Genomic DNA, 252,224 nt, shown 5'->3' with positions numbered 1-252,224 from the left:
TGTGGATGGGTTGGTGATCAGCCCTCCCTCTAAAGCATTTCCTTCCCTGTCTTTGCTTCTGCTTCATAATCCTTCCTACCTCCTCTTGTGACCTGTGTCTCTGATCTCTCTGAGGCCCACACATCTGTCTTGCCATACCAGAAAGCTGTCTCACCATGGCCTCTTTCATGGAGAGTTTATGTCACTCTGTGGCATAGGCCGCTGGAGCGTTGAGGTCAAGGACGTGCGTGAACATGGAAATTTACTGATGGAAAGACCCCACTCTAAGGGTTTCCAACTAACCATGACAACTGTGATGGGCAAAATACTGGTTTGTTACAGAGTAGCTGAAGAAGACCTAGGGATCAGAGTGGGCCACAGGCCAGGTATGTAATACAGCATAAAATGTGGAAATGTGCCCTCTTGGTGGGATATTGTGTCCCACGGTCCTTATAAATGTATGTCAGAGTTTGAAGGATAGGAAACAGTTTCTTTGCTGACCATAGGACTACCATGGTGTGTGTGTGGTTGCTGTAAATTATCAGGTTTGCCTGCTTCAGCTTGACTCAACGTGCATTTCTTAAGCCATCCCCTCTTGTGGATAATGACCTCACCATCGATTTCTCAGTGCCGGCAGTTCTCCCAAAGCGTTCCTTGGATTTTTCTTAGCTTCATGCAGCCTGCTAGCACTTAGTATATCCCTAACCCTCAAGGTTACTGGAGGGAGTAAATGAACTAATGAATGTCAATGGAATTGCACAATACCTGGCACACAGTAGGTGCTCAGTAAATGTGGTTTCTCTTCTTACTGGCCCAATCAAAACGTCCCCAGGAATTCCACCTCTAGGGAAATGTTCCAGAAAAAAAATGGAGGATTGGAATGGAGAGGTGGTGGGTGTCATCCATTTTCTTAGGGGCTGGTGCACTGGTGGACATGGGGAGGGGGACCCAAGATTCATAAAGACACCCTTCAGCTGCTATGGGGTCAGCATGCATCAGGGAGAGGTTCAAACTTAGAAAGCTGGAGCGCCTCTGGCAAGACCAGTCCCCTCCAAGGCCCCAAGATGGAGGCCAAGGGCATTCACTGGGGCCGGATGAGTCTGGTCACATGTGCTGAGTGCCCCAAACTTGGGCCATCGAGTCCCACCCTGAGCTTGTTTCTCTCTCCCTGTGCTTTGATCTTGCACTGGGGTCCACTCCATGAACTTTACCGCATGATTCATTCGGTTGATTACTCTCAAAGTTATTGACCTTAGGAAAAGTCTCAATTGTAAAAAGCTTTCTTGCTATGTAAATTACGCTGTTACCTTTTCTATACAAAAAGTATATATACCTATAAATATTATACATATATATATTATATATATATACATATATATATATAAAGATGAATTCTTGTACAGACTGACATGGACCAATGGTCCAAATTGTTTTCTCTGTGTTTGTGTTGACTGTTGCAGAATGAGTTAATATAAGAAGTTGGTTTCATGTTTTCCTTTTGGGGCCACTTCTTCTCTTCCTTTTTTATCTTTGTCTGTCTCGGTCTCCGTCTCTCTCTTACTCATTGCCAACGTCTCGTTGCTGGGAAAGAACAGTTGATTCAGATGCATCCAGGAAAAGAAGGCCAGATGGATGGAGAGTCCACTGTGTATATTTGTACAGAATCATTTATAAAGTTTTCTACACTTCTCAAAAAAGTATTTCTAACTTGGGCTGTTGGACAGGTTGTGAGCCTCTGAGCCGGCAAGCCTATTGTTTCTTGTGTTTAGTGCAATGTTTAGTGAAAATCCAATTGTCTGAATTATTTATGCCAATAAAGAATTTGAGAATTACTGCATCACACTGCCGCCAAAACAGGTGTGAATTCTGTTGTTGTTTGTTGTATGGAAGAAATCTTGAGATGTGACATTGGCCAGTGTGTCAGTCAGCTCTTGCCACAATAACGGTGCGTAACAAATTTTTCCAAAACTCCGTGGTTTACAACAATTAGCATTTATTCTCAAGCTCCTGGGTTTGTAGGTTTTGGCTGGTTTAACCAAGTCTCTCCTTTAGGCTTCTTGTCAACTTCAAGTTTGCTTCACATGTCTCCCTGAAGGAGAAGCTTCCTAGGGCATGCTTATCCTATAGGTGATCACCAGATCTGAAGAGCCAAGCCAAACTGCACAAATACATTCAAAGCATCTACTCAAATTGCATTCACTAATATTCCATGGCCAAAGCAAGTCATATGACCCAGGCTTTCTTTTTATTTATTTGTTTGTTTATTTATTTTAGAGAGAGAGAGAGCACATATGCTTGAGCAGAGGGAGGGGCAGAGGAAGAGGGAGAAACTCAAGCAGACTCTGCACTGAACGCAGAGCCCGATGTGGGGCTCGATCTCACAACCCTGAGATCATGACCTGAGCTGAAATCAAGAGTCAGATGCTCAGCAAACTGAGCCACCCAAGTGCCCCTGACCCAGGCTTTCAATAGGATAGAGCTGTAAACTTCACCCAGACCAGGAAGGGGAGGGAAGTGTTTGCTGAACAGTAATGCAAATTATCATAGCCTGGCCAAGTATTATTCCAGGCAGCCAGATGAGTTTTCTCCCTAGGGGTAACATGGTATGATTAATAAATCCACACACACGTACATATGCACACACAAATATGGCTCTGCGTATTGACCACCTGCTCCGTACCCAACCCAGAAAGTACTTAACATTGTCTCACTAACCCCTACAACCGCCCAATTCCATTTGACAGATGAGGAAGCTGGGTGCAGGGGGATGAAGTAACTGACCCAACCCAAGGCAAGAACCCAAAGCTCATGCTCTCTTGAGGACACACTCAGCGCAGCAGCTCCCAGGTACACTGGATGACTAGAGCCCACTTTATAAAGTGCTTCTATGAAACAAGATCTCTTCTGATCTATAAAACCAGCCAGTGAGGCAGGGAATATTCAACTCATCCAACAGCAGAAGGAAGCAGAGGACAACCCTGACTTGGGCTCTAACACTCTAACCTTGTCAACCCACCTTCACGAGCATGATTTCCTCCCACTCACCACAATCAAATAGGGAGGTGGGTATGAGGGGCCCCATTTTTACAGATGGGGAAACTGAGACTCCAGAAAGTCAGAGTCTCATGCAGCATCTGAGCTTCAGTCCTGGCCTGTACTCACACCAGCTGTGTGACCTGGCTGGACAGGGATGCCAACTCTCCGAGCCCTGGTTTACTTGTGAAATTGGGATAATGGATTGCTTTCACTTCAGACAACTGTGCTTGGAATTGAAAGCAGGTAAAACACTTCACACCATTCCTGGCATCAATAACCAATAGACATTAACTTATTTCAAGCCCAGATCTGACACTTAGCTCCAGGACAGCGTTGACTTGGGGAGGAGGTGTGGGACAAGACCAGAACTTTCCATTCTCATTACTCCTATTTCAAGCAGAAGAGAAGGGGCCAGGGTCTTCCCTGGGGCCTGGAACTAATTGATTGTCCCAGTTCCGGCTTGTGGTCCTCTGTGGCCGCAGGGTCACCATTAATCAGGCACAGCAGGTGTTGAACTGAGTGAGGGAGGCCTTGCAAGTCAGCGGAACTGAACAGCTCATTAACCTCCGTGTACCCGCTACAGGGGAAGTACCTGGGAGCCAGAAGCAAGGCACAGAGGAGGCCACCCAGTTACCCAGGTGGCAGGGACAAGGGCTCTCAGACCCTGCTGGCCCCTGGGCTCCTCCTCACCTTTGCCCCAGTCGAGACCCTCCAGAGCCCACCCTTATCTCCCACCTCCCACCAGCTTGTTCCCAGACACAATGTTAAGCAAGTTACACTTGGCATCTCATTTAATCATCACCATGGTCCTCTGAAGCAAATACTTCATTGTCCCCCTTATACAGATGAAGGAAACTGAGGTTCAGAGAGGCTAAGTGACTTGCCCTAAATTGTACAATGGTAAGCGTGGAGCCAGGTTCCAAACCCAAACAACTGGAATCTGGGGCCGGTGTTCTGACTTGCAGTGCTGGATGGGCTCCAAGAAACACAGTTTGCAATGAATTCAAGCGATTGCCATGAATCATTGGTTCTCCACCAGGGGCAGTGTGCCCCCGGGGACATTTGGCCGTGCCCCAGTGGAGGATGTTACCAGCATGGTAGCTAGAGGCCAGGGATGCTGCTCAACATCCCGAAATGCACAGGACAGAGCCCCCCTCCCCCACGGACACAGAATTACCCAGCCCAAAATGTCAGTGGTGCCGAGGTTAAGAAACCCTGCTATAAATGTTGCTAGGTGTAGGGCAGGGAGGGGTCGCTGGCTGCGTCTAAGGGGGAGCAATTAGGAAAGCTTTCCCAGAAAAAGGCAATTCAGCCACTTTCATGTGGCAGATGGGGCCAGAGAAGTTATAGGAATCGCTAAGGGACAGATGCAAAGTCAAGTAATAGTTACTGAACACTTGCCGCGTGGCAGGTGGAGTGTCGGGGATGCCACAAATCCGTGCACTAACGGTCATTCATTCAGACATCAACCTGCTACGACACGGCCCATGGAGGTGGCAATTCCGATCCCTGTTCTGTAGCTGTGAAAGCTGAATCGGGGAGGTGCTGGGAGGTGATAGCTCAAGGTTGCGCAGCCAGAAGGGCCCCCCAGAGAGCGGAGCCCGGTTCTCTGATTGTTTGCACAATCACACCGGGAGACCAACAAACTAAGGATGTTAATTCAGGGAGTCTGCCACCCCCCCCCAGGCAGGTCTCCCTGAGCCAGGAGCATCCTGATGCATAAGCAGGTGGGTAAGCCCTGGATTTGCGTTTGAGTCTGGGCTATAAACCACTTAGCAGCTATGCGACCTTGGGGAAGTCACTTCATCCCTTGGAGCCTCCATCTGCTCATCTGTGAAATGGACATCTCAACAGTGTCTCCTTCATGACTCAGTGACATGGCATAAAATACTCAAAGTATTTAGCACAGGGTAAGCCCTCGGGGTGTGTTTTAGTTTGGGACGCTCTGGGAAACAGGGTTGGGACTTGGATGAGGGAGCTGTGTGTAGGGTCTCGATTGCCAGGATGAGGTGTGGGGGCTGGGCCTGATGAGCCAAAGAGGGGGCTCTAGCCTCTGGCTTACACTCTCTTCTCACAGCTTACAGGTCCAGGAGTGTACCCCCCCTCAAGCCCCTGCTTTACCTGCCAGAGCTGACCTCTGCAGGTTCACATGAGGGCACGACCATACACACGCGCGCGCGCGCACACACACACACACACACACACACACAACTGCACTCACCCACTTTCAGAACGCTCAAATTCCCACCGCTCATCCACATGCCCACACACCCCTTGGTCCCGCCACTCCCTCACCCCACCCCTTCCCTCTGGTTGTGGCTGGATACCTGCAAGCCTTATTTGACTTCTGCATTTGTGTTGCTAAGACATGCCTGAAGGTCACGGCTTGTCTGAACAATCCAGGATCATTGCTCCTGGAGTGGGCTACTGGTTCTGGGGCTGCAAGGAAGCAGGCAGGCTGGGACGTGCCTGCATCCAGCTCTATGCCATGTCATAAATGTCCCTGCCCTTCCAAGGGCTCTAAATCACCATGATGTCTGACAATTGGGTCATTGTTTCCCCTGCACCATTTATAACTCGGGAGGCTCTCCTGGGGGTTTACACACATGTGAAATGCCACCTCAGCTGCTAAAGAGCCAAACAAGGAAAAACACATTCTTGGGCCCCAGGAACAGTGGCTTTAGCCAGTATATGGAATTTTCCTGAAATATGTTCATGGCAGGTTAATGGGTGTGATCAAAAAACAAAACGGCACTGGGTAAAACTAAGTTAAGTACATTTCTTTGCTGCAGGACTTGTCAGAGCCTTTAATATGCTCATGTACCTAATAAACTCTCCCAGAGGGGGCTAGAGAATATAGGTTTCCCAACTAATCTGTCCCCGGAACCTTTAATTCACTGTATCTTAGAGGATTCATGTGGCATGGAATGCTTTGAGAAACATTGCTCTCAGCCATTGAAAAAATTCAAAGTGTATTCTTGGACCCTGATGGTTCATGTGCCCTGGACCATTAAATGAAAAGGGAAAAAGAACTTTAGGGAAATTGATATATTGTCTCAGCTTTTTGTTTTACCAAGTAAACTCGTCAAAAAAAAAAAGAAAGAAAACAAAACAAAACACAAATATGATTTCTGCAACTTACTATCACCATTGTTTTATAAAAGAAAGGCTAGCTTATTACAAAAAAAATAGGGCGACCATAATTTGAGAAATAAAAATTCAAACACACTTGCATTTTTCTCATTTCTCCAAAGCCCTGTGAACACTTTGACACAGACCAGCAGGAGTCCATATACAAGGCATATACAAGTGTTTGGAAGAGGTGGGGGGCGCACCAGCTTCATGTTAAAGTTCCAAGCTCTGGAGTTCGAAGCCGGGGCTTTGAACCCGGCTCTTCCACTCAGGAACCATGGCCCTGAGTAGCTGCAGTTCTGTGTGCCCCTCCCCCCCTCCATGTGCCTTTGCTTCTAAGGCTGTTCCTGTGACTTCTTGGGAAGAATATCCTTGGGGTGCTGTAGATGCTTCCACATCCTTCCAGGGCAGCCCTTAGCGGTGACTGATGGTGTAGAAGTCAGTTGGAACCCTTGAAGGAGGGTGACCCCTGAGGTGCACCTTACACTCCAGCCCCTCCGCCCCGCAGTGTCACACTGGGGCTGGGACCTCCCCTGAAATAGCTCCTCGCTTGCCCCTCCCTTACCCATCTCCCCTGAGAACACTTCCTTAATGCATGGTTTGCCCATGGCTCTTCATCTCAGGCTCCGGGAGAACCCAAACTAAGACCTTTTGCAATTTCCGAGCTCTCGTGTCCTCAGGCGTCATATAGGGATATGCGCCCTAAAAATCGCACCGACCTTCCTAGCTGGAGGTGAAGACTATAGGGAGAGGTCTATGTGAACCATTTAGCAGGGAGCCTAGCTCCTAATTCAAGAAAGGCTGATACTTGCCATTGTTCTCACATTGCTAATGGAACATATGTGTCTTTGGGGTTTGTAGCAGCTCTCCCCAGACCAGAAACCCAAGAGATCAGTTTGGTACAAGAAAGACCGACTATGGAGTCCCGACACACCTGGGATCTCAGCTGGAACCAGCAGACCCAGCCTTCCCCAACCCCCTCCCCACTCCTGCCAGGGTGACAGGGGCTGGAGCTTGAGGCTCTGGTGCCAAATCCCCTCTAGCACCAGGCTCCCTACCCTCTGACTTTCATTCAGAACGAATGGAGCTTCAACACTTCCAACGAAACATCTGAGGATTTTTATTTTTTTTTTAATTTTTCTTCCTCCTTTTTTTTTTTTTTTTTAATTAACATCTGATTCCATACCAGCAGCATGACTGCGGGGTCAGGCTTGGCGGAGACAGGGTGGGCAGCAGGCCTGCTATGTTCTAGTCCAGCTCCATCCTGGCTCTTTGTTCTATGTGACACTCTCCAATCCCAGGGAGATCTTTTTAAAGAAAGAAAAGCCAGATCTTAAGTAACTTAAGGAACGACAGCCAGAAGTTCTTCAGGAAACCAGAATTTGCTCATTGCTGACGCCACTTTGACAAGGATGCAGATAGGAAACACAGCTGAGTGATGTCTCTGGACACTGACCCAGGGGGAGGGGTAGATTGATCAATATCACTGATGCCATTTGCAATTACTTTATTAAATATGAAATTAAGTCCTTTTAAGGCTGATTTAGTTTTCACTTGCGACATATTTGAAGTGATATTTGCTTCCATTGCTGATTTCTCTACCTCAAAGTAAAAATTTACATCAAAGGACTTAATGCTGTTTTTCATTACAGCAGGGGTTGGCAAACTTCAGCCCCCAAGCTCCATCTGACTTGCCAATTATTTCTGTACAGACTGACTCATATTTTAAATGGTTGAGGAAAATCAGAAGAATATTCCAAGACATACATAGAATTCAAATTTCAGCATCCATAAATAATGTTTTATTGGAACACAGTCATGCCCAAGGTATGGTCTTGTGAAGCCAAAAATATTTACTATCTGGCCCTTTACAGAAATTGCTGACTCCTGCATTACAAAATTGTCAGCACTCTCTAGGGAAGGAGGAGACAAGTCTGTTCAGCATGGAACAGTGAAAGGACATCCAGCCACAGTGGCCTGGGTTTGGGAAGGTTCTTTCCCAGATGTCAGAGTCCCTCTTTTGCTCTCCTAGTAGCCTGGCTGCCCACCTTCCCTCCACCCTACAGGTATATGCATCCCCAGCAACCCCTTCTAAGACAGCCTTGCATGAGTCTGCCCGTCCACCAAACCTGATTGGTTCAGGGGGTAGACACGTGACCCATGCATGCTGGGCTGATCCTGGGAATTTAGAATTCTGACCTGGGATTTGCAGGGGGGCTTGGGTAGTATTAGGAGCTAAGTCTGTCGCTCAAAGGTCTGAGAATTTCTCCTTGCTGACACCGCCCCCCAAACAGAGGGCTTCTGCATTTACTTGATTCCTCGGACTCTCCAAATGCTCTCTATTCTAATCAATTCTCCCCCTTCCTCTTCTTTTCCTCCAAAGCTCAGTTCGAATCGTTTTCAACACTTGCAAACCAAACAAACTTGAACGACCTGATCTGTAGCCCAGAACTCTGCTCAAGATCCATGTGATACCAAGTCAGGTCTTAAGGTCATTTCTTCTTGCAAAGAGGTATTTATTGCAAAACATCCAGAGCCAAGAAGATGGAGACAATTACCTTCTAAGTAAATTAGAAAGATCTAAACAGAGCAAAATAGGACTAAGGATTTATTTTTAAATATAAAAGAAAATTGTACAAAACGATTCCTGAGACAGTTTCATTAAAGATGCCCTTAAACTAATATTTTATTCGGTAAGTTGTTGAGCTTATTGGCGGCTCAATTTTTTCATCCTTGCCAAATGGGGATATGACATGACCTTATAGGAATTCATCCTATAAGATGATGTCAAGATTGATGCAAAGTTACTGAGAATCTATAGAAACGTAAAGAGAGTTGGACAGGAGAACAGTAACACACTGTGGAGAAAGAGCAAGAGCTTCACTTCATGATCAGCCAAACTTAACGTTGGAATCCCAGCTCTGTCGCTCACTTAGCTGTGTGACTTTGGGCCAGTTGCTTGACCTCTCTGAGTTTCCGTTTCACCATTCATTCATATCATGGAGATAATAGTAGTCTCTCTGCCGTAGTGTCGTTGTGAACATTAAATGAGATAATACGTGTAAACCACTTACCGCAGAGCCAGGCACATAGTAAACCGGATACACAGTAGCTATGGTGGGCAATTTTATGATAAGCCACCTGAGATGGCATAGGCTTGCAGGCCCCTTGCGAGCCAGGGTCATTCAAGGAGTGCAGTGAGAGTTAGGAAAGCCAGGCAAACCTGAGCAAGGAGGAGAAAATGTTCTCTTCCCCTTATCTCATGTTGCAAGTTCTGAATGCCTGGATCTACAAGAAGTGGCTCTTGCCTAGATTAGAGGCGTCCCTCCTTAGGACAACAACATGCTGTCTCCAGAGGAAGGGTGGCTGAGAGAATTCTTTAATGTATCTTTCTTCAAGGATGTTAGTTTAATCCCAGTATGTGTGAAAGTACATATTGTTATGCTTACCTGATTGCTACAAGTATATAGCTATGTGGAAAATAAACAGCAGCATGCAGTTGCAAGTGCTGCCTTTGCTCTGCATCCCCTGTGTCCCGGTGATTTCGCGACCCTTACCCAGGGACCCCAACGCACTAGACGTTGACAATTGGCGCCCGAACAGGGACCCTGAAGGACGTTCAGGAAGGGTGAGTAACTTAAAATAACAGGGTTATGGGACAAGAAACTTCTACTCCTTATGTTCGAATGCTGAAGCATTCACTTGCTGTCTATGGCATTACTGTTGCTTCTACTGATATTGAGATGTGCTTAAAGGCGGTAATAAGAGATACTTTTGAGCTTGCACCGTCTCAGGAACCGAGTGAGTGTGGCCACATTGAAACAAAACCAAAAGTAAAATCGGATTCCGGGACGGAGCACTTACAAAAGATTCTCCAGCGGGTTCTAGCTATAGCAGAGGGATCTAAGAAGCCCCCTAAAAAACCCTCCGCTCCACCTCTGCCACCTGCACCAGGTCTTTCTCTTAAGAATCCTTTCCTTTCTGCTGCCTTGGCTGAGCTTGATGCGCTAGAAGATAGCGATGATGAGAGCGAGGCTGATAATTCTGTCTTTGCTTTTCCTGTTATCAGGCCTCCCCCGGTCCAGGGAGTAGCACAAGCGCCATATTATGAAGGTATCGGAATAGAGGATATCGGTCGCTTGAAAAAGGCAGTGTCTCTATATGGACCACAATCACATTATGTGAAAGAGCTACTTAATGGATTAGCTCGACATTATAATAATTTCTCTCCTGAAGATTGGAGGGTCCTTTGTAGAGCCCTTCTGAAAGAGCCTGAGTATCTGCAATGGCAGATGTGGTTTTCTGAGCTATGTATGGATCGGGCTCGTCAGAACACATTAAGCCCCAATCCCCGAATACAGGTTATAGATTATCAAATGTTGGCAGGGATAGGTCAATATTCTGATATTGCTGCTCAGGTTAATACCCCTGAAGAAATTCATGAGCAATTGCGGGAGATAGGTTTAGAGGCTTGGGAATGTATTCGGCCAACAGGGGAGCACTATGGATCATGGACTAAGGTTGTTCAAAAGTCTAATGAACCTTATGTTGAATTCTTATCACGATTAAAATTAACTTTAGAAAGAACTGTTATTGGAGAGGAAGCTAGACAACAATTGTTAAGACTACTAGCATATGAGAATGCTAATGAGGATTGTAAGAGAGTTATATTACCTATTAAGGATACTGGAGATATTAACACTTTTATGAAGGCCTGTAAAGATGTAACATCAGAGAGTCGAAAGATGCAGCTGTTTGCTGAAACTATGGCCACTACTTGGCATTCCTTGCAGTCCAAACAACTAAATAAGATGAAATGTTTTGGCTGCGGGCAACCAGGACATTTGAGAAAGAATTGTAAAGGGAAGAAACTTGATAAAGGGCGTGAGCCTGGAATTTGTCCACGATGTAAAAAGGGAAAGCATTGGGCTCAAGAATGTCATGCTAAACTAAATACCAGTTTTGCAGAGAAGCACCAGGGAAACTCCATTTCGGGCCCTACCCCGGGCCCAGGACAAACGAACAGGGGAAACCAACTATATTCTCCCTTAGCCCAGCCACCCAACACAGCGCTGCAGTGGATATACCAGCCATAAAATCATTTACTTTAAAAGGAGGGGACAAACCGCAGAGAGTGCCCACTGGCATTTATGGACCTTTGCCAACTGGCACCTTTGCTTTATTAACTGGACGCTCAAGCCTGACATCAAAGGGAGTAACAGTTCATTTAGGCATAATTGATGCTGATTATATGGGAGAAATCCAAATTCTTATGTCTTCCCTAGTTGATATATCTTTTGAAGCAGGAGAACGCATTGCCCAATTACTGTTATTACCTTACCTTTCTGTCGGTCAGTCTACTGTTATTAGACATGGGGGATTCGGTAGTACAGACACAAAAAATGTTTTTTGGACTACACAGATAACTCATATGCAGCCCTTGATGAAAGTTAAATTGAATACTAAAGATATTACTGTTTTACTAGATACTGGATCAGACATCACTATTATTAAGACTGCTGATTGGCCTGAGAAGCTCCCCTATACTATCGTGCCTTGTCACATAAAAGGAGTTGGCAATACTCCCGTTCACAGTATCGGCCTAGCTACTCAGTTCGTGACATTTACTTCCCAGGATGGTCAGATGGCTGTCCTAAAACCATATATTTTAGATGTTCCTTTAAATATTTTGGGCCGCGATGTCCTAGAGCAATGGGGAGCTCATCTCGAATTCTAATTGTAGATGGAACCCATCAAAATTTTATGGAAATCTGAAAATCCTTTATGGATTGAATAATGGCCTTTAACTAAGGAAAAACTTACTGCTGCCCATCAATTGGTTCAAGAACAATTGCAAAAGCAACATATTGAGCATTCCACTTCCCCGTGGAATTCTCCAATTTTTGTTATAAAGAAGACCTCAGGTAAATGGCGTCTACTTACTGATCTACGTGGGGTTAACAACTCCATGTTCCCTATGGGGGCCCTTCAGCCTGGTATACCTTCGCCAGCTGTCTTACCAAAAGGTTGGCATACTGTAGTTATTGATCTGCAAGACTGTTTCTTCACTATCCCTGTGCATAAAGATGATAGAAAACGCTTTGCCTTTTCCCTTCCCCCTATAAATAGACAGGGACCTCATCAAAGGTTCCAATGGAAAGTTTTACCTCAAGGCATGATGAACTCTCCTACTATGTGCCAGCTTTATGTTGATGCTGCTTTGCGCCCTGTACGGCAAAGGTGGTCCCATGTATACATATCTCATTATATGGATGACATCCTGTTCGCTAGCCCTCATCAAAATGAATTGGATGAAATTTTAAAATTATTACCTGAGTACTTTGCTCCTTTTGGCTTAATAATTGCCCCAGAGAAAATTCAAAAAGGAGATATCATCAATTATCTGGGATATGTGATAGAAAGAAATGCAATTAAACCACAGAAGATGGCTATTCGTAGGGATAACTTGAGAACTTTAAATGATTTCCAAAAACTATTAGGGGATATTAATTGGTTGCGACCCTCTCTAGATATCCCTACTTACCGATTGCATAACTTATTTAAAACCCTACAGGGAAACCCTGATATCAATAGCCCCAGACAACTTACTACTGAAGCCGAAATTGAACTACAGTTTGTAGAGGAAAAAATCAAATCTGCTTTCTTAACCCGAATTGATCCCTCCTTGCCTCTAAAATTGTATATTCTTCATACATGGCAATATCCCACGGCTATACTAGGTCAAAATGAGTTACCCATTGAATGGATCTATACTAAACATCATTTTTCAAAAAATATTATGCCCTATGGTATTCAAATAACATATCTGATAAAACAGGCATTGAGTACAACCCCCAAGGACAGGCTATTGTGGAACGTGTGCATAGTACTTTAAAGTTGCAAATTAAAAAATTAAAAAGGAGGAAAAAGGATCATATATTATCATTTACTCAATCTAATGCGCGTTCTATTTTGATACAGGCACTATTTACACTCAATTTCTTGAATCTTCCGCAAGGAGATATTCTTTCCCGAGCAGAAAAGCATTTCATAGAGGGAGAGGCTGCTCCTCCTCCGTTAAATGAAAAAATATGGTTTAAACCGGCTGCAGATGCAGAATGGCAACCAGGGCTATTACTTTTTAGAGGGAAGGGTTATGCTTATGTCTCCACAGAGGATGGACGGACCTGTTCCTGGCTCCCTGCGAGGTGGATCCAGCCAAGGACCAATTCGAACGGCACCGTATCCTGTCAGGCGACGAACAAGGAATCCAGACCACGATGAACTTCCAATACAGGCCATGGCACACCTAAATTTGCGGGGACGACGTCGCCGTCGGCAAACATTTGCTACTGTTTTGCCTACCTGGGGACAAATTAAAAGGCTTGGTGGGGAAGGGCAAAAAATCTTGCAGCGGACAGGGAAGGCTTGCACACCCGAAAATTTGTTTTTGGCCATGTGCACTTTACTTACTGTATCATCCTCCGCTGAAGCAACAGATGTAAGCTAATGGGCCTATATACCCAACCCACCTATGATGGAACCTGCACCCTGGGGAAGTGCGGATATTCCTATTTATACTTCCCCAGTGATACTTTCACCCCCTTGGAAAAATCTTACTTACCTTAATCAAGACGATGGCTCCCTATTTGATTTTCTACATAAAGGGGATGGTCCTTACATTTGTCTTGGCCCCTCTCCCTGTGCCGAAATGAACTGGCAAAACTGGATCCTACCCGGCGATATGTCTAATGGATCCCGAACTCATTTACAAAGGTTTGAGGCATGGTCTCTTAACATGACATGGGGAAATGTTACATTTGATAAGTTCCCCTCATTTCCTGTCTGTCCTGACTTCACATACATAAGACTGGCCTATAAGCCGTTTGTATGGCAGGAATGTGTTGGAAAGTTTGCAAAATTTTACAAGAATTTGCTTATGTGGGGGCCATATGGTCAATTTCTTCGGAATTGCTCAGAATGGAATAAAACACATTGTGATTTATCTTTAACTTATAGGATACCACCGCAGAACAACTGGAATGAGCCAATGGTAAATCATCAATTGATGGCCTGGGGAGATGGCGGCATTGCAGATCCTCGTGTAGCACATCAGAAATTTCCTGATCATATTCAAACACACTTATGGAAAATTGCAGCCGCGCTTAAGACTGTTAGAATTTACAATGGAACTTTTTCTGGCACAGCGAACTCTGCGTCAACTTATAACTTCACCATGTTTAAAGAAATGAATGTAACTGCTTGTGTACCTCTGCCATATCTATTTCTGGTTGGGAACTTTAGTTTCTATAATGGAATTAACTGTACCAGATGTCGACTGTACTCTTGTATTAATAATTCTATAGAATTTGAACCAGGATATTCTCTTATGATTTTGCAACAACGTTCTCACATTTGGCTTCCAGTAAATTTAGAACGACCATGGGCTCAAAATCCCGTGGACGCCTTAGTTTTGGAGTTTTTCAAAAAAATACTGCCACTTTGGCAGACTTGTTCCTTAAACAACTTGAGGGATTAGACCCAAAAGTTATCATTCAGAGTTTAGGGCATACTGCTGGAGGAATGGGCATTGTGTTGCTAGTTGTTATCTTATGCTTTATGCTGCTACATTTCTGCTATATAAAACCGTCCCAGAATTCTATGGCCACCCTCTGGAAGGCAATTTTATTAAAACAAAAGAAAAAAGGGGGAAATGAGATGGCATAGGCTTGCAGGCCCCTTGCGAGCCAGGGTCATTCAAGGACTGCAGTGAGAGTTAGGAAAGCCAGGCAAACCTGAGCAAGGAGGAGAAAATGTTCTCTTTCCCTTATCTCATGTTGCAAGTTCTGAATGCCTGGATCTACAAGAAGTGGCTCTTGCCTAGATTAGAGGCGTCCCTCCTTAGGACAACAACATGCTGTCTCCAGAGGAAGGGTGGCTGAGAGAATTCTTTAATGTATCTTTCTTCAAGGATGTTAGTTTAATCCCAGTATGTGTGAAAATACATATTGTTATGCTTACCTGATTGCTACAAGTATATAGCTATGTGGAAAATAAACAGCAGCATGCAGTTGCAAGTGCTGCCTTTGCTCTGCATCCCCTGTGTCCCGGTGATTTCGCGACCCTTACCCAGGGACCCCAACGCACTAGACGTTGACAGCCACCCAGACAGAGGTCATTGCTATTTCCAATGCATCTCTTTATCTCCATTTTTCACAGTGTAAACAGTCCTGCAGCCTCCACGTCCCCCAGGTCTGTGGGCTACCTGGTCCATCTTTCTCTTCTCATTGTTTCATCAACAGTTGACTTTTAAGACTCAAGGCCTTTGCTGGAAGGACCTTGTCACCTCCCAACATGCTGGGAGAGGAGGCTCTTCTGAGAGTTGAGGGTTTTTTTTTTTTTTTTTTTTTGCCCCTCTGCATCCTTAACCCCCTCAGATGCTTCTTCCCCAGGCTTGGGTGGTTTCCTTACACTCACCGTCAGGATTCATGATTACTCGAGGGGCCTCCACAATCTTTATGGACACACGAGGCGCCGGGTGGAGAAGTCCTGCTCTGTGCTTTATCCTTACCTTTCCCATGACACTGGGAGGCTGTGCTCTCTGGTACGATGGCCAGTAGCCACCATATAGCTTTTTAAATTTAAATCTACTTAACCAAGTAAAATCTGAAAATCTGAGGCTCAGAGTCATGCAACTATGTGGCCAAGCCAGGACTGGCGCTCAGACCACTGGGTGATCCATTGTCAGTAGTAAAGAGAATATTCTAGTAAGAAGCAGTAAGAAATCATGAAGCAAACTGCCTCGTGAGTGAATGAGCTCCCTGTCAGAGTGTTCCAACGGGTTATTATAAAGGGGATTCCAGAAATTGGGAGAGAGTTCTGGAAGAGCTGGTGCACTTCCAGCTCAGCACTGGGCTGGGCTTCAAAGACAGAAAGACAGAACATAAAGGAGTCCCCAGCCAAGCAAAAGAGAGAGATGAGTAATGAAAAAAAGAATAGCATGGCAGCCCACAGGATCTATGGGCTCGGGGACACCTCACGCACTGAGCTGAGAATATCCTACCGCCTATCCTCATTTGCTCAGTCAACCAAACTTTCCAGACCTGCCCAATGCAGGAACCTCTGGTCACATGTGGCTATTGAGACCTTGAAATGTGGAAAGTCTAAATGGAGATGTAAGTGTGAAATACCCACCAGATTTCTAAGATGTTCAAAAAAATCAGAAAGAACGTAAAATATCTCATTAAAAATTTTTTATATTGATTACACATTGACATGATCATTTTTGACCTATTGGGTTAAAGTATTTTTTTAAAGATTTTATTTTATTTTATTTTATTTTATTTTATTTATTTATTTTTTTTTTTTTTTTTTTTGAGAGAGAGAGAGAGCACACGAGGGAACAGGCAGAAGGAGAGAATCTCAAGCAGACTGAGTACAGAGCCCGACTCGGGGCTCAATCTCACGACCCTGAGATCATGACCTGAGCCCAAATCACGAGTCAGATGCTTAACCGACTGCGCCGCCCAGGCGCCCCTAAGTAAAGTACTTTATAATCAATTTCACCTGTTGCTTTTTACCTTTTTAATGTGGCTACTAGAAAATTTATGGCTAGGTCTGTGGCTCACAGTGAATCTCTACCGGATGGCGCTGCTCTATAGACCTACTATTTGCCAGTCCCTGCAGTCTGCAAGAAGGCACGGAGCAGGCCCAGAAGCCCGGTGACAGCCAGCTGAGAGAGCCCAGACAGGGGACGAGCTGCTCAGTGCATAGGCTCTGGCTTTATAACAGGGTGGACGAGACAGAGAAGCTGGAGCTCAGTCTTGTGGCTTAATTGGGCAAGTGAACAGGCAGTTTTGGCACTGGGAGGTAAGTGCCAGGGGGCGGGGGGAAAAGCCCGGGGCGTGGGAGCTCAGAGGAAGCACCTGCCTGGGTGGGAGATGGTCCCAGAAAAAGCTTCCAGGAGAAGGTGATGTCCAAAATTAGGCCTGAAGGAGGCATAGAAATCAACTCGCTTTTCCAGAACCCTCTCCCAATTTCTGGAGTCCCCTTTACAACATCCAGCTGGAACACTTTGACTGACAGGGAGCTCACTCACTCACAAGACAGTCCACTCCATGATTTCTCACTGCTTTGTACTAGAATATTCTCTTCACAAGTGACACACACCGCCAGGGGCCGGGGTGCAGTCCCCTGAGCTCAGAGCCCTTCCCTTGCCATCCTGAGGGTCCGGTCTGTACCCTGGGCACCTGCCTCACGTCTGGCTCATGACGGCCCCATGGCTGACAACCCAGCCAGCTGCCTGCTCCCTTCTCAGCTTGACAAGACAGGCAGGCTGAGTCACGGGCTCAGCTCCTCTCAACCCACGTGGGGTCTGGGTCTGGGCCAGGGGGATGAGCTGCCTGCCACGGTGCCCATAAGTCAGACCAAAAGGAGCCCATGAGTCTCACTGAGGATTAGACCTAGGAATGTTCTGGAATCCCACACTGTACCTTGGAGCTCCCCAAGGGGCAAACCCAGCAGACAAGCATGTTATTCTACCAGTAAGGAAACCAAGGCACAAGGGGTGGGGGTGGGGGTCCTGTCCTGCGTGAGAATGCTATTATAATAATTATTATCGCTCCATATTGTCATGGTTAATTTTTAGAATATGCCAGCTTCCTCTGTACAGGGACCTATCCACACTGCTCACTGCTACATTGCCCAGTGCTCATAACAGTATCTGGCACATAGTAGGTGCGTGAGTTCTTCTGTTGAATAAATGCATGAACAATAGCCACCTCTGTTTCTCAAGGATGTACTACAAGGAACCACACATTTATTTGTGTGTTCTTTTATTTATTGTCTGTCTCCACCAGCAGGACACAGACTGACTCTGTTTTGCCCACCATGGTGTCCCCAGAACAGTGACCCACACATAGTAGGTGCTCGATAAACAGTGTTGCATAAAGAGGTGGCTGCTGAGCAGTTTCTCATTTGTCCTCACACAGTCCGGGCGGGGAGCGGGGAGGGCTCTTTTTGCACCTTTGGGAGATGAGAAATTGAGACCCGGAGAAGTGACCTCTGAAGGTCATGTGTTTGATGAGGCACAGAGCCAGGATTTGGACCCAGGTCTGTTCTTACAGACACTGTGTGTGCCCTTACCTGCCGGGTCTTGCTGCCTCTAGAGGTAAGGGGAGACACCAGGGGTGGGGGGGGGTCCCTGGGAAAGGCTACTAGGGCAGAAGAGGGACCACCTCAGCACTCCGCAGCCTTGCCCAGCGAGTCCCAGTCACAGAGCCCTTTCCACGTGGCATCCTATTTGGTGCTCACCACAGCTGAAGCAAAGCCCAGAGAGGCCGAGTAACTTGCTCAAAGTCACACAGCAGGTTCAACACGGGTCTTCTGACTCCACATCCAGTGTTCTTTCCCCTAAACCCCAGCTCTGGCTCACTTGGAGCCCTAGTATAAGCAGGGTTGCACGTGGGTCAGGAGAGAAGGCTTATGTTTCGGCGCTGGGCTTGGCTTTTGCCACACATCTGGTGGCAAATCCAAATTCCACACTTTGCTTTGTGCCCTTGAGAACTGGCTTCCCCAGTTACCTCATCTGAAAGATGGTGGCCTACTTTGCAGGTGGTGGTTAAAATCCTTGACTATGGGCTGTGTGACCGAGGGAAGAAGCTTAGCTTCTCTGAGCCTCAGTTTCCTCATCAACAAAGTGGAGTTCATAAAGACCCATCTCTCGGAGCCCAGTGCGGGCACCGTGCAGGGCCTGGCATGTAGTAAGTGTTCAATAAAAGGTGGTTTGGGGGATCCTCTGTGACCACAGTGGGTGGCCCTCCTGGGGATCCAGCCGGCCGGGCCTGGCCACGGCAGACCCAGGGCGTGCACTCCTGGCTGCCCCCAGCCAGCCAGGGAGAAACCTGAGCCATCCTCCTCCTGGGCAGACACTGTTCCTGTCCCTGCTGTCTCTGAAATGAAAGAAAGGTCAGAGCCTAGGGAAGCAGGGCTGGGGTGTGCTATGGAGGCGGCAGGCAGGAGAGGAGGGGAGGGGCGGCCCGCAGCTGCCTCACCGCCCTCGCCTCTCCAGGGGAGGCCTGAACCGGCCAGGCCTGGGTGCAGCCCCCCTGCCCGGGGCTTGGCCTCCCTGCCCGGCAGAGCCGCCTCCCAGCCTGCCCCTGGGGAGGGGCCACCTGGTGTCAATTAAACCCCAGCCACTCGGCCGCACCACGCCAGGCAGCTGATTAGTGCCGCTGGCCTCTCCAGATGGGGAGCACCGCCTGAGAGGGGGCGACTACCACCACGCCGGGGGGAGGCCTCTCCGGAGCCGGTGAGTACCGGGCGGGGGGCCCTGTCCCCCGGGGGCAGGCGGGCGTGGCGAACCCGGCTTGGGCATCTCAGGAAGCCACCCCCCCCCCCACCCCGTGTGGTTTGCTCTCCTGGGGCATTCTGGGGCCTCCCAGCATCCCTGACCTCCTTCGCTTCCGCCCTACCTGAAGGATACCCAAGGGGGCCCAGTGCCAGCCCAGCGTCTACCCCAGGGCCATGCGGCTGCAGGGGCCAACCCCAGATCAAGGCCACAGGGAACCTGATGGGTGAATGAAGGACCAGTCGGCGCAGACTGAGGCCTTAGGGCCCCAGCTGCCTCCTCATCACCGCAGGTGGAGCTGGTTCTTTGTGCCAGCCCGTCTGGGCGTCAAAGGCCGCGTTCCTCCAGCTCACCGGCTCATGCTGTGGGGTGGCCCCATCTGCCTGGCTGGCCGAGACCCCTGCAGGAAGCAGGCAGGGGGAGGCTGCGGAACCGCAAGCCGGGGCTCAGGAGGAGGCCTCTGGCTTCCCAGCGCCACGTGTCCTGGAGCCTGGTGGGGGGCCAAGTAGGGCCCTGGCCCAGAATCCACATACTTCTGGGGATGCCGGTGCAGCCTGCAAGCCAGGCAACACTATAGGGCCTGAGCCACCTCCTGATTCCTGCGGCAGGGCGGGGGGCGGGGGGAGGGACCCGAGAATCAACCCCGGCAGCGGCAAAGGAGGGAGCAGCTGCTTGCCCACGGCACAGACCTAGGGGTTAGAGAGGGACAGGAGTTCCGGTACCTCCAAGAAATGAGGGGACATGTGATGTGTCTCTGGTTCTGCGCGGTGAATTCTGAGCCTCAGCTCCTGGTTGATAGGGGTTCTCTGATCCATGAGGGGGTTACCTCATGACAGGTGATGTTATCTCTTGGTGGCATCCCAGGGTGGTCCATGGCCACCGTCTGCTTGGGACAGAGGCGAGGTGTGTTTGGCTGGGATGGCAGGCCAGGGGAGTAGGGGCAATGCTGGGTGTGTGTCCACCTGCTTGTACCACCTGGGGTATCTCTGGAAGATGAACAGGATCACTCGTGTGGATCTCTGGAGCCTGTTCTGGACCGTGGCTCCAACGTGTAGACTGGGGAGGAAGGATGGGTCCCAGGAGAGTGCTCTGTGCCCAGCAGGGCATAGCCACGTGTCCCTGTCTGTGCACGTGCGGTTATAGTGATGCCAACGTCGTGCAGGCGAGGGCTCATTGGAAGCATTCCTGGGTCACCAAGCTCTGCTCTTTCCAGCACAGTCCATTGGGGGCGGGGGGGGGTGAGTGTTTCCCAAGGGCATAACCTGTGAGCAAACTGGCAAGTCAGCTAGACTGTCTCCTGGTTGTGCACCCTGGGGAGCTTCATTTGCTCTGTTTTCCAGGCCCCATTCCACCCGGCTGAGGCCAAGCTGGGCTGGTGGCTGGACTCAAGCTCTCCGTCCCTGGAACCCATCTCTGTGACTCTGGGGCGAGTGGGGAGGTGGGGGGTAACCGCAGCTGAAGTCCGGTTATTATCCAGGGAAATACTGGATCTGGTTCATTTCCTCCATAAATATTCATCACCAGCCTCCGTGCTGGGACTTGGGCTCAGAACTGAGACTAGGGCAGCGACACTAGAATTTATTCATTCTCTCCAAAACATTTATGGAGAGACACCTATCCTAGATGCTGAGCTTATGTGGCAGAGCTCGAATTCACTCATTCCTTTATGCTTGCATTCACTCCGCGATACTTACTGAGCGTGCGCTATGCATGGGCTCTTTGCAACCTGCTGCAGACACACCAGCGAATCTGGGAAGCGAGGAACCATATTCTCTTCCAACTTTCCCCACTATAAACACAATGAGCCTGGGTCTGGGAGAAAGCCAGATGCTTAAGAAGCAGAGGAACATTGGGGTTCCTTCTCTGGTCCCTTTGCGGCACAGGATGAGGGCTCTATTTAGCCGTGCAGCTGCTGCTTGGAATGTCTCCAGTGTCCATCTGGGATTAGTGGCTTTCACTAGTGCCCGGTGATCATGGCCGTGATACATGGTGTTGGGTCTCCGAGACACACCAGGACGAGATGAGCTTCACACACTTATCTGTGGTTGAACTCCCTTTGCCAAAGAAAAGTATAATTTTGACAGTTAATTTCCAAGTATGCCCAAAGCACTGCTTGGGTGATGAAAAAATACTAGAAGGTAGACTTTATTATTTTCCAGGAGCCAGGCACTTAATGTTTAGCACATTACATGATCCATCTTATTGAATTCTTGCCCAGCCCTCAGGTGGTAGCTCTGTTACTTTCCCATTTTATAGGTACAGAAACTGAGGCCAGGAGGGACTAAATTACTGGCCCAAGGCCTTTCTGACTCCAAAGCCTGTGCTTTCAACCTCTAGACTAGAGTCCCAATTAGATGGGGACAAAAGAGGATGTCTACACGCAGAATTTGGACAGGGCCGTGTGAGGGACGGTGTGCCCCAGATCAAGAGGGGTGGTGGGGGCGGGGAGCAGATAGAAAATGCAAGACAGCAGACAGGCTTTTTAGTCTTTGCAACCACGGAGCAATTTTGTCCAAACAAAACCTCATGGAAATAGGTCAAACAGAGCTGTTCCGTGTGAAACACCGATCCCTAGGCTCCCTCTGATCCCCTGCCCTTGGGGGACCCCTGAGAGCCCCTGAGGTAGGCAGGCAGTTGGCAAACTCCTTGGTATGAAGTCAAAGCCAGCCAGGGTGAACATGGCAGGTGAGGTTACCTGGCAGGTGATGACAGAGGCGGCCTTGAAGAGTTGGAGGGGATATGAACAGGAATTAGGAAAAGCAGACAGTCCCTCAGTTCAATGTTCATTCATTCAGCAAATGCTCACTAAGCTCCTGCTCTGTGCCAGGCATTGGTCTAGGCACCAGGGATGGAGTGGGGACCACAGAAAACCAAGCTCCTCCCTTTGGCCAAGAGCTGATTCTCTGCACGGCCTGACGGAGGAAGCCCATGTGATTGGCGCAGAGGCTTTGCACGGAGGGGTGGAGAAATGGCTTGTTCATTCGATAAATGCTCATGACCCCCAAATGCCTTAGCACTGGGGTCTCAATGATTATCAGGCTGTCCTTGCCTGTTTCGGCTCTGAAGCAGAGCCCGAGACGTGATATCCTGTGCACCTAGTTTCTGGAAGGAGAGTTTTCTAGAAAGAGTGAGTGAAGAAAACAGGAGAGGGCAGAAGGGGCTTAGCAAGGCTGGGGGTCTCAGTGGAGATTCCTCAGCCAGATCCCGTGAGCTCTGGAGCGTGAACTGTAAGGCGGAGTTGATCCTACCCTGAGGCAAGGGGGTGGGCCTTTGGTGTATATCCCCTTGCCCGCCAGCCACTGGTTCAGGCTGTGGCCAGTTGGGGTGAGGGGTGTCATAATCTCCCCAGCAGGAGAGCTTTCCTATATAAGGCAATGCCCCAGAAAAAAGGTCAGCAGCTGGGGAATGGGTGCACTGGCCTGGCAAAGGGGACCTGGACAAGGCACCAGAATCATCTACCTCACTGCCCCTGGGTCGTTCCTGGCCCAGCTTGGGAGATGGGCAGTGAGTGGACAGCCGAGGAGGATATGGAGCGTGCACTGCCCCAGTGGAGCAGCACAGAAGCTGAGGGAACCCAGGAGGGGTGCCAGACCCAGTGTGGGCAGTCAGGGAAATGCAGCATTGAAGACTTTGGGGCCGGTGTTCAAATCCTAGGACGGCCACCTGCCCACTCGTGACCTTGGGCCAATTACTTCACTGCTGGAACCTGTGTTTGTTCAGTTCTAGGATGTAGATGCTGCTTGGCAGGATCTGTGTGAGAATCACGCAGCCCCGTTCTGGCACTTGGTAACCTACTGGGACCCTGCGGGTGGTGGTGCTGGTGAGCATGGGAGCGTGTGTGCAGAGGTCAGGTGGGATTGCAGAGCATCCGTGTTCCCGAGGAACCCGGTCCTTTCCAGCAAATTCCGGAGGCATCTGGGAGGCCCTGGGAGATGAGCCAGAAATGGCTACCAGGGGCAGGTCCCAAATATTACCGGCACTTTGGGTCCCTCAGGAGGAGGCAAAGGTGGGATGTGCATGGATGGAGCAGAGTTGGCTCAGGGCTTGACTGAGTGTGGAGAGGGCAGGGCCCTGGGGCTGACGCAGGGACAGGCCCCCTTCCTCTCCCCATGCCTACTCCAAAAGCCCAGAGCCGTGCGCTGAGCAGACCGTGTCCTTCTCTAAGTCTCACTCATTCATTCATTCACTCATTCATTCATTCAGTATTTCTTAACACCCACTATATGAGGCTCTGAGGATGCATTCGTGAATAAGGCAGAAAGGATCCCTACTCAGAAGTTCGAAGTTCACAGTGGGGGCCACCAAATGCCAAGGATAGGGAACAAAAAGAGGGACATGGTCAAGGAGCTGAAAGCATTGAGCAGCTTCTGGGCATCCTGGGGCAGAGCCCAGTGGCGAGACTCTGAGGACGCGAGCTCAGCACAGGGAGTGGACAGAGCAGACGCCCTGCTTCCAACCCAAGTTCAGCCGGGAAGGGGCAGAGGGGACACGGCATTCCCGCAGGGACTGTCTAGTTTGAAGAACATGGTGTGTGCGCGTGTGACGGTGTGTGTGCAGGGCTGCGTATTGAGGTGGGGGGTGGGGTGGCTGTGTGGGTGTGAGGGTGCATGTAAGGGGGTATTGGGGACATGTACGAGGGTGTAGGGGTGTTATATATGAGAGGGTTGTGAGAGTCTGTGTGTGTGAGGGATTGTGGGGAGCTATGTGCAAAAATGTGTGCGAGCGTGTGAGCGCGTGAGGCTGTGAGCGTATGTGTGAGGAGTGGGGGGCATATGTGTGAGGCTGTGCGTATTTAATGGTGTTTATATGGGTGTGTGAGGGTGTGTATGAATTAGCTTGCATGTGTGTGGTTTGTACATGGGTCCATGTGCGGTGTGTGAGAATGAGTGTGTGAGGGTGTGTGTGTGTATCTCTGTGTGAGTGTGCATCTATTCGTGAACAGGTGTGTGTGCCTGTGAGTGTGTATTTTGTCAGTGCATTTTCATCAAAATCTGGATTCTTAGAGCTAGAAAGAGTCTTGAAGCTTGTTCAGTACAACCTTCCCCTTGACCCCACTGTCCAAATAACAACCCACCTCACATGGGCACAGCCCCCCACAGCTTGCCCATTCCCATTAGTTATTCCCTGGGACCCTCGCCACAGCCCTAGTGAAGACAGCTTCATCCCATTCCACAGATGGGGAAACTGAGACCCAGGGGGCCCAGAAGGAGATGGCAGTGCCGCTAAGTCACGGGAACTGGTCTTTGGCCAGATGTCAGCTCTGGCTACTCATTTCCGTATCTCTTCTAACTCAAGCGATTATGCACGTAACAGGATGCCTATTCAAAGCCCATGTGCGTTCATTATATTATTTCTTTTCTCCTTTGATTCTATTACTTTCTTTTTTTATCTGATTTCTCCCCTGGGTTCCACTCCACCAAGAATAAATAAGACTGTAACTTTAACATCCCTCACCCCCTGCTCTGCCAGATGCATTTAAAAAAAAATCACTTTTCAATTAAGAGGAAAATTCTTCTAAAAATGTTTAAACCAAAGTGGAGTTCATTATTCAAGAAAATACGGTTAGGGAAAAAAAAAAATTGGTTTGCAATGCTCCCCATGATTCCCTGAGAACAATGCATTATAAAGAGACATTTAATGCTTACAAAGGAAAACAAATGATCTCAGATGAAGACCAAATATTTTCACCGAGTCAAGCCCCAAAGCAGAGAAAACAAATTCAGTCTTAAGCAAGCTGGCAGTGTCATTAGCCAGCAATTCCCACAGATTCAGGGGAATCTCTCTCTCTCTCTCTCTCTCTCTCTCTCTCTCTCTCTCTCTCTCTCTCTCTGCCCATACCTCGATGGCTCCTGAGCATCTCTCTGACTCTGCCTTGTCACTGTCCCTCTCACAGTAATAATGGCACTGTCACACCTGCCACACCCCTGCCCCATTGGTCCTCCTACCTGCTCCTCGAAGTGGGCAAGGCTGAATGGTTCCTTGTCCTCATTAACGTATTGAGAGCAGAAGCTCAGAGAGGTTGGGTAACCTGCCCAGGGTCACACAGAACTGGGCCTTACCAGCTGATCTGTTGTCCAGTCCAGAATGGTCCTCCCGACGGCATCACGGAGCACCCCCCAGCCACATCTCCATGTCTCTTTCCCAGGTGTTTCTCCACTCTGGTTGACTCCTTTATCTCCATTTCCCTTCTACTTTCTTGACCAGGATGTAAGATACGAGACAGGAGCACCAAGAGAGTGTATTTTTATACCCCTAGAAACCTCTTCCCTAAGCCCTGTGAGATAGAGTGATGCTCGTCTTCGCAGGGCTCACCAGTCATCAGGCACTGATCAGTGTTTAGGTAAGCCACTGGTACACCCCAGCCTTGCTTACCACGGCTGGGAGCTGGCACACACTAGGTGAAGAATATTAAATTGCCCCGTTGGCTGGTGTGGAGGGTGACCAGCAGGATACAGGGACCGGGGCTACGCATTTGGAATAGTAACTCCAAATGGGCAACAATTTTTGAGCAATGGTATGGCCTGCAAAATGGCATGTGCAAACACAGAATACTTTTAAAGGGCACATATTCTCTCAGATGTTGTTCTCCCAACGTGGCCATGAAATATTTGTATTACGAGGCGACTTCAGTGTGTATAGCAAAGCAGCAGGTATAAGTTCATCACCCTAATATCGCAGTAAAACCAAAACGAATGCACAAATTAAATGCAATCACAATGCAAAACAAATCCAATTCGAATTCAAAGCCTGTAATGCAACGGGCAGAGTGGTGTTTTGCTGACCACGTGAGCGTAGGACAGGCTGCCCAGAGGGCTGTTTAGATTTCCCCCAGCCTGGAGGTGGGCCCCACGATGACTCCATTTTCTGCCATTTCTCCCCTCCACACCCCGCTGTGGATCCTCTGTCCATGCAATGTGGCTGGTGTTCTGGCCTCTGGCTTCGCCAGGCATGGAGAGAATCGTTCCTATATCACATCCGCAGCCTTTTCTTATTATTGTGCTGTGATTAAAGCAAGGGGGCTCAGCCCAGATGCCATCATAAACAGAGCGGCTATCGAAGCCCGGTGGCAATTCTTAGTGATAAGATGGTTATCGGTGAGTCCAGGAAAGGCTGGTGGTAATGTCCTACAAATAACAACACAGTTGTAACTCTTACAACACAATCACCCGATCACAGTGGTGTACGACCCCCCAGGGGACCCCGATTTCAGGAACTCAAGTGCAGGTGCATCAGAGTTGGGGAGCCTAATTAGGAGGCAATGGTGGCATGAAGGTGTCATGCCGGGAGGGCTCCAAAGGCTAGAATGGGAAGGAAGATTTGAATGGTGTGCTAACGGAAGGTAGGCAGGACGTAAGCCTTGTTGGTCCAGATGCCCAGGGAACTGGCATGGGTTCCAGAGCTTCCCAGAGCCCCAGGGAACCATGAGGGATGAGGAAGGAATTAGGAGGCAGCTGGGCAAGGAGAAAACCTCAGCTGGGTTGTTCCCAAGCATGCTGGGATCCTGGGCTTGGCTGCATTTGGTTTGTCTGATCCTCGATTTCTTTATCAGTTTACATGAGAGCAAGAATTTCCTTTATACTGGGCAGTATAGGTGACCACTTGAGGGCACAAACTGGGGAGCCCGGCAGAGCACAGTCTGAATTCTACTCTACGCCATACCAGCTACGGTGCCTCAGGGCTAGTCCCTAAACCTGTTTTGGGGAAGTGTCTCCTAGGCTGTAAAAGGGAAATCACATTCATACCTTCCTATGGTTATTGTCATGGTTGAACCCAATATTGTTTGCGAAGGGCTCGGGGCAGCGTCCAGAACCTGTGAGCTCAGTAAATTAGAGCTGCTGATGTTGTTACGTGATGGTACCATTGTACCATCCGCAGTATTCTTTCACGCACCTGCTCTCTGCCTCTCCGTCAGCCTGGGTCCTAGCTTCCCTCAGTACATGGATCCTGCTCTCTGCCTCCAAGACTTTTAACCAAAGGCCTTACCTACCCTCAAGCTGTTCTCCTCTTGCTAAAGGAGGTTCTCAACCTATTTCATGCCATACACTCCTTGGCAATCTGGTAAAGCCCACAGACTCTTTCTCCAAAGAATGTTTTTCAGTGCTAACAAAACCAAAAAATGCACTGGATTGCGAAGAACAAATTATACTGAAATATAGCTATCAAAAATTTACTCTGAATGTAATATGATAATAAGTGTGCCTCTCCATCGATGCATTAGCAAGCTCTGAGTCCAACCAATACTCTCATTTTGCAGTAGTGATGAGCACAAATATCTCGAGATATTTACAACCATTATAAGGCAATATGAGAATACCTATGGTTTTCATTGGTGATAAAGTCACAGGTCTGGTAGTACCACTGTGCCTTCTTGTCTGTGTTCGTAATGAAAGCAAGTGCTGAATTTCAGTGAGGGGTTAGTAAAATAAAGATGTAATTATTTTTCCTATCCAAGTTCATGGCCTCTCTGAATTGTATCCATAGACCCTTTGCTCCAAATCCAGTCGTGTTAACTGCTTGTGCCATGCCTTTGGCTTTTGGCCACTGACTCTATTAAGCTACAATTTATCTCTGTTCACATGTTCAAAATCTTTTATCTAAGCACACATGCGTGGTTAAAAAAATAATCAAGTAAAAGAGCAAGTCTTGCCTTGGGAAGCCGTTGCCCACCCCACCTCTTCCCGCTCTGCCTGCTTCCCAGGGGCTACTGTTCTTATGTTTTCTAGCTGGTCCTCTCTGTGGTTAACTGCAACTCTCTGGTATTTATTGATTTACAGACCTTGGACCTTATCTATTAGCATTTCCCTCCCTGTCCTCCTAATAGAGGTCTATCACTATTCATAGGTCCACACCGGTTACCTTGGCAACTTTAAGAAATGCCTTCAATCTATTACTTCTTATTGCATCAACTATAGGCAGTGTATTTTGACTCCACACTATTTCAGACGAGATGATGGTGTTTCACCTTCCTTTCCTTTCCCCCTTTCCCTGCACTGGCAACGTTGTAAACCCACTCTTTTTAACATGAGGTCCTGTATACCTAATGTCATTCTAGGCTTCCAGAAAGTAGGGATCTGGTTTGGTTTCTCCTGTATCCAGCACAGTGCTTGGGACATAGTGGGGGGCAGTAAGTCTGGGTCCTGTGCAGGACCGATGCAATGCAAGTTTCTCCTGACCGGCCAAAGGACATCATTACCCATAATTATGCTATAGAACTATAGGAATCCACTCCTGGCCTGGGGTCTGAATTTCCCACTAGAGCTTCAAGGAAGCTTCTGCGGGGAGACTGTTAATGACTGTCTGAATCATTAGCTTCCCTCCTGCCAGTGTCACTAGATTTTCAGCCAGGCATAAAGTGGCCCTGGGAGAGGAGACAGCAAGACCAAATTTCAGAAGGAAGGAGTCATTTCAGGATCTTTCCCAAGTTTGGACGACTTGCCTCCCATGTCGTGTTCTGTTTGAAAAGGGAATCCATTTCCTGTGAGAGACCTTCCTAAAGCCTGCTGTCTTCACTCAGGCCTCTCTAACATCCACCCAAGGCTTCCCAGGGTCTCAGGATGAGGTCCAAACTCAAACTCAACTCGAGGCCCTGGACTCCAGCCAACTCTCATTCCTACCAGCTTCGCTTCCCATGATCTCGCCAGACAGAGCCCCTCACGGTGCCCCAGCCCACCGGCACTTTCTCTGACCTTTGTCTGTGCACAAGACAAGCTGTTCCTTCTGCCTGGAAGGCCCTTCTCCCCATACCGTGCCCTCTCCTGGGTCTTCCTGCCTCAGCTGAGATGTCACCTCTGCCGGACCCTCCCAGGTCTTGCACCCTTCCAGAGCCTCTGTGTGCATCCTTATCATAACCCGTAGCCCCCCAAATCGAGACTACCTATTTGCTTGTTTGTATCCCCCTCTAGAACGTACATTCCTTGAAGGTGGGATCCATATATCATTTAGTGTTAGGTCACAACAGTGCCCAGCACAGTGCCTGGAAGGTAGAAAGTGTTCGGTACCTATGTTCGTGATGGGGTATGGGTGGATAGATGTGTGAGTAGATGGATAGCTAGATGGATGGCTGGAGGAATAGATGGACAGAGAGATGAATGTTTGGGTAGATATTCAGATGGATGGATGGATGGATGGATGGATGGTTGGATGGATGGATGGATGGATGGATGGTTGGATGGATGGATGGATATTTAGATGGAGGGAAGGAGGGAGGGAGGGAGGGAGGGAAGAATAGAAATGCAGGTGAGTGAAAAGGTTAGTGGTTGGAAGGACAGACAGTAGATGGCCTTTTGGTTCCTGAAAAAAGTGTATATAATAAGAAACGCCACAGGGAACAAACTTCGTATTTCTGTTATCCTAAAACTCTGTCATTGATGGAGATATCAAAGATGTGGCCTATTGTTTGACCCTGTTTCATGTAGCTCTGAGTTTAAGTTCATGTTTCAACTTTTCCCAGCTCTGCAGTAATGCAGGAGGGATATTTCATTCAATCATGTCTCTCAGTCTTCCTGGAACTTACACTTTTATGGAGTGCCTTTGGAGCTCTAAATTTTAGATGTGTGTTATCAATGGTATAAGCAGGACTTTCTTTGATTCTATTGCTCAGCAACAAACATTTCCTAGGGCTATATTATGCCCCAGCAACTATGGCAAGTGCTAGGGATGTGGAGATGGACAATCACCACCTTCCTGGAGCTTAAAGTGTGGGAGACATGGCAGACATAATGCGCGCTCAGCTAACGATGACCCTGAGAATGGCTATCAATGTTGTTGCCACTGGCTGAGCTCTTACTAGTAGGAGAATAGGATGTAGAGGGGAAAAAGAAGGGAGAGTGTCCCCGATAGGAGAAAGTACAAGAAAAATATAATACCCTCTCGTGTGAGGTAGGTGTTATTACATTCACCGTATAAATGTAGAAAGTGAGGCACAGAGGGGTTAGCGGAATAATTCAAGGTCAGGTAGCTGATAAGTGGCACAGCCAGAATTCTCCCTGCTTCCAGGACCCAGGCTTTCACCAACTGCATCGCCCCTGGCACAGTGTGCAGCAGCATATGAGAGGGGGACCCAGAGTGGTCTAGGCCAGGAGCCTGACTCTTCCTGGGGGAGAGGCAGAGACATTCCTCAGGGTGGTGGATTCTCTGCGGACTTGAGGGGGCTCATTCACAGAATTGGAGAGAGTCCCGTGGTCCTGGATACCTCAGTGCCTGGTGAGCTCCGTGGTGTGAAGCTTGAGCTGAGACTCTGCCCCAGGGCGGGCATTCCCAGTGAGGGTACCTCGCTCCGTTTCTCAGAGACAGCACAGAGCTGAGAATGGGGCCCAGCCAGATGGGCCTAAGCTGGATCCCAGGCCCGTGCCAGCCATGGGACAGGTGTGTGACTGAGCCCAGTGTCTGTTTTCCAGGTGGAGCTCTCAGAGCCTCTGTCTCCTCATCTGGAAAATGGGAATGATGGTGTCTACTTTGCCCACTTGTTAGTACAGGGATGATGTATGTCAGCCTGGCACATAGTAGGGCTCAGTAAACAGTGGGTCCCTTCTCCTGGCTCTTGGGCACAAGCAACCTGCTCAGATCATTCTCAGAGATGTTCCCTGTGGAGACAGAACCCTTTTGAGAATCTGACAACAGCCAGAATCTTTCTCCAAAGAAAAAAAATGTATATACACCTTGAATTAGGTGTGCCATCTTAGGAGGTTGGCACAGCACTGTGGGTGCAAGGTCAGACCTCCCGGTCTTAGGGCCAAGGTGTAAGTCATACAGTTACTCACACTAGCAGTTTGGTGATTTGGGATTTTGGAAACCCAGGGGGCCATAGATTATCCAATTTGAAAGTCTCTCTATGCATAAGCAAGAAAATGCTCTAAAGCATCTATGAATTGATAAAAACAACCACCACCACCATTGCTTGAACATTTCCCATGTTCTGAGCATGGCACAAAGACTCGCATGCATTAGCATTTTCTGAACAAACAAAGTCATCTTAGCCACAATCCCCATTTTGCAGATGAAGACATGGAGGCTCAGAGAGGTAAAGTTACTGGCCCAGGATCATTCAAGAAGTGGCAGGGCCAGGATTCGAACCCGGCTGCATTTAATCCTAATAGTCATGTTTCTAATGGGAGAGGACTAACGTGACTTAGGGCCAGTCGTTGCTCACACCCCAGAGATCAATGAAGTAAGTTGGCGTCCTTGTCGGAGCAGAGCTGACAGGGCTAGATCAGAAGCAGCGTGGACGCAGTGGGAACCCCCACCCCATGGTCAGACCTCAGAGGTGGCCATAATGACCTTCACCAAAGTGTGCTCTGCTCCCTGCCTTGGGACACACTGTGTGGGTTGCACGCTGACCCGAACCTCCCTAAGCCCATTGCTCCCAATGCCCTCCAAGTTTCCCAGGCTAGGATACACAGGCTGCTCTTCCGACAGTAGCAGAGAACAGTGGAGGACATTTTAATGACAGCACATGGGCATCCTTTAATCAGATGGCCAGTCTCATTCCTCGAATTCTGCAACTGTCTAATAATAGGAGAAAGCACTGGGCCATGGAGTCATAGGAAATCGGTTGCCCAATGGTTTTGTCTCCTGGGAGGGAGGCGGTAGTGGGTTTTTCCTCCACCGTGACTTTGATAGGCAGAAAAGCACCAGACTGACAGCCTGATGGTGGTGTCCTCCCACACACGAGGCCAAAAGACCCACTGAAGTAGACAGCTTCAGTCCCTGGATGGGCTTGGCCGCCATCCACAGGGGGTGCACCCGAACTACCAGCTCATGCCAATTAGAGCCCTTGCCGGTGGCGCTCTGTCTCCCTCTGTCACCTCCACCCATGGAATGTGGGAGATGCATCACTACACAAAGGAGGAAAGAGACAGCCTAGAAACGTACCAAGTTCATCCCTTGCTCAGGCCCGGAAGTGCTGGGGGTTACCAAGCACATTAATTGACATCTCTGGGCCCCACGGCCCCACTTCTGAAACGTGAGGGGCAGGATTTACTTTGGGGTTGGGCTGTGGGGTAGGAACCATCTTGAATATGAGATGGGTTCATTTGCTCAGGCTGCCGTAACAAGCTCCTACAAACGGCAAGGCTTAGACAACAGAAATTTCCGGAAGCTGGAGGTCCAAGACCAAGGTGCCGGCAGGGGTGGGGTCCTTCCAAGGGCTGTGGGAGAGAATCTGCTGCCTGCGTCTCTCCTGGCTCCGTGGCCTCGGCTGTTCCTTGACTTAGAAGTGGCGTTCTCCCTAACTTTGCTGTGTATCATCTTCCTCTATGTGTGTGTGGCTCTTCACGTGAACCCTCTATAGAAGGACACCAGTCATATTGAATAGGCTCCCATACCCCAGGAGGACCTCATCTTGATATACGAATTAGAAGTTGGGGGAAGCGGAAGGCAGGGGTCAAATTTGGGCAACTCCAGCCACAACCCCCACAGTAGTCAATCAGTGGGGCTCAGTAATCCAATTGGATGCTCTTAATTCTCATTCTTATCTTTACCTCTTGCCGAGGGTTGAACAGTGTCCCTCAAAAGATATATCCGCGTCCTTTCCCCCAACACCCCTGTGAATGTGACCTTATTTGGAAATAGGACTTTTGCGGATGTGATTAAATTAAGGATTTCATTGATGAAAACCTCCTAGGTGTAGGGTGGGCCCCAAATCCAATGACTGGGGTCCTTATAGGAAGCCAGGGGACACCAAGATTTGCCAGCAAACACTGGAACGGTGCAGGTACCCAGGAACTCCCTTTCCCCGTACAAGTGTCTCAAATCCCTGTGAATCTGTAATTATTTCCAAATAAAAAGTTGTTGCTTTTTTTTTTTTTAAAGAAAAAAGAGTAAAATACACGTGTTCCTAAAGGAAGAAGAAGAAACTGAGAGGCAGGGAATGAATGCTCCTCTAGAAGCTTCAGGGGACGTGTGGGCCTGCAGATACCTTGATCAAGGACTTCTGGCCTCCAGGGCTGTGGGACAATAAGTGGCTGTTATTTGAAGCCACCAAGTTGTGGCGGCCGCAGGAAACCGGTACAGATTAAGGGGCCCAAGCCTGCCTGGATGGCTTCGGCACATAGTAAGTGCTCAGTAAATACGTGTTGTTTTTAGGGAGTTGCTTTTTGTTACACAGACTTTCAAACAAGTTTAAGCTTTTAAACTTTCTACCAGAGGTCTTAGGATCAGCGTAACAGGCGTTCCTCAGGAACATGGGGCACAAGACTGCATCTGGGAAAAAAGGGGTTTTGTTGTTGCATCTGATCGAATGCATCATTGCCCAAAGGGCGGTCCGCCTGAGAGTCGGTCAGACATGCAGCATCTTGTGATTAGGGTCCACAGGACTGTATTATAACCTTCAAAGTTGCTAAGAGGCAAGATCTTGATCGCTCCCACCGCAAACAAGAAATGATAGTTATTTAACGTGACAGAGGTATCAACTAATCATATTGTAATAAATAAGCGTATCGCGTCAACACGTCGCATGCCGTAAACTGATGCAGTGTTGCATGTCAATTACAGCCTGATAGTAATAAATAAATAAGAAAGAAATGCAGAATCTCAGGCCCTACCTCAAACCTACTGAATCAGAATCAGCATTTTAGCAAGAACCCCAGGTGACCCCTGTGTACCTCAGAGCTCAAGAGGCCTCAAGCTAGAGCACCTTGGCCCCACTCCCAATTTTTGGTTTTTGGTGTTTTGTTTTTGTTTTTGTTTGTTTTTGTTTTTAACAGCAGTTACTTTTTTAAGTTTTCAAGAAGCAGGGCAGATTTCTCATGTCATTAAAAATTGGTGGAAGGGAAACTTCAAAACAAAGCTGAAAGATCCAAAGTATGAAAAACCCCAGTTTACAGTATTTTACCTTTGTGTTTAAAAAGTTAGATATGGTTTAAGTGTAAACCATTTCCAGAAATAAGACTCCTCAGCCCTAGAATCTAGAGTCCAGATGAAAATATACCAACTTTGTCTGAAACGGGCTGAGTGCAGGGGCTGGAGGCTCTGAGAGGTGGGATCCTCTCTACCCGGGGCAGCCCTGCTGTGGACTCCAGGCCGGGGCCCCAGCAGGTTCTCCAGCTGGCTGCTAGAGCCTGGAGCCAGGGTTCCAGAGGGGCTGCTGCGCTGGGGGTGCTGGGCAGCCGCTGGCCCCCACTGCCCCCTGGACACCCACAGAGTGAGGCAGGGTGATGGGGGAGCGGTTCACCACCAGATTCCTCAGCCCTCCCCGCCTCACCAGTAGTCTGGAAGCTGAGGGTCATCTGGGTGAGAGGCCTAGCCTGTGTGTCTGTGGGCCCGGGCAGGCCTCTGAGGGGCAGGGGTGCTAGGGCATCCGCTGAGGCCCCAGTGTGGGGCCCGGGGTGTAGTCACTCTGCATGTCCACCTGCAGCTGGAGCACAGTCTCACCTTTGGTCACTGCTGGTCAGTGCCACTGCATGTCACACAAGGGCATATCACCCACATGGAGAATGCACCTGTACCATCATCTGCCCACAGTGGAACCCACTTCTCTGACACCTGCCTCTGCAGCTGGGGAGGGGGTATGCCCAGAGCTGGTCCAGGGCTAAGATAAGACCAGTGGCTGTCTGAGGCCACACCTCCAGCTCTGGGCCTGCATTAGGCAGAGTGGCTCCCAGGGTGTGTCTAGAGTGACAATTCCCCGCTCCCTGCGAAGAACAGGCCCTTCTCCTGGGGGCCCGAGAAGCATGGTGTGACCCCACCACCCACGTTGCGGGCCCCAGCGGCCACCTGTCCAGCCTCAGTCTCCACACAGGGCCACTGAACCCAGAACTGCCGACGGCCACTGGAAGCCTGGGGCTGAAGCCACTGGCAGGGAGGCCCCCCACAAAGAGAGTTTGGGGCTAGGGCTCCCTGCCCCCTGGTGCTGTTGGCCAGGCCCCTCCTCGCCCTGGGCCCAGACCCAGACTATCACCATCACACGGACACCACGTGCCACTGACTAGCCCTTGAGTGTTGGCAGCTCTGGAGGAAGAGCTGGGGCCCAGGGCCTTCTGTCTGAGTGACAAAGTGTCCTTGGCTCGGGAGGAGAACCAGGGAGGGGCTGCTGGCCATGAGAGTGCCCCACTCCCCTCTTTTTCTATTTCCTGAGCCTCGGATGCTTCATCTATAAAATAGGCCCAAGACTACTTATCTCCTAGGCTGTTCTGAAGGTCAAATGAGGCAGGTCCTGCACTGGACAGTGTTTCCTGCCTGGGCCTCTCCCTGTCCCTCTGGGGTGGACATCTTTCTCCCAGCATCTGGCAAATAAAGCTTTGGCTTTTTTTCTCCCTTCCAGGGCTGTTCCTGAGGGGAATCCTTACAGGCACAAAAGAAATCACGGTGTCTGCCGGGTGGCATCCAGCCTCCCAGCTGGGGCCGCCTTGGCCACCAGTCATGGCTTTCCTCCCCCTCCTCTACCACTGTTACTCCATGTCCTCACGGCTAAGACAAGTCCCCAGATCAGGGCTGCAGCTTGATAACAAGGGCCAGACCTTCCCTCCAGTGAGAAAGTCAGCAGCTTTCAGGGGACAGATCTGAAGGTTGAGTCAGCAGAGGGAGGGAGAGAGACGGGGGAAGTGCTCCAGGTGGAGGGAGCCGCGTGTGCAAAGTCCCTGGGGTGAGGAAGAGGGAGGTGCAACCAACCCGCAGAACTAAAGCCAGCCAGGTGTGGCTGGAACATGGAGCCTGGGGGGTGGGTGGTAAAGAGAGGTGAGCCTGGGTCAAGGAGGGGCTGTCAGACATCTTAAGGAATTTGGTCAGTGGGGAGTCAAGGGAAGGATTGGAGCTAGGGAAGAAGGGAGATAAATTCATATTGGTACTTTAGGACGACCCCCCTGGCTGGATGGGAGTGAAGAGTGGGCAAGACACCAGTTAGTTAGCAGGTGTTCGTAGCAATCCTGGGGAGAGATGGTGGGAGCCTAAGGCTTTCTCATGTGGCTAAGGAATTGAAGATAAAAATGGTGCCTGTCTCACCTCTGAACTTCCAAACTTGACCTAGTCAGATGGCAGGGACTAGAGAGTATCCCCAGCGGAGGTCAGGCACATCCAGGGTCAGATCCTGGTCACAGAGGAAGTTGCTGTGTGGCCTTAGGCAACATGCGTAAGCTCTCTGAACCTTGGTTTTCTCAACCATAAAATAAGGACAATTACCTACCTCACAGGAAACATAACAGCATCTACTCTTACGTGAGGAATTAAATGAGAAAATGCACATAAAAATGGTGCCCAACAGAGTAAGGACCCAACACAGAGTCGCTGTGATTATTTCATTTATGGATTGTTAATTCTCCAATGATTCAGTACCTATTTTGCGCCACATTCTGGAGACCCAGTGAACAAGACACTGACCCTACTCTCAAGGATGTCCCAGGCTAGTTGGGAAAGCAGGCATGGGAAGAGAGGAGTGAATCACGCCTAGTGTACCTCACAGGCACGGGCAATGGCCAGGGGAGTGTTTGGGGGAAGAGAAAGAAGCTCTGGGTGTAGACAGGCAATGAGAACAGCCCTTGGGATCCCCAGTGCCAGCTGCCAGCCTGGAACACAGAGCAGAGTAACATGATCAGGCCTGGAAATCTCTCATTGGCATGGAGAGACCAAGGGATGGGTGTGTGTGTGTGTGTGCGCGCGCGCGTGCGTGCGCGTGTTGGCATAGGCGAGTTTGCCTAAATAGCCCAGATCACGAGGCTCATGGTGCAGGGTTTGTGACAACCACAGGGTCACGGGATCCATGCAGGATCTGAGATGAGAAAGGCATGCTGAGCCTCGCCTGGCCCAGGACCGTCCAGAGAAAAGGGCAAGGGTGCAAATAATCTTGGACCGTCAGAAACCACAGGCTGGAACGGCCCCTAGCAGGGCACCTGACGGGACCTATTAACCTGAGCCCTCCGCCTGCCTCTGACCTTGCCATGTCTAGAGCAATGTTGCCAAGGGGCATGTTGTTTATAAGAGTAAAAAACTAGGAACAGCCTAAATGCCCGTCAGGAGGGGAGTGAAGAAGTAAAATGTGGTTTCTCTCATGGATATAGCGATTTAAAAAGAAAGAACTAGATCTGTAAGCATTCACATGACGAGATCTCAAACATATCCTGTAGACCCAGAAAAGAAAGTCATGGGGCAAGGTGTAAAAGCAGATACTATTCATGTCTATTTAAACACCTGTATGTATACAAAATAACGCTGTATATATTTTACTGATACATACATTTTTATGTATCAGCACAAAGCAAGGTTGGAAAGATAAACAGAAAATTCTCTGTTTATAGAGAGCCTCTGGGAAGCTGTTAACCTTAGAGGATATTCGATACCTAGAACAGATCCATTCTTAACACCCCTCTCCTCTATATGACAAGATTATTTGCAGTAATAATTCTATTCTAATAATTAGTCTTTCCATGGCTTGGTCTTTGATTTTAAACCAGTAATTTTAAAAGAATAAATCTCAATGTTAGAGATATATTCAAATTCACTAAAATAGATCATAAATGATCTAAACATTTGTGCTTCACAAGAAAACAAAAAATATTACACCTAGTGATTTGTACTCCACTCCACTCTTAAATTTTAAACAGATACATTTTAAATGCCACTCCAGATAGTGACAAAGAATGACAGAAGTCACTCGAGTGCTAGTGAAAGAAGCCAATCTGAAAGGCCACTATAGTGTGTGATTCCAGCTATAGGGCATTCTGGAAAAGGCAAAACCACGGGGAAGGTAAAAAGATCAGTGGTTGCCAAGGGTTAGTGGGGAGGGAGGGATGAAGAGGCAGAGTACAGGGGAATTTTAGAGCAGGGAACGTATTCTATGTGATACTGGGAGGGTGGATACACGTCATTATACGTTTACGGAAACCCATAGAATGCACACCACCGAGAGTGAGCCCAAGTGTAAGCGATGGACTCTGATAAGAATGACAAGGATGTGTCCGTGCAGGTTCATCGATTGTAACAAGTGTCCCACTCTGGTACAGGATGTTGACCGTGGCGAAGGCTGGGGGGCGGGGGCAGGAGGATGTAGGAACTCAGTGTACTTTCTGTTCAATTTTGCTGTGAACCTAAAACCGCCCTAAAAATTAAAATTTATTTTTTTAAAAAAAGCGTATGTCTAGGAAAAAAGGCTAGAATACCAAAATGTTAATCAAGGTTAATGGAGGGTAGTAGGGGTGTGTAAGGTGGCTATTTTATGATTTGTGCTTTTTAAAAAGTATGACAGCCCCCTTCCATCTCGAGGCTAGAAGGCAGGGAAGTAGTCTCCGGGACCTCAGCTGCTGAATCAGAGCCCTGCCCGCAGCACACCCTTCACTTTGGGTCTGATGGCCAGCTATGGCCTGGCCTATGGAACTCTCTGGCATGACCCAGGAGGCACCTTCTCTCTCTGAGTAGATTTCCTTAGTCTGGAGTGGACACGTGGAGAAGCCAAGCCGCTGAGGAGGTAGGAGGGTCTTGGGCCAGGTTGGCAAAGAAAGTGGGAGCTGCTTCAAATTTGGAGTGTTTCTTAGGATGGAGAGGTAGGGCAGGGGACTGGACAGGAGCCCGCCTGGAGCACCAACCCTGGTGCTTGTCCATCCACCTGTCCATTCACCTTTCCATCCCTCTGCCCATCTGCCCATCCATCCATCTATCCATCCATCTGTCCATCCAACCATCCAACCATCCAACTATCCAACAATCCTACCTACCTTTCTATCTGCCTGTCTACCAGTCCTTCCTCTCATGTATCCATTTCATTCATTCATTTATTCCACAAATATTAATTGAGCACATACTACGTGCCGGGAACTGGGCTAGGCCTGGGACATTGCTGTGAACAGGGCCGACACAGTCCCTGTCCTCCTGGGGCTAACAGTCTAGTGGGGGACACAGCAATAACCAGTGAACAAACCGGCAATTATGTTGCACGGGGACTCAGGGGGAGACAACCACACTGCTGCCTGTCTGTCTACCCGGCTGACCATCCATCTGCGAGTGCTCCTGCTTCTCCTGACACTTCTCAGGCTGTCCTGCTAACAGCCTGGAGCAGCCCCCGGGAGCCTGCTCCGCCCCACGCTCCTTCCCAGAACCTGCCTTCACTCTTACCCCAACTCACCCAATTGTGAGACTTTCTGGTGCCCCTGTTAAAAATACAGATTTTGAGAACCCTCCTGGAGATCCGGAGGCAGGTACCCTGAGTGTTGAACAAGCCCCCCGTTCTGACAGGCTGGTGTGTGCTGCCCAGAGGTGGGGGAGCCTGTACCTTCACCTTCTCCCCCTTCCCTCACCTGCGGCCCCAGAGCCTCATGCATGGCCCCAGGATCCCAGGGACAGCTGGGCCCGGGTGACTGGGCCCCAGGGGACACACCTGGGCTGGTTCTCACGGCCTGGAGCCCTGGGAGGGAGGGCTTGCTGGGGCCAGGGGTCAGACCTGCTCTGTGCCAGGCTTCCAGGAGCAAGAAGAGGCCAGGCCTGCGGGAAAGCAAGGAGAGAGGCGCCCACAGGATCCGCCCGCCCAGCTCCTAAGCAGAAGGAGGAGGAGCCTTGAAGGGTCTCAGCAGGTAGGAGGCCTGGGCAGGGAGGAGCACAGCCCTTCTGCCTGGTAGGCAGGGGCCTTCTGCCAAGACTTTGCACCCACCACCCACCTGACACTGAAAGGAGGTAATAGGAATGGGCAGGGTCTGATTTTGGCTAAGGAAATTGCCTAGCGTGGGTATGGGAGGGGTCAGGGTAGACTTGGCTGGGCAGAGAGCAATCGGTAAGGTGTTCCTAGAGGGAGCAACAGTGGGAGCCAAGAACAGGACATCCCCGCATTCGAGAGAGATCCAGACCACCCTCCACTTCCCGAGGCTCCCAGTATACAGGAAAAATGAGGAAATTTCTAAACAGGGTGTCGAAAACTTGTGGTATTTTATTTTATTTTTTTAAGATTTTATTTGTTTGTTTATTTATTTATTTATTTATTTATTTATTTGACAGAGAGAGAGAGAGAGAGAGACAGCATGAGAGGGAACACAAGCAGGGAGAGTGGGAGAGGGAGACGCAGGCTTCCGGCCGAACAGGCCAAAAAAGGGGGCGCCTGGGTGGCTCAGTTGGTTAAGCGTCTGCCTTCAGCTCCGGTCATGATCCCAGGTTCCTGGGATCGAGCCCCGCATCAGGCTGCCACAGTATTTTAAATGCTTGCAAGGAACTAATGGGACTACATTTAACACCCAGCTACAATAGGGCAATGTAAGTATGCTGGTCGCTGGAAAACAATAGGACTTGTTTAAAATATCGATTCATAGCAGACCGCCGGTGGCATAGCCCGGGGCTGGGTCAAAGTTAAAAGCTGTCTGATGAGTGTCTCGGCTTGGGACCCTATCACTGCATCTCAATGTCTATTAGGAGTACCCACAGGCATGTGGCTCGGAGATAAGGTCAGGTATCTGGGTTTGAGGCCCCTGTCCCCTGCAGAGCAAGGCCCAAGGGCAGGTCATTAGGGAGACATGTGGGACTTCTGGGAGGGGCCCTGGGAGAGGCAGGTGTGTTTTGGGGTGGTGGGGCACGAGAAAGAGTTCTTGAGATGTTGTAGGGTGCAACTTAGTAAGTGTATTTGAGTAGCACAGGGACAGGCCCCATGGGCAGAAAGGACTGCACTTTTGCTCATGAGGCTGGTGGTTATATACGCTTAGTGCTCAAGTGGGCAGGGTTGTGCTCGGAGTAGTAGCTCATAAATGTCTTCTTCAAATTCCTACTTGGAAACTACTTTAACAAGACTTCTCTGGTGCTTATCATTCAGTTCCATATGAAGTACCAGTGAGACATACAGGCACAGGAGGCCCTCGAAGAATGTAGCAACCATCAGGTATTTGATCCTTATCAGAGCTCTGCAGGCTCTAGGTCAGTCTTTTGGTCTAAAGGCGAGTGCTTTTCTGCTTCTATCCCTCATCTGTGGGCTGAGGCGGTGCACAATGGGAGCATGAAGGAAGCGTCTCACCCAACCAGGGGGCCTTCCTGAAAGGGGGGGGGGGTCTAACCTGGGATTTGGAAGATGAACAAGGATGAGCCTATGTGAGGAAGGGTACAAAGGGGGCTCCTAGAGGAAGGAATGGCAAGGAACTGGCCAGGGGAGGCTGGAGCCCTTGGTAGGACTGCTGACGATGGAGAAGGGCATCAGCAGACCCAAGGAAGGACATCCCCTCGGGTGTACTCAGGCATTCAGTCTTGACTTCCCTAGTCAGTTCAGCCAGACTTTCTTTACTTACAGATATTGCCAGTGTGGGTTTTTCATATATCTGTGTTCTTTGTTGGCAAATTGGAAAATACAGTAAAGCAAAATGATTGGGGTATTTGTCATGAGAAGTGTGAAAGGACACAAGGGTTGGGAAATGCATGGCCAGCCCATGGCTTCTCCTTCCCCCACAAAATAATAATGTGAAAAATAATGGCTCCCACCCCTGACGAGCCCAGTGGGTGGGTGCCAGGCATCAGGACTGTATAGACAAGAAATAGATAGATAGATAGATCAATAAATCATGTATATATTAACTATTTAAAACATTAGCTATTAACTTATATATAATTATTATATATGATATTATATATATCTGTGTGTGTGTGTGTGTGTGTGTGTGTATTAGTTATATTGCTACATAAACAAATCACCACAAACTTAATGGCTTAAGACAACAGACAACACACAGCACCTATGGTCTCAGTTTCCGTGGGTCAGGGACCTGGGTATGGCCCAGTGGGTTCCTCTGCTTCATGATCCTTATGAGGCTGCAATCAGGGTATCATCCAGAAGCCAGGTCTCATCTGAAGGCTCAGCTGAGGACAGCTCTGTATCTAAGCTCCAGGGCCAAGGGCTAAAGAATAACTCAAGGTTATGGAGGACCTACCACTGTCTTCTCAGCATCTCTATGCCTCTGGCACCTCTGGCTGCTTTTTTGTCCCAGCTCTTCCCTATCCCTGATGCAGGACTTTTTCTGAATGTGTGGGGGCTTCGGTTCCCAAGGGAGAGATCTGGCTGCCTGGCTGGATTTTGAGTGCTAGTCCGCATCTTAAGTCCAGGCGTGCCCAGGATTTTGGTTGGCCCCACATGGGTCCCTGACCACCTAACATAGACATGAACCCTCACCTTGGCCCTTGTTAGCATGTGATTAGCCACTAGGCCAATCAACCACACCCAAGGGGGAAGGTGGTCTCATGCACTCATTCATTCTTTCATTCATTCATTCACGCTACATACATTGGGTACATACCTACTGTACTGCCAGGCACTGTGTTGCTCAAGAAATAAATCATTCCTACCGTCCTAGAGTTAAGTATGGGAAAAACAGAGGAGTATAAGTCAAGTATAGAGCTGATTACAATAATGGGAGTTGTGTTCTGTATTAGAGGTATTGGAAGCTAGCCTGACTCTGCCTTGTGTAAGTCTAGAGAAATTAGCAATGAGTTGCCTCTCTTAAAATGAGTAGAAGCTGAGCAGAGGGGAAGGGATGTGGGAGGGGATTCCACGCATAGTGAACAGCAAAAGCACAGAGGTGCAAAATGGCAATGGTATATTTGAGGCAAGCTGGAAAGTTCATGATGTGTACAGTTTTGGTGAAAGGAGGTAATAGGAATGGGGAGTGAACAGAAGAAAACTAGAAGAGAAAAAGAGACTTTAAAAAGGGGGTGGGGTGCCTGGGTGGCTCAGTCATTAAGTGTCTGCCTTCGGCTCAGGTTGTGATCCCAGGGTCCTGGGATCGAGCCCCGCATCGGGCTCCCTGCTCCGCGAGAAGCCTGCTTCTCCCTCTCCCACTCCCCCTGCTTGTGTTCCCTCTCTCGCTGTCTCTCTCTCTGTCAAATAAATAAATAAAATCTTTATTAAAAAAAAAAGGATAGGATTCTACAAAGTAAGGCATAGCATTATGGTCTCACCATTACCACAGCGCTTCTGCCCTCATCTCGATAAGCCAGTTGTCACACACGAACAGCTCTCAGGTGGGCACATTCTGTTTAGTCTGCAGTGTTATATCTTGTTGGGGGTTTGCTTTTGGGGTGGGTCACCAGATTTAAAACTCAGGAGATTTCTTAAAAGAACAAAACTCTATTTTTCTAGCTTCTTGTGAAAGATCAGATAATCTGGCCACACCGGAGCCGCCACATTCCCACCTGGAACAATTGGCCAGGGCTGAGGGGCAGCCATGGGTGCGCCGGTAGATGGGGGATTGGGCAATCCAGTTCCTGCCCCCACCCTCAGCCCACTTCCTCATTTATATGCACCCAGCCTGGCCCCAGGAGGCATTGGGGGGTGGGGTCCCTGCCTTGGGACCCTCCATGTCAAGGTTCCAACATACCCCACGAGTTGCCCTATTTCCTGCCACCCCACATAGTCAGCACCCCCTGGGTGCAACAGGGCATCTAGAGTGGTTGTACGGAGGATCCTAAGCTCTTAGCCACCCCTTCCAGGCCCCATACCTGGAGAGGCTGCTCTGGGCTGCTCTCCGGAGGCCACGCTGGCTGAGTCAGGTTCAAGGCAGCTCTAATCTGGCCAGACAGAGGGAAGCAAGGGAAAGAGGGTGGGGAATTGGAAAGAGAAGATTGGGACGCCACCTCCTGCCTCATCCAAGATGATTTTCCCAGTTCCACTTACTCATCTCTGCCTCTCCTTACCTTTTCCATAATCTAGTACTCACAGCTCAGAATTTGGTGCCAGGAAAAGCTGAGTTCACTTCTTCTCCTTAAGCAGGAGCAGTAATGACACCAACTCATGGGTTACTGTGAGGATGGGATGGGGTCATATCCATAAAGCAGTAGGCACAGTACCTGGCACTTTGTTCCAGAAAAGACAAAGGCATCTGTGCATTATTATTTCTTCAGTCTAGTACTTTCTCTGAGTGTCTGTAGCAAGATACGGTCAACACGCTACGCGTATCCACGAAGATTTCTTCACCATGTTTGTGCGCACAAGCTCTCCGTGTGCATTTGCTCCCAACAGAACCCACTCTGCCTGGAAGAGAACCCGAGTGTCTGGGAATTTACATCCTTCTGGGGGTGGTCCCTAGCCAGTGATTGAGGGGTGCGGTCCCCTCATGCCCTAACGGGGACAACTCTGGGATCTTGTCTATACCGTCTGCAGCACCTCCCTAAGACCGAGCCTCTGGGGACTTTACAGATACCACATCCTCTCTTGGTCACCTGCCCTCCCTGCTTCTACTTCCCTCTCTCCCCTACCAGTTTTCATGGAGATGTGTCCCAATCAATCACCACCAGGCAAATCCTCATTTCAGGGTCTGCTTCTGGGGAACCCAACCAAAGGCAGCATCTCTTTTCATCTCAGCCTTCCGAATGCTCCTCCCCCCAACCTGGTTCCATTTCTTCCTGGCTCTCCCTACCTCCTCCCCGCTCTGCCTTCCCTGCCTGGCCAGCTCACTCGGGCACCTCCACCACCAACTTGGAAGCAGATGGCATCATCTGGGCGAGAGCTCCCTTTGCGGTGATTTATGATCCTTGATTGGGCAGCGCTATTTTTAGCTGCCTCTCTCCACCTTCTGCTGTCCTCCGCGATGGAGGAACTTCTGTCCTGGTTTGTGGGCATCAGAGGGTGGCTATGTCAGTGGTTTTCAACTGGAAACAATTTTGTCATTCCCCCCTCCCTGTCCCCCCGGACACATTTGGCAATGCCTGGAGACATTTTTGGCTGTCACAGCTGGGGTAGAGGGTGCTACTTGCATCCGGTGGGTAGACTAGGGATGCTGGCAAACATCCTACAAGGCACAGGACAGCCCTCCCCCGCTCACAAAGCATTATCTGGTCCCAAATGTCAATGGTGCTGAGGTTGAGAGCGCCTGGGCTATGTGTTTCTACACTTCCCTTATTTTGTCATAGTATGAGGATGTCATGTTCTCCTCCTGCAAACGTAGGAAAGAGAAGTCAAGATGCTATGTGGAGTGTGTTTAGAGCCCACAGTGAGAAAGAGGCCCAGAAGTGCTAACACCTAACCCTAAATATTGACATTTACTCTATGCTAGGCCTGTGCTAGCGAGCAGTTTGTGTTATTAGGTAATTGCTTTCTCACAGAAACCTTATGAGGTGGGGACTCTTAATACTCCCCATTTTTCAGGTAAAAAAAAAAATTGAGGCTTGGAGAGGTAGTGTTGTTGGTTATCACATTTGAGACTGGACTGTCCATGGTCTTAAATACTACACTAGATCAGTCAGCTAATGAACAGATTTTAGAATGCTTACTCCAAACAGGATACAACTACATCTGTTTATTGTGTATGAGGCAACTGTGGTCCCAACTTGAAAGCAGGCTGGGTGGGTACCCAAGAGAACTGTCCATCAGACAGCAATTACCAAGACTCTGGCCTCATGAGGGGGTAAGGTCCTATCCCTATGGATGCTCAAAGCCGGACAGATATTGGGTCAATGATGGCCCTTTGAAGCTGTCTCTCCTCATGATGTATCAGTCAGCTTTTGCCGTGTAACAATCTACCCCAAAATGTAAATGCTTATTATTTTAAGTCACTATTTGAGTTCATAATTCTGCAAGTTGGCAGTGTAGGCTGGGTCAGGTGAGTTTCTGTGGTGCTTCTGGTTTCACGGGGGCTCACTGATGCTCTGGGGCTGGCTGATCTGGAAAGCCTCTGGCTAGGATGGCTTGTGTCAGCTACACCTGCTCTCTCACCTTCCAGCAGGAGAGTCTGCACTTGTAAATGTGGCAGTGCAGGATTTGAAGAGCAGGAGAGCAGCTACAAAGGACTCTTGAAGCCTACACTTGGCACTGAGAAACTTTCACTTCTGCTGCATCCTGTTGGTCAAAGCAAGTTACATGACCAGCCCAGATTCAGGGGTGAGGAGATAAAAACTACCTAGTAGGAAGAGTCACACAAGGTTGCTGTCATTTTTGTAATCTGCCACAGTGGCATTTTTCCTTCCAGGCCCTGGTCAGGTATTTATGTGGCATCTTCATGGTTGGTGACACCAGCACTTAACCTGGCTCTACGAAGTTGTCAATTACTTAGTTATGTAGCTTTGGGAAGTCCACTTGTCTTCTCTGGACCTCAGGGGTTTTTGTGTTTTTCATTTATATTATAGGTAAAATATACCCATCCTGCCTGCCTCATCGGATATCATAAAGCTCACATAAGACAGTGGAGAAAGAAAGGCCTATTATTTCATTATCTGTCGTTGAAACAGAAGGAAGCCCGGCTGCTCACGCTGGGCACGTGCATCTCTCCCCCTGAGCTGAGTCTCCTGTAATTCATCAGTAGCCAAAGCTTCACAAGCCCCCAGGGGTTCTCCATCAATCCTCCTGTCTGTTTTCCCAGGGAAAACCCACGTGGTTTTGCCAGAAAATCTCAGGACCTTTTTCCTCAAGTTTGAATATTAAGCATTGGCCAAGACCCCCTTTTATGGTTTTGTTATTTGGTCTAAAAGCAAAATTTTGAGATTCCTTGCCCTGAACTAGTCTCAATGAACCCCTCTCACTGGCAAAGTCTCTCATTTAATAAATACAGCCCGTGTGCTCTGAGACATCTCATAGGCCACAGGTTCTGGGAGAACACGAAAGAGCCAGGTCCTCCTGGATGGGGCCAGGTCTGTTGAAGAGTATCAGGCTAGATCAGAGCATGGTGACCCTCTTGCAAGGGACCCCAGAGATCAGCCAGCAAGCCTTCCACAAGCCTGGGGAAACTGAGGCCAGAAGCACTGAAAGAAGAACATGATTATCCATGCTGGGGTAGTGGGTCTTTGGATTATTTGGAGCAGAGGAGAGAGAATGAACACTGTCATTTAGTTATTATAACTGATTGCTACTAGTTATTGAATGCTGATTCTGTGACAGTGTCCCCTGGTCAAGGCTGGACTATTCCTGTCCCAATCACTGTTGTATCCCTATGCTTGGCATTGGGTCCAGTCTAGGAGGCACAGGGAGGTGTGAATGGTCTCATTTAATGCGGCAACAACCTCTCCAAGTGAGCGCCATGATTACCACCCCCATGTTGCAGATGACAAAGCTGAGGCCCAGGGCAGGGAGAGGATTTGTCCAAATCACACAGCTGGGAGGTGGCAGAATCAAGATTCAAACCAGGTCTGTCTGGCTCTGAAGTTCATACTCTCATGGCTACACCATGTCCCTTCAACTCTGCTGGCTCTGTAATAGTCCAGGACTTTGGACAGGGTGTGAGAGGGGTACAAACAAAAACATGCAAAGCAGACAGATGACCCAGAGGATTCTTCCTGTGGGGGGGCTGGGGGGTGGCACAAACCACTGTTCTCTCCAGCCTCCTCCAGATCCAATGCACCTTGCCCCCTCTTCTGGTGCCAGTGTGGCATGTAGCAACAGGGACCAATTTGGACTTTCTGTCCTGATTTCACACTGATTACATCCTGCCTTGTACCAGGCACTGCTCAGAGCTTGGCAGAGGCCATAGCCACGGGAGCAAAGCATGGCATGTCCATCGGGCCTTGTAAACAGTCACTGCATAGCCAGAGCCCTCTGGAAGGAGCAGGATTAGGAAAACAAGGGACCACGTGGACACTTAAGGTGCTGCCTCTTTTCCCATCCCTTATAACAAAAAGAATCCTTCTTCCTCCTGTGTACAAGGGAAGTAAGGCTTTAAAAAAACATTACTGAGTGTGGCTGTATGTCATGTGTGTTCCCCATGACCCCTGGTCATCGACTATGTTCTTACAGTGCCCCTACATTTATTCTCCCACATAAAGGGATTCTATTAAAATAGGAATCAAATGACACTAGTCTCCGCTCAACACCTTCCAGTGACTTCCGAGAAGACTCAGGGTAAGGTCCAAGGTCCTTATCATGATCCACCTTATCTCTAGGGTCTTTTTCTATCACCCTCCCTTCTCACTGACTCGGCTCAAACCACACTGCTGTTTCCCCAGCACACTGAGTATGCCTATGCCTCAGGGCCTTTGCACTGGCTGTTCCCTCTAGCTACATGGGTGTCCACATGTCTCATTCTCTCACCTACCTCAGGTCTCTGATGAAATGATTCCTCATCAAAGAGGCCTTTATTGACCAGCCACCATTCCCTGTTCCCACCATGTCCTTAACCTTGTCCTAGTTGAGTACCATTATCCCCAACACACTAGAGCGTCAGATGTCAGCTTTGTGAGTGCAGGTACCTGCTGTGTCCACTCTGTGTCCCTGGGACCTAGCACAGTGCCTGGCACTTAGTAGGTGCTCAAAAAACATTTGTTGAACGAATGAACAAATGATGAGTGACCCTGTTAGATTGGAATGAATGATCCTACTTTACGGGTGAGGAATCTAAGACTCAGAGGTGAAGGGAATCATGTGAGGTTTCCCACCCTCTAAGAAGAAGACACCAGATAACGAAGAGCATATACTTTTATAAACTTTATACTATTCCATCATCTTGTCCTCTATTGTTAAACATTTACATTGTTTCCTCTTTCTGGTCAATAACTTGATAATCCTCCTAATACATTTGCCTTTTGTCCTGTGTCTGTTTCTTTCCTTAAGATTTTATTTCTTCCCTTGTTTCCCCTGTTTCTGGGGAGCTTAGATTCAAATTACTATCATTATTATTATTATTATTATTATTATTATTATTATAAAATAGTTTCATGGACTGTATCTTGCTTTAGTTAATTATTTTATATATGTATTGTCAATAGCCACTGACAAAAAAAATAGAGTTATCTTTTCACTTTCCTGGTTTTTATCACTCAGCGCTTAAAAACTACAATCCCACCCATTTTTGGGTTATTTATTTTGACTTATTACTTGGTCAACTGGGGATTATGTTTGAGTACTTTTTTTTAAGGACACATAAGTGGCAAACTTTGTCAGTCTGTGCATGTGTGAGAGTGTATTTCTGGAGCCTTAACACATAAAGGCAATTTGAAGGGTGCAGAATTCTTGGACCTTGATTCATTACCCAGAACTCTGTGTGCATGCACACATGCATGCACATGTGTGAAAGTACTATATTCAATTATCATAAACATATGGTAAAACACAGAAATCTTTAGTGTGCAATTCAATAAAATGTTGACAAATAATTTCACCATGTAACCATCAACCAGATCAAGATATAAAATATTTCCACCACCACAGAATGCTCCCCTTGTGGTTTTTGTATTCATTCTTCAACCCACCACATGATGTGTTCTGAGAGTACCATAGTCTCATTTTGTCTGTTCTTGAACTTCATATAAATGGAATCATACAGTATGGAACCTTATGTCTGGCTTCATTCATTCAACACAATGTCTTTGAGATTCATCCACGTTGTTATGTGTAGCATTGGTTTATTCCTTTTATTTTTTCCATCTGAATGTTATTCCATTGATTTAACATGGCCGTTTGCTTTTCCATTCTCCTATAGATGGATGGACACTTGGGTGGTTTCCAATTTGGGACTACTATTTTCCTGCAAGTCTTTTTGTGGACATTGGGTATGCATTTGGGAGCAGAATTGCTGGATCATAGGGACACTAAATGTTTACCTTTGTAAGAAACTGTCAAACAGTTTTCCAATGTGGTTGGACAATTTTACTCTTGTTCTACATCCTGAACAACTCTTGAAATTGCCGGGGGGTGTTAAAAATTGCTGTTTGTTGTTTTTGCTTTGTTCCAACCATTCTGTTGGGTGTGGAGGAGATCTCATTGTGGTTTTAATTTGTGTTTCTCTGATGACCGGTATTGAATACCTTTTCATGTGCTTATTGCTTGTCCTTTATTCTCTGGTTTAGTTCTTGGAAATACTTCATTTTCTTTTTCTTGTTTCCACTGTAGCTTTTAATTCAGCAATCATGTTTGCCTCTCCCTAGTCTTCCCTAGTCTCAGAAATGCCTTTTTCATGAATGCTTCCTATGGGTTCTTAGATGTAGCATCCCTTAGAGTTGTCTCAAGAACACAAATTAAAAATTTGACAGTTTTCCCTGATTCCTTTTGACCTTTCCATTACATAAGGTTATGCTGTCCCATTCTTTGGGGTGCACCATCTTCTCCTGTTTACTCATTCTTCCTATGGGAGCTTTCTGGGGATACAGTGTAGGAAACTGAATGAGGTTTTTCTAAGATTATGCATCCTGTCGATAGTTTTGGGTCCAGTAGAAGTGAGAAGGGGAAAATTGAGGTTGTTACAGTGGAACATTTCTGGTTCGGATTCCAGCCACCCCGGGGCACAGGGTGGAGACTTGTACGGTGGGCAACTTCATCAGGAAGCTCAGCTTTGAGGCAAATAGTATCTTTTCTCTGATAATCTTGGAATCAGGGGAAGAGTTGAAGCAATGTCCTTTGTCCCATGCCAAGCCTGGCTTTACTCAGTGGCAGCCAGCGATGACAATGCCCACTTGGGATTCCCCATAACATGGCAGCCCATACTATATACCCTTCCCATAGGCACCAGCTGGACTTAATTGACCTGCTTGTTACTCCCCATTCCTGACAATGGTATGCTCTGGGGGTCTCTTTTGCTGACTTGACAGTGACTTATTCTTTCACATATGACTTTCCATGGATCTGTTGAGACCTCCCTCCAATCTAATCCCATCAGTACTCTATTTTGCATAATCTATCTGAAGTTTTGGGTGATGTGCCTGCCAAGCTTCCCTAGTTTACAACACTGATAAAGTCTTTCTCTTGGTTTTTATATTCCATTGCTAATTTCAACAGATATCCTGAGGAGGAACACAGTCCCTGATGCAAAAGCTATCATCCAGCCCCGAAGTCCTTTGCTGTCCCCTGAAGCCACAGGAAGCTGGCACCTAATTAAATAGAGATCAGACCTCACCTGATAACCCACTCGTTGTATTTTATTAAACAATCCAGGAACCCTCTTATTAAATCTAAATTGCTCACATAACGAAGTGTACTGTAGATGTTTAATCATGGCCCAGAGCCTGTTTTTTTGCTGGAACTGAGTCACTTTCAGGTTTGGAGAACAGGAAAGAGGGTTTATACTAAGGCCCCTGAAGCTTTGGAAGGGCTTTCATTTTTAAATGAGGGATACGGGTGCCTGGGTGGCTCGGGGGGTTAAGTGGCTGACTCTTGATTTCAGCTCAGGTCATGATCTCAAGGTCCTGGGATCGAGCCCTCCATCCGGCTCCATGCTCAGGGGAGAGTCTGCTTGAGATTCTCTCTCTCCCTCTCCCTCTGCTCCTCCCCCTAGCGGTGCACTTGCACACACACAAGTTCTCTCTCTCTCTCTCTCAAATCAATCAATCAAACTTTTTTTTAAATAAGGGGCAGTCGGGGGCTGGTCCCTACCTCAGAAATACCTGCTTCCTTTCCCAGACACCTTGAAGTTAATGCCAAGTCTACCCCAACTAAGCCAACAGTCCAGGCTTCGGCAAAATCATAGATCACGAGGTCCAGTGAACATTTATCTCCTTCCAGGCACTGAGAAGTGCTCCCAACAGCTCCACTGAGTGCTTGCATTTAATATGAAGAAGCTCAGGCTGAGAATGGTCCAGTGGAGGTCCCACCACCAGTGTGCAGCACAGCCAGGATTGGAATCCACATTTTATCTCCTTACTTCTCAGAGCAGACTGATGAGGCAGGCATCACTATTTCCACTTTAAGGCGAGGCAACCAACACCCCAGGGAATAAAATCAAGTGTCAGTCTCCCCTGGTTCAGGTACAGTGAAGCTGAGACTCAGCCCAGGCAGGGGTCTAGGGACCTGCTGGGAGCTTGGGACAGAGGTGTGACCTGATAGGACAGTCTTGGGACATGACAACTGAAGTGCGGGGGTGAGGGGGTGGCCCTGGAGGGAGAAAAGCAGGGTGACAGAGACGAAACCATGAGCAAAGAAACGTGTATGGGAGGACATAGGAAGAGGTGTCTGCAGGACAAGGAGGGGCCAGGACAGGGCAGCTGTGAATATCATAGGAGGAGGGTCTTTCATATGACTGGGGGTCATCAAAGCCAAAGCTTCCTCTGGGAGGGGCTCGGCATAAGGTGGGCTAATCTGAGACCTGATCCAGCAAGTCTGGGGCCAGCCTGGGAATGTGCATTTCTAACACATTCCCACTTGACATCCAATGTAGCTGCTCTGGGGACCACAGTAGAGCCCATCTGCGTCATAGAGGGGTGGCTTTGGCAAGAGGAGGGAACATTAGCATGGCTGGGGTTGAAGGTGCTCAGCCAGGTCCCTGAGCTTTTCCTTCTTTCTCCCCTGGCCCAGCCCTTTCTGCAGTCTCCCCCAGATCCTCTATTTATTGCTTGCTCTCTAGTAAAGTGTACTAATCTTAAAGGCCACAAGATTGGTGGGTTTTTACATGGATATACACCTGTTTACCCACCACCTGGATCAAGATGCAGAACATTTCTAGCACATTTTACAATCTTCCTCGTGAGCTCTCATAATCAATCAATAACCTACCCCTAGGAGTAACTTCTATTCTGGAAGGAATGAGGTCCTTACTCTTAACTTGCTAAGACAGAAACACACAGAATGTTCTCTTTGTGCCATAGACCTCTTCTTGATAGTTAGACAGTGTATTTTTTACTTCTCACTCACTCCAAAAAACTCCCTCCAGAGAATGCAGGTGACTGTACCCACCGTCAGTTCCCTGTGCCTCTTCGTCTCTATAAGGTGCATCAGTAAGATCCTCTTACTGCTCATTGCCCTAAGCCAGAGAGAGGTTTCTGCATCATCTGTTTCAATTCTCAAAACAGCCCTGTAAGGAAGGTGTTTATATTCCTGCCATTTTACAGACGAGGCTCAGAGAGGTTAAGACATTTACCCCCAAACCCACAGCCTATGAGAAGCAGCCTCAGGCAGTTTGAATCCAGAGCCTGCCCTTAACCACTAGACTATCCTGCCTTCCCTCCCAGGGGAGCCCTGAGACCCACTAGACATGCCATCCATGTTTGCTAACTGACTAGGTGAAATGAACCCCCTTAAAGCAGCTGTCTTGCTAGGCTTTGGAGTTGTTATGTTGAAAGCACCTAGGATTACTTCCCAGGTGGTAACTCAAAGTCAGGCCAGCTTTGCTCATGGGGTGAGCACTGGATTCATGTCTGCAGGGATCCAGCCTCAGCTTGACTCACACTTCAGCTGGCCAGTTTGGGAAGCTGAATCCAGAGGCCTGGATGTCAGGCTCACTGATAAATGTCCCCAGGAGCCATCAAAGGGCGCAGCCAAATGCACTGCTTTCCCAGACATTCCAGAGGCTTCCTGGACCCCCATATGTGGTCTTTAGGTGGTATTTATTTTTTTTAAGATTTTAGTTATTTATTTGAGAGAGAGAATGAGAGATAGAGAGCACGAGAGGGAAGAGGGTCAGAAGGAAAAGCAGACTCCCTGCCGAGCAGGGAGCCCGATGTGGGACTTGATCCCGGGACTCCAGGATCATGACCTGACCCGAAGGCAGTTGCTTAAACGACTGAGCCACCCAGGCGCCCTAGGTGGTATTTAAACCAGCGAAAGCACAAGGCTGCTTGGGTAAGCCATGGAAGGGACTGGTGAGACAACCGAACAGCCAATAGCACTGATGCTAGCAAAAGAGATTAAAAAAAAAAAAAAAAAAAAAGGATGTCAAAAAAGAATCATTTTTTTTCTCCCCTGGTTTTTTGAAGCAGAAAAAAAGAGAAAGGAAGAGTAGGGAAATGGGCCTAATTATAAATGAGGATTGGCGTGAAGTTCATGATGACTCATTTTTTCAAATTGGTGTTTGACAAGAACAAGAAAGAACTGAAATCAGGACAATTAGGAGGTAATGAAGAGCTTAAAAAACAGAGAGAAAAGCAGGTAAAAGAATGAGTCTTGGAGGCTGGGCCTGGAAATGACTAAGTGTGTCTCAGGACCAGGCTGGGAATGGGTATCTCATAGGAGATCTGTCTAGAGACAGAGTGACTAACACTCCCTTCTTCCAGATCTTTCTGTAGCTTCTCAATGCACATCAGAGAAAATCTCAATGCTTCACCTTGACCTCCAAGTTCTAGTCTAAGTGATAAGCTCATGTCTACTGTCCAGCCTCATCCCAAGCCATGTGGTCCCTCACCCTGTCCACATCAGGATTCTAGCATCCTCAAACATACCAAGTTTGTCGAACCTCAGGGCCTTTGCATCTGCTCTCTCCTCTGCCTAGAATACCCTGTCCTCACATGAGGGGCAAGGGGATTCGTTCTTGGCCTTTGAGTTTGGTTTCAAGTCAGAGTAAATGTTCCAGAATACCTAGCTGAAGTAAGTCTCCCTGATCATTCTTGTTCACTGCACTCTAAGGCATTTCTTCGTAGTCCTTATCATGGCTTGTAATTATAGCTTTTGTTCATTTGCTTGCATGTATGCTGTCTAGTTCCTCCTCTGAACTATGAAAATGGGGACCATGGATGTTTTATTTACCAATATATTACCCAGCACAATGAATTACACCTAGGAGAGTGAGAAAAACAACCACCTATGCTGTGGCTCCATGCTGGCTTCAGGCACAGTTGGATCCAGGTGGTTTTGTCATCAGGGAACCTTCCCTGTTCACTTAGATCACCTTTCTTCTGTGCCGTCTTCATTCTCAGGCAGTCATTCTCTTGTCCTCAAGGCAGGCTTTTGTTCTACCAGTATAGCAACTCCAGTGGAAAAGAGGCTCTCTTTCTTAATCACTTCAGCCAGAGTTGAGTCACCATTTACTCACTGGACAAGACTTTTTTCCTTTTTTAAGATTTTATTTATTTATTTGAGAGAGAGAGAGAGTACAAGCAGGGGGAGAGGGGAAAGCAGGCTCCCCGATGTGGAACCCCATCCCAGGACCCTGGGATCATGACCTGAGTCGAAGGCAGACGCTTAACTGACTGAGCCACACAGGCGCCCCTGGACAAGTCTTTATTGAACAATTCCTATGTTCTGGGCACTGTTCTAAGAATTGAGGAGTCATCAGAGAGACAGTCATCTGTCCAACAAAATGGACAGAGTTCTTGCCCTCTTGGAGCTTACATTCTAGTGGTAGAGGCAGACCATAAATAAGTCGGGATAATAAGCTCTCTAAAATAATTGTAACTGGGAGGGGGTTGGAGGGTCATGGGCAGGAGGTGGTCAATGTGTGGTACCTCCAATGGCCCTGGCTGGAGCCAGTTCCCCCTCAACCAATCTCATGGCAATGAGAGGAAGGGGGAAATTGTTCCCCAAAGGAAAATGGGGTGCTACTCCAAGAAAAGGGTGGGATGAAGACAGGCATACCCAGGAGATGCTTTCCTCCAATAGTACAGGGAATAGGCTCAGGTACTCAAGACTGGGGATTGCACTCCTTCAGCAAGTAGGCGTGGTGTGTACTCCTCTGTGCCAGCTATTGGGGAAGAGGCTCGGGGCCCTGGATGAGAGGTCATTTCTGGCCTCATGGCTTCGGGTGGTGGTTCTCCCCCCACAAGCTGGGGCGGTGGTGTGTGAGGATCCAGGATCCACCAAGAGACACTAGAGCACCCAAGTGTATAAAGACCTGACTCCAACAAATCAGAGCAGATTCTAGGAGGTCCCCATAAAAATGTCCCTTTCAGTAACTGGGAAGCTCTTACGAGCAGGTGAAGGACCTCGAGTCTCCATGGGTACTTGAGGGTCTACACCCACCAACCCGCCCTACTTCAGCCACACCGTGCCTGACATCGTGAACGGACTGGTGGGAGGAGGCAGTCCTGGTGATCACCAGCTATCGCACTGCTTTATTTCTCCGCAAAATGTTTCGTGGCCTTAAAATCAAGCACGGCCTTGAAGGTGCATTGCTTTATCTGTTTTGTAGGTTGTAGAAGAGTAAGAGCCAAGAATTGCAATTTAGAGATTCTAATGAATAATTGCTCCAGAAAGATCAATTCCCAGAAATAGTTGTGTTTGGGGAAGCGGCCAAGCGTTGGATGGGGTTTGTTTTCAGCGATCTTAGATGGGCTTGGAGGTTCTCTCATGTCATGGGGAAGTCATGAGATTAGTGACCAAGCACTTAGAAATGTCTTGTCCTCAAGATGACCCTCTAGGACAGGAGTATCCCTCAGTTTTCATTTCAAATGCCATCCCAGAGGGTTTGGGAATGACTGCCTGGGCCACCGTGTGGAGCACAGATATGGGCTCAGCAGATACAGGATCACAGTATGCTGTGATCTACTAGTAATGTCTGCCAGGGAGAAGGGAAGTGTGGGTTGTGCACATCTGCCAGATATTGCCCAGATGTTTACCTGATCAAACGGATAACATCCTGCATCCTCACGAAACATGCCCAGCTAGAAAGAGATGCAGAGCAATAACAGAGGGATTGTCCCAATGCCCAGGTCAAAACGAAGAGCGAACTCTGAGTTCAGACAAATCCTGGCTCCCTCCACGGCAGTTGTGTCCTGTATGACCTTGGGCAAGTCACCTATCTCCCATAGCTTTGGTTTCCCCATCCCATTATTACAGCAATAACATCATTCCTATCAGGTAGGATTTTTGTAAGGTTTAAGTGAGATCGTGCATGCAAAATGATTCAAGAAGCCCTACTCTCTTCTTTCCACCCCTCCCCTACCTATATAGCCATCCACTCTGGGGAGGTGAGACGGCGGGAAGGGGAGGGAGAAGGGTCTGGAATAACTGGATAAGGAACGTGCAGAGGAGCTGGTCTAGACAGGAGCTGAAATTGAAACAACTGGAAAAAGACCGGAAGTATAGAAAAACCAACCCCCGAGCTTCCACTAGCAATACAAGCTCATCCAGCTGGTACACCGCCTGCCGGAGAGCCTGTTGGGAGTCGTGGTTAACAGCACAGAGCCAGACTGCGTGGGGTGGATGGAAGCCCAGCTCCACCTCGTCCTGGCTGTGTGCCGTACCTCTCCAGGTCTCAGTTTTCTCATCTGCAGAATGGGAGCAGTAAGGGTGCTTTCCTCACAGGGGTGGTGTGTTCATTAAACGAGACCTGTGGAAAGCACCGGCACGGTCCCTGGCACGTAGTAAATGCTGTGATCATCGCAGTCATAGTTACTGTTTATCATCATGGTCTAGCAAGCATTCGTTTCTCTGTGGCCTGGAAGTCCCCCATTAGGCTCCTTTCTTTCTGCCACATCATTGCCACAAGAACATGGGGAGGTAGAAGAAATGACCATAGAGAGGAGCTCCTCCCACGGTGTCCAGGAGATGCGCCGCTCCTGTGGTCCGGGGTTGGAGGGCGTCCGAGGCCGTTGGGTGAGCATGCCTTGTGGAGACTTCGGAGTCCCATCCGGGCAGATGGCGTCCCCCCGGGGCCCTTCATTAATTATCACACAACAGAACCTTGCTGTTTCCAACTCTGATGCCCTGGAATCAGCCAAGAAACCTCACAATTCGATATTTGGAAACAATTAGCTCAGTTCACGGCCTCTGCAGCATCAGTTAATGTAGACGTGAACATAAATTATGGGGAAGCAGGGACAGACACAGGGGGTTGAGGTCACAGCGGCCATGAACCTCTGGCTCAGATGAGATTCCCCCAGAACGGGACTGACGGTGGGGTCCTTCTACCCTCGGTCCCACAGGCGGGGCCACTCTCCAGCAGGGGCCTCCTGGGACCCAGAGCCAGAAGCCTGTGGCCAAGGCCCCAGAGCTCAGATCCAGGAGGATGTGGGAGAGGCCCAGGTCACCCTGTGCTCAGGCAGGCCCCCTTGGCCACCCTCCTGCCTCCATAGAGAAAGATGGGACTCTTTCTCTCGACCTAAGAGAAAGATGCCACAAACCCACATACGTCCAGGTCTCTCAGGACCACTCTCACCTTTGGATGTCCCTCCAGGCAAGACAGCACTGCCCTTCTCCAGCCCTGGCGCAGACTAAGGGTGCTTCCTGGAGCAAGAAACGGGGTCCTCTGGGCCCATTTCCTAGAAGGCTCAACCCAATCTGTCAGGAAGCAAAGGCTCAGAGACCAGGCTGACTCTGGCTTAAGCACGTAGCTGCTGTGTGACCACGCACAGGTGTCTTAACTGCTCCAAGCCTCAGTTTTCACATCTGGAAAATGGGAATTTCGAAAACCAAGTAGGCAGATGGGCTTCCCACAGTGCTCCGCACACAGAGAGTACTCAGTCAGTGGGGGTGCTGTTGGCAGTTGCCAGAGTGATTGTTAACAGATAAATAGCAAATGTCTTTGCGGGCTTCGGGGCTTACAGAACACTTGAACACCCCAGTCCCCATGGATCCTCCTGAAGACCAGGAAAAGGAGGCAGCCCAGCAGGCATCTCAAGGCCCTGCTGGGGAGGGATCCGCCTCCAGGCTCACTCCCATGGCTCTTGGCAGGCCACAGGGCCTTGCCGGCTGTCCCATGGAGACCTCGGCTCCTCGCCACGTGGGCCTCTCCGTGGGGCCGCTCACAGCTTTCCCCGGGGTGAGGGCTCCAAGGGACCGGCGGGGACTGGGTCAACCCGTTAGCAGCCATCATCTTGGTTTATTGTCACGAAGGCAAGAGCAAGAGAGAAGGCAGAGGGACGGAGCCTCTGTCTTTTTGGAAGCTAGTCTCAGAAGTTTACTGGGGCACCTGGGTGGCTCAGTCATTAAGCGTCTGCCTTCGGCTCAGGTCATGATCCCAGGGTCCTGGGATCAAGCCCCGCATCGGGCTCCCTGCTCGGCGGGAGGCCTGCTTCTCCCTCTCCCACTCCCCCTGCTTGTGTTCCCTCTCTTGCTGTGTGTCTCTCTCTCTCGTCAAATAAATAAAATCTTAAAAAAAAAAAAAAAAACAAAACCTTTTAGAACTAAAAAAAAAATTTTTTTTTAAGTGACATCTATCATTTTTAGCTGTATTTTTAGAAGCAAGTCACACTCAGAGGGGGAGGCTTCACAGGCGTGCCGATGTGACTGCCAGGGGCGAGGGATCACTGGGGAGCTCTGTGGGGGCCACCTGCCCCAAAGGGACAGTTAGGCACTGCTTTGAATGCTTTGCCAGCATTATCCTACATAATCCCCATTTACGGCGGGGGTGGGGGGGATGTCTGCCAAATACTGTTACTATCCCTGTTTTATAGGTGAGAAAGTTGAGGCTCCGAGGAGTTCGGTAACTGACCCAGAATTCAGGAAGAGCTGCTGGAATTTGAACTGGGTTTTTGTCGCTGGCATTTCGCTCCACAAAGGTCAGGCCACTATCCTTTGGGAGCCAGCCACAGACCATCTGGGCTGCCCTGAACTTGGGAAGGTGACTATCTGACTAATAGGGTCAGGAAGCCAGCCTCCTGGCTGGTCAGGGGAACCTTGCAAATGAACCGTAATTCAGTGGTGCAATTTGCCTTGACCAGGGAAGACTGAGGATTCTGGGCCAGCAGGAGCAAGCGCCGTGCCCTGTCTGGCTTGGTCTCCCTGGAGACTTGAAAGTTCCTGAAGAATTGCAGCCAGCCAGCCAGCACTGTCTGCTCAGGTGAAAATCGAGAGAGCAGAACTAATCCCGTTGGGAGGAAATTGCCTTGAACCCTCCAAAGGGGGCAAAGCACAGTGGCATAACCAAGGAAGCAAATGGAACGGGCCTGTTCCTTCCTGAACCCAACTAGCGCAGGGCAGGGCTGCCTTCCAGATGCGGGCAGAGTTGATACCCAGAAGGCATGGGAACTCACATCCCAGCCAGCCTGGTTCACCATCCTGTCTCGGCCTCGATCTGATTGTAGAACCCTAAGGAAGCCACGGACCCCTCAAAGCCCCAGGTTCCAGAGACAGCAATCTAACCTCGCAGGACCCCCGTCAGGGCCTGCACAGCACCTGGCAGACAGTAGGTGGGGGACAGATGCCACCATCATGCCTGTCTTCCTGGCACAGACTTGGCCCTTAGTCACACTGGGCTAGTCGATTAGGGAATCTGGGAAAAATGTAATTTGTGAACAGGGTGAAGGTCAGCAGATACACATTCAGGAGCTGGGACCTTTCCCAGCTGTGGAGTTGACATGAAATGGGTCGTAGCCCTATTCTATAGAGAGCTTTGGCCAAATGAGTCCATGATGTGAAGCCTCTGCTTGGCAACGTGGTGTCTTTCAACCACCTCAAAAGAGCAGACCACCCACAACGTCTGCGCTGTAGCCAGGTGCAAGGCTGGTTAGCAAAGCTCTTGTCCCTTCTTGAGAGGGCTCCCTAAGACCCCATGGGGACATGGATCAATCTGGGAGTGCTTGCCAGATGCCCACTCTCCCCTGGATCCTTCAGTATGCTCTGTGGCAATTCTCAACTTGCTCGAAAACCCTGAAATAATGTACTTGCTCTGTGATCTTGGGAGGAAGACTTGACCTCTCTGGGCTTCAGAAAATGGGATTCCTATAAGCACCTACAGAGCTGTCAAAAGGACTTGAAGGTGACACATGAACCGCAGTGCCTGGTGCCTGATATAAATCCTCAATTACTGGTAACTCCCCGTTGCTATGTGCTTCTTTAGGATGATTCTACAATCCTTGGGTCCCAAAGAATAAAGCTAGAAGTAATTTCCCTGGAAGTGGATCAACGAGGAGCAGAGCACTGACAGGCAGCCCCCATGAGGGAGAGGGGCCCCCAGGGTCTTTCTGCAGGCTTACGGTGGGCTGGGGACAGGTAAGGGAGATCTGAATGTCACCTTCCACCTCCAGATGTCTGCCCTGGATGCATCATGCATCCACTCACGGAAAATTTGGTGTTGGCATAGGGGATAAAGGGACCGCCCATCATAGCTCAGTATCCTAAGGAGAAACACCAACAGAGGAGCAAGCTTACGGCAGAGAGATGGACGCTTTCGGTGCCCATCAGAGCTCCTGGCCCCTGGGGGATGGAGGCCTTGCGTGTGTGCATGTGTGTGTATGAGAGAGAGAGCGTCTATGGTGGGGGACACTCGTCAGCAGTCAGGTCTTCACCAGCAGTGAATCGAGTGTGCTGGGTTGCAGGAAGAATCTACTCATCCGCCAGGAGGGCTGCCTGCCGAGTTTGGGGGCTGCCGGCTGCAGATGGTCAGATATTAAATTCTGCTCTGCCTCCCATCTGGTGGCTGTTCTGGCTGCCCGGGAGAATTCTCCATGGGCCAGCTCTGGGTTCTGGACAAGCCACTCTGCCCTGACCCGACCCTCCAGTGACCCTTCAGACAGGGCTGTGCTCAGCTAATCAGGAGAGTCCTCCCCCTCCTGCCAAGCACCCCCTTCCTCCCCTGCTGAGGCAGCCACTTCCGCTCTCCCCTCCGAATCTGCTCCCCCAGAGCAGGGCAGAGCAGGGGTCCAAAGAGCACAGGGTTTGCCATCAGATCCACCAGGTTTTGGTCATGTCCTGGCTCTACTGGGCATTCACCTGGACCTCTCTGAGCCTCTGCTTCCTCCTCTGTGATCCCACATCACAGGGCCATTGGAGAGATGAAATAGGGTCTCTCAACCTTGATGCTGTTGACCTATTGGAATCTACTACTTCTTTGTGGGGAGGGGCTGCCCTGTGCTTTGTAGGGGGTCGAGCACCATCCTTGGCCCATCCTTGACCTCAACCCACTATGCCTGTGGCACGCCCCCCCACTTGCGACAACCAAAAATGTCTCCAGACATTGCCAAATGTCCCCTGAAGGTCAATATTGTCCCCGCCAAAAAATCGCTGCAGTGGAGTGTTTTGTACTCTGCCTGGCACATGTTGAACACTTGATACACAGAGACTACCCCAAACCAGCTACCAGGGAGCTTAGAGCATTGCTTGGCATGCGCTAAATGCTCCACCAATGTTAGCTGAGACTGCTGTTGCTTTGCCAAAGGACCTTTCAAGCCCTTTGATTTTTTGTTTTGTTTTTGTTTTTGTCTTTTGGTGTTTAAAAATACATGTATTTTATTTATTTATTTTTATTTAAATTCAATTAGCCAACTTACAGTACCTCATCAGTTTCAGATGCAGGGTTCAATAATTTATCAGTTTTGTATAACCCCCAGTGCACATCACAGCACACGCCCTCCTTAATGCCCATCACCCAATTACCCCATCCCCCCCTTTTGAGCCCTTTGAAAAGAGGTTTTAAATCTGGGGTTTGACATTCATACATCATACATGTATGGAGAGCTATAGGCCAGCCTGAGGTGGATACATGCATGTGCCCGGTTTCAGTAGGTAAAAAAGAAATGAGACCAGGGGATGGTGGGGTGGGGGTGGGGGTGGGGAGGAAAACACAACAGAAATATAAATCGATCATCATTCTCATCATTTTTCTGTTGCCACTACTGTCCTTATTATGATCACTAGCATTTGTTCACCACTTACTCTGTTCCAGGCAATGTTCTAAGAACTTGAAACAGTATCTCATGTAATCATCCAGATGACCCTAGAAGGTGACACTCTGATTATTTCTGTTGTGCAAACCAAGAAATGAAGGTCTTTCAGTAACTTGCCTGAGGGCACTGGCTTGTGATGGAGGGCTTTCTGCAGGGTTCCTGGGGTGCAGTGCCAAGAAGGGTCACCCATCTGGCAGGTCAGGAGAGAGAGGCTGACATGTGAGCTGCATCCTGAGCCCTTAGTAGGGTTGCTTTTAAGGAAAGAGGGGAGATAGGGAGGTCCAGGAAGTGGGTAGAGCCTGGATAAGGCTCTGAGGCTGGAAAAGTCAGCTTTCATGCCACAGAGCAGGCAACTTTGGGGGAAGATGTGCAGAAAGAAAAGCGGTGGCAGGCCTCCCTCTGTCTCTCCCTGGGTCTCTACCCCAAAGCCAGCAGTGCCAGGTGGGCGGGGCACCCCTCCTGGGGCTCCAGTAGCCACATCTGTCCTCTTCTCAGCCTCCTTATGCACAGAAGTGTTAGGATCCTGGTCAGGGGACATCTGCCATGCTAGGGTGACTGAGGGTCCCGGGTTGCCCAGACCTGAGGGAGGTCCCCAGGATGTGGAATTTTCTGCACTAAAACCAGGACATCCCGGGCAAACCAGCAAGGTCAGTCCCCAAACTGTGGCCCCTTTACTGGCCACACACACCACCCTGGGCTTCCTGTGGGCGAATCAGCCCCACCTTCCACCCAGCCAGCCTTCTAAGCCCCCCTGAAAGGGCAGGCCTGGTCCAGGTGGTCCGACAGCTGTTTCCCAGCTGCTTGGCAAAGCCCACCTTCTTTAGGGTGGGAGAATCCGAGAACCACCAGGGAGACCCAGAGAAGGGAAAGACTTGCTCAGGGCCACCCAAGAGTCAGCAGCAGAGCTGGGACCGGAGGCCAGGTCTTCTGGATAAGCAGCATAATTTCCATTTAAATTTAAAGGAGAATAATCGTAATAACTTGAGGTTTATCAAGCTCTTACTAGACCCCGGCCCCACACTGAACACTTCACTGGCAACATAGCCCTGAATGTCCATCCTGACCCCAGAAGCTAGTACTTTTCTCATCAAGATCATTTTACAGAAAGGACAACTGAGGCACATATAAGTTAAATGATTTGGGCAAGGTTCAAACCCAGGAAGCCAGACACCATAGCCCAAGGAGGTAACCATTGTGCCACCCGGCCTCACAGGAACAGCATCTTACCTGGCCCCTGGTGGCAGCATTGTGGGCAAGTCTGAGTTTGAGGCCCTTGCAAAGTACTGCAGTGTGGAGGAGACACACACACACACACACACACACACACACACACACACACACACACACACACACACACCCCTCTCCGGGTCTTTTTTCCCATGGGACACTTCCCTGACACCTGAACATACTTGATGAGGGGTCTCTACTTGAGGATCACCCAGAAGCAAGCAACACTTACCGTCAATAATGACTTGCTAATGGTGGTGTTTCCAGCACCATGGTAGGTTAGAGCGGTGGTGGACAGGGACAGGGCACCTCTCCCTCCCAACCTTGTGGAGAACCAGTCACTTGCTTTGTAATTACAGGGCCCTGCCTGATCGCTGCCGGGGACAAGAGGTAGAGGTGAAAGGAGAGATGGTATTCATTCAAAACTCTTTATTGCAGCTCCATTAGGCATTGGAGAGCCAGCCAGTCATGAACATGACACAAAGACTGAGAAGCAGCCAGGGAGCCAAGGGGAGTGTGGTCTGTGCTGGGTTGGAGGTGAGCCCCAGGGACTCAGGAAACGCAGAAGAGACACTTGCCCCAGTCTCCGGAGGTAGGAGAGGTCTCCCGGAGGAAGTGACATCTCAGCTGAGATCTGAAGGAGAAGTAGGGTTTAGCCAGGTAAAGAAGGTTAGGCAGGTATTCCAGGCATAAAGAAGAGCTCGTGCAAAGGCCCAGGGGTGGAAGACAGTGGCCCACGCTAGCAGTTATCAGTCACTTTACTCTTGATTTGGCCAGAGCCTAGGTCATGGAGTGGAGGAGGGGAGAGGAGAGGTTGGAGAGGTGGGTAGGGTCCAGATCGATAGAGACCTACAGTTCATCCTATCTTGAGGGCAATGGAAGGCCATTTGTGGGCTTAAAGTGAAGGGGTGACAGGACTGATTATATTTATGCTTTAGAATGTCACTCTCATTGCTATGAGGAAAATGAATTGGATAGATGGGGTGAAGCTAGTGTGAATATGGGGCTGTATCTTCTTGATTCTCTGGTTATCTTCAATACTTATTACAGTGGATGGTTGGAAGGGAAGGGAGGAACGGGAGGGAGGAAGGAAGGAATGGAGCCCATATAACACATGAATACAAGTTCAAGAAGGAAATACTTCAACTTGGAATGTGAGAGAATTTTATAACCATCAGATTGGCCCAAAGATGGAAAGACCTGCCTTGAGAGGCAGTAATAGCTCTCTGTTGGGGAATATTGAAACACAGACTGAGATAGGATTCAGAACCACAGGGGAAAACAATAGCATTGGTATACTTTTGTACAGGACTTCACATTTCTAAAACAGTTTCATACATTTTGTCTCTTTTAATTGTCATAATATCCATGTATCCTGACTATTACCCTGAGTATTGTCTCCTTTTCACAGATGAGGAAATTCAAATTCACAGAAGTGTCTTTTCCAGCTAGTAAGAAATAGAACTTGCCCTGGAAGCCTTCTGCCTCCAAGTCCCCTGCTTTTTCCAGAGAGCCCCAGCCAACTTCCGAAGTTGCTTCTAATCCTAAAATGATGGATTTCTTAGCAGAAGTCATTTCTGCCCTATAGGGGCTTGCACTCACAATATAAAATATGGTGGGAGCTCCAACTCAGAGAGCTGCTTCCAAAGAATAGGCAGAGTAGCACAGTGGAAATCGGGCAATTCAGGAGTCATCAAAACTGCCTCCTACTGGCCGTGTGGCTTTGGGCAAGTCACCTTACCTCTCTGAGCCTCAGTTTCTTCATCTATGAAGGAACGGTTATTCATACCATCTCAAAGGGCTGTTGAGACAAAGTATATAAAGGTCTGTATTGGTCAGGATTCTTGGATTGGTCAGGATTCTTTGGGTTGTAAGTGACAGAAACCCAACTCCAGACAGACAAAAAAGGAATGTATTGCATCCCTAGTTCCCTCTGTTCTCTGCTTGTCTTTTCTTCTCTTGAAATGGAACCCTCAGTCTCTCCTCCCACAGATGAGCCTCTTCCACATGGCAAGAACATTACCACCCACAGCCTCAGTAGTGAGAGAGCTTCCTTCACCTAGTAACAGTATATCCATCCCAGGGAAGGCCCTTGATTGGTCTTACTTGAGTCAGGTGCTCACTCTTCAAACCGATCACTTTGGGAGAAGGGTATGAAGTACTGTGATTGGCCACACCTTAGTCTTGTGCTTACCACCATGGCCAGGACAGTAGGATACATTATGAAAGGAAAGATTATTTAAAAAGTTACTAAAACCCATTACAACCACCTAGGACCATGTCTGGCATGGAGTAGCTGCTCATTAAATGCAAACGCTGTTGGTGCCATTGCCTGGGGGAGTCAGTGACAGCTTTGTTTGTAGAGAAATCTGGAGCTGAGGTTTCTTGGGAAAGTTCTAGTGAGGCAAGGTCAGCTACATAGACCTTGTTAATGCTAAGTTCATGCTCACCCCTGTGGAGACCATCATACATTGCACCTGCATCCTGTAGGTGTCCTCTGCAGAGAATAACTTACATGTAGCAGAACTAAAATGGGGGGGGGGTTGGGGGACAGATGGGCCACTCAGTAAGGGTTCCCACACCCTGAAATTTGCTTCTGTAGTTTCTCTTTTATTCACCAGTCCCTTTCATTCATTATTTCTGTGCACCTTCTCAGGCCTGAGGATTCAGCAGTGAACAAGACACACAGCCCACACACTTGAGGTCTAGCTGGCTCGCAGTCATGATTTATCTCTACTTTTTTCCTCACATGTTGATAAACTTTAAATGTTAACCTCATCAAAGAGAGGATAAAAAGAACCACGAATTAATGGTTCACAATTTACGTGGCTGAGTCAAAGAACTCGTGTTGGCTCAGTAACAATTTCAAAACGATTACATCTCTACACCCTCAGGCAATTTCTTAGGAAGGAGGCACAAGCCCATTCCATAACTCCCTGAGGCTTTCAAGCTGTCTCCAAGCCAGGCATCATATGCACCACACCCATGTTCTTTGGCCCACAGAACACTTTAATGCAATTTGTTGCCAGCTTTTAAAACTCACTAGATTTCTAAAATCTGAATCTGAGGCTTCTCTTAGGAAGCCAAAAGACCTAGGAATCATGGACCGATGGTCCACACAGCAATGATTGGCCAGAGCCGCATCATGTTCACCCCTTTAGACAGGACCTGTGCGCTCCTATTCTTCAAAGTTCCCATGTCATTCATTTTTCTGGGTCATTAACTGACTGGTCCCTGCAGGCATTTGAGTTTGCTGCCCTGGGAGTAGAGGCCATTGGGTGAAAATGTCATCTTTGCCAAGGGTCTCTGCCTAGTCAAACTGCCTCCAAGCATGCCCAGAAGCCCTTCCCTCGGCAGCAGCCCCTCCAAAACCTCCACGGTGTAAAAGACATTTAACGCTGGGGAGAGAGACAAGTGGCCTAATCCAGAGGCAGGTGAAGCCCAGACTTGCATTTTTCACACTCTGTTTTCAAAACCCAGCCTATTAGGTGAAGCCACTTGAGGGAATAAAAGACAGCGATTCGAGTGGTTTTCATTGCATCAAAGATGAGTGAGTGTTTTACCCAACGTGTCAGGAAGGCAGCTTTAATCGTCAGAATTACCTTCATTCAGCCTTTGAATGGCTGGATTCTCTGAGTTCAGAGAGCCTCTTGTTCAATGGGTATATAAGAGCAGAGCAAGGAATGGATGGTTCCTTGGCTTGCTCTCAGGGTGGGGAGGGGAGCTAATCACTTTTGGACGATTTGTGCCCATGGACTGCCAAACACTAAGTAGAAGTAGGAAGAAATGATTCACATTCTGATTCAGAGAGTGTTTATTAAGTACATACTATGCACTTCAAATGCTGTCTACAAGACAAATCCCTAAACTACATCACCAGCTCAGACCTCTTTTGAATCTTTATATCTTTCTATTGATATTGCCATTTGAACGTCTCCCAGATTGCAAACAGCCATGTTCTAAATTCAACTCTTTACCACACCCCCCCCAAACACACAGAGACTCTCTCACATCTTCCCCAGCTCAAGAAATATCAACTTTATCCCCACGGTTGCTTAAACTAAAACTTAGAAGTTGTTCTTTTTTTTTTTTTAAGAGAGAGAATGCACACATGTGAACAGTGGGGGGCAGAGGGAGAGGGAGAGAGAAAAATCTTAAGCAGGCTCCACATCCAATGCAGAGCCCCATGCAGGGCTCAATCTCACGACCTTGAGATTATGACCTGAGCCAAAATCAAGAGTCGGACACTTAACCAACTGAGCCACGCAGGCGCCTAGAAGTTGTTCTTGATCTCCTTCTCATTCATCCACAATAGCCAATTCATCCATAAATCAGAGACAGGAAGTAGTTTTTCCTAAGGGCACACAGCAAGGAAGTGGTAAATCTAGAGTTCAGAGCTCTTTCTAGCTGGGTCTCTTCTTAGCAATCCTATTTGGAGGTACTTTGGGAGACTTCTCTTTGTCTTCTCCCAGATTTCCCATCCTCTTCCCATCTCCCAAGACCCTGGGAAACTCAACACTGCTTACCACCTCCTCTGGATCCTAAGGTGTGGTGCTTATAATGCACCCAGGATGTGCCTAGAGCAGAGTAAGCAAGCAGTGAGTAATAGCTGTTGCTCGCCCTAGCCACTTGTCAGCCATGAGACTTACTGCAGAATCTGCTACAGACCTTGGTTTCCCAGAGCCATGTGATTTCCCAAGACCTTAGATGGCCCCTCATTGATTCAGGCAGCACTCCTACTAGTATTGATCAAATATCAAGAGTGCCTTCCTCTTGGGGTTGTTAATTGGCCCAAGAACTGTGTGCACGGGGGACCTAACAGATTTCTGAATGAAATCATTGATACCTTTCCCTTGGCAACATCTCAGAGAGGGTGGTTAGCGGTTCTTGAAGTGCTTGGGAAAGCCTTCTTTTATGAGGCACTAGCCTCATCTGTGGTATTACTCATTGGTTAGATAACTGAAGGTTTTACTTCCTGTATTTGTCAACCCTTTATTGAGCACCAACTGCATGCACATCCTCCAAGAGGTCTTCTCTGCCACATTACCTAAAATTACCTCCAGCCAGTCCCCTCTCTGCCCCCTTGCCCTGCTGCTTTTGCCATAGCATGTATCACAGTTTGACATTACATTACTTATTTACTTGTGGATTTGTATGTTATTTGTGTCTTTACTTGTTTTATGGTCAGTGTCCCCGACCAGAACGTCAGCTTCCTGAGGGCCAGGACTGGGTCGGCTTTGCTCGCTGGCTATGTCATCACAATCTAGGACATACAGTGAGCGCTCCTTGAGTATTTATCAGATGAATGCACACAAAGCACCGGGCCAGGGACTTTGCCAGGGGAGAAAAATTGAACAACAAGTTGTGGATTCTGCCTTCAAAATGCTCATTTGTTGGGTGGTCAAGCAAAAATCATTACAATTCTGGACAGAATTGGGTGTGTTCTAAGAGAGGGACGTTGCGGTTCTCTGAGGGCCAGGGAAGAGAGAAGGGGAAAAGACCTCAGAGACTGGCTGCCATTCATTCTTTACTGTCTGTTTCCTCTCCTGGCCTGACTACAGATTGTAGGCTGACAGCAAGGACCATGTCTGTCCAGTTCATCATTAATCTAGGCGCAGGATGGAGCGTAGCAACTAGTAGTTCAGTCAATGTCTCATTTTCGTTTTAGCTAGGAGATTGAGATGAGGTTTGGAGTGTAAGGGATTTTGGGGGGAGGTTACCCCAGAAAGATTTATGTTATCATGCAAGTTACCATGGTGGGAAACCAGAGCTGAATCCTGCATGGGAGCCTTGGGAACCAGTGTAGACCACATATCTCAGAATTATCCCACTCAAGGGGATTTATTCCCCAACTCCTGTCAGGCATTGATTGAAGGCACTCCAAGCGGGGGTAGGCTAATCTCCCCTGATGTTTCTTCTGCAAAAGAGTATAGGTGCTACCAGCTGGAAGTTAGATCAGCATGTATGAGAATTGTAGATGCCGAGGGGATGCAGGTGGGGCACTACCAGAAGGTGCTACAGTGTAAATATTTATTGAATGAACGGACATTGGTCAGATGCCTACTACAAACCAGGTGCCTTGTGGCTGTTTGTTAATGTGATTTTCAAAGCTTTTGAAAGACAGGTAGATACTGGGGCCCAGAGAGGTTAGGTAACTTGCTCAAGGTCACACAGCAAGCAAGAGGCAGAGCTCAGATTCGGCCCAGTCTTGTCTGGTTCCATGTCCTCCCCGCACCGCCCCCCCCCCCCACCACCGCCTTTCATAATGTCAAGTGGTGGCATACAACAGCACTGTGGATACTCTGGGCTGGAAAATTCAGGAAGGGTCCTTGCTTGTCTCATTCATCTTGTTTATCTACCTTCTCTTTGGCTCCAGGTCTGGGTCAGCCCAGCCTCGTCCCAAAGCCCAGTCAATGGACCCCCTTGCCCAGAGGTCACTACAACCCTCCAGGGCTTCACTTCCATCAGAATTCCCCCCTTAAGGGTGGTGAGCTTTGGATTCCAATAGACCTGAGTTCAAGTTTGGGAGCGGCCACGACTTAGCTGTGTGTCCTGGAGCAAGTCATTCTACCTCTCTGTGCCTCTGTTTCCCCGCAAAGAAGGCCAATAATACCCAACTCGCAAGGTGGCTGTGAAGATTAAAAAGGATTAGCACAACCTGTAGTAAATGCACAAGAAATGGTAACCATGATCCCAAAACAGTGATGCTTAGCTTATTTGTCACTTGCTATCCCATCTTTCTGTACCCCAAACCACTTCTTCTACCCACTTCCTCCTTGATATCAGCAACCAGTATGTAGTATTGAATCACATAGACCCTGGAACCAGTCTTCCTGGGTTCAAACCCTGGTTCTGCCACTTACCAAGCTAGTGAGAGCTAATGCATAGAAAGTGCCTGCCATATTATGAGTGCTCGCATGCTACTGTCTATCCAAGTATTTACTATCGTCATACTTCTTGTACTGTCATCATTAATATTACCTAAAGGTCCTCCCGTGAGTCAGCAAAACTTTATTAGACACCTACTGTGTGCCAAACACCGGGTGGAGCTCTGGGACCCAAGGCATGAAGAAAACAGCGTCCCTGCCCCAAGGAGCACTGGGTCAGATGAAGAAGCAAAGCCAAAGGACAGCAAATACAGAGCAAACTGATCAGCCCTGGGACAGTGGGAGGGCCAGAAGAGCATTGACCTCACATCCAGTGAAGAAGCCAAAGCATCCAGACCCTTCCCTGTGGACCCCCAGACACAGCTTTTCTCCAAACACCCTGTTATCCCCTCTATCCATACTTCTCATTCTGCCCCAAAGCTTCCACTTCCTGCCCTACAGCATAGCTAGAGTGCTCGGTGGGTCTCTATGCTTGTCCCCTTGACAACCCAACTGTAAGCTCTGCGAGGCTGGGGCAGTGTCTTAAGTTTCTTCTCCATGCCAAGAAGTAGCCAACACACAATGCTGCCATTTTTATGAATGCTGGCAGGAGACAAGAGATTCCTGGGTCAGAGACATGGGATTTTATTACTCACAGCAATAGTAGTAACCAGGGCATCAGCTTTTGTGCCATTAGCCCAAGGCCCCCTTCCCACATAGCAACACAAAGAGGACCAGATGTTGTGGTTTGGATTACGGGAGAGGAATCCCAAATTTAGAGAAGCTGAACCTTTTATAACAGGAATGAACAAAACTGCCCTTTGCTCTGGCGGAAGTCAGTATGTTTATTATACAGGACAGTAGGCATGCCTGCCTTTTGCTCTGAAGGAAGATACTATTTCTATCTTCTGAAGCTGTTATACAAACATCTTGAAAAGATAGTCTGGAAAAAAGGCAATCAGTGCCTCTGCTGGCAAGACAGGCAGAAATGAAAAGATACATGGTCTCCCAACAAATATAGATGGATGGATTGGTGGACGGATGGATGGATGGATTGGTGGTTGGATGGTTGGATGGATGGATGGATGGATGGATGGATGGATGGATGGATGGATGGATGGATGGATGGATGGATTGGTGGATAGATTGGTGGATGGATGGATAGCTGGATGGATAGATGGAAGGATGGGTGGATGTATGTATGGATTGGTGGGTGGGTAGATGGATGCATGCATGCATGGATGGGTAGATGGGTAGGAGAATTAAAAATTGCAAAGCAATGCTTTTTAAGCTATGTTCCTAGAAGTCATAAGTGTTTCAGGGGTCCCCTTGAGGCAGAAAGAGCTGCCAGGGGTCTTGCCCCCTCCCCAGTGATTTCTCAGTAGCTCCTTCACTTATTTTATATATTGACTTCTGCATACAATTCTATTTGGAAATATATATATATATACATATATATATATATACACATACATATACACATACATATACACACACAGCACGACAGCTAAAACAAGTTTGGAAGTCATTGGTGTAGGAAAGTGATTCTCAAACTTAAAAACGTGTCAGAATCAGAATCACTGGACGTTTGTTGAAACCAAGATTGCCAGACCCTAGCCCCAGAGTTGCTCATTCAGTGGAGCTGGGGTGGGTCTAGAAGATCTGCATTTCTAACTAGTTCCTGGGTGCTGCTGATGCTGGTCTGGGGGCCACACTCTGAGAACCACTTACAGTTGTAGAGAAACTATCCTGATCCTACCATGCAATGAAATTCAATTATTGAGTGCCTGGGATGTACTAGCAAACTGCTAGGAATATTGAAGTCCATAAAAATGGATTCAGGCATGACCCTTACTTCTCAAAGATCTTCTAATCTTGAAGCAGAGACAAGAACCCCATATAAATTAATAATAACAATAATAATAAAAAGAGGAGGAGCTATCATTGAGAAAATACTATATGGCGAAGACCATGCTGAGGTCTTCAAGTGCATTATCTCAGTTAATGAGCACAATCCTGGGAGGGAAGGACTATTGTCATCCCCATTTTGACAGATGAGAAAGCTGAGGCTCAGAAAGGGTAATTAACTTCCTAAGGTCACACAGCTAGAAAGTGGCAAAATCCAGGACTGACTCCAGAGCTTTTAAATCACACCATATCCTTGCACACTCCCCTCTGCCACACAATTAGAGAAGAGTGTAAGACAGTTGGCTTGAGTGTCAGATTAAATAAATCAAATGCCAAAACATATGAAGCTAATGGTGCTCTAGGCTGTCAGGCTGAGAAGAAGAAAGTGGGTTCTCTCATTAGGGTTTTAAAAGTCAGGGTGAGGCCAGCAGAATTGCTTTCTGGGGTTCAGGGCGGTATAGACTGCAAAGTGTCACACACTAGCAGCCCCGACTTTGAGCTTGTCTGACTTGATCATTGCACTGAGCCCTTCAGGAGCCAGAAATCCTGCCTGGGGTGTTGGTTGCCCCAGCCCCTGGCACAGTGCCTGGTACATAGCCCATCAAAAAAGAGGGGATGGCAGATGATTAAATGCACAGTACAAGATGTCACAGAGAATTCCCAGACCAGTTGCTCTCAAGTTTGTTTTTCAAATGAAAGCTAAATGAGGAAGCCAGATACACAGACAAAGAACAGATCAACTCAGAATGGAGGGGGAGTCTAGGGGGTCCAGGGCACCCTTCCCCAGCCTTCTGCCTCCACCTACAGCCCCCAAGACACTGCTGTAGGACCCAAGGAGGTCCTAGAACAGAGAAGGAAGCTATGCTCCAGTCTAACCCCCTTAATTTTATAGATGGGGAAACAGAGACCCAGAGAGGGGAGGGGCCTGCCGCAGGTTGCACAGTGAATGGAGGACAGAGTCAGATGAGAAATCACTGTGGCCCTGGGTTGGTAGCTTTCCGGAATACTGAACTGGAATTTCACCCGCTCCTCTCTCTACCGCCTCCCTGTTACTGTCTCCCAGGGATTAGTCTCAGAATTTTCTTAACTCTTAGAAATAAGTTCTAGTGTGTCATCTTTTCTGTGTGTGTCTCTGGTATGGGGTGGGGAGGAGAATTGCAAGAGATTGCTGCTTTGATGGTGGGGGAGGGAGCTGTCATTGTTGCTGAGAAGCTGTGTCATTGAACTCCAAGTATCTGCAAGCTGAGGGTAAGGACCCAACGCAGCTCACCGGGGTGGCCTTACTGGCACGGAGTAGCCAACCTGAGACCAGCTTCAGTTTCCCCTGAGGAGCTTGCTAAAAATACAGCCTCTTGGGTCCTCTCCCCCACACCAAGACCTACAGAATCAAAATCTATGGAGGTACAGTCCAGGAACTGGTATTCTCCTCCTCAGGCAATTCTTAGGCACCTAGAAGTTTAAGGGCCTCTGCTCTATGTTCTGATTAAGATCTCCCTTGCACTCAAACACTTCCAGTCCCAGGCACTGAAATCCATTTCCTTGGTCAGAGTTCTCACACTGGTGGCTACCACCTGCTTCATTCCTAGTGAATGCCTTTAGGTGGGCCGTGCTCTCCTGTTAGCCACAAGACCCACTACTCCCTGATGTCTCAAGCCAGCCCACTTCATCTGTTCCCTGGAAGTCCTGACTTCTCCCTGCCATTGCCTTCAAAATGCAAATACTTCGATTCATCACAGCCCAGTGGGACAGGCCATCAAACACTCCAGGTTTAAAGAATTCTAAGATACAGCACCTTGAATTGAGATGGGGGAGTTGAAGAGGGCATCCTGTATTGGGGGTGCAGGAGAGGATGAAAAGACTAAATTGGGAGTATGAACAGCAAGCTTAGGGCTCCTTCCGAGTTTTCAGTTGATTCTCTGGGGTGCTCAAGACCCCCCACATCCTAATGCCCCCACCCTCATTTGATGTCTCCTCTATGGACACACACTGCAAGACTGAGGGGCAGCCACAAGATACAGACAGTCCCCAGGGAGGCCCAACACTCTTATCCCATTCAAGTGAGGTCAGCACAGAGGGGACCCGGGCCCAGAGGTCTCCGAAGCTGAGTAAATAGGAGCAGGAGATACCTGATGAGTCTCAGGAAAACAGGAAAGCTACAGTGAAGGTTTAGCGCCATCTGTCGGTCATTCTGGGAACTGCATCTCTGCCGAATAGGCTGCGTAGAGCAAAGGGCACCTGCAAATTTGCCCTGCGGGGTTTCTCAGGCAAGAAGTTGCCTCCTTTTTACCCATTAAAGCACCCTGAAAGACCACTGGTTCAGTTGCTCTGGCCTTTTCAAGGTCTCAGACTGAATACTACAAACCCTCTACCCCAGAAAAGCACACCTGGACTTGATTTTGCATATAATTCCAGGGGCCATCTTCAGGTTCAGATCACTTTCTGAGACCCAGGGATGCCAAGGGGTTTGTCCAAGCTCACACAACCCATTCGTAGCAGAACCAGGTCTGGAAGCCAGATGTTCCAGCTTCAGATGTAGTGCTTCCTGTGCCCAGGCTGCCTCTTTAAGCCTTAAAGGGCTCCTCCCTCGTTCTTCCCTGCAGGAATCATATGAATGTCTGCCAGGGGTGCTTAACAAGTCAGTAACCATCCCAGGGACTGTGGCATCCCCACCCCCTCCCAGTGGTTCTAGGCTCTCAGACAACCCTTTTCCTTGCTCCTTGGCCCTGCTGCCCTGCCATCCCCCAGATGCCTCCAGGGCCACTACAGTGACCCACCCCTCTTAGGGACCCCAGAACTAGCATCTTGAGCTGGGAGCCAGAACAGGGATCTGATAAGTCATTGAAAGGCTGTTGCCCGTGGATCAATCACCAAACCTCCCTAGACATTGGCCGCCCGTGTGTAAAAGCCACAGCTAGGGACAGTCATCTCCAGGTTCCCTTCCACGGTGCTATCCCTTTCACTCTGTGCAAGACTGCCCCACAGGCATGATCCTTCATAAGCGTATCTAAGTGACTTCGCCAGCCAGGCATTCCCGGACAGGGTCAAATTCTTTTCCAGAATCAGAGACCCTGGGTGGGTGGGGTGGAGGACTTACAGGAGTGGGGATCTATGTGCAACGGGAGCCGGGGGTGGGGGGTACACAGAGGAGGCACCCCTGGGTCTTTCAACACACCCTGGGGACCTTCAACTCAGGACAGAGAGGCAGACCAAGGGGCATTGCTGGGGAATGGAGGAGTAAGGGGGATTGTGAGTGGCAGATAAGGGGGTAGCCAGGAGGGGCACAGGGTTTGGTATACAGCTGATGGCTAATTAGGGAGCTACAGTCATTACAGAGCTGGACCCCAGTAAGCTCTTCATTCATTTACTCACCAAACGTTAATTTGGTTTTTGGTTGGAGCAGAAGCTCTCAGACTTGAGTGTGGACCAGGATCTCCTGGAGAACTTGTATAAAACACAGATTCCTGGGCCTCCACCTCAGTGTGTATGTGGTTCAGCAAGTCTGGGGTCCCAGACCTGGTATTGCTAATGAGTTCTGAGGGGATGCTGAAGCCTCTGGTCCAGGGAACATGCTTTGAGAAGCACTGACTTAGAGTGACAGATGAGACAGACCCTTCTCCCCCGCTCCCCCTCCACTCCCCCTGCCGTGCCCTTGTGGAGCTCCTAGCATGCAGCATTAAATGAGTAAATATCCTAAAGCATGTTGCCTTAAGAAAGGGGAAGGCCAGGGCATTAGGGGAGCTTCGGGCAGGGGTTTCCCCAAAGAGGAGACATTTACACTGAGACCCAAAGGCTAAGTAGAACTGCCCGGGCAAAGCGGCAGAAGGCGGAGATTTTAGTTAAACACTTAGTAGCTGCCAGCACCCCTCTCACATTCCTCATCTCTTCTTCCCAGTCAATGGGAGGGAGGCAGGATTGATCCCATTTTACAGATGAGGAAGCTGAGGCTCAGAGAGGCAGACGACTAGCCCAAAATCACGCAGTGAGAAAGCAGCCCCAGCTGCTTTGTCTGCACACAGGCCACCTCTCAGTAGCTGCCCCTCTGCAGCTTCTGCCCAGCACCCCCCCCCGCCCCCTCCAGGGGGGAGCCACCGCCTAGACACAGCTGGGGGTGGCCAGCCACACTCTGCTGCTCCCCGCCCCCCGCCCCCTCCCCTGGGGGAGCCACCACCTAGACACAGCTGCGGGGTGGCCAGCCACACTTTGCTGCTCCCCGCCCCCCCCCGCCCCCCCCACCCAAGCCCTTCAAGTGTTTTCACTGCTGGGTGAATTCAACAGATGCCTTTCGATCGCAGCCTATTAAATTAGCCCCTCTCTGCAGCCAAAAGAAGATAATTATGTTTTCATTAGCCCTGGATAATGTATTACCCCCCTCAGTGGCAGCCACATCAGCAAACCTCCTCCTTCCCCCTCCTCCCCTTGGTTCCACCGGAGCACCGTGCTCCCCTGGGCCCACCTTTAAGCTGCTGTGTGGGGACTGGTTAGGGTCCAGGGTGGCAGAGAGGGGGGACAAAAGTCAGCCTCCCTTTGGCTGGGAGAGGCCTTTTGCACACCCACCATCCACACAGGGATGGAGAACGTGGGCCCCAGAGAAGGTCCCAGAATGACTGTTCTCCTGTTGACCATTGATGGGGAGCTTGCTCTGAGCTGACCCCTGGATGTGGCTCAGCTGCTTGAATCCTACAGCAGTCAGGAGGAAGGGTGGCTTTACCAACATCTCTCCCTGAACACCAAGGGGGTCCCGCTGGAATCAACTTAGAGTGAACGTCTGAACAGCCTCGGAGAGGGGGCACCACACCTGGCTGGGAAGCTTTGGGGGACCATCATTCTGCATAGTCCTGGGGCTGCCACATGGCTGTGAGTCTCTGGACTCAGCACCAGTCACCGGTCGGTGAAGCCCCCTGGGGTCCATGCCCAGCACAAATGAGGGGAGCCCCCCCACACACACACCAGACACTCCCCTGCCACCAGAAAGACAGCTGTGACCTAGTGACTCTCTCCACAAGGCGGCGGTGGGGAGGCAGGAAGGGTCCCACTTTGGGGTCAGCAGGACCTGAGTTCTAATAGTTGCTTTTACCACCAATTAACTGGGTGACCTGGAACAGGTCACTCTGCCCCTCGGAGCCTCTGCTTTCCCCCCTGTACAATGGGAACAAGAAAATGAATCATCTCTTACCATTTTGTGGTGATTCAGTGAGAGCCCTATAGAACACTTAGTTTAGACTGACAAAATGATCACGTGCTCAATACAAGAGAGCTGTTATTCTTTCTACTATGGCCAGGATTGTCCTCGCCCCCCAACCTGCTGGAAACAAGCAGAGTAAGGGAAGGGAAGTCTCTGTTTCTCTCTGTCTCTCCCTCTCTCTTTCTCCTTTTTCTCTCTCTCTCTTGCTCTCACACCCAGACACAAGACCCCTCGTGATGACAGGCTCCTACCTTGGGCTCCAAGGCCCTGTCTTCCCCACTCTGTGTCTGGAGAGCTCCCATTGCCATGCTTTGCTCTCAACTGCACCAGGATACCCGGTGGTGAGGACAGACTGGGGGGATTGGGGTTTCTGTCTCCCTCTTCCCAAACCCAGGCCAACCCTGCCTTTTGCGGACACAGCTCAGCCTTGGCCCTGACCCCACGATCTTATGGCCGCCTATTCCCTACCAACCACCCTTCTCCCCAGATCAGAACAGGAGGTGCTCCAGGAGAGGAGGTGCCCCACCTGAGACCTAGTCTGGTCCCAACACGCACACAGGCAGGTGAGGTAGCTGTTCTGAGCAGGTGAATGGCCAGCCCAGTGGAAAAGTGGCTTCCCTTCCCCTGGCTTCCTGATTTTCCCCAGTTGCCATGGTGATTCAGGGGAACAGCATTCTGAGTCTGACACCACTGAAACCCAGTGCTTAACTTTGAAATGGTTCAGGCAGGGGAAGCTGGAAGGACTCAGCTGTAGCCCCACTTCCCTGGGATGCCCCATCCAACCTTTATATCACCATTATTCTCAGCATGGTTATTATTTTTTCTGGCTGCTGTTTACTGAGCATTTACTACATGCCGGGCACTATGCCAAGAGCTTCGCCAGCGTCATCCCATCGTACGCATCTTCCCAACGACCCCAGACCCATTTCACAACTAGGGAAACTGAGGCTCCGGAACTTGCCCCATGCGGCAAAGTTAGGAAGTGGCAGCAGAGCCCTGGGGCCCAGAGGAAATCCCTGGTGTCTTCCTCCCAGCATGCTGAAGAAAACACATAGCTCCATGCCCCCGCCAGCTTACTCTTTATTGCATTCTCCCCTCCTCATACCCCACACCTCTCTTCCTGCCCCCAAAGTCACACCCCCTTCTCCCGTGCTGGATGTGCAAGACGATCCGAAAAGCATCTATTAGTGACAAGGGGGAGGGAGGGTCCTCTGCCTCTTCTCTGCACAACACAGAACCTGAACAGGCTTGTTTCCCTCTGCAAGGCTGGGGAGGAGGTCAGATTCAAGGCACCCAGGAGCCAAGGGCCGTGTGTGTGTGTGTGTGTGTGTGTGTGTGTGTGTGTGTGTGTGCGCGCGCGCGTACGTGTACGAAGTCTCCTCTCTTTCCTTGATTTTCCCCATTTCCCCAAGAGTGTGTGAGCAGCAGTAACAGTGAAATGCAAAATCCTTTGCAATCTGCCCAGGAAAAGACAGCTTTCGAGACGGGTTTATATGGTTACCCATATGTTAGAGCCCCTAAGAAAGGAAGGAAAGCTTGGATCTCTATCTTCTCCTCCCCCAGCCCAGCCCTAGGCCTCTCCCCACCTGCAGGTCTACCAGGCCACAGGTGAGCTGCGCCCCTCCCCGCTGCCAGGCCTAAGAGCTGCTCCAGGGAAAACCAGAAAAAGGCAACATTTCCAGACTTGGCTGCCTGTCTCCTTGTCTGCCCACCCCAGAGCCAGGGCCAGAACTCAGCCTGCGACCTCCTTGAGGACTCCTGGGGGCTTCTGACCCTGCCCAGCGTGGGGGGCTCTAGGGCCCACTGTCCCATTAAGGAATCCTCTTCCAACACTGATGTAGAGACCGAAAGAACCATCCCTGCCTCCCATGGGGCCTTGTCTGCCCAGAGAGCTGCCCTGTGGCCACCACACTCAGCCCCCTCCAGGCTCCCAGAAATTGTCGTGGTGTATTTCCTGATAGGGAAAAAAAAAAATGGAAATTAGGTTATATAAAAGATGTATGCTTTGGTGCCCAGAGCGGCTCTTTTAATGAGGGTTGCGACGTCTCCCTCCCCACACCCATAAACCAGCCGGGTTGGACGTCACCGCTAATTCGTTTCAGCGATGATAGGATAAAGGAGGGACATTAAGAAATAAATTCCCCCTCACGACCCTCGCTGAGCTCACGGCTCAGTCCCTACATATTTATGCCGCGTTTCCAGCCGCCGGGCGAGGAGCCACTTAGCGCCGCGGCTCCTCGGAGGGGCGGCCAGGCGGCGAGCGGCGGCCGGGCGGACCCGGTGAGCCAGGGGCGCGCGCGGGGAAGCCCGCAGCCTCCGTCCCGAACTTGGGTTCGCTGGGGCGGAGGGAGGGGAGGGGACTCGGGAGGGGTGGGGGCTAGGCGAGAGGGGGCGGGGAAGGATCGGAGAGGCACAAAGCGGAGGGGAAGGGGGAGGGACGCGCGCGGCTCCCATCCGGAGGTGAGTGGGTGCGACTGGCGCCCTCCAGCCGCGCGGGGCGGCGGACCTGGAGGATTCGGAACCGGGAGCGCGGCGGCCGCGGGCGCCCGGGAGGAGGAGGTGGAGGAGAAGGAGGAGGAGGCGGCGGGCAGGCGAGCGGACGAGCGGACCAGCGGGCGGGAGGGCGGGTGCGCAGCGCGGAGAGGCAGCCTCGGCGCTGCCCGACTTGGCGGCAGGTGAGTTCTCGGCCCAGCCGTCCCGCGTCCCCTCCCTGTGCCCTGGGGCTGCCAGCTCCGGCGCCAGCCCCCGGTGCGCACGGGAGGCTCGGGGCTTGCCGCGCGTCCCAACTTGGTTCGGGCGACCCGGTTCTCCTCGCAGCGGGCGGCCCCAGGCTGGGGGCTCCGGGCCGGGGGTCGACGCGCCCGCCGCGCTCCAACTTTGCAGGGACCCGCGTCCCTCTCGAGCCGCGCGCTCGGCTCCGAGCTGCGCGCCCGCGGTAATGGCGGACCCCTTGGCACTGCTCGTTACCCACGGCGGGCAGCCCGCGGCTGGGGGCCGCCGGTCCCCGAGGATCGCCGCACCTGCCCAGCCTCAACTTTAAGCTTCCCTGCGTGCCCGGCCCCCCGGAGGTATGGCACCTGCGCGCCCGCGGTAATGGCGGACTCTTTGGCATTGCTAGTCACCCTCGGCGGGGACCCGGAGGCTGGGAGGGCTCTGCTCTTGGGAAGCGTTGCTCCTCCCTGGCTTCCAACTTTGCGAGGATCCTCGTTGCGCTCCCGCGGTCATGGCGGGGCCGCCTGCGCCTCTTACTTCTTCAGCCCGGGCGGGATTGGGGTGTAAAAGCGCCGGCTCCCAGACCTGGGAAAGTTGTGCCTCCCGCTCGAAAGAGGCTTTAGGGCTCCCGGCGCGTCCCCCGGACCGAGGAAGGGCGCGCTCCGCTGGGATTTGGGGCCAGGCAGTGCCCTGCGCGCGATGGCTTTGCTTCCAGGTGATCAAGGGTCAGGGCAGGGTCCCCGTGAGATCCAAATTCCAGGGCCACCCTAAGGACCCTTGGGCCCGAGGGTCCGGATAGGGCTCTCTGGACCGCGCCCTAGAAACCACAAGACCCTCGCCTCCACCCCAGGAGCACTGCGGCCGGAGCGTCCCCCGGCTCTCCGCAAGCTGGAGACCGCGCTCTCTGGGGTGGGCACCCGGAGAGAAGAGGCACCCGCTGAGAAGGCTGTAGAGCGAGGGCAGGGAGCTCTCGAGTGAGGTAGGGAGCTTGGGTTCTAATGCTAGATTTACCCTTTACTGGGTGTGTGGCCTCAGTTCTCTTGTCTGTAAAATGGGGAAAACGATTCCTTCCTCGTGGGGCTGTCGTGGGGACATTAAAAAATTATGGATGCGAATGTAAGGTGTAGGGCAGGTGCTCAGTATGCGGGGAGTGTTGCTGAGATTTTATTATTGTAACACTCCTGAACCAGATCCAGGAGGCTCAAGGGTCAAGTGTTTCCTGCCAGTAGGAACTGGGGAGCCCCTCAAGGTCCCCAAGCTGTGGTGGGTTGCACTTACCGCTAGTGGAACCGAGTATCCCAGGAAAAGATGCAGAGGGCTCTTCCTGGCAGATGAGACACCCCCCCACCAATCCCATAGTTTAGCTCAAATCCTTCAGGAAGACCCATGAAGAAGGTACAAGTGGCTGGGGAGGGAGCACCCCCCAAGGCAGGGGGGTCCCTGAGCAGAGAAGTGGTGCTGGTGAGCCAGCCCAGGGCACACAGTAGACCAGGACCTTGGAAGCGAGGAAGAAGGAACTGACCCCTCAGGCCAGTCCCCCAGAGGAACGTGAAAAATCTCCCTTTCTTCTAGCCCTTTCTCTAATTGGCGTTGGGGCCAATGCTGCCGTTTGCAGACTCAAGAGAACACTGATTTTCCCCATTGTTATTTTGAACTTAAAACAGGGAAGGGGCCTTTCGTGCCCCAGCTGGCAGGGTAGTGTCAATTCTTTTCTGCCTCTGGGCATTTCAGCAGACAGATTTGAGAAGCCTTGGCAAGAACCCTAAGGGAGGCATTCTGTTTCCCCACTTGCACCACCACCACCCTAATCCTTATGACCAATCCAGAAGCCCCTGAAAGAGTGCATAGCTTTGCACCATCTCCAAGGCACTCTCTCACACAAGGTTTCCCTGGAATGTGCCCAGAATGCTCCCCAAAGCTCCCTGCAGGTCACCAGTGCAGCAATCGGAATCCCATTTTGCAGATATGGAAGCAGAGGCAGGTTAAGCCAAGCAACCTGCCCATAGTCGCCTCCCTGGTAAGTGGCACAACTGGAGACGGTAGTCCCAGGTTTTGGCTTTTTAACCTGAGGGGTTTTGCCCAGGTCTGGACACCTAGGTAGTCTAAGAAGGACATGCTCCTGCCCTAGCACCCACAGCCTCATTTCCTGATACATCTGCTCCCCCAGAGGCCACCCCAGTGGTCAGGGGCATGACTGTGTCTCTAGAAATTGTAATTCTCACCCCCCCCCCCGAATCCCAGATTGCATAGGGAAAGCGCAAGCAGCATGGTAGAGAGATCCGGGAAGGATCTTTGCTTGAGGCCACGCCACTTAACCTCTTCGAGGTTCAGTTTCATTGTCTGCAAAATGAGAACATAACTCCCACAAGGTTGTTTTGAAGATTTTCTTCATCAAATATGTGAAAGATAGTCAGGAAACAATAGGTTTATGCCCAGATTGGTGACTGGGGAAGAAAGGGAACCCCAGAAGGAAGTCTTCTGTGCCACAGTAGGGTAGATGTGCTTTCCAGACCCATCTGCCCTGTGCTTCTCCTGCCTCTTCTTTGTTTTCCCCTAAATGGCCAAAGCAAGCTGTCTGGGAGGCTGTCATCCACAGAGAAAGACCTTGCCGGCAAGGGTGAGAGGCTAGGAGTGGTGTGGTGGGGTAGTACGCTCCCCGAGGGTCTCTGCATGTGAGTCTCAAGACGCTGTCCAAGGTACCAACTGGACAGTTGTCCCAAAACTTTCCTACTGGTGGGGATGCCGGATTCCTCGGACATGGGAAGACCTAGGGGTTGGTTCACCTGGGTATTGTGAGCACGCACAGGTTTGGCTGTGCTGCCTTCTTGGGGGTATGTTTAGGGGTATGACAAGACTCTGTATATTGCCCGTCATTCAGTTTCTGTCGGTCTCTGCATGTCTTGGTGAGCTTTGGAATGTGGTTGAGAGTCACTGGCAACATTCTGTGCCCATTAGAACCGGGCGCCTTTTCCTATTGGAAACTGGAATGTGCAGAAGTTGCATTTGGCATTTTAGGACCAATTTTTCACCCGGCCTGTTTGAACAAAGGGGCATGCTTCCCACCACACACGTCAGTGTGGGTTTGTGTTTAACCACACAGTGGTTGCAATGACTGTAGACTTCACCATTTTTCTCATTCTCATATGTGATAGCATTTAGATGTCATCTAATCCAGAAGATGCCAAACATCAGCCCGGTGGCATATCGCCATCAGAACCCACCAAGGTGCTAGTTAAAAGCAGAGATGCCAAATCCCAACCCAGATCTAACAAGTCAGTGTTTCCAAGGGAGACCTGAAGTTTCTGTATTCTTAACAAGACTTCTCCAGCAGATTCTAATGCCCTCCACTCTTGTCCATCACCCACATTTTAGAAATGGAGAAATTGAGCTCAGAAAAGGTGAGTGCCTTGCTGAAAGTCACACAGCACAGTATCGACAAAGCTGGGATAGAACCTCAGTGTCTTGACTCTTTGCCCAATGCTCCATTATGATAACAACATGTTTACTCCAGGAGAGAGAAGCCCCATAGATTCCAAACTAAAAGGAATTTAATTACCTCTCTCTCTCTCTCTCTCTCTCTCTCTCTCTCTCTCTCTCTCTCTCTCTCCGTTATTGTCGGATTGTTCAGAAGGGACTGAGCAGGACCCCTTCCACTTTAACCTTGCTGCACATCATCCCTGTGTCCCTGTGTAATGTTGGGCATTAGTCCCATTGGCTGATCCATATGTCCTTTGAGAGGGGATTTCATTTAAAAGTGACCTATTGGTTAAAACTCTAGGAACCAAGTAACCACTGACACTATTAAACCCTGTCTAACTACCATTGATTTCACCAAAACAATTGGTTTGAGCTCTTTGACAGCTGAGTCAGCCCCCCCACCAACACTTGCAAGTCCTGCGTCTTTATGTCACTCACATGCCTGTTCCTCTGAGCAGCACCCAGCAATGCAGGAAAATTGAGTCTACTTGAATCTATTAAATAAAAATGATCTATCAACAGAAATTACCCCTAAGTCCCCAGTACAGGTGTAGCTAACGGGGTACAACAGGTACAGGTGTATTTAGTGACGAGAAGCCGAAGCCGAGCAGCGGTTATGTGTGGCTCTGCGGCAGACGTCAGTACATTTGTCAAATGTGTACCGATGAGTGTCAAATGGCAGACTCAGTGCCGGACCCCAAGGGCAGATGCCCAGGGGAAGGCGGCGTGAGCCCTGCTCTGACCAAGCCTGCGGTCTGGCCGGGCAGTGGGCGCCAAACAAGCCTTGTTACCAGGTGTGGTGGTTGTGCCAGACACATAGTAGTGCAATGCGGTATCCGGTATGGATGACTGGGGATATCAGCGTCGGGCTTCTAGGAGGAGGCAGCATCGGCACTGGGAGGCTTCTGATTTGTAGCAACCCGCCCCACCGCCGTGACAGGGTCTCCAGAGCCAAACTGGGTCAAGTGCAGCCAGGTTGAAAGGCAGAGCACCACACTGAGAATCCAGAGAGGATGTCCTCTGGGGAAGCATCTACACCAGGCCCTAGCACTTGTGGATTCTGCGACTCGGGGGTGAGTGAGTTAACCTCTCTGAACCGCAGGTGTCGTCATCCATAAGATGGGGTTTCTAGCTACTGCATGGGGCTGGTCAGAGGACGCACACAGCGTGAGCTAGTATATGTGGAACTCTGGAATGGGGACAGCATCAGGCTCGTGGTAATGGTCAGCACAAAGCAAAGAAATGCACAAAAGAGAGACCCCTCCATTTAGCCAGCTGATGTGGACCCTGCGTTTTGCCCTCACTCGGCCCCGATTTTCTCATCTGTGAAACGATTGTTAGCATTCAAAGGCAGCTCCATCCGGAAACCTGCAGATACGTTCTGTCTGGCTGGGACTCCTACAGGGTTTCATTTTGGTCTGGTTTTCCTCTTTTTTTTTTTTTTTTTTTAACCTTTAGGTCACAAACCGCCACCATTAAATATTGTTTATGTCACCTGCCCAGCCCTTGAAGATATTTTCCATTTACAACCCCTCAAAGATCTTTTCCACTTTAACATTCTGTGGCTCTCTAGACACACACATTTGCCTGATTCTTGTCCATCAGTGGCATTCCTGATTTCTGCTGACAACCCCTGAAGAAAGCCTGCTCTGTGAGCACTGGAAACACAGGGCCGTCTGCAGGGGTCAGGTTCCCATTTCCACCCTGGCTGATTTTCCATGTCCTGTCCCCTCCCGTCACAAGATCACCTCTTCTCAGTTGGGGTTCCCAGGAAATACAGGTCTTCTTTTTGGCCACTCGAGCTGCTTTAGCAGTCTTGCCCTAAAGGCACCTAAAAGAAATTCCACAGATTATCAGGGGCATCCCTAAAAGTGTCTCTGCTTCTGCTGGGAAATGTGGCCCACCAGCATTAAATCCCTTCCTTATTCAAGGAGAGCTAAATTGGGGATTTAAAAGCTGAGCCTTCCTGGAACCTGTTTCCAGGTTGAAATGAAGAAGGGAGCGTGGCAACTTTCAGATGCTGTGGGTGAGCAGTCGGTGCTTCTCAGCTAGAGGATTTCTTGATCATGAATGAGAGTCTAGGCAGCTGCTCTTTCATCAAACAAACAAGCCCCAAGCTCCCAGCTCTGTGCCAGAACCCATGAGAGAACCCAGGGCATAAAGAAGCAGAAGACACTGTCCCTATCCTCCAGTAGCTCAGGTGTCCAAGAAAGGGACCAACTTGCCATTAACTAGAATGCAATGGGGTACATGGTGTGGGCAGTCCATCCTATTTGGTCATTAAAATAGCCATGTGGATCTCCTTGTGATGTATTTCATTACAGGAATTTTAAGCACAAAAATGGAACCCAGAGGGATAAATCAAAATACGACTCTGTAGCAACTGACATATTGGGGCATGTTTTTTCCTTTGGATTTTTAAGGCAGTCTCATAACTCTGAATATTCAATATCCAATAAGGAAAATGAAAGCAATTATGTTGATGTAACCAGAATACAGGTAATGAAAAAAGTCAATAACATCTATGTACTAGTTTATTAAGATAAGTCTCAGCTGGAAAAACCTTCATTTGTCATTTCTTTCCTAGTATCACTGTAGTCACCCAAATAAAATCCTTTTATTTCTTGCCAGGCAGGGTATAAAATAATGAGACAGGATGGATGTTCTGGGTTGATATTTTTATTGGTTTTGATTATTTTTTTTAACAAGCATACAAAACTCCTACGTGTAGGTAAATGTTTCCTTAACTACTGTCTTCAATGCACAGGATTTCTGGGGGGAGGGAGGGTACCCTCTTCAAGACTTGTGTTCTGAAATTATAGATTTCTTTCTGACTCTCCTGCCTGGTGATAGCTCAGTGGGCTTTTAGGGTGCATTTGTATTTCAGAAACAACAAGAAGTCCTTGGGAGCCACATTTTGTCGTTAGAATGGGTGATTACATGGGATGAAATTATGTGGAGATTTTGTTTTGAGGAGGGGCTCTTTTTCAAAACAAAATGGCATAAACAGACTGGCTTTTTTTTTTTTTTTTTGGTCTGGTTGCAAACTGGTGTCTAAGTCAAGCATTGTGCCCTGTGTACTTCATCTTGAGACTCTGATGACAAGAACCAGCCCCATGAAGCTAAAAATCTTCCTGCTCAAGAACCTCTTGACTGCCTCTTGCCATGTGGCAGATTGGCTTCTCTCTCCTGAGCAGTAGGGATTAGATTTACTACTTCAATTGCCATTGTTTAAAACACAACCTTAACTGAATATTTGGGGACATTTTGCAAAGGATGGTTAATTTCCTTCCGCACAACAGTGGTACTGTGGGGTTTTGTGGGAGACTGTCTTTATTCTAAGATATGCATGTTTAAGAATTGAGGGCTGGAGCATCGTGACCTCTGCAACTTATTTTCAAATGGTTCAGCGAAAGAGAACCACAGATAGATGATCCGTAGTGGCATAGATAGATGAAGCCACAGAGAGAGGTGACGGATGGATGGGTAGATGGATAGACAAACAGACAGAACAGACGGACAGAACAAGCAGGGTGAATATGGCCAATGCCAAGAGTCGTCAACTCTAGTTGGAAGTTCATAGTTGTTATTGTACTATTCTTTTCAATTCACTGTGCTTAAATATTTCATAATAAGTTGGATGGCAAGAATAGCTTTAGGCTTTCCTCTGGGTTAAATTTTCCCAAGTTTCTTACGAGAATAACATTCAGCCTCCTAATCTCTGTCCCCCTCCCCACACACGCAGACGCACACACGCACACACACACATACACACGCTCATGAGCCCTGCTTTTCCTGGAAGAAATAATCCTGCAGTTTAGCAGAATGTCACTGTTTTCCATGGCAGCCTTTCTTTACATTTTTCCCTCAGCATTTTAATTAGGGCTGTGAGTCACTGTGTTTTATGAAGGCTGGTGACAATGTCATTTACGGCTGCTTAGCATCCCAATCGAGCCCTTTTCTGAGGCGCTCATTACATCAGGGGCATTGAGCAGTGAGCAGGCGACACTTCTCTCTGTCAGCAGCAGAACAGGCTCCGGGCATCTTGAGGAATTCAGAAATGAGCTTGAGGTTCGTCCCTGGAATATCTTCCTGGGTCCCGTTTTCCACTGCTGGGCTTTATAGCCCTGGTGTGGTTTGAATGCATCTCAGCTCCAGAAGGTGATCCAAAACTGAGGATTTGACATCCTTCTTGGAGACAGCAGGCTTTTCTCCCAGGCACAGGGGTCTGACTTGCCCTGACATCGGCTCTTGGATGAGCGAGACTCCTCTGGATATGAGGTGACAGCAAGGAGGCAGGATTCTGGAGCCCATCCAAGCCTGATTCAAATCCAGCCACTGCTATTTATTCACCCTGTGACCTGGGGCAAGCTATTTCATCTCTCTTTAAACCACCTTTCCCTCTTCTGTAAACATGAGGATAACTCCACTTCACTGGGTTATCGGGACCCTTAAATACTCGGTGCCTATTGGGTGCTCCATACATTTATTCATAAGAATGAGGATCCCCATTAGGATCATCCGTGTAGACTTGCTACACCCTCGACCATTGGGGTTGCTTCTGCTATTTCCTTGTCCCTAGACCCAAGGTGCAGTGGAGGTGAAAGTTTGTCAGCTAGGGTCCAAGCAGGACACAGGAGACACCATGGCTGTGATGCTTTGATTCCAAGATAGTGTAATGAAAGCTTTATTTAAGGATACAGTTTAAGATGCCAACAAGGGAGAGTGAAGCATCCAGGGACGAGCAAGGGGAGCAGGGAGTGATGACCACCACAGGACGGATGGAGCAGGGGGAGGGAGCCTGTTACCGAAGCCCTCTGGGCCATAGGATGGGGTGTGGGGAGCTCTCAGCAGAAGCTGTGCTAGGAGGAATGCAGACCTCTCCAGGCCACAACACTGGGACGGCAGGGAGCCCCCTCTCTCTCCTCCTTCTCATCTCCTTTGTGCCTCCCATTGGTCAAACCCAATCAGAAGCCAGAGGACAAGGAGCCTATTGATATCCATAGAGGTTAGCCTCCTCCTGGGGCCCAGAGAGGTTAGGAGAATGGTGGAGAATGGACCTGGGGGCAGAGGATGGAGAATATCCATCCCCACACAGACAAGGAAAAGAGGAAGACCTCACTGATAATCAGGAAGAAAACCAACCCCAACTCGTCAACTCTGAGCAGAAACATGCTTCCCTCATCTGGGATGTGCTAGAGTGTCTCCAGTTTTCTGTAGGATCCCCATGAAAATCTCAAAACAAATCAGGCCTTTCACTTTCATTTCAAACACCAAAACTCACCCCAAGGTACTTTGAGGAAACGGGAGTGAGCATTATAAAATCAAATGAACAGTTTCAAGGCATTGCAACTTAACCAGCAAGTTGCAGGGTAGCATCTCGGGTAAATAAAGCCTCCAGTCTACTGAGGAGGTAAGGCTTATTGGAGAGGCTGCTGATGCAGGTTTGGTGTTCAGTCAACAAGTAACCAGTTTAGTGTCTGTTGAATGTCCACTCCGTGTGGCTCTGAGCACATAGCTGGAGGCGATGGCCAGGTATGTCATACCTGCCAGGTGCACACCTCGTGAAGCAGGAGTTCTTGGATGCCAAAGCAAGGCATTCTAGTGGTGCTATCCCAGGGACCCTAAAACTTCATTGCTGAGGAGTGGATCAAACTTGGAGGAACTTCCTTGGTGAAAGCCACGTGATGGTGTAGAAAGATCCACGGAGTGGGAGCCGGGAGGCTGATGGGGGCGTCCAGCAATGATGATAGCACGGGCCACCATTCTTCATACACCTGCTGAGGGCCAGGTGCTGTGCTAAGCGCTGGGCTCACCAAAGCACAGCTTCTCCAAAATAGTAAATTATGGTAAAATTCACATAGCATGAAATTTCTCATTTTAAAGTGTACAATTTAGTGGCATGGAGGACATCCATTGTGTTTGACAGCCGTCACCTCCATCCAGCTCCAAAACCTTCCATCACACCAGCGGGAAACCTTATCCCCACTAAAAATTGAAATCACGTGTTCAGGCAAAAACGTGTACATGAATGTTCACCTGTCATAGTCAACAGGTGGAAACAGCTCAAATGTCCATCAACAGATGAACACAATGTGGCTTGTCCATACAATGGAATAATATTCAGCCATACAAAGGAATGACTCACTGTTGCATGCCACAGTGTGGATGATGCTTGAACACAGTATGCTAAGTGAGCAAACCCAGGTACACGAGGCCACATATTACAGGATTCCATTTATATGAAATGCCTGGAATGGGCAAATCCGTAGAGACAGAAACTGGTTGCCAGGCACTGAAGGGAGGGGGCAGAAAAGGCAGTGGGGAAAGACTGCTTAACTTGTACCCATTTTTTAAAACTTTTTATTTTAAAGGAGTTTTAGACTTACAGAAATGTTGCCAAATAGTGCAGCGAGTTTCTTTAGACCCCTTATCCAGCACCCCCTAATGTTAACGTCACGTCTGGTTTTAGTACAATTATTAACTAAACTACAGTTTATTTGAATTTCACTTTTCCCATGAATGACCATTTTCTGTTCCCAAATCTTATCCAGGATCCCGCACACTTTCAGTGCTCATTTCTCCTTGGTTTCTTCTGATCTGTGATAGTCTGTCACACGGGCTTCTCTCAAGGGTTTGACAGTTGGGAGGATTAGTGGTCGGTTACTTTGGAGAACATCTCTCAATTTGAGTTTGTTCAGTGCTTTTCTAATGATTGGAACAAGATGGTATCCATTTTTTTTTAATTTGCTCATTAAATATTTGTTTTGATCAGTAATAGAAAAACATAGCTGGCCCCTTTTGTACCGTGATTTCACGGATGTTATTCCTTAGGATGAGGCTATAGTAAGGATTTAAGGTAAAAAGTGAGTCAGCTCTAGGAAAAAATAGTAGCCAGATGATTGCCTAGGGTGAGACACAGGGTACGGCACAAAGATGTGAAGGTGGTTAAGACCAGTCATGGGGAAACATGACACCATTTTATGTAATCTTCACAAGAGCCTTGCAAAGTAAATAATATTATTTGCCATTTGCCAGATGAGGAACCAGAGGCACAGAGATGCAAAATGTCTTGCCCAAAGCCAGCCAGTCAGTAAATGGCAGAGTCAGCATGTGCAGCCAGGACCTATAGTCTTAACCGTGACAATACCCCGCAAGCATTCCTTGCCACCTCTGTAATGTCAGCTTAGATGCTGCTCATGGTGGCGTCCTTCTCTTTGTGACTTTACTGTAGGGGGAAGTTTGCAGAGCTCCGTTCAGTAGGACTGAATCAGAGGGGAAGGTGTCGCTCAGAGCTGGGGGGTATGGCTTGTAGGGGCTTACCAGGTGCACTGGTACAACGGAACAGGTCAGGAAACCCCAAGGTAGAGTCACTAAGGACAACAAATGGGGTCTTGGACTGTGTATTCCCTCTAAATGAAGAAGGGAAGCTGGTTTCCATTCAGCTCTTGTTGGAATGAGTAGGCAGACTGGTTTGACATCAAAAGTGAAAGCTCCATTTACAGAGAAAAGTGTCACTCCAGGAAGGGTCTTTGTAAACGCACCGTATGAGGGAAGAAGCAGGTAAGGAGTTAAGTAGTTAAGGATGATGATTATGTGAAATGCTCTACCATTCTCAATAGCTTTAACCCAGGGACAATGAGGCAGAATGAGCATCAGCCACAGGGCATAAGCTGGGACAGATGCAGTAGGCTCTCAGGAAGGTGGGCATCTGTCAAACACCTGGATCAACCAGGGTCACCTGGGGGAGGACCCAAGTCACTAAGCACATCTGTCCTTCCACTGAGCAGCTTTTAAAGGTGACCTTCCTTGTTTTCCTTTAAAACTCACTACGGAACAGGGGTCCCACAGGCAAATAAATACCTGCAGGCGCCTGGCAGGAAACACATGAGTGAGGGGGGCTGCGTGGGGGCCCAGGGGAACTGGAGAGCCCATGCCCTATCTCAGGGGGGCGCCAGCACCCACTCCAGATGTTTGCTGACATTCAGGAGTACATACCCAGTCCTTGTGCTCCTTCCAGTGTTCCAAGAAAACCAGGAATTTGCATTTCACGTGAAATTTCCAGTTTTTACATGGTGGTACCCAATTTGGAAAAAAAAAAATGTTTTTAGCTGTGTTGACCAAATGAAACTCATGTGTCGTGCCTACGGGTTCTTGTTTGTAGCATCTAACCTAGGACTTTTTGAAGCAAGTGATATCCCGGGTCTAAAGCACTTTTGCCCAGAATGGTTTCATGTAGTGAAATTTCATTTGTGATGGCCATTTTTGTAGGTCACGAAATAGTTGGAGATCTGCAATTTTACTCGGTTCAGCCTAATATTATTGCTCCCTTGAAGCTTCATGGGACTGCAAAAAAAAGTAACACAAGCATTTAGAGGCAAACTGGACCAATGTTTCCCAAGCCATAATGTGCACACCAGTCACCCGGGGGTCTTCTGAAAATGCAGAGTCGAATTCACAGGGCTGGGGTGGGGCCTGAGGCTCTGCATTCCTAACCAGCTCTCAGCTGATGACTGCTGGTCCGTGGACCACACCGTGTATAGCAGGCACTAGACCATGTCCATCACTGGTGATTTTACAAACTACACTGAGACCCTCCCTCTTTGCCTCTCCTTTTTCTGAATCCAGGTGTTCTTACCCAAATATGTGAGGTCTCATTTATTTGTTCTTTGATTTGTAATAGGCCGTGTTATCACCTCCCTGCAGCTCCTCGACAGCAGGTGAGCTGATACCAACCCTGCCTTCCTGCATGGCAACCACCAGCCAGAATGGTGCTCTGGATGTGGCATGGATGCTCCAGTTCTCCACTCGTGCCCACTCTCCACTGGGCACCTTGCTGTGCACCGAGGGCACAACAGTAAACCAGAAAACCATGATCCCTGTCTTCAAGGAGCATACAATGTCATAGTTCATTTAGGATGATATGGTTTTGGAACAAAGTCATTACTCAGTAAAAGCTGAGCAAATGAAGGAGTTGTGGCTGGGGTCTCTGATACTATGATCCTTATTCTTATTTTATCTTTTATTTTAAAAACTGCATTGATATTTATGGCTCTGTTAATCAATTCTAAATAAGCATAATCAGGTTTTTATCCTAATTATGAATTTGACCTTTTAAATATTTACTTTGACAAGCAACTAGTATGGGGTCTGTGGATCCCTACACGTCTCTAGGATGCCTGAAAATCCTGGCATTGCATGCCAGCTTTTGTGATGATTTTCCCCTCCCATCACCTGTCATGGTGTCTTCACATCCCCTGTTATCAACCCTGGATAGGCAGCTAATAATTGGAGGAGGTTCATTAGGAAGGGCAGGATAAGGAGATACTGGACTGCTTGGGCTTATTTTGAATAATCAAGAAACAGTATAACAGACATGAAAGGCATCTACCAAGAAAGCTTCACCTCACACCATGAGATTAGCATTACCATCAAATATAGGACCCTGAATAAATTTCCAAATTTCACGGGGGAAGCAAGGAACATGAGCCTGTAACTTGAGTTTGAGAAGAAATACAAGAGACCTGGATCCTAGCTCTGACTCCGTCTCTAAGAACCTTTGGCAAGTCCTTCCCTCTCTGTAAGCCTCGAACTTCTCATCTGTAAAATGTAAGGTTGCTTCCTGAGTTATGGAGTGCTTAGAAAATCACATTATGGACTACCTCCCCATCTAAACATGCATATGCACACACGCAGAAATTGTGCACACAATTCCAGGATTGTCAGGAATCCCCGAGCCCTGCCAAGGGTCCATAGACTCCATACTGTGAACAATTGGAATAGAAAACCCTACTGTCCATTTCAGCCACCAATTACTAACATTATAAGTGGTGATCAGGCCAACTGAAATAAACATACGTAGTAATATTTGAAAAGTGGCAACAGCAAAAACTTTGGCTGTCATTATTTGTAGGTGATATCAATTATCTGCTTAGAAAATCTGAGACTAAAATTTACTGGAGCTACTAAAAGAGTTCGGTAAGTAAAAATAAAAAGTAAAGACTTTGAGCTCAGACACACTTGATTTGAATCCCCATCATTGACAGTAGCTGGATAAACTTCTATGATATCATTAACCTCTTTGAGCCTCAGTTTCAACATCAGTAAAATGGGAATAATACAATCATGTCCTTCATATAGTTGTTGCAAGGATGAAATTAGATAGTTCAGTGCAGTGTTTGCATATATAAATGTTTAAAATATAAATGTTGAACTATAAGACAATGGTGAATTTGATCATTTGCAAACCTGCTAATTTAATAGTTCAACCTAATTAATAAAAATTCAATGAAAAAATTTCAATGAAAGAAATTGCTGTGGATAGCTGATCATTTATTCAGCAAATATTTATTTTGTGCTTACTAAGTGCTAACATATTTTAAGAAGAGAGTGAATTATATCTTTCAAATCAAAGCAGACCTATGCTGCCTCTGCAAATGTACATCAAATCCATACCTGCCTTGGTGAACTATTTTTCCACCTGTCCTTTGCCCTTGTCCCCATATCCATGCTAATATAGAGCAGCTGCAAATGCATTTAGTCAATCTGAGAGTCTTGATCTTTTACTCAAGTTTAACCCATTTACATTTATTGTTTTTACTGATCTATCTGACATATGCGGTGTCATTCTCAACATTGTCGTTTGTGTTTCCCATTTAATGTATTCTCTCTTCACTGAAATTCATTTGTAACTGATTCAGACCTACGTGGATGCTGTGATCTATTTGCAGGGAACTTTCAACTTAAAGGAGCAGATATTATCACTCCTCCCATAAAATAACCATTCTTACTTCTTTTTTCCTTCCATGGGCACCTTTTGCCTAACCTGGCTTCCCTGCATCAGGGACACCCAAGGATGCCAGGCATGAGATGAGAAATTTGGTTGAGTCTCAAGTTAACACTGAGTGGCAATCTGAAGGGTACCATTCTTGATGTCCTCCTTGAAATAAAGACTCAACATTGCTACGACAGTTGACATTCACAGTTTACAGAGTGCTCTTTACAGCACCTGTCTTATTGAATCTTCACAAAAACCTTGGAAGTGGTTGTTATTACCTTTCCAATTTCGCAAAAAGAAATTGACATTCACAGTGTTTAATGACTTGCCCAAAATCAAATGGCTGGGGAGTGAGCCAAATCAAGTGCATATTTTCTGTAACCCCCCTTCATTCTCAAAATTATGGAAATAATGATACCAGGAAATGTTGACTCTTGCAGTATACTAGACCACAGTTAAATTATTTATTACTACTCAGGAAGGACAGTTTTATCAAATTAGTTTCATTCGTTCTTATCCTTTTTTTTTTTTTTTTTTTTTTTTGCCCTGTCCTGCTATGCTCTCTTAGCCAGGAAATGGCATCAAGATCCATCTACCTGTAGAAGCCAGAAGCTGGGAAGTCACCATGAGCACCTTTTTCCTTTGCCCCCTCCACCCGCTCAGTCACCACATTCTGTTGACCCAGGCTCCTAAATATCTCTTAAACCTACCCGCATCCCTAGTTCCTCCCTTCACGATGCTAACCACTGTCCTTTCTCATCTCTAGCCTGCAGCAGCCTCCTAACTGGGCTCCCCATGGCCAGCCTTGCCTCCCCGCGCCCCCACCCCCATTTTCCAGGCAGCAGCCAGAGTGATCCTTCTAAAATCTAAATCTGACCACAGAACTTCTGTCCTCAAAACTCTTCAGTGCTTGTCATCACTGTAAGAATAAAGTCCAAAATCTTTAACTGGGCTCTCAAGAGAGCTGCATGATCCAGCTTCTGAAGACCTCTCTGGCTTTATGAGACACTGGCTTCTCCTGCCACAGTGGAGAGGGCACAGGGGAGTGGCTCAAATGTCTGTTCTCTCCCTTCTCAGTGCCTTCTCTCCTCCACCCCTCCCTCCCACCATCCATCCCTTCAATCTGACTAACTCTATATTCTGACTTTTCCTCCAGGAAGCCTTCTCTGACCACCACAACCCAGACTGTTAGGTGTCCTGTCCATGCCCCTGTTAACACCCTGTATTTCCACTTTGTTCTACCCCCACTTGTCACTAATATCTCTCTCTACCCTCCCCTTTTCTGTCCCCCCGAGGCGGTAAGCTCTGAGGGCAGGGAAGCTGTCTGTCTTATCCATCTCTGCATTTACAGCGCCCAGCTCCTTGCTGGCCCAGGTGGGAGCTGTATAAGTGTTCATAATGAGCAAATGGATGGTGTGAATGGGGAAAAAAAGGAAGGAAGAGAGGAAGAGGAAGGGGAAAAAGGGAGGGGAGGAGAGGAAGAAAGAGGAAACGAGGGGAAGATTAATTGGGGATATGAAATATGCACTGTCTTTTTGCAACGATTCCTAACAAGTGTTTCAGAGACCACTGGTAGTGTTTCATTTTTACAGTAATGAGGCCATCCTCTTGGCTATGATGATGTTCACATATCTGACCTGAGATCATTCATTTTCCTTGAGGTGCAGTCTAAAGCGACTTTATTTTTTTTTAAAGATTTTATTTATTTATTTGTCAGAGAGAGCACAAGCAGGAGAGCAGCAGGCAGAGGGAGAAGCAGGCTCCCCGCGGAGCAGGGAGCCCGATGTGGGACTCGATCCCGGGTCTCCAGGATCATGACCTGAGCCGAAGGCAGCCGCTTAACCGACTGAGCCACCCAGGCATCCCCTAAAGCGACTTTAAAAAGAGTAGTTTAGCGGTGCCACATGCTTTACGTAGATTATCCCATCAAATGTACTCCCACTTAATTATCCCATGTAATATATTGGTTTCTGCCTTTAAGGTAGAAACCATCATCGTTCCCATTTGACAGATGATGAATCTGAGGCCAATAAGTAATAGAAGTGGGTCACAAGCCCTTCCTTGTCTTTTGGCTCCAACACTCATGACTTTGACCACCCCATGACACACCCAGCAACGGAGTATGTCTGGGTGGGGGGAAGAGAGGTGCATCTCTGGGGATTTTTGTACCACTGAGGGGTGATGGAAAGAATTTAATTACCTTAGCCCCAAACCCTGGAGTGTTCTGTCTATATGATGGATATAGTGCTCTCCAGCCGGCTGAACTCACTCATAAAAATGAGTTGCAAAATGAAGATAAAATGAAGACTCCATAATTCCCCAGATCTGTTCCAACATGGGGACAACAGCCCTGTAGCTCTCTACTGATGATGGACTAGACCCATGACATCCCTGTCCCACCGCAGAGGTGGTGTCTCACCGCCCCCCCCCCAAGGTCTAGGGTCTGAGTTTCTGGCTGTCTCTCTTGAGTTGCATGCTCCAGCACACCAAATCCCACTCCTTTGGTGTTCTGAGGACTCGGGGACAGGCACCCACTCCACTGAAAAGTAAGACGAATCTGTGGGTCCACAGCTTTCTCTTGGTTCTTCAGCACAGAGTGCTTTAAGCAACATATGTCCACTTGATAGCATAGAAGACCCGATAGAATAATGGCTGCTTGTATGATAATTATTAGTAATAGTAGTGGGAAGAGGGTTCATCTGCTGAGCACTTATTGTGTAGTGTGTGGCATATTGTAAGAACTGAGAAAATATTAACTATTATTCCATCTTCACAGACACTCCGAAGAGATGCTGTTATCATCCGCATTTTATAGATGCAGGAACGATGACTCAGAGCAGTTAAGCAACTTGCCCACCATCACAAAGCCAAGTGGAGAAGCTAGAGTACCCATTTGAGACAGTCTGACTTCAAAGACTGGGCTCTTTTTTTTAATATATGATACAAAAACATAGTAAAAGATGAATAAATAAGCATTACAAAGGAACACACACACACACACACACGCAAAGAATATACAATAAAAAGTAAGCTTTCCTCCCATCCTACCCGTAGTCTTCCGGCCCCCTTTCCCAGAAGAAAGCACCAGTATCTTAGATGTTTTTCCAGAGATATTCGGGACATCTCCAAACTTATATGAAAGCATGGATGAATACCCGGGACAGATATGTAACTGTATTTGTACACCTGTGCTCTCCATCTTTTAAAATTTAAACAGCGTATCTTGAAGATCATTCCCCATTGGTCCTTTAAGATCTAATTCCCCCCCCCCCCCCGCTTATTTAATGCCTGCACAGGAGTCCATTGTATGGATGTGCCATTGTTTATTTAATCTGTTGATGTTCTGAACAACTCTGCAACGAAGGGTCACGTGTATTTCTGTGTGTAAGGATGTTCCTTCCAATTTATCTGCAGGAGAAAGTCCTAAAAGTTGAATTGCCAGGATAAAGATCTGTGTATTTTAAATTGTAGGGTAGATACTGTCAAATTGCCCTTCAAAGAGGTACTACAAAGCAGCAGTGTGAGAGAGCGAGGGTTTCCTGAAGTCTCATGACAAGGTGTACTACCAAACTGGAAACACCCGTGAATACTCATCCTGCTCACTCTGACTTAAGCTCTTGAGGTGTGAGCATTAGATCTGGGAAGATAAAGGTCATCATCTGCAAACTGTAGCTGTGAAACTGGGAGAGTTACATGTCTGGGGTACCCCGTGGGGCCAGGGTGCCCCCCGTGTCTGGGATCCCCAAGACACAGAATGCCAACTTACCCCCCTGGTTTGCAGAGGTTGGCGGGTTTGTAGCTATGACTTGCCAGTGTGGGAGAAAGCACGTCAGCTTGATTCCCGGGTGGTGTTCTCTCTGGGGAAAGGCTGCAAATTAGCAGTTCAGGAATGTAAGGAAGTTGGTTGCTTTGTCATGTTTTGTTGTTGTTTTTTAAAGAGCACAGTTGGGTTACGGTGTGGGTCTTTTGTTTGTGTGGAGGGTGGCGGTATTTTGTTTTGTTTTTAAGACAGGGAGACTTGGGATTTGTCTTTAAATAAGATTGGAGGAAGATGCGAAACAGAGCTGTAACTCCATCAGAGATTTAGTGAGTGTGCAAACGGAAAACACCCAGGAGTTCATAGGCTGGGTGTTGTTTTTTCCTTCAGTGTTGTTCATTTAAAAGATAATATACATGTAATTAAAAACATAATTTAAATGACATTCAAATAGAAAAATAAGGTAGACAGTGCAAAGTATGTCTCCCTCCTATTTCTGACTTCTAATAGTCCTTGTCAGTTGCAACCGATGATATCTCTTCCTTCCAGAATATTCTCTGCATTTACACGTGCAGAATTTACATGTATCTTTATATCTTGGAGCTCATTTCATACCTCTGAGTAGAATCTGCCTCATCCTTTTTAACAAAACAGTCATTGTATAAATGGATTAGACTTCAGATGACTTCGGACAATGGGAAGTTGGACACTCTACTCTTAGCCCAGGTGACATCCTACTATTACCTCTCTCTTCACATAGTTGTAGGTGGATTCTCTCCCCACTCCCCCCAATCCCCATCACACCCGTTCTCAGAGGTCAACCTCAAAAGTGGCAAGACCTTTGCTAACCCTCTGTGTAATTTTTCTGGTTTCTTAGGAAAGAAGAATTATCTTCTGCCTGGTGAAGTTACCAGTAGATTCTCAAGGGGGCCTAAGGGACAGTGGGAGACAGAGAGGAGGTCAGACTCTAGACCTACACTGCGCAATGGCAATACAATGCGGTCCACATGTGTGATTTTTAACTGTATAGTAGTCACTTTTTTAAAAAAGAGTAAAAAAGCCACAGGTGACATTAACTTTCATGACAATTTTGTTTAACCCACTATATCCAAAACATTATCAGTTCAACATGTAACCAATATTGAAAAATTATTGAGCTATTTTATGTTCTTTTTTTTTTTTTTTCAAACTAGCCTTTGAAACCCAATGTGTGTTTTGCTCTTACCGCAGATCTCAGCGGAACCAGCCCCAGTTCAGGGGTTTCAATGGCCGCACGTGGCTAGCCGCTGCCCCACTGGAAAGCATAGTCCTAGACACCCGCACCTGTCGCTGATCCACGTTGAACGAACCCCTGGCTCCTCCAGGCCTCTGTTTCCTCATTTTTGAATAGAAGTTGGGTTGGATGATCTCAAGAGCTCCCCTTCATCCTAATGTCCTCTGACTTTCAGTGCTAAAAATGGAAGGTCAAGGACAAGCCCAAGCCAAGTAGGTCTTATATAGCAGCTTAATCTCACCATCTGTAAAATGGGGACAATCCACCGTCACCCTGATCAGAGTGAGGATGAAAAATATGGCAGCCGGTGAGGATGTGCTTTGGGGAGGAAGAGAAATGAGGCATGTTGTGGGGTTGGTATTAGGATTGGGATTGGCCCCAGTGAGTGCTCAGAATCCGCTCGCTAGACCCCAAGGTTGCTCCCCGGGTTCACTTCTCTGAACCCCACTCACCTCATCCATGGGTAACGTGGGGCTAGGAGCTTCTCCATACAGTCTCTTCCAGGATCAAATAAGGCACCCATGCAGAGGGCTCGGCGCCATGCTTAGCACACAGGAAACTCTCTGTTGCTAGAGACAGGCTGCCGTCCCCACCGCTCTGGTTGCAGCCCAGAATGGGAAGTGGCTTGCCCAAGGTCGCAGGGTGAGATGGTAGCAGACGCTGGCCTCTTTTGGCTCCCTCCTTGTCGCTAGCAGCTGTCCCGAAAGTCAGCCGCTCATTTCCTCGCAGCAAGGTAAATGAGATAAATACACCCAAAACCACTGAACTACTCGAACGAGGCCCGGGTCCAAGTATTGTTTCCATGGTATGTACACTGGCGTGCACGTATGTGATTTGTTTAAAATCACAGCTCCAAAGGGCAGAGGCTGGCTTGGCAGGACGTGCTGCCCAGCACCCGGCTCCCTATATTCAGAGCCCCGTGCCACGACCAGTGCCAGATTCCGCCAGATTTCCAGCAAAGGGCCCCCTCGAGATGGCACATCAACTACCTTTGGCAAAACTAGGGTGGTGCAGAAAATTAAAATTAAAAGCCAGGAAGCCCAAATCACTACGTATTATATAACAATAGCAGGAAGCTCTTTCTTCTGGGCATTTGCTGTGTGAGGTTGCTGAGTACCGTGCGTCCACCATTTTAATTAATCCTTCTGGTTACCCAGGGAAGTGGTCACTGCTTAACGACCCCGTTTTACAGATAAGGAAATGGAAGTTCCAGGAAAATAAAGAACTCACCTGGAAGCACACAGACAGAGCCGGAAGGGGCCTTTAAAATCTTCCCTGGGGCAGAAGGGTCACCAGCCACCCCCACTGGCCCAGGAGCCTCCTGGACACTGGACATTCACAAGCTGGGACAAATGGGTTTCCTATAGCAGCTTAATTTATTCGTCTGTAAAATGGGGATATTCAAACCTGACCTTGGCGAGAGTGAGGATGAAAATATGGCAGCAGATGAGGATGTGCTCCACAGAGGAAAAGGAGGGAGACAGAGTGTTCTGGGATTGTTGTTAGGATCAAGGTGGACCCTGGGGAGTGCTCAGAATCCGTTGGCTGAGGCACAGGGCTTGGATCTCTCTCTTTCTCTCTCTCTGCCTCTCTCTCTCTCTCTCTCTCTCTCTTTTTCTCTCTTTCTCTCAGCAGACACTGAATATCCCTGCTTCTCCCAAGCCCAGCCTCCTTCCAGTTCCTTCCAAAGATCAAGTTGCCTAAGGCCAAAGTGTGAGAAACAGACCCCAACTTCCCAAGCACCAGCCAACAGCCCTTCCTGATTTGACAACCAACTGAGAAAGAGGAAAAGCTGAGCATGGCTAGGAAGGCTTGTGGATCACTTCATTCTTTTTCTTTTTTCTTCAGCCAAGCCCGGGCTCTGTCCTTTTTAGGGTCTGGCCCAAGCCAGAAGTGGAAGGAAAGCCCTTGGAAGCCTTGCCTTCCCAAAAGCTCACCTGCAAGTCCGTTCTTTAATTAAAGAATGGAGTCCACTGCCAGACTTGGACACTCAAGAGAGATCTAGAGGGCCCAGCTATCTCTGCCTCCCGCTAAACAACAGAATATCCTGGGTTCGGTACCCAGAAGAAATGGGGCTTGGGGAGTGTTAAGGAAGCAAAGGGGTCAGGGGAGGACCAATCCTCCCCACTGGGGAAAGACACAGGGGTTCTGGATGGTTTTCTCCGCAAACCGGAACCCCAGCAGCAAGATGCTGAAAGACACTCAGCTGGCCGACACACGGGCCACACACGCTCACACACACAGCAGAGAAATGACACAGCATGAGGGCAATGCATGAATACGCAGAGAGAAACACTCATACACAGTGACGCCAGATGGAGAAGGCAGGCCGGGCTGGGCCTGGGTATTCATTATTCCTTCACCCACACAGAGGGGCTGGCGGAGTTACATAATGCAAGCTGCAAAAGGGGGAGGCTCACTTACTAACCACCCCGCCTTGAGGGGATCCAGGAAGTGACACCTCTTTCTTGGGGGATGTCTGCACCCATCTCCTGCTCACAGAGGCAGCGGGAGCTTGTCAGCTGCCTCAGCCCCCGGATGACCCCGGGAGTTCGCTAAAAGGGAAATGAGGGAGTGAGTGTCACTTTGTTAGTAGTGGCAGATGGGGGCTCCCTCCTTGCGCTAAGCATGGTGAGGATGCGGGCAGGGAAGGGTGTTCAGGATAGAGCTGGACCCTGGACTTGAACAGGGGGGTTAGAGCAAGATGGAGGGGTTCTCTGCTGCCTCCCACCTGCCCCCACTCCACCCACAACCCACAGATCACCTGCTCCAAGTCAGTCACATGGGACACACGTCCATAGCTGCCCGCTGTGTGCATCCCACACGTGTATATGCCTCACCTGGACCACAACATCCCCAGCTGGGCCCCCTGTTGCCCCTTGGCACCCCAACCATACCCCATTTCTCCAGGCCTGGGGGAGCCAGCGGGAGTTGAGAAAATAACCAGAATATGAAGTTTTTCCAACTGGAGTGTAAGTTTAAAAGCTTGGGCTCAAGAGTGGGGCAGACCTGAGCTCAAAACCTCTCTTCGCTGTCATTTCTACATGACTTTGGACAACTAACTCAACCCCTTCCCAGGCTTCTCATCTATTGAAGAGTAACCATGAGGATCAAAGGCAAATATATATATTTATATATGTGTGTGCATGTGTGTATACACACACATACATGCATACATTAAGAGCATACTTGTTCAATAAGTGTCTGCTATGTTTAATATTTTGGGATTTTTCTTCATTCAACAAATACTCATCGAGCACTTGTTGTGTGCTTATGATAACCCTGGGGGTACACAGTCCACTCTTCTTAGTGTTTCCCCATTAGGGTTGCAGGCAGTCTATGGAGTACAGATGTTCTCTAAAGTTTTGTGTGGACCCATGTCTTTGATATTTAATACACCACATTGGCTTTATAATGGTTTGTAATGTGGCCAAATCAGTCCTTTGGGGCCTGGAACTAGTCGATAGTTACAAAAATGGTCAGAAAGGACACCCTTGGAGGCATTCCCCTTCCAGTGAGTCTGTTGTGGGGACTTTGGGAGTGGCCAGGACAGAGAGCGCAAAGATCTGTGCTGGCTGAGCTCCTGACATGTGAATGGAAAATGTTTGTAAGACACAGAGAGCCAAAGGCCGCGTGACAAGTTGAAACGGTGGCTTCTCAAGATGGGAGAGATAAGAGATGAGACTGTGCTTCTTGCCATTTGATTTCTAGGCTATCGGTGGTTTCCCCAGGGAGACCTTTGGTCTCGGGGGTCTTTGATCATGGGAGATGAAACCAGGCAATTTGCAGCTAATGGGAAAGGTACCCCCTCCCCTCGAGGAGGAAGGATTTCACTTCGAGGTTGGCTTCCAAAATCCAGGGTCTTGTGGCTAGACTTCTCAGTTGGCTGCATTTCCCACCTTGCTTTGGAAGGTGGTATTGAGCAATCCACATCAATCTCTCTTTTGGAACTTCACCCCCTCCCTTGTTCCTTCTCTCCAGCACAGGCCTGATGAGCTGGTGATGCCCAGAGAATAGTGCACAGGAGCTTGCGTCATCTCGAGACACATCTAGACACATCCACCAGACACTTCTCCTCCCCAGTCGGCCTGACCTGTTGCTTAGGGACACGTCCCACGGCTTCTCCTGACGTCTGCCTGATCGACCATCACTTCCTAGAGAGAACAAGGAGGAAGGCAGACGCGTGAAATCATGCCACCAATGGCCGGATGGCAGTGAGTGGGTGACGCCGAGTTGACGTCAAAGACGGAGAAGACGAACCCAAGAACAGCTCATTCTTGAGACTCCCCGAGGCCCCAGCCCCCAGCTCTTCCTCTCAGCTCGGCGTGAAGCCTGGCTCCTCCTGGTGAAATCAGCTTGGCCTGACATATTTTAAGTCTTCGGACCCCTGGATACTAGACATCATGGAGAATCAGGTGTTCAGTGTTCAGCAGATCCAACCCAACGTCATTTCTGTCCGCCTCTTCAAGCGCAAGGTTGGGGGCCTGGGCTTCCTGGTGAAGGAGCGGGTGAGCAAGCCACCCGTGATCATCTCCGACCTGATCCGAGGGGGTGCCGCGGAGCAGAGCGGCCTCATCCAGGCCGGCGACATCATCCTCGCGGTCAACGGCCAGCCCTTGGTGGACCTGAGCTATGACAGTGCCCTGGAGGTGCTCAGGGGCATCGCCTCTGAGACCCACGTGGTCCTCATTCTGAGGGGCCCTGAGGGCTTCACCACTCACCTGGAGACCACCTTCACTGGGGATGGGACCCCCAAGACCATCCGGGTGACACGGCCCCTGGGTCCCCCCACCACGGCTGTCGATCTGTCTCACCAGTCATCGGCCAGCAAAGAGCACACACCGCCAGTGGATGGGGCCCCAGGGCCTGGCAATGGGCCCCAGCATGCCCAAGACAGTGGGCAGGGAGCCAGCTCACTCTCAAATACCAACAGCCTGGCTCGCAGACCCCTCGGCCAGGACCCTACCAAGAAAAGCACTGGGGTGGCTCTCCAGGACAGCCAGAACAGTGAACTGCTCAAAGAGATAGAGCCTGTGCTGAGCCTTCTCACCAGTGAGAGCAAAGGGATCAATGGAGGGGGACCTTCCAAGGCAGAGACAAAGGATGCGGAAGTCCAGGTAGACAGGTAAGTTCTACAGATGCGTGCGTGCGTGCGTGCATATATGTGCTATGTGCAGACATGTTCTGCGGCTCTGTACCAGACCCAGGAGACACCCTGAGCTGTTCCAGACACACACAGTCACATCCACTCGACCACTCTTGCCTCTTTCCCTTAAACCTGCAATTGTAAGAACGGAATGGGCATAACTTCTAGCCTGTATCTCTAGCCATGAGACCCAGAGCTAAGAGTCAGGGTAGCTGATGTCGTGTCTTCCAGCAACCCCTCAAGGTGGGTACTTTTGGGATCTACAATTCACGGGGCAGAAGACTGAGGCTCAGAGGGAAGGGGGCTCTCCCAAGTCGTCCAGGAAGCGAGAGGCGCGTGTCCATGGTAGCCTTGGCATAGGGTGAGTGCCAAGGTCCCGGGAAGAGAGCGGGGATGAGCTGAGGCCTGGGTAACCCTCCGCCTAAACCAGCTGTCTCCCTGTGACAGCCGCTTGGGAGCGAGGAAGTCCCTTCCTTTAGGAAGGGACTGGAATCAAAGTAGAGAACTGGCCCCAGGTCCCCCAAAACAGTGGTCTTACTCATATTATATAGGAGCTAAAGCTAGAACATGAAGACCTGGGTCCCGGCCCCTCTGCATTTGCCAGATTGGCATTTTCTGATTCTGGAGAGGAAAAGAGCAGGCGATACAGTGGGTGATTCTAACTCCTTCTTTGGGGAGGAATTGGCAGCTGAGCTAGGGGGTCAGAGAACAGTGAGTCCAGAGATATGAGAGGGAGGGAAGTTTCTCTCTGCCCCCTTCTGCTCTCATCTTAGATTAGCACTAACCCTACAGCCCCTACTTCTTATCCACCTCCCACTACAGAGGAGGCTCAGGTGTGGGGCCACCCGGAAACCCAGGCCAAGATTTCCCAACCCCCTCCCCAAGGACCCCTGAGTGTCTGGAGAGCCTTTAGAGGTCTCCATGATATCCCTCAGGGACCTGGATTAAAGCACCTCTCCAAGCCCCTGCACTGATGCATTCAACAAATGTTCATTGAAGACCTACTGTGGCCAGACACTGCTCTGGGCACCAGGGATGAAGCAATGAATGGAACAGACAAACCCTCTGACCTTGTGAGTGAATGAAATAGACAAGCCCCTTGACCTTGGGGAGCTTATGGTGTAGTGGAGAAGACGAAGAATAAACGAGATAAAGATGTTAAAATATGTAGGCCATCAGTGATATGTGCTAAGGAGATAAATGGAACAGGGAAAGGGTCAGGAAGTATTGGGGAAGGTGAATTTTAGAGAGAGAGAGGCTGGACAGGTCTCAAGGAAGGTGACATTGGAAGACCCGGAGGAAGAGGAAGAAGGGCGCCTCGAAGCTTTATGGAGGAGGGACATTCCAGGCAGAGGGAATGGCAGGTGCCAAGGTCCTGAGGTAGGAGTGTGCCTGATGTGGTGGAGGAACTGCCCGGGTTCCAGTCTTCTTTCCTGATGAGTCAGCCCCCAAACTGCACTTTGCGGGGGGGAGCTCAGTCTGTGGCACCCCACCTCAGCCCACCGTTGATTCCTGGAGCTTTTCTAACTTATCACACCTGGGCAAAAACCAAGCCAATTCCAGCAAGACCCCAGGAGGGAAGATGAGCCTGTGTCAGAAGCCCCCAGAGGTCCCCTGCTCCCCATTGAGCTCCTGTCCCCCAACCTGCTCCCTTCTGTCTTCTGCGCATTCCTGGGGGCAGCTTGGAGTGTCCCCCATGCTTTTGGTCCCATCTCTGCAGGAGACAGAGAGTTTTGGCCCCATTACCCAGGACATGGTGTGACCCTCTTGGTGGAGCAAGTGGCTGGGAGCCCCTATCGTCCCGACCTTCCTTTCTGGAGCTGGAGGCCAGGGTGGGTCCTCGGGGCTGTCCTGGCTTGCGGAGATTTGGGGCACAGTTCACCCACAACTAGCATGGAGACCCCCACTCCAGGCAAGAACCCAGTCCTCGGGGGGCTGCCACCTCCCAGGGCTCCCTACAGCAGCGCACACCGTAGAGATGACAGTCTTGACGTAGCTTCTGGGAAGCCAACAACCTCCAAGTCCCATTCAGTGGCTTTAAATCCTAAAGCCGTTGTCGAGTCCAGATTGAATCACTGGTCTGGTTTTCCGGGAGACACCAGAAGTGCCTTCCTTCACAGATTCCTGGGCATAACCCCTTCCTCAACAGCCCTTCTCCCAGGAATTGCAGCAGGACCCTGAGTAAGAGTGGCATTCCCTGCTAGGGGCTGGATCTAGTGTTCCATACACTTGGTTCTGATTCTCAGCTGGGCGCGGGGCGGGCATGGGGTCAGGAGCGTTGGAATTCCCTGGGGCTTTATTTCAGCCCTACCCCAGACCCAGGAGCCTGAATCTCCCTGTGTGATATGGAAAAGTCCCCAGCAGGTCCCTCTCCCTCCCAGAAGCCAGGATGACCCTCTCCCAACTGACAGGGCAGGCAGCACACACAAGCCCAGCGCAGGACACTAGGCTTGGGGGAGGTCATGAAATATGAAGGACTTGAACAGGAGCCCTCTTATCCACCAGGCCTGAGGGGCCTCTCCAAACACCAACTCAGAAAAGCAGCCTTCATTTCCCCGAGGAGGGGGGATGGCACGCTGGTCTGACATGGGATCTCCTCCAGCATACCTATTTTCCCAAATTGGGAGGCTGCACCTGAGCTCTCAACCTGCCCTCATCCATCACAACCTCCCCTCCAGTGACCAAAAGGAGCAGAAAACACTGCTTTGGAGGAGGTGCCGTTTGGAAGAAAGTGACTCAGGGCAAGTCCAGGGCTCCATGACCCCTGCTGAGGGAAACAGTTCTAAGGATGAGTATTCAATACTAGTGCGTATTCCCCTGGCTCAATCACTCACACCTGTGCTGGACCCAGAACCCGCCCCACCCTCCGCCACTTTAACAAATATTTTTAAATGCCCCCTTTACTAAGCAGGAGCTAATTCATGGATCATATAACCTACTCACGCTTTACATTTGTTAATAAATATAATGCCCTAACTATAAAATAAAGGAGACCAAGAATAAAAGGAATTTACAGTAGGTACGCCTGGGTGGCATAGTCACTTGGGCGTCCGACTCTTGGTTTCGGCTCAGGTCATGATCTCAGGGTCGTGGGATCGAGTCCCGCGTCAGGCTCCATGATCAGCGGGAAGTCTGCTTGGGTTTCTCTCTCCCTCTCCCTCTGCCCCAACCCCCTGTGTGCTCTCTCTCTCTCTCTCTCTCTCTCTCTCTCAAATAAGTAAATCTTTAAAAGAAAAAAAGTAACTTATAGTAACAGAAGCTATAATGTAATATATCAGTGCTCGGATATCCGCCCCTGCAGGTAGACTTAGCCCGCACACAAGTGTCAAATGCAGATTTGACACAAGCATGTTGTTTTGGCCGCTCAGACACCACCAGCAGTGTCGCCTTACTGATGTGATGATGTGATTTTCCACAGTGGTGACCGGACTCCCAGTAAAACGATGTCCTGTCTTTACCCAGTGGTTGCAAGAACGGAAAATTCAGTGTATTTTAAAGCCACATTTATATGTAAGACCAAATTGGGATCTTGGCTCAGGAATCTCAGCTTACGTTGGATCTAGGTGGATGTCCAAAAGTTGCGTGGCAGCCAGGCCCCTTCTTCCTTAGTGTGGGTTTGTCCCGGGCACTACAGGATGTCGTTTTTGGGGTGGGGGTCGAGCTGGCTTCTGGATGGCCAGGTGACGGTGAGGCTGGCCGCCCACCAGACCTGGAGCCCCACATCCTGGTCACAGGCAGCAGTCTGTGGCTTCTGGGGGGCCAAGCAGAGGCTGGGGCCATCCCTGGTTTTCAGCAGTGCCCTTGACTTTCCTGTTCTCTCGGCCTCGTTTCCTTTCTTCCCTCTTTCCTCTTGGACACAGACCTATTCTCCTGCTTCATCTAGTTCCTTTCCCTCTCGGGGCATCCCTGGTCCTGTTGTTTGGGGGTGCTGGCCCTTCGCTGGGGGGAGACATGATGGTTAGTCTAGACGCAGCCTCACCCTGGATCCCAGGGGGAAGGTGGGCCTGGCGGGTAGTGGCAGCATGTGGGGTGTGTAAGGAAGGGAAATCTGGGGGCTTCTGGGACCTTCTGCCCTTGGGAGCGGTCACTTTAAAATGCTGCGTGTCAGAGGATATCCAGGTTGTTCAGCTTGCTGCCCTGAAGGAGGGTTCTAAAGAGGCCAATGTCCCTGGTCCAGCATCCATCTGGACCAGCCGGTCAGCCTCGCCCTGCACTGTGATCACTTCCCTTCCACCTACAGGGTACTCGGGTACTTACAGAGTACCTTCCCAACAGCCGTGTCTTCAGAGCTGGGGTGAATTCCGCTTCCTAAGTGGGCTGTGTGGTTTGGGCCCCCTTATCGACAAGAAAACTGAAACTCCGAGAGGTGGAGCAGTTTGCCCAGAGTCACACAGCACTGGCCACAGGGTGCTGTCTTGCTTCTACCTAGAAGTCTCTCTGTGGGCATCTACAGTTAAAGAGAAACCAAGCAAGAGAATGTGGTTGGAGGCACAGAAGTCAATTGCCACCCTAGAGAATGAGCTTAATTGGGGAGAGGAGGTCTTCTGTGACAAGCCTGTGTTTTATGATCATGATGCGGGTCAACATGTACTGAGCACTCCATGTGGGCCCGGCCCCATGCAAAGGTCTTGACATTGATGAATTCATTTGCTCCTCATAGCACCCCGTTTTCCTAATAAGCAAACCAAGGCTCAGAGAGGTGCAGTCACTTGTTCCAGGTCACATAACTTGCAAGAGACAAAGCCAGGACTTGACCTCGAGCCCAAGCTCTTGGCTGCTACTAGCATAGATAGCACTGTTGGCCACCCTGTACTTGACCACTAGCCGTCAAGTTGCTGAGGACCTTGGAGTATTTTCTCAGTCTGGAAGGGAGAGAGAGATGAGAGATAGCACCCCTGGAGAACTGATCTCAGACCAACCAATGAGAGCATTGACTCCAGGACGGTCTGCAGCGAAGGAGCCCCTCTCTGGCTGCACTTGACTCATGACTTTGATTCACTCTGTTGGCATTGACTCCAACAACCAACCGCCTTCACGCTGAATGTCAGTGGGAGTTTTCATTCTCACCCTGACCATTTGAACACGAGGGGCTTCCCCAGTCCATCCTTTCTTGGGGAAGGGAGAGAAGCCCTATTTATAGAGTTGTTACTCTTGCTTTGCCCTCTCCCATCTGTGTCCCCACCATTTTGTCAGATGGGCTCCCAGCCCCTCATTCTGGGGAAGAGCTATGCAATAAGCCCACCCAGCCACCCGCTCACCCCAGACGGCCTGTAACCAGGGGACTTCTCACCATCTTTCATTCAACAAATATCTACTGAGCATCTATTCTGCCCCAGATACTGTCCTCGGAACTGGAGATCCACTGATGAGCCTCTGCCATTATGGAGTCATAGGCAAGAAATGAATAATAAACAGGTAGACTCAGGCAGTCGTTTTAAATAGTGACACATGCATGAAAGAAATGAAATAGTGATTTGAAGAAACATGGCTTGGGGTTAGGTAAAAAAAAAAAAAAAAAAATTAGATCAGAGAATCAGAGAAGGCCTCCCTAAAGAGGCAACATCTATACTGAGGCCAGAAGGTACGAACCATGTGAAATCTAGGGAAGGGCATTCCTGGCAGAAGGCACAACAGGAGCAAAGGCCCTGAGGCAGGAACAAGGTTGGGATGTTCAAGGAACGGAAAGAAGGTCTGTGGGACGTGAGCATAGTGAGTCGGAATAAAGAGCTAGGCAGTGACATCACACACGTGAGCCGGGCCACTAATCCCCCGCCCCCACACCATCCCTGCCCCCGCCGCCAAATACTCACTGTCTCAGTCTCCCCTGCCCCTTGCTGCAATAACAAAGACCACACATGTGGTGGCCTAAAACAACGCATATTTATTCTCTTACAGCTCGGGAGGTCTTGGGTCTGGAGGCTCTAGAGGTGAATCTGTTTCCTTACCTTTTGCAGCTGCTAGAGCTGCATTCCTTGCCTTTCTTGGCTGGTGGCCCCTTCCTGCCCCTTCAGAGCCAGCATGCAGCATCCTGCTTCCGGGGTCACAAGGCCTTCCTCTCTTATGGCAGATCTCCCTCTGCTTCCTTCTTATAAGGACCCATGTGATGGCATTTAGGGCCCACCCACTTAATCCAAGATAATCTCCCCATTTTCAAGATCCTTAACTTCATCACCCCTGCAAAGACCCTCTTTCTACATAAGATAACATAACATACATGGGTTCCAGGGGTTAAGGCTTGATGTCTCTGGGGGCCATTTTCATCCCACCACACACATCCAACAAGCCCCAGGGAGCAATACTATGGCCAGCTCCTGGAATGGCCATTACTATGAGGTCTCACTGGACTGGGTTCAGTGACCTTACTTCTAGTCTCTCCTTTGCCACTCACCAGCTACATATTTTAGGAAAGCCCCTAGACCTCTCTGGGCCTCAGCTTCCCCATCTGTAGAAGTAGTATGTGGACCAGATAAGCCCTAAGATTCCTTCCAGAACTACCATTCAGGTTCCTCCTTAAGGTCAATAGTGAGCATGCTCATCACAGGCCAGGCAACTGACCAGTACCCCAAAGGTATACTGCTCCATTCGACCTCTCCAGAACATCATTCCAGGGGGAGGAGCTCAAACGTCCCTTTAAGTCACAGGTCACAAACTGGGGATTGAGGATCACACCCAGGTCTCCTACGAGTCTTATTAGGAGGCCTACAGAGCTTTCTGAAAAACGATTTTGTGGCAAAATAGAGAAATCAAGAGGTTTCGCAATAAAACCGATTTCCAGCCTCTCAAAAATGAAGAGAATATCAGAAGAGCTATTAGCACCAAGTCTATTCGTGGGGAGACAGCCAGCCTCGGGGAGCTGGGCGGGGCCTAGCATGGGCTCTCCACTTCCCCAGGATCCAAAATCAGCCAATCCGCTCAGCCTGGATGCTGTAAACACTGGAGTTTGAGGGTCCTGCCCAGTTTTTGTGATGTGAACACTTACCGTCCCGATTGTTGCTGAGCCCAGAGGCCCTCACCTCACCTCTCAGCTAGAGCATTGCGGTAAAATTCCAGCTCTCAAGAGCCTGCTTTTCTCTTTGGTCATCTTCCCCTACTCCAGCACGATGAGATCTAAAACAGAGCTTTGCAGAGACCCCCAGACTCATTTTTCCAAGCCCCTCAAGTCTTCCTGCTTTAACTTAGCTCCCAACATCCGAGACCAGGTGGAGGATGGACGGGGATGAGAAGGGGGGTCAGGGCATAGTATGGTGTCTGAGGAGAGATGCAGCAGGCTTCCTGCCAGGATCAAGCTGCTCCTCAGTGGCCTCCTTGCCTGGTTGGGGCGGAGCAGGCGGCCCCTACCTCCCAACTGTGCCCTACGCACAGGCCTGGGCCACCTGCTCCCCATCCTGGGTACTCGCAGTTGGTTGGTGGCCAGCACTGGGCTGACCAGCAACTGTGCAAACCTCCTGTGGAGTTGGCCCAGGACCCCCACACCCCCCGCCTGAGAGTCCAAGGCTTGGCCCCCAGGAAGCCTCAGTTGGAAGGAGCTAGCAAAGGTTTTCAGAACGTCTAGAGATGCCGAACTGACTGTTAGCTTGGGTATGATTGTCCCACTAGCGAAATGGAAGAAAAGGGGCTTTAGTTTAGTCCTTGCCAGAAAGCTTGGAAAATGCTTGCCAGGTGGAAGGTAGAGCTCCATGCTTGGTCTCAGGAGGGGAAAGAAGAGAAGGAGCTGGGGGGACATTGACATTTCTAACCAGGAAGGAGCCTTGCTGTTCACTGCTAGAGTCAGGCCCAGAGCCCTCCCAGGAGGATGGGTCTTCAAGGAAGTCTGTGGACCATGTGGGGTGCTTTTGACAGTGCAAATTCCAGGGTTCCCCCCCTAGACCCACTACTTCAGACTCTCTAGGGGGCAAGTTCAGGGGGATTTTAACAGGCCCCTCAGTTGATTCTGATGCCCCCCAAAGTGTGAGAACTGCCAAACATGACCACACAATGGCTCTGGGGATCCTGGTCTACCTAGAAGGCAAGCCCACTGGAGGGTGGCCTATCCGAGGGGCTGAGGATGCCTGAGAAGAGGTAGAAGCCATATAGTGAAGGTGGGTTCTTCAATCCCATCTGAGAACAAGGGGCAACTAGTGAGTAAATCCTTGTAGACGTAGAGATGGGCATAGAGCAAGGATGGGCGAGACTGTGGAGGAGGCATGAGGTCGGGGTCTTCGGCCACACCTAAGCCAGAGCTTCTCACTAAGGAGGAGTACATTTTGTTTCCTCCCCAAAGGGACATTGGGCAATGTCTGGAGACATTCTGAATTGTCACAACTGGCAGGCACTGTGGAGGGGAGAAGGGTGTTATTGGCATCTAATGGGTAGAGACCAGGGATGCTGCTAAACATCCTACAGCGTCCAGGACAGCCCCCCGCAACAAAAAAATGATCCAGCTCTCAAAATATCAATAGTTCCAGGTTGAGAAACCCTGATCTAAACTGAAACCACTCCAGGCAGCTGGGCAGGACCAACATTCATGAGTACTGACAAAGGAGAGTCACCCTCCAGGCTTCTAAGAAGTCAAGACAGACCCTATCCACCTCCATCTATGGGCTCCCAGTATATTTATTTAAATGAAGAAATGATACATGAAAGTGACCAGGTTCTCATTCAACAGATAAACACATTCAACACCTCTACTGCATTTGGAGGGAAAGATCAATATCTAAATTTGAGGGTCTTCACCGGTATGAGGTTCAACCAAATGTCTCCTCCACCACCCCCTTAAGCCCTGTTCTCAGTGACTCTCAGCTAGGGGATCAACAAGAAGGAAACATCTGACTTTCAGGCTTTCTTCACTACTCGTTGGTGGTGTGACCTTTGACAAGTTACCCAATCTCTCTGAGCTTCAATTAGTTAATGAAGTTAATGAAGACACACATATTTAATTAGTTCTGTGTGTTAGGCATTTACACACATGACCTCGTTTAACCCCCAGGAGAGGAGGGGTGTGAAGTGGGTGTTGAAGGTCAAGTAGGAGTTGGTTCCCAGCAGAGGGAAGATGAAGGGGCATCCCAGGGAGGTCAAGGATAAAGGTAGGTGCGGACAACAGGGTGCTCCCCGGGAGGAGGGAAGAGTGAAGATCAGGGCTGAGAATGATGGGAGGTGGGAGTCTGGAAGGGAAGCAGAGAAATCCCCAAGTCCTGTGCGCTGTGAACATGACATGACATCTCCGAAAGGGTCTGAGTATCCCTGCCTGTGCCCCCCAGCCCCCAGAGAACGTGCTTTTTCTTGGCTAAGAGCTGTGTACGCCTTCATTTCCCAGCCTTCGGAGACATTAAGGCTTTGAGGGGCACTGTCCAATGCTATAACCACCAGCCACATTTGGCTACTTATACTTAATTAAAACTAGACAAAACTTCGGATTCGGCTTCTCATTGACCGTGGGCACATTTCAAGTACTCAATTGCCACATGGAACCAGTGGCTATAAAATTGGACAACATGGATATAGGATGTTCCCATCATCACACAAACTTCTACTAGACCATGTTGGCTTAGAGCAATCTTGGCTGTTTCATACAGAACCAGCATTTTTCCTTTTTCTGTTTCTGTCTTGTCTGATCAGCCCATAAACACAGTAGTAAGAGGAACAGCAGGTGCCACACAGCTAAGGGCTATAAACTTTACCTCATTTAACCATTGCTGCAACCCCATGAACTAAATATTACCAACCCTGCTTTAGAGATGAATAAATGGAGATTCAGAAAGCATAAGTATCCAAGATATGCAAGGTTGGCACAGCTTATAACCAGCAGAGCCAAGAGTTGAACCCAATGCCACTCAACCCATAGCCCACACTCTTAACCAGCAAGCTACCCTGCCCATAGGAACCCATCAAACAGCTAGATCCCAGGGTGAGCAAATTGGCGGCAATAAGCCAGATATTTCCCTCAAAGCTGATTATCACTGTCAGACTGGGAGCTAGGAATCTACTGAAATCTACTTCTGATTTTGCTCCTGGGTGAACGGAAGCAAATTAGCTCAACCTGGATGTTCCCCCTGGTCCCCTATTAAATATATTCTTTATATTTAGCTCATCACACAGGACTCTTAAATAAGTTTGTGTTGACAAAACACTTCAGATGCATTATTTAAACAGAGGTGTTAAAGGCTCTTAAAAAAGGAGGTGGTGGGGGAGAGGAGAAAAACAGCTCTCCCTGAAGATTCACAACAGACAGGCCATGTGAGCCATTTCAGAGTTGCCTAGGTAATTGTTCCCCGTAATTTTTGCAAACTGGCCTCGTTCAGCAAGAGATGTTGGATTACTTGCTCTTTAGCCTCTGGCTTAGAGTAACTACTTTTTCCTGTCTCTGTTTAAAAAAGGAAAGATCTGGGCCAAGCATCAATCAGACCTAGTTTCAAATCCCAGCCCTTCTCTGTGCTTACTGTGGGACCCTGGGAAACTTACAGAACCCCTCCGGGCTCAGTTTTTGCATCTGTAAAATAGGGCTTTTAATGTCTTTTGAGAGTCAATGAAGTCACTTCTGTGTCAGCACCTGGTATGTTACAGATGCTCGAACACCTCACCTCTGCTGAATCCCCATTTGTAGTCATGTGATATCATAGGATCAGGCATTTCAGAGCCGAGAGGGAGCTGAGTGGCATTTAGGGCAGCCATCTCACAGACAATCCCTCTGTTTACCCCACGTAGGGAAACCATTGGCTTGCGAAATGGCTGTCATCAAGAACCACTCCCTGTGTGTTTTGGTGACATTTTCAAGAGGGTAAAACAGAATGTTCCCTCTGACAATTGCAGAACTCTCCACGCAGAAGAGTGGAGGTGGCTCTGACGCAGGCCACCAGCGCTTTGACACAGCAGGGAGGGAGGTCTGGCTGGCCCCGAGGGAGCAGCCAGAGGGGCCACTCAGGGCCATGCCCTCAGAGCCGGAGCCCTGACTTCCGAGTGATCCCAAATGACTATCAGCACCAAACTAGGGGTCAGGGGAAATGATGGGACCGGTATTATAAATCCCTAAAGCTGGGAAAGTTAGAACAGAGGACTAGGTAAGGGTCAACCTCGACACCTGAGACTGAAACCAGGAGGGACCCCAGAGCAAGCCGCAGTGCCCAAAGCTGGGGAACAGACAGATGCTATAGTCAGAGTAAAAGTGGATAGGAGGGTTAAAAAGAGGCCCATAGTCCCGAAGCAGGAGGGCAGAGCTCAGAGGGAGGAAGGACAGAGGTGAGGCGGGGCTGGTCAGAAGGTCTGGATTTTGAGGCAAAGTCAGTTCCATCACAGCCATGACCTCTCTCCATCTTAGAGGATAACCAGGTGGTGGAACCTAGCTGAGACTGTCTCCTCCTGAATCTGAGTTCAAGAGCAGAGAGCCAGGAAAGCTTTGCAGTTAAGAAGTCAGCATTTAGAGTCAGGAACAAGTCTGGGTTTGAATCCCAACTCCACTGTCCGTAGCTGTGTGACTTAGGCTAGTGGATTAACCTCTCTGAGCCTCAGTCTCCTTGTCTGATGATGATTATGAGGATTATGATTATAATAATGAAGATGCTAATGATGGCGACAGTGGAGGAGGATGGTGATCCTCGTAGTGATGGTGATGATGATGAATAGGATGACGTAAGGAAAGTGATGATGGTAATGATGAGAGTGATTATGGCCATGGTGATGGTGATCGTGATGGTTATGCTGATGAGGAGAGGCTGCATGGTGATGATCACGAGAACGATGGTGGCAGTGGTGGAGATAGCAATGGAAGTTTGCATGGTGATGGTGATGGTGGTGGTGGTGGCAGTGGTGATGATGGTGATCTTGGTGATGGTGGTGGTGGTGATGGTGATGATAGTGATGTTGGTGGTGATGCTGGTGATGGTGATGATGGTGGTGGTGATGGTGATGGTGGTGATGATGGTGGTGGTGGTAGTGGTGATGATAGTGATGTTGGTGGTGGTGGTGATGGTAATGGTGGTGGTGATGATGGTGGTGGTGGTGATGATAGTGATGTTGGTGGTGATGCTGGTGATGGTGATGATGGCAGTGGTGGTGGTGATGGTGGTGATGGCAATGGTAATGGTGGTGATGGTGGTGGTGGTGATGATAGTGATGGTGGTGATGATGGTGATGGTGGTGGTGGTGGTGATGGTGGTGATGGCAATGGTGATGGTGGTGATGATGGTGGTGGTGGTAGTGATGGTGGTGATGCTGGTGATGGTGATGATGATGGTGGGGGTGGTGGTGATGATAGTGATGTTGGTGGTGATGCTGGTGATGGTGATGATGGTGATGCTGGTGGTGGTGGTGATAATGATGCTGATGAATGTTGATAATGAGAGCCTCCACTTCAGAATGGCTGTGAAGAGTGGGCTGTAAAACTGTGACCCTGAGCATCTTAGTGTCTGTCTTGCTTACAGCATCTATAAAATGTGGCTAATATTCATCCCTGCCTCATAGAGTTGTCACAAGGATTAAATTAAAACACTTGTAAAGTGCTTAACACATAATAAGTGCTTAATAAACACTGGCTATCATTTTTAATAGTCTTAATATTTTTGTTGCTCTGTTCCTCTCATTTTCAGAATCATTTCTGTTTCTCTTGGTGAGGTGTCATTAGTCTCATTATCAGTGTTTATTCAGAATTAGGATGACTTATCACCCTGGCCCCTGGGACTTGTTTTCTCCCCTATCTGTCCTGCTTCCTACATCTTAAGTCATCCAGTGGGTCTGCCGGGAGATGAGCCTTCTGTGTTCCTAGATCTTTGAAATGGGGAAGTGGGAAGGGAGGACCAAAGCCATGTCATGGCCATCCGGAAGTGATGTCCACAAAGGTGGGTGCATGCCCACCATCAGTGCCGACATCAGTGACGATGGGGCTGCCTTCCCACGTGTTGCTGGCGGTTCTGCCGAGCAACAGGCTGGGCACCCACAGCGTGCTGGCTCCACGTAGAGTCCTGTGGGTGAACCGTGGAGGTGCTGTACAGACTTGGGACTTTTAGAACAGGGCCAGCAGCCTGTCCCTCCTGATGTCATGCCTTTCTTACTTCCTCTTCCTTGCCTTTCAGAGGTGTGGACAGCAAGTCACACAAACCGCTGCCCCTCGGCATGGAGAATGACCGAGTCTTCAGTGACTTGTGGGGCAAGGGCCATGTGCCCGTCGTCCTCAACAACCCATATTCAGAGAAGGAGCAGGTAAGTGGATGGTACCAGCTTGGCTCCCACACTCCATGGCTCCCTGAACCTTCCCCCGTGTAAGGATGAGGGGAGGGATGCCAAATGTCAAACCATGTTGGGATGGAAATGAGCCACCACAGCTGGAGAGCTCAGGGGCACTGAGGCCAGGAGCATGTGTCCTGGGATCCGGATTTTGCCTTTGTTTTGCTTTGTTCGTGATCTTGCCATTTTTCAAATTTCAATTCTGTTTCCACCAACAGAGACACTCCCATGCCATTCACATCCCAAATTTAGCAGGTAAAGATACATGGTAAAAAGGTTTCCTCTCTCCCCTAATCCCAGCCACACAGTTTCCCTCCCCAGAGGCAAGCGATATTTGTCATTTCTCTGGTTCTTTCAGCAATATTTTATACATGGACTGACAAATACACACACACATTATTTTCACACAAATGAGAGCACATTATACATATTGCTCTGCGCCTTGCTTTTCACTTATCAGCATATCTTGGTGATTACCCCCCAATTCGTAGGGGAAGAGAGTCCTGGATCTTTTTCACAGCTGTATAATATTCCATTTTATGGTTCCCCCAAACCTACTGAGCCAGTCCTCCATAATGGACCCTTAGGTCATTGCCAATATCTTGCTATGATATTGCTGTAATGGATGACATTGCCTAAATGTCTCACGTGGCACATGGGCAGGCTTTTCAATAGCATAAATTCCTAGAAGTGAAATTGCTGGCTCAACGATCATATGCATTTGTGACTGGGGCAGAAATTGAGAAATGGGTCACCGTAAAGATTGCCCCGATCCTACCAGCTAAGCAGGAGAGTGGTGGTGTCCCCACAGCCTCACCAACCTAACATATTATCAAACTTCTCAGTCTTTGCCAGTTTGCTGAGACGTGTTTTGACAGCTGAGTCAGTATTGTTTCTGAGCATGGAGAGATTTGGCTAGGGATCAGCAGTGCCTCGTTCTCACCTGCTTGGGCAGCTCACGGACCAGGCCAGTGTGACCCTATTAAAGCATATGAATTTCCCACCCATCCTCTGCACTGCAGTGAAGTACGGGAGGAATGATGGGTGGGAGGTCAGAACAGGGAGATGGCCCAGGTCACTCAGCAAGGTCACCTTCTTCTCTCCACCTGCCTCCAGCTCTGGATGGCATGGCGCAGGTTGCCAGGTTCTGTCTTCTCATACATCTCTATGGATGGCATCTTTCGCTACCAGCTCACCTGAGCAATGACCCAAAGCCTCACTACATAGCCTTCTATGGGGAGGATGGGACATTCCAGAGCCTCAGTGGGGATTGCTTTCCTTAGCTGCTGATAGCTGGCCAGGAAGATAAGGAAGGACGTCAGGGATTCTGTGGTAGGTCAGACCCATGCCCCCTCTGGCTAGTCACTCACCCTCTTGCAGCGGCCTCTAGGGTCGCTTGGAGGAGAAGCACCTATGTAGACATCTATTACGCTGTCCTCAGAACTCGGGGCCACACTGTGAGCATGAGGGGGCTATTTTCCATTCATGATTAAGTGAACAAATGAAGTTAACATTTGTCTTTGTATTTTCTTTCTTAACGGAAAGGAAAGCGGTATTGCCATAATTCAAATCCTCCCAAGACAAAAGAAGAACAGAGACAGCCTCAGGCTAGATCCAGGCTCTGGATGTGCTTTGTTAGGTCTGCACTATAGTGCCCTAAGGGACAATTTGTATTTGTACTTTGAATTTACTGCCAATGTTTTAAAATTTTATATAAATATCATATTCACAGCTTCTCTTAAAAAATGTGGACACACTGACCACCTCGAGCCTGTATTCTTAGGGGACAATAAACTGCCCAGACTGAGTAGCAGCTGCTCCTGCAGACTGAGCATGGGCTTTCCAGTTTGCCACAATCCCCGCCACTCCCTATCGTGTCCCTCCCCTTAAGACCACTGTCTGTTGTCACTTTTTATAACATTAGTGCTATTGATTTTCTTAGGATGAAAGGGAAACATTTTTCTATCCATGGCTTTATTATAAGCGGCAGGTAGAGATAGACCAGGAGGTTTGTATGTTTCAGGAAACATGAGAAAGATTTCATGTTTTATAAAAATGAAGAATATTCTTTTTTTAATTTTTTTAAAATTTTTTTAAGAATATTCTTTTTTAAATTTAATTTTATTTTATTATGTTATATTAGTCACCATACAGTACATCATTAGTTTCTGATGTAGTGATCCATGATTCATTGTTTGTTTTGTTTTTTTGTTTTTTTTTTTTTATTTGACAGAGACATAGCGAGAGAGGGAACACGAGCAGGGGGAGTGGGAGAGGGAGAAGCAGGCTTCCCACCGAGCAGGGAGCCCGATGCAGGGCTCGATCCCAGGACGCTGGGATCATGACCTGAGCTGAAGGTAGATGCTTAATGAGTGAGCCACCCAGGCGCCCTGATTCATTGTTTTCATATAACACCCAGTGCTCCATGCAACACGTGCCCTCCTTAATACCCACCACCGGGCTCGTCCATCCCCCAAACCCCCTCCCCTCTGAAACCCTCAGTTTGTTTCTTGGAGTCTATAGTCTCTCATGGTTCGTCTCTCCCTCCGATTCCCCCCCCCTTCATTTTCCCCTTCCTTCTCCTAATGTCCTCCATGCTGTTCCTTACGTTCCACAAATAAGTGAAACCACATGATAATTGACTTTCTCTGCCTGACTTATTGCACTTAGCATCATCTCCTCCAGTCCCATCCATGTGGATGCAAAAGTTGGGTATTCATCCTTTCTGATGGCTGAGTAATAGTCCGTTGTATACACGGACCACATCTTTTTCCATTCGTCTGTTGAAGGGCATCTCGGCTCTTTCCACAGTTGGGCTACTGTGGACATTGCTGCTATGAACATTGGGGTGCATAGGGCCCTTCTTTTCACTACATCCGTGTCTCTGGGGTAAATACCCAGTAGTGCAATTGCTGGGTCATAGGGTAGCTCTATTTTTAATTTTAAAAAATGAAGAATATTTTTGCGTGTTTAATATGCAGCTGAGTGTTCTGTCTTGAAATTAGCCAGCCTGCTTTGCTAATTTACCTTACCTATCTACCTGTCCCCTCCAGGTATCAGAGTTTGTAACTGCTGGTTTGCAGTAACTCCTGAGACCTGACTCACAGAGACAAAGCAGAGGATGCCTTCACCCCACCAGAAAGACCCTTAAAGTCACTGCTGAATTCTAAAGCAATGGCAGGATGATGGCCATTTCCTTTTATGCTGTCCACCTCAGTTAGACTGTGATGGCTTAGAAACCATAACCTTGAACTTCAAGCCCGAGGAGTGGGGTTCTCAATATTGGGAATGGGGCAGGAGTGATTAATAAGACCCCTGGTCCCCTTTACAGAGATCCATGATGCAATGATCAGTGTCTTAGGTTGGACAGGCTGCGCTAATTCCAAAATTCCATAAACTGGGTGGCTTACAAACAACAGACATTTATTTCTCACCGTTCTGGAGGCTGGGAAGTCTAAGATCAAGGCACCAGCAATTCAGGGTCTGCTGAGAGCCCACTTCCTGGGTCATGGCAGGGGGAGTCTTGCTGTGTCCTCACATGGCAAAAGGGGCATCTCTCTGGGGTCTCTTTTAGAAGGTGATCTAATCACTTCCCCAAGGCCCCACCTCCTAGTACCCTTACTTTGGGGATTAGGTTTCAACATATGAATTTGGGGTGGGGGGTCTCAAACTTTCAGTCCATAGCCATCAGGGAGAGGTGCTGAGAACTTGCCTTAGGGCCCACTTAAAAATTGCTTGGAGAAGGAGAGAGGGTGCTGGGCAAAGGAGGAAAAACTACATCTTCCTGAGGTTAAGATAGGAAGAATTGGGTGCTCCTGGATGCGTGACATACAGATCGGCCATGCTGGGATGTACATTCTCTCCCTTATCATCGGCAAATCCTCGGTGTCGTCTATGACCAAAACCACCGGCCAGCAAGATCATCCTGGCTCAGTTGTCTGAGACTCAGTTTTCCAAATGTGTCTCAGAAATACAGCTGGAAGAGGGTAGAGATCCAAGGGCCTGGTTATATTTGAGTCCCGGCCTCAGAGCTAAGGGAGCAGCCCTGTTACTTCCTGCTAGACATCTCCATAGCCACAGTCCTGAGAAATGTTTCCCGGGCTGAGCAAATTAATAGAAAACGTAATGTTCTTCTTTCTGTCCTAAAAGACCGGCATATATGCTTAGCCTCTTCTCTACATGCTCAAAGCCACTTTACCTGGAGCTCCCGGGATCGGCTTCCTTCCTCCCAGTTGTAACCCACATTTGCTACTTTTTTAGGCATCTGCGGGGGGTTAGCATTGTTCATAATACAAAGAGAGACCCAGCCACTACCTGCTTTCCTGAGTCAGGAAGAGACAGAAGGAAGTAAAAGAACAGCTGGTCCGCATTTTCCCCAAGGACTGGGCCAAAGGCAACAGAGTCCAGGTGAAGCAGGGTGGATACAGGCTAGACAAGAAAAAGAACTTCCTGATTCAGAAGACTGGTAGCTCCCTGAAGGAACAGTGAGGTCTGCCCCATCCTTCTTGATTCTCTCCTTTGTCCAGATTCAAGGAAAATCAGCCATAGAAACACCCTCTCTTCAGTCTCTGGAGGCTGAGATGTTCATCTCTATCTAGTGGTGCTTTCTCTTACTAAGGGTCTGATTCAGCAGCAGGTATGGCCACTGAAACTCAAGAACACAGTGTGTGAATGACTATAATGCTAATCTTTTTTTTTTTTAAGATTTTATTTATTGGAGAGAGAGAGACAGAGAGAGAGAAAGATTAGAAGCAGGGAGGAGAGGGAGAAGCAGGCTCCCTGCTGAGCAGGGAGCCCGACATGGGGCTCCATCACAGGACCCTGGGACCATGACCTGAGCCAAAGGCGGATGCTTAACCAACCTGTGTAATGTTCATCTTTAACATCTCTTTTCCCAAACTATCTGGCCTGGGCTGGTAGAATAAATCAGCTCACCCATCACCAAACCTTCACCCAGCACCTGCCATGTGCATAGCTCTGGGGTAGAACCAAAGATGAATAAACATCACCCTCCCTGCCCTTAAGCCCTTCACAGTGCAATTAATCCTAAAATACAAAGGGACCCAAAACACTGTGGGAACATCAATACCTCAGCAGGTATCAGGAACTGTTTAGCTGAAGAGGTAACATTTGAACTGGGTTTTGAAGATCACGTAGGAATTTGTCTAGTAGGAAAAGGTATTAATAGTAAAAGTAACCGCTGTGGCAGGTGTACGATATACTGCGTTTTCTTTTCTTGCTAAGGATCATTGTCGGACCTCTGAGGTTGTCTTTAGTGCTGATAACACCAGGGACACATAATGAATTTTGACACCATCCTAAAGGCCCTTGGCATAATAATCCTCTTTTTTTTTTTTTTAAGATTTATTTATTTATTTATTTGACAGAGAGAGGGAACACAAGCAGGGGGAGTGGGAGAGGGAGAAGCAGGCTTCCCATGGAGCAGGGAGCCCGAGGTGGGACTCCATCCCAGGACCCTGGGATCACGACCTCAGCCGAAGGCAGACCCTTAACGACTGAGCCACCCGGGCGCCCCGACATAATAATCCTCTTAAGTGAAAATGCTATCCTATGTAAATGACTTGAGAAACTGCTGTTGGTCCCTTCTCCCTGCAAAACCTCAGCATTTGAATCAAGCCCTTCTCTGCCTCCCTTTTTTTTTTTTTTTTTTAAGATTTATTTATTTAGGGACGCCTGGGTGGCTCAGTCAGTTAAGCAGCTGCCTTTGGCTCAGGTCATGATCTCATGATCCCAGGGTCTTCAGATTGAACCTGGGACTGAGTCTGCTTCTCCCTCTCCCTTTGTCCTTCCTCTCACTATGCGCGCGCGCTCTCTCTCTCAAATAAACAAATAAATAATTTTTTAAAAAGATTTTTTTTATTTATATATTTGAGGGGGGAGAGAAAGAGAGAATCTTAAGCAGACTCCATGCCCAGTGTAGAGCCCGATGCGGGGCTCAATCTCACGACCCTGAGATCATGACCTGAGTCAAAATCAAGAGTTGGTTCCTTAACCGACTGAGCCACCCAGGCGCCCCTCTGCTTCCCTTCTTATGAAGCAACTATTTTCTTACTTGCCCAATTTGCTTTCCTAAGGGAGGAAAGGGTGAATCGTGTCCGGCTTCGGGGCAGAATATCTATTTCCAGATACTAATTAAGCATCAGTCCAATCCTTCGTGGATGCGAGGGAGGGTCTTGGGCCTGGGGGAGGTAGGATTTCCAGTTGGGGTTCCCCCCTCTTATTCAGCCCGCTGCCCCTCTCTCCAGCCTCTCGCTGACACAGGCGATTAGGTAATCAGATAGATGACTGTTACATCAAAATCCCCCTCCCCACCGCCACCACCTCATCCGGAGCCTGGCTTTTCCTCACCCCTGGGGACGTGGGGCTTGCTGGCTGCTTTCAAAATGTCAGAATCTGTTGAGAAGCTTTCCTGTACTCCGAGGTAAGTGTCAGCATCATCCCAGTGCCTGGAGAGCCCCAAATTATGAGGCGAGTGGAGGGGGTGTGCTTGTGGGTCCCCAGCGATCAGAGGATCAGAAGCGGTCAGGGCGCCTCTCCACCCAGGCATGTGCCCCAGCTGGCCAGCCACCCGGGTGCTGGCTTCGCTGAAAGCCAAAAGTAGGCAGCCAGCCCCAGCCGGGGTGCGTCTCAATGAAGGTAAACCAGCGACAGTCCCTGCCTCTCAGCGACAACCTAGCCTGCTGCCAGGAATCCTGGGCATTAATGATGGCAGGGTAAAAATAACAATAATGCGGATCCCTGTACCCCCCCTTGTGGGGGTGTGGCCATTCGAGTCCTCGGACTCCCTACCCGCAGCTCTGGGGGCCGCTCCGGTTGGGCCTCGTCCTTCTGGTGACCTTGGTCAGACGAGTTAGCATCTGCGCGGAGGCTCCATTTCCTAACAGGCTCGTCCAGTTGTGTGGAGGTGAGGTGTGAAACGACCGCGTCTATAACAATGGTAGCTGATACATTGTTGAGCCTTGTCGGGCGCGGTGCTGAGCACTTCAGGTCCCTGGTCTCAGTGAACCCCCCACCCCAACCCAATGAAGTACTATTGCCCCCATTTTACAGATGACTAAACTGAGGCACAGAGGGTTAGCTTGAGGAAGATCACATGACTAGTGAGTGGCAGAGCCCCAGAGCCCACTGTTAATTCTTAAAGGCCAGGCACAGAATAAGCGCTCCAAAAATGGGCGTCATTACTATTATTGTTGTTGTTGCTGTTGTTTCATTTGGCTGATTATTATATGGCTCATTTAGGTATAGTTTTACTGCTAATTGTTATACGGCTAATGTGAGGCAGATAGGGCAGGGAGCACCATCCCTCTTCTACAGATGACACCCTTGGGGCCTGGAAAGGGAATGTGAGCAGCCGCTGAGTCTTGGGAACAGAGCCACACCGCTCTCCCTCTGTGACTCCGTCATCATCCTTGTCGATCATTCAGATTGAGGTAGCGTGCATCTTTCTGCTGCAGGGGGCCAGGCTCTGGGAGTGCACAGGGGCCAGGAGTCGGGTCTGCAGTGGAAAGGCCAGCCTTTGAGGGCCTGAATCCCACACCCAGCTCTGTTGCCTGTTAGCTGTTCATTTGAAGATAGTCATGTCACCTCTCAGAACCTCTGTTTTCTCCTCTGAGAAATGGGTTACCATGAGGACTCCGTGAGCCAGGAGATGTGCAGTGGCCTAGTCCCAGTCAGGCACCAAATAGGTATTTACTAAATGTTGCTCACGATGGAAGGGGGTCAGATGCGATCACTGCCCTTAAGAAGTTCACCATCTGGACATTGTCTTTTCATCAAACAATTGCCTTGACTTCCAGAAACTTCCACTTCTACGGCAAGCTACAGACATCACACACACACACACACAGACACACACACACACACACACACACACACCACACAGCAGTAATCACACTGTGATATTTGGGGTTAGGTAGCATCACATTCAGACGTTCCCTGCAGACCCACCCAGCTGGCTTTGGCAGATTCACTGGCTCCATCCAGGGTGACATCTTGGGGTGTCTGTCCCTGAACCTCTCTGAGCACTTTAAGGAAACTCCTGTGTTTTGAGATGAATCTCTGTCTGTTGGGAGGGTACCCCAAATCACTAGCTAAAAACTCCTACTGAACTCATTATTGCCCTCAGCTCAGCTGGGCCAGCGGTCCCTTGGCTTGATCCAGCTCATGACCAGAATACGACATCCGGGTTGGATTTTCCCAAAAGTGCTTCAGGAGGCCCCTCTTTCTCAGGTCACCCAGTGTTCCAAGGAAGCCCTCAAACAGGGGACAAAAGCCTCAACAAAGATACTTTCTGGGAATTGATGTGGGACGGAGCCTCCCTCAGCCCCCAATGGCAGCAGAATCCAAACCTTGCTGATATTTCGCTTCCCTCTACCCAAGCCATCACCTGCTGGTGACCCCCAGGGTCTTTATAGGTCACTTAGCCATGAGACCAGCCTTCCATGTCCTGCTGCCGCAGGTGGGCAGAGCCAAGGTGGAGCCAGGAAGCCGGGCCTGAATTGATGAGGGTTTAGGTTCAGCCCTGCAGGAATTTCCACATATTTTGCTTTGTTTGTTTTAATAGTGAGTATATTCAAAGCAAGCTGTCCCAACTGTTTCCAGTGGGACTATGATTTCTGGTTCAGGAATCTGTGATACCGCTCCTCATGCGTATTCACGGCATCAAACCACATTCATGTTCTTTTCCCGGATAAGCCAAGTTAGGTCAAAGTCCTTTTTCCTCCATGCTGTGCAAACTGATACCCCTCCAAACAGAGATTCTCAGAGGTCAATAGGACTTTCATTTGCTGAGTGTCTCGGGATATCTTAAAAGGTAAAAAGTTCAAAACATGATCGCAAGCCTTGTGCATTTTAAATATTTACCTTTAGCAAGTTAATGCTTTTAATAAACGCACGCACACGGTACAAATGTAACAGAATGGGGTTAGGCCACAAGATAATTACAGGATTTCTTTTAAGATCAATTCATAATGCACATATACATTTTGGTCTGGTAACAGGACCAAGTTCAAAGTTGTCTAATAACGGGGTGCCTGGGTGGCTCAGTTGGTTAAGTGACTGCCTTTGGCTCAGGTCATGATCCCGGCCTCCTGGGATCGAGCCCCACGTCAGGCTCCCTGCTCAGCGGGAAGCCTGCTTCTCCCTCTGACCCTCTCCCCTCTCATGCTGTTTCTCTCTCTCTCTCTCTCTCTCTCATAAATAAATAAATAAAATCTTAAAAAAAAAAAAACAAAGTTGTCTAATAACATCAGGCTACCTTGCAATATCAGTGCCACTGTAAGCATCTTCTCAGCAATGTAACTTAAAGCCCCCTATCTGGGGCACCTGGGTGGCTCAGTCGTTAAGCGTCTGCCTTCGGCTCAGGTCATGATCCCAGGGTCCTGGGATTGAGCCCCGCGTCGGGCTCCCTGCTCTGCGGGGAGCCTGCTTCTCCCTCTCCCACTCCCCCTGCTTGTGTTACCTCTCTTGCTGTGTCTCTCTCGGTCAAATAAATAAATAAAATCTTAAAAAAAAAAAAGACCCCTTATTGGTAGAGGCCCTTGTCTATGGATCCTAACTGTGATGGTCTGACTCTGGAACACCTCCTTCTGTAATTATCCTCCACAGAAAATAGCCTGTTGAATCAGGGGGAGAGAGAGGAGGGCAGAGAATCAGTGATTTCGAGCTTCCTTGGAGTTATTATACAGAATGAATCACTTTAGAAATGACGCCTTGAATACACTACTAGGAAATTATACTTGAAGGTACTAAACACAGTTGGTTAAGTTTTATAAGTAGCAATTTTTTCATCACAGAGATGGGTGCATACCTGCTAGTTTACAGGTCTGCAGTCCGGGACCCTGATCTGCCACAGCTCACAACCGGGTTACGCTTGCTGCCCACAGGTTGGGGCAGTGCTGCTTGAGGCTGTGGTGGAGGGCATGGTGTGTGGATCCGGCCCCTGGGGTGGCTGGCATGGTACCCAGCTCAGCCCCAGGATGCTGCCCTCATTTTAGAACAAGCCAAGCGGGGCAGGTTGCTGCAGGCCTAGAAGGGAGAAGCTGTCCCTGGCACCAGCAGTCAAAGAGTCAGAAGCTGCTTGCTTCGTACAGGTTTGGGCTTTAGCTCCTGGATTAGTTCCTAGGGCTGTTGTCACAAGGCATTGCAGACTGGGTGGCTTAAACAACAGAAACGTTCTGGAGGCTGGTGATCTCCTGAAAATCAAGGTGTTGGCAGGTTGGTTCCTTCTGAGGGCCGAGAGGGAGAATCCTCCCCAGGGCTCCCTCCTTGGCTTGTGGATGGCGTCCTTGTGCCCCACGGCCTTCTCTTTGTGCGTGTGTCTGTCTCAGAACTCCCCCTTTTCGTGAGGGCACCAGTCATCCCACCCAAAAGTCCTCATTTTAAGTTAAATGCCTCACTAAAGACTCCAAATAAGGCCGTATTCTGAGGTGCTGGGGGTTAGGACACCAGCATATGAATCTGGGAGGGACACAGTTCGACCCATAACAGTTCCTGAAATGTGTCTCCCAAGGGGCCTCCCTCCCTGCTGTCAGTCAAGCTCCTGTCCCCGTTCCATGGTGAGGCTCCTGACTGTGACAGCCCGTAATTGGGGAAATTGGAGAAGGGCAAGGTGCTTCGCTTCTGTTTCTAGATCTTCCAGATTCTGACGTCTTGTGTCTATCTTCCTACCTTAAAAGCCCCCCTCCCTGCACCTTCCCGTCACTTCCTCCCCTTCCTCCCCAACTTCTGCTAGAAGGCTCGCCGCCTCCCACTCACCAGGAAGCCTCCGAATCAGTGTTGACTTTGTCCTGTGCCCTCCCACCCGCTCCCACCCCCGGGCTGTCTGTCCTGCTTCTGGCACCGCACTCTCCACCGCAGCTGTGATCCACCCTCCCAGCTCCCCACCTGCACGGCGGCAACAACAAGCACCCACCCCCCCCCCCCCCCCCCCCCCCCGCCCTCACCCTCTCCCTCCCGCAACCCCTGCAGTCATGTGTTCTAAACCTTAGCTTTGAGAAGCTCCCCGCTCCAGCAGGCAGCTTCAAGGGTCCCCCGTTCTCTACTAAATCAAGACAAAAGCCTTTGGCTTAGCATCCGAGGGACTCTATGATTTAGAAATGCATTTAGACCTGTGTTCGTCGGCTTGGGTTGCCATCACAAAATACCACAGGCTGGGTGGCTTAGACATAGAAAGTTTCTTCTCGTAGTTCTGGAGGCTAGCAGACCAAGGTCAGGGTGCCAGCATGGTCACATCGGGCGAGGGCTTCCTTCCTGGCTCCGAGACGGCCACCTTCACTGTGTCCTTCCTCTGCCTTTCTGTGTATGCGTGGAGGGAGAGAAAGACAGACAGAGGTTTCTCTGCTTCTTCTTATAAGGCCACCAATCCTATCAGATTAAGTTCTACTCTTACGGCCTCTTTTTTTTTTTAAAGATTTGTTTGTTTAAGAGAAAGAATGAGTGAGAGAGAGAGCACAAGGGAGGGGAGGAGCAGAGGGAGAGGGAGAAGCCGACTTCCCGCTGAGCAGGGAGCCCGATGCGGGACTCGATCCCAGGACCCTGGGATCAGGACCTGAGCCGGAGGCAGAGGCTTCACCGACTGAGCCACCCAGGCGCCCCTCTTATGGCTTCTTTTAATGTTAATTACTTCCTGAGGTCCTGTCTCCAGTAAGTTAGGGCTTTAACATATGAATTCAGGAGGGACACAGTTCAGTCTGTGGCAAACCTCAGGTGTTTGTTGAGTATGTACTATATGCTGGACACTCGTCTAGGGGCTGGACATATCTGTATCTAAATATCTGTAGACATTACATATATATATATATATATATATATATATATATATATATATATACAGATCTATAAGACACAGAGACATAGATATATATACATGCAGATACATATACACTCGCAAATTGCAGGCAGTGAAAAGTGCTTTGAAGAAGAGTAAAGCGTGGGCGCGGCGCCTGGGTGGCTCAGTCAGTGAAGCATCTGCCTTCAGCTCAGGTCATGATCCCAGGGTCCTGGGATTGAGCCCCACATCGGGCTCCCTGCTCAGCGGGGAGTCTGCTTCTCCATCTACCCCTCCTCCCTGTTCATGATCTCTCTGTCTCTCACTCTCTCTCTCAAATAAATAAATAAAATCTTAAAAAAAAAAAAATGAGTGTGGCCATGTGCCAATAAAACTTTATTTATGGACACTGAAATTTGAACTTCCTATAACTTGTGTCATGAAACATTACTCTTCTTTGGATATTTTTATTCAACGGGCTAAGAATGGAAAAATCATTCTTAACTTGTGGGCTGTATAAAAACAGGCAGCAGACAAGGTTTGGCCCACGGGCTGCCGTTTGCAGATCCCTGCATGCAGGTGTACGAGGCTTCCCCCAGTTGTGGGATGAGAGTGGGAACCACTGTAGGGCCAAGAACACGCGTCCCGGGCACACACAGTAGGTACTCAATAGGTATTTGTTGAAGGGGAAAGAGGAGGGAGGGGTGGAGAGGGCAGAAGGAAACAGGGTGTCAGGGTACCTACAAAGCTGAATTCCGGGCTCAGGGCTCTGGGCTGATAGGGCCTTGCCTCTCTATCTCCTCTCTGGCTGCAAGACCATTGCCTTCCATTTCTTCAGGAACCCTGCCGGCTCCAGAAGCAAAGAGGTGTTGCAGAGCCTTTGAAATGCCCACAAGTTCAGAGCCTCCTGTCCCCATTTAGGAGCAATCCCAGGCAGCCCTCGCACAGAGCCCACCAAGATCGAGCCGGTGTCTCCCGCCACCTGAAAAGCTCCACTGACCACCCCAGACACAAATCCAGAAAAGGACGCATGTAAACGCTGCCCAAAGCCCACTTGTGCCCTGTCCCCAGCTTAATAACTCACAAGTGCCCCTAATCTGCATTTTTAGCGAGAACGTTTCCATCCCCACTCAGAAAAACCATTTGCATCCCCCATGCAGGGCCCCTGACTGCTATATTAATCTCCCCATTTGTCCCCTCCTGAGTCATCTAATATTACTGCTGGCTAATTAAAACATCAGAGCCCCAAGTACAACAGCCCTGCCAGGGGCCTTCTCATGCCTGGTTTCAAGTGTGCAGTTCAACACAGCCCAGGGTGGAGAGGCACGGCTCACGCCCGGGCCCCCAATTTCTTGGCTCGTGATGACCACCCATCACACCTCTGGAACCTCAAAAGATGGCCTCTTTCATCATGCTTATTACCTCACTCCCACCACACCCTGCCAACGAAGGCTGCTGGTTGCCCACCCACCAGCTGCACCCCACACCTCCTCCTCCTGCCTCACGGTGCTCCCCACTGTGTCTGTTACCTCACGTCTGGGATTCCAGCCTCTCCCCAGCCTCTAGGGCATCCATGTGGATGGTCAAGAGAGTTTGCAAACTGGCTGAGTGATGCTCAGTCTTTAGGGAGGATCACTAGGGTGCCTCCCACCTGGGCAAGGTCAGATTTTTTGGTTCTCATGGCTTCAAGCTGTTGGCATGGTCGGAGGAATTTGTCGCTACCAAGTCTTGCCCAAAGATCACATCCCCCCCCGCATGTCTGCCAGAAGAGACTGTAGTGAAGACAGATCTTAAAGAAGCGTTGGGGCTGTCTGGCCAGGCCTTCAAAAGAAATGGAGCTGTCTGGGATGTGGCTTCACGAGGGGACAGAAGGAAAATACCTTGGAGCTCAGCAGGCAGAAAGTACAAATGGGAAAGAAGGGAAGAATTCTTCTACATCCTTCTGCTCCTGGTGTGGACGGACTGTAGTAATACTTGTGACAATGGCAGTACCAATAGGACTAACAGGTGTACCATAGATGATTATGTAGATTATAGTACTGAAACCTGCTGGTGTGGATTATAACACCAGTAGCGGTAAGCGATGGCTAGGATTTAGGAGGTGATTGCATTCATCCAACTGAAAGATGATGTTGGTCTGGCCGGCGTGCTGGTCAGTTAAATGGGGAGAACGAATAGGGGGTGGATTCTAGAGCTCTTTAGAAGCTAAAATGGTGGGACTTGGGGACGGATCAGGTGCAGGGGGATAAAGAGAATGATGTCCAGGATAGCTCCCCACCCCCCCCCAATGGCTTGCCCAGGCAGATGGATGGTGATGCCCAGCACTGAGATGGGAACCACTGGGGATGACTGGATCTGGCCACAGCAGGGAGGTATGGAAGATCATGAGTCACGGCACCTTCCATTTGTTCTCTGCTGTCACTTGCATGGTTCTGGAAGCTATGATATGCCTCTCACCTCAAGACCTTTGCATAAGCTGGTCTTTCTGCCTGCAAGACCTTGCTCTTCTCTCTTTGCCTGATTAACACCCACTTGTCCTTCAGGTCTCAATTAGAAGTCAAATGCTCTGGGTTAGGTGCCTCTTCTATGTGCTTCCACAGTTCCTTATACACCGCCAACATCCCATGTTATAGCACCCATTGCCCTTGATTTTAATGATCATACACCTGTCATCCCTCCCCTCACTCCCACAATGCACTGTGAACTCCATGAGGGCAGAAATCACATCTATCTAGTTTGTCACTGTAGCCTGGCCCTTGCAACCTTGCTTGGAACGTAGGAGATACTCAGTAAACACATGTTGAATGAATGAATGAATGAATTATACATAATGGCCAAGAGAGTCCAGTAGTTAAGGACATGGTTTGAAGGGCAGACTGCCAGGATTTGACTCCTGGCTCCAGTGTACTAACTCTGTGACCTTGGACAACTTAGTTAACCTTCTGTGCCTCAGTTTCCTCATCTGTAAAATGGGCATGATAAGATTTTGCTTCACATATAGTAAGTGCTTCTTGAATGCCGGTTTACAATATTAGCCCTTCAGCATACTCTATGATTTCTTTCCCGGACTCAGCCCACTTCATTGTAATTCACATCTTCCTCACCCACCTGATTTCCTCCAAGCCAACGAGATGAGGACCCTTCCTCCTGTCTGACTTCATCTCCTTACACTAACCACACCCTTCCACTCCAACCACACTGGCCTCCTTGCTGGTCCTTTGAACTTAACAAGCTTATCCCTACCTCAGGGCCTTTGCACTTGCCTTTTCCCCCCTCATCATCATATATCCTTATCACCAACTGATATTCTAGTGGTTCATGTGTGGGTTTACTTATGATTTATCTCCACTTCTCTCCCAGCAGTGTCCCAGAAGGGCCAGGTCACTCTCTGTCTTGTTCACTACAGTGCCCCCAGTGTCTAACAGTGTCTAGCACACAGTAGGTGTTCAATAAATACCAGTTGAGTGTGTGAATGCCCTGCCGCAAGGTCACTATCCAGTGCTCCCTTCTTGGCATGAGTGTCACTCCACACTGGCTTGTCTTCCCTCTCTCATTCAGCTGACATGGCAGAGTGTGCCCGCTGCCTCTCCCTTCCAGTTGCTGACTGACACCCATGCTTTTCTGATGCATAGGCAGGTAGACAATTATTCAGAAACACCCAAGACAGAATGTAATCCTTATTAATGAGGTCTAAAATGGATGGGCCAATGTTGGTGAGCCCAGGACCCACCACCGACTGGGCATTTTGTGTATGGAAGTGAAGAAAATGGGGGACTGAAGGTGCTCAGTGCAGAGGGACAAGTCAGTGCAAAGGCCCTGAGGCAGGGATACACTTGGCATTTTTGAGAGGCAGAAACCTGACATTTGGGGGAAATATTCTATGCTTCAGAACTTTCTAATTGGATCTTTCCTGTTTTCCCAGTACTCACCAGAAGTAGTGAGTTTGGACTGTAACAGGAAAGCCCAGACATCCACAGGCCTGAAAGCTGGTACCATTCAGAGAGGCTGACAGCATCCCTTGGTTATTTACTCACTCAACAGACATTCAGTGAATCCCTGCTCTATGCTAGGACCTTTGCTAGACACCAGAGAGGCCACCTTTGAGAGGCCCCTCCCTGCAGAACAGAACACAAAAGGCTTTTCCACGGTGTCTCCTTCAGCATAGGCAGAGGCACCAGGTTCCCTGGTTAGCATGTGTTACCCTGGGAGAATGAGTCCTTCACTCTGTGCAGATACTTGGTGACTCTGGCAGATTCTAGGAAAAGCAACTTTGCTCCCCACCCCAGTGGAGGCAGTTTTCCAGTGTCCTCAGGACCCTGTCTAATGTCCCATCCTTCCTTCTCTCCTCCAGCCCCCTGCCTCGGGAAAACAGTCTCCCACAAAGAATGGCAGCCCCTCCAAGTGCCCCCGCTTCCTCAAGGTCAAGAACTGGGAGACCGACGTGGTCCTCACTGACACCCTTCACCTTAAGAGCACCCTGGTGAGTATCCCAGCACGATGTAGACCAACCTCACACTAACCATGTTTGGTGTTGGCTAAGTCTTTGTTGTGGGGACTGCCCTGTGCCCTGTGTGGTGTTTAGCATCACTCCTGGCCTATACCCACGAGATATCTGTCACCCCCCCTGAAATTGTGACAACCAAAAATGTCTCCAGATATCACTCAGTGTCCCCTGGGCGGGAAATCCACTCCCATTTGAGAACTGCTGGTGGCTACTTATTCACTCTTGGGAATACTTTTTATTTGTGTACCTTGAACCCAAAAGAACCCAAAAGTGGGAAATCCACTCCCACTTGAGAACTGCTGGTGGCTACTTATTCACTCATGGAAATACTTTTTATTTGTGTACCGTGAACCCAAAAGAACCCAAAAGTGGAGGAGTTGCTGGTTCTGAACACGTTTTCTCTGTCTCTCGCAACCAGAGCACTGATGAAGTATTGAACAAGCCCTTCCTTGCTTTCACTGTATCTCAGCTAAACTTTTATGTCATATTTTTATTTTTTTTAAGATTTTATTTATTTATTTGAGAGAGAATGAGAGATAGAGAGCACGAGAGGGAAGAGGGTCAGAGGGAGAAGCAGACTCCCCGCTGAGCAGGGAGCCCAATGTGGGACTCGACCCCGGGACTCCAGGATCATGACCTGAGCCGAAGGCAGTCACTTAACCAACTGAGCCACCCAGGCGCCCAACTTTTATGTCATATTTTTAATAGCCAGCCAATCAACATGTTGCTTTACATTTTGTTGAAAGTGAGCCTCTTGGAAGAACATTGTATTGGTTAGGTATTACTGTGTAACAAATATCTCTGAAACTCAGTGGCTTAAAAACAGCAACCATTTATTATTTTTCAAAAGTCCACAGATTGGCTCAGTGGTTCTGCTGGTCTCAGTTGATCTCAAGCATCTGCAGGCATCTGAGGGGTCAGCTGTCACATTGCAAAGGGTGTGAATATAGGGCAGAGAAGAATTGGGGCTATTTTTTTTGCAGTCAATGTCCCAGAGATGTGTTCGAATGAGCTACTACAACCACCTACAAGTTCCTTCTAGATCAACGTGGGATCAAAAAAATTATTTGGGGATTCAGTACCAATGAGTCTGATTCCCAGCGAATGCCAGTCAGAAAGGCCCTCTTCCCCTAGTTGAGTAGAGCAAACACTTTCAGAACCTGAAAACACTGCCTGTCGATCCTTACCTTGATTGATGACCACCATCCTATGATGGTCAAATCATCCAATGATTTGAAGCTGGTACTTGAGAAATCCTGTTTGGGAATTAAAGGCCAGGTAAACTCTACGACAAATGTCAGATCCAGGTCCACAGCCCCACTTGTGCTAAAACCAAGTGATCATCCAACTCTCTCTTTTCCCTCCAGGAAACAGGATGCACCGAGCACATCTGTATGGGCTCCATTATGCTCCCTTCTCAGCAAATACGAAGGCCTGAAGATGTCCGCACAAAAGAACAGCTCTTCCCTCTTGCCAAAGAGTTCATCGATCAGTACTACTCGTCAATTAAAAGGCAAGTGTGTGTTGACTCTGGGGACCCAGGGTGAATTACCAAGTACTGGGACAAAGACTTCAGCTCCAACTCTATGACAGTTGAACCAAGACCTAAGCATGAGGGCTCTGCCCTCCATACACACAGGTTGAAAACTGGTGGCCCAAGGGCTAAATCTGGCCCCCAGAAATGTCTCTGTTTGGCCTGCAAAGTGTTGCTTAAATTTGAAACATCACAAGCAATTCCGTGTCTAGGCATACTACCCTAAAGAAACTCTCACAATTGTTCACCAGAAGACATACATAAAAATGTTCACTGAGATATTGTTATAATAGGAAAAAAAATGAAAATCAAAGAGCCATCTGAAACCACCTCAGCTCCCTCAACAGGAGAATGTGTAAGTAAGCAGTGGTATTTTCCAAGTCATGGAATATTATACAGCTGCAGAAAACCCCAGGAAGAGTTGTCTTTAAAAATCAGATTTCCAGGGGCACCTGGGTGGCTCCGTCAGTTGAACGTCTGCTTTCAGCTCCGGTCATGATCCCAGGGTCCTGGGATTGAGCCCTGCATCGGGCTCCCTGCTCAGTGGGAAGCCTGCTTCTCTCTCTCCCTCTGCTGCTCCCCCTGCTTGTGTTCGCTCGCTCTCAAATAAATAAGTAAAATCTTTAAAAAAAAAAAAATCTGTTTCCAGGACCACCTGGCTGGCTCAGCTGGTGAGGCACATGACTCTTGATCTCGGGGTTGTGAGTTCGAGCCCCACAGTAGCTGTAGAGATTACTTAAAAATAAAATCTTTAAAAATAAATAAATAGATAAATAACATTAAAATAAAAATCAGATTTCCAGTTTCTCTTGAAAGGAGACCTGGCAGCCCTGGGCCCCCATTCCTACAAGATGACAACTGGCAGGAGCAGAGTGTTAGCTGCCCCCCTTTGAACCGGGCACAAGCTCACCCACCGGCCACAGTCCCCACCCAGCCAGTTCAGTCACTACCGGACCTTTGTGGGCATTTGAGTTTGCCGTCTGCTTATGCTTGAACTATTGTGGCCACATACCAACTCAGACTTGCTGTGGCTTCTGCCCTCCTGGAAGGCTCGCTCCTTCCACTGACCCCTAATTCAGGAGAGAAGGTGACAATCCCATGTCCTGTCCTTCCTCACTCAGATTTGGCTCCAAAGCCCACACAGAGAGGCTGGAAGAGGTGAACAAAGAGATCGAAACCAGCGGCACCTACCAGCTCAAAGACACGGAGCTCATCTATGGGGCGAAGCACGCCTGGCGGAACGCGTCCCGCTGCGTTGGCAGGATCCAGTGGTCCAAGCTGCAGGTAGGCGGTAAGGCTCTTTGGTGGGTGGGGAGGGATGAGCCTTACAAAGGGTCAGCTCTTTCCAAGGGCATCCGGAAGGCATGGTGAGATATCAGATAGTGGTCATGGGGTCCCAGATTCTCAGATCATGACTGAATCTGCCTTATAGTCATGTCTCACTGAGCCAACACAGTGCTGTTTAAAAAGGAACTTGCATGTCTCTTGGTAAGGTTTATGCTCTCCAGTTTACCACAGACCCCACCACTCCCTTTTGTCTTCCACCTACTCTCTTTGCTTATTTATACTATCTGCCTACTCCCTGAAAGCATTCGATTCTCTGTCCCCTGGGGAGTAGTTTGAAGTTGGAAATAGATTCATTATCAAGTTCAAGGGGGTTTTGTTTGGTTGTTATTTGTTTTGTTTTTAAATCCCTGATCCCTAGTAACCTAGCAGGAAATCCATCCAGCCCACTAAAGTCTCTTCTTCACTCATCATCCTGTAACCACATGCACCTACACACCATGCCTGCTTTCAGGGGATTTTTCCTGGTTTGATGACTGTGGTTATAAGGATAGGAAAAAAAAAACAAACAAACACTATAAAACCCAGCCTAGGTCTCATTAGTGGAGGGCTCTCTCCCCAAGTGGGGCAGCAGTGGAGTGGGCTCCAGATTCTCCCCGCCTGGGCAGGCCACACTGGGAGAGCCGAGGAGGGGAGGAGAAGGCACCGTTCTCACCATGTACCCCTGGCAGGTGTTCGATGCCCGCGACTGCACCACGGCTCATGGGATGTTCAACTACATATGCAACCACATCAAGTATGCCACCAACAAAGGGAACCTCAGGTGAGCCTGCCAGCTTGCGGGAGGGGAGTCTAATGTCCCCAAAGCATTGATCCTTAGGGTCTGGAGTTGGTTCACCTGCTGAGGAAATGCTCCCCCTTTCCTCTCGGGGAGAGGAGGGCTGGCTGCTTTTTTCTACCTGCCATGTCCTGTCTCTTCTGGGAGAAACAGACTCTTGCGTGGTTTGCAAAGCCATAGCGGCCAATATCACGTTCAACCCACAGTTCAGTATCAACCCATGGAGGGGGCAGGAAGGAGTGTGTCCCATTCCCAGGACTGGGAAAATCCCAGTGGCTACGGTAATCAGCTTGTACCAGCTCCTATTGTGTGGCCTGGAGCTGCCTTAGAATTTTCCTGGGTTTCAAAGACAATGTCTCTTCCTGCCGCTGTGGACACAGCTCCTTCAGGTTCCACCAAGCCAAGCCACACCTTGGATTCCTCTTGCCCCGAACAAAGAACAAAGCCCCGGGAAGGAGGCCAAGGCAGGGAGGCACCGGTGTGGGCTGGTGGCTTCCATGCTGGCAAGTTGCACCTGGAAGGAAACAGCTGGGGCCCTGCAGCCAGGCAGGTCTACTTGTCAATCCTGTGCCATCCATTGGTTCTGCCCCGGCATCTGGTCCCAACCACTGAGGACCAGCCCCACAGTGGGGCCGTGTGCGCTGCTGTAGGGAGATTCATTCCCACAAACCCCAGGCTGCACTGAGCTCATCCCCATAGTGGCTTGCTTGCATTAAGCGTGGGTTTTCTTGGCTGTGTCCCTTCCTTGAGAAGGAAACACTGTTCCAGCTGAGCCCACCAGTAGGGAAGGGGCCTGTAATATAAGCCTAGAGCCTGCTTGGGGAATTGGTCTTTCCATCTTTTCCTGAAAGACCTTACCCCTCGGAGAACATCAAAGAACCCTCCCGTATATCCTGAGCGTCAAAGGAGGGCCCAGTCAAGGTCTCAGCCCTCAAGGAGCTTATGGGCTGTTCTGGTAGTTTCTAAATGGTGCTATTACAAGGCAATAATGGGCGAGGGGGCAGTCACCCTGCAGTATTAAATATGATACAGTCTTGCGCAACCGGTGAGACCCACAGGTGCTCAGAAAGAAGGTGGCCCTGGGAACAGATGAGACAGGGGATGCTTTGTGGAGGAAGTGAATCTGAGTCAGGCCTTGAATTTGGGTACATGACAGCAGAGAGGGATTCCTGCCAACATGGGCAGCAGGGCCAAGTTCCAGGGGCAGAATGTGTAGAGGAGAAGATCTGCAAGCAATGGGCTGGACCTGCCGTGTGATCCTCATGCGGACACAAGCCAGGGTGGTGGCTCCCCTAGCCTGGGATTGAGCCCACGGTTGGCACTGATGAGCGGGGTGGCCGGAGCTCCTGGTAGGAGATCACATTGAACCACGTTGTAAAGAAGTCATTCTCCTTTCCATTGTTTTCAATCCTTCTAATGATGCCAAAGAGAAAGTCTCAGTTCGGTGAGAAGACATCCTTAACACCTCTCTAACGCTGCTGACCTCCCTGTTAGCAGAGCGAACTGGGCCCCAGCTAGGTGCCTTCAGCAAACCACAGCACCTTCCTGCAATGTAATAACGGTATACGCTCTCTAGTTGCCTCTTTAGGTAGGCGAGGCCAGTGGCAATCTCCAGTTTTCATTTAAAGTAAATAAATGTGAGTACGAAGGAAGCAGTAAGATTTCTTCTTAGCTGTAAGTGTGTAGACTTCTGTATGGTACTGGGAGTGGGCGCAGGTGGGGCGAGAAGTTAAGGATGGCAGTAAGAGCAAGACTGGAACTGGGAATCAGTGGTGGGCTCTTAGAGGGAAGGAGGATCCCATGTTGTTTCCCTGGAGGTCACCTGCTGCCGAAGAACCCCTAGGAAACTGGCCCAAGTCAAGGGGGTTTAAGAGCTTCCCGTTAGAGCAGCAATCTCTGTTGTTCGGTGGGCTGGCGTGGGGCCTCCCATCCTCCACCCTTCCTCAGACCAATGCTCCAGTGTGGGGACAGGGCATGGTCCCTCCCTTCCAACAGCGGCTCCGTGGTCCCTTGAGGACCTTGGCACAGAGGTCATCCACCCTGAGCCTCACGCACTGGGTGGCCTGGGTGACGCCCTTTCCAATAGGTCCGCAAGGTGCAAGCCCCGCCCTGACACCGCACGTCCCCCTCTCTCTGCCACAGGTCGGCCATCACCATATTTCCGCAGAGGACTGACGGCAAGCATGATTTCCGAGTCTGGAACTCTCAGCTCATCCGCTACGCCGGCTACAAGCAGCCCGACGGCTCCATCCTTGGGGACCCAGCCAATGTGGAATTCACAGAGGTGTGTGCCCCCCTGGCCCTCGCCTGGGCTCTCAGTCCCCCCAACTGGCTTTATCCACAGCCATCTCTTACTTTAATGTTATCATCATAGGGAAAGCAGCCAGAAGGGGCACCATGGACTCCTCTCTGGACCTCCTGTTCCTTTTGGCTGCCCCCAGTCCGGCTGGTTCCCTTCCAGCTGGCCATTTGGTCATCTGCAGCCATTACCTCCCCCAGCTCTCATGATAGGAACTGTTGTCCCACTTCATAGATGAGTAGACTGAGTCTCACCAGAGCCCAGTGAGTTATCCAAGGCCACTAAATGAGCACAGAGAAAGCTGGAAGTGCAGTCCAAATCTCCTGCCTCCCACCAGCAGGAGAGAAGCTGACAAGTATACCTGCTCTGAGTTGGGTAATACAGCAGACTCCTATCATTCCTTCATCCGATCACTCAGTTCTAGCAATCCAGCCTCTCTTTGGATGGGCTCGTCTCTGCATTGTACCAAGACGATCACAGTTTCTGGCAGCCCGAGTCAGTTCATAAAAGCCACCAGGAAAGCAAACACCACCATCTCCCATCCGTGGGGATGCAGACAGGTAGCATAGGTGATGCACGGTAGCTTAACAGCACCTGTGCCCGTAGGAGACACTGTGGGCAGGACCCATGCCTAGAATGATCTCGGGCACACAGCCCGGCACCCCTCTTATTTATCACCCACTCATCCCCAGCTGAGATTCATCTCTGTTCTTTCCTCAAACGCCACCCCTCAGGACAGAGCTGGCAAGATCAAGCGTTGCTCCGGTCCCTCATTACTGCTGACTTCATTTGCATGTGGCTTTTCTTATTAAAATGTTATTATCGAGAAGAAGGGGCTGTAACCAGGGCGACCAGGAGTTGCACCTGTGCCGATTTCGACTCAGCCAGACTCTCGGCTCCACTTGGCTGAGCGCTAACTGCATAGTTGGCTGACCTTGTCCTCCTGGCCTCCTCCTCTGCTTCTGTCTCCAGAAACCTCGCTAACAGCACATGTTCTCTCCTAAGCCCCTGATTTCGTGCTTCCTCTTCCTACTGACACCACAGAAAGAATCACCCCAAACATAACCACGTAACTGGATCTTTTGAAACCCTCTTGCTTTGCTCTGTCCAGCGTGGCAGCCATGGGTGGGTGGCTAGTGAGCCCTGGAAAAATCCAAACTGAGGTGTGTCCGAAGTGTAAATATACACACCGGATCTCGAAGACTGAGAACAAAACAGAGAGTGGAAAGTACCTCATTAATAATTTTTATCTTGATTACATACTGAAATAATACTGTAGATAATGTTAGACTACTCTATTATGTTTATTAAAAATTAATACACCTATTGAGTTAATAAATGTATTAACATTTAGGTTCAATATCTTTTATTATAGTAATATTAATGTATTTAATAATTTATTATGACATTAATGATTAATACATTTAATTATTTAATTCTGACAACAATAAAAAAATTAAAAAAATTATTTAATTCTGTTATATATTGTATATTTGACATATTTATTGGATAACCATATTACATATTTAACTTTAATGTTAAATATGTTGCTATCAATACTTTAATATAATATTAAGTTAATATCACTATAATAAATATTATAATTATGATGATTAGTAACTGATAATCAAATATTATTGAAATTAAAATATATTATTTAAAATGAACATATTATTTAAATTGTTTCACCTGCTTTTTGGTTGGGCTTTTTTTTTTACTTTTTTAAATGTAGCTAGTAAAGGGGCACCTGGGTGGCTCAGTCGGTTAAGCATCTGGCTTTTGGTTCAGGTCATGATCTCAGGATCCTGGGATCGAGCCCCACGTCACGCTCCCTGCTCAGCAGGGAGTCTGCTTCTCCCTCTCCCTCTCTCTCTCTCTCAAATAAATAAAATCTTTAAAAAAATAAAAATTAAAAAAAATTTCAATGTAGCTACTAAAAAGTTTTCAATTACCTATTGGCTTGCTTTATATTTCAATTGGACAGCTGCTCTGATTGATGCATTTATGCACAAATTCTAATAATTCCGTCCTTGTCAAATGTGGTAGGTTTTCTTTTTTCTTTTTTTTTTTAAGATTTTATTTATTCATTTGACAGAGAGAGACACAGCGAGAGAGGGAACACAAGCAGGGGGAGTGGGAGAGGGAGAAGCAGGCTTCCCGCCGAGCAGGGAGCCCGATGCGGGGCTCGATCCCAGGACCCTGGGATCATGACCTGAGCCGAAGGCAGACGCTTAACGACTGAGCCACTCAGGCGCCCCAGGTTTTCTTTCTATCTCAGGGTACCCGATGCACACGGTTCCAGAGCAAGTACCTAGGACGTGCCAGACCCTGTGCTCAAGGGTGTTATAGCTACAACAGTCAGATTCTGCGCTTGCCCTCTGGGAGTTCCCGGTGGACAAGAACAGTGTGGCCCAGAGCCTCCAGAGGAAGGTGCTGCCTGCCGGCTTGCACTGGGATCTCTGCGCCTTCTCCTGCTGCCCCAGTGTCTGGAGGGTCTGGGGCACGGTAGCAGTGGTAGTGGCGTGAACGGTCACTTCTGGTTGCAGATCTGCATGCAGCAGGGCTGGAAACCCCCAAGGGGCCGCTTCGATGTCCTACCACTCCTGCTCCAGGCCAATGGCAACGACCCTGAGCTCTTCCAGATCCCTCCAGAGCTGGTGTTGGAAGTGCCCATCAGGCACCCCAAGTAAGAGGAACTGGGGGGGCTGGCGGGGGTGGGATTCACCCAGTGCCCCTCTCTGCCTCTCCCTAAACCCCCTGGCTCTCCCTCCAGCCCGGACAGAGGCTGAAAGGAGGTCTTGCTTCCTTGCTCACAGTGGACACCCCCCTCCAAGCAGTAGGTCCTCCTTGGCCAGCCAGGGGATGACCATCTCTTCAGAACCATAATCTCCCTTCTCACCCCACTCCTACGCAATCAGCCAGGACCTGCCCTTTCTCCAGCCTTTGTCCAGCTTTCCAGAAAGGCAGAAGCACCTCTTGTCTTGTCGTGGGCACTCATTTTAAAATAGAGCTGTTTAAAACTACGTGACCTGATGTGGGTCAAGTCCAGAAGGAATTTGGAGCCAGGAAGGAACTGCAAGGGCTGGGCCAGCAGCACGAGCAGAATTCAAACTTTGAGAGTGAAGGAAACCCATAGTGAGACACTGACCTTGGAGGCAAAATGGGGTGGGGGGGAGCTCAATAATCCAGACAGATATTATTTTTAATGCAATCTTTTTATCAAAATTAATTTGTATGTCAAAAAATTTTATCAAAATTTAATTTAAAACTTTTTTACATGAAAATTTTAAATAAAGACAGGGTCCAGTGGAGGGCTGAGATTCAGGTGAAGCATGCAAGGTGAGTCATGCACCTGCGAGGTGGGACCTGTCTTCCTTTAAAGTTTTGATGGTTTGTTTGTGTGGATTTTTTTTTTTTGCATTGATTTTGTTTGGAAAACACGGAGTAAATTTAGAATATAACATAAATGAAAATTAGTACTGGTCTTAATTACTGGGTTTGTTGGAGCCCCCTTAAATTTTGCACCCAAGGCTAGAGCCTTACTGACTTCACCCTCGTCCCAGCCCTGGAGAGGGAACAAGTGTCCTGAGGCTTCATACACTACCCAGTATCTGGGAACTCACCCGGTCTTCCTGGTGAAACCTGGCCTACATTCATTAATGCGTTCCTTCAACATGGTTTATGATTCCTGCTCTGGGCCCGCCATTATGCAAGCCTTTGTAGCCGAGTTGGTCTCTGCCTCCACGGTGTTTTTGGTCCCAAGAAGGAGAATTTAAACATACTATTGCCCAAATAACCGCTTAATTCCAATAAAGTGCTACAAAAGAAATTTTATGGTGCCCAGAGTCATCAAGCCACCTGACCCAACCTAAACTGAGCATCAGGGAGGACTTCCCAGAGTAAGCAGCATTTTAGCTGAGAATTAAAGGTTGGGTAAGGGCTGGACAGACACAGAAGGAAGAGAGAAGCTCCCAGGAGGAAGGAACTGCTGTGCAAAGTCCCTGAGGTAGGAAAGCATTTGGCAAGACTCCCTTCCTCCTGGATTAACTTTCAGAGTGGGTTTGGGAGATCAATAGCTGCCCAGCGCAGCAGCTCCCAGGCTTGCATGTTCCTCCACATCACCTGGGAGACACGTTAAAAATGCATATCATCGGACCCGGCTATGGAGCCTGAGATCCCACAGGTCTGAAGTGGGGCCCAGGGGTCAGATGCCGACATAGCAAGTCCCAGGAGGCTGCTGGCCTTTCCACACCCCCAGACTCTGGCTGCCCCGCCCACCAGTCTGCCTGAGAGACTCCTGCCCCATTGCGAGCTGGGCCGTGTCGCTCTCCGCAGGTTTGAGTGGTTCAAGGATCTGGGCCTGAAGTGGTACGGCCTCCCCGCTGTGTCCAACATGCTGCTGGAGATTGGCGGCCTGGAGTTCAGCGCCTGCCCCTTCAGCGGCTGGTACATGGGCACTGAGATCGGTGTCCGCGACTACTGTGACAACTCTCGATACAACATCCTGGAGGTGAGGTCCCTCCCCGGCCGTCGTGATGGGCAGGCAGGAGGCAGAGGGGGTGGACCCATCGGTCCTTCCCCACAGCCGAGCTTTGGGTCCTGGAAACTGGGAGAGGTTAGAACAGAGGCTGCACTGCTGGTGAAGCCCCCAGCCACCCCAGAGCATCCGCAGTGGGAACAGTGCATGTGCTACAGGCTAGGCACTGTGCCAAGCACCATGTATAGATGATGTGCTCATTTCATCCCCAGCACAACCTCTGGGTATGACAATTCCCGTTTCACAGATGAGGAAGCTGAGACCTTTCAGAGGTTAAAGCGACGAGCTCAAGGTCAGCCAGCTAGCAAGTGGCAGAGCGGGGATGTGAGCTCAGTCTGGCTTTACAGTCCAAGTTCCTAACCACCCGGCTACACGGCCTCTTATTAGAATGGTTTGAAAATGACCCATGAACTCGGAAGGTTTCTTGCCTCTTTCCTGAAAAACAAGGGAGGAGAGTTGGCAGCCGTTTGCCGACATATGCATTTCTCAGTGGAGGGTCTGATTCCCTCCTTGGCTGAGTCATCCTCATCTACTAAAGGCTGCTAGGATGGAGTCTGGAGCTCAAATCTGGCAGACGCATCAGGATAGCTATGATCCTGCCAGCAACTGATTCCTAACAACTGTGTGGCGGGCTGTGTTTCAAACGGAGGCGTGAGAAACAGAGAAGTCAAGCACTGGGCCTATGTCACACAGTAAATAAGGCAAGATTAGAACTCAGAATTGAGCATTAGGTTTCTGTTGTTAAAATCCATGGGTGTGGGGCGCCTGGCTGCCTCAGTCAGTTAGGCGTCTGCCTTCGGCTCCGGTCATGATCCCAGGGTCCTGGGATCGAGCCCCGTGTCGGGCTCCCTGGTCAGTGCGGAACCTGCTTCTCCCTCTCCCTCTGCCCCTCCCCCTGCCTGTGTCTGTCTGTTCTCTCTCTCTCTCTCTCAAATAAGTAAGTAAAGTCTTTAGAAATAATAATAATAAAATAAAATCCTTGGGTGTCCACATGGATAGACCTTGAAGACGTTATGCTAAGTGAGATAAGTCAGACAGAGAAAGACAAACGCTGTGTGATATTGCTTGTATGTGGAATGTAAAAAAACCAAACTCATAAAAAGAGACTAGAATGCTGGTTACCAGGGGCTCGTGGGTGGGGGAGTTAGGGAGATGTTTCAGGGTACAAACTTGCAGCGAAAAGATAAATAAGTTCTGGAAATCTAATGCAGAGAAGAGTAATTATAGTCAACAATACTGAATTATAAACTTCAAAGTTGCTAAGAGACTAGATCTTAATTGTTCCCACCACGGAAAAAGAAATAATAATTATGTGACATGATGGAGGTATTAACTAACAGTGCTAATCATATTGCAATATATAAATGTATCAAACCAAGGCCTTAAATTTGTATACCTAAAACTCAGACAACGTTATATGCCCCAAATCCCGTGGTTATTAGCTTGGAAATGGAAGCCAGGGGTCCTCAGCCTTGCCACACACTGGAATTATTACCTGGGGAACTTTATTATGCCTGCATCCCACTCACCAGGATTCGGATATAATTGCTCAGGGATAGAGCCTCGATACCAGCATTTTTCAAAGCTCCCCAGAAGATTCTACTGGGTAGCCATTGATCTCTGCAAACTTCTGGCAGGAAAGGAAAAGACATTTCAGGCAATTTCCGTAGATGTGGCCCAAGTCACATTTGGGGATTTTTTTTAAAATCATAGAGTCTTTTTTTTTTTCCTGCAACTGCTTTCCATTCTTGTAACCAAAGTAATGGTGTAGAAGTGACAAGAGCGGCATAATGGCTATATACACTTTCCTCTCTCATAAAATAACTCAAGTTTTGTATGTATTTATGTAGAGCAGGAAATTTATTTCTTTCTGTGGATGTGTCACTGCCAAAGGACCACAGCAGAACCTAACACCCCAGCTTCAAAGAATGAGTTAATATGAGATCTGCTTTCGTGATCTCTGCTTACATTTCGATTGCAGGGAGTCCTCCCCGAGTATCTTAAATGAGATGCGCTCCCGCGCCAGCCCTCCTGGTCCAACCACGGTTCTGTATAAATGTTGACAGCTGGGCTGGGAAGGAGTTTACCCAAACCTGAGAAATTGTCACCTCCTAGCCCCATAATGAGACCTGGGCTCCCACAAGTGACTAGAATTGACAGAGGAGGGAAAAGCAAGGCGGCTCTAATTAAGGAATTTGCTGTTGGGTCTTCCCCACTCCAGACATCAGCCCCTGGTTCAGCTTGAACTGTAACATGTCAGGAGTTGGTTTGTTTCCAGTGCTGGCTGGGGAGCTGCTCTCAGGTCTTGGATGTTATGCGTCTGCCTGGGCTCCAGCTCCAAGGTCAAATGGCTCTATGGACCTTGCTGAGCCTCAGTTTCCTTATCTGTCAGATAGACGCGGGCAGGTGTCCCCCTGAGCTCAGAGCACCCATGGTCTGGATCCCAAGTATGGCTACTCTAGGTGTGGAGCAGGATCGGTGGAGAGCTTTTCCTTCTAGAAAGCAGATGATGCCCCTTCCAGACCCACTCTTCTGCTTAAAACCCTCCAAAGACCCTCTCCGTGATATTTGGAATGAAATCCTGACTCCTAGGCTTATCCCAAATCCTGCATGATCCAGTCCTGCCTCTCTCTCCCACCAATTCCCCTGGCTCACTGCCCCCCGCCCTCCAAATACACTGGTCTTCTTTCTATATCTCAGACGGTGCAAGCCTGATCCCACCTCAGGGTATTTGCACCTGCTGTTCTCTCTGCCTAGAACCTTCCCTCTGCACACCTGCAGATACCTTGCTTCTTCTCATCGTCTGGGTCTCACCTGATATGCTACCTCCACAGTTGGTCTTCCCTGACTATCCTGGCTCAATCCGGCCCCCCATCCCTCTTAATCTCCTTTCCTTGTCTTTTTTTCTCCCTAGGAATTAGCACTTATCACAATATTAACTGTCTCTCTCCCCAACTAGAGGGTAAGCTCAAAAATAAAAGGGCCACCCAAGTCTTTCTGGTTTTTCTGCTACCAGTGGATTCTCAATAGAAAAGCCTTTTGAGTGACTTTGTCAGTCTGGAAGTGAGTTGAATAATTAGTGAAGAAGTTCATTGGTGACACTAGCTAGCCCTGTCTCTCCAGAGGTGGCCTAGCCTGTGAGTCTGCGTTTCCTTCCTTTTTCAGGAAGTGGCCAAGAAGATGAACTTGGACATGAGGAAGACGTCCTCCCTGTGGAAGGACCAGGCACTGGTGGAAATCAACATTGCTGTTCTCTACAGCTTCCAGGTAGCACAAGGCACACATCCTGGTTGTCTAGTCTCCAGGGGGAGCTATAAAACCTTCCCGCGCTTGGAGCCCAAGGTCAAGAGACTTCGCTACCGGGGGCGGGGGGATCTGTCCGCCAGCAAGGTCTACGTCCCAGCATACATGCCTTGGTCTTAGGTGGAGACCGTTTGAGGAAGAGATGAATAGATGGGGGAGGGGCATTGGACTTGTTGAATTAGAATTGGGACGGCAGGCATCCTCTGTGTCTTTCCACCTCTTGGGGGTTCAGACTATCACATAACAGACATGAATACCCATCTTCATTATCAGAAGCATATCGGCCCACTCAATGTGTGGCTCTGTGGTAGGTGGTATTACATAGGATGGCTGTAGAATTTATTATCTAAATCATGATAATTTGAGAGCAAAAGGAAGACACCGCTCATAAGTATGCCAGGCTGGCAGGCATTAGCTGGTATTCTCCCGGGCAGAAGTCTATAGTAGACTATAGACTAGAGATCCCTCTCTGTAACAGAGACCAGCTCTAGCCTCTGGGGGTTGAGAGTCTGGGAATCTAGGCCCTTCTAGACATCCATGGGAGGCACATACAGTAGAACGAACGGATCAAGTCATGGATAGACATGAATACGGACCGCGGGCCCCAATGTCAGGCGTAGGGAGAAGGGACACATGGAGGCATATACCAGGGAAGAGACAGGTTGAGATGGAATGAGGGGGAAGGAAGTCCCCTCTTCTCTCTCAAGCGTGGAGGAGTAGGGTTTTCGGGGGTCGCTGGGAAGGGTGGAGCATAGTTTGGTGGACTGGGCGACTGACATGAAGACCAGGGAGCCAGCGATAAGAGAGATGTGAGTGGGATGAGTGACTGAGGAAGGAAGATGCAGAAAGGGGCAAGGGTTTGTGGGCAGAGAGGGAAAGCACTGTTTAGACAAGGTGTGAATCCAGACCAGCCAACGAGCGCGGGCCCTGGGGACTGGTTACGCAGATATGCAGTCCACCCTCCTCTACAGCAATTTCTGTGTTTTAATTTTAATAAACTCCTCCTGAGTACTTAAAAATTTTTATTTTAAGAGGATTTTATATCAGCACCATAAATGAAGGGTCAGCATCAGTTGCCCTAAATAGAAGATAATTATAATATTAAATAAATTAATAAACAAATAAACACAAGGAAAACAATACAGAGTTGTTAAATTCTAGCTCAGTGCCGCCTGAGGTTCCTCTCTCTGGTGAAAAAGAGGGGGAGAGGGAGGAAGGAGAGAGGAAAATTGGCAAGAGAGGCGTTGAAAATGGGTTAGCACCAAAAGGAGACTCTCCCCTGGGTGTAATTGAGAGGGAAATGCAGAGTATCACTTTAAACCGCCTAACATCATCTCCGGGACCACCCTCTGGGAAACGCTGCTCGATGGGGTCCCGAAATACCCCAGTTTCTTTTCCCTCCTGACTCCCTGTCCCCTCTCCTCCCACAGAGTGACAAAGTGACCATCGTTGACCACCACTCTGCCACCGAGTCCTTCATTAAGCACATGGAGAATGAATACCGCTGCCGGGGGGGCTGCCCCGCGGACTGGGTGTGGATTGTGCCCCCCATGTCTGGCAGCATCACCCCGGTCTTCCACCAGGAGATGCTCAACTACCGGCTCACCCCCTCCTTCGAATACCAGGTCCTGCCCCTCCCTGCCTCTTCGGTGCTAAATCTTCAATATTTGGGATGCATGTTTTGCTTCAAGCATGTCTGAATTCAGACTTACTCTTTGGGCACTCAAGTGCTCCATAGCCAAGGTGGCTGGCGGCTACCCTATTGGCCAGCACAGCTCTAGCTCAAAGACTACTGGGGTCCCCCAGGAGAGTGTTTGAGAGGGATTAAGGGCTGAGTGGAAAGGTCTAGCAGGACAATGCAGGGAGACTGGACCAGCTACTCTGTGCAAGGACCCCTGGGGTCACCACCAGCAGAATCAGTCCCTTCAAGGGCCGAGGGTGGACAAAGCTGGGCAGCCACAAGCACCCAGGAAGTCCTGAGTGTCCCCCAAGAGGAGCTAGACTTCCTCACTACAGTGACCATAGTCCTCTCTTCCCAGCCTGAGCCTTGGAACACCCACGTCTGGAAAGGTACCAATGGGACTCCCACAAAGCGGCGAGCCATCGGCTTCAAGAAGCTGGCAGAGTAAGTCTCCTGAAGTAGGTGGGGGATAGAAGTGCCTCCAAACCCAGAGAGCCCCAGGAAGAGGAGGCTGGGCAATGCTTGTGCCTCTGACCCCTCATGTGATGTGATGTGACTTCTCCATCTTCTCTGACGCCCTCATGCCTTCTTTGCCTCAGGGTCGGAGATGTGGAGGTTGCTTCAACTTTTTTCTTTCCCAACCTCACCTCGGTGTCCTAAATTCTTGTCTTGGAGGCAATGGCATGTTGGTAAACCAGGTCTCCTAAAAATAAGAACAATGGTACTGTTAATAATAATAATAAATTTGTAACATTTGCCAATTTCCATGGTATAAATACTCCCACTGTGGCCAATTTCAAGCTATTTACAAGGAAGTCACTGAACCCAGAGGTGGGAGGAACTGGGATGAGCCAACTCAAGAGGGCTCTCACCCAGGGCTGAACTCTAACAACACTCATTCATTCATTCATTCATTCATTTGGCCAACAAATGAATACCGAGGGCCTACCTTGTGCCGGGCACTGTGCTAGGCTCCAGCGATGCCTGATGAGCCAGATCAATGTTGTTTCTGTCAAAGCTCACAGCCATTCATTTTCCAAGAATCACACAAATACGGTAAACATTGCAAGTGCTGTCGAGGAGTGATTCATGGTGCCGTAAACAGAGCTAACCGAGTTTGGGAGGTCAGAGAGGGCTTCCTTCAGAAGATGACAATTGGGCTAAAGAATGAGATGAATAGACTTAACTGAGCAAAGAAGGGAGGGAAAGAGGTTATGGGCCAAGCCACTGAAGAGTAATGATTCTTGAAGGATGTGTGGCCAACCAAGGAACCCGCTGACGAGTGAGGTAGGGCTGACCGAGATGATCTAATGGGGATAACCTTTCGGCAGAGGCTCTGGGTGCGCACTGAGCGACTCTTCCATCTGCACCCTCAGGTCCAGAACTCTCTGCGTACAATCCCTAGAGGGACAACAGACACCAGCCATGCCACAAACCCCAGAAGCAAGGCACTGGTGGGTCCTTCAGGGACTCCAGACCTAGGTCCTTGTTCCATTAACATGGCTCATGCCACCTCTCTCCTTCCACCTAACCCCATCTTCCAGCCACACAAGAACACATCAGCAACCATTTTTTTCCCTAACAAGAGAATCACAGATATTCTCGGGGAGGGCAGCCTTGGCCTTCAGTTCAGTTCAACTGTTTCGGGGAGAAAAGGGAGGAAGAAATCTAAAACATTAATTGCACTATTAAGTGTGGGGTGGAAACAATGGTAGTTAATTATAGATGCTTTTTTATGCTCCAATCATTCAAAGGGAATCCTCCAGACACCTTTTATTCTTTTCTGTTTCTCCCCCTGAGCTCGGATTGCACCGTGGGTGGTTTCCCTGATTCTCAAAAAAATGAATTTACCACCAATAATCCCCAGGTGGGAGTAATTAGCAATCTGTCTTCTCTGAGGTCCCTCGTTAGACCAGGGATGCTGGCTCAGAAGGTGAGCCCAGGCATTCCTGGGCCTCTGCCTGTCTGCCACCCCCACGCCCTCATTGACAGGAAGGAAGGAACCCTGGTTCTGAATTTTCCATTTAGCTGGAAAGAGCCTAGACTTGATATTTAAACTCCCCAGGGATTCAGTGAGAACAGCATCTTTAAAATTCATTCCCTCTTTTGATGGGTATTTATTTAGTGCCTATTAGCTATCAGGCTCTGTGCAAGACCCTGAAGATGAAGCCTGATTTAGTCCTTCCTTCATGGATTTATAAACCTCTAAGATTCCTTCTAACTCAATACCTGGTGATTTATTAATGATATTCTCTCTCTCTCTCTCTCTCTCTCACACACACACACACACACACACACACACTAGAATGTAAGCTCCATGACAGATAGCTGTCTATGTTCTTCAGCTCCTGTAACTATGCCTGGCACATGATTCAGCACCCAACAAATGTTAGATGAATGAATGAATGAATGAATGATCATCTTTGGGGACCATGCTTGGCAAACCAAGGTTCTCAAGACTGGGATTGGTCAACCAAGCAACAAATTAACAAAACTAACCAACCATGTTAGCTCATGAATAGTTGCTCTGGAGGGATTTAATAAAGGGGTCAATATGGTGCTGAATTCAGGCTTCTAGTGTCCCTGAAACCATCAAAGATCAAGAGAGAAAGTTCTCTCCCACTACATTTCAAGGATCATGGTTCTTGCCCAAAAGCCCCAGTCTGGCATCTTCCCTCCTTTCTACATTTCCCATTTTCCTCTCCATCCTCTTCTCCCCAGAGCTGTCAAGTTCTCGGCCAAGCTCATGGGGCAGGCAATGGCCAAGAGGGTCAAGGCAACCATCCTTTATGCCACAGAGACAGGCAAGTCGCAGGCCTATGCTAAAACCTTGTGCGAGATCTTCAAACACGCCTTTGATGCCAAGGTGGGTATGGGGCAGTGCCAGATCCCTGCTTCTTCATGGTAAATATACAGCTGGGAAGGGGAGAGAGGGAAGTCAACAGAGAAGAACCTTTGAGGATGGATGGAAGCACACCCCAAGGTGCCCATTGGCATGCACATGCATATTCATATAAATTGCAAGGGACTTTGATGCCCTTCTTTCCATGACCTTCCAGGAGAGCCCAGGAATCACAAAATGAAACTCCATCTCAGAGCCAAATCTTAGAGGGTTTATGAGGAAACGTTCTGGGGTCAGTTTGGGAAGCCCTGCATTAAACACAGTTCAATATCAGAGCCTTCAATTCGCAAGTCCATACAGTTGAACACATGGGAGTCAGGGGTGCTGAAAATCTGCATATATCTTTTGACTCCTCCAAACTTAACTGCTACTAGCCTATTGTTGACCAGAAGCCTGACTGATAACACGAACAGTTGATTAACATATTTTGTATGTTGTATGTATTATATACTGTATTCTAACAGTAAAGGACGCTAGAGAAAGGAAAATGTTAAGAAAACCAGAAGGAAGAGAAAATGCATTGACAGTACTATACTGTATTTATTGGAAAAAAATCCACGAATAAGTGGACCCACGCAGTTCAAAGCCATGTTGTTCAAGGTCCACTGTATTCTAATCTCCAAATGAGAAGGGGTTAGAATATAAGCATGTTTGTTCATGGCTCACTTATTTTCAAGGAGCCTCTCAGGAGACTGGGCTTCCCCAGAACCTACTTGGAGAAATGTTGTTCAAGAGATGCTAAGATATAGGACAATAATCTTCTTTATGACAAGGGTCTCAGACTTAGTTGGCCCAGGTCCCATGCTGGTGGAGGGAGGATTAGCAAGGAGGCTGAGCAGACCTGGTCAGAGCCAGCTGGGCCATTCCCAGCCTAAATGTGGTCAAGAAGATTCCAAGATCAGTTGGTTATAAGCCCAAGGATCTCCATCAAGATCCATCTCTATTAGGAGGCCAACCCCTTTCACCATCGCCCCCAGGTTCTTTATGGTCCTTCAGGCCACTGTGACCATAGAAAGGTCCCACACTGCCAAAAAGCTTTTAGTTCTACCCTTGAAATAGTGACACCCAGAACTTTTGGTTCTCCTTCCAAAGGAGATGGCTCAAGATGACTCATGTTTTTCCTCTGTCTCTCTTCTTCTCCTTTCCCCATCACTTTTTTGTTCTCTCTTAACTCTTCTCCTTGTCACCTTCTCCCTTCCTCTCCCTACCCCCCTGCCCGTCCCTTCACCCTCACCCACCTAGGTGATGTCCATGGAAGAATATGACATTGTACATCTGGAACATGAAACTCTGGTCCTGGTGGTTACCAGCACTTTTGGCAATGGAGACCCCCCTGAGAATGGGGAGGTAAGATGAGCTTCCACCTGTTCTAGCATGTTCTCCACTAGGGGCAAGAAGGAGGGACAGCAGTTAACACCTGCCAGTCAGCAGCAAATCCCCCCAGAGCGTCAAAAGCCCGTGACTTCGATTTGGATCCAAGTTCCACAAAGATTGGACAATTCCAAGACCTCAGTGTTTTGGTGTTCACTGATTAGCCAATCCTTAGTGAAAATGCTGTCACCCGAGTGAGCTCCTGCTTTGGGATGGATGCTCCCATCAGGACCTTGGCATCCCCTGCTCCAGATGAGAGAAGTGGGGACAATATTTTTATAAAGAGAAAGCCACAGTGGGGATGTGTGGGCTGGGGGTGGCAGCACCACCCCTGTAGTCACTTAATCAGTGGGTCCTTCCACACGCACCTGCAGCTCAAGCGCTGCTGCCCGGCCCGAACCCCTGACCGTGTCTAGCATCCTGGCCCCCGGAGGCATCAGGCTCCACTTGTGCCAGCCAGGACTCCAGACGCTCAGTGCCCGACCCTGTTCCGGGTTCCTAAATCTCTGCCTCACATTTCACTCATCTCTTTTGGCTTCCAGAAATTTGGCTGTGCTTTGATGGAAATGAGGCACCCCAACTCTATGCACGAGGAAAGGAAGTAAGTGAATGTCCAGGGTCACATTACATACTCGGGGAGTAACTGAAGATTGTCTTTTGGCATCTGGGGTTCACATTCGAGTACTGGCTGGTTTTTGTGATCTAAGCTCCACTCGTGAGCAATGTTACCTGGTAGATGTCTGGGGTCCCCTGGGGCTGATGTTTTGGCTCCTTGGGTGACTTCACTGACCCGTGCCTCAGTTTCTTTTTCCATCAAATAGGGCTGGTTATACCTGCCTTAACTTCTTAACTTGTAAGAACCAAGGGAGAAAATAGATGTAAGCATCTTGTGAAAACTCAGGAGCCCCTAAGTATAAACACCAGTTCTTATTATCTCTTCTCTTTGGAAACCTACATTCGAAATCAGTGAAAATGAGCTTCTTTCCCTAGAACTGTTCCATTGGATACTCGTGGTGGAATTCTAGCTAACATAGAGGTTGAGTTCAGAAGATAAAATACCTTACAAAGTGAAAAGAAAAACCAGCCTGTAGCCAAAAGATATTCATGGTGAAACTGCGTCCCAATGGGGGGTTGGGTTCTAAAGATATTTCGTAAGGTGACCTGTAATCATGAGTACCCTTGCAAAGCTTGTAAGTCCCGCATAAAGCAAAGAACAGAGGGCGCATGCATGCTGAGCTGTCTTTTTGGGAGACCAACACTTCTCCTTAGCAAGGCACCTGTTGCCCAGCTTACGTACGTTCCATATCCAAGGGGTAGCTGCGTCCCTCCTGCCCAGCCATCTTTGTCCTCGCTCTCCCTGCCCCTCTCCTTCCCAGGTGACCACCACAGGCTCCCCCTCACCTCTCCTTCAGGGAGAGAGAGGGCACCATCCGTTCTCCCCTCTAGGTACCCGGAACCCTTGCGTTTCTTTCCCCGTAAAGGGCCTCCCCTCCCCCAAGGTGACCCGGGAGTCCGCAGTCTGGCTGCAACCCGTGACAGCCAGCAGAGGTAGAGTGTGTGTGCGTGTGTGCATGTGGGTGTGTGCCCGTCTGTGTGCACACATGTTCATGCACGCGTGTGCCCATATGTATGCCCTGTGTTCATGTATGCATGCGGGTGTGTGTGCCCAATGTGCAAGCATCCAAGGCCACATCTGAGTGTCAAGGAGACCTGAGTCCTAAACCAGGCTGTACCACTAACTCACCAAGCAACCTTGAGCAAGGCATTTGACCTCTCTGGACCTCAGTCTTTCTCATCTGCCAAATGGGGAGAAACCGGCTCTGCCCCAACCACCCCTGGGAGTTGTTGAGAGGATCAAAGGATAAAAACAAAGAGGAAAGCATTTGGAAAAGCCTCAAACCTCATACAAATACATGTGCTGTTATTTTTAACCCACAAGCATTAACCATCCCTCCCACACTAACAACACAGCCGCCCCCTGATATGTTGCATGACTTATTTGCAGAAATGACTCAATGTGAGACTATTTTAGGGCAGAAAATACACTTACATATATTTAGAACTTTTCCTGATGCTGGAACGAAAACTTTGAAGAACGTCCAGCTCAGAAGCCCTGCCTGCCAGAATGCGCAATGCCTTTTTTTGTCTTTTGCACTCAGATTTGTCTGTTGAGTCGTTTGTTTTGGTTTGGGTGTTGATCTTTTGTTTGTGGGGAGTTGTTTTGTTTTGCTTTCTTGTCTTGGGATTTTGTTTTGTTTTATGTTTTTGTTTTTTTTTTTTGCTTTGCCTGAGAACAACACTTCCCACTTTTGGAGGAGAACAGGGAAACCGGATCTTTCTTTGAAGTCTCAAGGCTCCTGAGCCTCTCGTGCTGGGGTTTCCATCCGTGACATCTTCCTTCCCCTTCAAAAGAGTTTAATAAGAAATTCAATCTCTTTTCGTGCCACGTCTCAGTGCTGAACATTTTCCACCATTTCCTTGAAATGGGAAAGGTGACAGCTCCTTGAAATGTCCAAGGTCCATAACCTGATGGAGAGAGTATTGAATGGGAGTTGTCCGGCACAATCCAATAAAACTTTCTAGGGTGGCGTAAATGTTCTATAGCTGTGCTATCCAATATGGCAGCCACTAGCGCCATGTGGCTCCTGAGCACTTGACACATGGCTAGTGCAAGTGAGGAACAGAATTTTTAACTGTATTTCTTTTGAATCCATTTAACTTTACATTTCAATAGATACACAGAGCTACCATAGCGGACAGCACAAGTTAGTTCCTGGCTACTCAGAGTGAGGTCTGGGGACGGGCGGCATTGGCATCTCTTGGGTACTTCTTAGAAATGCAGAACCTCAGACCCTGCCTGGATCTGCTGAATCAGAATCTGCTCTTTAACAGCATCCCAGGATGATTCATGTGCTCGTTACAATTTGGGAAGCAAGGAAGTGTGGTCTAATGGTTAGGGGATGGTCTGTTCTATTCGTGACTTTTTGCCCACTAAATCATTTTGACCATCTTGCTCTCAAGATTCCTGAGTCGAGTGTGGTCAGAAACATTTTAAATACAAGTGGTGTCATGTACAGATGGCTAGCTATCATCACGATGGATGAAGGTAAGTTGATCCATTCTGGAAGAGTCCATAGAAGCCTTATGGTCTCAACATGCAAGAGAAAGTCCTAGAAACGGGACTGGTCATTTGAAGATCCTTTGGGGTATTGAGCTCAAGAGGGTTTCCAAGCCAGAGCTCACAGTCTCTCTTCTGTTTTGGCAGGAGCTACAAGGTCCGATTCAATAGCGTTTCCTCATATTCTGACTCCCATAAATCATCGGGCGATGGGCCAGACCTCAGAGACAACTTTGAGAGTGCCGGGCCCCTGGCAAACGTGAGGTGAGCAGGGGCTGGGGGCATCAGGGAAGACATCTTGGTGAACTGGATTCAGTTGCAAAGTGGGCTCTTTGTTAGGGGGTCTCCCTTCTATTCCCATCCATCTCATGAGTAACCAGCTGCACTCTCATTGTCTGGAGACTCCCCCCCTCGCTGTTAAAGCACACTAGCTGGGCTGTCCTGTGACCTCTTCCTAAACACACTCTCGGAGCTCCATCGCCCAAATCTCACCCCATCATCAGCATATCATGTGCTCTGAAGGATGTTAATCCCTAGAAACTACTCAATGAACTACCCTTCATGGTGATATGTTTTACACCTAATAGAAGCTTCTGGAGACACCCTGCTCTCAACCCTGGATGCTCATGCCCCAGCGGCTCTCAACCCTGAATGCACATCAAAATCATCTGGAGATGTTTGCAATATACCAGTAACCAAGCCCCATTTCCAGAGATTCTGATGTAATTGGTCTAGAACTGGGACCAAGCATTGCCTTTTATTTTCTGAATTTCCTCAAGTGACTCTAATGTATAGTCAGATTCAAAAATATTGGCCCAATCCCATGTTTACCAAAGTACAGTGGTCACATACCAAGAGGTCATTTTAGGTAGAACATGGACAGATATTTTGCATTTCAACAGTTGTGAATTGAGTTCAGTGAGCACTTAGAAAGAAAGAAAACTGGATGTCACATCCTTGATTTTGCCGATGTTAGTCAACACAAGGCTAATGTAAGCCCAGTATCCGGGCCTGGCCACAAATCTTCCTGACCTTTGCCAACTGAACCTTCTCATACCTGCTCACAGCAATGCTTGGTAGAGGATTCACATCACAGGGGTCCTAGATATTGAAGTTTTATGTCCAGCGGTGCCCTTTTTAATAGACTTTATTTTTTTAGAGCAGCTTTAGGTTCCCAGCAAAACTGAGACGAAGATACAGAGATTTCCCTTATACTCCCTTCCCAGCCCCCAACAAAAACAGCCTCCCCCACTACCACCATCTCCATCCAGAGTGCTACGTTTGTACAGCGGATGAACCTACACTGACACATCGTTATCACACAAAGTGCATAATTTATATTAGGGTTCACCCTGGGTGTTATTCATTCTGTGGGGTTTGACATCGGTGCGTTGTTTTAGCTTGACATTGAACATCAGTTTTATACTTTGAGAGCCAGACCCATTTTTTCCATATTAAATCTATCATGGCTTCGGGCAGGCATTGGCAGGCTACAGCCTGCAGGTGCATTTAGCCCGGCCACTCTGTACTCTTGCACAACCCGTGAGCTGGGAATGGTTTTTATAGTTGAACATTTGCAATTCACTTGATGATAGGAGACATTACCGTTGAATCCCAATTCAGCAAAACGCTATCTCCCCCCCCCAAAAAAAGGAATTCTAGCCTCATAAGTAGACATAGTACTAAAACATTATCCTCAATAACTGTAATAATAATTTTTTTTATTTTTATTTTCTCAACAAAAATGTGCAGGAATTTGTTTTCTGTCTGTTATGTAAGTGTGTACATAATAGCTTCAATTTTGCTTCTTGGCCTAGAAACCTAAAAATATTTACTCTCTAGCCCCATGTATAAGTTTGCCAGTTCCTGGTTTGGAGGCTTACAATAGGAAGTTTGAAATCATGAGGTGAAGATCGTGGTGGAAACGTGAGTCTAGGAAGTAACTGGGCTGCGGGTCTTCCGGTGTACCAGAAAACATACTAATGAATGAATCACCTGAGCCATCTGTTAGTGAAAACAAGTGGGTTTGATAAGCCAGCGAGTACAAATTAAAAGCAAGTTAAACAGTAGTCATAAGGAAACAATAGTATCAATGGAAGTCACGTACGGCTGATGCCGTGAACATAAATATTGCATGTTTGAGGAAAAAACGCTGTAACCACAAGTCATGACTGGTGCTTGGAACTTCCAATCTCCATTGGGCTGAAGCTAAGGGGCAGGGCTTGGGGCAAAAGTGCTCCTTCCCAGCCCCCTCCAACCAGTCCGCTCCTGGTTACCAGCCCTCCTACCTGTCGCACCACTGCCCTTGGCGGAAGAGGACAGGGATCCAGCTCTAGGAAGATCACGGGTGAAGGAGGGATGGGGGGTAACACTGCCTAATCCCACATACTTTCCTTGGAAAGGCTCTACAAGCCCAGAGGAAGGAAAGACAGGAAAGGACAAAAGGCTCAGTGAGAAAGCATGTGGGTAGGTGTCCAAGGACAGATGTTAACTTCAGCTAACCCTCACTTGATCGACGAGGTGCCTGGACCCATCTCAAGTGCATTCTCCAATGACAGAGAGAGTGGGAGTCCCTTCCAGCTCTCCCTCCACCTTCCGCGCATCCCCCATCTCAATCTTTGGCCAACTTGACCCCTTCGTCCTAAACAAAGAGATTCAGATGCAGAACCAGAGCCAGCGTGGAATAGCTTATCCGGCTGCATGCCTGGGCTTGTCTGGGATGACAGTCTAGGGCAGAAAACTCCAACCTAGGAAAGAAGTAGGGTGCGGTGTTCCTGTCCCACTTACCAACCTGTCGCTCTGGTCCCCGTGAGGCTGAGACCCACAGCCAGGACCGAGCCCTGAAAGTGTGACATAAAGTGTCTCTAGGACAGTCACCTAGCAAGAGTGGCCATCTGAGACACAGCCCTTCCCATCTCGTACTCAGTCAAGGCAGCCCACCTTAACAGAGAGGAAAATCTCATTAACTTGACCCCCACTGATTCAAACGCCCATGTTTTCCTGGTGGTATCTAGGCAAAAAGGGTTTGCAAAGCAAATTAGTTTCATAGACATCGCAAGGGGTGGAGTCAGCATATTTATAAACCTTTCATCCCGTTTTAGAAGAATGTGTTTACCCACCAACATTTGATGTGGGGTTTTTTTTTTTAAGTTTTTGTTTTTAATTCCAGTTAGTTAACATACAGTGAACATTTGATGTGTTAATGACAAGTCCTTCTTTTTTTTTTAATTTTTTATTGTTGTGTTAATCACCACACATTACATCATTACTTCTTGATGTAGTGTTCCATGATTCATTGTTTGCATGTAACACCCAGTGCTCCGCGCAGAACCTGCCCTCTTTAATACCCATCAGCAGGCTAACCCATCCCCCCAACCCTCCTCCCCTCTAGAACCCTCAGTTTGTTTTTCAGCGTCCATCGAATGACAAGTCCTTCTGATCTCCTTGTTGATATAGGTCCCCAAGGACAGCTGTGTTAGGATTTGCATTATCTTTATACTTAAAACTCATCTGGTTGTGTCAGTGATAGAATTCAAGTCTTCCCAAAAAAGTAGACTAATTTCTCTGGCTTAGAACAGGACACACAAGAAACAAGCCAGTGGTTCTGGGTCATCGCTATCCCTAACTCATCCCAGGACCACTGGGAGTTTTCTCCTGAGGATGGTCACACCTAACAGAGACCAGAAGGGAAGGAGAAGAGGCCCCAAGGGCTCCCAGATTTTAAAATGGCTTTCCCCAGGTGGGCTCAGGGCTGTCTGACCACCATGGGCTAAACGCAGTCCTTCTAGAAACAACCAGATGTCAGGGTCTGCTCAGGCCACCATAACAAGATACCAGAGTGGGTGGTTTCAACAACAGATACTCATTTTCTCACAGTTCTAGAGGCTGGAGGTCCAAGATCAAAGTGCCATTAGGATTGGTTTCTGGTGAGGCCTCTCTTGCTGGCTTGCAGATGGATGGCCACCTTCTTGCTGTGCCCTCACATAGCCTCTCCTCTCTGCACCATCAGAGTGAGAAAGTGATGTTGGTGTCTTTTCTAAGGACATAAATCCAACTGGACTAGGGCCCAACCTTACGACACCATTTAACCTCAGTTACCACCTTAAAGGTGCCATCTCCAAATACAGCCACGTCGGAGGTTAGGATTTCAAGATACGAATTTGGTGGGGGGGACATAGGATCCATAATACCAGACACCCCCTCATGCCCCACAGTTCTCTAGCATGGACCTTTTGCTGTCTCCTTGGCAGGTTCTCTGTCTTTGGCCTTGGCTCCCGGGCTTACCCTCATTTCTGCGCCTTTGGACATGCCGTGGACACCCTCTTGGAGGAGCTGGGAGGAGAGAGGATCCTGAAGATGAGGGAAGGGGATGAGCTCTGTGGGCAAGAAGAGGCTTTCAGGACCTGGGCCAAGAAGGTCTTCAAGGTAACCACCGGCCCAGATCTCAGAGACCTAAGGGGAGAAGTCATGCCCCGTAAGATCTCCAAAGACGGAGTACCTACACCATCAGAAATAGAACACACTTGAGAGAAGCCCCAATATTTCCCCCATGTATCCAGCCAGGATACAGCTTTCAACAGCTCCGATGAGTTTGGGTGGTCTTAAAACACACATTCTCCACCCAGAATCTAACCCCCTGCATTATGGATAGGGAGTTCGTCTATAAAAAAAAAAAAAAAAAAAATTGTAGTCTTGGGATTTCAGAGCTGGGAGGAATTCGTCCCTCCCTCACATTTAGTAGACAAGTAGACCAAAGACATAAAGTTGGCTAGCCACACCAGGGGTCCGTGCCTCGCCCTGGAACTCAGGTCTCCAATTTGTCTACTTGGACAAGCTTCTCCCTCTTGTGCTAGATCTTCACTGACCAATATAGAAGCCACTAGCCCCGTGTGCTATTTAAATGCCAATGTAAATGAATTCACATTCAACAGGATGAATGAATAAGTGAATATGGTATGTCTAGATAATGGAATATGATTCAGTCATGAAAAGAATGAAACACACTGGCTACACAATGGATGAGCCTTGAAAGCCTGCAAAGTGAAAGAGGCCAGGCACAAAAGGTCTATGCTTCCATTTATAGGAAATGTCCAGGACAGGCAAATCCATACAGAGATTGGATTCGTGGTTGCCCGGGGCCTGGAGGAGTGGAAAATGGGAATGCTGGCTAATGGGTACAGGGCTTCTTCTGAGAGGATGAGAATGTTCCAGAACTGGATAGCGGTGGTGGTTGCACAACTCTCTCGACACACTAAAAACCATGGAACTGTACATTTTAAAATGATGACTTTTGTGTTGCATAAAAAATGTCTGTGTACATATACATAGACATAATTAAATGTTTAATTATAATATAGAATATTGTATATTATAATGACAGGAATATTATATATCACAATTGCATAAATATATTTATCTTACATAAAATAATTACATATACATTTTATATACCATCATGGATGTATAAAATTTTGATCATTTTTAATTAGATTTTTAATTCTATTTAGTAGCTATATTAAATAGATTCTATTTAAAGATCCTGTTCCTTGGCTGCATATTTCATGTACTCAGTAGCCACAAGAAGCTAGTGGTCACCCCAGGAGACAGCCCAGAAAATTCCCATCATGATAGAACATCCTATTGGACAGCACGATTCTAGACATAAGGTCACAGGAGAATGATGAATAATGGCCTTCTATCTGCATGTGGGGCATGATTCGATTGGCCATCCTGGGAAAAACAAAAAGCCGTGAATGCTGACCGCCCCCCCACCTTCACCTGCTCCTTCCTCCACCCCAGAATGCATTCTCTCGAGCAGCTGCAGGAGAAACGACACTATACAACCTCCTGTCACTCATTTGGCACTTTCCATCCTGCATGCCAATGCACAGAGGCGGAAAAAGGGGAAACTGAGGCCCCTGAGCTCTCTGGATATCTGTGGGGGGAGGCTGTGTCTACAAGACCGTTTCTGCATTTCTCCCTAGACAAGGAAAATTGTGATAACTTGGCTTTTGTTACCTTGAGATCACTACGGTTCTCGACTTCAGTCAGCCCACTTTGAGCATCCCCAGAAGCAGGGCCTGTTACAAACCACTGTATGCTTCAGCTCTCACCACCCCCTCCAGCCCTCCCGCCAACTTCCCAGTCCTGGCAACCACTAACGGACTGTCTCCGTAGATTTGCCTCTTCTGGACATTTCATATGAATGAAATCATATAGTATGTGGTCTTTTGAAACTGGCTCATTTCACGTATTTTTAAGGTTCATCCACATTGTAGTAGTATATGTCAGTACTTCATTGCTTTTTATAGCCAAATAATATTCTGTTGTATGTATATATCATATCTTGTTTATCCATTCATCAGTTGATGGATGTTTACATTGTCTGAAAATCAACACAAGGCCAAAAAATGGGTAAAGCTACCCTTAAAAATCTCTTGAATTGGGGCACTTGGGGCAGCCTGGGAAGGAAGGAAGCATCTGACTCTTGGTTTTGGCTCAGGTCATGATCTCAGGATCATGGGATTGAGCCCCACATCAGGCTCTGCGCTCAGCACAGAGTCTGCTTAAGATTCTCTCTCTCTCTCCCTCTCCCTCTGCCCCTCCCCCCTTGCTCATGTGCTCTCTCTCTCTCTCTTAAAGAACAAAAACAAAAAAACCACTCTTGAATTATCCATGGCTTTTATCCCAAAAACCTGAATCCCAAGTGGTAATTCTTAGGATTTCTAAAGTCAGAGAACTTGGGAACTTGGCAAAAAAGAAAGAAAGAAGAGAAAAATTCATAGGCAGGTGTTCAAACATTTCAATATGTTCTGCTTTTAATGTAATTGTTTAAATCTTTAGAGGAAGAGAGATAGGAAGTTCTAAAGTGTTTATTTTCTTTTTTTAAGATTTTATTTTTTTAAGATTTTTATTTATTTATTTGAGAGTGCATGAGTGAGAGAAAGAGCACAAGCAGGGGGAGGGCCAGAGGGAGAGGGAGAAGCAGACTCCCCACTGACCAGGGAGCCTGACACAGGGCTCAATCCCAGGACCCTGAGATCATGACCTGAACCGAAGGCAGACGCTTAACCGACTGAGCCACCCAGGCGCCCCTAAGGTGTTTATTTTCTTGCTTAATGTTAGGCCTCTACAAATATTGGTTTTAGGAATAAATGACATAAAAGTTACATATTAAATAGAGGTTAAATCCTAAAGTCATTACTTAGTAAATCTGATATATACAGCACATCAAAGGCATTCAAAAAATATAGGATGGATTAGTGGATAGATTGATGGATGAGTGGCTGGCGGGTAGGTGGTGGGATGGATAGATGGGTGGATGGGTGGGTGGGTGAGTGGAAGGAAGGAAGGAAGGAAAGAAAGAAAAAGAAAGAGAGAGAGAGAGAGAGAGAGAGAGAGAGAAAGAAAGAAAGAAAGAAAGAAAGAAAGAAAGAAAGAAAGAAAGAAAGAAAGAAAGAAAGAAAGAAAGAAAGAAAGAAAGAAGAAAGAAAGAAAGAAGAAAGAAAGAAAGAAAGAAAGAAAGAAAGAAAGAAAGAAAGAAAGAAAGAAAGAAAGAAAGAAAGAAAGAAAAAGAAAAAGAAAGAAAGAAAAAAGAAAGGCTTAGATGGAGGGATGGAAGGATGGACGACAAATGGAAGGAAGGAGGGGGAAGGAAGGGAGGGAGGGAGGGAAGGAAGGAAGAGAGGAAGGAAGGAAGGAAAGAGGGAGGGAGGGAAGGGAGAAGGGAAGGAGGGCAGGTCGGTGGACAGATGAAGGGACAGATGGGCGGAGGAGTGCATGGATGCCATGCACTGGGAGCTGTCGGCGGAGAGCCCCTCTTGGCTGGACGGGGTCACCCAGAGCCCTGTGTGCGCCACAGGCAGCCTGCGATGTGTTCTGCGTGGGAGATGACGTCAACATCGAGAAGGCCAACAACTCCCTCATCAGCAATGACCGCAGCTGGAAAAGGAACAAGTTCCGTCTCACCTACGTGGCCGAAGCCCCAGAGCTTACGCAAGGTACCCCCACACCCTCCTCGGGGGGGGCCGGGAGGGGGCGCTGCAGGACGGCGGGGGGAGGGGAAAGGTGCCACGAGGAGCTGGGTGTCATGGCTTCTGTCTCCCTTCAGCGCCGTGCTCCGAAAACAAATGCGCGTCCAGCAGGGCGGCACGTTACCCCCAAACCTTCTTCTCAGCTCAGCTCAGCCAGATTTGCTTCTGCTTCTGCATTATCCACAGCCCACCCCCACCCCCCCATGTCTTCTCTTTCATCTCTTCGCTTCACCCCCAGAGGACAGTGGGAGCGTGAGGAGAGAGTCAGGAGAAGCTGCAGGCTCTGGGTTGGCCGTGCCTTAACCGCATCTCAGGGAGACTGTTGTTCTCACCGCAGGTCTCTCCAATGTCCACAAAAAGCGGGTGTCAGCCGCTCGACTCCTCAGCCGTCAAAACCTTCAGAGCCCTAAATCCAGGTAGGAGCACCTTGGTTGGCTCGGGGTTCCCCACCTGTGCTCCAGATGCACCCCCCCCCCACCATCAGGGAGGAGCCCTGGTTGACTCGGGGGGCCTGGCTTCCCAAGACCATCCCAAGTGCCATTGAGGTGCCCTTGTTGCTCTGTAGCATCGACGTTTTCCTGCTCTCCCTTTGCCAAGCTCCCACCTAGAGGGACCAAGAGAGGAGATGCTGGTGATCATCGTGGAAAGCCGAAAGGGAAAGGTTTTATGAGGAACTTTTAATATAGACCGCACCCTTGTCAAACTGCTCATGTTCATTGTACCGGAGCATCCTAGTCAGAGAACATTTCCTCCTCGTGGGTGATTCTTCTCTAGAGTCCCGAAAACGGGCTACCCAGACGCTTGCTTAAATTCCTTTGGGATGACGGGAGGTTCATTACCTCACCAAACAGCCCACTCTGTGTTTCAAAGTCCTAATTGTTAGAAATTATCTTACTATTGCTATAACCAAAGGTCATCTTCCTAGCACTCTATAGCGATCTCAGTCATACTCTGGTCATACCCAAAACAAACTCCGTTCTTCCAAATGAGAGACCTGCTAAGAGCCAAGGACATTGACCAATCTCTCCTGGGGTTTGATTGCTTCAGATCGTGCTTCCTCAGACCCAGTTGCCCACGCCTTTCGTTTTAGTAAAAGGACACAATGTCCTGCAGGCAGTGTCCTTCCCAGGCCTGGTCACAGCACAGGGGAGGACCTGTCATGGCTGCCACATGCACTAGAGCCATTACAGCCTGCCCCCAGTGTGAGCAGGACACACGGATGTCGCGCAGGATCACGGGCTTTGTCCTGGGGGCCATGCCTGCTCTCCCGTTAAGCTTACATCCTTGCTGCTCTTTTCAAAGTGAGTGAGCCAGGACTGCCCATCCCTCAACTTGTGTAAATAAGATTTTGGGCCTTAATGAAGTCCTTTGCCTTGATCCCTAAGGAGTGGCATCTTTGTTCACTTTCCGGTTACAGCCCATGCCGATCTTTTGAAATCTTGATTCTTTAGTACAGAGTGGGCTTATGAGCTGGACAGCCCTGGGTTCTGACCCCAGCTCTGCTGCACACTAGCCATGTGACCGTGGGCCAGTCACTCAGGTCCTCCAAGCCCCTGTCTCCTTGTGCAGAATGAGAACAGTGTCTCTACAGATTGCTGACATTTCTCTAGAGCTTTCTGTGTGCCAAGCCCTGTTTTGAGTCCTCTCTGTGCGGGATCTCCCAGAACTCTTGACCAGCCCAGGAAGTTGGGACTATTTATCATCGGCATTTTTTTTAAATTTTTCTAAAGACTTATTTATTTATTTTAGGCAGGGAGGGACAGAAGGAGAGGGAGAGAGAGCATCTCAAGCACACTCCCCACTGAGTGTGGAGCCGGACGCGGGGCTTGATCCCACAACCATGACCTGAGCTGAAATCAAGAGTCGGACGCTCAACTGACTGAGCCACCCAGGCGCCCCATCATCGATGTTTTAAATATGGAAAGTGACAAGTAGATAATGCAAGGGACTTTTTCAAGGTCACATAGACTTGGTTCTCCAGCTCCAAAGTGAGCATGCCGAATGGCTACCCAGGTGTCCTCAAGAGCATTGCAAGGCTGCTGTGTCAAAGACGAGGTGCACAAAACAACTAGCGTACCGTAACTTCCCATTACCCTTCCTTACCCATCCCAGCTTCAAACACCTGCAGATTTAGTATGCATGCTTTCTACATGGACTTCAGACCTCTAATGGAGTTATCAGCAGGATGAAGCCCCCAAGCTCTCATGTACTCACTTAGATCCTCAAACATCAAAGAAATGGGTTGGGAAATGAATCCCTTTGAATAATTAGTTAAACGCAGCATTTGGAGAATAGGGATCTCTGATACAGAGAGGGACCTTGTGTTTGAAATATGCACCCTTACTTCCCATTTCTGCCCTGTGGAAAGGGATGACTTCAGTAGCATGGAAGAGAAGAGACTAAGAATCCATTGGAAATTTCCTTTAGCAACAAACTGTGAAAGACCAAATCACAAAAATTACTCCCTAAACCATGGTACATAAAAAGCAAGGTCCTTTGCAAATGTTCTGATGCTAAGTTGGACCAAAGTCCCAGAATAACCCCCACTCACCTCTGGAAAGGGTAGCTGACTCTATGCTGAGTGACTTACAAGAGACTGAATATTTCAGCAAGGTTAGGAACCAGAAGCTAGTATTAGAATCAGTCGTGAATTAGCACAAAAAGGATCAAATTGTATGTAGGTATCTCTCTCTTTAGAAGCACACTCTGGAGCGTGACCTATTTTCAGGCTTACTACCATCTCCAGCTTTATAAGTTGTTGGTTTGTTTTAAGGGATGATCAAGTAAAAAAAGCATGATACTCTCTCCCGTTTTTCCCTGCCCAAATCAGCCCAAAGTCAGGCTGTTTGGGCCAGGAAGCCATAAGCGAGATATCACAAATTACTCCCCGCCTCCCAGACCCTTAATTGCAAGCAAAGTGCTTAGGAGGAAGTAAACAGCCTTCTGACGGTGATCCTTGCACATCTAAAGAGAAAAGTGACCACAGTTACTGTCTGGCCAGGAAATACATTTTCTAAGTACACCAATTAGCAAACAATACAGAAGGGAGTATAATGGAGCTGTAACAGGTGCGGTGATCATTGATCATAAGTCCTACAGGTCCAAAGGAGGGGAAGCGCATGGTAGGCTTTAGAAAGGGAATGAGAACAGAGGAGCGACATCTAGGCAGAGGCTAGCAGGAACAAAGGTGCAGAAGGGGGGGCTGAGTGCTGGGGCATCACGGAGAGTGGTGGGTTATTACAATAGACAGTTCTTGGTGGGGGACCTCTTGATTCTCATCTCTCCTTGGATGAAATTGCTTCTCTCTGGCCTTCCCCATTTCAACAGAGAACATCAACATTTGGCTTAAGCCAAAAACTCCAGCATCTTTCTTGCCTCCTCTCCCCCTCTCACACTGCGTGTCCGGCCCTCAGCTGGTCCTCCAGGACTTGACTTTCAACTTCATCTCAGACCTACAGCAGCCACCTTGAGCAAAGCCATGTTCATCGATGGTATGAGTGGCTACAGTAGACCCTCACTTGTCTCCTTGTTTCTTGGCTTTTCTCTCAAAGCTCCATTTCCAAATAGCAGCCAGACCAATCTTGGAAAAATGTAAATTGAATCGTATCACTCCATAGCTTTACACCTTCTAGTGGCTTCCCACTGGATTGAGGAGACCTCCAAACTTCTTGCCATGACAGGTCATGATGAAGCCCTCATGATATAGCCTCTGCCCAGCAGTCTAATCTCCTTCTCCCACCCCCCACATCTGTGTTGACCACTCTCCAAACACTCCAGCCTTCTTTCCCTTCTCCAAATATGCCACACCTTTTCCTACCCCAGGGCCTTTGCACATGCGAACACTCTTCCCAAACAGATCTTTGCATGTCCCCTTTTTCTCATTGTTCAGATCTCTGTTCAGATATCACGTCACCACAGAGGCCTCCCTGATCATCCTACCTGATGATCACTCAGCCCACTGCCCCCAACCCATCACCACCCACCCTTCCCTCTGGGACCTTTTTAAGTTGCTTCTCAATGAGAATTGGACACTCAATGAGAATGGAACCCCAGACCCATCACTGTCTCACAGTGCCTAAAGCAGTGCCTGACACTCAACACAAATTTGCTGAATGAATAAAACTTACAATGTTTATTCTTTTCCTTAAAGAATGAACATTAGCTATTTTTTTTCCATTTAATGCTGGACGTTAGCAGACTGTTGTTTCATCAGTGAACCTGTCATCGAACCACTGCCAAGCATACGTGCGTGCGTGTGTGTGGGTGTGTGAGTGTGTGTGTGTTGTGCTTCTGGAGTCTGGAGGAGGGGATGGAGAGCCCCCAAATGACCACTACCTTCCCACACTGCCCTTTCTGCCCTTTCTCCCCTCCCCCCATACTTCTCAATGGCCATATGTGTCCCAAGCTTTAAAAAAAAAAAAAGCTTACAAAATCCTATACTTAAAACCCCCAGCAGAACTGAGACGACTGGTCTCCAGATTAGTGCTACCGAGAGAGAGGGTTGGGGGGGGAATCTGCTTCCCCAACAAGGCTTCAAAGACCAGCCCATCAGGATGCCCTGAGGCCACACAGCCATTCAGCCTGGGGGTCTCAGCAAGCCACGTCTGACCAGAGGCATGAAACATCCCCTTGGTTAAATTCCCAGCCCTGGCAGAGCCTGGGCCACCTAGCTAATCTGTCAGCTGCCTCCCCATTCCTGCCCTTTGTCTGCCTGACCACCTTGTGTCACGTTCAAGAGGACTTACTTGGGGGAAATGGCTGTGAGCATGAGCCAGCTCAGCAAGTTCGGGTCCTCCGCATTTCTATTTTGTACCGGCCAGAACGGAGGCAAATATACTTCTGAAAGAAATCGTGATGATCTGGGAGAAAGTGGGAATTGATTTGGGGGCCTTTCAAAGGCTTCCTGTGGTTGGTGCAGGAGGCTCCGAAATTAGCAGCCCCACAGCGCCCCCTGCTGGCTGTCAGCCTCTGCTAATTCTAACCCTGGAGCTGGCAGGAGGTGATGGTGTCTCTGCTCTCCAGGAACCAGGAATCCGAATGAGCTCAGAGCCGAATCAGCCGTGCAAGTCTGTATAATTGACAAGATTAGTGCCCCAGAGATAGCAAAATCTGTCCAGGAAAGGAGAATGGGACCCCAGGCCCTGACACCACCATTCACAATGTCAGCCACCAATTTTCCCCACCATACGAAGGACAGGGGTGCCTTGCTTCGAGAAAATACTTGCAAAAAAGTAAATGTGCCAGCACAACTATTTCTAATAACGGTGGCTATTTGCAGCACAAAAGGGTTCTTGGGTGTGCCAGAGACTCCTTTATATAGCGAGTCCCATTGATCTATTCAAGTGTTGATTTACATACCATGGAGAATGTAGAAACTTCATGTTGAATAAGAACCAGTTGGCAATGAAGAAAAGCAGATCTGAAATGCCTACGGAACCCAAAGAGGACAAAGAATCTGACTTACCAAAGTGTAATCAGCCCCCAAGTTCTCAGGTATTGTGTAAAATGCAGTAGGTCTGTACTAAAACCTTTTAAAGGACCAGAATGATCGTAGTCTGAAAATTCATTCTTGAAGCCCTCCTTTAGCATGGGCCTCCTGCCCTTAAAATACAAAAACCAATGGAAAAGGGAAGGATCTGGCAGGACATAAATCAATTTCTCCGTGTGTTTTCTCCTTGGATCTCTCACATTTATATGGGTGGATTTGTGCACAACCAAGACCAAATGTCTTTCCCTTTATAATATGAGGAGCCCCCCCGTGCAACCACACTTACAAAAGGCGGGGGGGGAAGAGCTTAGGAATCCCAGGAGAGATGGCGTGACACAGACTGGGGACTCCACTGCTTGGGGTCGTGATTCCTGGGAGAACCCCAGTTGGTACTGAGAACAGAGTCTGTTCTGGCAACTGGTTAACCCTGAGAGTCTGAGGTTCCTTCATCTAATATTTCTTGAGTACCAACTATGTGCTGTGCACTGTCCTCCTTGCCAGGAATAGAGCAGTGGACAAAACAGATTCCTTGCCCTCTGGAATTTGAAATTGTCCTGGAGGCTGGGGGTGGGGAGGGGCGGTAGGCGGGGGAGGGCAGACCACAAACCACAGGATGATATAAACTCCACAAGAAGGCAGACACCAGTAAGTGCTATGGAGAGAGGTAGGTTGGGGAAGATAAAAAGCAAGGAATCTGAGGACTGAACCCTGAGGTGCTCTAATGGCCAGAGTTCGGGGAGAGGAGAAGAAACTGCCAAATGAGAGAAGATTGGGAGAGCGTGGGGTGCTAGAACCCAGGAGAAGGGAGTTGAGAAGGAGGAAGTGAGCTGGTTCCACGTGCTGGTTCCATGAGCAAGATGAGTGCTCGGGACTTGGCAATGGATTTGCACTGAGGAGCTCGTGGGTGACCTGCTAAAAACCATGGTTGGAACGATGGGGGCACAGGGCTCGTTGGCCTCGGCCCCACGGAGAATGAACGGAGGGGGATTGCAGCCACAAAAAGAGACAAAGGAGGCAGTAGCTGGTGACTTCTCCGACTGTTCCCCGCCTTTCCCTCCAGCCGATCAACCATCTTCGTGCGTCTGCACACCAATGGGAATCAGGAGCTGCAGTACCAGCCTGGGGACCACCTGGGTGTCTTCCCTGGCAACTGCGAGGACCTCGTGAACGCCCTGATGGAGCGGCTGGAGGACGCACCCCCGGTCAACCAGCTGGTGAAGGTGGAGCTGCTGGAGGAGCGAAACACGGCTTTGGGTAACCACGGCAGGGCGGGGGGGCCCCTCACCTGGCGCCTCCTGAGAACCCTCCCCTTCTCCGGGGAGTCCCAGAAGCAGTGGGTGTCTGGGGAAGAGGAGACCCATCCTTCTTCCCAATCACCAATCCAGGCGGAAGAGTGGGTCTCTGTCTCCTCCAGCTTATGAGACTGAAGACTCCTTCTTTCTCATGGCTGAACCACCATGGCCCAACTGGCTGAGCCAATGTCCATGATGCCAGGACATCCATAGCTCGTCCTTGGGGGAAGGGGCTTCTGCCTTCCTTCATCACCCCCGCCTCACTGCCCACCGAATAAACAGCAGCTGATGTGTACCCCTCCCTCCTCTTAAAATCAAGAGGCACTATATGGCGCACTCAAGGTTGAACCATCATTAATTAGATCAGGTTCTGGTCTGTTTCAGTGACCATCCTTGACCCTTCTGTTGAAGAACTTTCAAAGGCAAATGGGTCTCAGGGCTTCATTTCAGGAGGCACAGGTGAGCTCAGGCTCAGGAACCAGGAACCATGGTGACCTTACCTGATAGCCCAGAATATGATAACATAGCCCCTTTACAAAGGAGCTAGAGTGTACGGTCAGAGCAGAATGTGAAAATAGCATATGGTCAAAGTCCAACTGAAAAGTCCTTTGGGCGATACCACTTTGGAGAGACAACACTTTATATTAATAAATCCAACCCAGCCGGTTCTTCTTCGTGTTGGAACAGCACTTTTTATCTTGGGTTGAGCCCCTGATAAAGTAGATGCTATGCTTGGGGCTATATGCCATGGAAAATTACACAGAAACCGTACAGTGTGGTAGTTAGAACAAGGTCTGGGGCAGGACTGCCTGACTTCATGCCTATGAGCTGTGTGACCTTCGGCAAATTCCTTGACCTCTCTGTGCTTCCCTTTTTCTCAGTTGCAAAATGGGGATAGTAATAGCACCCACCACCTAGAGTTGTTGTGAGGACTAAGTGAGTTAATAATATAAAGTGCTGAGAATAGCACTTGGCATATAGAAAGTGCTAGCAAAGTGTTAGGCATGTTTGTCATTTTAAACACTGGAATCCCACTTAGAGGTTTGAGGGGCCAACACCATGAGAGGTCAGACAGAACCAAAATAAGACTCCTAGCTCGTGCTCGGTGGGGGGCTCACTGCGTAGAATGCCAGAGGACGGACTGTCTCATGCTATTTTAATATTGGTTTGTTTTTTAATTTTTGAACTAATTTGCTCAGTTGATTTTGGATATGCTCCTTCCATGCATGAGGCGATCACAGGGTCCCCAGAACCCTGGGTCTAGGTGTGGGACATGGAAGGTGACAAGCCAAGGGATTGCTTGGCTCACCCGGCCCCAACCTCTGCCCCAGGAGAAAATCTGGCCTTCCTGACTTAGACCCAAGCCCTTGGAGCTCAGACTCTCCTTCCCCCATCCACCCCTCACCTCCATTGTACCTCCATAGGAGTCATCAGTAACTGGACAGATGAGCACCGCCTCCCGCCCTGCACCATCTTCCAGGCCTTCAAGTACTACCTGGACATCACCACGCCGCCAACGCCATTGCAGCTGCAGCAGTTTGCCTCCCTGGCCACCAGCGAGAAAGAGAAGCAGCGTCTGCTGGTCCTCAGCAAGGTGGGTCCCTGGCCCCCTACAACCCCAAGGGTACCTTTCACCTCTGAGTCGGGGGAGAGTTATGTAGCTATTACAACAGTCGTCCAGCAGATGGCAGTGTGGAGCAAGAGCTGCCGATTTTCAGTTTGCAGATGGTCGCCATATTGGCTAGTCCATTTTGGCTTGTCCTCACCCTCCCCGCTCACTCTAACTAAGGTCTGACAGAACGAGGGTAGCCCTGTTGAATCTCAGAGCTCTCTGGCCCCGTAGAAATTACTGTTCTAACTCTTGTTCCTCCTTCCTTTGGAACTCTTGAGTTTCCATTAGCTCCATCTGAGCCCATGCTTAGAAGGAAAAGAAACAGAGAAGAATCCCACAGTACCCTGTTTTAGAGAGAGGCCTTTCCCAACACCGAGGAGCTATTGGTAGGACTTGCAAGACAGAGGAGGCCCTATGATGGTAAAATGCATCAAACATTTCTACCACCCTTGCTTTGAAACCTAGGACTTGCTTGCCCCAAGCTGCTGCAAAATCTTACTCGGTAAGACTCCTACCCAGGAGGACTACCCAGACTTCTCCCAGTGGGGGCTCCTCCCCACTAAGCAAGCCATCAGCAAAGGATGGCTTAGCTTTTTTCTGCTGTCCAGGAGAGGGACGTATGATGGGCCGACAGGAAAAGGCTAATTCAAAGAATGTATGTTACAGCTGGTCCTTGAACAACGTGGGGATTGGGGTGCTGACCCCCTGTGCAGTAGAAAATCCACATGTAACTTTTGACTCCCCCAAAACTTAACCACTAATTTAGCCTACAGTTGACCAGAAGCCTTACTGATAACATAAACAGTTGATTAACACATATTTTGTATGTTTTATGTATTATATACTGTACTCTTACCATAAAGTAAGCTGGAGAAAAGAAAATCATAAGGAAGAGAAAATTCATTCACAGTCCTCTATTACATTTATCAAAAAAAAATCTGCATATAAGTGGACTTGCGCAGTTCAAACCCATGTTGTTAGAGGGTCGGCTATATTTAGAAATGAGAAAACAGACATGAAAAGGAACACTTAGAGAGTTGTAAGTGGTTCACTCTGGGAAGTTGGAAACAGATTGGAGAAGTAGAGCGTTAATTTTCTTCGTAAACTTCGCAGAATTGTTTAACTTTGTACACGATGTACATGTATAACTTTAAAATGTTAATTAATGGGGGAGGGGCTGCTTTAAGAGGGATCAGAGATTGCACTGTTTGCATGGGATGAGTTCAAGTAGAATTTGATAAACTGTACGTATTAGCCTGTTTCTTCTGAAGAGCACAAACTCCAAGGTGGGATTAAATAAGCGAGGATTTTTATTAAGGGAAACACCTGTGTGAGGGGGAAAATGGGCAAGAGTCCGATAAGGCTGGGAGGACCATCAGATCTCCAACAAGTCTGACTCCGAGTGACAGAGAGGGAAGGAACTGTGAATGGAAGCATCTGGAACTGCAGCCGCAGCCTTAGGAAGGACCAAAATGGGTGATCCATGTCTGTTTCCCGTGGACGTCCATTTCAGAGAGCAGTTCCTGAGGCTCTTGGCAGATTGCACCCCTGCAGGTCAAGGTCAGTGAGGCTGGAGGTCTGGGAGGCACGTTCTCAAGGATGCCATACCCTATCAATAAAGCAAGGATGATCTTTAGGAATGTGGAGGAAAGCTTGGTTATAAGGTACACTTACAATAGGCTTTACTCCTCAAAATCTGAGCCTTCTATAAGCAATCAGGGACTGCCCAGAGCAGCTTCTGAGATGTAGGAAAACCCAATTCCAGAGCCCCAGAGAGTTCCTCTGTTTCCTGGTAGCAGCTGGGCTTTGCTGTCCACAGGCCCCTGCAAGCGGTCCTCCACACCCTAACCTGTTCCTTTGGGGCTGTCATTCACCGTCTTGAACTTGACCTATGCTCCCTGCCGATGCATCTCCAGCCCTGCAAATTCACAGGTCACAGGTCTGCATTCCATACCAGCAAATCATGACACTCTCCACAGTGCTTTTCTCCTGACCTTTGCATGTGGCAGGACCTATACTGTTAGGAGCACAAATGCTGGGGCCACACTGCCTAGAGCAGGGGTCAGCAGCTTTTTTCCATGAAGAGTCTGGTAGTAAATATTTTAGGCTCACGGTCCATGAGGTCCGTCTCACAACCATTAAACTACACCATTATAACCCAACAGCATAGACAGTACCTAAGTGAGTCAGCGTGGCCAGGTTCCAGTCATATCTTATTTATGGGACAGAAATTCGAATTTCATATCACATTCTCGTGTCATGAAATAGTACCCTTCTTTTGATCCTTTACCCCGACCATTTAAACATGTAAAAACAGCTCTTAGCTCATGAGCCCTACAGACACGTAGTAAGCCACATTGACCTTTTGGGCTGAAGTTTGCCACCCCCTGACCTAGACTCAAAACCCAGAATCACTGCCTCCAGGCCCAAGAGCTTCTGTGTTTGTCAGTTTCCCCCGCTACAAAATAGGGACGACAGTCACATGTATTTCCTAAGGTCGTCGTAAGAATTTAGACCTGGCTGCGGAGTAATTACTGTGTGAGTGTTAGCTATCCTTATCACTCCTGACCCCCTTCCCCAGATGTTCTGATGCCCTCCCTGGAAATGTGTACCCGGAGCAGGGTGCAAGTTCTGCATCCCTCTCCTTGGCACAGGGTTTGCAGGAGTACGAGGAATGGAAGTGGGGCAAGAACCCCACCATCGTGGAGGTGCTGGAGGAGTTCCCGTCCATCCAGATGCCTGCCACCCTGCTCCTGACCCAGCTGTCCTTGCTGCAGCCCCGCTACTACTCCATCAGCTCCTCCCCAGACATGTACCCCGACGAGGTGCACCTCACCGTGGCCATTGTCTCCTACCGCACCCGAGGTAGGCGGAGGCCTGGGGAGAGCCCCCTGGGTCTGCATTTGCAGAGGCCCCGGGAGAGCCCCCTGGGTCTGCTTTTGTTCCCCAGGGGCCTCTGCAGGGCTGCCAAATCCCAAATCCCCAAGAGGAGACCCACCCCAAGGCCAGGAACTGGGGGAAGAAGCAGGGCAGGCAGACTGTCCCCTTAGGCGGAGCCAACCCTGTGCAGAGTCAGGAAGGAGGGAAGATGTGCACTTGAAAGCTTCCTCTGCTCCCAAAGCCTGAGAGTGCTTTTACTGCCTTCATCATTTCATCCCTCCCCCACCAAGGCAGCAACTGGATCAAGCCACCCCCACCCATCCCTCGGAGGGGGGAGGTCTCTGCTGCATGAAGTCTCCTGGTTGTAGGTCAGTCAGATACCCTAGCGTTTGTCTCCCATAATTTCCCTCCTTGATAAAGCAATTAAAATGCACGGTGCCTGAGAGAGCTCCAAGACCAGGATCCTGGAAGGCCACCGGGAGCACACTGACTGAGACCTTTGCGAATCCGACCCACCCTTACCCACGGCGACCCTGGGCAGTTTCACTATACCATACCCGCTTCCCCTTCAGAGGATCCAGACAGGGAATTCCAAGGCAGAAACTTGGCGTGGGGTTGTGAGCTTCTGCACTGGAGGGAGGGGGAGGCCAGTGACGGGGAACCCTGGGGGCAGGAGGCGCACCAGACCACTTTGCTTATTCTGCCAGATGGAGAAGGACCAATTCACCACGGTGTGTGCTCCTCCTGGCTCAACCGGATACAGGCTGACGAAGTGGTCCCATGTTTCGTGAGAGGGTGAGTGGCAAATGAAGAGAAATGAGCAGTTGTCCCAAATCTGCATACTCACGTCCTGAGCTGGGCTGGGTGGACCAGCCTCAAGGGTTCTGGAGAAATGGCTGAGTCAGACGGAATCGAGATCAACACTCAGTATCACTCCAAGCTGTTAAGTAAATGGGATCTTGGGACGGGCAATACAGCAGCAGCTAAGCAAGCTCCCCCTGCCGCCCCAGTCAAAGTCAGGTCAATGCAATGAATATTTATCAAGTGCATGTACTGTGCCAGATGCTGGGGCTACAGTAGACAACCCGGCAAATGCAGTCTCAGCTTTCCTGAAATCTGCAGACTGGTGGAAATTCTCTCCACTATCTACCAACCACCCTATCTGTTCCCACTATTTCGGAGATGGGGAAGATCCAAACCTTCCCCCCATCAGTCAGAGCCTTTTCTCTCGAACTCAGCTGTGTTTGTTTTTTTTTTTTTAAGATTTTTATTTATTGGGGCACCTGGGTGGCTCAGTCGGCTAAGCATCTGCCTTCGGCTCAGGACATGATCCCGGGGCCCTAGGATCGAGCCCCACATCGGGCTCCCTGCCTGGGAACCTGCTTCTCCCTCTCCCTCTGCCTGCTACTGTGCCTTATTGTGCTCCCTCCCTCTCTCTCTCTCTCTCTCTCTCTCTCTCTCTCTCTGTCTCAAATAAATTTAAAAGGTTTTATTTATTTGAGACAGAGAGAGAGCAAACACAAGCGGGGTGGAGGGTGGCAGAGGGAAGAGGGAGAAGCAGACTCCCCGCTGAGTAGGGAGCCCGATGCGGGGCTCAATCCCAGGACCCCGAGATCACAACCTGAGCCGAAGGCAGACATTTAACCAACTGAGCCACCCAGGCGCCCCCCCAAACTCAGTTTTAAAGGACGTTCCTACCTACGATGAACAGTACTGTATCGTGCACTTAAAAATTTTGTGAAGAGGGTGGATTTCATTGAAGTGTTCTTACCACCATCAGATAAAGACTACAACTTAAACATTTTTCACAATGAGGGCCATACCTGAGCTGGTAAGGTTCCTGCTTTGTCAACCAGTGACTTCTGTACCTGAACAGTGGTCTTGACCAGTGATTTTTCTCAGCTCTTGAGAGTGGAGTGCTCAGAGGATGGTCCATATACCATGACCATCAGAATCCCCGGTGGTTCTTCAAAAATACCGTATCCTGAGCCAGATGTGCTGCACTGCCCAAGACTCTGCACTGTTAACACCACGGGGTGATTCTTCTGTACACAGAAGTCTGTTCCCTGATTTTAGGAGATCTCGCCAGTGCCTACATCAGTGGTTCTCAGCAGGGGCTGATTTTCCCCCTCAGGGCACCTGTGGCAAAGGCTGTGGAGATTTTTGTTTGTCACAGCTGGAGGGTGCTCCTGGCATCTAGGAGGCAGAGACCAGGGGTGCCGCCCAATATCCTACAGTGCACAGGACACCCCCCATAGCAGAGAAGTATGCAGCCCCAACTATCAGCAGTGCTGAGATCTGGAAGGCCTGAGTTAAAACAATGCCCTTGGTGGCTTAGCTCAGCAATGAGGAAAATTGGGAATTGGAGTGGTAGCCAGACACTGAAGAGCTCCTGTTTGGGGAACTCCCCAAAGCTGTGTGAGACCTCCCACTCCGATAAGGGGCACCTGACCCCTGCTAGAGAGTGGAATCCCACTGTATCACCAAGACAGCCATCTGGTCTACCCAAGGCCCAGCCACCCTTGATCAGATTTGAACGCAGCAAGCCTTCTGATTCTCTCTCTCTTGTCCAGAGCACCCAGCTTCCACCTGCCCCGAAACCCCCAAGTGCCCTGCATCCTCATTGGCCCAGGCACTGGCATTGCCCCTTTCCGAAGTTTCTGGCAGCAGCGGCAATTTGATATCCAACACAAAGGTGGGTCACAATTCAGCAGCCAGGTGATGTCCACCCCGTCTGGACCTGGGCAGACCCACCTGTGGCTCAGCCACCCAGAGGAATGACAAAGTTCTCTCTCCACTGAATCACTCCCTGGGGGAGGGCGGGGGGTGAGGGGTCATAGTACTGACCTGACCCATAGGTGAGGTTCATGGTTATACTTCAAAGGACCTGTCCTGACCAGTCTCCCACACAGCTTGTTCTAGGGCCTGAAATTCCAACCCAGAAGATATTTCTGTGTTACGCTAGGACCCATCTGAAATTTGAAGCAGCCCTAGGAGAGTAAATGTGTTTGTACATTTGTGGGATTGTCCCAAAGGCAGTTATTCAAGAGCAGGCTTTGCTGTGTGAGAGACCCAACAGATCAGCTCCAGGAGGAGAGAGAAAGAAACCCACAGTTGTGGCATGCATTAATCAGGGATTTGTTGAGCATCTAATAAATGCCAAGCACTGTTGTAGGTGCCAAGGGACAGCATTGAATAAGACAGAGAAACAGCTTAAAAAAAAAAAAAGCCACCCCCATGGACCAGTCATTCTGGTGGAATAGCTAACATTGATGAAGGATTCACTGTATATTCACTGGGCTTGAATGTTTTACATCTCAGAGTAACCCTAGGAGGTAGATGCTATTATTACTTCCATTTTGTACCTGCAGAAATGGGCACATAGAAAGTTAAGTTGCTCATCATTGCACAGAGCTGGGTTTTGAACCCGGGTAGTGCAGCTCCACAGACTGGGCTTTCGGCATGACCCAGTAGCAGGGGATGCTAAGTAGCCAGGGGGGCAGAAGGAAGGATTGAGACCTAGAGAAAGGAGGTGTGCTAAAATCTGAACACACTTCACCTACTTCCCTCAGTGTACGCAGGTGCGTGCATGTGTATACATGGGTGTACTTGTGAGCAAGGACATACACCCCACCTGTCCCAGTGTTCATGTGCCTCTATCCATGTGGCGTGCACGAAGGTTCCCAGTACCCCCTCCCCTGGTACCACCAGCCACCCCCCCCAAATTGGGCATCAGAGCCGTGAGTGACGTGAGATCTTCCTGGTCCCCAGGAATGAGCCCCTGCCCCATGGTCCTGGTGTTCGGGTGCCGGCAATCCAAGATAGACCACATCTACAGGGAGGAGACTCTACAAGCCAAGAACAAGGGGGTCTTCAGAGAACTGTACACGGCCTACTCCCGGGAGCCGGACAAACCAAAGGTAACCCCCGGCCCGTGCACAGTGCCCACACCCCAGCCTTAGATACACACACACACACACACACACACACACACACACGCTTGTACACTCATGCGCATCCCACCCCCAGTCACCCCCTCACCTATTCTGAATTCTCCAGGACATTGCTCTGTACTTCAGGAAGCAGGAGCAAAAAAATATCAGTTTAAAATATTTAACAGCCCATATTGTAGGATGCCACTTATGTGAAATATCCAGAACAGCCAAATCCGTAGAGACAGAGAGCGGATCTGGGGTTACCAGGGGCTCTGGGGCAGGGGAATGAGGAGTGACTGCTCGTGGGTACAGAATTTCCTTTTGGGATGATGAATAAGTTCTAGAACCAGATAGAGTGATGGTTGCACAAGACAGTGGTGCACGAGATACCACTGAATTGTTCACTTTAAAATGGTTAAATGGTAAATGATATGTTTTGCATATTTTACCAAAATAAAAATATTTTTAAAATATGAATTTAAAAAAAACATGTAAGAGTCCACAAGAGGTGCTACCAGTCAGAATGGACACAGGCCACACAACTGGAGCGTGCTCCTCCTGGATCTTGGGGAGATCCAGGGGGTCTCAGGAAAGGGGCCAGGACAGCTGGGGTGGGGTGGGCACTCGGAGGGTGGGCAGTGGCCATCTGACAGCTGGGGTGGAAGTACACCAGTGTTTTCACAAGCAGGACAGCCATGCCAGGACATAGCAGCTTCGTGTCCACCTCACCCTGGGGGCAGTTTCCTAGACAAGTGGAAGACATCCCGAACAAATAAGGCAAATGCCCTGGAGGCTATGGTGGACACCCCTGTTGCCACCCCACTTTCTCTTAGCCCACTTTCTACTCCAGCTCTTCCTGCAGCAGCTGGTTTTGTGCAGGTGTGAGCTCACAGCCCCTCACCTCTCGATCTCTTGCTGTCTGCCCTGGGGCTTCTCTGGCACCCCAGCATAGGCTGTACCCCGCACCTAGTTAGCAGGTGTTAACACCCCAGGGGGGACCACTGGCCATTGGCCAGGGAGCAGGTAGATTGTGACCCACCCTGTGCTCCCCCGGGTTATGGCTCTGGGATGTGTTCCGCGTGACCTTCTAGAGGGTCCTCAGCACAGCTGAGCTCCAACACGGGGTGCAGCTCATTCGCACACCCTCGGATCAGCTTTCCTTCTCTTACTCACTCCTCCCGCTCCCCTGGGTCACCTGTATCAGGCTCTGCCCAGGACCCCGCTCCTTCTCACGGGTCTTCCTGCTCCTTGCAGAAGTACGTGCAGGACATCCTGCAAGAGCATTTGGCAGAACCGGTGTACCAAGCCCTGAAGGAGCAAGGGGGCCACATCTATGTCTGTGGGGATGTCACCATGGCCGCCGATGTCCTCAAAGCCATCCAACGCATCATGACCCAGCAGGGGAAACTCTCAGTGGAGGATGCAGGCGTGTTCATCAGCAGGCTGAGGGTGAGTGACAGGCTGGCTTCTTGGATCCCTTTGTCAGCAACTGGTTCCTGTCTCCTCTTCCTCACCCCACCTGTCTCAGTGATTAGAGGGGCCATGATGACATCCCCGCCTGCTCCCATTTTCCCACTTATGGTTCAGGGTAGAGGATACCCGTGGTCCCAAACCGTAGTTGAGAGAGAAGGTGGAGGACTGGGTGTTGGGTGTGCAGGTGCGTGTATTAAATATGGGTGGGGGCTGTGGTGTGTGAAAGTAACAAGCGGGTGGATCACTGGGTAGCTGGGTAGAAACCTTCCGAAACCGACTCTTCCTGCCCCCAGAACCAAGCTGCAGCACTGTCCTGTGCAGTTGTCCAGGTTGAACACTGCATAAAAACTTTTGTCCAAGGTGTGCCAGTTCAGATGTGAACTGAAATGTTCTTTGCCACCTGGGTTAGGAGGCCAGAGCTCCTCCAGGGGGCACTGGGTTACATCTTGTTTGTTTAGAACCCATCTTTTTTAGCGACATTCCATTCCAGGTTGTCAGCGTGTCTGTCCCTCTCCTGCCTTTGGCTGGCATTTGAGGGCTGTTTCTGTCCCCCAGGATGACAACCGGTACCATGAGGATATTTTCGGGGTCACCCTGCGAACGTATGAAGTGACCAACCGCCTTAGATCTGAATCCATTGCCTTCATTGAGGAGAGCAAAAAAGACACCGATGAGTAAGCAGGCTCCTTCCCAGGGGCTTGAGGGGCGGGCAGAACCCTCTTTTCCCAGTCCTAACGGCTGGAGGATGTCTGGCTTCGTTTGCCCTGGTTTTCCCACAGTGGAGAGTGGGCTACAAATGCAAATTCCCAGGCCACCCCAGACCTGCTGACTCTGAAACTCTGGAGTGAGAACCGAGGTTTATGTTTTTAAGGAGCCCTCGAGAGATTCTGAGGCCCCTCCAAGTGTGGGAACCCTGGTTTTGCATGTCCACGTCTGCCTGGGGCGCCCCCTAGTGGAATAACGGCTCCAGCCTCCGGGAAGGTGTATTCCCCGCTGCAGGTCCCTCCCTTTATACACCACCTCCCACACCCCCCAGATTGCCCAGAGCGTTCTCATCCACGCAGATCCCAATTGGTATTATTTTGACAATCTCACTGGTCCTCTCGAAATTGCTGGGAAAAGTGTGAGGCACCACAAGACTGGATTGAGTCTCACTAAACTTCACCTTAAGGCCGGGACCTCTTAACCACGATGGTAATGCCACTCACTCACCCCATGCCCCCCCACAGAGTGCCTCCAAACCACCGCTGTGTGCCCTTTATGTTAAATTAGGTAGGACTTGGGTTGTCTCATTTTCGGTAGCATAGGGAAGACACCCCATTTCTTAAGCAGCCTCATTTTTTCCCCATATGTACAAAACATATTTTGTGTCCAGTAGGCTCACTGTATTGCCTTTAAGATTCCAGCTCCTTCGGCCTATCAGGAAGCCCCTTTCATTGTCCCTCTTCCTGGCCAGTTGTGTTGGTGAGCAAGCACTCATTCATTCCTTCGTTATTTCGTCCATGCATTCAAGACGAGCCCCAACTAGGGGTCAGGTGCTGTCCGAGGCAGGGAGCCTGCCAAGGAACGGGCAGTGAAGCCCCTGTGCCCAGAGCTTTGTGGCTTCTCTGTGGCTCCTAAGGAAACAGTGCAGTTTTGCCTCCCTGGCACTAACTCCCTCCCCCCCCCGTCTTCCCACAGGGTTTTCAGCTCCTAACTGGATCCTCTTGCCCAGACGGATGGCAGGGGGGCCATCCCATGTGCCCTGGTGGGGCAGCTGCAGGTTTTATAAGCGTGGACACTGCTGAACCTTCCCTCCGGGACCCCGCGTGGCCCCCGCTGTCCCTCTCGTCCTGTCGCTGTGGTTTTTCCTCTTCTGGGTCCTCGCCCCTCGGTGGTTTCCTTGGCCCTCTTGGGTTTTCTCCTTGAGTTGTCCTGCTGCAATGCAATGCCTTTATAATCCACAGTGGCTCTTACAAAACTGTTTCCCCCCTCTCTCTTCCCAACAAGGGCAGATCACCGGCGCATGACATCACTGGAATGTGGCCGTTGTTCTGGGGTCCCCCCGGAGAGGCTGCAGGGACCGCTCAGGGGGTTCTGAGCCAGTCTCTCTGCTGCTGAATCCCCCCCTTCTCCTTTTTTATGATGATGTCCTGGTCGTGTGGGTGTGTGTGTATGTGTGCACGTGCGTGCATGTGTGGCACAGGTCTGGGTCTCCGTCTGTCCTCTTGCCTGGACAAGCGTGTGGCCTGCAGACTCTCAGTGCCAAGAACCGTGCCCTGGTTCTCCATGCGTCCATAATTTTCTATCTGTGCTCATGTCCCTGAGACACTTGGAGGCACCCTCGTTGTCCTGGTTACAAAGGGCAGGGGAGAAGCAAGTGTGATGATTAAGGGGGAAAGCTCCGTCAAAAAGGGGCTCACAGAATTGGTCACATTTAGATTCTGGTACTAGTTAGCAGAGCCCTCCCTGGGAAACTAACCCATCTCGTGGATTAAGCACACCTCCTCACCAACCCTACCCCCCCACCCCAGACAGGATCACCTGATTTGGCCCTCCCTGGACCATCACACCCACAAGACAGGGAGGTGATGTCCCAGGGAGTATGCGGGAAATAAGAATCTTTCCATCTTTATCCCCGGGTGACTTTGGGCAAGTTACTTGTCCGCTGTTCCCCCTTGTAATGTTATGAAGCAAAAGAAGGATGCATAGATCAGCCTTTAAAGTGGTAGAGACTGGAAACAGTATCAAGGAAGAATATCGCTGCTATTTTTTTTATTGCCCCAAACGGGGCTGGCCCTTCCACTCTAGGAAGGAAATAACAGAAGGCCGGTAAATCGGGTAGGTCGGAGAGGAAAGCCATAATGAGACGCCACACGGCTTCCTCCACAGGACCACAACCTAGGGTGGCCTGGCCCTCATGCTCCTGGCCTTCTAAAAGTGATCCCCCAAGTTTCTAGTCTGATGAAATAATTTTGACGAATAAACGAACCTTGACTCCTATCAAAAATGGGCAGTGCAGTCTTCAGTGGGAATCAGGGTCAGTACGCTCCCCCCCACCCCACTGCCCCCCACAGCAGGCAACCTGCTGCGCCCACCCAGTCAGGATGAATGGGCTGGGAGAGCCCCTCTCTACCCACAAGCGCTCAAAATCAGGGGCCTGGAGAGAGCCAAGAAATTGCTAGAGGGGCCTGCCCCGGGCCCCCCCACCCAGGTTGGAGGGGAAGCCTTCTTCTGCAAGTGGGTTCTTCTGTTTTGTTGTGTTATGTTTTGTCATCCAGAGAGACAGCATTGCCTTTCTGTACGGCACAGTGGGTATTTCTTGCTGCTCCGTTTGGGGGGCCGCCAAAGAGAAAGTACCCTGGCCCTCTCTGGAAGGGCCTTAGTTCACAGAGTGCCAAAGAGGTGTCCCCGGGAGGGGACAGTCTCTGAGATTCTTGAAGGCAAAAGGCAAACTGGACCTCGCTTTTCTCCACCCTCCACAGCAGCCCCCCTCCCTCTGGAGTCCCATCTCCCCTGCGTGCAGAGCTGGGCTGCCTCCAGTTACCACCTCCCCGCCTTCCTTTAATCCTGTGTCCTCTGGCTGGGGCTTCCACAGCAAGGAAGGTCAAGCACAAGCCCTTGGCGGGCTACGCCCTTCCCCACCCCCCACCCCTCTCAGCCCCCCATCCCCACCCTGTCCAACCTGGAGCTCCAGAGGCCCGTTGTATACACAGTTCTGGCCCATAGCAGCTTTCCCCCCGGGGGCTTTCTTTCAACCCTTTGAGCCCTTTGGAGATATTTGCTAAGATGTCCCTGCTCCCCAGACCCTGAACTGTAGTGCCCAACCTCATTCAAGGAAGGACTCATCGGCGCTTTCCTCTCCAGACCAAGCCCTGCGTGTGAGTGCTTTTCCATCCCTGAATAAGTGCTTGTGTGCACTTCCTGTGTGCCGGACACCTCCTTCATGCACCCCTGCCCCTCCAGTAGCAGGCTTGCTGATGTATCAGGGAGTCCAAAGCAGTGATTATAGAATCGGGATGCATCTTTCTTCCCAAGAAGGATTTTTGTTTTTAAAGGAAACACCTTTCAACACCCAACGCAAGCTGCTTCAGGACTCCCCACTAGAAGACGGGAGACTGGTCCGATGTATTTCTCTCATTTGCCAGAACCCCTGTTATGAAAAGCCTCCCTGTAAGGAGCCTGTCAAGAGGCAGAGTGTGGAGTCCTGGTTTAGGGTTTAGCTCTGATCCAGGGTGGGTAAATGCTGCCCTCTTGTGGTGCTTTTATTTCAGTCCCAGTAGCCAAATCCAGGCGCAAAATTTGGTTTCACAGTAAGTGAGCAGAAAAATAGGATTGATTGGGCATTTGGGGGTTACCTAGATTACAGACTTTTCTGTTCCTCTCCCCCTTGAACTGGCCTGCAGTGGCTCCAACCCCATTTAACAAAAGTGAGTTTGGCCAGGAGGAAGGAGACATCCCCCTCTGCAGAAGCTGACATGGTCATGCCCCCCCATTCATCACTATGAATCCAAAGCCAGCACCTTGTGTTAGGAAAGAAGCAGAGGTAATTTAACTCCCTGAGCAGAGGAGTATTTTCCCGCTTGGTTTCTACGGAGACAGCCAGGTATCCTTCCGTTCAGGGAAATTCTTTAGACCCACCAAAATGGAGCCCGTGGAAGCAGCCCGGAGTCCAAATGCTAACTCTGAGCTTTCCCCCTTCCCGTTTCCGCAGACAGCCCTGGGCTGGTGATTTAACCTTTCCGAGTCTACATATCCACTTATATAGCAAAGGGGGCTAAATGAGATAATGCCCATAAAATAGCCAGTTATACTACCTGGCCCATTGAAGCTTTCAAATTTTACTTTTCCACTTCACCAATACCTGTATGCGGAAGGCACAGTGGAGAGTACAAAGCAAAGAACAGTTTCTGTTTGTAGACAGTGAGAAGCTCGTATGTAGACACACAATTAGAATCGACATAAATGTCTGAGGTTTGAGAAATGGGGGGATTCCACCTGCAGGTCTGGGGAGATAGGATTTCCAGGAAGTAGGAAGAGAGGAAGGAAAGGCACAGACGGGAGCATGTTGCAGTAAATGGGGGCTGGCTTCAGGCACAGCTTTGGAAGGCTTGAAGGTGATGAGCCAGATGCTGGGAAGGTGAGCAGGGACCAGCTCTTTGGGACAGGTGAGTGCATGTCAAGGAATTTAGATTATTTGGCAGGCAGTAGGGTATCCCTAGGAACGTTTTTCACGTGGGAAAAATAAGGTCATTGGAGTCGTGCTTGGAAAAGAACGTTCTGGCTGTAACACAGAGTATGGACAGCTGGTCTGTTGAACCAGCGGTAGAATGTTGCAGTAACCAAGGCTGGAATGAGGGAAGAGGTAGGTGTAATGATAAAGCCACTCCAGGGGTTGAATCAGTAGGACCTGGAGACCTATCTGTGGGGTAGAAGGAGAACAGATGAGAAAGTTAAGAGTCTTACGTTTAGGCTGAGAAAGGAGTCTCATGAGAAAAAAATAGCCTCGAGGGAAAGATGAGTTTGCAGTTGCTGACATGATAGCCAGCTTCTCCCCCAGCCAGCAGGGTGCATCCTTCCAAGGTCCGGCCAGGCCTAGATGCACTGAAAGAAAACCGACCCCAGGCCAATTAGACATTGGCCTTAGAACATAGGATTTTCTTGCCAAGCACATTCTCAGCAGCCACCTGCTTTGGACTTCCAAAAGGAGGTCAGGTTTTGCCCTAAGTACAAAGCAAGTGAGATTTTTCTGACCCAGATCGCAGGCAAACCAACAATCCCTCTGCCAGGATGCGCAAGCCAGATGTCTGGGCCCGTTCACCCTTCAAGCTCTGGCCATTCATGCCATCGGGAAAACTATGGGGTTAAGATTTTGTGTGAAGCCAACCGTTAACTTGTATATTTGCATCTCCACTGCCCTGACCTCCGGCATGTCACCATGCCCACCTTACCCCCAAAACCTTCTGTCTGAATTGGCAAGTTAATCTGAGACTGCCTGCAGGTGACAAGGAGAAAAAAATATTCATCTAGGCATCCTATATGACTTGTCCATACTCCTTGACGTTTCCCAACCCTTGTCAAGTTTCCTGCATCTAAATGTCCTGTTTGGCACAGGAATTAAAAGCCAGGGCCTGGGATGGAGGAAGACGGATCTGAGAGTCACTGCCACGCCCCCCCCCCCCCGAACTCAACACAGATGGTCGCCATGAACCTGAATCTGACCTTTTGGGGCTGACACCAGCCTGGTCTCTCCTCTTTCTATCATATGCACCTTGTCCTCGATCCACCACCGGTCCCGACCTGGTGGCAAAAGCTGCCTCTCGCCAAACACTGATGAGTCTCAGACCTGCATGAGGACCTAGGTAAACTCTCACCCCTGGAACATGGGTCTTGAGTCTATTCTCTATTACTACTGGTCAGAGCCACGTGCAGTCGTGCAAGGGAGGAGGTCTGGGGTAAATACGCCTTAGTTTGTTTATGATTTTGTTTTGTCCTGGAAGACCTGAACAGTTCTGAACAAGCAAGGTGTGTCGGTCTGGTCAAGGACAGAGACCGTTCTTAACGAGGTGGCCCTGGCAGGCAGGAGCAAACCTCCCTTAAGCTGTAGCTTTCCATGGGCTTCTAGAAAATGACTCCAGGACATCCAAGTGCCCGGACTTGACTCTGGTCCAGGGTCAGCCAACTCAGCACTACTGGCATTTGGAGCTGGAGAATTCTCCATGGTGGAGGCTGTCCCGGACATCGTAGGCAGGATGTTGAGCGGCATCCCTCGCCTCTGCCCACCAGAAGCAGTAGCTGTCCCTCCCCGCCCCACCCCCACCATATGTGACACTGGACATTGCCAGATGTCCCCTGAGGGCAAAAGAGTCTCTCCTGGCTGCCCCAGGCCCTTCAATCATGGACCTTCTGGAGTCAGCAGAGCAGTACCCAGCCAATGGCTTTGTTTCCATTATCTGAGACTCAAAGGATTTGGGGCGGGGGATGATGATAAAGTGGTTTCACAAATTCCCTCCCAAGACGGAAAGGATGACAGTTCCATTTTGATAAGATGCTGTGCCCTTGGCATCACTCTGATTACTACCCACTGAGGCCCGATGCCGTGCACCCTGACTCCGCCCTCTCTTCCTTGTGTTGTGCTGTCTTGTGATCGCAGGACCCACTCCAGGCTCAGCAGTGGTTTCCTGGAAGGCAGAGAGAGAGAGAGAGAGAGAGAGAAAATGCAGTTGGCCGTCCCCTCCTTGCTGTACCAGTGGGTTTCCATTCGGGGCTGAGGAGCTGGGGAGGCGGGCAGAGTGGGTGTCACATGTCACCACACATACACACACACACTGTCAGAAACTCGGATGTCCCCCTACCTCTGAGTTCTCGATGCTGCTAATGTCCGCCCAGTGTCCCGTGCGCTCCAGCACCTTCCTCCAAGGACCGACGCCCGCCCCACGCTCCTCGCGAGGTTGTCCAAGCTGTGTTCACCGCATGCTCTCCTTCTGCATTGTCCTCATCTTCTAACTTGATGGAATTCAACAAAAGTCTACTTATGCCTGTTTGCATTATGGTTAAATATTAAAAAGTGGAGTTGACTTCCTGGGCTGTGGTCTCTTGTTTGATTTGCTTGGAATTTCTCCCACCTCTGCCCGCTGTTGCCAGCCAGGTGCCCCCAGGAAGCCCACCCTGAGACAGGGAGCAGAGATTGATCGGGGAGGGGTCTTGGGAAGGGGAGAAGGGGGAGGGGGAGCGTCCACCTGATGGGAGGGAAAGCCTGAGCCGCCATATTGTTGCAACAGAAATTTCGGCCAACGCCGAGGGGAATTCTGAAGGTGACCTTCCAGAGTTGTCCACGATTTGGGGCCAGAAGGCCAGGTTTCATACCCCTCCATCAGTCAGTCCTGGACCAGCCCGCTCTCTGCAGTAGAAGCCACCCCCAAAGGGCCGATTGCTGAGGGTGCTCCCACCAGCTGGGGAACGGTTCTTGAGTCCTGGCGCAGATCCAGGTGGAGCATCTCTGCTTCCTCTCCACCCCGCCCGCAACACCTTTGTTCCCATTCATGGCTGCATCCGTTGAGTGGGCCCCAAAGAAACTGTACCACCTTCACCCCCAGCCCTGCTTCCCTGTATACACAACCCTGAGGACCCTAAAACCTAATTCCTAGCTGGCCTCAGACCCAGTTCCAAAAGGAAGGGGCCTCAAAAGCACTAGAAGGACAGATGAAGAGGAGCTGACCCCCAAATGCCCTGACAGGGTGGTGAGTACAAAAGGATAAACTAGAGGGTGGGAGCCCCCAAGGCTTTGTCATGCCCTTCTGGACATGGCCATTTGGATGCTGTGACCACTTTGACATTCACGCCTATTTCTTGGCCAAAAAGCACAAACCGCCAGATAGCCTTTTAAATTACAAAATAATTTACCCAACCTCAGACATTCCCCACCTTCCGTTCCTGCCTCCTCCACCCCATCCCTGAGCCTCAGGCCCAAGTTCAAATCTGAGATGCGGGTCAGAGATGGGGTAGGACCAGAGAACCCTGTCAGTGTCCAGCTCTACTCTGCCCCACAGAAATTAACTAAAATAACGGCTAAGAGTGATTAAATGCCAGTCTTCATGGGAATACTTGGACATGTATAATTACTCTCTCTGATCTAAAACTTGGGAAACTGCGGCACAAGGCGATCAGGCAGTCTGTGCAAGGTGAACATAATTAGTACATGTTAGAGGTAGAATTCGAACTCGGACCGTTCAGCTCGAGAATCTGCATTCTTCACCACCTCCCAGTGCTACTGCTAAGAGCCCCAGACTGTTGAAGTTCAAGTCCCGGCTCCGCCACTTTGTAGCTGTGCGACCTTGGATGAGTTAACCTCTCTGTATCTTTCTTCACTGTCAGGTCCGCTGAGATTGTTTCAACTTCATTGCATTGCAATAGGATTAAATGAACTAATATATTCGACACACATAGAACAGGATAGGATAAGATAGAATAGAATAGAACAATCCTATGTATGAGTAAATAAACTAACATCCAGCTTCGAATGTTCTCAGCTTTTTTCTCCTACTGAAGCTCAAACAGCTCCCTCTCGATGTAATTTGCCATTTGCTGTTCAGCCCTGGGATCCTTAAGCCCCCTCAGACCACCTGTCATCACAGAAGACACTAATTTTTAAAAAGCCAATTGCTGGGCTTCTCCCTCTACCTGCCCATTAGTGCTTGCTGGGGATAAGGTCTGACTTCGGCATTTTTAACCAGCACCTCCCCCACCCCCTACCCCCCAACCTGCACCGGAGTTTTGACAGGCCCAGCCTCCAGAGGTGGCTGGCAACAATTTAACATTTATATGCATCCTGACCAGGCTGGCTGCTGTTGCCTGGCAACCAAGTGGGGGGGGGGCGGGAAATCCCAGTTTACACCAAAACAGAACCTTCCCAACCACAGATCCAAAGGAGAAGGGGTGGGGAAACAAGTGGGGGAAGGGGAAGAATGGATTCTCTAGCGACTGCAAGTCAGTATAGAATATGGGCCTCACAGTCAGTTAAATAGTAAAAATGCACTTTTTTCCCCCTTCATTTTACCCTTGGCAAAATTGCAGAGAGAACAAAACCAGGGGGAAATTTTACAATTGGTGGATCAATACAGAGCTTGGAACCCACATCACTAAAAGGAAATCACTTTAGCAATGGCCTCTTGAGGAAAATAAGATTAAGTTAATCAAATAGCAGACAATTAGGCCTGAGTAATTAGTAAAGTGATTTAAAAAAAAAAAATCTTTTTTGTACTGCTTGACTTGGGGATGGGAGGGAAAGGAGGGGACTGGTCTCCTGGTCTCTCTGCCTCTCAGTGTTTTCCTCCGCTTGGACTCGGAGCTGATATTGGAAGACTCGCTCTCCTAGCTTTTCCTTATGGTTTCCAAAAATTTGAGATCTTCAAGAGTTATGAGCCTTTCTCTCCTCTGCTCCCATTTCTGGTCTCACAGGGAAGCGGTGGGGAAAAGACACGAAGCACAGGAAAGCCTGTGAGACCCACCATAAATTCAAGGTATAGTATCTGTGGCCTCGATTAAACGGTATGCAGTAATTGAATCAGTTTGGGTTTGAAGGCTTTGAAAGGAATCGCTAATGGAAATGCAGTTATTAGCAGAAAAGCTGCAGGCAAATCTGTGGGGAGAGAGACACCTGTTCCTTTTTCCTCCAAGCTGGTGGCTTCGCCTTCCTTGAAAAACACACACTGCCCCCAGACTGCCCTCTTGAAACATCTCTTTTAACCGTCATGCATTTTCTACAAGGCATTGGGTGCCACCAGGGAGCAGGGGAGGAGGGGTAACCGCTCCGGCCAGCATTCTTCGCGTGCTCTGGCCAGAGGCAGGCAGGCTTCTCAGTCTCCGTGTCCTCCACCGATCCACGCAAAGCTTCATCTGTGGTTCTAAAGGCAGCTTTTACTTTCCTTCTGCCTAGCGCTTATTTCTGCAACTCCCCGTACCTGGAAAGCCCACCCTGCTCTTTCACCAATGCCAATCCCACTTCTCTGGCTGAGGGTTGGACGCAAAATCGCCTTTTCAGTTGTCTGTACCAATCACTTGGCATACTGGAGGTAGGTATTGCTTTGCAATTGAGCACGTGCATGTTTTATCTGCCTCTATATATCTGTTACCTCTTGCCACTGAACTCTTGAGTACCAACCAACGACATCGTCTCCCTGGCACACTGCATTACTATAGCAGAGGTTGGGGTCATGTGGCTGTGAGCAGCAGTTCTGCTGACCCTTTATTTTAGCTTCGTAAAACCCATCAGAGACTTCTGATACCCAGAGCAGGGAGATCATAAATTTGCTTTGTTTCAAGCCAGTAGTTGTGGTAATTTGTTACAACAGCAATGGAAAACTGATACAAAATGAGCATTTAATATGCATTAGTTTCTGATTCCCCCCTGCTCTAGGGGAGAATAGTTTCCTTGCCTCTTCCAGCTTCTAAAAGCTGCCCACATTCTTTGACTTATGACCAGCATCACCCCCACCTCTGCCTTCTTTGTCAACCTCCGCTCTCTGCCTCTGACCCTCCCGTCCCCCTCTTCTAAGGACCTCTGTGATTACATTGGGCTCACCCAGGTTGTCTAGGAAAATTTCCCCATCTCAAGATTCCTAGCCTAATTAAAACTGCAAAGTCCCTTTTGCCATGTAAGGTAACTGTGGTACTGTGATTTATAATAAAAAATATATATTTGGTCTTCACCCCCATTTCTGGCACAAAGTTCCTAAAATCCTTGCAATTTCCTAAGTGATAAGAGGGATAAATTCTCGTTGTTCCTTTCACCACACCTGAGTTTATGTGAATGAATTGACTTATGAAAAGCACCTGAGGATGGGGACTGGTTGCCAGGGGAACCGACCACATGATCAAAGGGTTGGAAATTTCCCTCCCTTTCCTTCCCACCCTTCCTGACCTGCAGGGAGGTGGAATCAATCACCAGTGGCCAATGAGTCAATCAATCATGCCCTTGTAATGGAAGCCTCTAAAAAAACCCAAAAGGACCGGATTCAGAAGCATCCAGGTTGGTGAACACGTGGAGATTTGGGGAGGGTGGCATGCTCAAAAAGCACTGGAAGCTCCGAGACCTCTTCCCCAAACCTTGCCTTATGCATCTCATCCATCTGGCTGGTCCTGAGTTACATCCTTTTGTAATAAGCCGGTGATCAAGGAAGTAAAATGTTTCTGAGTTCTGTGAGTCATTCTAGCAAATTAATCAAACTGGTGAAGAGGTCGGGGGAACTTCTGGTTTATAGCCAATCAGAACCACAGGCAACAACCTCCGCTTCTAAGTATCAGCTAAAGTGGGGGAGAGGGGGACAGTCTTATCAGTCTGAGCCCTGAACCCGTGGGGTCTCCAAGTAGACAATGTCAGAATTGGGTTGAATCGTAGGACACCCAACTAGTGTTGGAGGATTGCTTGGTGGTGTTGGAAGAAAACACACACCTCATAGTACAATCAGAGGCGCCAGGGATGTGAGAATATGAACGTGTTTGGGGGCCATTAGTCAGCCTGCCATTGTCTAGGCTCTGGCCCTAAAGATTCACGTCCACCCCCCACCCCGTGCAATTTACAACCAGCTCAAGTGACTTGCACTTACAGGATTAATCCCTTATTCACTAGAAATATAATGAGGACCTACTATGTGTTGGGCCCTTTTGTAGACAGTGGAGGTCAACCAAGAGGTCTCACATTCTGTTGGAAGGAGAGAGACGGTAATTTTTTTGAAGGAGTATGTCATAATGATAAAGGGTGATAAGTAATTTTGGAGAAAAACAGCAGAGTGACGGAGAGTTTACAGAAGGTGGTTGGGGAAGGTCTCATCAGCCCCATGACTGAGGCGGCCTAAGGGAGCAAGCCAAGCATGCTTGGGGGGATTCGGGGGGGCTCTTTGGTCTGAAGAAGTGTCTGTAGGATAGGGTGACACCCTCTCACATACCCTAGCCGTACATTCAATAAATATCTGAGCAAAATCGGACAGAGGCCCTGCTGTCATGAAGGTCATCATTTTATAAGAAGAGATGTGTTTCCCGTGGAGCTAATGAAGCTTAACTCCGGGGCCCCCTCACTTGGAAAGACCCTTTCAAGGCCCCTTCTTTTCTCATGCTACACAAGTGTGCCCCTGTTCATTTTTTTCATCTTGATGCCTTCCTTTTCTAAAATAGGGCCTCCAAACAGTATAAGCTCCAGGCCCCACGGAAGCTGGATCTGCCCGTGCCGGTGAGTGAACCCAACAGTTCACACAATAGTTCGCACAACAGTACAATGTGTGTACTATGACAATTTGGGAGTGTGTAATGAATGGAACGGGACCCCTTGAGGGCACACTTCCCCCAGTGTGTGTTTCTGCAGACAGGGTGCTTGAGTTGGACATCTAAACGTGAGTTAGGAACCAGGAAGCCGGCCCTCCAGGAAAAAAAAAGAACGGAATTAGCAAAGGCCCTCAGGTGGGACAGAGTCTGGGGAGATGGATCAGAAGAGAAAGAGTTTGTACACTTCTTTTGAAGCCATTGAAGATGTTGAAGGCTGTGGGAATGGTCTCTCTAGTTAGGTCATAGAGATCTCTTGGGAGAGGAATATTGAAACCCTCTAGCCAAAGATAACGGGACCTACACCACATGCGATAATCCACAAAGATGGGTTTATTCACTTGCTGGAGCAGGGAGGGGGCCCCCCGGGGGGATCTGGGGGGGCCAGGTAGGAGGGGCCAGAAGGGATTAGTCTGGGATTTGGACTTGTGTTAGGTAATTTTAAGCAGGAGCTAGGGCTGTGGGGATTGGCTCTCTGTTCAATACAGTTGGCAGTTTGGGAAGAGGGTCCTACAGGGTAAATTGTTCAGAAATTTCCCTGTTGCCCAAGCAGAAAGAGATTCATTCCCTTTTTCCCTTCTTAGAGCATTTCCTTGAGAAACTATGTGCATGTAAATCTTTCCTCTGTCTTTTTGATATGTATGTAAATCTTTTGCTGTTTTTTTTTAATATGGTAAACTGCATGTAACAGAAAATTTACCATCTAGCTATTTTTAAGTATACAATCCGATGGTATGTATACAGGACAATGGTGGGGGCGCCTGGGGGGCTCAGTCAGTTGAGCCTCCGACTCTTGGTTTCAGCTCAGGTCATGACCTCGGAGTCGTGAGCTTGAGCCTCGCATTGGGCTCCATGCTCAGAGGGGAGTCTGCTCCAGATTCTCTGCCCCTCCCCCACCCCGCATACACACACTCTCTCTCTCTCTCTCTCTCTCTCTCTCTCTCTCTCAAATAAATAAATAAATAAATCTTAAAAAAATATATAAAGGACGATGGTGTATAACTGTCACCAGTATCTATTTCCAGAACATCCGGAACATTTTCTATCACCCGAAACAGAAACTCTATTACCATTAAGCAATAACTCCCCATTGCCTCCTCCCTCCCAGGCCCTCCCATTAATCTACTTTCTAACTCTATGAATTTGCCTATTCTCGATGTTTCACGGAAGTGGGATCATACAATATTTGTCCCTTTGTGGCTGGCTTCTTTGACTTAGCATCATGTTTTCTTTTTGTTTTTTAAGATTTTATTTATTTATTTGAGAGAGAGAGTGAGAGAGAAAGAGAGCATGAGCAGGGGGAGGGGCGGAGGGAGAAGAGAAGCCTCTTTGAAATGTAAATATCAAGGAAGATAGTGTCCCTAACTCCCTGGGACCGTGGGGGTTTAGCCTAAGCAACTTGTTCCAAGCTGTAACCTCCTGCTTATCGTAAAGATGAGAAGTTTTATTACTTCCTTGAGACAAAGGCAATTACCCAGCACAATGTGTACCCTGATTACCAAGTGAGTTTAGGATGAACTAGGAAAGATGCGTCAGGTCTTTCTACCTGAGGACAAGTTAGCCTTAATCTTGAGAGCATGTTTGGGACGCAGTACTTGGCTATACATGAAAAGCGTGGGATTTCTCTCCGTTTTGTTTTTTTTTTTTTTTAAGATTTTATTTATTTATTCATGAGAGAGAGAGAGAGAGAGAGAGAGAGAGGCAGAGGGAGAAGCAGGCTCCCAAGGAGCAGGGAGCCTGATGCGGGACTCGATCCCAGGACCCTGGGATCATGACCTGAGCCGAAGGCAGACGCTTAACCATCTGAGCCACCCAGGCGCCCTCTCTCCATTTTGTAATCTTATTAGCAGATGACCTGCGCTGTGCCTCAAGTCCAGTTTGCTTATTCACTATTAAAACTACTCTTTTCTAGAATTGTGGAGAGGCTTTTCTGGACTGGCAGGAGATTTTCATTTTTTTCTCCTGACAGGATCTTGGTCATCTTTGATCAGAAATGGGAAAAAGGAGGGGCACCTGGGTGGCTCAGTTGGTTAAGCGACTGCCTTCGGCTCAGGTCATGATCCTGGAGTCCCAGGATCGAGTCCCACATTGGGCTCCCTGCTCAGCAGGGAGTCTGCTTCTCCCTCTGACCCTCTTCCCTCTCGTGCTCTCTATCTCTCATTCTCTCTCTCTCAAATAAATATCTATCTCTCATTCTCTCTCTGTCAAATAAATAAATAAATAATCTTAAAAAAAAAAAAAGAAATGGGAAAAAGGAGGGGCACGTGGGTGGCTCAGTTGGTTAAGCATCCTGCTCTTGATCTCAGCTCAGGTCTTAATCTCAGGGTGGTGGGACTGAGCCCTGCATTGGGCTCTGTGCTGGCTGGGGAGCATACTTTAAAAAAAAGGGGGGGTGGGGGGAGAAGGAGGGCCTGGGTGGCATTGATAAGAAAACAATAGTTGTTTCATGAGAACAGCTTGCCAATCACCTGTGCGGCTGTGGGGTCTGCCTTCTACCTAATGGCCTGAAAACTTTGGTTACCAAAGTCTGAGTGTCACTGGGGCTGATTTTCACATTCTCTGGCCCAGGGTGAAAGCCAGGGGAACATTTAGGGGCCATGCTGGGACATGGACTGGGACCATGGCTAAGGAAACAGAGAGAAAGAGACAGATTGATAACTATTAGAAGTGACCTTTTAGAGAAGAAAATTGTTTCCTTATCTCCCCCCGCCCCCAAAAAAGTTTTCTCAGAGAAACTGAAGCAGAGAGAACATAACCTCTGTTTGGGCATTCGAGTATGGAGAGTGCTTCCCAGCACACTTAAGAGAAGATCCCAACCCTCTTTCCAGGCCCTGTAGGATCTGACGGAGTTAAGTACATGCTGTGTTTGAGAGCATGGAATCTGGAGCCACCACCTCATCCCAATTCAGAGCTGCCCAGCTAAGACCTTCCCCACATCCTGGTCCACAAAATCAAAAGCAAAAAAACAAGGTTGTTTTACACCCACTACGTATTGGGTTTGTTATGCGGCAATAGTAACTGACATATATGCATTGTTTCATTTAATAGGAAGATCTGTTGTTATCCCCATTTTATAGAGGAATTAACCTCTATTGGTCATTCATATGGAGATGGTGAGGGAGAAAGAGGTGCCAAGGATGGCCACGACTTCTAGTTTTACAGAAACGGATGGATGGGTGGCCTTTCCTAAGGCAGGAACCACTGGAAGAGGGCAAGGTGAAGTTGCTGGAGGATGTGTGTTTTCTCCTGGACACACTGAGTTTTAGGGACCCAAAGGGAATGTCAGGTGAGCAGTTAGCTAAGCGAGTCTAGATCTCAGAGGAGCGAACTGGGCTGCAGAGAGAGTTCTGGACATCAACCCAGAGATCAAGAAGAGTCCCATGCTCTCCTAACTAAGCCCACCAGGTGCTCCTAAAATTAAACATTTTAAGATGAACTATTCAGTGGCATTTAGTACATTCACAATGTTGTGCAACTACCACCTCCATCTAGTTCCAAAACATTGCCATCTCTCCAAAATACAACCTGTACTCATGAAGCAGTATCTCCCCATTCCCCCATGACACACTTTTATCCAGCACTTTCCCTGTGTCGGGCTCTGTTCTATGCGCTTTATCTCCATGTACTCACTGAATTCTCCTGACAATCCCAGGAGGCCAGCATTCTTCTTATTATCCCCATTTTACAGATGAGAAACTGTCCCTCAGAAAGTCTGACCTGCTCTAGCTAAACAGCTGGTTGGACAATGCAAATAACAGGCAATTATTGAGGATCTGCTACGTATGGGGCCTGAGCCAAGTCACGGGGCACCCACCAGTGAATCAAATACAGTCCTGATGCTGAAGTTGCTTCTGATCTAGCAGGAAAGATGAAGGTTGGACAGTTATAAATTAATTCAGTAAGTAAAGACAAGACTGAAAAATGCTGGGAAGGAATCATATGCGGGGCAGTGGGGCTGAGGTGAGGAAACGGGAGGTCATCTGGAGAGGTTAAACTAAGGCCTGGAGGAAGAGGCGGAGGAGCTAGAAGGAGGACATTCTAGCACAAAATATATTCCAGGCAGTGGGACCAGCATACCTGTGAAGGCCAGAAGTGGAAGGAAAGAGACCAGGCTGGCTGGGATGTGACTAGTGAAGGAAAGAATGGCTTCAGATAGATAAGGAGAGGTAAACAGGGGACTATCCCTTTGCAAGAATGTTAGGGATTTTGGATTCATTTCTAAGGGCAGTAGGGAGCAATGGATGGCTTAACACCATCCATTGAGAGTTAACTTTACAACTTCAATACTTTCAGGGCATTCTGATTTCCAAATTGAGGTGGGGGCCTTATTGAGCCTCCATGTACTGACAGTAGATTTTTCTATACCTATGTGTCCCCCCAACTGGACTTTGAGCTCTTGTGAGGCAAGGACACCGTCTTACTCACATCTGTATCTCCAGGGCACACAGCACAGGGCCCCGGGTTAAAAATAATAACATTTATTTATTTGATATTTATTAATAATAAAATTATTATTATTATTATTATTATTATTGGTGTAGGCACTGAATTACCCGGATGGTAATTCCTGCTTTAAGGGTTCAAAGCCAGGCTCTACCACTTTTTGTGTCTGTGACTTTGAACCAGTGACTCCCACCTTTATGAGCCTTGCTTTCCGTATTCCTAGAATGGGTATAATTACAGCACCCATCATAGAGGGCTCTAATAGAGGAGAAAGAAATGTAAAATGTAAAAATAGCACCAACTCAAGAATATTTAGAGCAGTCAAGCAGAAGTCAAGTCTCTCTTCAGTACACGGAATTGTGAGCAAGTCCGTTTAGCTAGATCCTCAGTTTCCGCATCTGTAACTCGGGGAGATAAGAGGTGATAGGGTTATTCGGAAGGACCGCTGAGCTCACGCACAGGAAGCGCTCCGGACACACAAGAAAGTTGGAGGCTGCTACGACCGCGGGTTCCCAGCTCCCGGACCCACCGCGCAGTTGCCAAGACCCGGCTTCCTTCGACCCGTCGCAGCCCGGGCCGAGAGGGTGTGGCCAAGAACGCGGGCGGGGCGATCCGTGCGCCCGCCCCTCAAGGCGAGTGGGCGGGGCGAAGCGGGGCGCCCTGGCGCGCGCGCGCGGCGGGCCCAGGTACGCGGACAAGATGGCGGCGGCAGCGGTCGACAGCGCGATGGAGGTGGTCCCGGCGCTGGCGGAGGAGGCCGCGCCCGAAGCGGCGGGCCTCAGCTGCCTCGTCAACCTGCCCGGCGAGGTGCTGGAGTACATCCTGTGCAGCGGCTCGCTGACGGCCGCCGACATCGGCCGCGTCTCCAGCACCTGCCGGCGACTGCGCGAGCTGTGCCAGAGTAGCGGGAAGGTGTGGAAGGAGCAGTTCCGGGTGAGGTGAGCCCGCCGCCCGCGCCCCCGCCCCGCGCCCCCCGGGCCCGGGCTCGGGCTTGGCCGGCCCGCGCCGCCGCCTCCCTGCCCGCGCGCGGACCCTCTCCCCGGAGGCCACCCCCGGACCCCTGCCCGCGGACCGACAGACAAAGGCCTCCGGGCCGCCGGCTCTCCGGGCCCCTGGGGTCCACGCCGCGCGGACCCGCCGCTGCCCAAATTGCGCATCGGGAAGCTCCCGGCAGCCAGGGGCCCGCCATAGAGGGTGACGACGGTAGGATCGCTGCTGATCCATCCTGCGCGCTTCTTTGTGCCCGACTCCGAGCTAAAATGTTTACATGGATCCGGCGATGCAGTGATCCTAACAGCCCTTGGAGGAAGCGGACGCAGCATTCCCCGGTTGCGGGCGGAGAGCACAGATTTCGGTGTGGGACCCCGGATCAATCTGGCCGTGGCACACTTGCCGTATGACCTTGGGGGGGGGTGGCGACTTCCCTTTCTTTTGAGCCCCATTCATCGAGTTTACACGGTGATAATCAGACCTACCTTCTGCTGTGGTTATTAAATGAGATGATGTGTAAGGAGCATTTATTTACACAGGGCCCGGCCCTTGTGAGGCGCGCGATCAATGTTAGCAGCCCTTGTCGTCGCTATTACTGTTGCTGCAACTGTCCCCATTTTATAGATGGGGAGTGGAGACGGAGCATTCCTACTGCCACGCCAAGGTCACGCCGCAGGCTGCGTGCCGGGTGGAGATTTGAACTAGGGTCACCGCCAGGGCCCCGGTGCCACTAAACCATACTGCTTTCCCTGTTTTTCAAGGCTGTCTTTGATTCGTGTGTCTGCCTTTGAGTCTCCGTTAAGCTGAGAGGGTGTTTCTCTCCTTGTAGGTGGCCTTCCCTTATGAAACACTACAGCCCCACCGACTACGTCAATTGGTTGGAGGAGTATAAAGTTCGGCAAAAAGCTGGGTTAGAAGCCCGGAAGATTGTAGCCTCATTCTCAAAGAGGTTCTTTTCGGAGCACGTAAGGATCCGTTGATGTAGCTCCCCGCTTTTGCCTGCTAGTGGTGTATGTGTCTGGGTCTGTAGGCATTAGCTCATCCAGCTTTCTGATACTTCTTTTTCAGTTCTCTCACAGTCCCTGACTCACTTAGATGGCCGCAAGAGTCATTGTGTCCTTTTCCTCCCAGCCAACAACACGAAGCCATTTGTCCCTGCCAGCTTTACTTTTCTAAAGCCAGAGAGAGAATGGGGGTGGAGAGGGAGGGAGGGACCCGCAGCACAATGTAGAGGGAATCCAGATCAGCATCATTTCTCCTGGAGGAGGTTAAACATATTTTTCACAGCCCCCGCTGGAGTTAGGGGATTATCGGTGATCAAACACTACAGATTTCGTTTGCCCAGTTGTTTTCCCAGAAGGGTTGACAAAATTAATACGGTTTTTCTTCTCTGGCTTTGCAAGTTCTAACTAACCACTAGTGAATAGCATTGTTTCTTAAGGTAATTGGAAGGATTGGAAGCTATCTGTAAATCAGACGTATCACTCCGTCAGTTAAATTATCTTGCATTCATTATCCCTGAAAAGTGTTGTTTGTTTTTTTTTTTTTAAATATTGCTGAAATGCATGGGTTTTTGTAGTTGTTTTCTTTTCCCACAAAGCGTCTCAGAAGTTTCTATATTAGGTCATGATTCTTAAGTTTTTGTAATTCCGGGAAGTAGTTCACACTAATATTTTAAATTTCTTTCTTTCTTTCTTTCTTTTTTTAAGATTTTATGTATTTGACAGAGAGAGAGAGCCAGAGAGCACAAGGGAGTGAATGGCAGAGGGAGAGGGAGAAGGAGGCTCCCTACTGAGCAGGGAGCCCGAAGCGATGCAGGGCTCAATCCCAGGAGCCTAGGATCATGACCTGAGCCGAAGGCAGATGTTTAACCAACTAAGCCACCTAGGCACCCCTTAAATTTACTTCTGATTGAGGGCCTAGAAATGAGCCAGTCTGATTTATTTATTTATTGGCTTTGGGATTTTTTGTTTGTTTTAAGTAAACTGTACACCCAGTGTGGAGCCTGAACTCAGGACCCTGTGAGATCAAGAGTCGCATGCTCTACTGAGTGAGCCAGCCAGGTGCCTCTGGTTTATTTTACTTCCTGGTTTACTGAAGATTAATTTCTCTTTTCTTACTTTCTTCCTTTCTTTTTTAAGATTTTTTTTTTTAAGATTTTATTTATTTATTTGACAGAGACACAGCGAGAGAGGGAACACAAATGGGGAGTGGGAGAGGGAGAAGCAGGCTTCCCTTGGAGCAGGGAGCCCGATGAGGGGCTCAATCCCAGGACCCTGGGATCGTGACCTGAGCCGAAGGCAGACGCTTAACAACTGAGTCACCCAGAGGCCCCAAGATTTTATTTTAAAGTAATTTCTACACTCAATGTGGGGCTTGAGCTTACAACCCTAAGATCAAGAGTTGTATGCTCTCCTGACTGGGCTAGTGAGGCACCCTGATTAATTCCTATTTTCTAATTTTAATTAATATTACTAAATGGAGTTCATACATGTGAATTGTTTTCAAGACTTTTCAAGTTTTGAAAGGGAAAATTTGAACTTTGGACAAATTTGAACTTATTCCCCTATGGGGAATAAAACCAGATATCCCCCATGTAATTCAGTTCTTCCTTCCAGTCTGTCTGTCATTCTTTCTTTCTTTTTCCTTCTTTCTTTCTCTCTCTCTCTCTCTCCCTCTCTTTATTTTTTTCCTTTCAGATTTTATTTATTTGAGAGAGAAAGAGAGAGCAGGAGCCAGAGTGAGAGCAAGCAGGCGGTTGGCAGGAGCAGGGATGACACAAAGCTAATTCAGGACTAAGCGCAGAGCCGGACGTGGGTCTTGATCTCAGGACCCTGAGATCATGACCTGAGCCGAAATCAAGAGTGGGACGCTTAACTGACTGAGGCGCCCCTAGTGTAATTCATTTCTATAAATAAATTTTCGTTGATATTAAGATGGACAGAATTTATGTTCTATTCTGGATAAGCCATGCCCTGGCCAAAAGCCTTCATATCAGATTTTAAAACTGGTACAAATGTGATTGCACACACATATATTTGGGCGCTAGATGTATTTGATGCACTTGGTCATGGGCTACTAATTTGCATCCTCTGTTTCTAGTCCAGCTGGTTTTGTGTGCATTTTTAACAGCCTGTGTGTTTGTCTAATAATGATGAATTGCTGTATTTTTTCCTTAGCTCCCTCTTTCTGTGTACCACTGCCTAATTAGAAATATGTCAAGGACTTTGAATATAGCAGGAATAGACTTAAGATTGATCTGTGGGTGGATGATTACTTTGGCTCAGGACCCTTATATTCTTGTGTTCTCTGCATGCACACAGGTTGACATGAAATTTCCTGGCTACTTTCAAAACAAAATGGGAGAAGTAGTAGAATTTTAAAGCTTATTGGTACCCCCACCTCAATTTACAGAGGAGAAAATAGGCCCAGTGGGTTAAGTGAGTTGCCCAAAGTACTAGGCTTCTCTCTGGTCCTGTGCTCCTACTTGAGTACAACATAAATTGCATGAAATCACTGTTGTAAATTATGATATTTTGTATTTCTAATCCTTGTTTCAGAGCTATTTTTCTTCACATTAGAACTCTGAGTAATTTCAGAAATTCCAGACTATGAAAATATAATTAATTTACAACTGGGGCAGTAAGATCTGAACAAATTATTGTTACTCCACATGTTACTTGCCACCCATGGTGGGTGGTGCAGGATAGTGTAGGACAGCTGTTACCACTTCCATGCACATGAGCATCTTTGTTTGCAACTCAGATTTGTGTGTGAGAGTGACAGATTATTGCCTGTTATTGAGGCCTGTTTGTATATGTCTTCTTCATAGGTCCCTTGTAATGGTTTTAGTGACATTGAGAATCTTGAGGGACCAGAGATATTTTTTGAGGATGAATTGGTGTGTATCCTAAATATGGAAGGAAGGTAAGTTACACGTTTTAGCAAGGATTGTTTTTTGTTCATTCTAATAATGCCCAGAATTAACTGCTGTAATTTGTATGTGGCTGAACCCTGGGATATGTTTTCCAAATATTTCATGTCTTGCCATCGTTATATTCTTGAAAAATTCTGTGTAAGTAATGTAAATACACAGAGACAATTGATATTTAAAGAAACCTTGCAAAAATCCTTTTGGAAGGAAAAAAGAATTAGTATTTATTCCTAGTATGGGTCAAATACTGTGCTTGGCACTTATATCTATTATGTCACTTAGTAATATAAACTACCCTTCCTTTATGACCTCTCCACCTACCATCACCAAATTTGTCTGTTATGGATTGAATTTTTTTCTTGATTTCTTAGGCATGTTTTAATTTAATGGAGGATTTTCTTAATGATTTCTGAGTTTTGTTAAGAAATGATCTTACTTTGGCCTTGAACATTATTGGTATCTGATTGAACCTTTCCTTTATCTCTCCTGATCAAGAAGAATCCATCGTCTCTTGTTTGTTGTTTAAAATTTTTTATGCCTCATATTTTCTGCTGTGAAGGTTAATTTCCAGTTTACCTAAAAGATGACTTGGCTTCCAGTTTAACATACCAATGAAAAAGATTTTCTGCCCTAAAAGTTCTGGAAACTATTAGTGATAGAAGATAAGGCTAGCTTAGCATCTTCCTTAGAGCTTATTGTGCGATAGCTCACAAACAAGGCATAGGATATTTTCTTGTTTTTAAAGGGGTTTAGGAGAGAGAACTATCTATCAGGAACAACTGTAGGGGAGAGGTAAATGTGCCACTATTCTAGGCCTTGGATGAGTTCAGATGCAGAGGTCATTTTTCCGTTTGTATTTTGGTTTATCTATAAATGAATTGAAGTATGATCTAATAGTATTGTACAGCCTTAAAAATAAAAGCTGACCTGTCTTTTTTACATATATGTGAGTATACTTTCAAATATGTAAACATAATGTCATATATACTAAGTTTATTGGTTGTTGTAGTTTTGATTTGATGTTGAGTGCAGACTTTATTTTTTCTTGCTTATGCTGTTTCTCCATTCCTCCCCACTCTCTCCATTTGCATTGGCTTTCCCTGCCCCACCCCTGTAATTAATGATGACAGCTTAGCCTATGTTCTAACATTCTGATACACATCAATATATGTGGGGATGGAGGGAGATCATTTATTTCACAGAATTGTGATCATAAAATAGGTGCTTTTCTGTATCTTTTTTTTCTCATTTAGCATTACCTTGTGGGAATCTAATCAACTGATAAAAAGTCAAATTCATTTTATTAATGGCTGTATACTGTTTTACAGTACATACTGTAATTTATTTAACTATCCCACTGTTGATGAGCAGCCACTTTCTTCTCCATCTTATGTTATTGTGGAGGGTGATGTTTTTTGTGGTCTTATTTCTAAGTAATAGGTTCCTGGGAATGAGCGTCCGAGGTCAGACTATAGAATGTTACCGAAAAACATAAAAGATAGCATGTCCTTGACTGGGGAGACTTACTATTACAAAAATGTCAGTTCTTCTAAAATTAACACATAACCCTAGTGCTATTCCAATTAGGATGCAAAAAGAGTTTGGGGACAGGAGTTTTTTTGCTTTAATTGGATAGTATTGTCATAAAATATGTCAAGAAGAATAAATTCACTAGATGAGCCAAAAAAACCCCACAATTTTTAAATAATCACTTTGTAAAGCTTGCATCACTGGGTAATAGGACATAGATGAAGCTGGCTGTAACTGAAACAGTGTTTAAATTGAGAGTTGAGAGCTACATGAGTGACAGAATAATTCAGAATTGTGTCCCAGCATAAAAGATAATATATTTAAAGTCAGAGGGGAAAAGGTGGCATACTTAATGGTTGTTATTGGAAATAGCTGAATATTCATCTGGAAGAAAGTAAAACTGACATCATACACAAAAATTAAGTTCCAAAAGATTAAATAACCTAAATTTTAAAATTATCACAATGAAAATCCGTCAGTAAAATAGCAGACTTTGTGTCTAATCTAGGGAGACCTACTTAACTAAGATTAATGAGACCAGAGCAATACAAGAATATAGACAGAGTTTTGCAATAAAAAATAAACTTCCTTTTGACCAAAGAAACTATAAAGAACATCAGTAGAATTCTTAAAATGTCTAAGAAGAAATTGAAAAAGACGCAGAAGAGGAGGACATTCACAGAAGAGCAGATCCAGAGGGCTGAGAATCCTGTAGATCTTTAAATTCACTCTGCAAAGAAATGTTAAATAACAACGAATTTTTTTTTTTTTTACTTAGATTGGCAAACATGACTAAATATGCACAGCCAGTTACAAAAAAAGCATAGTTATAGTCTTTTTAAAAATGAGTGTCACAGATAATGTCACCTCTTGGCCTGACACACATTTGAACAACCCTAAGACAGGGTTGTTTTTAAATGAGAGGGAATACTTACATTTGTAAATATTTTGGGATGCTGGAGTTCTTGAGGGACCCTGTTTGTATTCATTCCTGGCAAATGCTTATTGTGCAAATATGGAAAGCATAGGAAGGAAGGATAGTTTTCCATAAATGCTGAAGCACCAATCTCTGGATATTTGAAAACAGTTTGCATTTATGGTGTTCTGTGTGATCTTTAAAAAGAGTACATCTACAATAAAGATTTGAAACAACATATTAAAAGTGGCATACGCTGTACCTGAGAAAATGACCCAGAGTGACCATCACTGAGACATATTTCAGTAAACCTACTGGATTTTAAAGACAGAAAAGTCTTTTGGGCATCCAACCAAAAAAGATGAAGGCACTGATACGGTTAAGAGAATCAGAATATCATCAGACTTTTCAACAGTTGCTCTATGTCAGAGGGAAAAAGAGTAATATATTTAAGATGCTCAAGGATCAGAAATGTCAGCCAAGGATTTTTATATCCAGCCAAACTGACTTCCAAGTATAAAGGCTGCAGACAAACTTACCAACTTGTGAGGACTCGGGGACTTTTGAGCCCTTCGTGAGAAATGTGCTAGAAAATGAGCTTCAAACAACCAAAACAACCAGAGAGACACTGACAGAAGGACTAATGGTGAGCATTAAATACATATTTACTTGTAGAATTAAATCCAAGTGACAGTTAATAGGGTAAAAAGTATGTAATGGCCATAAACCTTTTCAACATAGATCTAGTACAGTTGTTTAAAGAAATGAGCAGAGAGTAGGGGAGAATGGAAACAAATATTTAGCTGTTTTCAGTACTTATCAAGGTGATGAAAATACTGGTCTTGTTATTCTGAGGCTGGGCATTTGTGTGTTTCTAAGATGTGGAATAAAGCAAACGAGTATCTAGGTGATATTCTAATTCATCTCTGGTATTCTAGAGAAGTGGGGTATTCTCGGAAGAAGAAAAGTTAGAGATACAAAATAGAAGATGGTAAAAACTGTTTAGTTCTGCATTTGATTTAGAAGTATCAGTGTGAATTCCTGAGATATATTTAAAAATATGTAGGGGTGTGTGTGTGGATACACACATAGATACACTAGACCTACTATTTCTGTCCATTGAAAAGGTCTAGAAACAATAACCAATCTAGTAGAAATGATGATCCCTAGTACCCAGATAGTGGTCTTGATATACCCTTTCCCATCAAAAGAAGCCACGATTGTGGGGAAAGGGCTGATTCTAGGTCTGATACAGGAATTGTAAAAAGATAAGTCTGGAAGCATCTTGGAAATCTGGAACCAGATATCAGAAGTATCAATATTTCATGTTGTAAGTGTTCAGGAGCCAACATGGAGAGGCTTTCATTGGCCAGAGATGTGATTTGAGCAGCAGTATGGATAATCACTGGGATGGGTTGAAACACACCAACTGTGTATAGCTCTGTTAGCTCATCATAATACTCAGGAACGACTAATTGTTCACCTTTGGAGGATAATAAGAATTCAAATTATTATTATTTTGAAAAACAAAAGGAAAGACACAAGCATTTATCCTGCCTTTCCTATTTATTGTGCCATTGGGGGAATTAAGTAGTGGATGAGGGGAAATTATTCCTTATAGAAATGCTCCAGCTAATAAATGAAGAAAGGATGGTGGAATTAGAATATTACCCCTTGCAACCTCTAATGAATTAATGGACCTGGGCATTGAGGAGCAGTGGCTGCTAACATCACCGAAAGGGAAAGCCAAGGCATGATTGCCTCCTGATGGAAGGACTTCCTTACCACCTGTGAAGTAGTCTTGCCAAATAAATGGAATCTGAATCTGATCAAGGGTCTACATCCAATTTACAGGAAATTCAGAAGACAGAAGAACATGTGAAACCATACCTTGTGGATGCAGTCAACAAATTCCAGACTGTGGGAAACTGCAGGTCACACAACCAGGTTTCTTCAACAAATAAAGTGCAAGGGAAAGGAAAGATGGAGGGGGAGCCTGTGCATTAAGAGACTTGAATGACCTCAAAATGGGCTAGACTAGAGTGTTCCGGGATGTACATTTGGTGAGGCAGTGATGAGCATGAAGGTGTGGGTTGTGATGGCTGTAGATGGGAGAGAGGGCCCTGGAGGGCTCTGGGGTGTCTGTGAAGTCGTTTCTCAGCCTGATTGGTAGGTACGAGGATGTTTGTCTTATAATCGTGTATTAAGCTTAATTCATGAAGCTGCTTATTTGTTTCGTGCAGTTTTCTAGGTTGACATACTTTACAACTCAAAGGTTAAAAGACTGGTAGAACCTAGTTCTGCCGATTTTCATTTACTAACTGAAGAGCAAGAGTCCTTTTTTTTTTTCTTTTTAAGATTTCATTTATTTTTTTGAGAACGAGCCAGAGAGAAAGCACAAGCAGGGTGGGGGAGACAGAGACAGAGGGAGAGGGAGAAGCAGGCTCCCCACTGAGCAGGGAGCCCAATGTGGGTCTCAGTCCCAGGACCTGGAGATCATGACCCAAGCTGAAGGCAGTCGCTTCACGGACTGAGCCACCCAGGCGCCCCAGAGAGTTCTTTATTTCTGAAGCCACACAGATAAACTAATCCGTGTCCCTCCTATTTCCCGTGATCCCTGTGTACATTTGGATATCTGGTAAAGCATTTCATTCGCTTAGCAAATATTTATTGAGCATCTACTGTGTACCAGAAACTATCCCAGGCACTGAGAATACACTAGTTAGCAACACAGAAATGCTTACATTCTAGTAGGGGAGATAGTCACTAACCAAGTAAGATGATTTATTACATTAGAAGATGCGAATTGCTGTAAACAAATACTAATCAGGGAGGGGTATTTGGGGGTGAGGGGAGAAGGCCATACTCAAGATGACATTTGAATGAAAACCTGAAAGGAGGTGAGGGTGCAGATTGCAGATCTCCAGGGAAGGAATGTTCCAGTCAAGGAGCTTAGAGTGCTGAGGCCCCAGGTGAGCACCACCAGGCATGAAGGAACAGCAGGGAAGCCAGTGTGGCCGGAGGCCTGGTGGAGGCAGAGAAGAGCAGGAATTGAGGTCAGAGGGGTAATGGGGGGAGAGTTTAAAGGACCTCTTAGGTCATCGTTAGGACTTGGGCTTTTACTTTGAGCAAGGTGGAAAACCCGCGAAGAATTTGGGGCAGAGGGTTTTTGTGCTGTGACTTAGCTAACTGAAGCACTGAGGCTGCCGTGTGGCGGGGAGACTGTAGAGGGGCAGGTTTGAAGCTGGGGGCTCAGTTCGGGGACTGTTAAAATACAGACAAAAGATGATGGGGACTTAGATGAGTGAGTGGGAAGTGTTCACATGTCTGGTAGACTTTGAGCTACAGCGAATAGCACAGGTGGTTGTGTTGAATGTAGCCGCAGAACAAGCAAGCAAGGAGGCCAGGAGAGCTCCAAGGTTTTCGGCCTGACTGCAATGGCAGAGTTGCCTTTACCTGAGACAGGGGGATTGCTGGGAGGGGAAGCATGGGTAAGGGGTTCACCAGACAACCAGGTGGGGTTGTGGAGGAGCAGTTGGACATACAGGTCTGGAGTTTAGAGGAGAAATGCGTACTGGAAAATAAACTGAGGGCTGTCAGTGGAGATAATATTTGAAACCGTGAGATGGGATGAGATCACCATGGAGTGAGCGTAGAAAGAGGGAGCCTTAGCCCAAGGCCTGAGTTCCTGAGGCAGGTACCCAGGGGCCAGCAGATTGCAGACACCTCACCCCTGGTTCCTGAGCCTCAGCCAGTTGCCCCCGCTTTTCAGCTTTCTCTTGGATTTCCTTTTAGTAAATCTGAAGCCAAACAGGTCAGTGTTTTCTTGGATTTCAGCACGAATGGTCTAGTGTTAGTTACAAATGCAAAGTCGTAAATTGTGCTATCTGTTCCATGATAGGAAGTGCCATGTGATCACGAACCAGTTATATTTTTCTTGTTAAGTAGGCTCTTTACATCCTATGATTAGTGTGAAGCAAAAAATAAGGTAATCGAAGGTTTTATTTAGTATCTTGATTCTCATTGACCTGTTTGTTTGTCTTCCAGAAAAGCTTTGACCTGGAAATACTACGCTAAAAAAATTCTCTACTACCTACGCCAACAGAAAATTTTAAATAACTTGAAGGCATTTCTTCAGCAGCCTGATGACTATGAATCGTATCTTGAAGGTGAGGCTCTGACAGTGATCTTCTGATAGGCAGCTAAGCTGTCGTTCACATCAGTAGTGGAGACCGTCCCTGAGGGTGGCGTGGCAGAAAAGTGAACTGTGCTGCATGGACTTCTGGAGGTTAGACAGGCAAAACTGCTAAACTTGGAGCTAAGATTTTGCCAGAGTGTTTGGCTGTCAGCTGAAGAGACAGTGTTTTCTCAAGATGCACCGTCAGTTCAAAGCATGAGGCTGATAATTTAGCTAATGAGGTTAAATTCCCTTTTTCTAATAAGCTTTGAAGCATCATGTCCAAATCAGAAATTTGTCCAGTTTTGTCTCTGTGTGACTTCAAGCAAATCCCTTCACCTTCACCTCCCTGGTTGGAGTTTAATGAGGACGAAGTGTCCTTGTGCATCAGTGAGTCTGCTTGTCCATAATGAGAAGTGAGGAGAAAGAAGTCGAGTGGACAGACATGATGAAGGGAATAACTTTGTTCCTGCTAAGTCAGACAAGAACAAAATGTGACTTCGTTTTTTTTAAACTAATTTAAATTCCTAGCATATTGCAGAAGCACTCCCATAAATTATGGTTATGAAGTGCAGGTACGACTGTTCATTCACTTTCATTCCCTGCTCCCTGTGACTTATCCAGTTCATCAGTTTTCTTTCTTTCCAGTGTTGGCATGGTTGTGTCCCCATTCTATTCCTGTGGTTGGGCAGACTTGTCACCTCTCCCGGCAGCCGCTTTCGAAGTGGCACTTGCCTTCCTGAGCCTGAAGGCCACTGACACCTAGCACCAGTCCAGCCTGAAACCTGGCCTTTTCACCACCCCTTTGCGGCTGGCTGATTTCCTTTTTTTTAGATTAACTCTGCCTGCTTTTCAGTGCCTGCCATAATCTGGACCTCCCCCGAAGCCCAGACCTATGCCTGTTACTCTCAAAACACCCCACTTTGCTCCAGCCAGGTCATTGTCTTCCCTCCTGGCTTCGTATCTTCATTAGTGTTACCCGTTTTTCTTAGAATTCCCTCTTAAATCCTGCGCACCCGCGGAAATTTGGTTCAAATTTAACTTCCATTGAGTTTCTGCCGACTCCTGCAGCGCTTACAGATTTTACTCGCCTCAGAAGCCATACGTGCAGTAGCATTGACTAGTAAACCACGGTGTAGTGTCTGTTTCAGGTGTGCGCATTTTGTTCTCCAACTGATCATTAAGTTTCTCGTGTCTCTTGACCTTACATTATTACGATCACTACGTACTCCACAGTGCCTAGTGCAGATTCTTGTTGATTGTGTAAAAGTCTCATCATCTAGAAGGAAGTGAAAAATCTCTTTCCATTGATTAAACTCAAACATCCTCACCAGCCTGGAATCTTCTGTGTATCCTGGAGTGGAGAGTCCCCCATCTTCTGTTTATTCCACATAATTTGACAGGCTTTGTTTTCTGTAACTTATTTATGAAGACGATGACTTTCTTTTTTTTTTTTTTTTTTTTTTTTTTAATTTTTTATTGTTATGTTAATCACCATATATTACATCATTAGTTTTTGGTGCAGTGTTCCATGATTCATTGTTTGTTCATAACACCCAGTGCTCCATGCAGAACGTGCCCTCCTCAATACCCATCACCAGGCTAACCCATCCCCCTACCCCCCTCCCCTCTAGAACCCTCAGTTTGTTTTTCAGAGTCCATCATCTCTCATGGTTCGTCTCCCCCTCTGACATACTCCCCTTTTCTTCCTCTCCTGTTATCTTCTTCTTTTTCTTTTTTCTTAAAATATGTTGCATTATTTGTTTCAGAAGTACAGATCTGTGATTCAACAGTCTTGCACAATTCACAGTGCTCACCGTAGCACATACCCTCCCCAATATCTATCACCCAGCCACCCCATCCCTCCCACCCCCAACCACTCCAGTAACACTCAGTTGTTTCCTGAGATTAAGAATTCCTCATATCAGTGAGGTCATGTGATACATGTCTTTCTCTGATTGACTTATTTCACTCAGCATAACACCCTCCAGTTCCATCCACGTCGTTGCAAATGGCAAGATCTCATTCCTTTTGATGGCTGCATAATATTCCATTGTGTATATATACCACATCTTCTTTATCCATTCATCTGTCGATGGGCATCTTGGCTCTTTCCACAGTTTGGCTATGGTGGACATTGCTGCTATAAACATTGGGGTACACGTACCCCTTCGGGTCCCTACATTTGTATCTTTGTGGGAAGACGATGACTTTCTTTTTCATCTTCCAAATATAAAGAAAGTAACTCATCCAAATCAGTGCTATAGGCACTGGGTAGCCATTGAAGGCTTTTGAGCAAGTAGTTGAGCAAGTGGAAGTCGGCTCCAGGGTTCTAATCCTTGGTGACTAACAAGAATAATCTGATAGCATTAATAGAGTCTAGGAATCATAGCATTAGGGTGGAATGGACGTCAGCCAACAGGTGAGGAAACCATCCCAAGAAAGCCCAGGAACCAATCCCTAGCTAAGGGGCAAAACTGGGACTGGGGTCCGGGTCTCTTGATGCCTGCTTGCAGCTCCTTGCAGTGTGAGTAGGGGGTCGAGAACCTGACCTCCTGAATTTAAAATGACTCCAAAGGGGCGCCTGAGTGGCTCAGTCGGTTAAGCGGATGCCTTTGGCTCAGGTCATGATCCCAGGGTCCTGGGATTGAGCCCCGCGTCGGGCTCCCTGCTCGGCGGAGAGCCTGCTTCTCCCTCTCCCTCTGTCTGCCGCTCTGCCTACTTGTGCTCTCTCTCTATCTCTGTTAAATAAATAAATAAAAATCTTAAAAAATAAATAAAATAACTCCAAAAACAAGTCGTAACTGCAGCTTCTCAAATGAAAATGTCTTAATAACCAAATAATCAAGTTAGCCCTTTGGCATCTGGTTAGAAAATGACCTCAGGCAGTAAAGAGCCGAGCTGGATTCCAGAGACAGTGTCTCCAGTGTACTTTGTACAAGTCTTTAGCTGCAGGTTCCCTGAGTGTTACTGTTTCTGTAATTCCAAAGTACAGTTCTCTCCAAAGTTCATTTAACTATTTCACCTTTGAGGGGTACGGTTTGTAGAAATCCCTCATTGAGGGCTTTCAACTTTTTTTTTTTTTAAAGTAAAGGGACTGTCTTATGCCGTTAAGTTTTCATAGTTACTGGAAAGAGCTCCTTTATAGCATTTATTTCTCTTTGTAATAGAATATGGGAATATGTTGTGTATCATGCCGTTTTTTGAGCCCATAACCTTTGAGAGAGGATTCGGTTTATTTTTTGAAAATAAAGTGTTTAAACTTCTTTGTTGTGAGAATGTGGCTCCTTCTCCATGTATTAGCAGCAAGGTCTGTCATCCACGAACGAAGCTTATCTGCTAGGATGGTGCAAAGAACCATGGCTCCAGGTGTCTGGGCTAAATGAGCAACTGAGAGGAAAAGGGTAAAAATAGGACCTTACTCAATAATTCCTGTTCATTTTCAGGTGCTGTATATATTGACCAGTACTGTAATCCTCTCTCTGACATCAGCCTCAAAGATATCCAGGCCCAGATTGACAGCATTGTGGAGCTTGTTTGCAAAACCCTCCGGGGCATCAACAGTCGACACCCCAGCTTGGCCTTCAAGGCAGGTGTGGAATTGCTTTGGATCCAACTGTATTTGCAAAAGAAAACCTTGCAGAGGATTTGTGGATTTGAGAAACTCTGCAGGATGTTTCTATTATGCCACCAGAAAAGCAGTTAATGACACCACCATGTTCACCTGGAAATGTGAAAGACTTTTAAGTTCATATTCGTTTCTCCACCCTGGACTGGCGGCACCTGCTGGGTCCTGTTGGGAGACTGGTACGGGTTTGGGACACTGGTCACAACGTGGGGAGTGCTTGTGTCCTCAGAGTAGATCTCTGTGTTTCAGGTGAATCCTCCATGATAATGGAGATAGAACTCCAGAGCCAGGTGCTGGATGCCATGAACTATGTCCTTTACGACCAACTCAAGTTTAAGGGGAACCGGATGGATTACTATAATGCCCTCAACTTGTATATGCACCAGGTAAATGCGGGTGAATTAAAACAGAATAATATGTATTTTTTAAGCTAATTTCTGACCAATTGTATTGTTTTTGAGGGCAAATATATTGTCTTTTCATCTCTCAATGCCCAGTGAAACGCATTTTTGCCTCTACCATCAGGATATTGCTATGGATTTTTATTTTTCTCAGTGTGAAAACCTTTGAGATCATTTCCTGTCTAGAAATAGGTATTTCTCTTACTTTGGTCAGTTTATATCTTACAAACATGAAACCGTGAAACCAATCAGGTCTGTTTTCTGCACTGTCCTGTAGAATGTCCCGAGGAAATTTGGCCGGCCATATCATTGATATTTAGTTTTAATGTGCTTCATCCTTAGCACCGTTTTCAAATCTATTCTGTTGCCCTGTATGTACCTTAAATTTTTTCTGTCGTATTTTACACACTTTTCTTGACATGGCCTTTCATTCTTTTTGGAAGAAGCACACCCTAAATCACAGATCTGCAAACTTTCTCTGTCAGGGGCCAGACGTTTTGGCTCTGTAGGCCATATGCTGTGTGTCCTCAGTGCTCAGGTCTGCCATTGGAATTGAAAGGAGGCACGGACATTGCAAAAACGAACAAGTGTGGCTGTGTTCCCGTGAAACCTTCTATATGGACATGGAAATGTGAATTTCATGTAATTTTTATGTGTCACGAAATAGTATTCTTTTCATGATTTTTCTAAAACACTAAAAAATGTTAAAACTCTTCTTATGCAGGCCATACAAAAACAGGCGATGGACTAGATTTGGCCCACAGACTGCAGTTTGCAGACCCCCGATCTAAATAAATCAGATACTGCCCAACAAAAACCTAGTGTCATTCCCAATGCACAGTGGGGGCCCTGTAAGAACTTTACGTTAAGGGAATGACAAGGTCTGGTTCCTTTCCATGAAGCTAAAGGATTTTTTTCTCCTTTAGGTTTTGATTCGCAGAACAGGAATCCCGATCAGCATGTCTCTGCTCTACTTGACAATTGCCCGGCAGTTGGGGGTCCCACTGGAACCTGTCAACTTCCCCAGTCACTTCTTGTTAAGGTGGTGCCAGGGTGCAGAAGGGTGAGCCACCTATGCCACATTGTGATTGGGCCTCAGGATTTACTCCCATGGTGCTGAGAGGAAGTGCAGGAACTGAACAGAGAAGTTCACCAGAGCACTGGGGGTGGGCCAGCTGTCTGGTTCCTTGGCCATCAGTGTCGAGATTCTGGTTCTGGGAGAAGGGCATTCTGGATTTTTCTGTATTCTTTCTTAAAGCTGCATGTGAATTTACAGTTCTCTCTCTATATAAAGAGTAGGACCAGGAGCTCAGGGTTTTGGGTGGCTCTCTAGGTCTCAGTTGCAAAGCGGATCAGATCAAAGAGGGTTTTTGTTTTAAGGAATTTTGCTTATTTTTTTTAAAGTGCTTATCTAAATTCCAGGTAGTTAACATACAGTGTAATATTAGTTTCAGGTGATTTAGCGCTTCGGTAGAATATCCAGTTCTCATCGCAAGTGCATGCCCTAATCCCCATCACCTATTTCATCCTTCCCACCACGCCCCACCCACCTCCCCTCTGGTAATCATCGACTTGTTCTCTGTAGTTAATAGTCTGTTTCTTGTTTTGCTTCTCTTTTCTTTCCCCTTTGTTCTTCTGTTAAATTCCACATATGAGTGAAATCATACGGTATTTGTCTTTTTTCTGACTGACTTATTTTGCTTAGCTTTATACTCTCTACGTCCATCCGTGTTGTTGCAAATGGCAAGATTTCATTCTTTTTTATGGCTGAGTAATAATCCACTGTGTATTAGTATACCACTTCTTTCTCCACTTACCTGTTGGTGGACACTTGGGCTGTTTCCACCGTTTGGCTATTGTAGAGAATGCCGCTATAAACTCATCCACACCAACGCCTATTGTTTCCTGTGTTCTTGAGTTTAGTCATTCTCACAGGGGTGAGGTGATGGCTCCTTATAGATTTGATTTGCATTTCTCTGATAATGAGTGATATTGAACATCTTGTCATCTGTCTGTTGGCTATCTGGATGTCTTCTTTGAGAAAATGTCTATTCATGTCTTCTGCCCAGTGTTTAACTGGATCATTCATTTTTTGGGTGCTGAGTTTTATAAGGGTTTGTTGTTTGTTTGTTTTTTTAATAATCTCTATACCCAACGCAGGGCTCAAACTCACAACCCTGAGATCAAGAGTCGCACATTTCACTGACTGAGCCAGCCAGGCACCCCAATATAAGTTCTTCATAGATTTTGGATACTAACCCTTTACCAGATGTGTCATTTGCAAATATCTTATCCCATTCCATAGGTTGTCTTTTGGTTTTGTTGATTATTTCCTTCACTGTACAGAGGCTTTTTATTTTGATGAAATCCCAGTAGTGTATTTTTGCTTTTGTTTCTCTTGCTTTTGTTTCCCTTGCCTCAGGAGACTTCTAAAAAGTTGCTGTGGCTGATGTCAGAGAGGTTACTGCCTGTGTTCTTTAGGATTTTAATGGTTTCATGTTTCACATTTAAGTCTTTCATCCATTTTGAATTTATTTTTGTATTTGATTCTTTTGCATGTTGCTGTCCAGTTTTCCCAACACCATTTGTTGAAGAGACTTTTTCCCACTGGATATTCTTTCCTGCTTTGTCAAAGTTTAATTGACCATATAATAGTGGGTTTATTTCTGGGTTTTCTGTTCTGTTCTATTGATCTATGTGTCTCTTTTTGTGCCAGTGCCGTTTGTAATATACTTGTAATACACAGCTTTGTAATATGCTTGAAGTCTGGAATTGTGATGCCTCCAGCTTTGCTTTGCCTTTTCAAGGTTGCTTTGGCTATTTGGGGTCTTTTGTAGTTCCATACAAATTTTAAGATTGTTCTAGCTCTGTGAAAAATGCTGGTGGTATTTTGATAGGGATTGTATTAAATGTGTAGATTGCTTTGGATAGTATAGACATTTTAACAGTATTGGTTCTTCCAATGCATGAGCATGGGATGTCTTTTCATTTCTTTGTGTCGTCTTCGATTTCTTTCATGAGTGTTTTATAGTTTTCAGAGTACAGGTCTTTCACTTCTTTGGTTAGGTTTATTCCTAAGTATCTTACTGGTTTTGGTGCAATTGTAAATGGAATTGATTCCTTATTTTCTCTGCGGCTTCGTTTTTGGTGTATAAAAATGCAGCAGATTTCTGTAGGTGGATTTTGTATCCTGTGACTTTACTGAATTCGTGTATCAGTTCTAGCAATTATTTTGGTGGAATCTTTTGGGTTTTCTATATAGAGTATTGTGTCATCTGCAAATAGTGAAAGTTTGACTTCTTCCTTGCCCGTTTGGATGCCTTTCATTTCTTTTTGTTGTCTGATTGCTGTGGGTAGGACTTCCAGTACTATGTTAAATGACGGTGGTGAGAGTGGACATCCTTGTCTTGTTCTTGACTGTAGAGGAAAAGCTCTCTGTTTTTCCCCATTGAGGATGATGTTAGCTCTGGGTTTTTCGTATATGGTCTTTATATTATGTTGAGGTATGTTTCCTCTAAACCTACATTGTTGAGTGTTTTTTTTTTTAAGATTTTTATTTATTTGAGAGAGAGAGAACGAGAGATAGCATGAGAGGGGAGAGGGTCAGAGGGAGAAGCAGACTCCCCGCTGAGCAGGGAGCCCGATGTGGGACTCGATCCCGGGACTCCAGGATCATGACCTGAGCCGAAGGCAGTCGCTTAACCAACTGAGCCACCCAGGCGCCCTGTTGAGTGTTTTTATCCTGAGTGGATGTTGTATTTTGTCAAATGCTTTTTCTGCATCTATTGAAATGATCATCTGGTTCTTTTATTAATATGGTGTATCACATTGATTGATTTGTGACTATTGAACCACCCTTGCAACCCAGGAATAAATCCCACTTGATTGTAGTGAATGATTCTTTTAATGTATTGTTAGATTCGGTTTGCTAGTATTTTGTTGAGAATTTTTGCATCCATGTTCTTCAAGGATATTGGCCTGTACTGTTTTTGTTTTAAGATTTTATATATTTGGGAGAGAGAGAGTGTGTGCCCACACGTGTGCACACGTGTGCAACAATGTGGGGAGGGAGAAGGGCAGGCAGACTCCATGCTGAGTGTGGAGCCTGACTCAGGGCTCAATCTCATGACCCTGTGATCATGACCCCAGCCGAAATCGAGTCTGATGCTCGACTGACTGAGCCACCCAGCACTCCTGTAGTTCTCTTTTTTAGTGGAGTTTTTATCTGATTTTGGAATCAAGGTAATGCTGGCCTCATAGAAGGAATTCAGAAGTTTTCCTTCCTTTTCTATTTTTTGCAATAGTTTAAGAAGAATAAGTAGTAACTCTTCTTTAAATGTTTGGTAGAGGGGTGCCTGGGTGGCTCAGTCGTTAAGCGTCTGCCTTCGGCTCAGGTCATGATCTCAGGGTCCTGGGATCAAGCCCCGCATCGGGCTCCCTGCTCAGTGGGAAGCCTGCTTCTCCCTCTCGCACTCCCCCTGCTTGTGTTCCTGCTCTCACTTTGTCTCTCTCCGCCAAATAAATAAATAAAATCTTTTAAAAAAAATAAATGGTAGAGTTTACCTGTGAAGTCATCTGGCCTTAGACTTTTGTTTGTTGGGAGATTTTTTTTTTCATTACTGATTCAATTTCTTTGCTGGTTATTGCTCTGTTCAAGTTTTCTATTTATTTCTGTTTGTTTCGGTAGTCTACATGTTTCTAGGAACTTGTCCATTTCTTCCAGGTTGTCTGATTTGGTGACATACAATTTTTCATATTCTCTTACAATTGTATATATTTCTATGGTGTTGGCTGTTATTTCTTCTTTCTCATTTGTGATTTTATTTATTTGGGTCCTTTCTCCTTTTGAAAAGTCTGGCTAGAGGTTTATCAATTTTATTAAATTTTTTCAAAGAACCAATACCTGGTTTCATTCATCTGTTCTACCAGGGGTGTTTTTGGTTTGTTTCTGTATCATTTACTTCTCCTCCCGTCTTTCCTATTTCCCTTCTTCTGCTGACTTGAGGTTTCATTTCTTGTTCTTTTTCTATCTCATTTAGGGGTAAGGTTGGATTGTTTATTTCAGATTTTTCTTGCTTCTTAAGGTGTTATATTGCTTTATTGCTATATACTTCCCTCTTATGACCACCTTTGCTACAACCCAGAGGTTTTGGACAGTTGTGTTCTCATTTTCATTTATTTTCATGTATTTTTTAAATTTCTTTGATTTCCTGGTTGACCCATTCATTGTTTAGTAACATGCTATTTAATCTCCACATATTTGTCGTCTCCAAATTTTTTCTTGTGGTTGACTTCAAGTTTCATAGTGTTGTGATCAGAAAAGATGCATGGTATGATCGCAATCTTTTTGTATTTGTTGAGGCCTGATTTGTGACCCAGTATGTGTGATGTGTTCTGGAGAATGTCCCACATGTACTTAAAAAGAATGTGTATTCTGCGGTTTTAGGATGAAGTGTTCTGAATATATCTGTGAAGTCCATCTAGATCAAAGAGTTCTTAAAGAAAGTCTTACTTTGTAGTCTTCCGTTAAATCTCCCCCTCTCTCCCTCCTCACCAGAGAGGGAAGGGGGGGAGGGCACAGAAGGAGGTGGGGAAGAGGACAGAGTAGCTACGTTCTCGCTCATGTGCAAAGCAAATGCTCGATTTCTTATCAGCTGGAGATTAGCTTTTCTGAAAGAAACAGTTCATCAAATAGGCAGAACTGCCTTCTCATTAAATGTGCCATTTAAAGGAAAAAGAAACAACGTTATTGAATTATATCCTGTTCTTTGAATGACCATGATACCCTCTGGTGAGTGGAATAATAGAAAATACCTGAGCTTTGAAGTCGGGCAGAGTTCAGACCTCCGCTTCCTCTGAGCCTCAGTTTTTTATTCTGTGAAAATGGGGCACATGTTTTTCAAGTGGTTTGGAGGATTGAGATGACCCAGTGCTTTACACATGTAGTAGAATTTGTGATGCATACCTAGAAGAAAGGTGTAACTTCTCTCTGTATTTCGTTTTTGTTTCTTTTTTTTTTTAAGATTTATTTATTTGATGGGCACCTGGGTGGCTTAGTCATTAAGCATCTGCCTTTGGCTCAGGTCATGATCCCGGGGTCCTGGGATTGAGCCCTGCATCGGGCTCCCTGCTCCATGGGAAGCCTGCTTCTCCCGCTCCCACTCCCTCTGCTTATGTGCCCTCTCTCACTGTGTCTCTCTCTGTCAAATAAATAAAATCTTTAAAAAAAAAAAAGATTTATTTACTTGAGGGAGAGCGTGCACACATAAGGTGGGGGAGGGGCAGAGGGCAAGGGAGAGAGAGAATCTCAAGCAGACTCCACACTCAGTGTGGAGCCCGACTTTGGGGCTCCATCCCAGGATCCTGAGATCATGACCTGAGCCGAAATCAAGAGTCAGACATCTGCTCAACCAGCTGAGCCACCCAGGCGCCCCACTCGTCTCTATATTTCTACACCTAGTTTAAGAAATAAAACACATATCGTTGGAACCTCCTGGGTATGCTTCCTCATCCCCTTCTTCCTCCTCTGCTCTGCAAAGATATCCACCAGTTAATCTGAAAGTTTTGTTATTTCCATGCAATTTTTATAGTTCATTACATATGTATATTTCCTTAAATGGTATGTATGGGCTTCCCTTCTTTTCCAAATATCTATTTCTGAAAATGTGTTGCATGGCTTCTTTTTTGGATAGCAGACACCCATTTTCTGTTATCGTAAATGGGAAATACGCTTTTTCAGCCCATTCTCTCTCCCTAAATAACCCAACCAATTTCCCCAAATACCTCAAAAATATTCTTAAATGACCATGTCATAATCCACCAAGGATCTCTGCATGATATTAAGCATTTAAAACTCCAATTACCGTATTATTTGCCATAGTACCTTTATTGCTGGGTACAGTTGTGTGTGGTAACTGTCATTTTTCCTTAGGCTACAGCGAACGTACACTAGCAGTGCAGCTGAGCGATGAAGTAATTTGTTAGCACCCCAGGCACCTGGCAGAAATAAATGCTGAGCCCCCTGGCTGGGTCCTCAGGAAAGAGGGAAAGCTGGTGAGAATAGTGGGGGATACACCACCCGTGAGGCATCAGCGGGGCTGCAGGCCCTCCACGTCCTCATTTCCACCCATGTTCCTTGTGCCTTTGGTCACGGCTCTGTCCCTGCACCAAGACCATATTGTCTTACTTACTGTAACTTTATCATTAACTAGTACCTACTAGTCAGACCCCCATCGAGTTCTTCAAAATTCCCTTGGCTGTTCTTAGCCTTTTGTTCTTCTGTAGATTTAGAATCCCTTTACCAGGCTTCTTCAAAAGCCTGTATGGATATTGATTGGCACCAGAGCCTGCTTTGGATTGGATTCATAGATGAATATGAGCAATATTGTCAGTGTTTCACTACTGAGTCTGTTTGTGAATGTGATACCTCCCTACATATTTGTCTTTGATGTCCTTAAGATTTTTATTTATTTACTTACTTTTAGAGAGGGAAGGGGAGAGGGAGAGAGAGAATCTTAAGTAGGCTCCACACTCAGCTCAGAGCTCGACTCGGGGCTCAGTCTCATGACCCTGAGATAATGACCTGAGCCAAAATCAAGAGTTAGACGCTTAACTCAGTGAGTCACCCGGGTGCCCCCTTAAAAAGATTTTATTGTTTTCTTCATGGAGTTCTTTGACTTTTTGCTAGTTTTATTCGTTAAGAACCTTAAAATTTTGTTGCTATTGTAAATGGTAATTTTTAAAATTACATTTACTAAGTGTTGATGATACATAGGGATAAGGTTGATATTTAGATATAGATCTGATAATCCCTTTGTGGAATAAATTATTAGAGCTCATTGTCAACTCTTGGGTTTTCTGTATAGAGCGTCATACTGCCTGTGAATCATGACAGTTTTGTTTCTTTTCTTTCTAGCCCTTGTACGTTTCTGTTTCTTGTACTTATTCTGCTGACTGGGTCCTCTTGCACAAAATTGAGTAGAAACAGTGATAGCGGGTACCCTTCTCTTAGGGTAGGACTTTAGGTGGAATGCTTTTATTTATTTATTTATTTATTTATTTATTTATTAAAGATTTTATCCATTCAGGGACACCTGGGTGGCTCAGTCGGTTAAGCATCTGCCTTTGGCTCAGGTCATGATCCCGGGGTCCTGGAATCAAGTCCTGCATCGGGGTCCTTGCTCAGCATGGAACCTGTTTCTCCTTCTGCCTGCCACTTCCCCTGCTTGTGCGCTCACTCGCTCTCTTTGTCTCTCTGACAAATAAAAGCTTTAAAAAAATAGATTTTATCCATTCATTTGAGAGAGCGAGCACAAGCGGGGGAGGGGGGAGCATTGGAGGGAGAAGGAGAAGCAGACTTCCCGCTGAGCAGGGAGCCTGATGCGGGACTTGATCCTAGGACCCTGGGATCATGACCTGAGTCAAAGGCAGACGCTTAACCAGCTGAGCCACCCAAGCGCCCCTAGGTGGACTGCTTTTAGAATTTCATCATCAAGCATGACGTTTGGGGTATTTCCTTTCATTGGGATTATCAGAGCTGCCTTCTAAATTTCTAGTTTGCTTCAGTTTTATTAAAAAGTGGGCATTAGGGGAGCCTGGGTGGTTCAGTTGGTTAAGCATCTGCCTTCAACTCAGGTCATGATCCTGGGGCCCAGGGATCGAGTCTCTCAGCGGGGAGCCTGCTTCTCTCTCTGCCTGCCACTTCTGCTTGTGCGCTTTCTCTCTGTCTGACAAATAAATAAATAAAATCTTTTTAAAAAAAAGTGGGCATAAGGTTTTTTTTTAAAGATTTTATTAATTTATTAGAGAGGGAGATCACGAGCATGGGAGAGGGGCAGAGGGAGAAGCAGGCTCACCGCTGAGCAAGGAGCCCGATGAGGGACTTGATCCCAGGAACCCAGGATCATGACCTGAGCCAAAGACAGATGCTCCCACTGAGCCACAGAGGGACCCAGCATTAGATTTTTTCCCCCCAAAATCTCTTTTGTGTCTACTTATAAAATCATATGGTTTTCTCTTTTAGACTGTGTGTGCTGAAATAGATTTTTAAACATTCAATTCTCCTTTCATTCTTGAGGTACATCTATCTTAGTCATATGGATTTTTAAAAATACATTGTTGTATGATTTGCTCGTGTTTTATTTAGGATTTTTGTCTGTAAATTTGTGTATATATGCGTGGTTCTCCTAGACTCAAAAAAAGTTGAAGAGCATCCCTTGTTTCTGGAACATTCCATCTGTCTTGCCAGAGAAAGGATATTGATAGGACTCTAGGAAGGAATCTGCCTGGGCTTTTTAAAGCGGCCGAAGAGAACATCCCTTACATGGCTTGCAGTGGGCCTAAGATCAAAGTGGAACACTCGCTCAAGAAAAAATATACAATGATCCCTGAAACAAAGACCCACTAAATCCCTCAGGAATCCTCATAGAATGTTCTTGGTAATGCGGTGAGGACTTGCTTTGTGTGACCGCCTACCACGGCTCCACTCAGTGAGGGCTACCACCTTGTTCGAGAGCACGGTTCACGGAAGGGGCGGCGTGGTCAAGTGCAGGGGCTCTGCTCTCTGGTCTGGCGTGCGCTCCCAGGCTGAGCCCTGGCTGACCACCTGAGCATGTCTGCGGAGTTGGGGCAGAGCACTACGGGGCAGGGCTCCGTAACTTTCCTCACAACCCCAGGGACCCATGGCCCACAGACATGAACTGTGCCAGTCTGCAGAGTGCATAGAGCCTTGGGCCGACATCAGACTGAGCATCTTGTAGACCAGGTCAATAAATTCTAGTTCTCAAACTTGGTTTAATCTGGCTTAATCTCCCCCCAAAACTCTGTTTGATAGCATACATCAGTGCTGTTCCTTAAACATCTGTGTCTTGCAGTCTTTTTTTTTTTAGATTTTATTTATTTATTTGAGAGAGACAGAGATAGTGAGAGAGAGCACAAGTGGGGAGGAGAGGGAGAAGCAGGCTTCCCACAGAGCAGGGAGCCTGATGTGGGAATTGATCCCAGGACCCCGGGATCATGACCTGAGCCGAAGGCACACGCTTAACCAACTGAGCCACCCAGGCACCCTGTGTGTCTTGCAGTCTTTTTTTTTTTAAATTTTTTATTGTTAATCACCATACATTACATCATTAGTTCTTGATGTAGTGTTCCATGATTCATTGTTTGTGCATAACACCCAGTGCTCCACACAGAACGTGCCCTCCTTAGTACCCATCACCAGGCTAACCCATCCCCCCACCCTCCTCCCCTCTAGAACCCTCAGTTTGTTTTTCAGAGTCCATCGTCTCATGGTTCGTCTCCCCCTCTGACTTACTCCCCTTCATTCTTCCCCTCCTGCTATCTTTTTCTTTTTCTTTTTTATTAACATATCTTGCATTATTTGTTTCAGAAGTACAGGTCTGATTTAACAGTCTTGCACAATTCACGGCGCTCACCATAGCACATACCCTCCCAATGTCTATCACCCAGCCACCCCATCTCTCCCACCGCCCACCACTCCAGCAACACTCAGTTTGTTTCCTGAGATTAAGAATTACTCATATCAGTGAGGTCATATGGTACATGTCTTTCTCTGATTGACGTATTTCACTCACCATAACACCCTCCAGTTCCATCCACGTCGTTGCAAATGGCAAGATCTCATTCCTTTTGATGGCTGCATAATATTCCATTGCGTATATATACCACCTCTTTATCCATTCATCTGTCGATGGACATCTTGGCTCTTTCCACAGTTGGGCTATTGTGGACATTGCTGCTATAAACATTGGGGTGCACGTACCCCTTTGGATCCCTACATTTGTATCTTTGTGGTAAATACCCAGTAGTGCAATTGCTGGATCGTAGGGTAGCTCTATTTTCAACTGTTTGAGGAACCTCCATACTGTTTTCCAGAGTGGCTGCACCAGCTTGCATTCCCACCAACAGTGTAGGAGGGTTCCCCTTTCTCCACATCCCCGCCAGCATCTGTCCTTTACTGACTTGTTAATTTTAGCCATTCTGACGGGTGTGAGGTGGTATCTCATGAAGGTTTTGATTTGGATTTCCCTGATGCCGAGCGATGTTGAGCACTTTTTCATGTGTCTGTTGGCCATTTGGATGTCTTCTTTGGAAAAATGTCTGTTTATGTCTTCTGCCCATTTCTTGATTGGATTATTTGTTTTTGGGTGTTGAGTTTGATAAGTTCTTTATAGATTTTGGATACTAACCCTTTATCTGATATGTCATTTGCAAATATTTTCTCCCATTCTGTCGGTTGTCTTTTGGTTTTATGGACTGTTTCTTTTGCTGTGCAGTAGCTTTTTATCTTGATGAAATCCCAATAGTTCATTTTTGCCTTTGCTTCCCTTGCCTTTGGCGATGTTTCTAGGAAGAAGTTGCTGCGGCTGAGGTCGAAGAGGTTGCTGCCTGTGTTCTCCTTTAGGATTTTGATGGACTCCTGTCTCACGTTTAGGTCTTTCAACCATTTGGAGTCTATTTTTGTGTGTGGTGTAAGGAAATGGTCCAGTTTCATTCTTCTGCATGTGGCTGTCCAATTTTCCCAACACCATTTGTTGAAGAGACTGTCTTTTTGCCATTGGACATTCTTTCCTGCTTTGTCAAAGATAAGTTGACCATAGAGTTGAGGGTCCATCTCTGGGCTCTCGATTCTGTTCCATTGATCTATGTGTCTGTTTTTGTGCCAGTACCATACTGTCTTGATGATGACAGCTTTGTAATAGAGCTGGAAGTCCGGAATTGTGATGCCGCCAGCTTTGCTTTTCTTTTTCAAGATTCCTCTGGCTATTCGGGGTCTCTTCTGGTTCCATACAAGTTTTAGGATTATTTGTTCCATTTCTTTGAAAAAAGTGGATGGTATTTTGATGGGAATTGCATTGAATGTGTAGATTGCTCTAGGTAGCATTGACATCTTCACAGTGTTGGTTCTCCCAATCCATGAGCATGGAACATTTTTCCATTTCTTTGTGTCTTCTTCAGTTTCTTTCATGAGTATTTTATAGTTTTCTGAGTACAGATCCTTTGCCTCTTTGGTTAGACTTATTCCTAGGTATCTTATGGTTTTGGGTGCAGTTGTAAATGGGATCGACTCCTTGATTTGTCTCTCTTCTGTCTTGTTGTTGGTGTATAGGAATGCCACTGATTTCTGTGCATTGATTTTATAGCCTGCTACTTGACTGAATTCCTGTATGAGTTCTGGCAGTTTTGGGGTGGAGTCTTTTGGGTTCTCCACATACAGTATCATATCATCTGCAAAGAGTGAGAGTTTGACTTCCTCTTTGCCGATTTGGATGCCTTTGATTTTTTTGTTGTCTGATTGCTGTGGCTAGGACTTCTAATACTATGTTGAATAGCAGCGGTGAGAGTGGACATCCCTGCCGTGTTCCTGACCTTAGGGGAAAAATTGAGAATGATATTGGCTGTAGGTTTTTCATAGATGGCTTTTATGATATTGAGGTATGTACCCTCTATCCCTATACTCTGAAGAGTTTTGATCAAGAAAGGATGCTGTACTTTGTCAAATGCTTTTTCTGCATCTTATTGAGAGGATCCTATGATTCTTTTTCTTTCTTTTGTTAATGTATTGTATCACGTTGATTGATTTGCAGATGTTGAACCAGCCTTGCAGCCCAGGGATAAATCCCACTTGGTCATGGTGAATAATCCTTTTAATGTACTGTTGGACCCTATTGGCTAGTATTTTGGTGAGAACTTTTGCATCCATGTTCATCAAGGATATTGGTCTGTAGTTCTCCTTTTTGATGGGGTCTTTGTCTGGTTTTGGGATCACGGTAATGCTGGCTTCATAAAATGAGTTTGGAAGTTTTCCTTCCATTTCTATTTTTTGGAACAGTTTCAGGAGAATAGGTATTAATTCTTCTTTAAATGTCTGATAGAATTCCCCTGGGAAGCCATCTGGCCCTGGGCTTTTGTTTCTTGGGAGATTTTTGAGGACTGCTTCAATTTCCTTAGTGGTTATAGGTCTGTTCAGGTTTTCTGTTTCTTCCTGGTTCAGTTTTGGTAGTTGATACATCTCTAGGAATGCACCCATTTCTTCCAGGTTATCTAATTTGCTGGCATAGAGTTGCTCATAATATGTTCTTATAATTGTTTGTATTTCTTTGGTGTTGGTTGTGATCTCTCCTCTTTCATTCATGATTTTGTTGATTTGGGTCATTTCTCTTTTCTTTTTGATAAGTCTGGCCAGGGGTTTATCAATCTTGTGAATTCTTTCAAAGAACCAGCTCCTAGTTTCATTGATCTGTTCTACTCTTCTTTTGGTTTCTAGTTCATTGATTTCTGCTCTGATCTTGATTATTTCTCCTCTCCTGCTGGGTTTAGGCATTATTTGCTGTTCTTTCTCCAGCTCCTTTAGGTGTAGGGTTAGGTTGTGTATTTGAGACCCTTCTTGTTTCTTGAGAAAGGCTTGTATTGCTATATACTTTCCTCTCAGGACTGCCTTTGCTGTATCCCAAAGATTTTGAACAGTTGTGTTTTCATTTTCATTTGTTTCCATGAATTTTTTTAATTCTTCTTTAATTTCCTGGTTGACCCATTCATTCTTTGAGTAGGATGCTCTTTAGCCTCCATGTATTTGAGTTCTTTCCGACTTTCCTCTTGTGATTGAGTTCTAGTTTCAAAGCATTGTGGTCTGAAAATATGCAGGGAATAATCCCAGTCTTTTGGTATCGGTTGAGCCCTGATTTGTGACCTAGGATGTGATCAATTCTGGAGAATGTTCCATGGGCACTAGAGAAGAATGTGTATTCCGTTGCTTTGGGATGGAATGTTCTGAATATGTCTGTGAAGTCCATTTGGTCCAGTGTGTCATTTAAAGTCTTTATTTCCTTGTTGATCTTTTGCTTAGATGATCTGTCCATTTCAGTCAGGGGGGTGTTAAAGTCCCCCACTATTATTGTATTGTTGTCAGTGTGTCTCTTCGCTTTTGTTATTAATTGCCTTATATAATTGGCTGTTCCCATGTTAGGGGCATAGATATTTACAATTGTTCGATCTTCTTGTTGGATAGACCCTTTAAGTAGGATATAGTGTCCTTCCTCATCTCTTATTACAGTCTTTGTTTTAAAATCTAATTTGTCTGATATAAGGATCGCCACCCCAGCTTTCTTTTGGTGTCCATTAGCATGGTAAATGGTTTTCCACCCTCTCACTTTCAATCTGGGGGTGTCTTTGGGTCTAAAATGAGTCTCTTGCAGACAGCATATGGATGGGTCTTGTTTTTTAATCCAGTCTGATAGCCTGTGTCTTTTGATTGGGGCATTTAGCCCATTTACATTCAGGGTAACTATTGAAAGGTATGAATTTAGTGCCATTGTATTGCCTGTAAGGTGACTGTGACTGTATATTGTCTCTGTTCCTTTCTGATCTGTGCTGCTTTTAGTCTCTCTCTTTGCTTAGAGGACCCCTTTCAATATTTCTTGTGGGGCTGATTTTGTGTCTGCAAATTCCTTTAGTTTTTGTTTGTCCTGGAAGCTTTTTATCTCTCCAATTTTCAATGAGAGCCTAGCTGGATATAGTATTCTTGGCTGCATATTTGTGTCTTGCAGTCTTAACGCAGCAGGGCATGTATAAAGAGTCAGATTTTGAACTTTAGACAAGGCTTTAATATTTTAAGTAGAAATGCTCCTGTGTTCATATTCAGGCTCTGATTTGAGCTACTTACCGGTGTGGGGGCAGGGTGGCGGTTAGATATTGCCTTGTTCAGCTCTGACCCGAGATCCGGCTAATAACTGCGTGTGCCGTTCTCATAGGGCGAGCCTGGACATCTTTGACTACATCTACATAGACGCCTTCGGGAAGGGGAAGCAGCTGACGGTAAAGGAGTGTGAATACTTGATCGGCCAGCACGTGACAGCGGCGCTGTACGGGGTGGTCAACGTGAAGAAGGTGTTACAGCGAATGGTGGGAAACCTTTTAAGCCTGGGAAAGCGGTAAGGTTTTCTTGGTTTTCCAGCACTTGTGCTGAGTGCATGTGTTTGGAGGCACCTATGGCCTTACAGAGGATTTTATTCGATGTGCTAATGGTGGATCCGGCGAGGCTGTGGATGCTGTGGGGCACAGTTGGGATTATCTACAGCTGTCGACCCACTCTGGGAAGAAACTCATCCCCGTGACATGGTGCTGTCCCAGTTTAAGATGTGCTAAGTGACTCCTCTCACACCTTCGCAGTGCACTTGCATAAGCTCTCCCTAATACTGAAAGCATTCTTTAGTAACGAGTATTTTAGATGGGTAAGGGGCAGGATGTTCTCTCGCCCAAGTGCTTTGTTGTCTCTTGATTTATACATTTCTATCACTTAGATAAGAAACAAAAGTATGAAACTATTTTGCCTCTGAGTCAAAGGAAATTTGTCTTACAGGGATGTTGGAGTCATAGTTTTCTGCCTCATGGTAGAATTCTTTGTTTCTTTTTAAATAGATTTTTTTATTATTTATTTATTTATTTTTTAAAGATTTTATTTATTTGAGAGAGAGAATGAGATAGAGAGAGCATGAGAGGGGGGAGGGTCAGAGGGAGAAGCAGACTCCCTGCTGAGCAGGGAGCCCGATGTGGGACTCAATCCCGGGACTCCCGGATCATGACCTGAGCCGAAGGCAGTCGCTTAACCATCTGAGCCACCCAGGTGCCCCTTAAATAGATTTTTTTAGAACAATTTTAGGTTCATAAGAAAATGGAGCAGAAAGTACAGAGAGTTCTCCTATCGCCCCTGGCCTTCCCCGCCCCCCAGACTCCCCCACTATCACCGTCCCCCATCAGAGCGGGACATTAGTTACAGTCGATGAACCGTCACGGCCAGGTCATTAACAGAGTCTGCAGTTCACATTCGGCTTCACTCTTGGTGGTGTGCATTCTGTGGGTCTGGATAAATGCATAACGACATGTATCCCCCATTGTGGTATCGTACGGAACAGTTTTCCTGCCCTAAACGTCCTCTGTTCACCCTCTATTCAGAATTTATTAGTTATGTACAGTGTTACTGAGGTGACTGTATGATGGAAGTGCTTACGATTTTAATGCCCATCACCAAAGCAGGTACAAAAGTTCTGTTTCTTCTGGGATTTATCATTATTATTAAAATCATTGTAACTATTTGCTGAGCAGAAAGGAAGAATTAGAACAGGTGTGGCATTTGTGTCCATTACTTTCACAACCTGGGCCTTGAAAAAGAGGGTCTCCGCTCAGAAGCAAGCAGAGCCAGACCGTGATTTATCTCCCCTGCCAGGGAGGGCATCGACCAGTCCTACCAGCTCCTGAGAGACTCGCTGGATCTGTATCTGGCGATGTACCCGGACCAGGTGCAGCTCCTCCTCCTTCAGGCCAGGCTCTACTTCCACCTGGGGATCTGGCCAGAGAAGGTAATTATTTTCCTTTGCTGCTTTGCTCCTGCCTGAGAGAGGGAGATTCTAGCTGGAAAGGCGGCTCTCAGAAGCTTATCCTTGCATTAGCCTGAGGGATAAACATAAATTGATTCACTCTCCTGATCTTGACGCATCAGTTAAATGTTTTTGGTCTCTTTTATTCTAAAAAAGTTGGTTATACTGCTTAGGAGTTGCCTGTTCTCTTTGTGGTCCGTGCCTTAAACCCCTAGAACCACAAGGCCTCAGCTCTGCGACTTACCCGCTGCTGCCCAACATGTGTTTGCCCCAGGTCACCCCAACTCTGCGTAGGGAACCAAAACTTTAAATGTTCCCCGTCCAGCCGTGCTGGTAGCATGGAAACGGACCGTGCATAAACACCCCTGTTTGACAAGGAAAAAATGGATCTTAGATGGATTCTTCGGGTCTGGCTGCTGGCCTTGAAGGACTGTCTCTGGCTTTGAAAGCTGTTGAATTCTGATACAGTTGCACTTGGGCTTCTCCGTTTCCTGATGGCCCCTGCGGCTGGTGGCAAGCACTCTGAAAGGACTGCGGTGAGTGCGGCCAGAAACGCTCCTCAGCGAGCTGGGGAAGCGGCAGGGGTGTGCGTCCAGTGGCCCCAGCATGGAAAGCAGCTGCGCATTTCCATCATGCCCTGGCTTTGCCGGGGAATAGGCTAGTGATCCATTTTGTCTGTTTAGAGCAGCCTGCCGAGAGAATTTTCGTTCCGAGTGCTCACAGGGACGTCGCCATGCTCATGTTATTAGAGGGTGGTAAATAGTCTGACTCCACATTGCATAGATTTATTTATTTTTTTTAATATTTCATTAATTTATTTGACAGAGACACACCAAGAAAGGGAACACAAGGAGGGCAAGTGGGAGAGGGAGAAGCAGGCTTCCCGCGGAGCAGGGAGCCTGATGTGGGGCTCGATCCCAGGACTCTGGGATCACGACCTGAGCCGAAGAAGGCAGACGCCTAATGACTGAGCCACCCAGGCGCCCCCACATTGCATAGATTTAAATTGGCTCATTTATTCTGCACTTCAGAGATCTCACGTAGTTCTAAGGAAGGGCGGGCGCATCAGTAGGAAAGTCCTGAGGGACCTGTCTTAAGATGCCATGTGTCGTCAGGTAGCAGATGTCCTCCCAGAACAGCCTGCGAGCTGGTAGAACTAGATTCTCGACTGACGTGACCGTCTACTTCCCAGGACCCCCTTGTCCAGAGCTCAATTGTCTTTATTTTTTTCACTTTATTTTTGATTCTGGGGTCTACGAAACTCATTCCTGTCACTTTTTTAATTAAGGAATTTTGTGATAATTTGTAGAATGCAGAGACCCTCTCAAAGGATGGCTTTTTATAAGTAAATTCTGTACTTTAATGACACATCAGCCTTAGAAGGGGTAAGGTGAACCTCTGCTCTGGGGCAAAGTCTGCAGGAGCTCTCACGTCCTTACCTTGGATGACGGGCTCAGTTTAGTGCTCACGATGCCCCCTGGGGAAGTACCATAGTATTCTCCTCCAGGAGTGCCGTCCTGCCAAGCAAATGTCACTAAAACGAGTTCCAAATTGCTTATGCACAGAACATTTTTTCTCAAGATGACCATTCATTTGCTTCTGGGATCGAGCACCTAGACACCCCCTCATTTGGGAATCAGGAATGCAGAGTGACTCTTTCCCCAGTGCTCTGGTGACTCCCTTACGTCAGTGTGTCCTTGAGCCCGGGGAGTGACACCGGAGACAGCAGCAAAACCAGGGCTCCTGAGGAGGCAGAATCCAGGGGACACTGAAGCAATGAGAAAAGGCTCTTCTCCAGAACAAGGGTTTGAGTTGGACCTTGGAGGGTGGGAAACATTTCAGAGGACAGAAGAGTAGGTTATTCCCACCCGTCCATGTCATAAAGGTGGGCCAGCTCAGTGCTGCAGGCCCACTGGACAAGGGTGTATGTACATGTACATGTGCGTATAAACGTGAGTGTGTGTAAAATATTTTTTGGATCAGTTTCTGGATAGCTTGGAATTAGTGTGGCCTTATTACGTAAAAGGGAAACATTTCCATACCGGGAAGATGGGAAAGTCACTTTGTTTTCAATTGAAGTAAATCAGGAAGAGCTAAGAAACAGGTCCACTGGGTCACGGTGGCCAAAGTCCAGGGCCACCGTGGCCGTGATGGAGAGAGGTAGGATGGCCGCATTTTGAAAAGGTCGCTGGCGCTTAGCACATACCTCCTTCCGACCCTGTAGGGTGGGTGCTGGGTTTTTGCCATTCTGTAAATAATGAAACTGAGGCGGCAGAAGTCGGATAACCTGCTGAGGCCACCCACACAGGTGTCAGTGGCTCCGGAGCTGTGGGAGGGCAGTTTGGCACCCGAGCCCCCCCTCACACCTCACCCCTGTGGGCCAGCAGGCTACGGGGTGACAGTGAAGCCCGCACCCGGGCATGTTCTGCTTCCTGTTGCCGGACCTCCCTCCTCGAAGATGTCCTTCCAGTTTTCCAGGGCAACCCTCTGTGCTCTGGATTCCACTGTGTTTTCCTCTGTCTACAACTCCCTGTTTCTGCTCTCCGCCATCAGCATTCCGCTGACTCCAGTATCTCTCATCTTTGGGAGAGAAGATAAAAGGCACGCCTGTGACAGCCCCGCGGGCATCCCCTGTGGCTGCCTCCTTATCTCTCTCCTCCCTGCAGGGCTCAGGCCCTGGCCGGCCGTGCAACCGTGCCATGTGACGGCCGCCTGCCTTGCCTCCCACGCATGCCCCGGAACATGGCAGTCATTCCCCCTGCACACACGCCGCTCTTGCCAAGGGAGCCAGTGACCCCTTTTTACTGAAACCATTCTTGTCGCCAGATCCGTAGATACTTGTCTTTCCTTATCTGTCTTGATCACTGACTGCTTGCCGTTCAGAACGCTCTGTGCCTTTGACTGTGGCCTGTGGTTCTCAGGCTCTTGCTAGTTCCCTGTCCTGTGTTTCTTCCCCAGAGGCTCCGCACTGCGGGGTAGTTTCTTAGACTTCTGTTGATTCTGCACCTTTCCCTGAGGTGGTACCTCCTGGCCTCCTTGCTTCAGTTACCATGTGTAGGCTCACAGCTCCTGACTGACGTCCTGCCTGGATCCTGGGCTCCAGACCAACACCCCCCCATGTCCACTGCCCATCTGCACGTGGCTTTGTGTCCTGGACTCTTGCAAAGGCAGCCTGCCTGCTCTTCCCTCCCTCTTAGACCCTTTGAACCCGTTTTACACAGTGCAGCCAGTATCACTTTCGTAAAGTGCTCAGAGCCCTCTGAGGGTCTACCCTAGTGCCTTGCAGGTCCGGCTCATTCTCTGCAGGAAGGCTTACTAGGTTCTCGGGGGTCTGGCCCTGCCAGCCTGAGCTTGCTCGGCTCTCACGGTTGCCCCTTTGGTGCTCTGCTGCCCGGCCTTCACTCGTCCCTGGTCTCTTGCCTTGGTCCTTGGCACGGCTCGCAGCACCGCCTAAAACACTTTCCTTAGCCTTCAGTCCCGTTTGCTGGCTACCTTTTGCCGAGCTTCAGCTTCACCTCTGAAAGCCCTTCCTCGGTCCCTCCACGGCAGTCAGCTTTCCCCGGCCCACCAGCCGTGTGCTCGTCCCTTCGAAGACCTTTCTGTAAGCATACCGTGGCTGCTTGTTTACTGTGCCTTCGCTATGGACTAGGCTCAAAAGACAAGGACCACATTTGCTTTGTTCTTCACCGTAGCTACTCCCCTTGCTCTTAACACCATTCCCACGACATGGTAAGTGCTCAAAAAGATGTTGGAATGTAGGATTAAGAAGTGTCAGAACTTCATTAGATAATGAGGTAGAGGATGTCCAGCTTTTCCAACAGGGAAGACTGGCCACATTAAGAGTGAGTGAGTGGAGAACAGACTTGTTTCAGGGGCAGGGGAAAGTGTTCAGTTTGGGGTATGTTGGATTTGATACAACCTGGGGCCATCAAGGGCAGCTGCCTGAGGGCATTCGGCAGGGGCTCCCCACATCAGCACCCGGTGGCTGAAGCCCCAGAAGCAGCTGAGATCACACACAAGTGGATGTCTGAGGTGTGAAGCGAAGCACATCGTAGAGAGCCACAGGGGAAACCTGTAGTTAGGACAGAACAGGGCCGGCAGGCTCTGCCACCTGGCTTTGTGCGGTTTCATTGAAGGCACATCTCGAATAAAGCCCATTTGTTTACTCTCTGTCTCTGGCTGCTTTCCAGCCGCGAGGGGCAGAGAAGAGTGGTTGAGTCGGAGACCATATGGCCCACAAAGCCTGAAGTATTTGCTCTCTGGCTGTTTACGGTAAAGGTTGCCGATCATGAGCGATAGACCCCTCCCCCCCCCCCGTTCTTAGATCTCTATCCCCAAAATTGTGGGCTCCTGGGATTACTGGCCTAGACATTTGGTTGGAGACATCATGGCACCCCATCATCAGTGCTGTCCTTCAGGAGCACACCAGGGCCCCATCCTAGTATCTTTTCTGTTTCTGCCCTCTCCCTTCACCCTGTTGTCCACACATCAGGAGAAGGAGGCTGTAATTACCCCTGAACCTTCTCTCCTCCTGATACTCTGAGTGAGTTGGAGACTTCCTCTTTGCTTAGAAGAGTTACATCTGTTCCACTTATCTGCCAGGGAGGGGCTGCTAGTTCAGGAGAGGAGCTGTGTCTGCAGAATGTCTGGGAAGTGCAGTCAAAGTAATAACTGTGGTCGACCCTTGTGCAACCCGGGGGTTGGGATGCTGGCCCCTGATACAGTTAAACATCCACATATAACTTGACTCCCCCAGAACTTAACGAGCACCTTGCTGTTGACCAGAAGCCTTACTGATAGCAAATAGTTGATGAACATATTGTATGTGTTACAGGAAAACGTACTGTATTTTTATAATAAAGTAAGCTAAAGGGGAAGAAAATGTTACTAAGAAAATCACAAAGAGAAAATAGATTTATAGCCTTGTGCTAGAAACAGTCCTTGTGTAAGTGGGCCCACGCAGTTCAGACCCGTGTTGTTCAAGGGTCAGCTGTACTGGGAACTGCGTCTGGGACACACGGGAAGTCGTATGCAAGCATAGGAAATAGAAGCTCACCATTCAAATCCCATGCTTTTAGCTATAAAGGATAAATATTGTTTGTGTCCCCCAAACGAAAGCACACTACTAGAGGTGGGATGTGGGTGGAAATTGGCTCTCAGTTGCTGCTGGTTGAAGCTGGGTTTGAGGCACTTAGGGTTATACCATTCGGTCCATTTTCTGGACAGTGAATTAAAATGCTCCTGCTCTCGCTTTGGTAAGATGGTGGTTGAGACCTGAGATTTAAGAGTCAGCCTTAGGTCCACATCCTCCCTCCCCTCACAGCCCCGGGACCTCAGGCAAGTTCCTTTAACTTCACAGTCTCTGATTCCTCTTCTTGAAGTCCGCACGGATAGTACTGCTGACCTTTCAGCTTGGGAGGAATAAATGAAGTAAGAGACATGACGGGCTGGGCACAGTGATCAGCAGAGAAGCAGTGTTCAGTGAATGTGGAGATCCTGCAAGACTCAATCTGGAAGGCAAGATTAGTTTTTGGAATAACATCCTACATTGTGAAAAACTAGTTTTCACAACACTTTTACTGGGTCAAAATATATCAGGAAAATAGGACAGTTATTAATCATCTTTTGATAAGTGAGTAAACTAATTTAAAGGTAAAACCAGCCAGTTTGATGGATCTGGGACTAGAATCCAGGTCATTCTGTCTGCTCGTGTGCTCTTAGGACTCCGTAAAGAGGAAAAGATCCTTTTCCCCAGGGAGGAACGTGTCCGAGAGCCTCTGCTGAATGCTGTAATAGAATGGGCGCTGAATGATTGTGTGTGTGTAAAACTTTATTTGAATTTGCATTTTACCTTAGAGGCACCGTGTACAGTAGGAAAAACCGTGACCTTGGAGTCAGACAGTTCTGCTGCTAGCCGCTTAGTCATTTCCATTCCACGGAGACGTGGTCTCTCCTTGCCCACTTGAGTACAGCGATCCACTGGGAGTTATAGTAATTGAAACGGTCAGTACACTTTCAGAACCTGAGACACATCTTCATCAGCTCAGCTAATTTGCATCACTCAGGTGGCTTCTATGTCGCCCCTTCCACCTTGTGCAGCTGAGGCAGCTCTGTCCGATGTCCCCTTGATCTGGACCGAAACAGCTTAGCAGTTCTTTTACCTCTCAGTTGACGAGTGGCAGTTCAAAATCGTCTCCTTTCTCTGTATGAAAAACGGAATCCCCACACTGACCGAGAGTGTTAGAACCTTTTCAGAGTTCTCTAATCCAGACGTGCCCATGGGTGGCAGGCCTGGCCTCCTCTCCCCATGCTTATTCCAGCATCCCGTGTTTCTAAGTAACTCCCCTGTTCCCGCAGGTTGGATTTGAAGGTCTGGGGCCAGTGCCCAGCCTTAGAAGGGAGACCACCAACTCACAGACACATGGGCCATCAGCATAGCCCCGCCTTGCCGTCCTTTATCAGGTTATGTAGGTCTAAATCCCGTGCCGTGAAAAAGAAAAGGCCTAAATGAAAATATTATCTCCTAGTCTTTCTGTCTTGTCTTGAAGGTGCTTGACATCCTCCAGCACATTCAAACCCTAGACCCCGGGCAGCACGGGGCGGTGGGCTATCTGGTGCAGCACACGTTAGAGCACATTGAGCGCAAGAAGGAGGAGGTGGGCGTGGAGGTGAAGCTGCGCTCCCATGAGAAGCACAGAGACGTCTGCTACTCCATTGGGCTCATTATGAAGCATAAGAGGTGAGTGCCTGTGGTGTCTGTCCCCACGAGGCTGCAGAGGACGCGCGGCGTGCCCCGAGCACGCGTCTCAGGAGCCACTGCGTCCCAGTGTCCACTGCAGAAACCACCGAAGGCTGAGCTGTTCTGAACCGGATCTACGCTTTTTGTTCTGTCGGAAGGGACTCGCTTTCCTCACTGCGAGTCTTCTAATGGACGATCTGTAAGCAGCGAGTTTGTTTTTCTCATTTCCTCATTGTCCTGATGCTTTTCATCTGCACCCCCTTGAATCTGAGCTGTGGGTAGGGTTTGCTGGCTCGTCAGGCATGTGCGTGGCCGACTACTGGGTGAGATTAGACTGTCTCCACGCAGCTGTGCTGCACGTCCCACCGGCAGGCTAGGAGGGGAGGGTCCCTGTTCCCACTGACCTGTGTTCTCGCCAGACCTTTGAGAATGGACTTACGTAGTAAATGACAAATAGAATTGCGCTGTGGTTTTTGTTTGCATTTCCCAGATTGCAGTCTGATTATGCAGATTGACTGGTAAATGTACAAAAAGAAGCTCCTTCAGGTTTCCTTTTGTGAAGCACCTCTTCAAGTTTTCTTACTTTTCACTTGAGTCATTTGTCTTTCTTGGTTCGTAGGCCTGTGTCCTGCTGCTAGTGTCTATATGCGTATATGTTGCAAATACCTTTTCCCAGTTTGGGGCTAGTGTTTTTCATTTTTTTATTGCGTTCTTTTTTTTTTTCCCCCCCAACTTCATTATGGAAATTTCGGACATACATCAGTGGAGATGAGTATAGTGAACCAAGAGATGCTCCCATACCCAGCTTCGGCCATTGTGAGGGTTAGCCTTCACTGTTCCCCACCCACCCACCTCCCCAGGCCCGTACCAGACATTCCCTCTGTGACTGTTGCGGTATGTGTACCTAAAAGGTAAAGACTTGTTCTATTGTTCACAAGTACATTTACTGTCCTCTTGTCGTACCTAAGGAAAGACAAACAATTCCTTCATCTCGTCACATCAGTCTAGTCAGAGTACCTGTTGCCCCGGTTGCCCTGTATGTTTTTTAACAGTCTGCTTGGATCTGGCTCCTGTAATACTGTTAATTTGATTGAGTACTCTTTGCCTTTAGGGGCTGAATTTTTCATACCTGGTTTAAGGAATCTTAAACCTGTCCTGTGTCATGAAGCTATCTTTTATATCTAGGCCTTTGTCCCACTAATATTGTGCATTGCTCTCAGGCCTGAGTCTTGATACCCTTTCCATTTGGATAACCAGTTGTCCCATGACGGTTGGTTGAAGTTTATTCTTTTCCAACTGAGGTATGCTTTGTTGATAAGAGGGGCTTATGAAGGGGGCTAAGAGTGTCCTGAAAAATGCTTAACAGGGATAAACGCAATTAAGTTTGTAAGGACATGAGCTTAAGAGAACCAAACCATTATTTTATTTATTTATGTATGTGTGTATGTATGTATGTATTTATTTTTTTTTTTTAAGATTTTGTTTATTTATTTCACAGAGAGAGACATAGCAAGAGCAGAAACACAAGCAGGGGGAGTGGGAGAGGGAGAAGCAGGCTTCCCGCAGAGCAGGGAGCCCGATGTGGGACTCGATCCCAGGACCGTGGGATCATGACCTGAGCCGAAGGCAGATGCTTAAGGACTGAGCCACCCAGGCGCCCCAAGCCATTATTTATATATCCCATAGTCGCCATGACAGGGTCCCAGGGAACTGATTTGCCATTGCTCTTATGTTAATTAGGTATGGCTATAACTGTGTGATCTATGGTTGGGACCCCACCTGCATGATGGGACACGAGTGGATCCGAAACATGAACGTCCACAGCCTGCCTCATGGCCATCATCAGCCTTTCTATAATGTTCTGGTGGAGGATGGTTCTTGTAGATATGCAGCCCAAGGTAAGTAGCTAGTTCTTTGTGTACCTGTAATGACACACAGGCGCATCTTAAGCACACATTTGAGCACTGTGCTATTGTGGGCATAGTCATCAGTGTTATTTAGAGATGACAGTTGTTCCATGGCTAACCTCATCAGCGCTGATACTCTGCTAAATGTGGATAGGTGTGCTCTAGTGTGGCCATGCCATGGGGTAAATAGTCACTGCCCCCAGATTCTCCCCTCCATCACCACCATACCCAGGACCCTGTTCCAATGCTGTTTGCCAGTCTCTGTTCTGATTGGTCATTACCTTTGCCAATCAAATTCCCAAAAGTCTTGCTTGCCAGGCCTTGCAGTTGGCTCCCTTCAGGCAAAGAGGGCCAGCCTGTGCCCTGCCCCCATGGCCTGTCTGAACTGAAGGGCAATGAGTGGACACTGTTGGGGGGACTACCCTAGCAGCCTCTGGCACCCTGAGACTGGCATCCAGCTGTGCTCCCCCGGAGAAGCCCTCAAGTGGCCATGATGGGAACTGCAGTCCACAGCACTGGCTGAGAGCTCCTGGTGGTCAGCAGGTGCTTGCTTGGTGGTGTTTGGGGCCACTGCCAGCCCTGTTAGGTGCTAGTCCAGGGCACTCCCGAGGTGGGGACAGATGGGGCTGCGGAGGCAGGTTAGAGACAGATGCCTCCGGTGTGGGTCTCTCTTTTTTTTGTTCTTCTATTTATTTGTTCGTTTTAAAGATTTTATTTATTTGACAGAGACACAGAGAGAGCGGGAACATAAGCAGGGGGTAGTGGGAGAGGGAGAAGCAGGCTTCCCACTGAGCAGGGAGCCCGAAGTGGGGCTCGATCCCAGGACCCCAGGATCATGACCTGAGCTGAAGGCAGACACTTAACGACTGAGCCACCCAGGCGCCCCTGTCCTCCATTTAATGGGATGAATTTCTTGCATGGCTACCCGTCAGGTCATTCACAGCTTTCATTTTATTAATAAAAATGAACACAAATGAGGGTACCCAGCTGGCTCAGTTGGAAGAGTTAATCTCGGGTCGTGAGTTCAAGCCCCATGTTGGGTGTAGAGATTACTAAAAAAAAAAAATAAACTTAAAAAACAAAAGGACATGAATGCTAATGTAGTGCTGCTCTGTGACAGGCAGTGTCTTAATGTGTATTAACTGCACTTGAGAACTACGCTTGATATCCTTATCATTTTACTCACATTATATGTGAAGAAACTGAGGCACGTGGGCTCATTCACACTTTAACTTAACAGAGTATGACTTTGAAGCCGGGACCCTGGTAGAGAGACATGTCCTTAACTGTCATTGTCACACTTTTCTGTGTCAGACCTTAAACAGCAGGTTTGACCTAACTCCGTATTGTATTGGTAAAGGGAATAACAGAAATACTAGATGTGTAAAAATCTCAGAAGTAGGGCACCTGGGTGGCTCAGATGGTTAAGCGTCTGCCTTCGGCCCAGGTCATGATCCCAGGGTCCTGGGATGGAGTCCCGCATCAGTCTCCCTGCTCAGGGGGGAGCCTGCTTCTCCCTCTGCTTCTCTCTCTCTCTCACTGTCTCTCATGAATAAATAAATAAAATCTTTTAAAAAAAAATCTCAGAAGTATCAGAAGACTAGAAAGTTTCCTATTCGTGTTAATTCATCAGAAGCTGAGAGAGAGTTGTATACAGAATCAAGAGAAAGTCTGTTCACTGAGGCTGCAGGTCACTTCACTTCCATCAGTATAAGGCGGCAGTTGTAGAAGAGGGTCTGTGTGTGCCCATGAGAAGGGGCCGACAGGGATTTTATCTGACTTTTGAAGTTGTGCCATTTAAAAAAAAAAAAAATCACATATGGGCGCCTGGGTGTCTCAGTCGGTTGAGTGTCCCACTCTTGCCTTTGGCTCAGGTCGTGATCTCAGGGTCATGAGATCGAGCCCCATGTCAGGTTCCTTGCTCATCGTGGAGGCGGCTTGGGATTCTCTCTCCCTCTTCCTCTGTCCCTCCCTCCACTCAATTGTGCTCTCTCAAATTAAAAAAACAAAACAAAAAACCCCATCATACTAACAATGTCTAAAAACCAACAAATCGTTTAAAAATTATCGAATGACTTAGTGGACCCTTTGCGCCCCCACTGATCGTTTGGTAAGCATTTCCCATCATAGGTCCTAGAGCGTATCCCAAGAACAAAGGGGACTTTCCTTTCCTTAGCACCGCACTCCAGTGTCCACAGCTCCGCCATGTGTGTGCATTTTTCACCCTTTGTGAGGGTTAATATTAAGATGTCCAGTTTTGAGTTTCTAGAAACATTTATATTAACTTTAAAATGGGCTTTTCAGAGTCGATAAAACTGGGTATTTGCTTTTATGTGTTCTGAATTTGGTGTCTGTGTTGAAGATTCAGCAGTTCATTTCTAACAGATCTAAGTAAACATGCACTGTAAAGTTTAGAGTTATGACATAGTAATGTCTTTGTAAAAAAAAAAATAGTACACTTAATATCTGATTGCAGTTTTACATTCTAAAACTGAGGTTGAGCTAAGTGATTGTGGGTAATGTTAGCAAGTTGCCTTTTTTAGTTTTAAATTCTGAGACTTTCAGAAAATCTTTGATGTGAGCAGCTGACATTCCCCTACGCGAGCTGCCCATCTTCTGCCAGGGGTTCCTGTTGGCCCACTGTCTCAGTTTCCCGGGTGTCTGCTGCATGCCGGCTCGGTGCTGTATCACGGGTCTGGGGAAGGCCCTGGCCCTGTGCCCTTGGAGGTACTCAAGCATGCTTAAAAGGGCTCAAGGGTTCTTGCGGCACCATCTCTGACTTCTCCGTCCTTCCCCCTCCTCCTTGGTCCAGTTAGTCCACAGATGACACCAACTCCATCTCCTGAATGTCTGCCTCTCATGTTTCCGTCCACTAATGGCCATTCCTGGTGCCTCTTCCTCCAGGGCCGCAGGTATTCCTTGCCTGCACCGTGCCATCTTTCTCCCTGGCATCCCCCAGACTCCCCTGCAGGGCCCAGAGGTGACCTGGAGCCTCCCTCACAGTCTCATCTCTGTTCCCACCACCGTCATACTCCAGCCCAGCAAACTTTGTTGTTCCGCGAGACCGTCCTTCTCATGGGTCCTCACACAGGTGGTTGTCCCTTATGGACAGGCCCCGCCACTCTCCCACAGGGCTCAGATCGGGTCATCTGTCCCTGCTCTGAGCTCCGTGACACCCCGCCCCTTCTGAGTCCTCACCCCGCCCCTTCTGAGTCCTCACCCCTTTGAGTTGCAGTGTTTCCCGTTGAACCATCTGGCTCTCAGTCTAGTAAGCTCTGTGAGTACAGAGCCAGAGCCCAGTCTGCCTGTCCGGTGATGAGTCCCAGCAGATGTTCACATCTCTCTGACAGACGAGGTTACAAACAGAAGTGCGTGAATAATGAGATGAGTCATTAATAAGATGCTAGCTTTTTTTACAACTTTGGATTAAGAGCATTTTTCAAATATGCTTAAAATATGGTTAAAACATTGAATACCCCATACACCTTCCATTAGATTAAACAGCTAGCGTTTACTGTATTTTTTTTTATCTGTAGGTAGAGATTTCAGGTTTTTGCTGAACGGTTTGAGACTATTGCAGACATCAGGACTTAAATGCTGAATCACGTATCTTCTAAGAATAAGACACTTCTCTGCATTACTATGGTTACATCACCACACGTAGCAAGTAACAGTGATCTCCTGTCTCATACCGGGTTGGTGGTCACATACCCCAGTTGTCACCCCATAAGTTTGATAGCTGTTGGTTTGTTTTCACATCATGATCCAGGCAGGATTCACACAAGTGATTCCGCACGTGGTGGTTATGTGTCTAAAGACATAGTCCTCTCTTAGTAAAACCAGTTAGTTCCTTATTCCTCACCTTGTTTTCTTCCTTTTTCATGTGACTTTCACTTTTCGAAGTGTCCAGGCCGGTTGTCTTGTAAATTGCCTAACATTCAGGATCTGTCTCACTGTTTCCTTTCCTGTACTGTCTGTAAACTGGGAGCTGATCAGGTCTGAGGCTGGAATAGTTCAGGTTAATATTTGGGGCTAGAATGCTTCTTGTCAGATGCATGTGTGTCACATGCGTCTTCTCCAGAGCCCCTGGTGATGTCCCACTGTTGGCAGGTGGAGTTTGGTCACTGGCTAAGATCCGTGTAAGGGACAGTTTTCCCGTTGCAACTAACGCTGTGACGTCCCGTGACGTCCCGTTCCCCGGTAACTGTGATCCCTCCTTTTGTTTTCACACCTGTTGTATCTCCTTGCCTAAATTATTATAGGAGAGTTGCAGAATGGTGATTTTCTACTGCTGCTGTTCTCCCTGCTTCTGTAAACAAGAGCTTCCCTGCCCCCCTCCCCCTCTCTCCCTCCGCGCTTTTCCCTTTCTGTCTGTCTCTCTCACTTCTACCCCCTCTCCTCCCGTAAATGCCTGGATTTTTATTTGGTCAGTGTGTTAAAATCATTAGGGACAATTTATGCTCAGATTAACCCATGTTTAGCCAGTGGGAAGCCTTGAGAGGCTAAATTTAAATTTAAAAAACACTGGGGGGGTGCCTGGCCGGCTCAGTTGGTAATGCAACTCTTGATCTCGGGGTCCTGAGTTCAAGCCCCATGTCAGGTGTAGAGATTACTTAAAAATAAAATGTTAAAAAAAAAAAAACAACTTAAATATGTTTTTGAACATTTCTGGGTTAATTTATTTGCATCAGTTTATTTTGTTTCTAAATTTTTTCTTGATTTAAATTGTCAGCCTGTGGCTCAGGTAATCCTATTAACTTGGGTGGAGCCCACTGATGAATGCTTCCCTAATTATAAGCTCTCCACAGAGAGTTGAAGAGTGAATTATAAGCCACCTGGGTGCGTGACATCCTCAAATAGTTTTAGTCTGCATAATTAAGAGAATTTTTCTCAATATGTTAGACTATACCTAAATCCAGGTGGGGTGATAGACAGCATCTTGCATGTGTTTAGCTTTTTTTCCCACTAGGGGGCATGCTTTAGTACTTTCTGGACACCAGGGAGGAGCAGCACCTCCTCTCTCAGCTTCCCTCTGTACTTCTTAGATATTGTAGAAAGTGAACATCACAGATGGTCTCAGTCGAAGTCAGCTGCCCATATGGGAAGGCCAGGAATTCATTGCGATGTGAAAATCCAGTTCTTAACGCGTGTCTGGTATAGAATGAGCAAGCGCCTCAGAGGATGCTTGGTACAGGCTACGCCTCGCCAGGCGTCAGCTCCCCTTCCCGTCATTTGTCTTACACTTTGGAACAAGTTTCCACCCACAAGCAGTCCGTGGCAATCTCCACGTGCTGGCGAGTGTGTGAGGAGGCCCCGTATGAGGGTGGAGTATACATTTTCAGCCATTACAGAGGGGGGTAGGGCTGTTTGTTTTAAGCTGTGAACATCTCACGTGCTCACTCTCCCGTGCCCCAGCAGTCCTACCCCGCAGTCCCTCCACTGGAGACACACTCACACGGGTGTCTGTGTTCTTGTTGTAATAGGACAAAGGTGTCATTCATGAAGACTCCCCTGCTAAACTGGGGTCTCTCCAAACTGTGGAATGCTAAGCTGCAGTTAAACCAGTTGCAGATAAATGTTTACAGTATGCTTCATGTAAACACACCCAAAACAATACCAAATTCTTTTTATATGTATTTATTTTTAGCTACTTCTGTTTGTGTTCACAGAAGAAGGTCTAGAAGGATACACTCACAGTGGGTGGTTTCCTCTTGGGAGGGGAGGACTCTACGTGGTATTGCCATAGTTTTATAGAACTATATTTATGTGTCTGGGTGGGTACTTTTTTTTTTTTTTTAAGTAGGCTCCATGTCCAACGTGGGGCTTGAACGCATGATCCTGAGATTGAGTTGCATGCTCTACCAAACTGAGCCAGCCAGCTGCCCCTGAGTAGCTGAATATTTAAAATAAAATAAGCAGACATATTTTTGTAAAAATGTCAAGGAGATTGGGAAAGACTTAAGATTTTTCCAGGACTTTTTAGTAGGCCCTGTTTGATATTTTGTTCACTTGTTTTATATTGCTTAGATTTTTCATTCTTCCTCAGGTAAAATTTTTTTAAACTTTATTTAGTGGATTTCCCTCTCTTAATGCATAGTCACCATCTTCATTATTTTTTCTTCTCAGAATTGTTTTTATCAGGGCACCTGGGTGGCTCAGTCAATTAAGCATCCAACTCTTGACTTCAGCCCAGGTCATGATCCCAGGGTCCTGGGATTGAGCTGCTACTTAATCCACAGAAAAACGGGGAAGGAGAAACAATGCTAAAACACATGTCTGAGTTCTTTCGAGTGGTTGCTGTCAGCATGTTGGTCTAGACAGTTCTCTGTGGGGGGGACTGTCCTGTGCATTTCTTTAGCAGTGGCCCCAGCCGCCTCCCACCAGACATCAGTGGCAGCCCCATGGTGACAGCCAGATCTGCCAGGTGCAAAATAACTCTCAACAAATAGGCAACAGAGTCGTTGTTCTGAATTACCGACTTGAATTCTTTTTAAGTATTTCCATCCTGCCTGCTAATGACAGGGAATGATGGTTCCTCCAAAGCAGAAGGGCTTTTTAGCCTCTCGGTGGTAGCTCCAGAGTCTTGGTGCCCCCCCCACACACACACACTCCTGCGTTCCTCTGCAGGGGACCCTGAGGCCCTCGGTCGCTGCCCTGGCTGAGGCACCAGGCCGTGGTTCACCCTGTAGGCCTACCCAACGAGGGTCCACCTGCAGCGCTGCCCTTGGGAGGAAGGGGCACCAGGGGCAGATGCAGGAAGGCGCGTGTTCTCAGCAGTGGCATTTGTAAACATCTGTTAGAAACCTGTCGGTTCTCTACAGAGATCTCGTCATTAACGGTGGCTGTCAGGGTTGGTTTGCAGACTACTCGGTCTTCCTTTTGAAGAACCTCAGGCTCCTGTGTCAGCCAGAGCGTGCCTTGCCGGGGCCGCTGCGGGCCCTCGAGGCAGGCCCCAGTCCCTCGTCCCTGTGTCCCTGCCCCTGCTCTGTGGTGTGTCTCCTACTCTGACGCCCTCAGCTCTGGAGCTGGGCTGTCGGGGTTTGAGGTCTGGATGGCTCCTGGGCCAGGGCTTTCGGTCCGTGTCACAGTTCACTCAGCTGCAGACGGGAGTGCCGACGGGGGCCCCCCGGGCAAACTCCGCGGGCAGTCTGTAGCTCTGCTGTGGCGGAGCGGCCCCGATGTGTGGCGTCCAGGCTCGCTGTCCAGCAGTGCGGCGTGTTCCTGCCCCTTCCCTCGCAGCGTGTGGGAAACGGGGCTCTCCTCTTGCTGGCGGCCTCGTCTTCAGAGGAGTGGATGTGCCGTCGTGAGCGCAGTGAACTGCATTGCGCAGTCCGGCCGCCCTTACGCGCGCTCCTAAGTGAGGGTTCAGTGGCCGTGCGACGTACATCTCTGCGCCTGGTTTGTACTCGTCTTCTCAGGGGCACGCGGTGTACCTGAGCATGTTCTACGAACCGCAGTCTGGTAGCACAGAATGTCTTCAAATCCCTTCCTGTCTTGTGGTAAAAAAAAAAAAAATTACAGATTGAATCCTGCAACTCTTTCCCCCTCTCCCAACGCCAGGTCAAGTCAGTGCTTCCGGGAGATGCTCCTGTGGAGGCTGGGGACGCACGGCCTCTGTGTGGAGGGGGCTGAGCGCCCTGAATGGGCACGTCAGGATGTTCAGCCAAGCTGTCGAGGGCTGCACTGCGTGCGTTAGACTCGCTTGAATTAATCCGAGTGCAGGGCTGTGCAGGGTGTGACTCTGTGTCAGAAGTGACACTGCCGTGGTCCCCTGTCAGAGCGGGAGGGTCCGCCTGGCCCCGTGCCTCTTGGTGCCAGGTCGTGGGGGGCATGGCTCAGCGTCTCCTGGGCGGGGAGCAGGGGGTAGGGGGCGAAAGACCCCATGCTTCCATTGGGCTTGAGGGGAGCCGTTTTTCAAAGTTTTGGGGGGGGGAAGTGATGTGAAAGGATTTCAGCCTTTTAAATACCTTGCCTGTATTGTCATCTGTTTTAATCATTCCGTTTTAAAGGAGTCTTTCTGTTTCTCTGGTGGCAGAATGGCTAGCAAGGGGAGGAGGTGGCATGGTTTCCTAGGAGACCGGACAACTAGTGATAACCCACATCCACAGGTTGGAGGTGCGAGCCGCTCGCCCGTCGGCTCCTCCCACGGGCTCCCGAGGAAGCACATGGCCAGTGTTGAAGGGGGCGGGGGAGGAGTGCAGTCTGTGTGGGAGCACTCCCATCAGCAGACAAGAAGGATGGCAGGTCTGTGTGGGAGCACTCCCATCAGCAGACAAGAAGGATGGCAGGTGCGAGACTTGGAGCCACACAGTGTAGAGGCTTCCCAGGTCCAACCTCTGGCAGACGATGGGCAGGCTCTGATGCCCTGGTCCCATAGGCTTGGCTGTCGGTGTGATCAAGTCAGAGGAACGTGATGAGTGTGTAGTTTGCCAGCTCCCCCCCGCCCCCAAGACGGCTGAAGATTTGCCAGGGCCGACCTCTTGCTCAGAGAATAGGAGAACATTCTGTTCACTGTGGAGCTGGGGGGGCCCATCCATCCATCCCCCAGCAGCCCCCACTGCCATTGTCCTGTTACCTCCTCCACATTCCATGAACATGTCTCTCCTTTCCCTCCGTGTCAAAGATGCCACACAAAAGGGCTGAGAGATAGGAAGATGCTGCAGAAATGTCCGTTTTAACGGCAATTGTCCATGTGCCTCTTTACCAACAGAAAACTTGGAATATAATGTGGAGCCGCAGGAAATCTCGCACCCTGATGTCGGACGCTATTTCTCAGAGTTTACCGGCACGCACTACATCCCAAACGCAGAGCTAGAGATCCGGTATCCAGAGGATCTGGAGTCTGTGTATGAAACGGTGCAGAATATTTACAGTGCAAAGAAGGAGGACGTAGAGTAACGTCTGGTAGAGGACGCTGCACCTTTGCCGCTGCCGCTGCCCTCCAGGAGACCAGGATTCCGGAAGAAGACGTCTCCACGGATCCCTCCGGATTCACACCACCAGGAAAGCCACTTAACCAGTAGTGCTGGTTGCCTCCTACCAAGTTTAAATAACGTGTGCTCTCCTCCAGCTGCAAAGACAATGTTGCTCTCCGCCTACACTAGTGAATTCATTTGACGGCACTGTGTTCAGTGGCATGGCTTGTGTGCTTGTCCCGTGGTGACAGTTCGTGACATTCTGTCTTCATGAGGTCTCACAGTCAACACTCTTAGAGTCATTCTTCCTGCTCACTTCCCGTACGTCTGTCTCCACCTGTCTCAGAACATTTCATTTGCCAGACAGAGGGGGGTCCCATGTTGGCAATAACTTCTTTCCGATTTCTCTATGGAACACGTGCAGTCCTGAGTCGGGGCTGCTTGTTTACCCTGAATTGAGTTGCTCATTCGGAGGGGGAGGCTGTGAGTGATCGTGGCAGCATCTGAGAGCTGGGGACATTAACAGACTAACAGTAATCAGAATCCTCCGCATTTATTTTTTCTAATATTTGAAACAGATTTCAGGCGTTTTATCTTCTCCTTTATTTGAATTGGGAGAATAGCCTAGCTTTTCCTTCGTGTTCCTCTCAGATTTATGTTCATCTCTCTGCGAAACCTTAGTTTTCTGTTTCATTACATAAAATCTTTTGAGAAAATGCATCATAATGGCTTTTATGGATGGATTTTCCCACATTTATCTATTCCTCTCTTTAACATAACTACTTTTTTTTTCTTTTAATTTTAAAAATTGTTCCAGTAACATGAACAGATCTTAAGTCAGTGACGGGTTCTCTTTATAGTAGGAAGTATAATCTGGTGTTAAAATGTTTGCTTTTAGAAACCGTACACGGTGGTCTCCAAAGACCTGAAAAGAAGGTTTCACTTTTGTAATCGGAAAAAAGAAATAATGAACCTTACACAGTTTTTTAAAGAGGAAAGAGGAGGTTCTATGCCCCCTGCCATCCCGTAGAATCACTCTAAGACCCTTTGGGTGTGGTGGGGTGGAAACAAGGAGGACGTCTTTAATTTGAAGAGTGTTCGATCAGTGGGGAAGGAGGCGGGGGTTCCTGCTTTCTCAAAGTGCTGCTGTGTCTCGCAGATACCACTGGCTTCTGCCCTGTGCCCTTGGTCCCGGAGCGTGAGGGCACCGGGTCCTTGCGCAGCTCCAGGCGCCTGCCGCTCTCCACCTGCCTGTTCTCAAGCGAGCTAGCTAATTCGTAGTTAACCAGTAGAAGCTAACTCCTGGAGTTAGGACCTAGTTACTTTACTCAGAGTTGAAAAGAACCCAGTTGCTCTGGTGAGTGAGGCTTCGGGGGCTGTGATCCGGCCCCGCCTCTCTGCCCTTCTGTGCATTTGCATGCTGTTTTCCCACGCCGTGTTTGAGGACTGCCTCTCATTTAGCCCGTGGAAGCCCTGGGATGGCCGAGGTTTGGGGAAGCCAGCTGAGACCACTTGGTAGTACCTGGCGACTGGTAAGCAGTTAGTAGAGATGAGGGTCTGGCGGGCCGGCTCCTGCCAGCCTGAGTTAGCCTCGCCAGTGTCCGCGTCCCCCGTCAGTCCGATCCAGAGCCTGATGGGTTAGATTTGCCTGGGAAATGTGACCACTCACAGCACCCAGCCTGCTGAGGCTGGAGGTCTTACACTACTCTCGTTTAAAGGTGAGAACTAGTTTAATCCGGAGGTAATACTAACCAGATGCATTACTAAGAAACTGTGGAGCATGCTGAGTTATAATTGATTTCCTTTTTTTCTTAGAGTAACATCAAAGCCAAGAAGGATGGTTTTACCTTTACTGACCCAATGTAAATATGTATCTAGACCGTTTTTAAATGTGTTTCTTCATGAATGCTTCATTTGGCTCCAGGAAGCCTGTGTCACCTGTGTAAGTTGGTATTTGGGCACTTTATATTTTTCTAAAAACGTGTTTTGGATCTCCTGTACTCTAATAAATCATAAGTTTCTTTTTAAAATTTTTTCCAAAAGTTTCTCCATTTTAAAAAGCCCTGTTACAACAAAGTAGGACTTTCACGATGTTAAAATATTAAATATTTGGATATATAGTAACTTCTTTTCTCTTCAAATGAATGCCAAGTTTTTTTGTACAATGATTAATAAATGGAACTTACCCAGAGAAACCACACAAGTGGCCTGCCCGGTTTCGTTTCGGAACAGAAAACCCGGCCTTGACAACGGCAGAATGTCCCTGGCTTCTCTTCTGATCCAAACATGCAAGCATTTGCTCTACTGAATTTTTCCTAATGTTGGTGAGTGCACAGGGTACCTTTATTCCGTGGGCTCCTTGCCAAACATCAGTTCTGTAAGCCGGCTAGGAAGGTCGAGAGCACCTGGTTGTCATGCGAACGTAGCAGCTTGTCACCGATGTTACGGTCTGTGTCGTGAAATGGGAAGGGCAGGCACTTTGGGAAGTGCAGGTTCTCAGTGCGTCGTTAACATTGATGTGATAGCTGCATGATGTGCCGCACGTCCCCAGCGCCCTGCGGGGCGCCCATTCTCCAGGGGATGCCCCTGTGTGCCAGTCACCAGCGTCCTGCCGCTGCGGTGGGTCTCAGACCTCGAACGTACTGTTGTGCGTTGTGACTTTATGAGAGGAGAATGTAGTGTGCCACACCCATTCTCCAGGGGATGCCCCTGTGTGCCAGTCACCAGCGTCCTGCCGCTGCGGTGGGTCTCAGACCTCGAACGTACTGTTGTGCGTTGTGACTTTATGAGAGGAGAATGTAGTGTGCCATGTCTTCCCTACTTCTTAGATCCTAGAACTTTCCTCCCCAACACACACACACACACACACACACACACACACACACACACAGCAGCCTCGAGGTCCAGTGTTTGCAGATGTACTTTGGGAAACACTGTGTCATCAGTTATGTCTCCGTTCGCCTCAGACTAGTTTGGCCAAGCATCTCGTTTGAAAACTTCCATCTAATCGGATTTTGAAAGGCTGGCTTTCATGTTGTCTCTGCTGGAACCTCATGACAGATCTTATTATAAGTGCATTTACACAGCGAAATCGTTTTATCATGAAAACCAGCATTAATACCGTTGCTAAATCAGTTTTACATGTTCTAATATCTACTTAGTCTCGTTCTAATTTTTAAATGTCTCAGTCTTTCTTAACATACTAAATTGAGTCAAGCGTTCATGTTCTAGGCTTTCTTCTACCATCAGAAGGGGAAATGCTGTTTCCCTTACTCCATATTCCAAGTAAATAAAATTGGATTACCAGCAGCTTTTTAATTTAGAAGTATCCTGTGGCCATAATAATCAAGATGTAGCTCTTCTGTTTTTTGTTTTTTTGGAGGAAAGGCGAGAATGTTCACCTAGACAAAATGCAGAATTTGGCTCTGTGATGGTTTATTTCTGGAGATGTCAACAGTTGTATTGCATGTCTTCTTTTTGTATCACAAGTTTCCTCTGAGCCAGCCCTGGCCTAAACTAGAATCTTCATAGCAACCT

General features: G+C 48.2%; 2 protein-coding genes across 8 annotated transcripts; both read left to right on the top strand.

The window, feature by feature from the left end:
* The first annotated feature begins 104,118 nt into the window (after positions 1–104,118).
* NOS1 (nitric oxide synthase 1) lies at positions 104,119–184,027 on the top strand. Its single transcript, XM_027577102.2, has 28 exons — positions 104,119–104,840; positions 117,902–118,028; positions 134,192–134,320; positions 135,712–135,857; positions 137,000–137,162; positions 137,894–137,985; positions 140,143–140,284; positions 142,846–142,985; positions 144,635–144,809; positions 148,002–148,103; positions 149,570–149,764; positions 150,179–150,264; positions 152,542–152,686; positions 153,965–154,069; positions 154,636–154,694; positions 157,359–157,475; positions 161,462–161,636; positions 165,073–165,211; positions 165,582–165,660; positions 171,793–171,986; positions 173,449–173,618; positions 176,291–176,501; positions 177,224–177,311; positions 179,090–179,211; positions 180,288–180,436; positions 181,706–181,900; positions 182,480–182,598; positions 183,605–184,027. Exons 1-28 carry the CDS (start codon positions 104,119–104,121, stop codon positions 183,618–183,620), a joined length of 4,302 nt encoding a protein of 1,433 aa, XP_027432903.1. The 3' UTR covers positions 183,621–184,027.
* A 15,773-nt stretch (positions 184,028–199,800) lies between these two features.
* FBXO21 (F-box protein 21) lies at positions 199,801–250,885 on the top strand. Of its 7 annotated transcripts, none has more exons than XM_027575535.1 (13): positions 199,803–200,097; positions 200,979–201,114; positions 203,982–204,076; positions 210,577–210,698; positions 214,153–214,299; positions 214,584–214,720; positions 215,662–215,798; positions 229,504–229,683; positions 230,976–231,108; positions 237,654–237,865; positions 237,954–238,064; positions 239,606–239,763; positions 248,483–250,885. In XM_027575535.1, the coding sequence occupies exons 1-13, from the start codon at positions 199,859–199,861 to the stop codon at positions 248,668–248,670; spliced, it is 1,995 nt and encodes a 664-aa protein (XP_027431336.1). In that variant the 5' UTR covers positions 199,803–199,858; the 3' UTR covers positions 248,671–250,885. The 7 variants fall into 7 exon arrangements, with proteins under 7 accessions (XP_027431341.1, XP_027431336.1, XP_027431337.1 ...); XM_027575536.1 differs by having other exon boundaries at positions 237,966–238,064; positions 248,483–248,833; XM_027575537.1 differs by having other exon boundaries at positions 199,804–200,097; positions 237,675–237,865; positions 248,483–248,833.
* The last annotated feature ends 1,339 nt before the right edge of the window (positions 250,886–252,224 follow it).

The sequence above is a fragment of the Zalophus californianus genome, chromosome 14 (genome assembly GCF_009762305.2).
Source record: "Zalophus californianus isolate mZalCal1 chromosome 14, mZalCal1.pri.v2, whole genome shotgun sequence".
Lineage (NCBI taxonomy): Eukaryota > Metazoa > Chordata > Mammalia > Carnivora > Otariidae > Zalophus > Zalophus californianus.
The sequence above is the reverse complement of the archived record's forward strand: the minus strand, read 5'-3'. Positions and strand labels throughout refer to the sequence as shown.

What these genes read in the sequence shown, in the direction of transcription:
- FBXO21 (XM_027575535.1), top strand. Translation starts at nt 199,859, where the DNA reads ATGGCGGCGGCAGCGGTCGACAGCGCGATGGAGGTGGTCCCGGCGCTG. An exon ending in TCAACTTGTATATGCACCAG is followed by an intron (nt 214,721 to 215,661) that starts GTAAATGCGGGT and finishes TTTCTCCTTTAG; the next exon opens with GTTTTGATTCGCAGAACAGG. An exon ending in CTTTTAAGCCTGGGAAAGCG is followed by an intron (nt 229,684 to 230,975) that starts GTAAGGTTTTCT and finishes CTCCCCTGCCAG; the next exon opens with GGAGGGCATCGACCAGTCCT.
- NOS1 (XM_027577102.2), top strand. Translation starts at nt 104,119, where the DNA reads ATGGAGAATCAGGTGTTCAGTGTTCAGCAGATCCAACCCAACGTCATT. An exon ending in AGCCCCAGAGCTTACGCAAG is followed by an intron (nt 165,212 to 165,581) that starts GTACCCCCACAC and finishes TTCTCACCGCAG; the next exon opens with GTCTCTCCAATGTCCACAAA. An exon ending in TGTTCATCAGCAGGCTGAGG is followed by an intron (nt 181,901 to 182,479) that starts GTGAGTGACAGG and finishes TCTGTCCCCCAG; the next exon opens with GATGACAACCGGTACCATGA.